The following is a 288,358-nucleotide window of genomic DNA, read 5'->3' as shown; positions in this document are numbered from 1 at the left end:
AACAGGGGAGGTAGAGAGGGATAGTGATGAATAGTGACATAGGATAACACAGATCAGGACAGGGGAGGGAGAGGTATAGTGATGAATAGTGACATAGGATAACACAGATCAGGACAAGGGAGGGAGAGAGGAATAGTGATGAATAGTGACATAGGATAACACAGATCAGGACAAGGGAGGGAGAGAGGGATAGTGATGAATAGTGACATAGGATAACACAGATCAGGACAGAGGAGGGAGAGAGGGATAGTGATGAATAGTGACATAGGATAACACAGATCAGGACAGGGGAGGGAGAGAGGTATAGTGATGAACACTGACATAGGATAACACAGATGAGGACAGGGGAGGGAGCGATGGATAGTGATGAATAGTGACATAGGATAACACAGATCAGGACAAGGGAGGGAGAGAGGGATAGTGATGAATAGTGACATAGGATAACACAGATCTGGACCACCAAACAGAACCTCTACATCCTCTAGAGGATAACACAGTTCTGGACCACCAAACAGAACCTCTACTTCCTCTAGATCCTACAGGACAGCGGAGGGAGAGAGGGATAGTGATGAATAGTGGCATGGGATAACACAGATCAGGACAGGGGAGGGAGAGAGGGATAGTAATTAATAGTGACATAGGATAACACAGATCAGGACAGGGGAGGGAGAGAGGGATAGTGATGAATAGTGACATAGGATAACACAGATCAGGACCACCAAACAGAACCTCTGCATCCTCTAGATCCTATAGGACAGGGGAGGGAGAGAGGGATAGTGATGAATAGTGGCATAGGGTAACACAGATCACACAGGGGAGGGAGAGAGGGATAGTGATGAATAGTGACATAGGATAACACAGATCAGGACAGGGGAGGGAGAGAGGGATAGTAATGAATAGTGACATAGTATAACACAGATCAGGACAGGCGAGGGAGAGGGGGATAGTGATGAATGGAGACATAGGATAACACAGATCAGGACAGGGGAGGGAGAGAGGGATAGTAATGAATAGTGACATAGGATAACACAGATCAGGACAGGGGAGGGAGAGAGGGATAGTGATGAATAGTGACATAGGATAACACAGATCAGGACAGGCGAGGGAGAGGGGGATAGTGATGAATGGAGACATAGGATAACACAGATCAGGACAGGGAGGAGAGGATAGTGATGAATAGTGACAGGATAACACAGATCAGGACAGGGGAGGGAGCGAGGGATAGTGATGAATAGTGACATAGGATAACACAGATCAGGACAGGGGAGGGAGAGAGGGATAGTGATGAATATTGACATAGGATAACACAGATCAGGATGGGGGGGAGAGGGATAGTGATGAATAGTGACATAGGATAACACAGATCAGGACAGGGGAGGGACAGCGGGATAGTGATGAATAGTGACATAGGATAACACAGATCAGGACAAGGGAGGGAGAGCGGGATAGTGATGAATAGTGACATGGGATAACACAGATCAGGACCACCAAACAGAACCTCTACATCCTCTACATCCTACTGGACAGGGGAGGGAGAGAGGGATAGTGATGAATAGTGACATAGGATAGCACAGATCAGGACAGGGGAGGGACGGAGGGATAGTGATGAATAGTGACATAGGATAACACAGATCAGGACATGGGGAGGGAGAGAGGGATAGTGATGAATAGTGACATGGGATAACACAGATCAGGACAGGACAAACAGAACCTCTACATCCTCTACATCCTACTGGACAGGGGAGGGAGAGAGGGATAGTGATGAATAGTGACATGGGATAACACAGATCAGGACCACCATCCTCTACATCCTACTGGACAGGGAGGGAGAGAGGGATAGTGATGAATAGTGACATTGATAACACAGATCAGGACAGGGAGGAGAGAGGATAGTAATGAATAGTGACATAGGATAACACAGATCAGGACAGGGAGGAGAGAGGATAGTGATGAATAGTGACATAGGATAACAGATCAAGACCACCAAACAGATCCCTCATCCTCGATCCTACAGAACAGTGGAGGGAGAGGGATAGTAATGAATAGTGACATAGGATAACACAGATCAGGACAGGGACGGAGAGAGGATAGTGATGAATAGTGACATTGGATAACACAGATCAGGACAGGGAGGGAGAGGGATAGTATTGAATAGTGACATAGGATAACACAGATCAGGACAGGGAGGGAGAGGGATAGTAATAAATAGTGACATAGGATAACACAGATCAGGACCACCAAACAGAACCTGTACATCCTCTCGATCCTACAGGACGGTGGAGCGAGACAGGGATAGTGATGAATAGTGACATAGGATAACACAGATCAGGACAGGGAGGAGAGAGGATAGTGATGAATAGTGACATAGGATAACACAGATCTGGACAGGGAGCAGAACCTCTACATCCTCTAGAGGATAACACAGATCTGGACCACCAAACAGAACCTCTACATCTAGATCACAAGACAGGGGAGGAGAGGATAGTGATGAATAGTGACATAGATAACACAGATCAGGATCACCAAACAGAAACATCCCAGATCCGACCGAGACAGGACTGGGAGAGAGGGATAGTGATGAATAGTGACATAGGATAACACAGATCAGGACAGTGGAGGAGAGAGGATAGTAATGAATAGTGACATAGGATAACACAGATCAGGACAGGGAGGGAGAGATGTATAGTGATGAATAGTGACATAGGATAACACAGATCAGGACAGGGGAGAGAGGGATAGTAATGAATAGTGACATAGCATAACACAGATCAGGACAGCGGAGGGGGAGAGGGTTAGTGATGAATAGTGACATAGGATAACACAGATCAGGACAGGGAGGGAGAGGGATAGTAATGAATAGTGACATAGGATAACACAGATCTGGACCACCAAACAGAACCTCTACATCCTCTAGAGGATAACACAGATCTGGACCACCAAACAGAACCTCTACTTCATCTATATCCTACAGGGGAGGGAGAGAGGGATAGTGATGAATAGTGACTTACGATAACACAGATCAGGACAGTGGAGGGAGAAAGGGATAGTAATGAATAGTGACATAGGATAACACAGATCAGGACAGGGGAGGGAGTGAGGGATAGTAATGAATAGTGACATAGGATAACACAGATCAGGAGGAGGAGGGAGAGGGATAGTGATGAATAGTGACATAGGATAACACAGATCAGGACAGGAGGAGAGAGGGATAGTGATGAATAGTGACATAGGATAACACAGATCAGGACAGGGGAGGGAGAGAGGGATAGTAATGAATAGTGACATAGGATAACACAGATCAGGACAGGGGAGGGAGAGAGGTATAGTGTTGATTAGTGACATAGGATAACACAGATCAGGACAGAGGAGGGAGAGAGGGATAGTGATGAATAGTGACATAGGATAACACAGATCTGGACAGGGGAGGGAGAGAGGGATAGTGATGAATAGTGACATAGGATAACACAGATCTGGACAGGGAGGAGAGGATAGTGATGAATAGTGACATAGGATAACACAGATCAGACAGGGAGGGAGAGAGGATAGTGATGAATAGCGACACAGGACAACACAGATCAGTGACAGGGAGAGAGGGATAGTGATGAATACTGACTAAGGACAACACTGATCAGGACAGGGGAGGGAGAGAGGGATAGTGATGAATAGTGACTTAGGATAACACAGATCAGGACAGGGGAGGGAGAGAGGGATAGTAATGAATAGTGACAGGATAACACAGATCAGGACAGGGGAGAGAGTGATGGTGATAAATAGTGACATAGGATAACACAGATCAGGACCACCAAACAGAACCTGTACATCCTCTCGATCCTACAGGACAGTGGAGGGAGACAGGGATAGTGATTAATAGTGACATAGGATAACACAGATCAGGACAGGGGAGGGAGAGAGGGATAGTGATGAATAGTGACATAGGATAACACAGATCAGGACAGGGGAGAGGGATAGTGATGAATAGTGGCATTGGATAACACAGATCAGGACAGGGGAGGGAGAGATGGATAGTAATGAATAGTGACATAGGATAACACAGATCAGGACCACCAAACAGAACCTCTACATCCTCTAGATCCTACAGGACAGTGGAGGGAGACAGGGATAGTGATTAATAGTGACATAGGATAACACAGATCAGGACAGGGGAGGGAAAGAGGGATTGTGATAAATAGTGACATAGTATAACACAGATCAGGACCACCAAACAGAACACCTCTACATCCTCTAGATCCTACAGGATAGGGGAGGGAGAGAGGGATAGTAATGAATAGTGACATAGGATAACACAGATCAGGACAGGGGAGGGAGAGATGGATAGTGATGAATAGTGACATAGGATAACACAGATCAGGACAGGGGAGGGAGAGAGGGATAGTGATGAATAGTGACATGGGATAACACAGATCAGGACCACCAAACAGAACCTCTACATCCCACTGGACAGGAGGGAGAGAGATAGTGATGAATAGTGACATGGGATAACACAGATCAGACCACCAACAGAACCTCTCCCACTGGACAGGTGAGGGAGAGAGGGATAGTGATGAATAGTGACATAGGATAACACAGATCAGGACAGGGGAGGGAGAGAGGGATAGTAATGAATAGTGACATAGGATAACACAGATCAGGACAGGGGAGGGAGAGAGGGATAGTGATGAATAGTGACATAGGATAACACAGATCAGGACCACCAAACAGATCCGATCCTACAGAACAGTGGAGGGAGACAGGGATAGTAATTAATAGTGACATAGGATAACACAGATCAGGACAGGGACGGGAGAGAGGGATAGTGATGAATAGTGACATTGGATAACACAGATCAGGACAGGGGAGGGAGAGAGGGATAGTATTGAATAGTGACATAGGATAACACAGATCAGGACAGGGGAGGGAGAGAGGGATAGTGATGAATAGTGACATAGGATAACACAGATCAAGACCACCAAACAGATCCTCTACATCCTCTCGATCCTACAAAACAGTGGAGGGAGACAGGGATAGTAATTAATAGTGACATAGGATAACACAGATCAGGACAGGGGAGGGAGAGAGGGATAGTGATGAATAGTGACATAGGATAACACAGATCTGGACCACCAAACAGAACCTCTACATCCTCTAGAGGATAACACAGATCTGGACCACCAAACAGAACCTCTACTTCATCTAGATCCTACAAGACAGGGGAGGGAGAGAGGGATAGTGATGAATAGTGACATAGGATAACACAGATCAGGATCACCAAACAGAACCTCTACATCCTCTAGATCCGACAGGACAGGACTGGGAGAGAGGGATAGTGATGAATAGTGACATAGGATAACACTGATCAGGACAGTGGAGGGAGAAAGGATAGTAATGAATAGTGACATAGGATAACACAGATCAGGACAGGGGAGGGAGAGAGGTATAGTTTTGAATAGTGACATAGGATAACACAGATCAGGACAGGGGAGGGAGAGAGGGATAGTAATGAATAGTGACATAGGATAACACAGATCAGGACAGGGGAGGGGGAGAGGGTTAGTGATGAATAGTGACATAGGATAACACAGATCAGGACAGGGGAGGGAGAGAGGGATAGTAATGAATAGTGACATAGGATAACACAGATCTGGACCACCAAACAGAACCTCTACATCCTCTAGAGGATAACACAGATCTGGACCACCAAACAGAACCTCTACTTCATCTAGATCCTACAGGACAGGGGCGGGAGAGAGGGATAGTGATGAATAGTGACATAGGATAACACTGATCAGGACAGTGGAGGGAGAAAGGGATAGTAATGAATAGTGACATAGGAAAACACAGATCAGGACAGGGAGGAGAGAGGATAGTGATGAATAGTGACATAGGATAACACAGATCAGGACGGAGGGGAGGGAGAGAGGATAGTGATGAATAGTGACATAGGATAACACAGATCAGGACAGGGAGGGAGAGAGGATAGTGATGAATAGTGACATAGGACAACACAGATCAGGACAGGGAGAGAGGGATAGTAATGAATAGTGACATAGGATAACACAGATCAGGACAGGGGAGGGAGAGAGGTATAGTGTTGATTAGTGACATAGGATAACACAGATCAGGACAGAGGAGGGAGAGAGGGATAGTGATGAATAGTGACATAGGATAACACAGATCTGGACAGGGGAGGGAGAGAGGGATAGTGATGAATAGTGACATAGGATAACACAGATCTGGACAGGGGAGGGAGAGGGGGATAGTGATGAATAGTGACATAGGATAACACAGATCAGGACAGGGGAGGGAGAGAGGTATAGTGATGAATAGCGACATAGGATAACACAGATCAGGACAGGGGAGGGAGAGAGGGATAGTGATGAATAGTGACTTAGGGTAACACAGATCCGGAGAGGGGAGGGAGAGAGGGATAGTGATGAATAGCGACATAGGATAACACAGATCAGGACAAGGGAGGGAGAGAGGGATAGTGATGAATAGTGACATAGGATAACACAGATCAGGACAAGGAGGGAGAGAGTGATAGTGATAAATAGTGACATAGGATAACACAGATCAGGACCACCAAACAGAACCTCTACATCCTCTCAATCCTACAGGACAGTGGAGGGAGACAGGGATAGTGATTAATAGTGACATAGGATAACACAGATCAGGACAGGGGAGGGAGAGAGGGATAGTGATGAATAGTGACATAGGATAACACGGATCAGGACAGGGGAGGGAGAGAGGGATAGTGATGAATAGAGGCATTGGATAACACAGATCAGGACAGGGGAGGGAGAGATGGATAGTAATGAATAGTGACATAGGATAACACAGATCAGGACCACCAAACAGAACCTCTACATCCTCTAGATCCTACAGGACAGTGGAGGGAGACAGGGATAGTGATTAATAGTGACATAGGATAACACAGATCAGGACAGGGGAGGGAAAGAGGGATTGTGATAAATAGTGACATAGTATAACACAGATCAGGACCACCAAACAGAACAAATCTACATCCTCTAGATCCTACAGGATAGGGGAGGGAGAGAGGTATAGTAATGAATAGTGACATAGGATAACACAGATCAGGACAGGGAGGAGCCATGGATATTGATGAATAGTGACACAGGATAACACAGATCAGGACAAGGGAGGGAGAGAGGGATAGTGATGAATAGTGACATAGGATAACGCAGATCAGGACAGGGGAGGGAGAGAGGTATAGTGATGAATAGTGACATAGGACAACACAGATCAGGACAGGGGAGAGAGGATAGTGAAGAATAGTGACATAGGAAACACAGATCTGGACATCAAACAGAACCTCTACATCCTAGATCCTACAGGACAGGGAGGAGAGAGGATAGTGATGAATAGTGACATAAGATAACACAGATCAGCACAGGGAGCGTACAGGGGGATAGTGGTTAATAGTGACATAGGATAACACAGATCAGGACAGGGGAGGGAGAGAGGGATAGTGATGAACAGTGACATAGGATATCACAGATCAGGACAGGGGAGAGAGAGATAGTGATGAATAGTGACATAGGATAACACAGATCAGGACAGAGGAGGGAGAGAGGGATAGTGATGAATAGTGACACAGGATTACACAGATCAGGACAGAGAAGGGAGAGGGGGATAGTGATGAATAGTAACATAGGATAACACAGATCAGGACAAGGAGGGAGAGAGTGATAGTGATAAATAGTGACATAGGATAACACAGATCAGGACCACCAAACAGAACACCTCTACATCCTCTAGATCCTACAGGACAGGGGAGGGAGAGAGGTATAGTAATGAATAGTGACATAGGATAACACAGATCAGGACAGGGGAGGGAGCGATGGATAGTGATGAATAGTGACACAGGATAACACAGATCAGGACAAGGGAGGGAGAGAGGGATAGTGATGAATAGTGACATAGGATAACGCAGATCAGGACAGGGGAGGGAGAGAGGTATAGTGATGAATGGTGACATAGGATAACACAGATCAGGACAGGGAAGGGAGAGAGGGATAGCGATGAATAGTGACATAGGATAACACAGATCAGAACAGGGGAGGGAGAGAGGGATAGTGATGAATAGTGACATAGGATAACACAGATCAGGACAGGGGAGGGAGAGAGGGATAGTGATGAATAGTGACATAAGATAACACAGATCTGGACCACCAAACAGAACCTCTACATCCTCTAGAGGATAACACAGTTCTGGTCCACCAAACAGAACCTCTACTTCCTCTAGATCCTACAGGACAGCGGAGGGAGAGAGGGATAGTGATGAATAGTGGCATGGGATAACACAGATCAGGACAGGGGAGGGAGAGGGATAGTGAAGAATAGTGACATAGGAAAACACAGATCTGGACCACCAAACAGAACCTCTACATCCTCTAGATCCTACAGGACAGGGGAGGGAGAGAGGGATAGTGATGAATAGTGACATAAGATAACACAGATCAGGACAGGGGAGGGACAGAGGGATAGTGGTTAATAGTGACATAGGATAACACAGATCAGGACAGGGGAGGGAGAGAGGGATAGTGATGAACAGTGACATAGGATAACACAGATCAGGACAGGGAAGAGAGAGATAGTGATGAATAGTGACATAGGATAACACAGATCAGGACAGAGGAGGGAGAGAGGGATAGTGATGAATAGTGACACAGGATTACACAGATCAGGACAGAGAAGGGAGAGAGGGATAGTGATGAATAGTAACATAGGATAACACAGATCAGGACAAGGAGGGAGAGAGTGATAGTGATAAATAGTGACATAGGATAACACAGATCAGGACCACCAAACAGAACCTCTACATCCTCTCGATCCTACAGGACAGTGGAGGGAGACAGGGATAGTGATAATTAGTGACATAGGATAACACAGATCAGGACAGGGGAGGGAGAGAGGGATAGTGATGAATAGTGACATAGGATAACACAGATCAGAACAGGGAGGGAGAGAGGGATAGTGATGGATAGTAAGATATGATAACACAGATCAGGACAGGGGAGGGAGAAAGGTATAGTGATGAATAGTGACATAGGATAACACAGATCAGGACAGGGGAGGTAGAGATGGATAGTAATGAATAGTGACATAGGATAACACAGATCAGGACAGGGGAGGGAGAGAGGTATAGTGATGAATAGTGACATAGGATAACACAGATCAGGACAGGGGAGGGCGAGAGGGATAGTGATGAATAGTGACATAGGATAACGCAGATCAGGAGAGGGGAGGGAGAGAGGGATAGTGATGAATAGTGACATAGGATAACACAGATCTGGACCACCAAACAGAACCTCTACATCCTCTAGAGGATAACACAGATCTGGACCACCAAACAGAACCTCTACTTCATCTAGATCCTAGAGGACAGGGGGGGGAGAGAGGGATAGCGTTGAATAGTGACATAGGATAACAAAGATCAGGACAGGAGAGGGAGAGAGGGATAGTAATGAATAGTGACATAGGATAACACAGATCAGGACAGGGGAGGGAGAGAGGGATAGTGATAAATAGTGCCATCGGAAAACACAGATCAGGACATGGGAGGGAGAGAGGGATAGTGATGAATAGTGACATAGGATAACACAGATCAGGACAGGGGAGGGAGCGAGGGATAGTGATGAATAGTGACATAGTATAACACAGATCAAGACAGGGGAGGGAGAGAGGGATAGTGATGAATAGTGACACAGGATAACACAGATCAGGACAGGGGAGGGAGAGAGGGATAGTGATGAATAGTGACATAGGATAACACAGATCAGGACAGGGGAGGGAGAGAGGGATAGTGATGAATAGTGACATCGGATAACACAGATCAGGACAAGGGAGGGAGAGAGGGATAGTGATGAATAGTGACATAGGATAACACAGATCAGGACAGGGGAGGGAGCGAGGGATAGTGATGAATAGTGACATAGGATAACACAGATCAGGACTGGGGAGGGAGAGAGGGATAGTGATGAATAGTGACATAGGATAACAGATCTGGACCACCAAACAGAACCTCTACATCCTCTAGCGGATAACACAGATCTGGACCACCAAACAGAACCTCTACTTCATCTAGATCCTTGAGGACAGGGGAGGGAGAGAGGGATAGTGATGAATAGTGGCATGGGATAACACAGATCAGGAAAGGGGAGGGAGCGAGGGATAGTGATGAATAGTGACATAGGATAACACAGATCAGGACAGGGGAGGGAGAGAGGGATAGTGATGAATAGTGACATAGGATAACAGATCTGGACCACCAAACATAACCTCTACATCCTCTAGAGGATAACACAGATCTGGACCACCAAACAGAACCTCTACTTCATCTAGATCCTAGAGGACAGGGGAGGGAGAGAGGGATAGTGATGAATAGTGACATAGGATAACACAGATCAGGACAGGGGAGGGAGAGAGGGATAGTGATGAATAGTGACATAGGATAACACAGATCAGGACAGGGGAGGGAGAGAGGTATAGTGATGAATAGTGACATAGGATAACACAGATCAGGACAGGGGAGGGAGAGAGGGATAGTGATGAATAGTGACATAGGATAACACAGATCAGGACAGAGAGGGAGAGGATAGTGATGAATAGTGACATAGGATAACACGGATCAGGACAGGGAGGGAGAGGATAGTGATGAATAGTGACATAGGATAACACAGATCAGGACAGGGGAGGGAGATAGGGATAGTGATGAATAGTGACATAGGATAACACAGATCAGGACAGGGGAGAGAGGGATAGTGATGAATAGTGACATAGTATAACACGGATCAGGACAGGGGAGAGAGGGATAGTGATGAATAGTGACATAGGATAACACAAATCAGGACAGGGGAGGGAGACAGGGATAGTGATGAATAATGACTTAGGATAACACTGATCAGGATAGGGGAGGGAGAGAGGGATAGTGATGAATAGTGACATAGGATAACACAGATCAGGACAGGGAAGGGAGAGAGGGATAGTGATGAATAGTGACATAGGATAACACAGATCAGGACAGGGGAGGGAGAGAGGGATAGTGATGAATAGTGACATAGGATAACACAGATCAGGACAGGGGAGGGAGAGAGGGATTGTGATGAATAGTGACTTAGGATAACACAGATCCGGACAGGGGAGGGAGAGAGGGATAGTGACGAATAGTGACATAGGATAACACAGATCAGGACAAGGGAGGGAGAGAGGGATAGTGATGGATAGTGACATAGGATAACACAGATCAGGACAGAGGAGGGAGAGAGGGATAGCGATGAATAGTAACATAGGATAACACAGATCAGGACAAGGAGGGAGAGAGTGATAGTGATAAATAGTGGCGTAGGATAACACAGATCAGGACCACCAAACAGAACCTCTACATCCTCTCGATCCTACAGGACAGTGGAGGGAGACAGGGATAGGGATTAATAGTGACATAGGATAACACAGATCAGCACCACCAAACAGAACCTCTACATCCTCTCGATCCTACAGGACAGTGGAGGGAGACAGGGATAGTGATTAATAGTGACATAGGATATCACAGATCAGGACAGGGGAGGGAGAGAGGGATAGTGATGAATAGTGACATAGGATAACACAGATCAGGACAGGGGAGGGAGAGAGGGATAGTGATGAATAGTGACATAGGATGACACAGATCAGGACAGGGGAGGGAGAGAGGGATAGTGATGAATAGTGACATAGGATAACACAGATCAGGACAGGGGAGGGAGGGATAGTGATGAATAGTGACATAGGATAACACAGATCAGGACAGGCGAGGGAGAGGGGGATAGTGATGAATGGAGACATAGGATAACACAGATCAGGACAGGGGAGGGAGAGAGGGATAGTAATGAATAGTGACATAGGATAACACAGATCAGGACAGGAGAGGGAGAGAGGGATAGTGATGAGTAGTGACATAGGATAACACAGATGAGGATGGGGGGGAGAGGGATAGTGATGAATGGAGACATAGGATAACACAGATCAGGACAGGGAGGGAGAGGGATAGTAATGAATAGTGACACAGGATAACACAGATCAGGACAGGAGGAGAGAGGGATAGTGATGAATAGTGACATAGGATAACACAGATCAGGACAGGGAGGAGAGGGATAGTGATGAATAGTGACATAGGATAACACAGATCAGGATGGGGGAGAGGGATAGTGATGAATAGTGACATAGGATAACACAGATCAGGACAGGGGAGGGACAGCGGGATAGTGATGAATAGTGACATAGGATAACACAGATCAGGACAAGGGAGGGAGAGCGGGATAGTGATGAATAGTGACATGGGATAACACAGATCAGGACCACCAAACAGAACCTCTACATCCTCTACATCCTACTGGACAGGGGAGGGAGAGAGGGATAGTGATGAATAGTGACATAGGAAAGCACAGATCAGGACAGGGGAGAGGGATAGTGATGAATAGTGACATAGGATAACACAGATCAGACATGGAGGGAGAGAGGATAGTGATGAATAGTGACATGGGATAACACAGATCAGGACCACCAAACAGAACCTCTACATCCTCTACATCCTACTGGACAGGGGAGGGAGAGAGGGATAGTGATGAATAGTGACATGGGATAACACAGATCAGGACCACCAAATAGAACCTCTACATCCTCTACATCCTACTGGACAGGGGAGGGAGAGAGGGATAGTGATGAATAGTGACATTGGATAACACAGATCAGGACAGGGGAGGGAGAGAGGGATAGTAATGAATAGTGACATAGGATAACACAGATCAGGACAGGGGAGGGAGAGAGGGATAGTGATGAATAGTGACATAGGATAACACAGATCAAGACCACCAAACAGATCCTCTACATCCTCTCGATCCTACAGAACAGTGGAGGGAGACAGGGATAGTAATTAATAGTGACATAGGATAACACAGATCAGGACAGGGGAGGGAGAGAGGGATAGTGATGAATAGTGACATTGGATAACACAGATCAGGACAGGGGAGGGAGAGAGGGATAGTGATGAATAGTGACATAGGATAACACAGATCAGGACAGGGGAGGGAGAGAGGGATAGTGATGAATAGTGACATAGGATAACACAGATCAAGACCACCAAACAGATCAAAACAGTGGAGGAGAGGGATAGTAATTAATAGTGACATAGGATAACACAGATCAGGACAGGGGAGGGAGAGAGGGATAGTGATGAATAGTGACATAGGATAACACAGATCTGGACCACCAAACAGAGCCTCTACATCCTACAAGACAGGGGAGGGAGAGAGGGATAGTGATGAATAGTGACATAGGATAACACAGATCAGGATCACCAAACAGAACCTCTACATCCTCTAGATCCGACAGGACAGGACTGGGAGAGAGGGATAGTGATGAATAGTGACATAGGATAACACTGATCAGGACAGTGGAGGGAGAAAGGATAGTAATGAATAGTGACATAGGATAACACAGATCAGGACAGGGGAGGGAGAGGTATAGTTTTGAATAGTGACATAGGATAACACAGATCAGGACAGGGAGGAGAGGGATAGTAATGAATAGTGACATAGGATAACACAGATCAGGACAAGGGAGGGAGAGAGGGATAGTGATGAATAGTGACATAGGATAACACAGATCAGGACAGGGGAGGGAGAGAGGGATAGTGATGAATAGTGACATAGGATAACACAGATCTGGACCACCAAACAGAACCTCTACATCCTCTAGAGGATAACACAGATCTGGACCACCAAACAGAACCTCTACTTCATCTAGATCCTACAGGACAGGGGCGGGAGAGAGGGATAGTGATGAATAGTGACATAGGATAACACTGATCAGGACAGTGGAGGGAGAAAGGGATAGTAATGAATAGTGACATAGGAAAACACAGATCAGGACAGGGGAGGGAGAGAGGTATAGTTTTGAATAGTGACATAGGATAACACAGATCAGGACGGAGGAGGGAGAGAGGGATAGTGATGAATAGTGACATAGGATAACACAGATCAGGACAGGGGAGGGAGAGAGGGATAGTGATGAATAGTGACATAGGATAACACAGATCAGGACAGGAGGGAGAGAGGTATAGTGTTGATTAGTGACATAGGATAACACAGATCAGGACAGAGGAGGGAGAGAGGGATAGTGATGAATAGTGACATAGGATAACACAGATCTGGACAGGGGAGGGAGAGAGGGATAGTGATGAATAGTGACATAGGATAACACAGATCAGGACAGGGGAGGGAGAGGGGGATAGTGATGAATAGTGACATAGGATAACACAGATCAGGACAAGGGCGGGAGAGAGGGATAGTGATGGATAGTGACATAGGATAACACAGATCAGGACAGAGGAGGGAGAGAGGGATAGTGATGAATAGTGACTTAGGATAACACAGATCCGGACAGGGGAGGGAGGGAGGGATAGTGATGAATAGTGACATAGGATAACACAGATCAGGACAGCGGAGGGAGAGAGGGATAGTAATGAATAGTGACATAGGATAACACAGATCAGGACAAGGGAGGCAGAGTGGTATAGTGATGATTAGTGACATAGGATAACACAGATCTGCACCACCAAACCGAACCTCTACATCCTCAATCCTGGGACAGTGGAGGGAGAGAGGGATAGTGATGAATAGTGACATAGGATAACACAGATCAGGACAGGGGAGGGAGAGAGGGATAGTGATGAATAGTGACATAGGATAACACAGATCAGGACAGGGGAGGGAGAGAGGGATAGTGATGAATAGAGGCATTGGATAACACAGATCAGGACAGGGGAGGGAGAGATGGATAGTAATGAATAGTGACATAGGATAACACAGATCAGGACCACCAAACAGAACCTCTACATCCTCTAGATCCTACAGGACAGTGGAGGGAGACAGGGATAGTGATTAATAGTGACATAGGATAACACAGATCAGGACAGGGGAGGGAAAGAGGGATTGTGATAAATAGTGACATAGTATAACACAGATCAGGACCACCAAACAGGATAGGGAGGGAGAGGTATAGTAATGAATAGTGACATAGGATAACACAGATCAGGACAGGGGAGGGAGCGATGGATAGTGATGAATAGTGACACAGGATAACACAGATCAGGACAAGGGAGGGAGAGAGGGATAGTGATGAATAGTGACATAGGATAAATCAGATCAGGACAGGGGAGGGAGAGAGGTATAGTGATGAATAGTGACATAGGACAACACAGATCAGGACAGGGAAGGGAGAGAGGGATAGTGAAGAATAGTGACATAGGAAAACACAGATCTGGACCACCAAACAGAACCTCTACATCCTCTAGATCCTACAGGACAGGGGAGGGAGAGAGGGATAGTGATGAATAGTGACATAAGATAACACAGATCAGGACAGGGGAGGGACAGAGGGATAGTGGTTAATAGTGACATAGGATAACACAGATCAGGACAGGGGAGGGAGAGAGGGATAGTGATGAACAGTGACATAGGATAACACAGATCAGGACAGGGGAGAGAGAGATAGTGATGAATAGTGACATAGGATAACACAGATCAGGACAGAGGAGGGAGAGAGGGATAGTGATGAATAGTGACACAGGATTACACAGATCAGGACAGAGAAGGGAGAGGGGGATAGTGATGAATAGTAACATAGGATAACACAGATCAGGACAAGGAGGAGAGAGTGATAGTGATAAATAGTGACATAGGATAACACAGATCAGGACCACCAAACATAACACCTCTACATCCTCTAGATCCTACAGGACAGGGGAGGGAGAGGTATAGTAATGAATAGTGACATAGGATAACACACAGACAGGAGGAGAGATGGATAGTGATGAATAGTGACACAGGATAACACAGATCAGGACAAGGGAGGGAGAGAGGGATAGTGATGAATAGTGACATAGGATAACGCAGATCAGGACAGGGGAGGGAGAGAGGTATAGTGATGAATGGTGACATAGGATAACACAGATCAGGACAGGGAAGGGAGAGAGGGATAGTGATGAATAGTGACATAGGATAACACAGATCAGAACAGGGGAGGGAGAGAGGGATAGTGATGAATAGTGACATAGGATAACACAGATCAGGACAGGGGAGGGAGAGAGGGATAGTGATGAATAGTGACATAGGATAACACAGATCTGGACCACCAAACAGAACCTCTACATCCTCTAGAGGATAACACAGTTCTGGTCCACCAAACAGAACTCCTTTCCTCTAGATCCTACAGGACAGGGAGGAGAGGGATAGTGATGAATAGTGGCATGGGATAACACAGATCAGGACAGGGGAGGGAGAGAGGGATAGTGAAGAATAGTGACATAGGAAAACACAGATCTGGACCACCAAACAGAACCTCTACATCCTAGATCTCACAGGACAGGGAGGAGAGGATAGTGATGAACAGTGACATAAGATACACAGATCAGGACAGGGATGGACAGAGGATAGTGGTGAATAGTGACATAGGATAACACAGATCAGGACAGGGAGGAGAGAGGATAGTGATGAACAGTGACAGGATAACACAGATCAGGACAGGGAAGAGAGAGATAGTGATGAATAGTGACATAGGATAACACAGATCAGGACAGAGGAGGAGAGAGGATAGTGATGAATAGTGACACAGGATTACACAGATCAGGACAGAGAGGAGAGAGGATATTGATGAATAGTAACATAGGATAACACAGATCAGGACAAGGAGGGAGAGAGTGATAGTGATAAATAGTGACATAGGATAACACAGATCAGGACCACCAAACAGAACCTCTACATCCTCTCGATCCTACAGGACAGTGGAGGGAGACAGGGATAGTGATAATTAGTGACATAGGATAACACAGATCAGGACAGGGGAGGGAGAGAGGGATAGTGATGAATAGTGACATAGGATAACACAGATCAGAACAGGGAGGGAGAGAGGGATAGTGATGGATAGTAAGATATGATAACACAGATCAGGACAGGGGAGGGAGAAAGGTATAGTGATGAATAGTGACATAGGATAACACAGATCAGGACAGGGGAGGTAGAGATGGATAGTAATGAATAGTGACATAGGATAACACAGATCAGGACAGGAGGGAGAGAGGATAGTGATGAATAGTGACATAGGCTAACCCAGATCAGCAGAGGGGAGGGAGAGAGGGATAGTGATGAATAGTGACACAGATAACGCAGATCAGGAGAGGGAGGAGAGAGGGATAGTGATGAATAGTGACATTGGACCAACACGAATCTGGACCGCAAACAGAACCTCTACATCCTCTAGAGGATAACACAGATCTGGACCACCAAACAGAACCTCTACTTCATCTAGATCCTAGAGGACAGGGGGGGGAGAGAGGGATAGCATTGAATAGTGACATAGGATAACAAAGATCAGGACAGGAGAGGGAGAGAGGGATAGTAATGAATAGTGACATAGGATAACACAGATCAGGACAGGGGAGGGAGAGAGGGATAGTGATAAATAGTGCCATCGGAAAACACAGATCAGGACATGGGAGGGAGAGAGGGATAGTGATGAATAGTGACATAGGATAACACAGAACAGGACAGGGAGGGAGGAGGGATAGTGATGAATAGTGACATAGGATAACACAGATCAAGACAGGGAGGGAGAGAGGGACAGTGATGAATAGTGACATAGGATAACACAGATCAGGACAGGGAGGAGAGAGGATAGTGATGAATAGTGACATAGGATAACACAGATCAGGACAGGGAGGAGAGAGGATAGTGATGAATAGTGACATGGATAACACAGATCAGGACAAGGGAGGAGAGAGGATAGTGATGAATAGTGACATAGGATAACACAGATCAGGACAGGGAGGGAGAGAGGACAGTGATGAATAGTGACATAGATAACACAGATCAGGACTGGGGAGGAGAGAGGATAGTGATGAATAGTGACATAGGATAACAGATCTGGACCACCAAACAGAACCTCTACATCCTCTTGGATAACACAGATCTGGACCAAAGAACCCTCTACTTCATCTAGATCCTAGGGACAGGAGGAGAGAGGATAGTGATGAATAGTGACATGGGAACACAGATCAGACAGGGGAGGAGAGGGATAGTGATGAATAGTGACATAGGATAACACAGATCAGGACAGGGAGGGAGAGGGATAGTGATGAATAGTGACATAGGATAACACAGATCTGGACCACCAAACAGAACCTACATCCTCTAGAGATCCACAAGATCCTAGAGGGAGGAGAGAGGGATAGTGATGAATAGTGACATAGGATAACACAGATCAGGACAGGGAGGGAGAGAGGATAGTGATGAATAGTGACATAGGATAACACAGATCAGGACAGGGGAGGAGAGGATAGTGATGAATAGTGACATAGGATAACACAGATCAGGACAGGGAGGAGAGAGGGATAGTGATGATTAGTGGCATGCTATAACACGGATCGGGACAGGGAGGAGAGAGGGATAGTGATGAATAGTGACATAGGATAACACAGATCAGGACAGGCGAGGGAGAGGATAGTGATGAATAGTGACATAGGATAACACAGATCAGGACAGGGAGGGAGATAGGGAGTGATGAATAGTGACATAGGATAACACAGATCAGGACAGGGAGAGAGGATAGTGATGAATAGTGACATAGTATAACACAGATCAGGACAGGAGAGAGAGGGATAGTGATGAATAGTGACATAGGATAACACAGATCAGGACAGGGGAGGGAGAGAGGGATAGTGATGAATAGTGACACAGGATAACACAGATCAGGACAGGAAGGGAGAGAGGGATAGTGATGAATAGTGACATAGGATAACACAGATCAGGACAGGGAGGGAGACAGGGATAGTGATGAATAGTGACATAGGATAACACAGATCAGGACAAGGGAGGGAGAGAGGGATAGTGATGAATAGTGACATAGGATAACACAGATCAGGACAGGGAGGAGAGAGGATAGTGATGAATAGTGACATAGGATAACACAGATCAGGACAGGGAGGAGAGGGATAGTGATGAATAGTGACATAGGATAGCACAGATCAGGACAGGGAGGGAGAGAGGATAGTGATGAATAGTGACATAGGATAACACAGATCAGGACAGGGAGGGAGAGAGGATAGATGAATAGTAACATAGGATAACAGATCAGGACAAGGAGGAGAGGACAGTGATGAATGGTGACAGATACAGATCAGGACAGGGGAGGGAGAGAGGGATAGTGATGAATAGTGACATAGGATAACACAGATCAGGACCACCAAACAGAACCTCTACATCCTCTAGATCCTACAGGACAGGGGAGGGAGAGGGATAGTGATGAATAGTGACATAGGATAACACAGATCAGGACAGGGGAGGGAGAGAGGGATAGTGATGAATAGTGACATAGGATAACACAGATCAGGACAGGGGAGGGAGAGAGGGATAGTGATGAATAGTGACATAGGATAACACAGATCAGGACAGGGGAGGGAGAGAGGGATAGTGATGAATAGTGACATAGGATAACACAGATCAGGACAGGAGGGAGAGAGGGATAGTAATGAATAGTGACAGGATAACACAGATCAGGACAGGGAGGAGAGGGATAGTGATGAATAGTGACATAGGATAACACAGATCAGGACAGGGAGGGAGAGAGGATAGTGATTAGTGACATCGGATAACAGATGAGGAACACCAAACATCCCCCTAGATCCCAGGACAGTGAGGAGAGAGGGATAGTAATGAATAGTGACATAGGATAACACGGATCAGGACAGGGGAGAGAGTGATGGTGATAAATAGTGACATAGGATAACACAGATCAGGACCACCAAACAGAACCTCTACATCCTCTAGATCCTACAGGATAGGGGAGGGAGAGAGGGATAGTGATGAATAGTGACATAGGATAACACAGATCAGGACAGGAGGGAGAGGATAGTGATGAATAGTGACATAGGATAACACAGATCAGGACAGGGGAGGGAGAGAGGGATAGTGATGAATAGTGACATAGGATAACACAGATCAGGACAGGGGAGGGAGAGAGGGATAGTGATGAATAGTGACATAGGACATAGGATAACACAGATCAGGACAGGGAGGAGGAGAGAGGGATAGTGATGAATAGTGACATAGGATAACACAGATCAGGACAGGAGGCGAGAGAGGGATAGTGATGAATAGTGACATAGGATAACACAGATCAGGACAGGGAGGGAGGAGAGGCTAGTGATGAATAGTGACATAGGATAACACAGATCAGGACAGGGGAGGGAGAGAGGGATAGTGATGAATAGTGACATAGGATAACACAGATCAGGACAGGGGAGAGAGGGATAGTGATGAATAGTGACATAGGATAACACAGATAAGGATAGGGGAGGGAGAGAGGGATAGTGATGAATAGTGACAGGATAACACAGTTCAAGACAGGGGAGTGAGAGAGGGATAGTGATGAATAGTGACATAGGATAACACAGATCAGGACAGGGGAGGGAGAGAGGGATAGTGATGAATAGTGACATAGGATAACACAGATCAGGACAGGGGAGGGAGAGAGGGATAGTGATGAATAGTGACATAGGATAACACAGATCAGGACAGGGGAGGGAGCGATGGATAGTGCTGAATAGTGACATAGGATAACACAGATCAGGACAAGGGAGGGAGAGAGGGATAGTGATGAATAGTGACATAGGATAACACAGATCAGGACAGGGGAGGGAGAAAGGGATAGTGATGAATAGTGACATAGGATAACACAGATCAGGACCACCAAACAGGGAGGAGGAGGATAGTGATGAATAGTGACATAGGATAACACAGATCAGGACAGGAGGGAGAGAGGATAGTGATGAATAGTGACATAGGATAACACAGATCAGGACAGGAGGGAGAGGATGATGAATAGTGACAGGAAAACACAGATCAGGACAAGGGCGGGAGAGTGGGATAGTGATGAATAGTGGCATGGGATAACACAGATCAGGACAAGGGCGGGAGAGAGGGATAGTGATGAATACTGACTAAGGACAACACTGATCAGGACAGGGGAGGGAGAGAGGGATAGTGATGAATAGTGACTTACGATAACACAGATCAGGACAGTGGAGGGAGAAAGGGATAGTAATGAATAGTGACATAGGATAACACAGATCAGGACAGGGGAGGGAGTGAGGGATAGTAATGAATAGTGACATAGGATAACACAGATCAGGACAGGGGAGGGAGAGAGGGATAGTAATGAATAATGACATAGGATAACACAGATCAGGACAGGGGAGGGAGAGATGGATAGTGATGAATAGTGACATAGAATAACACAGATCAGGACAGGGGAGAGAGGTATAGTGTTGAATAGTGACATAGGATAACAGATCAGGACAGGGGAGGGAGAGAGGGATAGTGATGAATAGTGACATAGGATAACACGGATCAGGACAGGGGAGAGAGGGATAGTGATGAATAGTGACATAGGATAACACAGATCAGGACCACCAAACAGAACCTCTACATCCTCTAGATCCTACAGGACAGGGGAGGGAGAGAGGGATAGTGATGAATAGTGACATAGGATAACACAGATCAGGACATGGGAGGGAGAGAGGGATAGTAATGAATAGTGACATAGGATAACACAGATCAGGACAGGGGAGGATAGAGGGATAGTGATGAATAGTGACATAGGATAACACAGATCAGGACAGGGGAGGGAGAGAGGGATAGTGATGAATAGTGACATAGGATAACACAGATCAGGACAGGGGAGGGAGAGAGGGATAGTAATGAATAGTGACATAGGATAACACAGATCAGGACAGGGGAGGGAGAGAGGGATAGTGATGAATAGTGACATAGGATAACACAGATCAGGACAGGGGAGGGAGAGATGGATAGTGATGAATAGTGACATAGGATAACACAGATCAGGACAGGGGAGGGAGAGAGGGATAGTGATGAATAGTGACATAGGATAACACGGATCAGGACAGGGGAGAGAGGGATAGTGATGAATAGTGACATAGGATAACACAGATCAGGACCACCAAACAGAACCTCTGCATCCTCTATATCCTACAGGACAGGGGAGGGAGAGAGGGATAGTGATGAATAGTGACATAGAATAACACAGATCAGGACAGGGGAGGGAGAGAGGGATAGTGATGGATAGTAAGATAGGATAACACAGATCAGGACAGGGGAGGGAGAGAGGTATAGTGATGAATAGTGACATAGGATAACACAGATCAGGACAGGGGAGGGAGAGAGGTATAGTGATGAATAGTGACATAGGATAACACAGATCAGGACAGGGGAGGGAGAGAGGGATAGTGATGAATAGTGACATAGGATAACACAGATCAGGACAGGAGAGGGAGAGAGGGATAGTGATGAATAGTGACATAGGATAACACGGATCAGGACAGGGGAGGGAGCGAGGGATAGTGATGAATAGTGACATAGGATAACACAGATCAGGACAGAGGAGGGAGAGAGGGATAGTGATGAATAGTAACATAGGATAACACAGATCAGGACAAGGAGGGAGAGAGTGATAGTGATAAATAGTGACATAGGATAACACAGATCAGGACCACCAAACAGTACCTCTACATCCTCTCGATCCTACAGGACAGTGGAGGGAGACAGGGATAGTGATTAATAGTGACATAGGATAACACAGATCAGGACAGGGGAGGGACAGAGGGATAGTGATGAATAGTGACATAGGATATCACAGATCAGGACAGGGGAGGGAGAGAGGGATAGTGATGAATAGTGACATAGGATAACACAGATCAGGACAGGGGAGGGAGAGAGGGATAGTGATGAATAGTGACATAGGATAACACAGATCTGGACCACCAAACAGAACCTCTACATCCTCTAGAGGATAACACAGATCTGGACCACCAAACAGAACCTCTACATCCTCTAGATCCTACAGGACAGGGGAGGGAGAGAGGGATAGTGATTAATAGTGACATAGGATAACACAGATCAGGACTAGGGCGGGAGAGAGGGATAGTGATGAATAGTGGCATAGGATAACACAGATCAGGACCACCAAACAGAACCTCTACATCCTCTAGATCCTACAGGACAGGGGAGGGAGAGAGGGATAGTGATGAATAGTGACATAGGATAACACAGATCAGGACAGGGGAAGGAGAGAGGGCTAGTGATGAATACTGACATAAGATAACACAGATGCTAAGTTATGGTTAGTACATAATTCTTAATCTGATGTTATCCATGTCACTATTCCTCACTCTTGGGCCAGAGTCCCCAGCTACCCTAAATTGTGGGCAGTCACATGGAAGGTCAGGCCAAAGAACTGTACAGCCAAAGGAAGCCTTGTTCTGGATATAATATCAAGCGTGTAATGACTAACAAAAGTGTGAGGTGAAGGCCAGGTAGCTGCCACACAAATGTCATTTATGAAATGATGGCTAAGAAAAGCAGGTGACGTAGCCATTGAGCTAGTGGAATGAGCCCAGATTGGTTCAGATAAAGACAGATCTTTAGAAGAATAAACATAGGAAATGCAAGATGAAATAACCAAGGGATAGTTACCTTGGACACCGCCTAACCTTTCCTGTTGAGAGAAAAATCCACAAAACAACTGGTCAGACATGCAGACGTTCTTCATCCTATCTAGATAAAAATGCTGTTATCTATGTATATCCAGTGTATGCAGGAGATATTCCCCCTTTATTGGCAAAGTTAGAGAAGAAGACTGGCATCTGGATTGACTGGTTCAGATTCATTTCTGTTGTAACCTTAGGCATGAACGATGGATTAGTCCTATGGGCCATCCTATCTTTATGAAAAACCATGAAAGGTGATTTAATAGAAAGAGCTTGCAGCTCCGAACTCCTTTGGCCGAAGTTATTGCTACTAGAAAGGCTGTCTTCCATGACAAAAACTTGATATTACATGTGGCAGCAAGCTCAAATGGACCCTGTGTGAGAGACTGCAGCAAAAAGGAAAGACCCCCAAGGAGGAAAAGGGTCCTTCACCAGGACTCTAAGTAGAAACACCCCTTTTAAAATGGCTTTACACAGTAAAGAGGAGAAGGCTGGTTCCTTATGCACATGGAAGTTGGAGACAGCTGCCAAATGAACTTTGATAGTTGAAAAGCTGGCTCCTTCCTGAAAACGAGAGGACAAGAAAAGCTAAATATCTGAGATAGAAGCCAAAACAGGGTCTAAACTGTGCTGTTTAGCCAAATAGAGAACTGCTTTCACTTACTAGCATAAATCTTTTTAGTGGAAGACTTCTGGGAAGTCAAAATAATGTCCTTAACAGGAGAAGGAAGCCTGGGCTGTTTCAGAATTACTGGAAGTGGACAGACCATGCCATCAAACAAAGCATCTGGAGGTTGGGAACTGGAAGCTGATAGGGATGGGAAATCCAATCTGGACTGGGATATAGTACATAAGGGGGGTAATTCAGATGAGATCGTAGACGTGGAAACCACACCTGCCGAGGCCAAAATGGGGCAATGGAAATCAAGGTAGCCTTGAGGTGATGGGCTTTCTGTAGTACTCTGGGGATGAGTGGCAATGGAGGACAGGCATAAAGGAGACTCAGGGGCCAATCATGGACCACAGCATCCCTGCGAGACTTCTCAGTTGGCAGAATCAGGGTGAAGTACCAGCTGCATTTGTGGTTGAGGGAGGATGCAACCAGATTGCAGCTCAGCTGACCCCAGTGATGGAAAATCTCTTTTGCCGCTGAAGGATTCAAGAACCATTCATGAGGGCTCAGAATGGCCCTGCTCAATCTGTCTGTCAACACAATGGACTTCCCAGGGATGTGCATTGCAACAAAAAAGTGCCCCAAGGAAATCACCCATTTTGCACTTTCATGGCCTCCCAACAGAGCAGATATGAATGTGTACACCCTTGCTTGTTGATGTACCACACCACCGCCATATTGTCTGTGTGAACTGCAATGTTACCTAGATGAAGGCAATCCTGAAAGGCTTGCATCATGAGGAGAACTGCCTTCATCTCCAGGATGTTGATGTGCAGCTTGGTCTCTGCTTTGGACCATGTGCCTTAGATCGTCCGTCCATGAAAATGCCCCCCCCCACCCCAACAGGGAAGCATCCGTGGTCACTGTGGCTCTGAGGGGAGGAAGGGAAAAAGGTCTGCCTGCCAGCAGATCTGGAAATCGTATTCACCAGAGAACATGACGACTGCACACCAGTGTGAGGCGGATCGGAGCTGACACTGAATGGACCGGGGGGACCACTGCACAGCTACAGTCCACTGAAAAACCCTTATGTAGAACCTGGCCAATGGCATCAGGTAGATTGCCGCAGCCATGGACCCTATTGCTCTGAGCACTAGGTGGGCCTGGGGATGAGACAGTTCGAAAAGAGATTGGACGTGAGATCTGATAAGATGTGCCCACCAGGGTGGGAGTGCTGTAACCTCTGACATAGTATAAAGATGAATCCTGATGAACTCTAGACTTTGAGATGGAGAGAGACTGGATTTGGGGTGGTTTACTCTGATCCCTAGCGGGTCAAAAAGTTGTAGAAGATACTGCAAGCAGTGGCCAGATGATGCTTCATGGAGGCTGTGAGCAGCCAACTGTTGAGAAATGGAAATACCTGGAATCCTTGCAGTCTCAGGTGAGTTGCAACCACTGCCATTCACTTGGTGAACACCCAGGGGGCTGTGGTGAGACCAAAGGGCAGGGTTTGGAAATGATAATGATTGGCTCCTACTCAAAAGCGGCGATGTCTCCTGGAGCACCTGTCTCTTTTCATGTCATGGTATAGGTTCATATGTTGGTACAAGGCTATCGGCCCTAGGGCTTATATAAGCCTAGCCATAACAATTCCCTGGAGCATCCTGGAGATCCATGGAGCACATCCAATCATCCTTGTGCAACAAGGGCACAAAGGGCTGAACAGTGACCATCCAGAACTTTGACTTCTTGACTGAGAGGTTGAGTTTGCTAAGGTCCAGGATAGGATGCATGTCCCCCATCTTTTTCAGCACCAAAAAGAAGTGAGAGTAAGTTCCAGATTCTCATTGCCCTGGGGGACCTTTTGGATGGCTCTCTTTGAAAGAAGCCTGAGCACTTCTTCCCGAGATAACTCCCTCTGACAGGTTGGTGTATCAGGGAGGAATATCGTGACAGGAGGACGCTGGAAAAAGAATAACCCCTGGAAATTATATTTAGCACCCAATGATCTTATGTGATAATTGCCTAGTCTAAAGGGTGCAAGGACAAATGACCCCCGACTGCCTCCAGGGCAGGACAGTCAGGTAGCGCTTCAGTAGCCCTGCTGGGGCTTTTCATAGAAAGGTTCACTGGAGCCCTAATTTTGTGGACCACCTCTGCCCCTGGGGTGGCATCTGCCATTGAACCCTCTCCCCCAACCTCTGGAGGAAAATTCATCTTGAGCATCCTGGAAGGCAGATTGTGACTTGCAAAACCACATCTTCCTGGCCTCTCGGAAAAGGAGCATTGAGGGGTGAAGAATCTGATTCCTACAGCTGACAATGTCTTGCCCTCCTGCTTGCTGTGGGTAAGAGTTTTTTTACCAAAGGGCCACACAGGATAGAACTGTCAAAAGGGGCACTGGTAAACAATGCCATGAAGGACTCCACAAATCTACAAAGCTGCAACCAGGCATGGCATCGAATAGCGATGCCTGTGCCAGCTGCAGGAGAGGCTCCTTCCATAGCATTGGCAATCAGCCTCACTGATGAATTAGCCAGGGAAGAAAATGTGGACAGTTTGGGGGACACTTTACTTAGTTCACCAGCTGGGAGTACCTCAGAAAGGGATGTGGTAAATTCTGTGACCAGGTCCCTTTGAAGTCAGGTGAAATGTGCCAGATAACTGAGCATCCACAGCCCAAAGGTCCCTGAGGCAAATGTCCACTTTCCATGCCTTCAATCACCTGGGACTCACAGTTGGACAGATGGCCAGACATACTCTGTTCCACCAGTTCCTTTGTTGTGGCAGAGGCCACCATGATTGCATTGACTGGCACACCTTTAGACCAAAACTGCTTGTTGGGATGGGGCTAAGGAACTTGTCAGCTTGCTTACGGACAGGCTCCACAGTATCAGGTTCCTTCAATGCACTAGTAGCGATGAGATTAACGAGCTCATCTGCTGGATGGTTCACCCAAGAGGTAGATGGTCCTTTTCTGAAAGCCTTCAGAAAAATGGACCTTCTGAGGATGGGGGGAGGGGAGACCAACCACTATTAAGCTTCAAGATTTCCAGGATGTACCTGTGGACCTGTGGGACCCGTCCCCTTCATTGAGGTTCATATCCTCAGTGAGTGACTTGGCAGGAAACCTCCTACAGGGGGAGCTTGGGAAAGGGCTTTGAAGAGAGGAGGTTCAAGGTTCAAAGGCTAGTTCAAGAGAGCTGACCAGGGACAGGATGAGGGAGGTTCACAGTATGGGAGTGGGAAGGCCCCTGGAAGGCCAGAGAGGAAACTCTCTGGGAAGAGAAAGTCCGCTCTACAACCTGGAATTCTGAGGGACTGGACAGTGCTCCATCCACACTCCCAGTGGGAAGGCCCACCTGGGGGATGGACTGGAGCAGGGCAGAACCTCCAGCCCTCTGGATAGTACTATTCCTGAGCTATCGAGTGCCAAGGGGAAGGGACTGGTCTGAAAAAAACAGAAATTAAACCAATGCCCAAGGACTCTGGGGCAACTGCTTGGGTCTAGGACTCCATCTGAGCAGGGGGAGACTGAGTAGGAGGAGTCAGGGACTCTGACGGAGTGGGGGCAGAAGGGCCCCTGGAAATCCCTGTTCCCCTCTCTGTACGGTCCAGGGCCATGAAGTCCAAAAGTACTCTGGTTGGATGAGGAGAGACCAAAGAGGGGGAGGTGATGACCCACTAGCCAGGTGGGCAGGGGATGGAAGAAGCCCCAGCTCAATCTGAGATTTAAGAAAGGACCTCATCATCCTGTCCATACCCTGGGGGAGTAAACACCTGGAGGATCTGGATCTAGCTGGGGGATGAGTGCCTGGATCCTGCAGGCCTCCCCTCTAAACAGCAGCTTCTATGCTTGGACTCAGCAGAAGACTGGCCTAAGCTGAGGTCCTTGATAACAATAGCAGATCCAACACTAATCCCGGATATGACCTCTCCAGATCCAAAGACAAGTGAGGATCCAAAGGCTTGTATCCCCCTGTCCCAGATCTGAGGGAGACGGATCCATGGCTGATCTGGAAACTGCAGGATCCAAAGACCTCAGACCTAAGGCCTTGGATCCCGGGGTCGATTCTCGAGATCTTAGATCTGAAGGTTTTGGATCAGAAGCCTCGGATCCATGGTTCTGCATCTTAGGATCTGAGAGAACCGGATCCTAACAAAAAAAGACTCAGGTCGGATCTGACACACTAGGATCTAAGAGTCTCATTTTCTTACCAGAAGAAGACCCTGAAGACAGGGGACCTTCTTTTTGCACTCAGAGGGTCCAGACTTGGCAGGGGACTGAGCCAAGGGACCCGCTTGAGCCAACCATTTCAACAAGAGTTTGTTTTGGTGCTCGACCAAAGCCCTGGGGTTGAATGCAGCATAAATGTCGCATTAAATCTCCAGGTGTTCAGCACCCAAACAGTAAAGGTACTTCTCATGTGAATCAGTGACAGGCATATTCCGACTGTATGAGGAGCACTGTTTAAAGCCTACTGGCTTATCAGACATAACACCAAAGCCTAAGGAACAAGGTAATTCACAGCCAAGAAAACAAGCCAAAGTCAGACAGGAGGAAGCAAGCCAAAATGCACAGACCCACACACACTAAATAAAGAGCCCCAAAAAAACTATAAAAAAGCAACAAGACTAATAAGGGGAAAACTACACTAACACCACCACAGAAAAAGGTGCCAAAATGTAACAACCCAATAAAACAAACTAACTGGGAAGGGAGGTAAAGATAACTGGTATTGTAAACCCAGAAATACTTTAACTACAAACTAACTACAATACAAGTAACGCTAGTCAAAAAGGGACAAAAAATAAACTACTTATCCCAAAAGGGGAGCCGAACCAAGAAACTTGAGTTCAGGAGATGAGGCGCAATTGGAGTCCACAAACCACCAGGAAAAGGAAGATATCAGGAGGCCAGTTAGAATTTCAGAAAAAAACTTTCAAAACTGTAACCAGGACTTGATTATTAATCTTTCCAGTCACATGCTTACGGACAATGAAAGAAAGATTTTGAACAAAGGTTTGTCCTTCATTCCCTCTCAGGGGACTGATGTAAGTGATTTAATTGTTGATATAAAATGTTTTGTTAGAAATATTGCACTTGGTTTACAGTTTGGCAACAATGTTTTTAATACTGATGTTTTGTCTTTTAAAAAACCTTCTACGTATATGCCTGCTATACATCCTTTATTGGAAAGTTTTGAAAGAGCTTGCAGTGATGATTTGTTGAAGTTTTTTGAATCTGACAATACAAAACTTGATTTTTATAATATTACCAAGGAAGAGAAGTTAGCCCTTCATGATTTAAAGAACAATACTAATATAGTCATTCGACAAGCTGATAAAGGGGGAGCTACAGTGCTTCTAGATACCGGCTACTACCATGATACTATGTTAGAAATGCTTTCAGATACTACTACTTATAAGAGATTGAGCATGTCAGATTTAGATAACTTAATAAAAACAGTACATGCAGATTTATATGACATGTTGACGTGTGGGATTATTGATGAAGAACTGTACAAATATTTTTTGATAGAGAAATCTGTGATACCAGTAATTAGAGGTTTACCTAAGGTACATAAGACTACACATAATCCTCCACTTAGACCAGTAGTATCTGGCAGAGGCTGGTTAACTGAGACAATATCTATTTTTCTAGAAAAGAACTTGAGACCAGTCGTGGAATCTACTAGATCTATATTACGTGATACTAAACAGTTTTTGGAAACACTAGCACCTTTTAATGAGAGCAATATTCTAGAAACTACAGATTATATGGTAACACTAGATGTTGTCTCTCTTTTCACCTGCATACCTAATGATGTAGGGATAGATTTCTTAAGGTTATATTTGTTAAATAAAGGACTTAGCAATAATCAAGTTATTAAACTCACAATGTTGTTAGAAATGGTTCTTTGTCACAATGTTTTTACCTTTAATAATGAATACTTCCTTCAAATTAAAGGAGTAGCTATGGGCACATCTTGTGCAAACTCTTATGCTAACCTTGTGTTAGCATATTGGGAAAATACGTATGTTTTAGTACATTTGGCTTACTCAACTTCTATAAAATATTATAAACGTTTTGTGGATGACCTTTTTTTAATTTGGGGAGGCACACTAGAGCTCCTAAAAGAGTTTGTTCTATATATCAATGGAACTACCACATTTCTTAGGTTGACTGAAATGTATTCACAAAACACAATTGATTTTTTAGATGTGACATTGAGGAAAAAAGACAATACTCTAGAAACAGAAGTATTTAGGAAGGCATGTAGGAAGAATGCTATTCTTCACAGAAGCAGCATGCATCCTCCCCATATACACAAAAACATTGTAAATAATCAGGTGAAACGTTTTTCTAACATAACTAGTGATGATTTGTTTTTTTCTGATGCATTAAAAACTATAGAAAGTGATTTTAGACATAGAGGCTATTGCAATAGAGATATGCGTTCATTGGATACTTTTGAACGTACACATCTAGGACGTCCTTTTATTAAAAAACAAGGCAGTATAGATGAGAGACCTATGGTGAGGAATAATGATAAGAGGAGGCTAGTGATACCCTATACTAATAATAATAATTCTATTGTCAACATTATTAAGAGACATTGGAATATTTTACAGTTAGATGATGGTATAAAAGACTTAGTGGGTGAAAAACCATCTTTTAGCTATAAGAATACTAAATCTTTAAAACGTATGCTTTGTTATGAGAGAATGCCTAAAAATAAGATCTCCTCTAAGAGAAAGGGTACATTTGCATGTCGCTCTTGCAACCAGTGTATATATATAATAAAATCTAATGTTTTCATACATCCAGATACTGGTGTTAAATATGAGTTTAATGAATATGCTGATTGAAAGTCAAGAAATGTGATTTATTTAGCATCCTGCATAAAATGTTATTGTTTCTATATAGGAAAGACTAATAGAACTTTAAGAGAAAGGATACGAGAGCATTTGTATGCTATACATAGAATGAAGGGAATGCCCTAGCCAAGCATGTACTACAAAGTGACACCACACATGCCTTTAGATTTCTAGTAATAGGACAGTTAACAGAGACAGAAAGACTTGGTAATATTGGCAATAAGACAGAAAAAGCTGAGGCAAAGTGGATAATCAAGCTATCTGCGAACAAAGGTCATGGTCTTAATGATAAATTTTCATTGAGGCAATTTTTATTAGATAAACCTTTGAAACATTAAACAGTAGTAATTTGTTCCACTATCTAATATATGTTTTAATATGTTTTAACATTTTACTTCTACTATTCATCTTTCAGCATGAGATTTTTAGGATATATATATATTTATATATTTTATTTTATGTAATTTTTATGGAAAGGAAATGATGTATTTTTGTGACTTGCATGTGACTTGCTAATGTGATTTTCATTGGTGCTTTACTTATATATAAGTTGATTCAAATTTTTATGGTTTGTTGAAGTCTGATGAAGCATTCTAAGCAATGTGAAAGCACTTACTTATTCGAATAAAGGACTTGTCTTTTCATTCATCTGGTTTGCTTCGTTTGTTGTGGAGTATCAACCTCTTCTGGTTTTGGATTTGTGCTTTTTTTTTGGGAGGTGATACCTTACCCTGACAGTGTTCTTTTCTTGCTGATCTTATGTAAAATGCAGCTCGTATGCAGAATACAGAAGCTGTAAGTCTCCTTCTGTTGGCTAGTTTTTAAAATACCAAATGTAATATAAAATGGGTGTGTACATTGGGCTATATTTATGTGTACATACTATGATTAACACACACACATGATGCACAAGACTCCTGTTTGGCTGTACTACTGCAAACATGATAAGACTAGTATAACAATTCATATAGTTGCTACACACCTGTGTAATCTGAACAGCCTGGTAGAACAGAACCAAGCTCATAGCTTGCTTTAGTGTATTAAGGAACACAATAATCTAATGAGCTCAAAGCTGACTGCTACATGTCAAGACATACTGCAGGCAGATAACATGGTGCAAGCAGGAGCAAGTGGGTACAGTAACATGGTAGCAATATTCACACAGCATACAGCATGACATGTCAATGACATACCACAATGTGCATGCTGTCATGGGTAGGTGTAGCCTTTATTCACACAGCATACAGCAGGACATGTACAAAGACATATCACAATGTACACATTGTCAAGGATAGGTGTAGCCTTCATTCACACAGCATACAAAAGGACATGAACAATGGCATACCACAATATGCACCTTGTCATGGATAGATGTAGCCTTCATACACACAGCATAAAACAAGGCATGTATAATGATGTACCGTAATGTGCTATGTAGCCTTCATTCACACAGCATACAGCAGGACATTTACAATGACGTACCACAATCTGCACATTGTCATGTGTAGCTGTAGCCTTCATTCACACAACATACAGCAGGACATGTACAATGACATACCACAATGTACACTTTGTAAATGGAAGATGAAGCCTTCATTCACACAGCATACAGTAGGACATGTACAATTACATACCACAATGTGCACTATGTCAGGGGAAGATGTAGCATTCATTCACACAGCATACAGCAGAACATGTATAATGACATACCACGATGTGCATGTTGTCATGGGTAGGAGTAAGCTTCATAAACTCAGCATACAGCAGGACATGTACGATGATGAACCATAATGTGCATGTTGTCATGGGTAGATGTAGCCTTCATTCACACAGCATAGAGCAAGACATATATAATGACATACCACAATGTGCACATTGTCATGGATAGATGTAACCATCATTCACACAGCATACAACAGGACATGTACAAAGACATACCACAATGTGCACATTGTCATAGGTAGATGTAGCCTTCATTCACACAGCATAGAGCATGACATGAACTATGATGTACCACAATGTGCACATTGTCATGCGTAGATATAGCCTTCGTTCACACAGCATATAGCAGGACATGAACAATGACATACCACAATGTGCACGTTGTGGAGGGTAGATGTAGCTTTCAATAACAAAGCACACAGCAGGACATGTACAATGACATACTACAATGTGCACTTTGTCATTGGTAGATATAGCCTTCATTCACACAGCATACAGTAGGACATGTACCATTACATACCACAATGTGCACTATGTCAGGGGTAGATGTAGCACTCATTCATACAGCATACAGCAGAACATGTACAATGACATACCACAATGTGCACATTGTCATGGATATATGTAATCTTCATTCACACAGCATACAGCAGGACATGTACAAAGACATACGACAATGTGCACGTTGTCATGGGTAGATGTAGCCTTCATTCACACAGCATACAGCAGAACATGTATAATTACATACCACAATGTGCACATTGTCATGAGTAGATGTAACCTTCATTCACACAGCATACAGCAGAACATGTACAATAACATACCACAATGTGCACATTGTCATGGGCAGATGTAGCCTTCATTCACACAGCATAGAGCATGACATGAACTATGATGTACCACAATGTGCATGTTGTCATGGGTAGGTGTAACCTTCATAAACTCAGCATACAGCAGGGCATGTACAATCATGAACCACTATGTGCATGTTGTCATGGGTAGACGTAGCCATCGTTCATACAGTATACAGCAAGACATGTACAATGACATACCACAATGTGCACACTGAAATGGGTAGATGTAGCATTCATTCACATGGAATATAGCAGAACAGGTACAGTGACGTACCACAATGTGTACATTGTCATGGGCTGATGTAACCTTCATTCACACAGCATACACCAGCACATGTACAATGACATACCACAATGTGCACATTGTCAAGGGTAGATGTAATCTTAATTCACACAGCATACACCAGGACATGTACAATGAAGTACCACAAGTTGCACATTGTCATGGATAGATGTAGCCTTAATTTGCACAGCATACAGCAGGATATGTACAAAGACATACCACAATGTGCACACTGTCATTGGAAGATGTAGCCTTCATTCACACAGCATACAGCAGGACATGTATAATTACATACCACAATGTGCACATTGTCATGAGTAGATGTAACATTCATTCACACAGCATACAGCAGAACATGTACAATAACATACCACAATGTGCACATTGTCATGGGCAGATGTAGCCTTCATTCACACAGCATAGAGCAAGACATGAACTATGATGTACCACAATGTGCATGTTGTCATGGGTAGGAGTAACCTTCATAAACTCAGCATACAGCAGGACATGTACGATGATGAACCACAATGTGCACATTGTCATGCGTAGCTGTAGCCTTCATTCACACAGCATACAGCAGGACATGAACAATGACATACCACAATGTGCACATTGTCATGGGTAAATGTAGCCCTCATTCACACAGCATGCAGCAGAACATATACAATGACATACCACATTGTGCACATTGTCATGGGTAGATGTAGCCTTCAATCACAGAGCATAGAGCACGACATGAACTATGATGTACCACAGTGTGCATGTTATCAAGGGTAGGAGTAACCTTCATAAACTCAGCATACAGCAGGACATGTACGATGATGAACCACAATGTGCATGTTGTCATGGGTAGATGTAGCCTTCATTCACACAGGATACAGCAGAACATGTACAATGACATACCACAATGTGCACATTGTCATGGATAGATGTAGCCTCCATTCACACAGCACAGAGCATGACAGGAACTATTATGTACCACAATGTGCATGTTGTCATGGGTAGGTGCAACCTTCATAAACTCAGCATACAGCAGGACATGTACGATGATGAACCACAACATGCATGTTGTCATGGGTAGATGTAACCTTCATTCACACAGCATAGAGCAAGACATGTATAATGACATACCACAATGTGCACATTGTCATGGGTAGATGTAGCCTTCATTCACACAGAATACAGCAGGACATGTACAATGACGAACCACAATGTGCATGTTGTAATGGGAAGATGTAGCCTTCATTCACACATCATAGAGTAAGACATGTATAATGACATACCACAATGTGCACATTGTCATGGGTAGATGTAGCCTTCATTCACACAGCATATAGCAGGACATGAACAATGACATACCACAATGTGCACGTTGTGGAGGGTAGATGTAGCTTTCAATAACAAAGCACACAGCAGGACATATACAATGACATACTACAATGTGCACATTGTCATGGACAGATGTAGCCTTCATTCATAGAGCATGACATGAACTATGATGTACCACAAAGTGCATGTTGTCATGGGTAGGCGTAACCTTCATAAACTCAGCATACAGCAGGACATGTACGATGATGAACCACAATGTGCACATTGTCATACGTAGCTGTAGCCTTCATTCACACAACATACAGCAGGACATGAACAATGACATACCACAATGTGCACTATGTCAGGGGTAGATGTAGCATTCATTCACACAGCATACAGCAGAACATGTACAATGACATACCACAATGTGCACATTGTCATGGGTAAATGTAGCCTTCATTCACACAGCATAGAGCAGAACATGTACAATGACATACCACATTGTGCACATTGTCATGGGTAGATGTAGCCTTCAATCACACAGCATAGAGCACATGAACTATGATGTACCACAATGTGCATGTTATTAAGGGTAGGAGTAACCTTCATAAACTCAGCATACAGCAGGACATGTACGATGATGAACCACAATGTGCATGTTGTCATGGGTAGATGTAGCCGTCATTCACACAGGATACAGCAGAACATGTACAATGACATACCACAATGTGCACATTGTCATGGGTAGATGTAGCCTTCATTCACACAGCACAGAGCATGACAGGAACTATGATGTACCACAATGTGCATGTTGTCCTGGGTAGGTGCAACCTTCATAAACTCAGCATACAGCAGGACATGTACGACGATGAACCACAACATGCATGTTGTCATGGGTAGATGTAACCTTCATTCACACAGCATAGAGCAAGACATGTATAATGACATACCACAATGTGCACATTGTCATGGGTAGATGTAGCCTTCATTCACACAGAATACAGCGGGTCATGTACAATGACGAACCACAATGTGCATGTTGTAATGGGTAGATGATGCCTTCATTCACACATCATAGAGTAAGACATGTATAATGACATACCACAATGTGCACATTGTCATGGGTAGATGTAGCCTTCATTCACACAGCATAGAGCACATGTACAAAGACATACCACAATGTGCACGTTGTCATATGTAGGTGTAACCTTCATTCACACAGAATATAGCAGGACATGTACAATGATGAACCACAATGTGCATGTTATCATGGGTAGATGTAACCTTCATAAACTCAGCATACAGCAGGACATGTATAATGATGAACCGCAACATGCACGTTGTCATGGGTAGATGTAGCCTTCATTCACACAGCATATAGCAGAACATATACAATGACATACCACAATGTGCACATTGTCATGGGTAGCTGCAGCTTTCATTCAAACAGCATAGAGCGTGACATGAACTATGATGTACCACAATGTGCATGTTGTCATGGGTAGGTGTAACCTTCATAAACTCAGCATACAGTAGGGCATGTACGATGATGAACCACAACGTGCACATTGTCATGGGCAGATGTAGCTTTCATTCACACAGCATAGAGCATGACATGAACTATGATGGACCACAATGTGCATGTTGTCATGGGTAGGCGTAACCTTCATAAACTCAGCATACAGCAGGACATAAACAATGACATACCACAACGTGCACATTGTCAAGGGTAGATGTAGCCTTCAATAACACAGCATACAGCAGGACATGTACAATGACATACTACAATGTGCACTTTGTCATTGGTAGCTATAGCCTTCATTCACACAGCATACAGTAAGACATGTACCATTACATACCACAATGTGCACTATGTCAGGGGTAGATGTAGCACTCATTCACACAGCATACAGCAGAACATGTACAATGACATACCACAATGTGCACATTGTCATGACCACAATGTGCACATTGTCATGGGTAAATGTAGCCTTCATTCACACAGCATAGAGCGCGACATGAACTATGATGTACCACAATGTGCATCTTGTCATGGGTAAGTGCAACCTTTATAAACGCAGCATACAGCAGGACATGTACGATGATGAACCACAACGTGCATGTTGTCATGGGTAGAGGTAACCTTCATTCACACAGCATAGAGCAAGACATGTATAATGACATACCACAATGTGCACATTGTCATGGGTAGATGTAGTCTTCATTCACACAGCATAGTGCACATGTACAATGACATACCATGATGTGCACATTGTCATATGTAGTGGTAACCTTCATTCACACAGAATACAGCAGGACATGTACAATGGCGAACCACAATGTGCATGTTGTAATGGGTAGATGTAGCCTTCATTCACACAACATAGAGCACATGTACAAAGACATACCACAATGTGCACATTTTCATATGTAGGTGTAACCTTCATTCACACAGAATACAGCAGGACATATACAATGATGAACCACAATGTGCATGTTGTCATGGGTAGATGTAACCTTCATAAACTCAGCATACATCAGGACATGTATAATGATGAACCACAACATGCACATTGTCATAGGTAGATGTAGCCTTCATACACACAGCATACAGCAGAACATACACAATGACAGACCACAATGTGCACATTGTCATGGGCAGATGTAGCTTTCATTCACACAGCATAGCGCATGACATGAACTATGATGTACCACAATGTGCATGTTGTCATGGGTAGGTGCAACCTTCATAAAATCAGCATACAGCAGGGCATGTACCATGATGAACCACAACATGCATGTTGTCATGGGTAGATGTAGCCTTCATTCACACAGCATAGAGCAAGACATGTATAATGACATACCACAACATGCACATTGTCATGTGTAGATGTAACCTTCATTCATACAGCATACAGCAGGACATATAAAATGAATTACCACAATGTTCACATTGTCATGGCTAGGTGTAGCCTTCATTCACACAGCATACAGCAAGACATGTACAATGATGAATCACAATGTGCATGTTGTCATGCGTAGGTGTAACCTTCATTCACACAGCATACAGGACATGTACAATGACGTAACGCAATGTACAGATTCTTATGGGTAGATGTAGCCTTCATTCACACAGCACAGAGCAGGACATGAGCAATGATGTTCCACAATGTTCATGCTGTCATGGGTAGGTGTAACCTTCATTTACACAGCATACAACAGGACATGCACAATGACATACCACAATGTGTACATTGTCAAGGGTAGATGTAGCCTTTATTCACACAGCATACAACAGGACATGTGCAATGACATGCCACAATGTGCACATTGTCATGGGTAGATGTAGCTTTCATTCACATGGATACAGAACATGTACACTGATGTACCACAATGTGTACATTGTCATGGGCTGATGTAGACTTCATTCACACAGCATACAGCAGGACATGTACAATGACATACCACAATGTGCACATTGTCATGGGTAGATGTAACCTTCATTCACACATTATACAGCAGGACAAGTACAATGACATACCACAATGTGCATGCCATGGATAGATTTAACCTTCATTCACACAGCATGCAGCAGGACATGTACAATAAAGTACTACAATGTGCATGTTGTCATGCGCAGATGTAGCCTTCATTCACACAGCATTACAGCAGGATATGAACAATGATGAACCGTAATGTGCATATGGTCATGGGTACATGTAGCCTTCATTCACACAGCATATAGAACATGTACAGTGATCTACCACAATGTCCACATGGATAGATTTAACCTCCATTCACACAGAATACAGCAGGACATGTACAATGACGAACCACAACGTGCATGTTGTCATGGGTAGATGTAGCATTCATTCACACAGCATAAAGCAGGACATATATAGTGACATACCACAAGGTGCATGTTGTCATGGATAGATGAAGCCTTCATTCACACAGCATACAGCAGGACATGTACAATGAAATACCACAATGTGCACATTGTCATTAGTAAATGTAGCCTTCATTCACGCAGAATACAGCAGGAATCTACAATGACATACCACAATGTGCATGTTGTCAGGGGTAAATGTAGTCTTCACTCACACAGCATACAGCAGGACATGTACAATGACATACCACAATGTGCACAACATCATGGGTAGATGTAGCTTTCATTCACACAGCATACAGCAGGACATTAACAATGATGTATCACAATGTGCACATTGTCATGGGTAGGTGTAACCTTCATTCACAGCATACAGCAGGACATGTACAATGATAAACCACAATGTGCTTGTTGTCGTGGGTATATGTAGCCTTCATTCACACAGCATAGAGTAAGACATGTACAATGACATGCCACAATGTGCACACTGTCATGGGTAGATGTAACCTTCAGTCACACAGCATAGAGTAAGACATGTACAATGACATAACACAATGTGCACATTGTCACGGGTAGGTGTAACCTTCAGTCACACAGCATACAGGACATGTACAATGACAAACCACAATGTGCATGTTGTCATGGGTTAATGTAGCCATCAATCACACAGCATACAGCAGGACATGTACAATGATGAACCACAATGTGCATGTTGTCATGGGTAGATGTAGCCTTCATTCACACAGCATACAGCAGGATATGCACTATAACATAGCACAATGTGTGTGTTGTCATAGGTTGATGTAGTTTTCATTCAAACAGCATACAGCAGGACATACAATGACATCCCACAATGTGCACATTGTCATGGGTAGATGTAACCTTCAGTCACACATCATACAGCAGGACATGTACAAAGACATAACACAATGTGCAGGTCATGTGTAGGTGTAACCTTCAGTCACACAGCATACAGGACATGTACAATGACAAACCACTATGTGTATGTTGTCATGGGTAGATGTAGCCATCATTCACACAGTATACAGCAGGACATGTACAATGACATACCACAATGTGCACGTTGCCATGGGTAGATGTAACCTTAATTCACACAGCATACAGCAGGAGAGGTACAATGAGATAGCACAATGTACACGTCATGGATAGTTGTAACCTTCATTCACACAGCATACAGCAGGACATGTATAATGATGAACCACAATGTGCACATTGTCATAAGTAGATGCAGCCATCATTCACACAGCATACAGAAAGACATGTACAATGAAGTACCTTAATTTGCACATTGTCGTGGGTAGATATAGCCTTAATTCATGCAGCATATAGCAGGACACGTATAAAGACATACCACAAGGTGCCTGTTGTCATGGGTAGCTGTAGCCTTCATTCACACAGCATACAGCAGGACACAAACAAAAAAGTACCACAATGTGCACATTGTTATGGGTAGATGTAGCCTTCATTCACAGAGCATACAGACGGACATGTGCAATGACATACCACAATGTGCATGTTGTCATAGGTAGATGTAGCCTTCATTCATACAGCAGGACATGTATAATGACATACCACAATGTAGGCTACATCTACCTATGACAGAAGGACATATACAATGACATACCACAATGTGCATGTTGTCATGGGTACATGTAGCCTTCATTCACACAGATTACAGAACAGCATGTACAGTGATCTACCAAAATGTCTACATTCACACAGCATAGAGCAGAACATGTACGATGTACCACAATGTGCAAATTGTCATGAATACATGTAGCCATCATTCACACAGCATACAGAAGGACATATACAATGAGATAGCCCAAATTGTGCAAATTGTCATGGGTAGATGTAGACCTAATTCCCAGAGCATACAACAGGACATGTACAATGAATTACCACAATGTGCACATTGTCATGGCTAGGTGTATCCTTCATTCACACAGCATACAGCAAGACATGTACAATCACGAACCACAATGTGCATGTTGTCATGGGTAGATGTAGCCATCATTCATACAGTATACAGCAGGACATGTACAATGGCATACCACAATGTGCACATTGAAATGGATAGATGTAGCCTTCATTCACATGGAATACAGCAGAACAGGTACAGTGACGTACCACAATGTGTACATTGTCATGGGCTGATGTAGCCTTCATTCACACAGCATACAGCAGGACATGTACAATGAAGTACCACAATGTGCATGTTGTCATGTGCAGATGTAACCTTCATTCACACAGCATACAGCGGGACATGTTCAATGAAGTATGACAATGTGCATGTTGTCATGGGTAGATGCAGCCTTCATTCACACAGCATACAGCAGGACATGTGCAGTGATGTGCGACAATGTCTACATTGTCATGGGTAACTTTACCCTACACACATCACACAGCAGAACATGTACAATGATGTACCACAATGTGCACATTTTTATAAGTGGATGTATCCATCATTCAGACAGCATACAGAAGGATATGTACAATGAAGTACGACAATGTGCACGTTGTCATGGTTAGATGTAGCCTTCATTCATGCAACATAGATCAGGCATGTACAATGACTTACTACAAGGTGCATGTTGTCAGGGGTAGCTGTAGCCTTCATTCACACAGCATACAGCAGGACATATACAATGACATACCATAATGTGCACATTGTCAAGGGTAGGTGTAACCTTCATTCACACAGCATACAGAACATGTACAATGATGTAACAGAATGTGCAGATTGTTATGGGTAGATGTAGCCTTCATTCACACAGCACAGAGCAGGACATGAACAATGATGTACCACAATGTTCACGTTGTCGTGAGTAGGTGTAACCTTCAATTACACAGCATACAACAGGACATGTACAATGACATACAATGTGTACATTGTTAAGGATAGATGTAGCCTTTATTCACACAGCATACAACAGGACATGTACAATGACATACTACAATGTGCACATTTTTATGGGTAGATGTAGTTTTCATTCACATGGGATACAGAACATGTACACTGATGTACCACAGTGTGTACATTGTCATGGGTAGATATAACCTTCATTCACACAGCATACAGCAGGTCATGTACAATGACATACCACAATGTGCACATTGTCATGGGTAGATGTAACCTACATTCACACATCACACAGCAGGACAAGTACAATGACATACCAAAATGTGCATGCCATGGATAGGTTTAACCTTCATTCACTCAGCAAACAGCAGGACATGTACAATAAAGTACTACAATGTGTATGTTGTCGTGTGCAGATGTAGCCTTGATTCCCACATCATTACAGCAGAACATGAACAATGATGAACCGCAATGTGCATGTGGTCATGGGTACATGTAGCCTTCATTCACACAGCATACAGAACATGTACAGTGATCTAACACAATGTCCACATTCACACAGCATAGAGCAGAACATGCACAATGATGTACCACAATGTGCAAATTGTCATGAGTAGATGTAGCCATCATTCACAGAGCATACAGTAGGACATGTACAATGATGAACCACAATGTGTATATTGTCATGGGTAGATGTAACATTCATTCACACAGCATACAGCAGGACATGTGCAATGAAGTACCACAATGTGCACGTTGTCATGTACAGCTGTAACCTTCATTCACACAGAGGGACATGTACAATGATGAACCACAATGTGCATGTTGTCATGGGTAGATGCAGCCTTCATTCACACAGCATACAACAGGACATGTGCAGTGATGTACGACAATGTCCACATTGTCATGGGTAACTTTACCCTTCATACACACATCACACAGCAGAACATGTACAATGATGTACCACAACGTGCACATTTTTATAAGTGGATGTAGCCATCATTCACACAGCATACAGAAGGATATGTACAATGAAGTACCACAATGCGCACGTTGTCATGGGAAGATGTAGCCTTCACTCATGCAGCATACAGCAGGCATGTACAATGACTTACTACAAGGTGCATGTTGTCATGGGTAGCTGTAGCCTCCATTCACACAGCACAGAGCAGGACATGAACAATGATGTACCACAATGTGCACATTGTCATGGGTAGGTGTAACCTTCATTCACACAGCATACAGAATATGTACAATGACGTTACACAATGTGCAGATTGCTATGAGTAGATGTAGCCTTCATTCACATAGCACAGAGCAGGACATGAACAATGATGTACCACAATGTTCACGTTGTCATGAGTAGGTGTAACCTTCATTTACACAGCATACAGCAGGACATGTACAATGACATACCACAATGTGCACATTGTCATGGGTATATGTAACCTTGATTCACACATCATACAGCAGGACATGTAAAATGACATACCACAATGTGTACATTGTCAAGGATAGATGTAGCCTTTATTCACAGACCATACAACAGGACATGTGCAATGACATACCACAATGTGCACATTTTCGTGGGTAGATGTAGCTTTCATTTGCATGGGATACAGAACATGTACACTGATGTACCACAATGTGTACATTGTCAAGGGCAGATGTAACCTTCATTCACATAGCATACAGCAGGACATGTACAATGACATACCACAATGTGCACATTGTCATGGGTATATGTAACCTTGATTCACACATCATACAGCAGGACAAGTAAAATGACATACCACAATGTGCATGCCATGGATAGATGTAACCTTCATTCACACAGCATACAGCAGGACATGTACAATAAAGTACTACAATGTGCATGTTGTCATGTGCAGATGTAGCGTTGATTTCCACATCATTACAGCAGAACATGAATAATGATGAACCGCAATGTGCATGTGGTCATGGGTACATGTAGCCTTCATTCACACAGCATACAGAACATGTACAGTGATCTAACACAATGTCCACATTCACACCGCATAGATCAGAACATGCACAATGATGTACCACAATGTGCAAATTGTCATGAGTAGATGTAGCCATCATTCACAGAGCATACAGTAGGACATGTACAATGATGAACCACAATGTGCATATTGTCATGGATAGGTGTAACATTCATTCACACAGCATACAGCATGATATATATAGTGATATACCACAAGATCCACGTTGTCATGGATAGATGTAGCATTCAATCACACAGCATACAGAAGGACATGTACAATTACATACCACAATGTGCATGCTGTAGTGGTAGATGTAGTCTTCATTCACACAGCATAGTGCAGGACATGAACTATGATTTACCACAATGTGCACATTGTCATGGGTAGGTGTAACCTTCATTCACACAACATACAGCAGGAGGTATACAATGATGAACCGCAATGTGCATGTTGTCATGGGTAGATGTTGCCTTCATTTACACAGCATACAGCAGGACATGTACAATGACATACCACAATGTGCAAAATGTCATGCTTAGATGTAGCCTTCATTCACACAGCATACAGCAGGACATGAACAACAATGTATCACAATGTGCACATTGTCATGGGTAGGTGTAACCTTCAGTCACACAGCATACAGCAGGACATGTACAAAGACATAACACAATGTGCACGTTGTGATGGGTAGGTGTAACCTTCAGTCACACAGCATACAGGACATATACAATGACAAACCACAATGTGCATGTTGTCATAGGCAGATGTAGCCATCATTCACACAGCATACAGCAGGACATGTACAATGATGAACCACAATGTGCATGTTGTCATGGGTAGATGCAGCCTTCATTCACACAGACTACAGCAGGATATGTACTATGACATAGCACAATGTGCATGTCATCATAGGTTGATGTAGTTTTCATTCAAACAGCATACAGCAGGACAAGTACGATGATATAACACAATGTGCACATTGTGATGGGTAGATGTAGCCTTCATTCACACAGCATAGAGCAGGACATGAATAATGACATCCCACAATGTGCACATTGTCATAGGTAGATGTAACCTTCAGTCACACAGCATACATCAGGACATGTACAAAGACATAACACAATGTGTATGTTGTCATGGGTAGATGTAGCCATCATTCACACAGTATGCAGCAGGACATGTACAATGACATACCACAATGTGCAAGTTGTCATGGGTAGATATAGCATTCATTCATACAGCATACAAAAGGACATGTACAATGAGACAGCACAATGTGCAAATTGTCATGGGTGAATATAGACTTCATTCACACAGCATACAGCAGGACATGTACAATGACGTACCACACTGTGCACACTGTCATTGGTAGATGTAGCCTTCATTCACACAGCATACCATCGGAAATGTACAATTACATACCACAATGTGCACGTTGTCATGGGTAGCTGTAGCCTTCATTCACATAGCAAACAGAACATGTACAATGACATAAAATGATGTGCACATTGTCATGGGTAGATGTAGCCTTCATTCACACAGCACAAAGAAGGACATGAACTATGATGTACCACAATGTGCATGTTGTCATAATGGGTGTAACCATTCATACAGCTTACAGCAGGACATGTACAATGATGAACCACAATGTGCATGTTGTCATGGGTAGATGTAGCCTTCATTCAAACAGCATACAGCAGGACATAAACCACAATGTGCACATTGTCATGCGTAGATGTAACCTTCATTCACACAGCATACAACAGGACATGTACAATGACATACCACAATGTGCACATTGTCATGGGTAGATGTAGCCTTCATTCAAACAGCATACAGCAGGACATAAACCACAATGTGCACGTTGTCATGCGTAGATGTAGCTTTCATTCACACAGCATACAGCAGGACATGTATAATGATGAACCACAATGTGCATGTTTTCATGGGTAGATGTAGTCCTCACATAGCATACACCAGAAGATGTACAATGACATACCACAACGTGCACGTTGTCATGGGTAGATATAGCATTCATTCATACAGCATACAAAAGGACATGTACAATGAGACAGCACAATGTGCAAATTGTCAGGGGTAAATATAGACTTCATTCACACAGCATACAGCAGGACATGTACAATGAATTACCACAGTGTGCACATTGCCATGGGCAGATGTAGCCTTCATTCATGCAGCATACAGCAGGACATGTACAATGATGAACCACAATGTGCATGTTGTCAGGGGTAGATGCACCTTATTTCACACAGCATACAGCAGGACATGTACAATGACATAACACAATGTGCACATTGTCATGGGTAGATGTAGCCTTCATTCAAGCAGCTTACAGCTGGACATGTACAATGACATACCACAATGTCCATGTTGTCATGGCTAGGTGTTGCCTTCATTCACACAGCATACAGCAGGACATGTACAATAACATACCACAACTGCAGTTGTTATGAGTAGATGTAGCCTTCATTCATACAGCATACAGCAGGACATATACAATGACATAACACAATGTGCACGTCATGATAAATGTAACCTTCATTCACAGCATACAGCAGGACTTGTACAATGACATATCACAATGTGCAGGTTGTCATGGGTTGATGTAGCCTTCATTCACACAGCATACAGCAGGACATGTACAATGAAGTACCACAATGTGCATGTTGTCATGTGTAGATGTAGCCCTCACACAGAATACAGCAGGAATGTACAATGTCATACAATAATGTGCATGTTGTCATAGGTAGATACAGCCTTCCTTCATGCAGCATACAACAGGATATGTACAATGACATACCACAATGTGCACATTGCCAAGAGTAGATGTAGCCTGCATTCACACAGCATACACAGGACATGTAGCTGGGGGTGATCTACTCAGATATTGCACATGATGGACACGTCATTAGCCAGAGATCAACAGAGTGTGAAATGCAGCTGGGGGCGATCTACTCAGATATTGCACTACTTTTACAGAAATAAATGACTAGAAATGCTGTTACAGTTCACCTCTACTTGTAGGTGGAATACAATATTCAAATTGAAGCATAAAAAGTACAATTGTGTACACGTACCATAAATGTAGCTGTTTGAGTGTATTCACTGTTGCAGTCATCACATTTGGGTTATCTGCTTGCAGTAGCCCTCAGTTGGCCTGATTAACAAAGTCTTGGGTCTTGCGTCAGTTGCTTTCTCTTCTTCCGTAACATCAGATCGTCAGGGGTATGAAACATGCAGCTGACGCCATTACATCAATTTTTCTTGCCCCAGATGTCAGGTGCCCCTCTAATGGGGAGCAATTAAATCTATTAATATACAAGGTTATACCTCCAACAAAAAAGCAAATACACCAAAAAGCTTTTAAGCATAGTAAAGGAGAGAAGAGGTATAGCCAAAAGAAGTCAGAGGGCTGGAGGGAGGGTAACCAGGACTGCAACAGTGAATGCACTCGAACATCTACATTTATGGTAAGTGTACACAACTGTACTATGTTCTTCGTGTTTCATTGTTGCAGTCATCGCATTTGGATAGATTCCCAAAGCTAATAATGGGAGGAGGAATTTAGATAGCATTAGGGCCAGCTATAAGGCCCTGCAAGACTGCAGTGGCAAAGCCAGCTCTGGATTTAGAGAAAATTGGCAAATGGTAATGCTTGGTGAAAGTATGTACAGAACTCCAGGTAGCAGCTTCTAGGATGTTCCTGGTAGGTACGCCTGAGAAAAGCTGCAGAGGTAGATGCAGCCCTGGTTGAATGGAGTCTGATCCCCTGTGGGATAGGTTTTCCATGGTGTTTATAGCAGAAATTAATGCAATGGCCTATCCATTTAGAAATGGTTTGCTTTGAAATAGCCTTTCCCTCTGTCCCTGCAACAAATGCCACCAGCAGTTGTTCAGATTTTCTTTGCGATTTAGTCCTGTCCAAGTATAATCTAAGTTGTCTGTGCACATCTAAGGAGTGCAGTATCCATTCCCCTTTGTTCTGTAGATTAGGAAAGAAGGATGGCAAATGAATGGACTGATTAAGGGCCACACTGGACACCACGTTGAGCATGAAAGAGGGATTGGTCCTGAGGGAAACCCTGTCCACATGAAAGATGATGAAAGGTTCCATTGCCATATGGGCCTGTAATTCAGATACCCTTCTTGCTGAAGTGATTGCTAAAAGGAAAGCTGTTTTCCAAGAAAGGAATTTTAAATCTGCAGTAGCAGCTGGCTCGAAAGGAGGAAGGGTGAGTTTCTCCAATACGAAGTTAGGGTTCCAGGCTGGAGTTGGAGCTCTCCTGGGTGGTCTTAAATTTTTGGCCCCTCTAAGGAACTGCTTGAGCAGTGGATGAGAGTAGAGGGGAGGTTCTGTGTTATAATGAGCTGAAATGGCTGAGGCATGAATTTTTATTGAGGAAAAAGACAGGCCCTTGTGAAGCATCTCAGTTAAGTACTGAGAAATCTGAGGTAAATTGGGCACTGCTGTGCTCATCCCTTGGGATTGGTTCCAGGCACAGAATCTTTTCCATTTTTCAGCATAGGATTTTCTAGTACTAGGCCTCCTTGGCTCTAAAATTATATCCATCACTGGTTTACTGAGGGATGGTAAAGGAGAGATTAGGTAATTAACCAGGCCGCTAGATTCAGTGTTTGAAGCTGAGGGTGCAGAATCTGGTTCTCCTGCTGAGACAGCAAGGTAGGAGTCTGAGGCAGGTGCCATGGGGCCAACAGTGATACACTGCGCAAGAGGAAGTACCAGTGTTGGCATGGCCAGTCTGGTGCAATCAAAATCATCCTTGGTTTGTCTTGCTTGATCTTTAGTAGTACCTTGGAGAGCAGAGGCAGAGGAGGAAAGGCATACTTTCCAAGCTTGTCTGTGGGGAGTCCTTGTGCAAAATTTGTCCAATTGATAGTACTGGTGGGAAGCAAACAGGTCTATATCTAGGCACCCTCATTTGCTTGTCAACATGTTGAAAATCCTTGGTTTCAGTTTCCACTCATGTGGGTCCCATGAGGTTTCTGCTTAGTCCGTCTGCCAGTGTATTTAGTTTCCCTGGCAGGAATTGAGCTTGTAGATGCACTTGGTAGCTCAAGGCTGTGTTCCACAATTCCATGGCTAGTCTGCAGAGGGGGTACGAATGCATACTCCCCTGCTTGTTTATGTACCACATAACAGTGGTGTTGTCCATCTTTATCATTTATTGTCCTGGAAGAATGTGGTCCTTGAAGGCTGTCAGAGCATTCTGTACAGCTAACATTTCTTTTTGATTGATATTCAGGTGCATTTGACTTGGGTTCCATTTTCCCGGAATGCACTTCCCTGCCAGGTGAGCCCCCCATGCATAGTATGATGCATCTGTTGTTAGGGTTTGGGCGGCAGGGGGTAGTGTGAATGGTAGTCCCTTGTTTTGGTGTCAGGCCTCTGCCCACCAAAGGAACTCTAAGCGTAGGCAAGGTATGATAGGAATCTTTTCTTCTAGATCCTGAGAATGTTGATACCATTGTAGTTTCCTCATATGCAGTCTTGCATATTGAATTAGAAGAATGCAGGAGGCCATGAACCCCAAGGCTTGTAGTATTTGCCTTGCAGATATCAGGGTTTTTGTGGCCACTTGTTTGAAGTAGATTGTCAAATGAATTTGTTTTTCTGGCATGAGGAAAGCCATCTGGGAAGTTGTATTCAAGCTTGCTCCTAGGAATATAATTTGTTGACAGGGTACCAGGTGTGATTTCTTTTCATTTATGGTGTACCCCAGACAAGTTAGCACCCTTTGTACAAAGGCCAGATGATTCAAAAGTATGTCTTGGCTTTCTGCCTGAATTAGACAATCATCCAGGTATGGGTATATATTGAATATTTCTTTGCCTGCAAAATGCAATGACTGGAGCTAGGCCCTTTGTGAGTACCCTGAGCGCAGTAGATAAGCCAAGGGGCAGTACAGAGAACTGATAGTGTGTGTAGCCTGCTTTGAAGCGTAGGTATCTTCTGCAAGATTCCATGATTGGGATGTGCAGGTATGCTTCCTTTAAATCTAGTGTTGCCAACCAGGCATCTTTGCCTAGCATAGGAAGCAACTGGTGATGAGTCAGCATCTTGAATTTTGGAATCACCAAAAAGGTGCTTAGAGTAGACAGGTCCAGGATAGGACACCATGAATTGTCTTTTCTGGGTACCAGGAAAAGACTCAAGTAGAACCTTGTCCCTTATCCTCTTCTGGTACCAATTGAATAGCCCCTATGCTTAAGAGAGAGAGTACTTGCATTTGGGCCTCTGCCCACTGATTTGGAGGTAGATCTGGCCAACCACTTGGAGTTGGTAATGTGTGGAAGTGAAATCTGTATCCTTGGGACACTATATTTAAAACCCATTTGTCCTGAGTAATGAGTCCCCAGTTCTTTGCATGAAGTGCAATCTTTCCCCCCAAAGGGGCAGTCAGTTGAGAAGTGCTTGGAAGTTTTAAAAAGGTCATTGAGACAGTTTACCATAGGGGGAGTTTTATTACTCCCAGATTTCGAAGTGGAGGCTCCCCACTGCTTAGTCCTGTGCGTCCCCTGGGACTGAAGCCTGGGTGCTCTGCTCCATCTGGGTTTGGACTCAGAAGGTCTGGTAGAGGCAGGAAAGGACCAATTTTTAGAAGGCCAATGCCTACTAAATCTTGGAGGTTGTACTTGTAAAAAATCTTTAACAGTTTGCATAGATTTTGCTTTTTTCTCCATCTTTTTAAAAACTTCTGCCTTGCTGCCAAACCGGCAGTCCTGATTTAAGGGAGCATCCAGTAATTTCACTTTAACATGATCTGGCAAGGATTGTTCCTTAAGCCAAGCATGCCTTCTAAGTACAGACCCAGTTACAGCAGCCCTGCAAGATGTCTCTAGTGAATCAAAACCATATCGCAAAGTATGTTTACCAACTTGTTCAGCAGAATGCATTAAATCCTGTAAATCCTTATTTTCAGCACAATCAGGAATCAACATAATTTTCTGTTTAAGCAATTTAATAATATGCTGCTGATACTTTAACATATGAAACTGGCAGTTTAAGTCCCTAATGGCCAGAGTTGCAGAAGTGTATACCTTCTTACCCCATCTATCCAGCGCCCTGGAATCTCTATCAGAGGGAGTAGGACTTTTGGCAGTAGTAGCTTTAATGCCCTTGGGTCCTTGTGAAATGGTTTCAGAATCCGCAGTAGGATTTTTGAAAAGGAACTTGTGAGAGTCAGGAACCCTGTAACATCTATCAGGTTTTCTGTGAGCAGGAGGTAAAGAGTCAGGGGCCATGCTAGATCCTCTGTGAGGGGGGGGGGGCAGAGGGAATAGAGTCCTCAGCATCAGAATCCTCATAGGTAGATAAGGGTAAATCCTGGTCATCAGAGGAAACAGAAATTTCAGAATCCTGGTCAGAAGTATCATAAGCAAACTCAGTCCTAGGTCTCTTAGAGAGGGGAAGGTTGGCTTCCCCTGATTAAAGTAATAAGGTCTTCAGCCATTCTTATCATTTGTTTTTTAAACATAGAGGCCTGACCATGCAGTCTGGGCATCAGTTTTCTAGGTATGGTTTGAGTTTTAGGCCTTGAAGAAGAAGATGGCATCGGTTTAATATGCAAGTCAGTAGGCCTGAATACACCCGCAGAAGCCAGTACCTGCACAGTGGCTCCGGACCCATCCAAGGTAAAGATAGCCACAGGTTCCACAGTTGAAGCATCTCGCGGCATACCGGACTCTGAATGGGTCTCAGTAGAGGCCTGCAAATTTGAAGTAGCAGATATCAGGGGCTGTGAAAGCACCTCACTGAGTACCGGCGCACTAGCAACTGGCTTAGGAGAAGCGTCGTTGGCAGTTTTGGACCTAGGCGGCCTGTCCCTCTCTTTATCTTTGCGTTTTTTTGGAATGTCAGTAGTTGGATGGCTTACCGAAGACATATTAGGATAATTGAACTGAGCACCAAAATATTTAGAAGCGAAAATATACTGATGACAGATAGTTCGTGGTTTAAATAAGGCACAAAACCGACAGCGAGGTACGTCATGGTCAGGGCCTAGGCAAGGAATACAGTACGAATTAAAATCTTTATGAGGTATTTGCTTTCCACAAGAAATGCAATTATTTACTTTTACTGACATTAGTTTAAAGCAAGAAAAAGTTTCCCCAATGGGGTACTTAGCTTTTAGTTGAAGACTTCGGTTCTGAAACTCGAAAACAAAAATTTCAGGAGTCGGCCGACCGGCACTTGCGAACTGCTTCTGCTTCTGCTTCGGGCACCGCACGGCAAGAAAGACTGATATAATGGCATCGGCTGCATGTTTTATACCCCTGACGACCTGATGTCACGGAAGAAGAGACAGCAACCGATGAAGGACCCAAGACTTTGTTAATCAGGCTGACTGAGGGCTACTGCAAGCAGATAACCCAAATGTAATGACTGCAACAGTGAAACACAAAAAATATCAGCTTGCAATTGCACTCGCTGTGATTAAAAAAAAAAATAGAACATCAATGTAGTTTCCAGCAGTATACGAGCTCTACTATATAACAAACAGAGGGCTTTAAACAAAGAGGGACAAGGATTGCAGTTGCAGTTTACCTCTGTATAATGAGCAAAAGAGCCTATTCTTTGTAGAGAAAGCAAGTCGCAAGGGCCCAAGTGTTAGCTAGAACTTCAGCTGCGGGTTAAAATAAAGCTGTACATAGGATCTGTTAAGGACCCCTAGCAATAACAGGCAGTGGATAGTAAAACAACTGTTTACAGTTATTAACTTGTATGTGCAGTTCAACAATGATTCGTGCTAGGGCTACAGCTCCTGCACACCACCAGGATAACTTCAGGGGACTAGAATTCGGAGGCAAAAGATGCCAGAAGTGAGTCTTATTTCTCACAAAGCATTATGGGAAAAGTGAGGGAGTACAGTGCTTAAGCAGCGGCCAGGCAAAGTTGCTGGAGGAGCAAACAGGTTAAAAGATTGTGAGAGACAGAAAAAAACAATCAAGAGAAGCTGGAAGTGTTTGTGGATAAGTGCAGGGTTATGCAGACACTGACACAGATTAAAGCAAGCAGAGTAAACAAATATTGAAATTATATATATGTGTGTGTGCATACACATATATATATATATATGTTTCTTGATCAAAATTTCACTATCTTGAACAAAAAACATTGAGACGCATTGAAGTAAAAGTGCACTTTCGCAAAAACCGGTTCTCTGAACCAGAAAAAAACAAAAAAAAATACTTTAAACAGTATTTTTCAGGGGGCAAGGCCCCCTGCACCCACCATGTGGGAGGCTGTGCCCCCCACCCTACTAAAATATATTAACTCCAAAATCACATTACAGTGGGGAAAACGATATATTTCCTTTTCGCTTAAATGGGTTAAATCTTGTGGTTGTCGAGAAAGTGTTTTTTCGACAATCAGAAGTAGACCTATATACATATATATATATATATATATATATAATATATATATATATATATATATATATATATATATATATATATATATATATATATATATATATATATATATATATATATATATATATATATATATATATACATACACACACACATACATATATAGATTTATATAAATATACATATATAGAGAGAGAAATAAATGTGTGTGTGTATATCACAAAATATATTAAGGAATAAAAAAAATACAAAGCACAAAACACTGAAAACTCATAAGGCTGGCAAAACTTATGGAGGTTGGCATAAGGGTTAAGATATTTTCCTTACAGACACAAGGTGCGAGGTTTGATTCTCACATGGGTGAAATGGCTAGACTTAAAATGGCCCAAAAGGGCAATTAGTCTATCACTAATCTATGAATCTATGAACCTATAACAAATGACAAAATATAAATACCCTATATCACGCGAGCCATGTATAAAACATAAATCAAGTGCTGTCTTGGTAGTGGGTCTGTTAGGGAAATGTTTTTTAGTAATGTAATGTGTAGGGTTACAGTTAAGGTTAGAGGTTCCGTTAAGGTTGGCACACATGAGTAAGGTGCATGGGGGGGGGGGGTTGGTCCTCCTACACCACCTTACTCATGTGTGCTCACCCTAACCCCTGTACACTATGTTAGTAAAAATTATTTTCCTAGCAGTATCACTACACAAGACAAAAGGACACAAAACAACAACACACAACAATAAACATGAAAAACAGGAAATCTATCTTCTTATCTAACCCTTACCTTAAACATAACGCAGGAATGCTCTCACGTACACTCTGACCACGATAACCTTTTCAGTCAAATTCATTTTTGTGCAATACTCAATACTGCTGCTTATAAACAATGTCAAATGAACATTCAGGCAAATAGACTTTCAATATTTTGTGCTTTCAATGTTTTTCAACCCTAAAAACATTTCATTCAAATGTGATTTTGACATTTTATACTGTAACTAATAAATATATTAAAACAATAAATGAGAAGGTCACTGAAAAACCAATCAGTAAAAACAAAATGAAAACTCCAGCAAAGCTAGAACTTCCACTGAGTGACCTCCCAAACCTCTTGTCACTCACTCAGTGGAAGTTCTAGCTTTGCTGGAGTTTTCATTTTGTTTTTACTGATTGTTTTTTTCAGTGACCTTCTCATTTATTGTTTTAGTTTGTTGTTTGGGATATTTTTGCAGTGACCCTAATGATAATGGACATCAGTGAGGTATAACAGCCCTGTGTTTCTTATGCTTAGTCAAACACTCTGCCTGTGCTATGCTGACAAGGTTATAATAAGGCCGAAAAATGCATATCCATAGCTAGTGGGGTTTGGCTTTATTGGCCTGAAATTGTCCATTAAAATGACAAAACAAGTCAAGGGCATTCAGAATCGCCAATTAGCTGAAACACCTGATGTTCATAAGGGTCATTTGCATATATCCCATGTGCCTCTAACTAATAAATATATATATATATATAGAGAGAGAGAGATTTACTATCATAATATCAACAAACAAAATAATTTGTAACTAAAATACTGAACCACAACCATGAAAAATATTTATATGGGTTCTCTTCTAAATCCTGAAACCCAAAATACTGAGACCAAAATCTTGAAAGATCAAAATACTGAAAACTCAGAATACTAAATCTCTTAATATTGAAAACACACAGGATACCAGCACTTATTATATTCCAGTACAATTACATACAGAAACAAAAGACAAACCATATTATTTTTCTCCATACCCCCTGCTACTTAAATATATCAACTTCGTGATCGCACTTCACTACACTAAGATGGGTTATGTTGTAGTTTAGTGCATTAAAAGGGAACATGACTAAGGTTATAACAGGCAGTCATGAAGCACGTAATGGTATGTTTTTCATTTTGTTCTCTGGAGTGCGATATTGGAGTTAATATATTTAAGTAGCAGGGGGTGTGGGGGTGCATTCCCCAAATGGGGGGTGCAGGGGGGTTGCCCCTCTGCTTATAGTTGAAGAGTAACATGTTTCTGTATGTACTTGTGCTTGAATATAGGAAGTGTTGGTATCCTGTGTGTTTTCAACATTATGAGATTCAGTATTTTGAGATTTCAGTATTTTCAACGTTCAAGATTTTGGTCTCAGTATTTTGGGCTTTCAGGATTTAGAAGCATATATATATATATATATATATATAGATAGATAGACATATATATATATATATATATATATATACACACACACACATATACACAAAAATGAACACATCCTTGAAATGATGTGCAAAAAGTTTTCTAGCCTTACAGGGTAAGATGCCGCCCACCCTTAAGGAAAAACATGAAGCCACAAAAAAGTGGTACTTATTGAGCATCAAAGTTGCTGGGTGAGCCTCCATAAAACAAAGAAAAAAGAATCAGGAACTGTAGCCAGTCTCAGCTGAGACTTCAAAGTAATCCAGCATTCATAACTGGTTTAGAAATTGATGCATCTTTATTGAAAAATAAAAATATTAAACAGATGAGGGCTTTTGCCTTTAGCAGAACTTCATCAGATCTAACTCAGGTTAATATGACATATTATTCATAAACATTTTATCACATACTTCATTGTCAATTCACTCAAGCTGGTGATAGGCTATGAACAGTCAATGTGTTGGGCTTGGTCCAGGCATTTGCAAAATTAGCACATCTGTTTGAATGCTTCTGATACGACTGATATTAATGACCACAAAGATAGATGGTGCTGGTTTATGTTTACAGACTGATTATTGCCATTTGCTTGGTGATATGGTTAGGCAGTTGTTGGATGATGTGATTAGGTACAAAACCAATGAGTCTGTGGGGATCCGGTCCAGTATATTCCTACTTGCAGACTGCTTACCCCTTCAAGCAAGTGTTCATAGGTGTGTACTAGGCTAATGGCCCTGGAGCCTTTATAAGCCTAGCCCATGGGATTACCCTGGCATCGTGACACTTGACCTTAATTCCCAGTACCTCTGTCGACTACAGCCAGTGGAGTGATCCCCAGGGAGAATTTTCTATTTCCCATCCACTCATCAAGATTCCTCTTGAAGAGGGCCAGTGAGAGATTTCAGAAATAATGTTTTTAGTCATTTTCTTACTTAAAAGTACATTAAAGTTATCTAGCAGCACATGTTTATCAGCACGGCTGTCTAGAACTTTCTTGACTTGCTTTAACAATCATGGGTCAAATACTGACCAACATAAAGTACAGATTACTGTCTCATACTTGATTACCTCAATGTCAGAATAACCACACACAAAAATGTAAAAAGTAAATGCATAAAACTACAAAAATATATAAATAAACAAAATTAAAAATGTTGAATCCTGAAAATCTCAGCTAATGTAGACCCAGGGACAAGTATTAACATGTGTCCTGTGAGTGGTGGGGCAAGTCCGTGACTTAAATATTCCAAGTCCCACTAATTTATGGTTGTCATCGGGATTCTTCGGCATTGTCATTCCATGATATAAGTGTCAGCTATGTGATTGTAAACCCAAATGTAACAATTCTGTATATGCCAGTAACATTGTTTTGTTACAACTGTGATTGTAAACCCAAATGTAATAATTCTGTATATGCCAGTAACATTGTTTTGTTACAACTGTGATTGTAAACCAAATGTAATAATTCTGTATATGCCAGTAATATTGTTTTGTTACAACTGTGATTGTAAACCCAAATGTAACAATTCTGTACATGCCAGTAACATTGTTTTGTTACAACTGTGATTGTAAACCCAAATGTAACAATTATGTACATGCCAGTAACATTGTTTTGTTACAACTGTGATTGTAAACCCAAATGTAACAATTCTGTATATGCCAGTAACATTGTTTTGTTACAACTGTGATTGTAAACCCAAATGTAACAATTCTGTATATGCCAGTAACATTGTTTTGTTACAACTGTGATTATAAACCCAAATGTAACAATTCTGTATATGCCAGTAACATTGTTTTGTTACAACTGTGATTGTAAACCCAAATGTAACAATTCTGTACATGCCAGTAACATTGTTTTGTTACAAATTTCTTTGCTTTCCTTTTTTTAATCCTGATACCCATAATCCTTATTTTTGAATTTTTATACTTTCTGATATCACTTGTTTTCTGCTGGCTTAGCCTCAATTTCTATTTGTTTTTGTTAATGTGAGAAGGGATGTCATCTTGTTTTCTTCATGGTTCAGCATTTCCATTACGTTTAGATCTAAGGATGTCATCAGATGGGCATGTAGTCTCAAAACTACAGAACGTATACCTCTCCCTCAGACCATGGCATATAAATAACTTTGACAATTTTACAATTCCTACTTTTAAGTTTCTAGCAACAAACCATTTCCTGTCATTAACTGCCTAGGCTATGATCCAGTATCACACCTTGCCAAATCAATATTGTCTTTTAATGTAAATGAACCTGTTTTTCTATACATTTTTCACTGTATTGCTTACAATTTGTAGAAGTGTCTGAAGAAGTTTTTTTGTCATGTGTGTGTGTTACACAGAGACTGAGAACAAGACTCTGAACAGCATGGTGAGTCTCTTTTTTATGTATACAAACCAACATAACATAAGCACAGCCTAAATATACTGCATTGAAGCATTAGGTAAAATTTGCAATGTCAGTTTACAAATTCACATGCATATCACTCCCAACTGCTTGACATAGTCAGCACACAGCGAAAAGCTCATCTAGTCCAAGGAGAACCAAGTTGAAAATGCCCTTTTCAAATCTGTCACTTTAATTAGTCCAAAACTTGGAATGCTGCAGTTTAAGACATGTTTGGAATCTCACACCATCTGCCCATTTCTACTAAATTCATCATCTTCGCTTAGAACATTCTCTTCTTGGGGAAGATCTTGTATTTTATGCCCCTTCCCCCCTGCATAACCGTATCTTGGCTTCACATGATTCCCATGTAGGAGTTTCCAAAATGTTTCATCAAACATCATTACTAATACCTTTTATTCCTCTAGCATGTCTTGAGTAACTGTTTCAATGGACCATGTTCATTAATGAGGTTCTGCTTTAGTTCTTCGTTTACTTTTTGGATGTATAGTTCTTTGTATCTGGGGTCTGTCACTTCAGTTTCAATGCGTTTCCCTTCTGGATGACTTGTAAGATGATTACTTTTCAGTACATCTCACTTCTGTCTTATTATTCTTTTTCTTGAAATAATACACGTCTAGGTATGTGTCTTTGGCTCTCTCTCTCTCTCTATATATATATATATATATATATGTATCCAAATATCTTTAAAGTTGTTGTACGCATATCCTATTATTACAGCTCTCCTTCCTATATAGCCTTCTACATAGGTTGTCTGATGAGTCATTACTACTTTTTGGTAAGCCCAAATGCATATGGTTGACCATATAGTGGGATATGAACTAAAGCGAATGTAACGTTATGCAACTGTAGTGTTCAGAGATGACTAAAAAGATGAATGCATAATATATTTGTGTAGGTATGTAATATGTTGTATGGGGCTGTTAGAAGGGTGAGTATAGGTACCTAGTGGGCTAGTGAAGGGGTCTGTTGTTTTTATTTAAGCTGACAAAGGGTGTTAGAGGTATTTCCTGCTTTATAGGTTCATACGTAGGTACTAGGCTATCAGCCCAAGGGCCTACGTAAGCCTAGCCAGCAAGGTACGATAGCTTATGCCACCGAAGAAAGTTATTTTCCTGTGCCACTGTCCAGCAGAGACACAGAAGTGATCCCTAGGGTGTATTTCCTATTTCCCATCCACTCATCAAGATTTTTCTTGAAGAGTGCTAATGAACAACTTTGCTTGACATAGATGGGTAGCTTATTCCAGAGTATAGGAAGTCTCTGGGACAAGAATCTATCCCTCCAGCATGTCCTGTTTATTGCGATGACAAGGTTTAGGTCCCTAGAGCGTGTAGCTTGGAGGGATTGAGATTTCTTTAGGTGTAGCATGTCCAACAGCTCTGGGTTTGACATAGCTTTATATGTTAGGCAGAGATCACCTCGGAGTAGGCGATATGCTACGGAGTAAAGCTGGAGTTTTTTGAGGCAGTCAGTGTAGGGCATTTGTTTGAGGCCAGTAATCCTCTTTGTGAGGTACTTCTGTGGCCTTTCCAGCTGCTGCAGATGTCTTGTGAGGTACATTCCAAAAGGGGCGTTGTACTCTATAATGGGTTTAAAGAGTGATGAGTAGAGGGGAACAATGACCTCTTTTTTCCTGGATGAGAACCCTTTTATGAGGTGTGCCACGTAGAAGGACTTCCTGACTACTGTGGTGGTGTGACTATAACTTTAAGTCTCTACTGCATTCCCAGTATTCGACTTTTCTTAAGTAATGCTCAATGGCTTCAGCATTTACAGCTCTACTCTCTTACTCATGCCTTTTTATAATTCTTTCCATCATCTTCTTCCTTTATATTACTTTAATTTTATCTTCCATCCAGATGTCTTTTATATTGTAATTCACCCATACATACATACATGCTTTTTTATGGTACAGTTTATGTTTTGCATAAAAGATAAAGTTTTTTTTTTTATTTGATCAAATGACACTGATTCTTTTATTTCCTGCAACATATATGTACTGCATAGAACCTTGTGATTCTGCTCTAAAACTGGAAAAAAGATGAACCTGTTACTCACTACTGCATCACGAGATCCAGTTGTAACAGTACTTTCAAAGATGTGTAACAAGTTACACCATCTAAGCATGCTCTCAGAGGTGTGAATCAAAAGTTACACACCACCTAAGCACTATTACAGTCTGGGGATAAGGGAAGGGACGTTCCTTCACTCTGAACTGTCCCAGAATATCTCTTCTCCCATGTCCAAGTAAGTAACTTATTTAAATTAGGAGCAATATTTAAAAACTGTCTCAGATTTATTTTTGGTTTATTTGTTACTTGCTGTCTATGCAGTGGCACTCATTAAGTGCTTTACTGGCTTTCAAAGTAGGTAAAGCACTTCACCTTTTTTTTTGGTAACTGATACTACATAGAGTAAATCTCCATGCCTACAAAGAGTTCTGATCGGGTCTCACAGATTATAACATGTTATTATGTGTTCTGGACATGGATGCCAAGCTTTGATTGGGTCGCACAGATTATAACATGTTATTATGTGTTCTGGACATGGATGCCAAGCTTTGATCAGGTCGCACAGATTATAACATGTTATTACATGTTCTGGACATGGATGCCAAGTTTTGATCGGGTCGCACAGATTATAACATGTTATTACATGTTCTGGACATGGATGCCAAGCTTTGATCGGGTCGCACAGATTATAACATGTTATTATGTGTTCTGGACATGGATGCCAAGCTTTGATCGGGTCGCACAGATTATAACATGTTATTATGTGTTCTGGACATGGATGCCAAGCTTTGATCGGGTCGCACAGATTATAACATGTTATTATGTGTTCTGGACATGGATGCCAAGCTTTGATCGGGTCGCACAGATTATAACATGTTATTATGTGTTCTGGACATGGATGCCAAGCTTTGATCGGGTTGCACAGATTATAACATGTTATTACATGTTCTGGACATGGATGCCAAGTTTTGATCGGGTCGCACAGATTATAACATGTTATTACATGTTCTGGACATGGATGCCAAGCTTTGATCGGGTCGCACAGATTATAACATGTTATTATGTGTTCTGGACATGGATGCCAAGCTTTGATCGGGTCGCACAGATTATAACATGTTATTACATGTTCTGGACATGGATGCCAAGCTTTGATCGGGTCGCACAGATTATAACATGTTATTACATGTTCTGGACATGGATGCCAAGCTTTGATCGGGTCGCACAGATTATAACATGTTATTACGTGTTCTGGACATGGATGCCAAGCTTTGATCGGGTTGCACAGATTATAACATGTTATTACGTGTTCTGGACATGGATGCCAAGCTTTGATCAGGTCGCACAGATTATAACATGTTATTACGTGTTCTGGACATGGATGCCAAGCTTTGATCGGGTCGCACAGATTATAACATGTTATTACATGTTCTGGACATGGATGCCAAGCTTTGATCGGGTCGCACAGATTATAACATGTTATTACATGTTCTGGACATGGATGCCAAGCTTTGATTGGGTCGCACAGATTATAACATGTTATTACATGTTCTGGACATGGATGCCAAGCTTTGATCGGGTCGCACAGATTATAACATGTTATTACGTGTTCTGGACATGGATGCCAAGCTTTGATCGGGTCAAAGTAGGTAAAGCACTTCACCTTTTTTTTTGGTAACTGATACTACATAGAGTAAATCTCCATGCCTACAAAGAGTTCTGATCGGGTCTCACAGATTATAACATGTTATTATGTGTTCTGGACATGGATGCCAAGCTTTGATTGGGTTGCACAGATTATAACATGTTATTACATGTTCTGGACATGGATGCCAAGCTTTGATCGGGTCGCACAGATTATAACATGTTATTACATGTTCTGGACATGGATGCCAAGCTTTGATCAGGTCGCACAGATTATAACATGTTATTACATGTTCTGGACATGGATGCCAAGTTTTGATCGGGTCGCACAGATTATAACATGTTATTACATGTTCTGGACATGGATGCCAAGCTTTGATCGGGTCGCACAGATTATAACATGTTATTATGTGTTCTGGACATGGATGCCAAGCTTTGATCGGGTCGCACAGATTATAACATGTTATTATGTGTTCTGGACATGGATGGCCATGATCGGTCGCACAGATTATAACATGTTATTACATGTTCTGGACATGGATGCCAAGCTTTGATCGGGTCGCACAGATTATAACATGTTATTATGTGTTCTGGACATGGATGCCAAGCTTTGATCGGGTCGCACAGATTATAACATGTTATTACATGTTCTGGACATGGATGCCAAGCTTTGATCGGGTCGCACAGATTATAACATGTTATTACGTTCTGGACATGGATGCCAAGCTTTGATCGGGTCGCACAGATTATAACATGTTATTACGTGTTCTGGACATGGATGCCAAGCTTTGATCGGGTCGCACAGATTATAACATGTTATTACATGTTCTGGACATGGATGTCAAGCTTTGATCGGGTCGCACAGATTATAACATGTTATTACGTGTTCTGGACATGGATGCCAAGCTTTGATCGGGTCGCACAGATTATAACATGTTATTACATGTTCTGGACATGGATGCCAAGCTTTGATCGGGTCGCACAGATTATAACATGTTATTACATGTTCTGGACATGGATGCCAAGCTTTGATCGGGTCGCACAGATTATAACATGTTATTACATGTTCTGGACATGGATGCCAAGCTTTGATCGGGTCGCACAGATTATAACATGTTATTACGTGTTCTGGACATGGATGCCAAGCTTTGATCGGGTCGCACAGATTATAACATGTTATTACGTGTTCTGGATATGGATGCCAAGCTTTGCTCTCAAGGTGAATTTCTTAGCATCCACGTCTCAAACTCATAATAATGTGGTTTTGACCAGAGACCTGATCATAATCCTCTGTGTTACACATATACAGAATGAAACTTTTGCATACATTACTGTAAATAACAGTTTCATTTATGTACACTTTTATGTGTGCATTCATATTATATTGTCTGTATTGTTTGCATTTTACATACACTACTGTTTATATCCTTTGCCTTATGGCCGGGGCCTTACCTGAAAAGGGTTTTCAGACCAGCATACCCACCCATGTAGCAACTGTATGCATGTGTGTTATGTATGAATGAATGAACAAATAATGCCAGTAATGACTTAATGCCAGCAATGGCTTTGTTTGTGCTTGTCTTTAGTACGGTCAGAGTCTTAGGTAGTGCCTGGGGGTAGGTTTAGTGATGGATTCCATCTGTCTGTGGTTGTGTGAATTATTTTCTGTGCAGAAGGGATTCAGTATATGCCCCCACCCCCCGTTGTGCAATCTTAAAGTTGGTATCTACAGTAGTGGGAGTCTGAGGGCACCCCCCCAAATAGGGGTGGAGGTTGGGCTTGCACCCTGAAAAACAAAAGACACTACTGTGGTTGTTTTAATGTGCTTTGCTTTGCTTTCTATAGGGGTAGTTTTTTTGTATTTTTTTTTCAGATATCTGTGGTTGGCTTATTGGTAAGGCCATTAAAAAGTGGTTTTGGTGTATTTTGTTCTGCTATGCAAGGGATGGGTTTATTTGGTACTGAAGTAAAAGCCAATAACAAAGGGCTTTGGCTGACTAAGTTTGCAAGCAAGCAGCAGTCATTGAATCTCCAAATGACTTAGCTATCCTGCAGGAAGGTTTGCCCCAAATAAATAACTGGTGCCAAAATCATGGAATGAAACGAAATGCCAAAAATGTGTTATTGTATCATTTGGGAAGTCATCTACCTCATGGAACTACGACACAGGCAATACACCCCTAACAGCTGAACCAGTTGTTTGGGATTTGGGAACTTATGTGAACAGTGACCTAACTTTTGACCAAAATGTGTCTTTTGTTGTAAGAAATTCCTTCTAATTTACTCAGCTTGTAAACAAAAGGATTGTGCCTAGATCTAAATGTCATTGTTTACCCTTACTCAGCCCTCCAATCATTGAATATAATGCCCCTTTTGGCATGTATCTGTCCAGACAAATCCTACAACTGGAATGCCCACAGAGATATCTTACTAAATGGACAAAAGGCCTAAACAGCATGTCCTACATGGACCATCTCAAAGCCCTGTCACTATACTGTGTATCTTACAGACTGCTAAGAGATGACTTGTGTTTGGCATACAAGGCATCCTCCCACCCATTAATGATGTGTTTACTGCCATCAGCAAGTCATATGGCATCAGAGATATTCAGGCTAGGGAGCATAACCTCTTCTGCAACATCAACAGAATGGTTTGGAGGTACAGTATATCTCACAGAGGATGTAGCTGCTGTGGAACAGACTCCTTGTCCATAATTAAACGCAACTTAGATCCATGGATGGGTAATAGAAAATTTATCCAGGACTGTCCCCTGTAGTACTAACGGACAGAGGCAGCTACCAAACTCTTTATCCCATGGATGGGTCCCCTCCAGTTATCTATGGTATGATCTTAATTATTCTCATTAGGAGTAATATATAATTGGGCGGCCATGGTGGTGCAGCAGTTAGCATTGCCGCCTCACAGCAACAGGTTCTCTGGTTCGATTCTCGGCTGGGGTGCCTTCTGTGTGGAGTCTGCATGTTCTCCCTGTGGTCGAGTGGGTTTCCTCCGGGTGCTCCAGTTTCCTCCCACATCCCAAAGACATGCTGTAATGGATTGGACACTCTAAATTGGCCCTAGGCATGAGTGTGTGTGTGCCTTCCATGGAAGGTTGGGCGTCGGGCTGGCAACTCGACACCGTAAAACTCCACTGCCAATCATGAGTGGACAGGTGATCTGCTGTGGTGACCCCTAACCGGGAAAAAAGCCAAAAGAAGAAGAAGGAGTAATATATAATTATCGACCATGGGATGTGTAAGGCCAATCCATATCAAATGGGGTAAGTTAATTTGAGCACAAAAACAGAAAATGTCAAGGCTTAAAATGGCCCAAAAGGCTTGCCTAGTACTTCGATGTTTTAGTAAAAAAGCAGGGCACACCACATGAAGTTAATCGCCTAGCGTTGAGGATGAAATCATTTCAAATTGCCTTTCTTCTCTTTTGCATTCATTCTGTCCGGCCATTTAGACAATATGAAATGATGTCCAGTATCTATTTTCTTATGTACTGCAAGACAATTCCTGCAGAAAAAAATCTTGTTAAATGAAGGGCATTTATCTGTCTTCTCTCTCTTTTTAATTTATCCAGATGTTGAGAGTTTAAATGTTATAGAAGGAGTGGTCACCATTCCTGAATCAGGACATAGTGGCATTTTGTGAAATTAGTATTACTTCAGTACTTGATATGGATCAAAAAGTTCATTTCTTAGCACCTTTAGTGTACCCAGAATTGCCTTCTCCTGTTGTTCACATGGGGTCACTAGTAATGGTAGCATATTTAAATATGATGTCAAATTCGTTTGACTAGTTTAGTTGCTACCACTACTAGAGGAACTGTGTTTTTTATGCTCTCATTTATTTTTGCATGTACTGGTACGCTATAATTTTAAGCATCTCAGAATACAGGACGTTGTAGTAACCTGGTATGTCATATGACTAGTAGTAACATGGTACAGCTCTTCCAGTAATCAATGCCACTTCTGTCATCTTTCTTCAGTTACAACACCTGGGCATTTTTGCTTCTACTTACTTCACAGGTGATGCTGAATGATCCTATGTGATCATTACGTCTTCTTTTTCAGTCAAGTTTTTGTAGCTCATGTACCCATCGATCGACTTTTATACAGTTTTCAAGTTATTATCATTGCTACATTAGTGTACCTTTCAGTATACAAGCCTTTAGACATAAGTTCATCACAGAGAAACACATGTGGTATCTAACTTTTTCTAGTTATGTACTACAGACTCAGAAGCAGGACTATTTAATCCTGGACTGTTCACCCCCGGACGGTTCGACCCCAGTGCATTTCTATACAATTTCATGTATAAATTTATATGTATTGTATATGTGATTTTTTAGTGGACAGTTCGACCCCGGGCTATTTGACCCCAAATATATTCTTTTAAGTACTTTATCATTAAGTTATTAATTAATTAATCAATTATTCAATAATAACACTGTTAATTTGTCATTGTAAATATATTTTTATTAATAGTTTTATTTTATTTAATTATTACATTGGCTAGTATAACATTTAAATCTTTAACATATAATAATTAGTGTTATGTTTTAACATATTATGACTACTATTACTTTATAACGTACTTTATGACATACATTTTCCATCAATTAAATATATATTTTTTATTTTATATTATGTTGATATGTTAACTAATCTATTATGTACTATAAACAATTTCTTTGAAATTAAATGAAATCAATTTGTTATTCAGGTTAATATGCCTTCTTCATCTTGAACATTTATACTACCACCAAAGCTCAAGCAGCAACATGCAATTTTCACCATTTCCCACCGTCTACCATCAAAGCGCATCAGAACCTCAGGATAGTGGCTATGGATGTATGAGTAAATGCAAACACTCGATTTCCAGCAACACTGACAGTGTGCAGCACTACACACTACACACTCGATTTTCAGCAACACTGACAGTGTGTAGTGCTGCAGAGGACTTGACTTGATTGCAGAGTATAAAGACAAACATACATACATACAATACAGTCTAAACCTTCTACAGTGCACAAACATTCTTAAGTAAAACATTGTTTTTAAGGACTCAATAATTTATTTGTAAAAAGTATCAACAAGTAGTTCAAAGCTTAGAAGTGCAATTCTATGGCCAAACATCCATTTCACTATCACAATGCTCAGTGCCTCTACAGCTTACACCCACAGCCCAATAACTTCAGCAGGGGAACAAACAGAACATCAAAGCAGACATCTGTCAAAATGACTGCCCATTATGTTTTCATTTTTAAATATAATTTATTTTTAATCCTTACTTGTTGTTTTATCGCTAATTTTCTTTATTTTTATGTAATAATGATGTTATCGTTATATGGAAACTCTGGACTAGTTAATGCCGTGAACATCCGCATTAGTCAGCAAACGTTTTTTTTATTTGGCACTTACTGTTTTTGTATATATAATTAAAGTTCCAATTTTCACTTAGTTTAAAGTAAGTGTAGTCGAAGCACATAAATAGAAAAGAAATACATTCTAAACCAATTTTAAGAATGTTTAGACAGTCCTTCATTTCTATTTTTGCTTTGATGTGTTTCGGCTTCAATTACGTTGCATTTTTTACTGGGGTCCAACCATCCGAGGTCAAATCAGTTGGGGACGAATCGGCAGGGTCCAAACATCCTGTACCCACAGAATCTGCATTGTCATCCTACTTTTTCTATAGATTTTGTAAACCAACCTGTATTCAGTCCACTGGCTTCTATCTGCTAATGTTTACATCTCTTATGTTTCAACTTTTCATCAACATTTCATTGTTCCAGCAGTTCTCTAAACTCAGCTGTATAACTGCAGACTTCCCAGTTTTTTCATTTCGTCTGATCACGTTGTTATAGTTTCTCTTTGTTTTTAGTACTTTTTATTATTTACTTTTTGACCACTTCTGATGTAACTGCCATTTCTGCTCTCTTCTCCAACGCATCTACTAATCTTAAGCAAGGATATCACCTTAAACTTGTTTTGCTTATAATTTATAACTTAACTGTCTTTACATCTGCCACTGCCAACAAACATGCATGCAAGCCTGCAGCTGCACATCTAAAGAGTCAATTTCATTGAGAATTATGGCACCTTCAAACAGAGCGAGATATAATCTTACCATAGACTGTTTTTTTAATATATTTTTTTAAATATTGAGCGATTTTCTTCTTTTTTTATCTAAACAAACACTTGGACCAATTGTTCATACCAAAGCTTTAAGTTTGAGCCAGTTGAAAAAGCTGATTTATTGCTTGAACTGAAAGGCAACCTATGCCTGACCTACAATGCATCATCTGATCCAGCTCTAATGGACTCACTGCACATCCATAAAACAAACAGCATTATGAAGACCCAATCCAAGGACCTAAACCTTTCCCGCAACATAAACAGGATATGGTGAAGGGACAGGTATGTGTCTCAGAGGCTTCCCCTTCCTTACAACAGCCTTCCCATCCATATGAAGTGGGGTTCATCCCTGCGCTTACACAAGAGAAACGTGGATGAGTGGATGGGGAGCTGTAGCTCTTCCTCTAGGCTGGCACCTATGTCTCTGTTAGAGAGAGGATGTTTATGCTTCTATAACACCTAATAATTATAACATTTTACTGGGAAGCATGGTTAGGCTTAATAGCCTACAATGATACTACAATACTACTAACTGTATTCTTAGCTGTCAAGGCAGGTTTCAATTTTATCTTCCATCCATCCATCACCCTTTTTCCCATTTTTACACACAGGGTTGGTGCGTCACTTCAACAGTGGCAATCACTTACAGCCAAGGTTTACACCACAGGATGATTAGCATTGCCGTAGTAGTTCTTCCACACCACACATTCACATGCATACTCACAACTATGGCCTATTTAGTGTGTTCAGTGTCTTTGGAATGTGGGAAGAAACCTGGAGGAAACCTATGCAAACACAGGGAGGACATGCAGACTCCACACAGAAGGCACCCCAGCCAAGAATCGAAATGGAGAACATCTTGCTGTGAGGCAATGACACTATCTGTTGCGCCACTGTGCTACCCTTCAATTTTAGCTTCAGCCTTCCAAAGATATTACTACGTAAACTTCTTCTCATTCATTCCGACTGCATTGGGGACTTTTCACCTCTCCTGAGTATTTACACCCTTCCTCTTATTCCAATTGTTTTACATCTCATTCCTCAGTAAGATTGACTGTTTGATTCATATTTCAACTTTCATGTTAAATGTGCATGTTCAGATACTTGCCAAGGCCAAATGCCATTAATATATCAACTGAAAATGTTTTAAAAATTTGTAGTTTTTCGTTTAGTTCTTGGTCACTCAAACTACACAAATCTGGACTATCCACAAAAAAGGAGATGAGATGTCATTTGGCAAGATTTCTTTCTTCCAGTCAAGCTGCAGCTTGCCTAGTTTAACAGCCTAGTCTGATAAGTAACTAGCTTAATAAGTTGAATGTAACTGAAAAGATCAGTAGTAATAACAAATCACCCTGGAATATTCCGTTGTGCAGTTTGCCATGTTCATGTCTCAGTGCTTTAAAAATGCTTTTTTCATGATATATTAATGTGCCAAACCTTTTAACAGCTCTCTGTTTTCAGTTTGTTCAATAAGTGATGATCCGTAGTTAATATACTTTGCTACCTTTCTATTCTATTGCCATGACTGAGGTTTTATCTGAAAGACCACAGACTCTTTCCACATCAACTTTTATTTGCTACTTAGATGCTGCTGGAAGGCAAATTATTGGTCCACAGTTCTTAAGACAATATCTTGCACGTTTGCATTTAAGATGCATACTATTTCCAAATATTAACAGGCTGGTGTCAGTTCAGGGTGTGCATATACATAATTATTAGTCATGGTTGCCATTCTGCAAAGATGTTAGCCCCCTTATCCAAGAGGTTTAATATAATACTGAACCTAGAGTTCGCCATTTCAGAGCATTTCTTAATTTTGTTTCAAAATGCTGACAGTTATTTCAGTTCATGTCACCTTCTTTATGTTAATATTTTCTATTAATTGTCTTTATTATTTATTAACATTGTTCTTTAACGTTTTATCCCTTCAGAATCTTTTCTATGTCCAACAAGACCTTTACAGATATTTAATCAGAATGTATTAATTTGCTGTTGTTTGGCATTATTGTTGTCGCTTTCTTTCCCGGTCCCTTGTAATGTTTTTGGGTTTATATTTCTCTGCATATCTTGCTAGTTTTTCTATATGATGTTACATTTTTTATTTGTTATTTAAAATGGCATAACACTGACCACGCACTGTTTTAATACTGTATGTTTCTATCACATCACTTTTACATTTTTAATAAAATCTCTTCCCTTTTGTATATTTTTCACCACTGATACTGTTTTCCATAATGTTTTTAAAGCTCGCTGTAACTGACATTTCCATGGTAACATTCTACTCGGTCCCTTGTTTTATTCTCTCCTGGTAACACTTTACCTGTTATTAGTTTAGCTGCACAGCCGTGAATTGTTTTGATTTTCTGACATCATATAGCTGTCTCGTAACTGCTGTAATTATTGTATTCATCTGTTTCATCAGTATTCTAACATACTGTGGTTTCCCACTCTCTGTAGTCTCTTTATCTCATCTGTATTAATATCTAGACATTCTGTTAGGTCAAGTGTTACTCCCCTTATTTTATTCTCTTCCTGGTCATGGATTTCTTCCTCGATGACTGCTTCTTACATTTCTCCCTATTTTATCATCCTGCAGTGTGTTTCTCCTCCGTCTTCTGAAAATGCAGTCTTTAATATAAGGCTGTTCACACAAGTAGCACATTTATATGCATCTCTCTTGGTTTGATTTCTCTTTTTATGTTCTGGCATGGAAGGGCCCCATTTCAAAGTTACAGGATATATAATCTTGAAAACTTATTGCTTCAGTCTTTGATATTGAATCAGTAGCCCCCTCAGCTCTTGCTGTGCCTCCTTTTGTAAGTCACAAGGTATTACCTATTTCTATAGCTTCTGTACATTCATACATGGTTGGAATTCCTTCATCAGATTATGAAGTTTATATGACTAAGACGAAAGCGTGCTCAATCCCAGTTTGTTGGGTTTTATATTTGTGTTTTTCGTTTATTAAATATTTGGTCCTTGTTCAACAACGAGTGGTTCATACATCTATGGAATAATATTTCGTGGTGCATATTTTGGTACCATTGAGGTTTGGCATTTTGTCGGAGGGCAGCCCTTTATAGTAAAGCCAGCGGAGGTGTTTCTGACTTCATACAGTGTATTTTGTGGAGAAGAAGTGGTGGAATTCCTTTTAATTACCTCATCTGTTCCCAGGATAACTGAATGTATTTGGGGATCTTTTTTTCTGTATTATACCAGATTATGCTTGCTTATCTTGAATGCTGTTGTTTTATACTTTTCAGAACAAGCCAAACTTTACTTCTTAAGCACTGATGTTTTATTTGTATTTATTTACCAAGGTAAGGGCAAGTGTAGTTAAGCAGCATAGAATGGTGGTCTGCAGGATGATGTTGGTGATCAAGAAGCAGAGGAGGAGTGTGAAAGCAGTGCCAAGGATTAAATGGTGGAAGTTAAAAAAGGGTGATTGTGAAGTGGAGTTTAGGGAAGAGTTAAGACAGGCACTGGGAGGCAGTGGAGAGTTACCGAATAGCTGGGTAACTACAGCAGAATTAGTAAGGGAGACTGCTAGAAAGGTGCTTGGTGTGACATCTGGACAGAGAAAGGCTGGCGAAGAAGAAGTGGGATTGTCAAAGAGATGAAGAAAGTAGACATGAGTATAAGGAGATGAGACGCATGGCAAAGAGAGAGGTAGCGAAGGCTAAGGATAAGGCATATAGAGAGTTGTATGAGAGATTGGACACTAAAGATGGAGAAAAGGACCTGTACCGATTGGCTAGACAGAGGGACAGAGCTGGGAAAGATGTGCAGCAGGTAAGGGTGATAAAGGATAGTGAGGGAAACATACTCACAAGTGAGGAGAGTGTGTTGAGCAGATGGAAATAGTATTTTGAAGGGCTGATGAATGAAGAGAATGAGAGGGAGAGAAGGCTGGATGATGTGGGGATAGTGAATCATGAAGTGCAGTGGATTAGCAAGGAGGAAGTAAGGACAGCTATGAAGAGGATGAAGAATGGAAAGGCTGTTGGCCCAGATGACATACCAGTGGAAGCATGGAGGTGCTTAGGAGAAATGGCAGTGGAATTTTTAATCAGATTGTTTAATGAAATTTTGGAAAGTCAGAGGATGCCTGAGGAGTGGAGAAAAAGTATTTTGGCACCTATCTTTAAGAATAAGGGTGATGTGCAGAGCTGCAGTAACTACAGAGGGATAAAATTGATCAGTCACAGCTTGAAGTTATGGGAAAGAGTAGTGGAAACTAGGTTAAGAAGGGAGGTGATGATTAGTGATCAGCAGTATGGTTTCATGCCAGGAAAGAGCACTACAGATGCAATATTTTCTCTGAAAGTGTTGTTAGAGAAATACAGAGAAGGTCAGAAGGAGTTGCATTGTGTCTTTGTGGACTTAGAGAAAGCATATAACAGGGTGCCTAGAGAGGAGTTGTGGTATTGTATGAGGAAATCGGGAGTGGCAGAGAAGTATGTAAGAGTGGTACAGGATATGTATAACGGTAGTGTGACATTGGTGAGGACTGCGGTGGGAGTAACAGATACGTTTAAGGTAGAGGTGGGATTACATCAAGGATCAGCTCTGAGCCTTTCTTATTTGCAGTGGTGATGGACAGGTTGACAGATGAGATTAGACAGGAGGCCCCATGGACTATGATGTTTGCAGATGACATGATATGTAGTGAGAGTAGGAACCAGGTTGAGGAGACCCTGGAGAGGTGGAGATATGCTTTAGAGAGGAGAGGAATGAAGGTCAGCAGGGCTAAAACAGAATATATGTGTATAAATGGGAGGGAGGGTAGAGGAATGGTGAGGATGCAGGGAGTAGAGTTGGTAAAGGTGGATGAGTTTAAGTACTTGGGATCAACAGTTCAGAGGAATGGTGAGTGTGGAAGAGAGGTGAAGAAGAGAGTACAGGCAGGGTGGAATGGGTGGAGAAGAGTGTCAGGAGTGATTTGTGATGGACGGGTACCAATAAGAGTGAAAGGGAAGGTTTACAAGAGGGTAGTGAGACCAGCTATGTCATATGGGTTGGAGACGGTAGCATTGACGAAAAGGCAGGAGTCAGAGCTGGATGTGGCAGAGTTAAAGATGTTAAGATTTGCACTGGGTGTGATGAGGGTGGACAGGATTAGGAGTCAGTATATTAGAGGGTCAGCTGAGGTTGGACGGTTTGGAGACAAAGCCAGAGAGGTGAGATTGCGTTGGTTTGGACATGTGCTGAGGAGGGATGCTGGGTATATTGGGAAAAGGATGCTTAAGGATGAAGCTGCCAGGTAACAGGAAAAGAGGAAGACCTAAGATAAGGTTTATGGATGTGGTGAGAGAGGACATGCAGGTGGTTGGTGTGACAGAGCAAGATGCAGAGGACAGGAAGAAATGGAAACAGATGATCTGCTGTGGTGACCCCTAAAGGGAGCAGCCGAAAGAAGATGATGACCAAGGTAAGGGCACTGGGGACAGGTGTCCCTTTTCAAGGGTGACCCAGGAGCAATGTCTGCTTAAATGGCTTGTTTATAGAGTCACACACAAAGCATACAGAGGCTGCAGGTATCAAACTGTGGACTGCAGGAAGCAGCTCATAGTCCATCATTTGTTCTGTCAAAAAATGCTTCCACCCAGTTTTGAAGTTGGGACGTTTTGTGTCTAGACAAGAGTGATCTCCATTAAACCACATAAATTTGCTAAGCAATGACATGTTTCTCCCCTTTTTCAGCTAAAATATCTATTTTTTATTTCTGCTTTTTTAATAATACAAGATATCCCACATGATCATTATGTCTTCCTTTCTCTTAAGGCTTTGTGGTTCTTGTTTCCATTGATTCTCATCCTCAAACACATTGCAAAGTCTACAAAAGTTCTCATTCTTGCCACATTGTTATGTCTTTCAGCGTACAAATCCTCAGCCATAAGGTATACAGCTGGTTACAAGGCATGAAGCTGTTTCTTGTTCTGAGAGACACAACCTTTGTGCACATTTTTTTTTGTGTACAACTTGTTAAAAATGACACATTTATATGTTTTCTTTCAGAAATGCAGTTTTTCATGTGCTGAGAGATTACTCTTTTTTGTAAATGTTTTATCACATTTAAAGCATTTATATAGTTTCTCCCTATCACAAGTATGTATTTTCTCATGTACTGAGAGGTTACCCTTCTGCGTAAAACTCTTACCACATGTGACACATATATAGGACTTCTCTCCGGTGTGTATTTTTTCATGCATTGAGAGTGTGCTCTTGTGTGCAAAACTTTTGCCACATGTAGCACACGTATACATTTTCAATCCAGTGTGTTTTCTCTCATGTACTGAGAGGGTGCACTTGCGTGTAAAACTTTTTCCACATGTGGCACATTTGTACATCTTCTCTCCACTGTGTATTTTCTCATGTACTGAGAGGGTACTCTTATATGTAAAACTTTTGTAACATGTAGGGCATTTATATTGCTTCTCAGCACAGTGTGTTTTTTCATGTTTAGAAAGATCCCACTTCTGAATGAATCTTTTGTCACATGTGGTACATTTGAATGGTTTCTCTCCCGTGTGTATTTTCTCATGAGCTAACAGGATACTATGATGTGAGAAACTTTTGTTACAAGTAGTACATTTATATGGTCTTGGCTTGTCTGCAAAGTGTACTTTCTCATGTCTAGAGAGATGAGACCTCTGTGTAAAACTCTTGTAACATGTTACACATTTGTACGGCTTCTCCCCAACGTGTATCTTCTCATGTGTTGACAGATTATACTTCTGTGTAAAACTCTTGCCACATGTGACACAGTTATATAACTTCTCCCCGGTGTGTATTTTCTCATGTGCTGACAGAGTACTTTTGTGTGTAAAACTCTTGTTACATGCAGCACATTTAAATGGATTGTCTCTCTGGTATAATTTCAGTAAATGTTTATAATGTACTTTCTCGTGACTTGCAAGGGCACCCTTGACTATAAAACTTTTATCACATGTAGCACATTTATATAACTTCACACCAGTGTGCACTTTCTCATGTGTTAGTAAAGTGCTCTTCTGTGTAAAACTCTTGTCACATGTGGCACATTTATATAACTTCTCTCCGGTGTGTATTTTTTCATGTGCTAAAAGGGTGCTTTTGTGTTTAAAGCTTTTTCCACATGCAGCACATTTATACAGCTTCTCTCCGGTGTGTACTTTCTCGTGTACTGAGAGTGTACTCTTATATGTAAAACATCTGTCACAGATATCACATTTATACGGTTTCTCTCCGGTGTGTATTACCTTGTGTTTTAATAAATTGCGCTTCTCTGTAAAACTCCTGCCACATGTATCACATTTGTAAGGTTTCTCACCACCATGTATTTTCTCATGTCTTAAGAGACGATCCTTCATTACAAAACTCTTCTCACATGTGAAACATTTATATGGCTTCTCTCCCACATGTAGTTTCACATGATATGCTAAATTTTCCTTCCTTTTGAAACACTTACCACAGTCATTACACATGAAGAGCTTTTCTCCACTGTGGATTCTTTGATGATTTTTAAGAAGAGATTTAAATGTAAAATTCCTATCACATGTGGCACATTTATATGGCTTCAGTTCATTTTGCACTTGCGTCTTGTCATTAATGTGCTTCTTGTGTTTAGGATTCAAAATATTCTGGACTGATGACTGCCGACTCTGAAAGCTGCTGTGATTCAGACACCTGTTGACTAAAATATGAAATAGGTCAGAACAAAGAAATACATACATTTTTATTTTCTTGTCTTAATACAGTTTAAATTATGTGTTAAAACAACTTGCTAAACATTATGTTCCTTTGCATTTTTGATGAGAAATCTTTCTAAGCTCTTTATAAAATATTTTCTTTGTATTCTGTATATGTTTGCTACAAGACCAAGGTTGTGAATCGAAAGAGTTCAAGTCATCAATTAATTTATACAGTTACAGAATGAAAGAATTAATAAACAGGTAACTACATTGCAGAATTCAGTATTACTTCCCTGAAGCATTTAACCCTGTGGTGTTTGCTTGGGTTATACTGACCGTTTTTGTCCTCCCACTACTTTATCACAATCTTATTGTTGTCCATTTATTTTAAAAAACACCATCCTTACTGTGCACTTTGTAATTTCTCACTTTTTCTTAGTTTCTGCCTGCCATCTTTTTGGTATTCCTTATCTCTGTCAGTTCATCACAGTTTCCACAAATACTTCAAAAGTGTCACTCCATCCAGCTTCACTGTACATGAAATATCATCCATGCTGTTTCGCATTTAAAATATAATTCATTTATGTTTCCCTAATAAGAAGGCTGTTAGAATAAATAAAATCCTTGTGATTTGTATTTCAGAAGGCAATATTTACATTTATTTTATTTATTTATTTTACATTTAACCGAGAAAGTCCGAATGGACACAGGTCCATTTTCAGTGGAGGCTCGGGGAGAAACGATCCAGATTGTTACACATATACAGCAGTAAGTATTAACAAAATCAGTGAAATATTAGGCTGCACTTAGTACATATATACAGCAGTGAGAGGGTATTAACAAGCAAACTTACTGCATATTCAGTAAAAACATAGTAAACAGCAGAAGAAAATGTATCTTTTTGGAATAAGTTACATAGAACTACAGCATGCAATACATTGAAACAGTAATACTTATTCCTAAATGTATTTCTCATGGCACTATATAAGAGAACAAATCTAGCAGATGAAATACTCATATTAAAACTTGCATTTGAGTACATACTGATGAAGTCACTGTGGTGTTACAGAAATCAAACCTAGCAAGGTATTACTCACATCAGCACTTTTGTCAGGATACATACTGTGAATACACTTTTTGTGGTACTGTAAATATCAAGCCTAACAGAGAATCAATCATATCAGTACTAGAAAGGACACCTAGTTGGGCGCAGAAAAGGGAGAGGGTGTGAGAATAAGGATGGAGAGCAGTTTAAGTACGTGGTTAACCGGGGACAGACAGGAGCATAACCAATTATTCACCGAGTTTTCAGAAGATCTTTGAATTGTTTAGTGGAGGTAGTGGCGGTCAGGTGGGTTGGTAGGGAGGTCCAGGCTTTAGCAATAGAGTAACCGAAGAGAGATTTCCCAGCATCATTGTTGTGTTTTATAACCTCTAGGTAGTTTTGGGAAACTAGATCTTAGGGATCTAGCTGTGGAGTAAGGTAGTATTACATTGCGTATAATTTGTGAGCCAGTGATAATTGATTGAGTTGAAGCAGTTGTGGCAGTTCCAGCCAGTTTAGTTGTTTCAGAGAAACACAGTGATGGGTTTGATATGAGGTCTCAGTAGGAAACCTAGCAATCTTGTTGTAACAAGATTCTAGTTTGTTAAGGTCAGCTTTGCAAAGGTTTGTTAGTATTGAGGATGCATAACGGAGGGTAGACAACAGATGTGTCCTAGCTATAATAGCTTTGGTGTGTTTAGTGAGAAATTGTTTGTTACGATATAGTCTTAGTTTTTTGTGGACCTTCTTGATAGCTTGGGCAATATGAATGTTGAACTTTAGGCTGTTGTCTAGCTCGACATCTAGCAGCTTAGTGTGGGTGCTTGAGCTGATCAAGGTTTTTGTTATTGGATATGATGCTAAAGTGGTCACTTGGGAGAGGGGATCTACATGGACTGAAGAGAAGTAATTTTGGTTTCTTTGGGTTAAGAATAAGCTGGGAGTTTGTGAACCAGGTTTCGGCTAATGAAAAACAGTTTTGGGTTAGGGATTGTAGGTCATCTAATGTGTGGGCTGCACTTGAGGGTGGGGTGTCATCAGCATATTGTACTACTGAAGCATTGGGTATGGCGGAAGAGAGTTGATTGGTAAACACAGACAAGAGTAATGACCAAGGATGGATCCTTGAGGGACACCCACGGATACTGGTAAGAGACAGGACAGTTGATTCTGCCATTTTACTGCTTGCTGCCATTGGGATAGGTAGCTTTTAAACTATGAGATCAATGAGGGGCTGAGGTTTAGGGTGGAAAGTGTGCTAAGAAGTCTATTGTGGTCGACCATATCGAAATCTTTAGATAGATCTAAAAATGTGGTAGAAACTAGTTGTCCCTTATTTCTGTGGTGCTTCAGTGTGTTGGAAAGAGATGTCAGTGCTGTGGGGGGTCTAAAGCCATGCTGATATGTAGTAGGAGGTTGTTTTTTAGAAGGTAGTACATTAGTTGAGTGTAAACTATTCTTTCTAATATTTTAGATAAGGGAGAGAGATTAGTAATTGGTCTGTAATTAGTGAGTTCTAAGGAATTACCTCCTTTGTGTAGGGGGGTTATATGGGAGGTTTTCCATACAGCAGGTACTTTGTACTCAATTATAGATCTAGTAATGTGAATGGTAACTGGATTTGCTATGACCTCACTAGACAGTTGGAGGAATTCTGCTGGTAAATTATCTGCAGCAAGGGTGGTTGGTTTAAGTTTGCGTATGAGTTTTAAGATGGAATTGGTTGACACTTGGTACAAATTGAAGTGGGGGTAATATCCTGTGTGCTTGTGCTATTTTGTAGGGATTCTAGTGTAGGGTTGCTATTATTAATTTGGGTTTCTGCAAGCACCTGAACTGTTTCAGTGAAGTATTTATTAAACTGGGTGGGAATGTTATCGGGATGGCAGATTTACCTGGGTGAAGTATAGTGTGTATTGCAGCCCAGAATTTTTGCGGGTTGCAGGCATGTTTTTCCTGGAGGTTCTGGTAAGTAAGTTCATTTTGTCACGTTTAATGAGTTTCTTGGCTTTATTATGGAGTTCTAAGTAATTTTGTTTTGTTTTTGTGGAACTGTATTCAAGCGCTATCCCTTTCTTTGAGAATTGTTTTTGTTGCATTAGTTAGCCAAGGGGCATATTTTGCTTTTATTCTTTTAGTTCTGCTGGGAGCGTGGTAGTTTAGTATTCGTAAGAATGTTGAGTTAAAGTAGTGTACTGCCTCATCAAGTGGTAATCGAGTCAGTGGTTTCCAATTGCAACATTTTAAATCAGATATAGTTATTTTGTTCAAAGTTATTTTTGTTTCTGACTGCTCTAACGGCTGTCTGACTAAACTGATGAGTTCTAGCTCTCAGTAGGAAGATAGGTAGATGGTCGCTATTACTATTGTGGAGGCAGCCAGTTTGGGATGCAAGGGACGGATCTGATGTAAGAATCCATTCCAGTATGGACTGGTGTTTGGTTGTTTTATCAATTCTAGTGAGGGATGAGATAAGTTGGGTAAACCCATGGAGGTTAATGTGGGTGGATGGATTGGGACCAGAGCAGTTGAGGCAGTCTATATTAAAGTCTCCTAACAAAATATTTTCTTGTGGAAGAGAAACAGAGATCCAGTCTAGTAGGTTTTTCAGACTAGTTCTGTTATTACTAGGTGGGAAAAAGCCGCCTATGATATTTATGTGTTTATTTGGGTTCAGTTTTAGTCTAGTAACAATGAGCTCTACATCATTGATTTCTGGAACATTAACATCAGGTTGGTCTAGGATAAGATGGTCTTTGAATAATATTGCTACCCCCTCCCCCTCTGCCTTTTCTATCTGTTCTTTAGCTATTGTATCCTGGCGCTGTTATTAAATTATTTACTGTGGTTTATCTTTAAGAGCTGGTACAGAATACCTAAGGTCTCCTGCCTCAGGGGGTAGCTGTAGTGTTAGCAAAATCAAAACCAGTTTAGAGGATATTATGTTATCCCAGCTGTAGATTCTGCACTACAAATTTGCTCATCCCATGGCAGAAGTCACAAGATACAAAAAACTGTAACTTAAATGTAGCTTCCTTAAAGGCTAGCGCTGCTGCCTCAGGTGAGGCCATACAGGAGGAACAGCTGGACCCCGGTGCATTCTGAGAAGAGCAAATAGCTGTACCCCCTGCCATAAATCTTGTTCTATTCAGGTATACTGGCTATGCTATGGAAGAACTAGGGAGACTGAAGATGTAACTGGAAATTTCCACAGAGGTGGCCCTTAGGAAGGTTACAGGGGAAATTAAAAGATAAGGAACTGACTTCTGATGTGGGATTTCACTGTTATAAGGATAGAACTATATGAAGAAGAGGGGCTGAGAAGAATTAGGTGGACAACTTACCTACTAATTGTGACATATGGGTAAGGGAGGCAATGTGTCCTGATCCACTTCGAAGGATGCTGGACATAAGGCTGTTATGAAAAGAAGCATTTACTTTGACAGTCACAACGCGTGGTATGGAAGTGCTACTTCCGTGGACATTAGCCACATTTCACACCAGCATTCTTTTCTCACCAGCTGGCCTTGGTCAGTTTGGCCAGTTGCAGGAGCAGACTAGATAGGCTTAAATGTGAACTGCAACAACAGCCAGCTGTACTAACTTATTTATAAGCACTGTTGGTGCCCTGTTCAGAGGCCCCTTTATTTAGTCATTCAGTTATTTCATTGTTTATATGTTGATTGCGTACATAATTGTGTTATCTGTTTAATGTTATTAAGGCTATCTATTTGATATACAAAGTATGAACAGTTTCTCAGTTAAGGTAAGACAAGCAGACCTGTTAAAAGGCATGTTTTATTATGGCATTTCTTTTTTTGGGTAAGCATGATGACACTCTTTTCTACCAGAAGCTGAGGGTGGTGAGGTGTCACTGAAGGTGCTTAAGAAATCTATGTCCAGGTACAGCTTTATGACCAGGCATAACTCTAAAACGATGAAGTCTTCCGATAGAGGAGTAGCTATCATAAGTCATCTGTTTGTAATGATCTCTGATGCAGATGGAGTGGATTATGACCATGGTAGGCACACTATAGGGTAAACATATTTTAGCTGCAGTATATGGCCCCATTGTAAATAAAATTAAGTTTTCCAATGCATTCTTCAGTACACTCCTCAGTTAGCAGGGAGGCTCTCCTAGGGATTTGGGGAGATTTTAACTTTACAGTATAGGGTATTGGATAGATTCTCCCAAAGTCAGGTAGTAACAAAGATGTGACAGAAACTCTTGGTTGAGTATGCAGGATCACTCACTTTCTGGAAACAAACTCTTCTTTTTCTACCCTTGCTGGTACACCCCACACCAGAAATTATTTTTGGTTAATTGCAGTTGATTTAATGTACTCTGTTGCCCATGTCTCACTAGTGACAAGCTACATGACAAAACACTATTTATTCAACTGTTCCTACAGTTATCTTGTCTTAAAAATAAATGCAAACATTGGTGATTAGCTTACTTACCGCAAAATAGTTAGAATATTTGTGTTTCCTTAGCAGCAGTATAACCCAATATTTAAGCCTTAACTCCTTAGGAAATTCCCCACAATTTACTTGATGGAAGTCTATTGAACTAGAGCAAAGAATCATTGTACAGACTACAAATGCTGTCATACACTGAGTTTGACTTCAGAAAGGTGATCTTAATGTAGAAATCGAGGTTATTACCAGTCAGTGTAAACAAGCCAGCTACCATAATAAGATGTTACAACACTGTTGAAGGTGCCTTAAAGTGAAACTGAAGGATATTGTCAAACACAGACCTAAGTTATACCTTCAGTGTGTTGTTCTGTTTTCTTGACCACTGAAAAGCAGGCTGGGTAAATTTCTTACTTTTCTGTTGGTAAAAAAGGGATGATAATGCTATTGCTAAAATAAGATAGGGCACTATCAATGAAGTGAAACCATCGTACATCAATATTTACATTTGTTGATTTCTGTGAGAAACTGTATTCATTGAATATTGCAATAGATAATGAACACCCTATAATGCCTTTCTTAAAAGTGTTCAGTTTCTCAGGTTTACAGTGGTGTGATTGTTTGTGGCAGATGACATCACTGTGGAAAAAGGTTAATGCAGTCTGTCACTCATGTAAAGCACAGGCCTAAAGGTCTGATGGCAGAGATATATTGAGAGAAAATGGTATTCCTTGTCCTGTTATCTCTCTTACAGAGAATGTTTTCAAAGGCTAACCTTCCTCTACTACTTAATGATTACTATTTTACATAAATCTGGCAGGGACACAATTACTGCAGGGAACGGCAGGGACACAATTACTATGGGCAACGACAGGGACATGACTGCTGCAGGCAATGGCAGGGACACGATTACTGCAGGCAATGGCATGGACACGATTACTGCAGGCAATGGCATGGACACGATTACTGCAGGCAATGGCAGGGACACGATTACTGCAGGCAATGGCAGGGACACGATTACTGTGGGCAACGACAGGGACATGACTGCTGCAGGCAATGGCAGGGACACGATTACTGCAGGCAATGGCATGGACATGATTACTGCAGGCAATGGCAGGGACACAATTACTGTGGGTAACGACAGGGACATGACTGCTGAAGGCAATGGCAGGGACATGATTACTACAGGGAACGGCAGAGACACGATTACTGTGGGCAACGACAGGGACATGACTGCTGCAGGCAATGGCAGGGACACGATTACTGCAGGCAATGGCATGGACACAATTACTGCAGGCAATGGCAGGGACACAATTACTGCAGGCAATGGCAGGGACACGATTACTGTGGGCAACGACAGGGACACGATTACTGTGGGCAACGACAGGGACATGACTGCTGCAGGCAATGGCAGGGACACGATTACTGCAGGCAATGGCATGGACACGATTACTGCAGGCAATGGCAGGGACACGATTACTGCAGGGAACGGCAGGGACACGATTACTGTGGGCAACGACAGGGACATGACTGCTGCAGGCAATGGCAGGGACACGATTACTGCAGGCAATGGCATGGACATGATTACTGCAGGCAATGGCAGGGACACAATTACTGTGGGTAACGACAGGGACATGACTGCTGAAGGCAATGGCAGGGACATGATTACTACAGGGAACGGCAGGGACACGATTACTGTGGGCAACGACAGGGACATGACTGCTGCAGGCAATGGCAGGGACACGATTACTGCAGGCAATGGCATGGACACAATTACTGCAGGCAATGGCAGAGACACAATTACTGTGGGTAACGACAGGGACATGATTACTACAGGGAACGGCAGAGACACAATTACTGTGGGCAACGACAGGGACATGGCTGCTGCAGGCAATGGCAGGGACACGATTACTGCAGGCAATGGCAGGGACACGATTACTGCAGGCAATGGTAGGGACATGACAGCTGCAGGCAATGGCAGGGACATGATTACTGCAGGCAATGTCAGGGACATGACTGCTGCAGGCAATGTCAGGGACAAGACTACTGCAGGCAACTGCAGAGATATTTTCCTGATATGGCAGAGTTACAGCTTTATGCTAAAACAGCAGCTGGTACACAAAAGCCCTTTTTAGCACTGCTAACAGTTCAAAGGCAGACTGGTGTTGTTCAGGAATGTAGCAGGGTAGACCCTTTGATGACCTTCTTAATGATGTTTCTGGTAGCCCAACCAAAACCTGTGTCTGCAGTGGTTATATTATGAAAATTTCAAAATGCATTTAGTTCTATCTCCTGGGAATATCTATGACTTACTTAAAAAGGACTTTTGTAAGCCAGACTCCCAGATTACTGTAAATAAAGCATTGTGTAATTCCGATTCGGCTACAGTGTTTACAAGATAATAGTACTGCTTCTCTTTGCCATTGAGCACGGGACATACCATGGCTGTCCGCTCTTAGCCACTCTACACTTTATGGGTCTTGAGCCTTTACACACTAAATATAATATTACAGGTCAGAGTCCATTAATGAGAAGGTAAAGGCTTTCTTATATGCACATGATTGTCTGTTATTAACGTCTAATGTTGGCCATGACCCTTCAGTCATATTGAAGGGTTTTGGGTACCTATATTATCGAACACATAATCATCAAACCCTCATTGCCAAGCTACCCATTCACTGACAACCTAATCATTGAACTGGAAATCATCAAAACATTTTACTTGGCCATCCTGAAAAAAAAACGTTGTGTGATTGACATGCCATCTAGCCATGATTTATGCATTACCTCATTGTAGTGCGATCTCGGAGTTGGTATATTTCATTTTCAGAGGATGTGGGGGGTGCAAGGGGTGCATCCCCACTGCAAAAACATAAGAAAAGTTTACCGTTCATAGTACTTGGTTTAGATGACTATCTTAGTCTCAAACTTGGCTTTGGTGGATTTTACTAAGCTCCTAAGTTGTTTATTTCATTAATAATGGCTCTATCATCTTGGGAATTACTCTACTCACTTTTGGTCAAAATACTCTTCCTTTTATTGTAAAGCTTGTCGATACAAAGGTTCCAACATGGGGCTATGTTTCTGGGGTTTTACCTGTGCTTGTTCCTACAGGGTATAGCTGCATCTATGCAGCTGTTTACATGCTGGTATAATGTGGTATTGTACATATCTGTCTATTCAGTGGAGTTAACTGGATTTGAAGCTTGCCAATGTATTACTTAGGAGTACATAATTTGTCTTAGAGAAAATTCTAAATGTACCTTGGGTGGAACAGGCTTCTGGTCTCAGTTTTATTTCAATGGTCAAATCTAACAAGTGATGAAGATACACAAGGAATGGTATAAGATGCCCCGATACTATTAAGGACAAGATCCATGATGTTGTTCTCCCAAGTGAAAATAAGTAATTGATCCAGGGCATTTGTATTTACAATGTTCATGAATTTCTGTGCTTGTGCACAAGTGTTGGTACAGGTTTCCCAGTCTGTAGTGTACAGTTTAGATCACATAGGAAAATGGTATAGAGTTTAATACTGAGTGACTTCAATTGCTATAGATAAGCATTGTGACTTCTCAGTGACACAGAAGACTTAGGGAGGTCAAAAATTAAATATAAGTATCCTACAAGCATGTGAGATACCCCCCAAAAAATGGTATGTTGTATGCAATAATATTTCTGATTTTTGTATGACTTGTGGGTTGTTGAACAAAAGTTGCTGCAGCATCTAAATTGCCTTTCTTCTGTTTTATACCTTGCACTAAAGAATTAATTAATTAATTAATTAATTAATAGGCCTGGATTGTGTAACACAGTCTAAACATATTCAATTTTAGTAATGTATTTTTGCAGTACTTTCTTTACAGTCTCCAGAAACTGTGAAATACCTAACATTTGTCAGGTACTATGGTCAGCATTATTTGGAGTGGTGATCAGAGCATCCACTACGCAGTCAGGTTTTTACTGTCAAACTGTTTGTATATCTTCCTGTGTGTGAGGTATTAACTGGAAATTTTCTCCATTTGTTAAACATCTGTTTGTGTTTGTTTATACTGATTTCCTGCCAAGGAGTGTATCATATAACTGATTTATTTTTCCACCCTCCTCCCTATTGGTATCCTGTTCTTATACTTGGTGGCTTTGCAGTTGCCCACCCCTACTGTAAATTTGATCTGGGACACTCCTCCCAGTCTAGTGTCATTAGCTCATTCGACCTAATACAGAGACAGCATTTGAGAAGGCCAACCCACTTAGTTTCTTAACCTTGAATTATCAACTGCTCCTCCTTTCTCCCTTTCCACTTTACTAACCAAAAAAAATGTTAAGCTTGTTTCCTGCCTTTCTTGTAACTAGTCTAGTCCAGATACAGATTTGCTGTGTCTAGAACTGTTTGTAAGCTTCTGAGCCCCTCAAGCCTTTCTGTGTTCGAGGGGAAGCATTCTAGCTAATCAGTGGGAGTGGTAAGCACTAGGTAGCCTATCTACCACAAGAGGAGTGGTTTCTGGCCCAGAAATTGTAGTATATTGGCTGTTTTGGCAGTTTTTCCATCTCTTTCAACTTTCTGGCTTAAAAGCCCGTATTTGTGCTTTTCCCACCTTTCCTGTAACTAGACTAGTCCAGATACAGATTTGCTGCATCAAAGACTGTATGTAAGCTTTTGAGCCCACCAAGCCTTTCTGTATTGGAGGGAAGCCTTCTAGCTTATCAGTGGGAGTGGTAAGCACTAGGTAGCCTATCTACCACAACGGGGCTAGTTTCTGGCCCAGAAATTGTAGTTTATCAGCTGTATGGACAGTTTTTCCATCTCTTTCAACATTTTGGTTTAAAAGCCAGTGTTTGTGCTTGTTTCTCACCTTCCCTGTAACTAGTCTAGTCCAAATACAGATTTGCTGTATCCATGACTGTTTGTAAGATTCTGAGCAGTGCCAAAGTCTACTCTTCAATTGTTTCCTTAGATCTATTAGGTCTCTCCTCTCCTGCACTTTTACAACTTATTAGTCTAGCACTTTTCCAGGCTTCTTGTAGCAATTACTGTAGCACACAAACATGCTACCAGCGCTAAACATTCCACAAGAAAACAGCTCCAGTACATATTATTAATGCTCATCCCTCCAGGCATGTCCAAAGGTCAGTTCCCTGTGCATTCTCCTATTAACCTGGTGAACTTGGGCATCCTGAGGCAATGTAGCAACTGCCTCATGTACACTGACAACCCTCTCCTCTTATTACCTCTCAACAATCACACTTGCGAGAGATGCACTTATATATTCAAATTGGAAGCCACCCACTCTCCAGCCAAGACTGGAATAGCTGGTCAAGAGAAGAAGGTCAACACTTGAACCACATCACATGGATCACATAGCAATCCAGAACACACACCAGCATTGCATTCACATAAAAACACAAACCACACACCCACCTTCATGAAGGCTCTCAATAAAGATCTACCCAAACAACAGAGACCTCCAAGGCAGAAACATACTCAACCACCACAACACAACACTAATCATGAGACACACAACTCTCCTAAACAGTGTGCCACTCAACCAAAGCCCCTAAGGCTAACAGCATGCCCAGCACACTAGTCATAGGTGACTCGATAGTGAGGCACACTGATGTCCCACTCACTAGGCTGAATAAGGAGAAAGTAACAGTCAGCTGCCTGTCAGGTGCCAGAATCCACCACATAACACATGCACTCAGGTCCCTCAACAACAGGACAAATATGACTCTGTCATTGTACATGTGGGTGTGAATGACCTCAGACGTACCTCCCTGGACTATGTGAAAAGAGACATGGAGGAGCTCTCGGATTACGTAGCCTAGGCTGGTATGACACTAGCCCTGAGCAGTATCCTACCATTACCCAGAATGATACCACAGTACAAGCAGAAAATGATTGATTTCAACAATTGGCTAAGTTTCTGGTGTCATTCTAATGGGATCCAGTATTTGTCTCCCTGGGTTGACATGATTGACAGACCTTGATGCTTTGCCAGAGATGGCCTGCATCTGTCACCCTGGACTTCCGGATACTGGCCAAGGCTCTTGCCACCCTAATAGCACCTTTTTTAGGCGGTGTTCCAAAGATCAAATTACCACCATAACAGATACAAACAAATGCAATCTGAGGGTCATGCTGCTCAATGCTAGAAGTCTAAATCTCAAAATGCACTCGCTCGAAGCACTGCTTAAAATGGAGAACATCGACATTTGTGCCATAACAGAGACCTGATTCAAGGCAGCAGAAAGCACCCCTGCACTACCACGCTATAACTCATTCGACACCTTTCAGCCCCAGAACTTGGACTGAAGCTCCAAAGGCAGTGGTGTTTCTATATTCATAAAGGATGCGCACACCTCCAGACTAGTAGCCCAACATAACTCATCTGAGATACTTCAGGTGCAGCTAACATTAGGTAAGACAGCGATTCAGGTCTTAGCCTGCTATAGGTCCTCAACCATGTCCCAAGACTCACACTCCACGTTCCTAAACACCCTGGAGAATATTAGGGTCCAACCTAACACTCTCATACTGGGCAACTTCAACTATCCCTCCATTAATTGGGAAAAACTACTCATGTACCAATACACTTGCCCAATGTTTCCTAGAATTCATTAATTCCAATGCCCTGGACCAGTTCTTTATGATCTCCACTAGAGGTAACAACATCCTTGACCTGGTTATTAAAAAAAAAAGTAATCTCCTTGGTATCCCCGAAGTCTCAAAACAACCTACTAAAGTGTAGTGGGTCCAAAAACAAAACAGTGTAAGAAACTTTTCTGTGGAAGATTTTCAGTGTGGAAAGAAACTTCTTTGTGTGGAAGATTTTCAGTCCATATATTTCTAGTTAATCACTGTATATTAATCAGATCAGACAATAGTAGTAGAAGTAGCAAACGTAAACTCATCTTAAGTCAAAACAAAACAAAAAGTAATAATAGAAAATATATAATTGTACAGCATTACTAAGTATTCGAAAGTAATCCAAGCAAGGCAGGCAGTCTGTTTCCAGGTGAAAATCCTTTATTAAGTACACAGACAAGCAATCCAAGTAAAACAAAAATAGAATAATAATTTCCTCACAAGCTTTCTAAATATATATATATACTTTTTATCAGGCATGGGAGTGGTTTATTGTGCTCTAAAACAAAGTGTTATTGGTACACATGTTAAATTCACATCCCTTCCCCCCTCAGTGTGACATTCGAGCTGGACCTACCCTACCTAGTAGCTGTCATAATAATATATAACCCTTATATACTTTAAATAAAATTTATAATGATGTGGTACCTCTTATTTAACCAAATTATTAAGTAGATTATTAAGTCTGTGATTTTATCCAAGACAATATACTACATGGCTGGAAATATATCAACCTTAGTTCATTTGGCAATCAAAAAATATATATAAATATATAAATATATACATATACATTTTGCATGTAAAAATCAATTTCCATTTTCATAACCTAAACCTTGGATTCCTTGTCTGTGTACTTAATAAAGGATTTTCAACTGGAAACAGACTGCCTGCCTTGCTTGGATTACTTTCGAATACTTAGTAATGCTGTACAATTATATATTTTCTATTATTATTTTGTTTTGTTTTGACTTAAGATGAGTTTACGTTTGCTACTTCTACTACTACTGTCTGATCTGATTAATATACAGTGATTAACTAGAAATATATGGACTGAAAATCTTCCACACAGAGAAGTTTCTTTCCACACTGAAAATTTTCCACATAGAGAAGTTAGAGAAGTTTCTTACACTGTTTTGACCTGGTTATTACTAACATGAGCGACTGTTGCTCTACACAAATATTCAACTCCTCCCTGGTTAGATCTGACCACAAACTAATCACCTTGGAAATCCACATCCCTCCCACCCCCATCCCCACAAAGGTAACCACCATGAAAAACTTCTCCAAAGCTAACTTTGGGCTCCTAAAAACAGAGATGGCTAATTTCACGGCACCCATGCAAATGGAGATACACCAATGCACTGTACGAACACATACACAAATGCATGGATCTCGCCATACCCAAGAGAACCAAGACGTTCTCCTCCAAAAAAAAGGAAGGCAATCTGGTGGTCCCCTGCCATAAACAAACTCTACAACAGAAAGAGGAAACTGATGCAGAATAAGATGAAGTCCCAAGACTGGAAAAACTCCCTTATCAGCCTCAACAGAATGTTGAGATCCCTCATCAAATCCTCTAAAGCTAGCTATGAAACCAGAATTGCACAGATAGTAAAGAAAACAGCAAGGCCTTCTATAGTTATATAAAGAATCTCCATGGCAATACCCAGATTTGCTCTGAGCTACTGCTCAATGGTACCTCCTATACTGAGCCAACAGATATCGCCAATATACTGGCTGACAGATTCAGTGCCAACCCCCCCCCCCCCAAGGGACCAGTCACAATTCCAGTAGATTGCCAGATACCCAGTATTACTGCTGCACAGGTCAAAACAGCACTGTCCAAGGCCAAGAATACAGCTTCTATGGGACCTGACAATATCCTTGGCTGTGTTCTACATGAACTACAGAGTGAACTGGCACTTCACCTGTGTGCTCTGTTCAATCACAGCCTCACCTCAGGCTTTGTCCCTACCAAATGGCACATTGCTACAGTTATCCCTCTGCACAAAGGAGGAGTGACTACAGACCCTGGGAACTATCGCCCATTAGCGTGAAGAGTCTGATATGCAAAGCTATGGAATGCATCATCATGGACCTAATAAACAAGGATATAGGGAAGCTCCAAACTCTGGATCCCACACAGTTTGGTTTTGTGAAGGGTAGATCATGCCTGCTCAACTTGGTCAACTTCTTTGAGTCAGTTACTAAAGCTGTGGATGAAGGCAAGGTGGTTCATACAAGCCTACCGTGATCTGGCCAAGACCTTTGATACCATTCCCCCACTCAGGAATCATAGAAAAACTCACTAAGCTAGGCATCAACCCCTATATCACTAGGTGGGTTGCAAACTGGCTCACATATAGAACCCGCAGTGTGAAAGTAGCTGACTCCAAGCCAGACTGCTGACCAGTCATGAGTGGAGTCCCACAGGGACTGGTCCTGGGTCTTCTCCTGTTTGGTATCTACTTCTCTGAAGCCCAGGCCAACACAAAGGGACTCTGGCTGACAAAGTTCGCAGACGATTGCAAGTTGGGAGCTATTATTAACTCCCGAGTGATGTTGACATCCTACAAAAATGCCTCACTGAGACCATCAAATGGTGAACATCGACTTCTGTGCAGTGACAGAGACCTGGTTCACGGCTCCAGAGAGCACTGCTGCATTACCAGGCTATAACTCATACCACTCCTTTGGCCACCTAACCTGGACCAAAACGCTAAAAGTGGAGGCGTGTCCATATTCATTAAGTATATCCACACCTCCAAGCTAGTTGCTGAACATAATGCATCTGAAATTATCCAAGTGCAACTAACACTGGGCAAGACTGCAAGCCAAGTTGTAGCTTGTTACAGATCCCTCGCCATGCCCCAGTATGCCCACCCCATGTTTCTTGATGTACTGGGTAATATTAAGGTACAGCCCAATACCCTAATAATGAGCAATTTCAACTACCCCACCATCATCTAGGAAAACTACTCATGGACTAACTCATTTGCTCAACGCTTTCTGGAATTCATAAACTCCAATGACCTGGATCACCTTGTCCATAATATGTTCCAATTATGTTGAACGATTTGCATCAATATGTTGGTATTCCGACCACATGTGGTGATAAATCTAGGTGTTACTGAAGGTGATTTGTGTCTAGTTTTGTAATAAAGCAATTCAGTGCGTTCCATCTGGTCAGCTGTGTGTTTGGTATGTAATAGTTGACCCATTTTATACCCACGGCCATGGAACCGATGTACTAAATCATCTCTGAAGTGTCTATACGTGTGCTGATCAGCACAAATGTGTTTAATGCGCATGAACTGTGATTTGGGAATGTCAATACCAACATATTGATGCAAATTGTTCAACATAATTGGAACATATTAACATGTGAACCTAGACTTCAGGACATTCTTGGAGACAGATGTTTGTTTTCCTTTCGGAAAGGCAAAAATCTATCTGCTTTTTTTAATCACTTTAAACATCTTGAGAAGAAAGGTACCAAAAGTATCCAGACCACATTATCAGGGAATCCATTAATTGGTTGATTCCCTTGTGGACACTGTATCTATTGTAACATCATACTCAAAACCACCAGTTTCAGCAGTCAAAACACCCCTCAAGTATTCAATATAACATTTTGCTAACTGTTCCTCAGATTGGGTCATTTATAAGGCCAAATGCACATGTCCTGTATTCTATATTGGCCAAACCTCCAGACCCTTGAAGCTTCAAATCTCTGAACACTTTAGTGATATCAGACAGAAGAGAGACACCAATGCTTTATATAAACATTCTTTGGTACATCCAAAGGCTACTTTTAGTTTTACCATTATTGATAAAATTAGAAGATCCAGGCATAACAAATCAGGTTGTCATAATTTATTAAATTCAATGGAGAAAAAAAATGGATTATTAAACTTGGTGGGCTCTTTAAGCCAGGTCTGAATGAGCATATGTAATTAAGCACATGACTCACTTGAGTATTTAAATACAGGTTCTTTTTTGTTGTTTTTTAAACACTGAAGAAGGCTTTGTTAAATATTTGCCGAAACCGGTCTGTTTTTCAAGAACCTCAATCAATAAATTTATTTTTAAGGTGCCTTGTATGCTGGTCCTATTTTCTTTTTCTGTAAACGGGCCACAATTTTCTCTAAGTTTGTGGGGGCTTAAAATTTAGCTATGCCTTTGCTTAATAGGAGGAAGTAAACCAAGGAAAAGTTCTTAAAGGTTCTGGGATTTGCCGAAAAGTTCAGGTTTTATACTTATTTCAAGAATGATCATTCTCTGATCTGATCTTACCAGTGATGATATTACACAAGGGGGGGAAGCAACATTCCCTCATGTTTTTCAGTACCAGTATCTGGCTATTTGCACCCCTAGTAGATGTGCAGATTACCTATTGCAGGGTGTTTGCATTGACAAAATGCAGGAATCTTTGATCCTGTATGTCAGTGGTTGAGTATGTATCCTGGTTTGTGATGGGATAGTTAAAATAACCCATGATTATGGTGTCGTGTTTAATTGTGAGTGACTCCAGTACATTCAGGTACGTGGTGTGGTTATCCTGGGTCATAGACAGGGGCCTATAGTTACCAGGTATATAGGTTCATAGTTTGATACTAGGCTATCGGCTCTAGGGCCTATACAAGCCTAGCCATAACAATTCCCTGGCTATTTCTTCCCAAACTATTTACTTCCTTGGACCCCTGTCTAGTAGGGTGACTGACATGATCCCCGGGGTGAATTTCCTTTCTCCCATCCAATCATCAAGATTCCTTTAGAAGAGGGCCAAAGAGGTGTTCTTGCTTGACATGTATGGGCAGTCTACTCCAGAGTCTGGGGAGTCTCTGGGCCAGGATCCTATCCCTCCAGCATGTTTTGTTTATTGTGATGCCAAGGTATCCCTGGAGCTTGTGGCTCTGCGGGACTATACCTAAGGTTAATTGGACATGGATTAGCACAGGCATATCATATTGTTTGACCAATCTTAAGGTGTGCTTAATTTTTATATAGATTGATACACCTCCAGCTCTTGTCCCTTCTTGTGCAGAAGCTGGTCTAAGTGTGTGGAAGCATTATATTCTTGCAGTTCCGGGTGGCTTCTGTGGCTTTAAGGCAGGTGTCAGTAACTGCACAGATGTCAACATTGTCCAGGGTGAGGAGAGCTTCCAGGGACTGGAGCTCCTGACATTGAGCAGTAACACCTTTAGTCTATCTTACTGTTTATTTTATTTATTAGACATTTGTTAACCAGATTGGTCCAACTGAGCCAGCAGCCCATTTTCAGTGGAGACCCGAGGAGAAAGGCTCCAGAGTTGTACAGACCAAAAGTAACAATATATAGACAAAAGATTTTTATGAGTACAGAAAAAAAATCATGAAAAACTTGTTATAATTAATCCATTTGGAAAAAGGGAGATTTTTTTTAAGAAAAAAAAGAATGATGACATTAGGTAAGAGTGGAGAACAAAAGCAGTGTTATTAGGTAGCATTGAAGTAGATCTAAATTATAATAGAGAGGATAGTCAAAGTCGAGCTTTTAGGTAAGAGTGGAGAACAAAAGCAGTGTTAGTAGGTAGCATTGAAGTAGATCTAAATTATAATAGAGAGGATAGTCAAAGTCGAGCTTTTAGGTAAGAGTGGAGAAGAAAAGCAGTGTTAGTACGTAGCATTGAAGTAGAGCTAAATTATAATAGAGAGGATAGTCAAAGTCGAGCTTTTAGGTAAGAGTGGAGAACAAAAGCAGTGTTAGTAGGTAGCATTGAAGTAGAGCTAAATTATAATAGAGAGGATAGTCAAAGTCGAGCTTTTAGGTAAGAGTGGAGAACAAAAGCAGTGTTAGTAGGTAGCATTGAAGTAGAGCTAAATTATAATAGAGAGGATAGTCAAAGTCAAGCTTTTAGGTAAGAGTGGAGAACAAAAGCAGTGTTAGTAGATAGCATTGAAGTAGAGCTAAATTATAATAGAGAGGATAGTCAAAGTCGAGCATTTAGGTAAGAGTGGAGAACAAAAGCAGTGTTAGTAGATAGCATTGAAGTAGAGCTAAATTATAATAGAGAGGATAGTCAAAGTCGAGCTTTTAGGTAAGAGTGGAGAAGAAAAGCAGTGTTAGTAGGTAGCATTGAAGTAGAGCTAAATTATAATAGAGAGGATAGTCAAAGTCGAGCTTTTAGGTAAGAGTGGAGAACAAAAGCAGTGTTAGTAGGTAGCATTGAAGTAGAGCTAAATTATAATAGAGAGGATAGTCAAAGTCGAGCTTTTAGGTAAGAGTGGAGAAGAAAAGCAGTGTTAGTAGGTAGCATTGAAGTAGAGCTAAATTATAATAGAGAGGATAGTCAAAGTCGAGCTTTTAGGTAAGAGTGGAGAACAAAAGCAGTGTTAGTAGGTAGCATTGAAGTAGAGCTAAATTATAATAGAGAGGATAGTCAAAGTCGAGCTTTTAGGTAAGAGTGGAGAAGAAAAGCAGTGTTAGTAGGTAGCATTGAAGCAGAGCTAAATTATAATAGAGAGGATAGTCAAAGTCGAGCTTTTAGGTAAGAGTGGAGAACAAAAGCAGTGTTAGTAGGTAGCATTGAAGTAGAGCTAAATTATAATAGAGAGGATAGTCAAAGTCGAGCTTTTAGGTAAGAGTGGAGAAGAAAAGCAGTGTTAGTAGACAGCATTGAAGTAGAGCTAAATTATAATAGAGAGGATAGTCAAAGTCGAGCTTTTAGGTAAGAGTGGAGAAGAAAAGCAGTGTTAGTAGGTAGCATTGAAGTAGAGCTAAATTATAATAGAGAGGATAGTCAAAGTCGAGCTTTTAGGTAAGAGTGGAGAAGAAAAGCAGTGTTAGTAGGTAGCATTGAAGTAGAGCTAAATTATAATAGAGAGGATAGTCAAAGTCGAGCTTTTAGGTAAGAGTGGAGAAGAAAAGCAGTGTTAGTAGGTAGCATTGAAGTAGAGCTAAATTATAATAGAGAGGATAGTCAAAGTCGAGCTTTTAGGTAAGAGTGGAGAAGAAAAGCAGTGTTAGTAGGTAGCATTGAAGTAGAGCTAAATTATAATAGAGAGGATAGTCAAAGTCGAGCTTTTAGGTAAGAGTGGAGAAGAAAAGCAGTGTTAGTAGGTAGCATTGAAGTAGAGCTAAATTATAATAGAGAGGATAGTCAAAGTCGAGCTTTTAGGTAAGAGTGGAGAAGAAAAGCAGTGTTAGTAGGTAGCATTGAAGTAGAGCTAAATTATAATAGAGAGGATAGTCAAAGTCGAGCTTTTAGGTAAGAGTGGAGAAGAAAAGCAGTGTTAGTAGGTAGCATTGAAGTAGAGCTAAATTATAATAGAGAGGATAGTCAAAGTCGAGCTTTTAGGTAAGAGTGGAGAAGAAAAGCAGTGTTAGTAGGTAGCATTGAAGTAGAGCTAAATTATAATAGAGAGGATAGTCAAAGTCGAGCTTTTAGGTAAGAGTGGAGAACAAAAGCAGTGTTAGTAGGTAGCATTGAAGTAGAGCTAAATTATAATAGAGAGGATAGTCAAAGTCGAGCTTTTAGGTAAGAGTGGAGAACAAAAGCAGTGTTAGTAGATAGCATTGAAGTAGAGCTAAATTATAATAGAGAGGATAGTCAAAGTCGAGCTTTTAGTTAAGAGTGGAGAACAAAAGCAGTGTTAGTAGGTAGCATTGAAGTAGAGCTTAATTATAATAGAGAGGATAGTCAAAGTCGAGCTTTTAGGTAAGAGTGAAGAAGAAAAGCAGTGTTAGTAGGTAGCATTGAAGTAGAGCTAAATTATAATAGAGAGGATAGTCAAAGTCGAGCTTTTAGGTAAGAGTGGAGAACAAAAGCAGTGTTAGTAGATAGCATTGAAGTAGAGCTAAATTATAATAGAGAGGATAGTCAAAGTCGAGCTTTTAGGTAAGAGTGGAGAACAAAAGCAGTGTTAGTAGATAGCATTGAAGTAGAGCTAAATTATAATAGAGAGGATAGTCAAAGTCGAGCTTTTAGTTAAGAGTGGAGAACAAAAGCAGTGTTAGTAGGTAGCATTGAAGTAGAGCTAAATTATAATAGAGAGGATAGTCAAAGTCGAGCTTTTAGGTAAGAGTGGAGAACAAAAGCAGTGTTAGTAGATAGCATTGAAGTAGAGCTAAATTATAATAGAGAGGATAGTCAAAGTCGAGCTTTTAGGTAAGAGTGGAGAACAAAAGCAGTGTTAGTAGGTAGCATTGAAGTAGATCTAAATTATAATAGAGAGGATAGTCAAAGTCGAGCTTTTAGGTAAGAGTGGAGAACAAAAGCAGTGTTAGTAGGTAGCATTGAAGTAGAGCTAAATTATAATAGAGAGGATAGTCAAAGTCGAGCTTTTAGGTAAGAGTGGAGAAGAAAAGCAGTGTTAGTAGGTAGCATTGAAGTAGAGCTAAATTATAATAGAGAGGATAGTCAAAGTCGAGCTTTTAGGTAAGAGTGGAGAAGAAAAGCAGTGTTAGTAGGTAGCATTGAAGTAGAGCTAAATTATAATATAGAGGATAGTCAAAGTCGAGCTTTTAGGTAAGAGTGGAGAAGAAAAGCAGTGTTAGTAGGTAGCATTGAAGTAGAGCTAAATTATAATAGAGAGGATAGTCAAAGTCGAGCTTTTAGGTAAGAGTGGAGAACAAAAGCAGTGTTAGTAGGTAGCATTGAAGTAGAGCTAAATTATAATAGAGAGGATAGTCAAAGTCGAGCTTTTAGGTAAGAGTGGAGAAGAAAAGCAGTGTTAGTAGGTAGCATTGAAGTAGATCTAAATTATAATAGAGAGGATAGTCAAAGTTGAGCTTTTAGTTAAGAGTGGAGAAGAAAAGCAGTGTTAGTAGGTAGCATTGAAGTAGAGCTAAATTATAATAGAGAGGATAGTCAAAGTCGAGCTTTTAGGTAAGAGTGGAGAAGAAAAGCAGTGTTAGTAGGTAGCATTGAAGTAGAGCTAAATTATAATAGAGAGGATAGTCAAAGTCGAGCTTTTAGGTAAGAGTGGAGAAGAAAAGCAGTGTTAGTGGGTAGCATTGAAGTAGAGCTAAATTATAATAGAGAGGATAGTCAAAGTCGAGCTTTTAGGTAAGAGTGGAGAACAAAAGCAGTGTTAGTAGATAGCACTGAAGTAGAGCTAAATTATAATAGAGAGGATAGTCAAAGTCGAGCTTTTAGGTAAGAGTGGAGAACAAAAGCAGTGTTAGTAGGTAGCATTGAAGTAGAGCTAAATTATAATAGAGAGGATAGTCAAAGTCGAGCTTATAGGTAAGAGTGGAGAGCAAAAGCAGTGTTAGTAGGTAGCATTGAAGTAGAGCTAAATTATAATAGAGAGGATAGTCAAAGTCGAGCTTTTAGTTAACAGTAGAGAAGAAAAGCAGTGTTAGTAGGTAGCATTGAAGTAGAGCTAAATTATAATAGAGAGGATAGTCAAAGTCGAGCTTTTAGGTAAGAGTGGAGAACAAAAGCAGTGTTAGTAGGTAGCATTGAAGTAGAGCTAAATTATAATAGAGAGGATAGTCAAAGTCGAGCTTTTAGGTAAGAGTGGAGAAGAAAAGCAGTGTTAGTAGGTAGCATTGAAGTAGAGCTAAATTATAATAGAGAGGATAGTCAAAGTCGAGCTTTTAGGTAAGAGTGGAGAACAAAAGCAGTGTTAGTAGGTAGCATTGAAGTAGAGCTAAATTATAATAGAGAGGATAGTCAAAGTCGAGCTTTTAGGTAAGAGTGGAGAACAAAAGCAGTGTTAGTAGGTAGCATTGAAGTAGAGCTAAATTATAATAGAGAGGATAGTCAAAGTCGAGCTTTTAGGTAAGAGTGGAGAACAAAAGCAGTGTTAGTAGATAGCATTGAAGTAGAGCTAAATTATAATAGAGAGGATAGTCAAGGTCGAGCTTATAGGTAAGAGTGGAGAGCAAAAGCAGTGTTAGTAGGTAGCATTGAAGTAGAGCTAAATTATAATAGAGAGGATAGTCAAAGTCGAGCTTTTAGGTAAGAGTGGAGAACAAAAGCAGTGTTAGTAGGTAGCATTGAAGTAGATCTAAATTATAATAGAGAGGATAGTCAAAGTCGAGCTTTTAGGTAAGAGTAGAGAAGAAAAGCAGTGTTAGTAGGTAGCATTGAAGTAGATCTAAATTATAATAGAGAGGATAGTCAAAGTCGAGCTTTTAGGTAAGAGTGGAGAAGAAAAGCAGTGTTAGTAGGTAGCATTGAAGTAGAGCTAAATTATAATAGAGAGGATAGTCAAAGTCGAGCTTTTAGTTAAGAGTGGAGAAGAAAAGCAGTGTTAGTAGGTAGCATTGAAGTAGAGCTAAATTATAATAGAGAGGATAGTCAAAGTCGAGCTTTTAGGTAAGAGTGGAGAAGAAAAGCAGTGTTAGTAGGTAGCATTGAAGTAGATCTAAATTATAATATAGAGGATAGTCAAAGTCGAGCTTTTAGTTAAGAGTGGAGAACAAAAGCAGTGTTAGTAGGTAGCATTGAAGTAGAGCTAAATTATAATAGAAAGGATGGTCAAAGTCGAGCTTTTAGGTAAGAGTGGAGAAGAAAAGCAGTGTTAGTAGGTAGCATTGAAGTAGATCTAAATTATAATAGAGAGGATAGTCAAAGTCGAGCTTTTAGGTAAGAGTGGAGAACAAAAGCAGTGTTAGTAGGTAGCATTGAAGTAGATCTAAATTATAATAGAGAGGATAGTCAAAGTCGAGCTTTTAGGTAAGAGTGGAGAAGAAAAGCAGTGTTAGTAGGTAGCATTGAAGTAGAGCTAAATTATAATAGAGAGGATAGTCAAAGTCGAGCTTTTAGGTAAGAGTGGAGAACAAAAGCAGTGTTAGTAGGTAGCATTGAAGTAGAGCTAAATTATAATAGAGAGGATAGTCAAAGTCGAGCTTTTAGGTAAGAGTGGAGAAGAAAAGCAGTGTTAGTAGGTAGCATTGAAGTAGAGCTAAATTATAATAGAGAGGATAGTCAAAGTCGAGCTTTTAGGTAAGAGTGGAGAACAAAAGCAGTGTTAGTAGGTAGCATTGAAGTAGATCTAAATTATAATAGAGAGGATAGTCAAAGTCGAGCTTTTAGGTAAGAGTGGAGAAGAAAAGCAGTGTTAGTAGGTAGCATTGAAGTAGAGCTTAATTATAATAGAGAGGATAGTCAAAGTCGAGCTTTTAGGTAAGAGTGAAGAAGAAAAGCAGTGTTAGTAGGTAGCATTGAAGTAGAGCTAAATTATAATAGAGAGGATAGTCAAAGTCGAGCTTTTAGGTAAGAGTGGAGAACAAAAGCAGTGTTAGTAGGTAGCATTGAAGTAGAGCTAAATTATAATAGAGAGGATAGTCAAAGTCGAGCTTTTAGGTAAGAGTAGAGAAGAAAAGCAGTGTTAGTGGGTAGCATTGAAGTAGAGCTAAATTATAATAAAGAGAAGATAATTAAAGTAGAGCTTAATATATATATATATATATATATATATATATATATATATATATGGTTCCCTATCAGAAGCCTGAAACACTATAAGCCTGAAAATCAAAATCCTGAAAACTAAAGCCTGAAAATTCAAAATCCCGAAAGCCCAAAATCCTGAAACTCAAAATCCTGAAAACACAAATAATGCTAATATGTCACTATAAAGACACTAATATCTACCAACTGACCCTGACCCTAACCCTAAGGTCCGTCACTATCGCACACTCACCTGACCCACACCCTAACCCTAACTCACTTAAACCGCCCCTAACCCCAATATTGGTCACTATTGCATACATGCCTAACCTGCGCCCTAACCCTAACTCACTTAAACCGCCGCTAACCCTAACATAAAACCAACCACACACTTACCTGAACCCAACGCATGACCTAACACCACAGGGCTAACAATAGGAAAGCCACAATGACGTCAGTATGTCCATTTTGTGGTTTCAGGATTTTGGGTTTTCGGGATTTTGAATTTTCAGGCTTTAGTTTTCAGGATTTTGATTTTCAGGCTTATAGTGTTTCAGGCTTCTTATAGGGAACCATATATATATATATATATATATATATATATATATATATATATATATATATACTTACATGTGATGTAGTAGCCTAGCCCCTGGAGTTATAATGAAACTAACAGTGCATTTAGAGAGAAAAGGAGGGATGTAATATTTATTTACAGGATTTTGGAAACAAGATTAGGTAGGTCATGACAGGGGCAGGACTTTGTATTAAGTAGGAGTTGTTTTAGCTCCTTTTTGAAGTGCTTGGGGTGGGAGATCGTTCTTATGTACGAGGGGAGCTTATTCCAGGCTTGGGCTAGAGTGTATTTGTATAGTAGTTTTCCAATTGTTTTGTTAGGTTTATAGATCTCAAGGAGTTGTTGATTGGAGGTGCAGAGAGGACGATTGGGAGTGAAGTAGGATACAAGGGAGGAGAAAAAAGGGCAGGAACTAGGTTTTTATAGAACGGAATGTGTGATTTGAAATTGTGGTAGTTGGAATTGTTGGGGGAATTGTAGCCATTGAAGTGAGTTGAGTGCAAGGCAGTGGTGAGAGTTGTGAGGTGAGTTAGTAGCAAATCTAGCTGTCTTGAGTCAAATTTACTATGTTAGAAAGTTTATCAGACTGGTATTGCCTAAAACGGCTAAATACTGATTTCACCAGGTGTTTGTGATATTGCCACTGTTGTGAACATATAGAAGGTCACTTCGGACAGTGTCATTTAAGGTCTTGTAGACTAGGTAGATGCACACCACAGAAGTCACTAAAAGACAGAAACTGAGACAGAATTTGAAGACATGCTGAGTAGCTGATATAAACTGGACCCTTGAATTTCTTAGTGGGGAACCGCTGAGGGTCTTTCAAAAGGGATCGTGTGTCTGGATAAGTACACATCAAAGGGTGTTATGTTCTCTCATGGGGCTAATATAGGAGGAGTACACAATGTTAGTGGCTCAACAGGTAGCACACTAACCTTACGTGCTGGAAGATCAGAAGAGTATGGACTATTTCCCCACACCAGATACTTGGATTAATTTTCCTATACTGACACTAAAGTGCACTATGGGAGGGGGGTGCTTCATTGCTGTCCTTTGGATGAGCTGTTAAACTGAGGTTCCATCAGACTGGGTTGGTAGCATTGGTGGATATAAAAGATCCCTTAGCACTTATCAAAAAAAAAAAAAAAAGAGTAGCGGAAGTTCCCCAAGTGCTCTGACTACATTTCTTCAAGTCAGCTAGTTACATTCACCTTGAGTCTCTCCTTAAAAAGAGGAACTGTCCTAGTGGTAATAACCCAGTCACCAAAGAGTAAATAAATAAATGATCTCTCAACACCTATAAGAAATAGCTTTAGTAATCATCACGGCTCGCCAGCAGTATTTTCTAAGGACATTGGGTACATGGTGGTTGAAGGACAGCTCATTGTCCACAATAATGCTCTTCTCCCTAACTGTTGATGTTGAGTGAGGTTATCACTTTTGTGGTATCTGCATGGATGCTCATGTTTTTCACAGACCATGGTATACACTTTTTAGCATTTAAATGTTGGGTCATGATCCTCATATATTTCTTTGCACATGTTTACCACTTTGTAGGATCAGGAAATCCTCAGGTGAATTAATGATGGCTCTGTGTTTGAAATAACCTGTGAACTTGGTCAACAAGTGACTCCTAACATCAGCTTAGACATATGAAAAGAATGACCTCTCTACACCACCATAGTGCTCTTCTCCCTAACTGTTGATTTTGAGTGAGGTTATCACCCACAGAAACAGACCCAAGAATGAGTCCTGGGGGAATCCCACTAGTGGTGAACTTTTCAGAGGAGACAGTCTGCCCTTGTCCTGATTTGCTGTGTTCTGTTTGTGAGTCACTATTACTGGTCATAAGGTAAAATAAGGGTTTATATTTAGTTTGATTAGTTTGCCTATGATGTCTAAGTGTGAAATGGTTTGGAAGGACTTGGGTAGGTCGAGGTGCATTATGTGTGTAGATTTTCCACTTAAACAATGCTTTTTTGACTTTTTTAAAGAAATTCATTAGACTAAGAAACCAAGATTATCTTTTCATAAACCCAAACTACTTTTGGTCATGGGATTGCAAGCAGTCAATATCTAGATTTATGAGCTCCATAATGATGTGCTGCATTATCTTGCAGATAAGGATGGTAATGTCTACATCTACACCTCTGGCACACAAGCTTTTGAGAGGTTGAGATTAAACTGATTCAGGAGTGGGTCAATAGGACAGTACTTCATACTGACAAGGAAACATCCCAGAACATTTTTATGACCCACTGAACCACTGCTTAAGTCTGAGAAAGCACTTAAAACCTCCTCAGACTTGATCTTTAGGATGTAGATATGATGTCATATATGGGAGGGCTGTAGGGGGTTGAACTAAATTTAACTTAAAACCAAAAAAAACACTGGACCAGAGAAACAACTTGTTTAGAGCTTTCGTCCTGTTTACTATAGAACTTCCTCAGAACTTTAACTTATCAGCTAGTATGTTGGCTATGGGTTTGTATCACTTTGAACTTTTATCGAAAAACTAATCACCGAACCCCAACTGTTGAAGTTGCTATTCAGCTAATGACCTAAACACTGAATTTAAATTCATCGAATTGTTTTAGCTGGCCATCCTGAAAAAAAGTTGTGTATGATGTTGGTGAGTAAAGAATTAGCATGCAGATATTTAGTGTAAAACTGAAAGATAAATAAAGAAAAGTTTCTTTAAATTAATATAAATTAACATAAAAAAGGTGATATTTATTTATAAACTGTTTATTTTTCTGAGTTTACCCTTTTCCTCAATGTAGTGCAATCTTGGAGTTGGTATATTTCATTTGCAGGGGGTGTGGGGGCAGGGGGGAATTGCCCCCCTGCAAAAATCTGCACAGACCAGCCTGCAAGGTACTGTACTAATACAAAGCCCCATCTGATCCCGTCTGAAGTGGAAAGGTCTATCGCATGTAGCAGTTTAAAAGAAACAATCACTATTTTTTTTTTAAAGACACATTTTTTTTGGAAATATTTGTTTATTAATGACGAATGAGGATAATGCACTTTTTGCATTAAGTTTAAGACCATGACTTTGGCACCAGTCGTTAGTTTGTGTAAGACTTTCTTGCAGGATGTTGACATCACTAGGGGTTTCAATGATCGCTCCCAGTGTGCAGTCATCAGCAAACTTTGTCAGCCACAGTCCTTTAGTTTTAGCCTGTTCTTCAGAGAAGTAGATACAGAACAGTAGGTGTCCCTGAACCGATCCCTGTGGAACACCACTGGTTACAGGTCTGCTGGAGGAGTTGGATTCCCTTATTTTGACCGTATGAGTTCTATCAATGAGCCAGTTTGCAACCCATCTGACAATTTGTGGGCTCATACCCAGCCCGGTGAGGTTATGACTAATGCCTGAGTGGCAGATTATGTCAAAGGCCTTGGCTAAGCTGTATGCACAGATTTGCACTCGTCTAGGGCTTTGGTGACTGTCTCAAAGAAGTCCACCAAGTTTAACAGGCATGATCTTCCCTTGACAAAGCCAAACTAGGTGGGATTGAGTGTTTGGAGATTTTCTATATCTGTTAATAAGGTCCATGATGCTTCGTTCCATGGTTTTGCAGATAAGGCTGGTCAGGCTAATGGGTCTATAGTTCCCAGAGTCTGTAGATGCACCCCTTTGTGCAAAAGGATGACAGGTTGCTGTTTTCCATTCTCCTGGGACAAAGCCAGTGCTTAGGCTGTGATTGAAAAGTGTGCCCAATGGTGATGCTAATTCATGTTTTAACCCATGTAGAACACAGCCTGAGATGTTGACTGTCCTGTAGAGGCTGTGTTATTGGCCTTGGAGGGGGCATTTAAGACTTGTTCTTTAAAGATACTAGGTTGGGGACAGGTGTTAGGAATGCTTTTGGGTATATGTCGCAGGGACAGGGGAGTGAAGTTTTCACTGAACCTGCCAGTCAGCAGGTTTGCTATAACCATAGATTCTATATATGTAGTACCATTAACTACGAGTTTAGCTTAAATCTGGGCCTTACCTTTGAGGTTACAGATGTAACTAAAGAACACCTTCTTGTTACACTTAGTTAGGGAAGCTAATATGGATTCGTAGTTACCTTTGGAGGACTTCACTATGAGTCTTATTTGCTTATTTAAGTTGAGGAGGGAGTGTTTCCAGTTTTGAGACTGTTCCCCTCTACTTTTAGACAGCAATTTCTTCCTCCTACTGTATAGCCTATTAATGGCAGTTGTCCACCAGTGTATAGCCTATTAATGGCAGTTGTCCACCAGTGTACAGCCTATTAATGGCAGTTGTCCACCAGTGTACAGCCTATTAATGGCAGTTGTCCACCAGTGTACAGCCTATTAATGGCAGTTGTCCACCAGTGTACAGCCTATTAATGGCAGTTGTCCACCAGTGTATAGCCTATTAATGGCAGTTGTCCACCAGTGTACAGCCTATTAATGGCAGTTGTCCACCAGTGTATAGCCTATTAATGGCCGTTGTCCACCAGTGTATAGCCTATTAATGGCCGTTGTCCACCAGTGTATAGCCTATTAATGGCCGTTGTCCACCAGTGTACAGCCTATTAATGGCAGGTGTCCACCATGCAGGTTTGCTTTTCCTTGAAGCTCTTGCTTTAGTTCTATCAGGTACAGCAGAGTCAATACACCTGTACAGGTGCTTGTGTGTCTGTTCCATCAGTGGGAGGAGGGGTTGTGAAACTATTTATGCCATCATGTAAAATGTGGCAATTGGCCTTTGAGAAGTTTTTTCTTGCTTGGGCGGGGTCTTGTGTTATAGTTAATTCTAGTCAGACTGATTTGTGGTCAGATTTCACCAGGGATGACCACACACTGGGGTTGGTCCAGCAGTCCCCCAAGTTGGTGAGCACCAGGTCCAGGATCTTTGAGACACTTGTGGGTGTGTCAACCATCTGGTCTATGGCACTGTAGTTAACGAAGTCCAGAAAGCTTTGGGCAAGTGAGTTAGAACACATACAATTTGCCCAGTCTATGGACAGGTAATTAAAGTCTTCCAAAACCAGGTTGTTTGGTTGTATCTTGATTGACTCAAGTAGATCCAAATAGGCTGACTGGGTGCTCTGATTCATGGAGGTGGGTCCTATAGCTGGCAATGACTTGAAGTGGGGTCTTACCTACAGTCAACTGCATCGGAAGTAATTCAAGGGAATTGTGCTGTTTAACCACTCTAGAGATGTATTTATCTGTAATGAATACTGATACACCACCTTCTTTAAATCTCATGCCTTAGTTTGTGGTCTGAATGTGTGGAAGGAAATGTAACCTGTTATAGCCGAGGTGCTCTCCGCAGCCTTAAACCGATCTCAGTGACTGCATAAATGTTAGCATCTTGCAAGGTGAGGACTGCTTCCAATGAGTGCAGTTTCTGGTTTAGACTCCAAGTGTTTAGCATCATAACCTTAAGGCTGTTTTTAGAGGGTATTTTTACATTGAGTATTTTGTTCTTGTGGCATCGCCTAAAAAGGCACTATGGGGATGTCATGAGCCTTAGCCAGTAACCAAAATCCCATGGCTGACAGATGAATACCATCTCTGGCAAAGCATCAAGGTCTGTCGACCATGTCATCCCAGGCTGACAGATACTGGATCCCCTTTGAATGACACAAGAAACTAAGCCAATTGTTGAAGTCAGTCTGTTTTTGTTTGTATTGAGGTATCATTCTAGGCAAAGGTAAAATTTTGTTTAAGACTAGGGACATACTTGTCAGAGACACATAATTAGAGAGCTCAGTCATGGCTGTCTTTATATAGTCCAGTGAGGTACATCTCAAGTCGTTCACACCAACATGGGCTAATACGGAGTTAGAAATGTGCCTGTTGTTGAGAGACTTGAGTGTGTGTGTGTGATGTAGTGGGGATCCTGGCACCTGACGACAGCTAACCATAACCTTTTCCTTATCCAGCCTGGTGAGAAGGACATCTGTCTGTCTCACTATTGAGTCACTTATGACTTGGATGTCTGCTTTTGTGTTATGCCTTAGGGCCTTGACACCGGTGTGTGATACATTATATGTGTACCATGCTCTGCAGAGGCTATATTATGTGAATCATGCTTGTTTTTGTGTTTTGGAGTTCTCTGATGTTTAGGTAAGCTTCTTGTAAGGACCTCTGCATATGTACATTTATGTGTTGTTGGTTTGGTAGGTTCAGGAGGTGAGGTGCACATGCTGACTACCTGCTTAGTATCAGATGAACTGACTGGTGAGTGAGAGAGACTGGATTCTAGGTTATTGAAATAGATGCATCTCTCACATAATGAATTTGTGTGGACTAGAAGAAGTGGGTTGTCAGTGTACATGAGGCAATTGATACATTGCTTCAGGATGCCCATGTTGACCATGCTGGCTGGAGAAACTGTGGGAAACTGTCCATCCATAATGCTAGGTAAGTTGATGCGGTCAGAAAGCAGTGTGAGGACAGGAAGGGCCAACTCAAGTAGAGGACAGAAGAAGTGGACAAAAAATACGAAGGGCTAGTGGGTAGGATCTGTGTTGGTACCTCAGGAGCTTCACTGAGTGTATCACCTGTCAGTGAGGGACAATCATGTGTCTATAACCACCAATGGTGCCCCTTGCTGCACGGCAGTTTGCAATGGACAAATGAGGTGATTATGTAGCAAAAGCGTGCAAACTGATCTAAACAAATTAACCAATAAAAAAGCTCAAAACTGAACCTGTTCCAGCAACCTTCAATCAGACAAGTTCTAACTGCACACTCCTGCCACTAGGGTGCAGGGGAGCCCTCTCCAACAAACAATGGCCTGGTTTGGTGCTCACATTATGCAAACAAAGCTAGATTCAGCAGGTCTGAATGCAGTCTATGCTACAGCAACAAAATGCACCAATTTCAAAAAAAAAAAAAAAACAGTTCAAAACAGTTTTTTGAAGTAAAAATAAAACCCAAAACATCAGCTAACACTAGACTGTTAAGCAACTACTCCAGGGCTAACTTCCTACTGTTAGGTGATAAAATGATAACATTTTTAAGCGACACTAAACCCTGAGAACACCTACACAGAACTGCTTATAAAATCCCTACACAAGCATATTACTAGCTGCAGAGGCAACTGCACCCACCAGGAATAAGTGCAGAACTAACTCAAAAAAACAACCCACCCTGGTGGAATCACAACATCAATAGACTGTATAACAGAAGGCAGAAAATCATAGCAAACACTAAGAGGTGTAGCACCCATCAGGATGAAAGTGTCCTCATCAAACTAAATAAGCAACTCAGAGGACAAATTAAGCAAAACAAAGACAAATTTGAGGTAAATATGGCCTCCCAGGCACAGGAAAACCACATGACATTCTTTAGCTATATCTACAACCTCAAAAGCAATACACAGGTGTGTGCAGAATTCATTGTTACTTGAGCTGTCTATACTGAGCCAGAATATATAGCAAATCAGCTGGCAGACAAATTCAGCTCTAAATTTACCCATATGTCCCTCCCCAGCCTCCCCTCAGTAAATACTGTCAGATATAGATGCCCAGCTATCACTAGGAAACAGATCCTCAATGCTGTCTCTCTAAGGCCAAGAACCCCACATCACTGAGTCCTAGTAATATTCCAAGTTGCCTTCTAAATAGCACGAAACATGACTTATCAGACCCTCTGGAATCACTATTTAGCCATAGCCTCCAAATGGGCTTTGTACCTCACAAACTGAGAAGAGCAACCATCATCCTTCTGAACAAAGATGGGCCAACTACAGACCCATAAGTTCCACTAGACTCCTTATACAAAGCCATGGAAAGAATGCTCATGGAAATGATGGATAATGACACAGGAAACCTCCAGACACTGGACCAACCCAGTTTAGTTTTTTTTCAAGGTCAGGTCATGCCTACTGAACCTGGTGGACTGCTGTGAGAAGGTGACCAAAGCAAAGGACAAGGGAAAAATAGTTCACAGTGCCTACCTTGACCTGGCCAAAGCATTTGACACAATACTCCATTCAGGCATTGTTGACAAACTCAGGAGTTTAGGTGTAGACCATTTTGTCACCTGGTGGATAGCCAGCTGGCTTACAGACAGAACCCAGGAAGTTAGAATTGTAGAGTCCACATCTAGAAAGACACCAGTCCCCAGTGGAGTCCCTCAGGGATTGGTCCTGGGACTGCTCCTTTTTGGCGTCAACATGTTTAAAGTCGGGACCAATGACAAGGGCCTCTGGCTGACCAGATTTGCAGAATATTGCAAATTAGGAGCAGTCATAGAATCCCCTACTGAAACAAATCTTCTCCAAGAAGGGTTGACACAGACAAATAAATGGTGTCAAATCCATGGCCTAAAACTAAATGCAAAGAAATGCATAATAGTATCCTTTGGGAAGTCATCCGCCAGTGAAATCCTCTAAGGCTAACTTTGAGTGTGAATCAGCCAATCACAAAGACCTTCTCACATATGCGTGCAATCTCAAAGCCAATGCCCATATCTGCTCTGAACTGGTGGTCAAGAACACCACACACACAAATGCTGTAGATATAGCCAACCTGCTGGCAGACAGTTTCACTGAAAACTACACCCCGCCCCATCAGTAAATGAGGACATCACCAGCACTTGCTCCCCTCCCCTCATCTCCAGGGAGCAGGTGTTTAATGCCCTCTCAAAAGCAAAAAATACAGTCTCCATAGGACCCAGCAAAATCCCTGGCTGCATCCTACATGAACTCAAGCATGATCTCTCAGCTCCATTCATCACCCTATTCAACCAAAGCCCAAGCACCGGCTTCATCCCAGCCATTGTCATCCCTCTACACAAAGGTGGAACGTCCACTGACCTAGGCAATTATAGGCCCATCAGCTTAACTAGCCTGATCTGCAAGGCCATGGAATGCATTGTCATGGACCTTATAAACAAGGACATTGGCAGCCTCCAAACACTTGACCCCACACAGTTTGGTTTTGTCAAAGGGATATCATGGCTGTTAAACCTGGTTGACTTATTTGAAACAGTTACCAAAGCCATGGATGAGTGGAAGATGGTGTAAACTGCCTACCTTGACCTAGCCAAAGACTTTGTCACTATTCCACTCTCGGGCATAATAAATAAACTTTCCAGCTAGACATTAACCTGTATATTACCACATGGGTAGCTAACTGGCTCATTGATAGACCCTACTTAGTCAAAATAGGGCAAGCCACCTCTAGTAGTAGATGATCTTTAATGAGCAGGGTACCCCAAGGATTGCTCTTGGGGCCTCTATGTTTTGGGATGTACTTTTCTGAGATGCAAGAAAAAAATAGTGATCTGTGGCTGGCCACGTTTGCAGATGACTGCAAGCCGGGCACTGTCTCAAATTCCCCTAAAGATGTGAACGTCCTCCAAGACGGCCTTACCCAAACTAATGACTGGTGCCAGAAGCATGGCCTCAAACTGAATGCCAAGAAATGCATCATTATCCCCTTTGGGAAAAATGGCATCCCCACTAATTATCATATTAATAACAACATACTAAGCACGCACTCAGTCGTGATGGACTTGGGCACCCAGGTTGATAGCAGCTTGACTTTTGACCACCACATTGCCTCTGTTGTACTTTCTACATGGCCTACCCCATAAGTAAGGGTATTTCATCCAGGAACAAGGAGGCCACGACATCCCTGTACTCCTCCCTTATCAGACCCATTATCAAGTAGAATGCCCCCTTCTGCATATACCTTGCCAAGCACATGCAGCAACTGGAGAGACCACAGAGGTTCCTGACCAGGAAAATCCAGGGTCTCAAACACCTATCCTCTACAGATAGGCTAAAAGCCCTGTCCCTCTACTCAGTCTCATACAGACTCTTCACAGGTGACCTGTGTCTGGCATACAAAGCCATCTCAGACCCAGCCTTGATGGAGTTGCTGCATATCCGTAAGTCAAACTCCACTTGCGCAACCCACACACATGGCCTCAGCCTGATATGTGACATTTCTAGAACTTGTTGGCAGGATAGATTTGTGTCTCAAAGACTCCATCATCTGTCAAACAGACTCCTGCACCATGTCAAGCAGAGTAACTCTCTAGCCCCCTTTAAGTGGAACCTGGACGACTGGATGGGAAACAGAAAATACACCCCTGGGATCCCACCTGTTTCCCTGCGGGACAGGAGAAACAGGTGCTGACTTTGTGGGAACATGGTCAAAATTCTTGGCTAGGCTTATAACAGCTTCCGGTCCAGTAGCCTATTGTCATCCTATGAACCTATGAACCCCTGGTAACTGTCATATTGACAACACACCCCCAAGAGTCAACCCAGTATAGAGAGACTTGGGGACACACAGACAGTTGTCTAGCCTTTGACCATCATGTATCTATGGTAGTGATGAAATCATTCTATGTTGTATAATTTATAAACAAAGGTATGGCATCTTTGTCCAAGGAGGTCATTGTTCTGCTGTATTCAGCATTCATCAGACCCATTGTTGAGTACAATGACCCTTTTGGTATGTGCCTAACCAGGCACATCCAACATGTGGAACGTCCACACTGGTTCTTTATTAAAAGAATACAGAGCATAAATAATCTGTCCTATGCAGACCACCTCAAACTTCTATCCCTGTATTCTGTGTCCTACAGGTTGCCGAAGGGAGATCTGTGCTAGCATGCAAGGCATCATTGGACCCCACTCTGATGGACCTCCTGCATATCCACAAAACAAACAGCACCAGAATTACCTGTTCTAAAGACATAAACCTTGCCTGTGATATGAACAGGATCTTCTGGACAAACAAGTATGTATCCCAGAGACTAACCCTTCTCTGGAACAGGCTCACCATCCATGGGAAGCATGGTTCCTCTCTAACCCATTTCAAGTATAACTTGACAAATGGATAGAGAACAGGAAATTCATCCCTAGTTTGGCACCTTTGTCTCTAATAGACACAAGCAGCATGTAAATGTTTCATCTCCCAGGCCCCTACTTATACTTGTTCAGGGTACCAAAACTTATTAGAGATTTGGGATGCATGGCTAGCCTTATAAAATCCCCAGTGGTCATTAACCTAGTACACACCAATGAACTTATATGAATTATATATGGTTCACCCTTTTTAACTGGTTAAACACAGATATGTCGCTTACAAGGGTATGATTGTTCTGAGAGTAAATGTCAAGAGATTATATAGTCCATCTTAACTGATGAAGGAGAAACTGTAGGAGTGGAAAAGGTAGAGGCAATGTTTGTTAGGATCAGATCAAGGATATTTTGGCCTCTACTAGGTTTACTATTTTATCAAGGCAGTTTCTGTTTATCAAACCCAAAAATCTCTTTCCTTCTCTACATTAGAGGTATCGGTGCTGTAGTCTGTGATGGGGTGATTGAAGCCACCTAGGATTATTGATTTGTTTCTTATAGTAATTTTTTTATAAAATGTGCAGGAGTTTAACATTATTACCTGGGGACATGGAGAGGGTTCTGCGGCATGCTAGAAATTAGAAGCTTGACTTGCCCATGGTAAACTGAAGTTCTAGGAGTTCAATGTACGGGTCTATGGGTATCAGTCTAGATGGATGTCCCTGACAAATATGGAGACACCACACAGTTTCCATCATGCCTGAAGGCATGGTAGATGCAAAACCCCAATATGGAGGAAGTGCTTTCTTTACATTTATGGACATGGACATCTTCCAGATGCAAAGAGTCTCAAGATCAAGCAATTTGTCCTTGAAACTCCTGGTGTTGAAAGGAGACTCCTTAATGCAGTCCAGTTTAGGGTTAAATGAATTTGGTAAGCAGGGATGTCTACTAGATGGATTCTGCCTAAAAAGTTACTAAGGTGCAGCGAAGGCTTTTGCCAGTATGTAGAAACTACCGAATGAGAGATGCAGACCATCCATGGCAAAGCAAGTATGACTGTTGATCATCATGTTCCAGGCTGATACATACTGCAGGCCCCTGGAGATATAAAGCCAATTGTTAAACCCACTTATCGTTTCTTATTCCTAGGAATCATTCATGGTAAAGGAAGAATTCTGCTCAGGATCAGAGTCTTACCTGCATCTGTCACATACATAGAAAAGTTCAGACATTCTTCTCTGCACGTTCTGCAGAATATTTGCCCCAGGTCATTCATTCTCACATGGACCAATACCAAATTGTAGTTATACTTGTCTGAAGAAGGGGCTTTGAAAGCCCTTGTAATGTCTGTGATCTTGACACCTGAAAGCTAGATGACAGTAACCATATCCTTGTTCAGCATGGTGAGTGGGGGATCTGTATGCCTAATAACCATGTTACCAGTCACTACAATATTTTTGTTAGAAGCTAATTTATGAACACAACTGGGGAAAATTTGGCTGTTTTTAAGTCATTGATGTAGGTGTGCATCAAAAAGGTGAGCTGAGGATCCACTGAAGTTTGTTCTTACAAGCTGTCAGAGGCTTTTGCAAGGATGTCTTTATGGCATCAGTGTATTGAATTATCATGTGCACTGCACTGTATGAGAATGAGAGTGTGGTAGTGGTTGAGGTGTGGGTATGAATATTGTGATGTTCAATGTATTTTGCTAGTTATGAAAGGGGGCATCGCCATGTTAACTTCATATTTACAACTCTCATAGACACAACTTTCTGTGTTAAGTATGAGCTCATTATTAGTGAGCATGAGGTCATTATGAGCTCATTATTAGTGAGCATGAGGTCATTATGAGCTCATTATTAGTGAGCATGAGGTCATCACTACAACTGCCTTAGGATACCAGGTGCTAGGAGGCTAGCAATGAAAGGGGAGCAAGTGTTCTGGCCCTCACTGTTGTTCTGTCCTTTAAGTGTCAGCTAAGTGCACAGGAAGCTAAGAGAGAGATGTAAATATTTATATAAAGTGTAAGTGTATGTACAAATACATGTTAAATCTTTCACTTCAACAACAGAACCATTTTATTTTGACAACTCAGACTCACAAAAATGGTCTTACATAGATGCATACAGAAGACCCAGTCTGACATGTAAAGCAGCCATTCTAACATTTCATTAAAGGGATTTACAGTAAAGGTGTGCCAGGTCCAACTGGTCCCTCTTGTCTAGGTAGTGTACCATTTATGTTGTACATGTCACTACAAGTGAACAAGTGGGCAAGGTATACAAGTTGTTGATGAAGGAAGGTGCACAATATAGCTTCATGTGTAACCTGTCAAATGTGCACATCAACCCCCTCAAACCCTGTAAGATCCCAATTATGAAGGGATCTGAGTAACCTGAGTATGGTGTAGCACAGTGTGGTGTGATTCATTGTTAACATATAAGGCAGTGCACAGAATCAGGATATGGATATGAGGTTGATTTTGAGGGACACTAGCATGCATGTCTCACAAACACATACACTAACATACAAACACCAACATTCATATCAGTGGATGTTTCCACAGGATAACAAGATGAGCAGTATTTGAAGTGGGTGTACATGACAAATGCTTTGAACATTGACCCCAAGCATGAGTGGCAGAATACACATAATGGCAAACATATTAATCTTGCTAGTTCCTGTAATGACTCTTTTTAAGTGAAAATGGCTTGCCACTGCTTCAGACACTTGGGAGGGCACAACCCATTGCCCATAGAACTTGGGCACTGTAATGTGTCTTATTATACCATTCCACACACAAAGTTGTTTGGCAGTGGGGAGTAACTGACTAATTGTCTGCAGACAAGACATGACACACAGTAGGTCACTGTCCTACATCATCTGGATAGGCAGCTGGCTTACAGACAGGACCCTAGAAGTTAGGATAGTGGAGTCTTCTTCCACAAAAATACCAGTTACTAGTGGGGGGCTTCAGGGCTTATTGCTGGGTCTGCTTCTTTTTGGCATCTACTTCAATGAGGTCAAGACTAATGTCAAGTGCCTCTGGCTGACCAAGTTCGCAGATGATTGCAAATTGGGTGCAAGAAGGCCTGACACCGAGTAATAACTCATGTCAGAGACATGGTCTAAAAATCATTGCTAAAAAGTATATCTTTGTATCTTTTGGAAAAATGGCCATCCGAGCAAAGAAATACATTAACGATGCATCACTAAGAGTAGACTCTGCAGCCAAAAATTTGGGAATGCATACAGACAGTGATTTAGCATTTAACTGTTATAGGTCTACTGTGGTGAGGAGATCATTCAGTGTTGTGCAACTTATAAGCAGGGATATGGCAACTCCACCTAACATGTCATTGTTCCATTGTACTCTGCTCTCATAAGATCTGTCATTGAGTACAGCGCCCCCTTCAGTATGTACCTGGGTATGGATCCAAACATGTCATTGTTCCATTGTACTCTGCTCTCATAAGAACAGTCATTGAGTACAGCGCCCCCTTCAGTATGTACCTGGGTATGGATCCAAACATGTCATCATTCCATTGTACTCTGCTCTCATAAGATCTGTCATTGAGTACAGCGCCCCCTTCAGTATGTACCTGGGTATGGATCCAAACATGTCATCATTCCATTGTACTCTGCTCTCATAAGAACAGTCATTGAGTACAGCGCCCCCTTCAGTATGTACCTGGGTATGGATCCAAACATGTCATTGTTCCATTGTACTCTGCTCTCATAAGATCCGTCATTGAGTACAGCGCCCCCTTCAGTATGTACCTGGGTATGGATCCAAACATGTCATTGTTCCATTGTACTCTGCTCTCATAAGAACAGTCATTGAGTACAGCGCCCTCTTCAGTATGTACCTGGGTATGGATCCAAACATGTCATTGTTCCATTGTACTCTGCTCTCATAAGATCCGTCATTGAGTACAGCGCCCCCTTCAGTATGTACCTGGGTATGGATCCAAACATGTCATCGTTCCATTGTACTCTGCTCTCATAAGATCAGAGATTGAGTACAGCGCCCCCTTCAGTATGTACCTGGGTATGGATCCAAACATGTCATCATTCCATTGTACTCTGCTCTCATAAGATCTGTCATTGAGTACAGCGCCCCCTTCAGTATGTACCTGGGTATGGATCCAAACATGTCATCATTCCATTGTACTCTGCTCTCATAAGATCCGTCATTGAGTACAGCGCCCCCTTCAGTATGTACCTGGGTATGGATCCAAACATGTCATCGTTCCATTGTACTCTGCTCTCATAAGATCAGACATCGAGTACAATAACCCCTCCACCGATATTCCTCACAAAAAGAATCCATAGTGTGAAAAACAAGTTCTGTACTGACTACCTCAAAGCCTACCCTTACACATGGTCTTCTGCAGGCTGCTGACAGACAACCTATGCCAAGCTTACAAAGCAACCTCTGATCTAGCCCTAATGAACCTGTTGCACATCCATTAAACAAATATCAGGAATATCCGATCCATGCAACTAAACCTTTCATGTAACATAAATGGGACATGCTAGAGGGACAAGTATGTGTCTCATAAGTTCCCACTAATCTGAAACAGGATTCCCATCCATGTAAAGCAGATTTCATCCCTGCAGTTATGTAAGCAAAACCTAGTTCTGTGGTTGAGGAACCATAAATATATAACCCTAGTCTGGTACTTATGCATCTGTTAAAGAGAGGAAGCTTGTAAATGCTTGTCTACCCATGCTCACATATACATATATACACAGATGCACATATGTGTGTGTGTGTTTGCGTATATTTATATATATATATATATATATATATATATATATATATATATATATATATATATATATATATATATATATATATATATATAATATAAATATATATATATTTATATATATATATATGCATTAATTCATTCCTGCTAAGATCTGACCACAAAATTATCTCCTTTAGTATTAAAACTAACTTACACCCCCATCAAACTCCATACCTGTTTAGAACCTTGTTAAGGCCAAATACCTCAAACTAAGTGACAGCTTATTAAACTTCCAAGCCCCTCCGAACTCAGATGCCACTCAGGCCTTCTATGAGCTGCACACAAAACCACTGCACAACCACATTCATGGCTGGATATAGAAATCAGTACCTGTCTTAGTAAAACCTATGATTACTGGCAAAAATAAATCACCCTGGTGGACCCCTGGCATAAACAGGAAGAAAGAACAGACAAAACAGCGCAAAAGGCAATCTCCTTTCTAAAAAAACAAATTAGAGAACTTGTCAAATTTGTCAAAGCAAACTATGAGTCACAAATAGCCTCCCAAGTGAAAGATAACCATAAGACTTTTTTTAATTATTTTTGTAACCTCAGGGGAAACGCTCAGCAATGTGCCAAGTTAGTCATGAATGGCAACTCTTACACACAGCCTGAAATTATAGCACACCTGCTTGCAGACAAGTTCAGTTCAAAGTTCTTACCTACTTCCACAGCCAAAGAAATACCCACAACCATCCCCCTTCCAGTCATTATGAGGGAACAAATCATCACTGCACTCGCTAAAGCCAAAAACATAGACTCCGTGGGTCATGACAACATTCCAGGATGCTTCTTAAATAGCTTAAAACAGAATCTAAAAGGGCCACTAGAAACCCTCTTTAACCACAGCCTCTGGATGGGCTTTGTCCCAGAGGGATGGGGGACTGCAACAGTCATCCCTATGCACAAGGGGGGCCCAACAATTGACCCAGGCAACTACAGGCCCATAAGCTTGACAAGTCTTATCTGCAAGGCCATAGAGATAATTATCATGGACCTAATCAATAATAACATAAGAACTCTCCAAACACTGGACCAGACTCATTTGGCTTTGTTAAAGGTAGGACTTGCCTGCTCAGTCTGGTGGACTTCTTTGAGAAAGTCACCAGGGCCATGAATTAGGGTAAAAGAGTGCACACCACTTATGTAGACCTGGCCAAAGCTTTTGACACAATCCCCCACTCAGGGATCATAAATAAACTTACTGAGTTAGGCATAAACCTCTACATCGTCAGATGCATAGCAAGCTGGCTCACTGACAGGAGACATGTTGTTCAGATAGGTGAATCCACGTCTGATAAGGAACCTGTTACTAGTGGTGTCCCACAGGGGTCAGTGTTTGGACCCCTCCTGTTTGATATATACTTCACTGAAGTGAAAGCCACTGTTGGGGACGTCTGGCTCACCAATTTCACCAACGACTTTAAGCCAGGAGCAATCACTGAATCCCCAAAGAATGTTGACATCCTACAAATAAAATGGTGCCAAAACCATGGTCTTTGATTAAATGCTAAAAAATGCATAATCATACCCTTTGGTAAATGAGATATCCCTGCAAATTATAATATTGATAGCACATCCCTAAATGTAGAGCCAGTGGTGAGGTGCCTAGGAACACAGATTGATAGTAACCTAAACATTGGCCACCAGATAGCTATAGTAGTGAGGAATGCCTTCTGTGTGGCTCAACTTATAAGTAAAGGCATGGCATGAAAATCAAAGGAAGTCATAACGCCACTGTACACAGGCTCATGACCAAGTACATTACTCCCTTCTGCATAAACCTAACCAGGCACTCACACAAATTGGAGCAGCCCCAGAGGTTTCTCACTTAAAAAATACAAAGCATAAGACACATGTCTTATGCAGACTGACTAAAGGCCTTATCCATTTACATCATCTCATATTGTTTATTGAGAGGGGACTTATGCCTGACCTATAAGGCATTCTCTGATCCAGCACTTATGAAAATGTTACATATTTGCAAGAAAAATTATACAAGGGTTGCACATTCCATGGTCCTGAACCTTATTTGGGACTCTAACAGAACTTTCTGGAAAGATAGATTCATATCCCAAAGGCAACCTCTTCTATGTAATAGACTTCTCATCTTTGTAAATCCAAGCCTATTCCTCACTCTCTTGAAAAAGAATTTGGATAAGTGGATGGGGAACTGCACATTCACTCCCGGGGTACATCCCATGTCCATTATGGACAGAGGCAGTCTGCAAAATGATTCAGGGCTCCAACACCCAAAGACCTACCACCCTGATAGTACCCCATCCCATATCTGGTGAATTAAGATATAATGCTGCCACCACATCCCGGGTATTATTTGCTTGGCTTGTAAAGGCTCTTATGCAGTTAGCCTAGTAATTCACCTATGAACCTAGATATCTACATATATATGTATCTATCTATATATATATATATATATATATATATATATATATATATATATATATATACACACACACACACACACACACACACACACACTTGAATGTGGGTACATCCAGATAAATGGCATGCATGTCACTGTGTACAGTTTTTACATTTATAATGTGCAGGTGCTGGAATTTGACTTTTTTTTAAATAAGTAAATTTATAATGGTTTATAGTTATACACAGATATACGTGTGTGTGTGTGTGTGTGTGTGTGTGTGTGTGTGTGTGTGTGTGTGTGTGTGTGCGCGCGTGTATCTATATCTATATATATTTGCAGATGACATTGTGATCTGTAGTGAGAGTAGGGAACAGGTGGAGAAGACCCCGGAGAGATGGAGATATACTCTAGAGAGAAGAGGAATGAAGGCCAGCAGGACTAAGACAGAATATATGTGTGTGAATGAGAGGGAGGATAGAGGAATGGTGAGGATGCAAGGAGTAGAGGTGGTGAAGGTGGATGAGTTTAAATCCTTGGGATCAATAGTTCATAGTAATGGTGAGTGTGGAAGAGAGGTGAAGAAGAGAGTACAGGCAGGATGGAGTGGGTGGAGAAGTGTGTCAGGAGTGATTTGTGACAGACGAGTACCAGTAAGAGTGAAAGGTAAGGTCTACAAGAGGGTAGTGAGACCAGCTATGTCATATGGGTTGGAGACAGTGGCATTAACAAAAAGGCAGGAGTTAGAGCTGGATGTGGCAGAGTTAAAGATGTTAAGATTTGCACTGGGTGTGACGAGGGTGGACAGGATTAGGAATAAGTATATTAGAGGGTCAGCCCAGGTTGGAAGATTTGGAGACAAATCCAGAGAGGCAAGATTACATTGGTTTGGACATGTGCTGAGGAGGGATGCTGAGTATATTGGGAAAAGAAGCTAAGGATGAAGCTACCAGGTAACAGGAAAAGAGGAAGGCCTAAGATAAGGTTTATGGATGCGGTGAGAGAGGACATGCAGGTGGTTGGTGTGACACAGCAAGATGCAGAGGACAGGAAGAAATGGGAACAGATGATCTGTGGCGTTAACGGAACGGAACAGTGAAATAAGATGATGAGATATATATATATATATATATATATATATATATATATATATATATATATATATATATATACAGACACACACACATATATATATGTCTACTTCACATTAGCGGAATCCCAGAATACCGACTTCCCAGTTTACCGAGATGACAGTTGGAATCTGGTCCCTGGTGTAAGCCTGTTTATAGATAGGCCTTAGACCAAAATAAGTCCCTTACAATGAGAACAAGCCTTACAGCATCAAGGCAGAGTTGCATTGAAAGCAACTGTTTTTAAATTTGACCTGCAGTTTTATTTTTTTTTTTCCTTTGAGAATGCTTGGGCATGTAAATATTACTTATTCTTCTACTTACTTATCTACTTAATTACTTTTTTTGTCAGGTTCACACTTTCTTTGATGGGTATGGAAACCTTCTGAAAACTGGTATACGATTCCCAAAACCATGGCTATAACCCTGTATACAAATTCATGTCTGTTCAACAAGCTGTTACATCATGCTGTGACAGGCTTCTCCTTTTGCAGAAACATGGATACACCTACTGATCCTATGTTTCTTCCTCTTCATGTAGTTAAAAGTAAAAATAAGTAAATAAAGAGCCCTTGCCTGTATTGTGGACTCAGTCTGCTCCTCAGCCATCGGTGGGTGACTGCAGTGGCTACAGCTTGTTACTCAGACCACTGACTGGTTTCACCAGGACCTTTTAGTATAGTTCTTTCTGGCACCATGGACCAGGGGTAAGCTATACCTTCTGTGGCTGTTGCAGGGTCCATACTGGGTATGGGAGAACCATCAACTTTGGGCATGGAAGTTTTTCTTGGAGGATTTTGCCAGAGTGGCCAGGGTAAGAGATCTGTTTTCTGGTTTTAAGTGTCATCCATTCACTTGGTCTCCTCTTAGGGCTGTCATTAGGAAAAAGAAAAGGTTAAACATATTTCATCTAAAGACAGTGGGTATGTTAATAAAATTAATTACTTAGCTTGCAGCCTTTGAAATTGTGAGGATGTTTTATCAGAGGATTCTGATAGTGACATGGCTTCTCCCATGTCTTCCTCACAAGCACATGACACTGGTTCTGAGGAGACTGTTTCCTAAGTTTCTACTACAGACCTTATTCAAGTTGCTCTACAAAGAAGTAATATGCATATAAGGCCGACTAGTAAACGGATGACACTTTTTGAGATCTTTACTTTGTACTGGAAAGTTAATTCTGTCTAAATTTGAACCAGCTCTTTTGGCTGTTTTTGGTTCATTACTTATAGACTGTTTTGTTTACTGCTGTGACATCTACAGCAGATTATCCCAGGTGAAAGCGCTGTAATTTCTGTTCCTTTTCCTGACATATTCTGATTGTGTCCCCTCCATCAGCAGTAACGCTCCCTTTACTGTTCACCTTTGGACATCTCCCATAATTGTTGTGCCCCTTTCCCATATAACAGTAGGACCCATCACTGGAACAAACGGAGAGAGACATGCATGTAAAAAGCAACTCAATGAGGAGTCACATTAGCAAATGAACAGCACTGCTCCATCCAATACAATAAAACGTATCCACTGCATCTGTTTTCATCATCATTAAATCAAAACAACCAAGAAACTATGTTGCAGAAAGTCTTTAAAGTCCACTACTGTGTCTTCCTGGAAAAAAAAAGTAGCTTATGTAAGCATTACTTCACTACACTTCAAAGACTGCTGAAGTTTCCTTGTCAGGGGGGGGCTGTAGGCAATAAAGCAGAGGAGACAGTTGTTTGCATTTTCCTTGTTAGTGAAGCTACCCCCCCAAAGTAAGTACTGAAACCTGAGCTCATACACTAAAAGCTGCCTGAATGTAAACAAAAAGATCACATGACCTACCATCCTAATCAAAACAATCAGTCAAGCAGAGAATCTTGACACTCTCCCTTTAAGCTCAATCCCAAAAAATGTGTCACCACCCCCTTTAGGAAAAACCTGGTTCCCATGAGTTACCACATCAATGGTAGTCCACTGAACACAGAAGGCGTTATAAGAGATCTGGGAACACAGGTTGACAGCAACCTTTCTTTTGACCACCACATTGCCACAGTGGTCAGAAAGTCCTTCTATGTGGCACATCTCATTACTAAGGGTTTTGCATCCAGGAAGAAAGAGGTCACTGTCTCCCTCTACTCTTCCCTCATTAGGTCAATCATTGAGTACAATGCCCCATTTGGCATGTACCTCACTAGACACCTGCAACAACTGGAGAGGCCAGAAAAGTACCTCACAAAGAGGATCCTAGGCCTTAAACATTTGTCCTACATTGACAGACTAAAAGAACTCAACTATTCTCTGTCTCATATCGCCTACTTAGAGGCAATCTCTGCTTGACTTACAAAGCCATGTCTGACCCAGCTCTGTTAGAAATGCTACATCTAAAGAAACCCCAACCTTCCCAGAGACCACACATCAATTAGTCCACAACACAGAAGGTTGACCCCAACCTCATTACCACACATCAACAGAAACATCCAGGAAGAAAGAGGTCACTGCCTCATTAGGAATAGGCTGCCCCATTTGGCATGTACTCACTAGACACCTCAACAGACACTGGCCAGAAAAGTACTCTTGAGTGGATCCTAGGAAACATTTGTCCACATTGACCTAAAGAACTCACTCCAGTCTCATATCGACAGAGGCACTGGGACTTCGGGCCACTCTGACCCAGCTCTGTTAGAAATGCTACAATACCACATTTTAAAATCTGTTACTCTGTCTAGTAGTTAGTGCAGAGGGCTAAAACTCCAACTTGTCAATGATTTGCTTCCTGTGCTAAAAGCGCAGAGTTTAAATCTTTCCATCTTGATTTACCTACAGTGTGACCTTCAGCAAATCACTTCACAAGAGAGTGCTTTGGGACAATTGTGAATTTGGGCTAGGCCGCTTAATGGTCTCCTGGACAGCATGCCTAGTAATGATATATGAATCTGTAGATATTTTTTGCAAGTAAGATATAGTTGAAGAAATGTTATGGCAGTATCATCAGCATAACAATTTCCTCATGCATTACAGAATAATTATTCTTCAAGGACAGCAGGCACTGCATTTGTAAATAAAGCACTGAAATGTACAGTTATTTGACAGCAAAAATCCCTGCATTAGTAATGGTTCTCCTTAATGTGGAATTATTCCGATGAATTTTTCTTCTGCAGTGATTATGCATGCTTCTTTGTCTTTCAGCTGTTTCCACTTGGGGGTCACCACAGTGGATCATCTGTTTCCATTTCTTCCTGTCCTCTGCATCTTGCTCTGTCACATCAACCACCTGCATGTCCTCTCTTACTACATCCATAAACCTTATCTTGGGACTTCCTCTTTTCCTCTTACATGGCAACTCCATCCTTAGCATCCTTCTCCCAATATACCTATCATCCCCCTCAACACATGTTCAAACCAACACAATCTCACCTCTCTGGCTTAGTCTTCAAACTGTCCAACCTGAGCTGACCCTCTAATATACTAATTTTTAATCATGTCCATCCTTGTCACACCCATTCCAAATCTTAACATCTTTAACTCTGCCACCTCCAGCTTTAACTCCTGTCTTTTCATCAGTGCCTCTTATGAACCATGATAAGCACTTTCAGACGTAGCCTTCATTAGATCGTCTGAAAGCGCTTATCATGGTTCATAAGAGGCTCTTCTTATTTCATTGTTTTTTTACTTGGGAAGTGTTATTAATGCTGTTTTTAAACTGTCCATTTGGATTATATACTGTGAACTCGTGGTGGTGTGGTCAAGATTTTACTTTTGTGTTAGCTGTCTTTATTGATCTACCTTCAGCAATTTTTAGAGTTTTGTTTGCTTTTCTCATAACTGATAAGTAGGGATACTGGTGGAGTTTAATGACAGTAATTTGAATGGACTTTTATGGTCGAAATATTCTGAAATGGGCACATTTGTCATTATTGGTTAATAAATTTGGTTTCATTGTGTAACACTGGAGAGGGAACACAATGTCATAGCACATACACTGCTGGTGTATTCACAATTAAGGCTAATATAACTGTGTAGTATTGGGGAGAGGTCACAATGCCACGGAACATACACTGTTAAAGTACTCGTGAGGATTATGTAACTATGTAATATTGGGGATGGGACACAATGTTATAGGACATGCACTGATGTGGCATTCACATGTGAGGCTAAAGTAACTGTGATTGGTTAAAAGTGCAGGGGCTAGCAGGATTGGGTAGTAATTCCAGCTTCTAGACCTTCCATCTTTTCTGCTATTTAAACCGTGTCTGCAAGGGGGCTATGCTTGTTTTTACCAAGCTGAGGAGTGGTGATTCATCACTGTGACATAGCTGAAATTTCCTGAGGCTGAGAGCAGAAAATACTTTTTTTTTACATTTATTTCATTGAATTGCACTTCTTAATACTTATAGTAGTGCTATACAGCTAATTTACTAAATTTTGCACTGTTATACAGCTTTTTTTACTGTTTCACTGCATTTTGTACTGTTTTAACTGTATTTTTATTGCTAGTGTGTCATTACTATAATTGCATTTTTACTGAATTACTTAACTGCAAACTCCTTTTTCATACTGAGAGTGGTATTTTTTGTTTGTAAGTGCTCTAGCTGTGCTTTTTTGTGCATTTTCTGTGAGGTTTCTGTGTACTAGTCAGGTAGCATAGTCTGAATAGAGGCCTGCTGTATCCAGCCTGGTTGTTCTACTTGTTGAGTTTCCTGTGTTTCTGGCAGCCATCTTATGCTGGGAGGGGCTTGTCTTCTCTATTAGTGAAAGTAACAGGGCTGCCTGACCTTCTTTAGCACAAGTGACTGCTTGAAAGTGCAGGTGCTAGCAGGGCTGGGTAGTAATTTGAGCTTCTAGATTCTTCTATCTTTTCTGGTATCTAAACCCTGTGTTTGCAGGGTGCTGCACTTGTTTGCTCGTCGCTCACTGCCAATGCACTGTTTTAACCCACTGCGAGGTATATCAGTTGCATTTTTTCCCTTACCAGCACTCCTGTGTAACTGACACCCACCCTTGCAACTACTATGTTGATTTTATCAGCCCTACTCATACCTAGAGGTAACTCTATTCTGATAGTATCCACTCTACCATCTTTGACCTCTCTTTCACAGATTCTGACAACCATGGACAGACAATTTCCTATGGTTTCTCCTGCTAGGCTAGTTGATATGGGAATACTGAGACAATGTAGCAACTGCCTCATGTACATGGACAACCCTCTTCTTCTATCAACTAGGAACACAATATGTGAGAGATGCAATTACATTAAGAACCTAGAATTCTTGCGGTCTCAATCACAAGCCAGTACATCTGGCACTGAGAAGGTTGTCTGCACAAACACCATACCTCTAATACCACCCACACCTGTACAGTACATTCCTACATATGTGGAGGTTATCAGCAAACACATACATAAACAAAAGAGACCTCCAACGCAAAAGCACACACGCACATCTCAACCCACTACACCAAGCACCACACATAGTACACAGGCCTGTGTCTCACAGCCTCTAAGGTCCAGCCACAAACACAACATACTAATCATAGGAGACTCTATCATGAGACACACAGATGTGCCCCTCACTAGGCTAGACAAGGAGAAAGTCTCGGTAAGTTGTTTGTCAGGTGCTAGAATCTGCCATATCACTCACGCACTCAAGTCTTTCAACAACAGGCACTGTTATGACTCTGTCATACTCCATGTTGTTGTGAATGACTAGAGACATACCTCTCTGGACTATATGAAGAGAGACATAATTGAGCTCCATGGGCACTGGAACCATACAGCGAGGAGGGTGGAGCAACCCCTCACACACACTTTTACAGCTGCAAGACCATAACAACATGGAGTTTTAGGACCCAAAGGAGGACTCATGTGTGCTGCAGGCTAACATAATTTAAACACAAAGGAACACGGAAAACTAATCACATCATTGCTGTAGCTGCACCCACAGTCAACACCCACTGTAAGCTCCGTTGCATTACTTAATTTGTGAAGCTCTGTTTCATTACTTATTTAACTGTGAAGCAGCTCCGTTTCATTACTCAGTGTGTGAAGCTCCGTTTCATTACTTATTTAACTGTGCAGCAGCTCTGTTTCATTATTTAGTGTGTGAAGGTCCATTTCATTACTTATTTAACTGTGCAGCAGCTCCATTTCATTACTTATTTAACTGTGAAGCAGCTCCGTTTCATTACTTATTTAACTGTGAAGCAGCTCCGTTTCATTACTTAGTGTGTGAAGCTCCATTTCATTACTTATTTAACTGTGAAGCAGCTCCATTTCATTACTTATTTAACTGTGAAGCAGCTCCGTTTCATTACTCAGTGTATGAAGCTCCATTTCATTACTTATTTAACTGTGGAGCAGCTCCGTTTCATTACTTATTGTGTGAAGCTCCGTTTCATTACTCAGTGTGTGAAGCTCCGTTTCATTACTCAGTGTGTGAAGCTCCGTTTCATTACTTATTGTGTGAAGCTCCGTTTCATTACTTATTTAACTGTCAAGCAGCTCCGTTTCATTACTCAGTGTGTGAAGCTCCATTTCATTACTTAATGTGTGAAGCTCCGTTTCATTACTCAGTGTGTGAAGCTCCGTTTCATTACTTATTGTGTGAAGCTCCGCTTCATTACTTAGTGTGTGAAGCTCCGTTTCATTACTTAGTGTCTGAAGCTCCGTTTCATTACTTATTTAACAGTCAAGCAGCTCCGTTTCATTACTCAGTGTGTGAAGCTCCATTTCATTACTTAATGTGTGAAGCTCCGTTTCATTACTCAGTGTGTGAAGCTCCGTTTCATTACTTATTGTGTGAAGCTCCATTTCATTACTTAGTGTGTGAAGCTCCGTTTCATTACTTAGTGTGTGAAGCTCTGTTTCATTACTTAGTGTGTGAAGCTCTGTTTCATTACTTATTTAACTGTCAAGCAGCTCCGTTTCATTACTCAGTGTGTGAAGCTCCGTTTCATTACTTAATGTGTGAAGCTCCATTTCATTACTCAGTGTGTGAAGCTCCGTTTCATTACTTATTGTGTGAAGCTCCGTTTCATTACTTAGTGTGTGAAGCTCCATTTCATTACTTAGTGTGTGAAGCTCCGTTTCATTACTTATTTAACTGTGAAGCAGCTCTGTTTCATTACTCAGTGTGTAAAGCTCCGTTTCATTACTTATTTAACTGTGTGAAGCTCCGTTTCATTACTCAGTGTGTGAAGCTCCGTTTCATTACTTATTTAACTGTGAAGCAGCTCCGTTTCATTACTTATTTAACTGTGAAGCAGCTCTGTTTCATTACTCAGTGTGTAAAGCTCCGTTTCATTACTTATTTAACTGTGGAGCAGCTCCGTTTCATTACTTAGTGTGTGAAGCTCCATTTCATTACTTATTTAACTGTGAAGCAGCTCCGTTTCATTATTTAGTGTGTGAAGCTCCGTTTCATTACTCAGTGTGTGAAGCTCCGTTTCATTACTTATTTAACTGTGAAGCAGCTCCGTTTCATTACTTATTTAACTGCGAAGCAGCTCCGTTTCATTACTTAGTGTGTGAAGCTCCATTTCATTACTCAGTGTGTGAAGCTCCGTTTCATTACTCAGTGTGTGAAGCTCCGTTTCATTACTCAGTGTGTGAAGCTCCGTTTCATTACTTAGTGTGTAACCAGTCATGAATGGAGTCCCTCAGGGTTCGGTGCTGAGACTTATTCGGTTTGGCATAATCATCTCAAAAGTAACAGGAAATATCAAAGAACTTTGGCCGGCTAAGTTTGAGATGACTGCAAGATAGGAGCAGTTACTGAATACACAAATGACTTAACCATCATGCAGGAAGGTTTGTCCCAAATAATAACTAGTGTCAAAATGATGACAATGCCCTCTGAGAACTGACCCAGTTTTTTGGCATTTGGGAACTTGTGTGATCAGTGACCTAACGTTTGACCAACATGTGCCCAGAGTTATAAGAAAGCCTTTCTGTATTGCACAGCTCATAAACAAATTGATTGTGACTAGATATAGAGATGTTGTGCCCATTTACAAAGCTCTCATTAGGTCAATCATTTTGTATAATGCCCACCTTGGCATATATCTGTCCAGCCCCATGCAACAATTGGAATACCTTCAGAGATACCTTACTAAATGGATACAAGTCTTGAAAAACAGGTCTTGCATGGACCACCTCAAAGATTTATTACTATACTCAGTATCCTACAGAGTGCTTAGAGGTGACATGTCTGGCATACAAGGCATCCTTCGACCTAATACGGATGGACCTACTGAACATCAGCAAGTCAAATGGCATCAGAAATACTCAGTCCAGGTATCTAAACTGAATGTTGTGGACAGATGGATATATATCACAGAGACTACCACTGTTCTAGAATAGACTATCCATAAAAATTAAACAAAGCTCTTCTGTCCACATTCAAATGCAACTTGGATCTAAGAATGGGTAATAGAAAATGTACTCCAGGATTGTCCCTCATGCCACTAATGGATAGAGGCAGTTCCTAAATGCTGCATCCCTTACATGGGTCCCCTCAAATTATCTACAGTATGATCACAGTTATTCTCACTAGGGCTAATATACAATTATTAGCCATGGGACAGGTAAGACCAATCAGAAAATGTTAATTCAAGCACCAAAAGGGAATTGGCTAAGCTTAAAATGTCCTCCAGGTGAACCTATGTTGTGGTAGTAAATAGTTATAAAAATTGCCCTTTTTAGATCACTAAGTGCCCTTCTCACCCTCCACCCGCCTCCCCTGTCTTCAACAGCTTCCGGCACCACTGCTGAGCTCACTGAAGATGGGTCCCAGGCAGGTATGTCCCTATCCTTAAGCAGTATCCTACCATCACTCAGAATGATGCATCAATACAAACAAGATATGACTGACTTTAATAATTGGCTTAGCTTCTGGTGTCATTCCAAGGGGATCCAGTACCTGACAGCCTGGATGACTAACAGACCACGATGCTTTGCTATAGATGGCCTTCATCCATTTCCCCTGGGCTTCAGTCTTCTGGTAAAGGCTCTTGCGTCCTCCATAGTGCATTTTTTAGGCAAAGTCATGAGGACAAAATTACCAGCATGAAAAATTCTTCTAAACAAAATTTACAGGTCATGGTGCTAAATGCTAGGAGTCTTAACATGAAACTGCACTCATTGCAAACATTCCTCACCATGGAAGATGCTGACATTTGTGCAGTCACTGAAACCTGGTTCAAAGCTGTGGAGAGCACCTCAGCCTTACCAGGTTACTTGTCCTAGCATACATTCAGACCCCAAACATGTGGCTACAAAGTCAAAGGAGGTGGAGTTTTAATATTTATCAAAGACATACACACCTCCAGGCTGGTCAAACAGTATGATGCACAGGAGACACTCCAGATGCATTTAACTGTTGACAAAACACCTATTGAAATCATAGCTAGCTACAGACCCCCAACCATGACTCAGGAGGCCCACTCCATCTATCTGGACTTACTTGAATCCATCAAGATTCAACCCTCTACCCTGATCCTGGGTGACTTTAACTACCCAGCCATAGAGTGAAAGACCTAGTCTAGCTCAAAAACGAATGCCCAGACATTCCTCAACTTCATCAGTGTCAATGCATTGGATGAGCTGGTTGACACCCCCACAAGAGGTGAAAATATCCTGGACCTGATACCAACCAACATGAGTAGCCACTGTATCACCCCTACAGTATCATCCTCCTTGGTAAGATCTGACCATAAAGCAAATCACTTTCGAAGTCACCATCTCCCCTGACCCCCACAATTGCAAGGGTCGAACAAGAAAACTTTTCCAAAGTTGACTACAACCTCCTGAGAGCAGGTATAAGCAGCTTCACAGCCACCATCTCTTCAGTTGGAACAAGCACTTATGTCCAAGCCTACACCAAAAAAGCTACTGTCATCCCTCTACACAAAGGTGGAGCATCCACTGACCCAGGTAATTATAGGCCCATCAGCCTAACTAGCCTGATCTGCAAGGCCATGGAACACACTATCATGGACCTTAAAACAAGGACATTGGCAACCTCCAAATCCTTGATCCCACACAGTTTAGTTTTGTCAAAGGGAGATCATACCTGTTAAACTTGGCTGCCTTCTTTGAAACAGTCACCAAAGCCATGGATGAGGGGAAGACAGTGCATACCACCTACCCTGACCTAGCCAAAACCTTTGACACTATTCCCCACTCGGGCATAATAGATAAACTCTCCCAGCTAGACATCAACCCGTATATTACCAGATGGGTAGCTAACTGGCTCACTGATAGAACTCACTCAGTCAAAATAGGGGAAGCCACCTCTAGTAGTAGACCCGTAACAAGTGGTGTACCCCAAGGATCAGTCTTGGGGCCTCTGATGTTTGGGAAATACATTTCTGAGGTGCAAGCCAAAACCAGTGGTCTGTGGCTGACCAAGTTTGCAGATGACTGCAAGCTGGGCACTGTCATAAATTCCCCTACCGATGTGAACATCCTCCAAGAGGGCCCTACCCAAACTAATGACTGGTGCTAGAAGCATGGCCTCAAATTGAATCCCAAGAAATGCATCATTATCCCCTTTGGGGAAAATGGTGTCCCCACTAATTATAACATTAATAACAATGTACTAAGGTTGATAACAACCTGACTTTTGACCACCACGTTGCCTCTGTTGTACGAAGACTTTCTACATGACCCACCTCATAAATACAGGTATTTCATTCATAAGCAAGGAGGTAATAACATCCCTGTACTCCTCCCTTATCAGACCCATTATCGAGTACTATGCCCCCTTCGGCATGTACCTTGCTAAGCACATGCAGCAGCTGGAGAGACCACAGAGGTTCCTGACCAGGAAAATCCAGGGTCTCAAACACCTATCCTATACAGATAGGCTAAAAGCCCTCCCCCTCTACTCAGTCTCATACAGACTGCTCAGAGGTGACCTGTGTCTGGCATACAAGGCCGTCTCAGACTCTGCCTTAATAGAGTTGCTGCACATCAGTAAGTCAAACTCCACTCGTGCAATCCACACCCAAGGCTTCAACCTGTTTGTGAAATTAATAGAACTTGCTGACGGGATAGATTTGTGTCCCAATGACTCCCCCATCTGTGGAACAGATTCCCTCTCCATGTCAAGCAGAGTACCTCACTATCTGTCTTTAAGAGGAACCTGGATAACTGGATGGAAAACAGAAACTATAGCCCTGGGATCTCACCTGTGTCCCTGCTGGACAGGGAAAACAGGTGCTGACTTTGTGGGAACATGGGTGAAATTCTTGGCTAGGCTTATAAGGGACTTCGGGCCAATACCCTAGTATCGTCCTATGAACCTATAATACTGGGGACAGGACATGATATTACGAGACATGCACAGCACAGTATGGCGTACTGTATTGTATAGTTTATAAGACTGCTATCAGGAGATGGAAAATTCTTGTGCCCTACACAATGCATTGTAAGGTAGGTTTAGCAGTCTGTACATAGATAGCACTATGGCTGCTATATAGTAACATGATAAACAGTACAAAGGCATAAGTGAATGTTTAACCTGTAGTGCTGTTGGTCCACAGGAACAGGTAACAGTGATTCAGAAAACTGTGCTGTTTCTCACCCATGCCTGCAGACCAGAACTATTTTTCTTACCATTATGCTAATGCAATCTGGAGATCCTTGTTCTGTGTTAAGCCCCAATCAACATGTCTAAAGCACAGTGCAATGCATGGATGCCGTGATTAAGCTCCCAAATCAGGAAAACGCTAAACTTGTTAAGGATGTCCCTAGCATATGACTTGATCTTAAAAGTGCTTAGAGGGTGCTTAACAAAATCTTGTTAAGTACATCCAAGAGCTCTTAAGCAAGGTCTCAAGCTAGGGACTAATACTGAACAGCAACAGCTGGCAAAGAACAATGGCAAAATATAAAACAGCTTTACTCTGCCACACTTATAAACAAATAGTGTTGCAGAATGAAGTATGTAACAGCTTATAGGGTTGTTAGGTCTATGGAGAGGCACATCATTTCTGATTTGTGCAACACGTACCACCTTAGGACCAAACTAAAACTCTTCAGAACTACAAAATATTGTTTTGATCCAAAATGGAGCTTACAAAACAACTTTTTTATAAACTAAATAAACAAACAAGTGCTTCAGTTTTTAACTTCAGTGCTAACACATATAATGACTTCATTCATTTCATTGGATCAATGTCGAATCAAAAGGGGATTTAATCTTATGAGAGACAATACATTTACTCGCAATAAATATTTCACTGTAAGTTGACTATTAAAACCATTTTAAAAGGTATAAAACCTAAAAATATAAATATACAAATGATCATTCCTACAATCATATACTACAAAATATTAGTCCATTGGAGTTTCAGGGAGAATTTTTTTGCATACTTTTTCTTCCCTTGCTATCTACCTGGCTGCTGTGCTCTCTGTTCTGGGTGCTAGGCCCTGACCCAGGAACCTCAAGTACCTAACACCTGCATAACACCCTCCTGCAAATTCCTGAACACAAATCTGGACTTTGAAACTACCCTTCAGCTCCCTGAGTGGCCAGCTGTTTCTTAAGACAGTGAAACCTGGGAACCTCAAGTACCTAACACCTGCATAACACCCGCCTGCAAATTTCTGAACACAAATCTGGACTTTGAAACTATCCTTCAGCTCCCTGAGTGGCCAGCTGTTTCTTAAGACAGTGAAAGTATGTACTGTTCTCGTAACTAGATATTTTTATTAATAACTCTGGACAAATTTCCTTGCTTCACTAGGCTAGTTTCCCCACTCCAGATAGCCAGCAGCCTACAATTTTCCCCAAACTAGTTTTTATTTCTTTTTCTTCCTTTAACCACCCCTCCTAGACAGCCTCTGCTCTCTCATTTGTAGTACTTTGCCTCTTTTCCCCTCTCCGGTAGCTTGCCTACCTTGTATGTGAGGGATTTGTGGAAATTATATCTCAGGCCACTAGGTGGCGCCCTACCTCTACTGCTCTGCATCTCGATTACAACCTTCTCTCCCAAGACCTCCCAACCCTACTTGTAGCTCTGATTTCAACTTCTTCGCTTCTTAGTGGTAGTTCTGCACCTCTATATCCTCACCCCTGGATATACTAACTACACTCTACTTCTCTTACATATACATACCTTACTGTAGCCCTGCAACCTACTCCTGACCATAAGCACCTTAGATTAGCCTGTTTACTCACTTCTTCTTTCTTCCACTTTTAGACTTACCTGCAGATTACTTCCATTCTACTGATTGTCTTCCTTGGTTGACCACTCTCTTGTGTCTACCCGCTCCATTCGCCCTGTGGGCTCACTCCGCTCCCCTACCCTGCCCCCAATTCCCACCCACCCCAATGCTCCTACATTTATACCACTAGTGGCCACATCCCTATGTCATCTACACCAATCATATAACTACACATCATAAACTCACTCTACCTCTTCTGCCAAACACCACACCCACTAATTAGAACATCCTACCTCCACCCCTAACTACTTACTCAAACTACTTGAACTGCACACAAACTTCTCTCCTTTACTCACCTCCTCTATTACTAAAATGCACTCAACACATAACTCCTCACACCTAAAACTTCTTATTTGCTTATCATCTATCTCCTGTCTCATTGCTACGTATTTCTTAACCTTCTATGAATACCCACTTTACTCTAATATTACTTTTACATCTAAACAAACCTCTACACCTATATTAACTTTCTCTTCTATCCTCTCAAATCTCACAACCCAACCAAAATACCCTCTAGCCAAATACCACAGACCTGCATATATCAAGGTAAATAAATCAAAATCTAGAAAATTAATAGACAGCTTACACAAACTTCTTCAACCAAAAGATTTTAAATACCTCCACCTACTGCTGGATGGAGACATTAATCCTAACCCTGGACCATACCATAACCATTCTAATACCTACAAAAAACATGACAAAATTCACTCTCTATCTACTACCAAACCTACTAACTCTCTCTATATTGCTCATCTCAACATACGAAGTATTTGTAATAAAACCTCTCAAGTTCATGCCCTACTAGAAATCCATCAATTTGACATTTTATGTCTAACTGAAACATGGCTAAAGCCATCCATCAAAAACAGGGAAATCACACCACCTGGGTATAACATCATTAGACTTGATCGTGGGTGGAGGGATAGCAATTCTCCATAAAGCTCATATCCAAATTAGTATTATAGATCAGACTCTAAGCCCTGATAACAATGCAGAAATACTTGCCTCTAAACTTCAAATCAATAGTTCCAAAGCCATTAATATCACACGTGCTTATCTTCCCCCAGGAAATAACAATAACACACTTGAATGCATACTCAATTCACTCCATACCTACCCCCCTCAAGAAACAATTGTCCTAGGTGATTTCAACATTGATTGGTATTCCTGTAACAGGACAAACCCTACCTTCCATATTAACCTCTATGGATTCACACAACTCATAGATAACCTTACTAGAACAAATAAAACCACAAAAAAGAAACCATCCTAGACTGGATTCTTACTAATACTCCTCAACAAACCTACCAATCTGGTACTCTCCCTGAAGAACTAAGCGACCACTCACTGACTTATATCATTAGGCATAAAACTAACCTACCTTTACCTACCATATATAGAACACTTCGCTCAAAAAAACATTTTAACTCTGAACACTTTCTAACCAAATTAATGCAATACAATTGGTCTCCTCTAAAATATCTCCCTCTAAACGAAGCAGTCCAACACTTTAATTCCACATTCCTATCTATCCTACATCACTATGCCCCAAATCGCACTATTAGAACTAATGCTAAAGTAGCACCCTGGCTAATCAAAACCACTAGGCAAAAAATGATCCTCAGAAACAAATCTTGGGCAAAATGGCATGCCACTAAGAATCTAACTGACCACAAAAACTTCAAAAAACTTAGAAACAGTACAAAAAAGCCATCCTAACAGACAAAAAGAATTATTACCTACACTCACAACAAAACTCCAACAAGGAACCTAAAAGATTCTGGTCCACTATTAATAATCTTTTATCCCCTGGCCAGTCTATCACACCAAGCCCTGAAGGCTCTAACCCAGAAAATCCCACACAAACAGCCAACAACTTTAATTCATTCTATACTAATACTATCCAAACTCTTGCTAGTCACCTATCTCCTGACACCACTAAGCTACCCTTCACTACTTTAAAACTACCTCCTCCCTTTCATCTACAACCAGTATCCACCTCCTTTATCTTATCACTGCTTCAAAAGCTAAAACCCACCACTCCTTCTGCTGACAAACTCCCTGCAGAATACCTGCAAATAGACTCTAAAGCCATTGCCTATCCCATCTCTATCCTGATAAATAGATCTATACAGGAAGGAATTTTCCCAACTATTTGGAAGATATCTCATATCATCCAACTACACAAAGGGGGTAAGTCCAACGACCATTCTAACTTCCGTCCTATAGCACTACTATCACCTATTGCTAAAATCATGGAAAAATGTATTCACAAACAACTTCTTAACCACCTCCTAAATAACAATCTATTTGCTAACTGCCAACATGGATTCAGACCTTCCCACAGTACTACTACAGCCTTACTCTCCTTTACCAACTCCATTAATTATAACCGGAACAATAATATCCTATCATTCAGTCTTCATTGACTTATCTAAAGCCTTCAACATGGTTACCCATAAACTTCTTCTGCACATTCTTCAATCCCTCTCACCTGATGCTCCTTCCTTAACTTGGTTTACATCTTACCTAGAAAACCATCAGCAAGCTGTTCTCTGGAAAAATACGTTATCTAATCTTCTCCCAATCTCACTAGGAGTTCCTCAAGGCTCTATCCTAGGCCCCCTTTTATTTTCTATCTTTATTAATGACCTCCATTCAGCTATCCCAAACACTATCTGCATACAATATGCTGACAATTCTACTATTATCTGCTCTGCCAATACACAAACCGAACTACACTCAATCACCCAAAAAGCTTTTACCACAGTCAAACAATGGTTCACTGACCGCTGTCTACTTCTCAATCCCAAAAAAAAACCAAACTGCTATTGTTCTCACCTTCCCACAGATCTACCCCCCCTAAACTTCACTCTTACTTCCACTGACAACACCCTTATTTCCCCAGAATCAACTACCAAACTACTAGGAATAACCATTGACAACAACCTCAGCTTTGATACACACATCAACAATACAATAAAATTAGTTAATAAGAAAATTGGATCCCTTTACAGAATCAAAGCCTTCCTTACAGCAGAATCAAGAAAAACCTTAGCCAGATCCCATCTCATCTCTTCTCTACTATATGCATCTGCCATATTCACTAACCTCTCCAAAAACAACATCAATAAACTAGCACAATCTTACCATAATATTGCTCGATTTGCAACAGGAACCCCATTTAGAACTCACCACTGCCTGAACCTAAGAGAACTAGGTTGGCTTGAACTTCCTAACCAACTCCTATCTCAACAGCTCCTAATAGCTCATACAGTCCTATACCAACCAACTAAAACGCCTATACTCTCTAACCTCATTTCACCTTACAACAACCTGAAGCATCTACGTTCTTCCAACAAACTACTGATTAATATAACAAAACCTAATAACTCTGCAGGGGGCTGCCTCTTTTCCAACTCTTGGAACAATGTGGAATAAATTACCCTCTGACATCACATCTTTGTGCTCTCCCACTTTTTAAAAGACAACTGAGAAATCATCTCAACAAATACTGGCTATGCTCCTGCACTGACCCAGGTTAATTTCACTCTTTCCTCTTCTATCCTCTCTAACTTTACACAATTGACTTTATATGAATACTTTTTGACTAATGTAAAAAAAAAAAAAAAAAAAAATGAACCATTTTTTTCTTATACATCCATTATATTTGGTTTGCTATGTTGAAATTATTGTTGCCTACTTAGTTGCTTTGTTTGTAAAACTTGTATTACCATTGTTTATGTCTGTTTTATACTTGTAATCTTACCCTTGGAGCTTTTCTCCCCGGGCCTCTACTGAAAATGGACATATATCCAGCTAGACTAGCCCAGTCAACAAATGTAAAATAAAATAAAATAAAAATAAAATAAATATATTTTTAAAATGAATTTGTCTACTCGGGAGTCAACCTGTGGGGAAAATGAATATTATGAAATGACTCTCTTTTTTTTTTCAGGGGCTGTATGACAGCTTTTGTATGACCAGTGAGTTCAGTGTATGTCAATAGTATATCAGGGAGATGTAAGAGACGCTGGTCTACCTGTACAAAAAACTGCAGGGAATTTGTTTTGTATGCTTATTCATTCAGTGTGACTTTTACCATTAAAGTTTTTTTTTTTTTTTTGCAATAAACTGTGCACAATAAAATGGGGCAAGTTGTGTAATAATAGAGATAAGATGATTTTGCTTTTGCGTACCCAAAGAGTAAATAATGTGTTGCTCACAAATAAAGAAAAACTAGATCTGGTGATTGATCAGAGTAGGTTCTGGGTCTACATTTGTACGGACATTGTAAAGGTCCTCGAAGCTGAAGCAGGAGCTGAGTATAGGTTTTTAGTTTACTGATCAGTCTATGTCCCTACCCTCTGCTATCATTTTTGTACTTTGCATAACGACAGAAGGGATGTAATGCTATGTAAAAGGGCTGATATGAAGCCCCTCTGAAGCATTGCTGGGCTGATTCCCCAGGACAGGATCCTTGAGGCTCTGACTGACAGCCTGAGCATCTGGCTAGGATGCCTTTGGCAGACTGTCTCTGGAGCTCTATACTAAGCATTCTCTAGTGAAAGGAGCCCTAGAGAGTCACACAAGGAGTTGCTGAAGAGATTATTAATCTTAGTCTGCCTAGGAAAACCTGGAAATGCCAAAAGGAGAGCTTGAATCAACACTAACAGATGCCTGGTTTGCTCTCTTTGGCATGCTTTGCTTAACAGTCTAAGTAATAAAAATGCCGTACTAAAGGTGGATGTGTGGATCACTTGATATCAATACAAATGCTGTTAAACGCTGAATGTATGTGTATGCCTGGGAATGGTATCAAACCACTAAGCAGATGAAATATGTCTGGTCTGATGCTACTGTTGGTAAATTGGAAACGTCTGCAAAAAGACATCTGTAATATATTTATTACAAATTCACAGGTGGTAGTTTTCTAGGTCAACTTCAAGGCAATTTATCTGTGATTGCATTTTTATAATTGCTGGGTATCACTATCAGGGATATCACAAGAGATGTGCAACATTAGAGTGATGGACTTCATGCAGGTTTGTAATAAGAAGGTCTAGCAAAGGGTTAACTCTGTACTATATGCCCAGTGCTTTACCACAGAGGTATGCCAATAATGAGCTGTGTCTCTGTCGAGAGGTGAGGCTTGCTTCAGGGGACAGCTAAGCAAGCCTGAAATGCTGAGTACTTGAAGCGTTAGCTCCTCACTACAGGACACATATGTATATACTGTAAATCAACAGTGACAAAGAGAGACATACATCGATATACAGGCCAAGTCTCCCTTATTACAGCTGTGTGCAGGATTTGTGTTTCGTACAGAGGTAGCATGTGTTTGCTTATCTAGAGTGAGGTATTTGTTTTTCACCTATGGAGAAGAGCAAAGTAATTTCATTTTTGTTTATAATATTTTTATTAAAATTGTATATGCAAAAACAAATACGCTAACAAAAAATCAGTAATTATTCACATAAATGTCTACATCAGCTGCTGTTTTATATATATAAAAGTACTAAACACCCATAAGCTGATCACAGAATGTAAATTAATATTTCTCTATTCTTGCGTGCAAATTAATCAATAACTTCTATTCTGTGGTTACTTTGCTTGTTTTCATCTTAATAGTAGACCATTTTGACATACAACAGTGACAATATTTACAAATTCTGTACATAAAGATATGATCTAATTTTCCAGTTCTTTGCAGTCATTTTCATAGCTATTTTATTAAGCTCAAGACAAGTGGGAATTGAGGCTTGGGTAACTCAAGTACTTTTCTGATATCTAGGGAATGTACAGGACTTTTCTGTGGTCTGAGAGTCTCATTGCGACAAATTCTGAGAACTGATGCCTTAATGTAATAGCGGGAGAAGCTGTTATTTAATATTTTTTTTACATTTCAAAATTTCCAGAAAAAGTCTGCGCATTTCGTAAAATGTGGATATATATTCCTTTCTGTATTTTGAAAGGCTCATGTCCCCTTGCATTTTAACCTTTCATAAGAATCAGGTTGAACTAGGCCTCCAAGTCTCAATTACAAAGCATGTTTACGTTACAGTAACTTCCTTCTTCATCAAAAGCTGGCAGTAAGATCCAATAACGTTTAAACGTTATCAGGCTGTCCAAATCCAGTTGACATATCTGATGTAAGATCTGATAAATTATTGAATGACTGCCATTTTTAATTCCAATGTTTTACAAGTAACTGAAATCCAGACATAACTTGTTCTCTCATCTATCTCCAACTATTTAAATCAACCTCAGATGTAAATTACAGGCCAAGATTCAATGCATTAACAGACAAATTACTCACTTTTGATGGTGGCTTCATGAAGTCCACCCTGACGTCTGGCCACGTCTTCTGTAATGTTAAATGAAAGGTCACCTGGTTTGGTAAGTAACAGCAGTAGGTGATCTACTGGAATGTTATAGCCTGCATAAAATACAGAAGTTATTTAAAATAAACTCCCAGGAAGTATTTCAGTTTTGTCTGTTGCCATTTATTTATAGACAATATAGTCATTCATTTAAGAAATTAGAATGAGGTCCTTTTTAGCTAGAGACACATTTCAGAGACTCCGTGTGAATAAAAAAATGTCATATTCATTCTACTGGAATATCCTAAAGATGTAAACATGCAAAAGATTCTGATACTCAAAGACAATGCAGGCTAAGCAAGTTACATAACTGAAATGTATAGCTTAGAAAAAGCTTTTCCATGAGACTCATCCTACAATCCAAGTTCTCAAATGTTTCTGTTGTGTCGGACAACACAAAGACAGGTAAGGAAAAGTTCCTTGATTTGAAATCTGAAAATTCCAGCAAAGGAGTGTTAAACCTGTTTAGTGTTGTGAGAAGCTTTTGTTATGTTATAATGCATATATTACAGCTTTTGTTATGTTATAATGCATATATTACAGCTTTTGTTATGTTATAATGCATATATTACAGCTTTTGTTATGTTATAATGCATATATTACAGCTTTTGTTATGTTATAATGCATATATTACAGCTTTTGTTATGTTATAATGCATATATTACAGCTTTTGTTATGTTATAATGCATATATTACAGCTTTTGTTATGTTATAATGCATATATTACAGCTTTTGTTATGTTATAATGCATATATTACAGCTTTTGTTATGTTATAATGCATATATTACAGCTTTTGTTATGTTATAATGCATATATTACAGCTTTTGTTATGTTATAATGCATATATTACAGCTTTTGTTATGTTATAATGCATATATTACAGCTTTTGTTATGTTATAATGCATATATTACAGCTTTTGTTATGTTATAATGCATATATTACAGCTTTTGTTATGTTATAATGCATATATTACAGCTTTTGTTATGTTATAATGCATATATTACAGCTTTTGTTATGTTATAATGCATATATTACAGCTTTTGTTATGTTATAATGCATATATTACAGCTTTTGTTATGTTATAATGCATATATTACAGCTTTTGTTATGTTATAATGCATATATTACAGCTTTTGTTATGTTATAATGCATATATTACAGCTTTTGTTATGTTATAATGCGTATATTACAGCTTTTGTTATGTTATAATGCATATATTACAGCTTTTGTTATGTTATAATGCATATATTACAGCTTTTGTTATGTTATAATGCATATATTACAGCTTTTGTTATGTTATAATGCATATATTACAGCTTTTGTTATGTTATAATGCATATATTACAGCTTTTGTTATGTTATAATGCATATATTACAGCTTTTGTTATGTTATAATGCATATATTACAGCTTTTGTTATGTTATAATGCATATATTACAGCTTTTGTTATGTTATAATGCATATATTACAGCTTTTGTTATGTTATAATGCATATATTACAGCTTTTGTTATGTTATAATGCATATATTACAGCTTTTGTTATGTTATAATGCATATATTACAGCTTTTGTTATGTTATAATGCATATATTACAGCTTTTGTTATGTTATAATGCATATATTACAGCTTTTGTTATGTTATAATGCATATATTACAGCTTTTGTTATGTTATAATGCATATATTACAGCTTTTGTTATGTTATAATGCATATATTACAGCTTTTGTTATGTTATAATGCATATATTACAGCTTTTGTTATGTTATAATGCATATATTACAGCTTTTGTTATGTTATAATGCATATATTACAGCTTTTGTTATGTTATAATGCATATATTACAGCTTTTGTTATGTTATAATGCATATATTACAGCTTTTGTTATGTTATAATGCATATATTACAGCTTTTGTTATGTTATAATGCATATATTACAGCTTTTGTTATGTTATAATGCATATATTACAGCTTTTGTTATGTTATAATGCATATATTACAGCTTTTGTTATGTTATAATGCATATATTACAGCTTTTGTTATGTTATAATGCATATATTACAGCTTTTGTTATGTTATAATGCATATATTACAGCTTTTGTTATGTTATAATGCATATATTACAGCTTTTGTTATGTTATAATGCATATATTACAGCTTTTGTTATGTTATAATGCATTATATTACAGCTTTTGTTATGTTATAATGCATATATTACAGCTTTTGTTATGTTATAATGCATATATTACAGCTTTTGTTATGTTATAATGCATATATTACAGCTTTTGTTATGTTATAATGCGTATATTACATTATGCAGTTGCGATGGCAAAAAAAGACAATTTGTGAAATCGGTCCTGTTTGCGCTGCTGCTACCTTTCAGTACTATTCAACTTTTACTCTACCAGTCCCGTCTTTACCCAGCCCAAACAGTTCTTGTTCCAGATTTTTCCCTTGTATATTGGTTAACTTCTGTTACAACATGGAGTTTAACAAGGAGATACTTAGTTCTATTTATTATAAAAGAATATTTATTAATAATTTAGAAATATGACTAACAATGCCATGCCATATATCAGTAAGCATGAAACTGCACTCATTGAAAGCATTCCTAACCCTGGAAAATGCTGACATCTGTGCAGTCACAGAAACCTGATTCAAAGCTGCAGAGAGCACCCGAGCCTTACCTGGTTACTCATCATATCATACATTCAGACCCCAAACTGTAAGCAGTAAAGCCAAAGGAGGTGGAGTTTCAATATATATAAAAGACACACACACCTCCAGGCTGGTCAAACAGTATGACGCACAGGAGACACTCCAGGTGCAGTTAACCACTGACAAGACCCCTATTCAAATCAAAGCTAGCTACTGGCCCCAAATCTGACTCAATATGCCCAATCCGCCTATGTGGATCTGTTCGAATCTATCAAGATTCAACCCTTTACCTGATCCTGGATGACTAACTATCCAAACATAGACTGGAAGAACTACTCATGTCAGAACACAAATGCCCAGAGATTCCTCGATTTTATCAATGCAATTGCCTTGGAACAGCTAGATGATACCCCCCAAGGGGTGATAATATCTTGGACTTGGTATTAACCAACATGAGTAACCACTGCAGCATCCCTCTAGTATCATCCTCCCTGGTAAGATCCGACAACAAAACGGTTAGTTTCAAAGTCACCATCCCCACCAACCCCCCTCTAGCTAGGATCAGACATAAAAACTTTTCCAAAGCTGATTACAGCGTCTTGAGGGATGGTATAAACAGCTTTACAGCCCCCTCATCATCTGTAGGAACTGGCAACAATATCCCAAACTACACCAAAGCACTATACGAGCATTTATATAGATGCATGGCATCAGGAATACCTGACAGGGCTAAAGCATCCTCCGCAAGGAAGAGTAAACCTGTCTGGTGAACATCTGCAATAAATAAACTCTATGACAAAAGGAAAAAATTGCCATCCAAGACCAAGAAGGAGCAGGCGCCCAATTGGAAGCAATGTCTCCTTACCCTGAACAAGCAAATTGCACTAGTGAAATCTTCGAAAGCAAACGGAGTCCAAATTGGCCACATTTACTAGAGACAAACATAAGGCCTTCTTCACATATGTCCACAACCTCAAAGGAAGCACCCAGATCTGTTCAGAATTGGTGGTCAAAGACACAACATATACAAATCCCATAGATATAGCAAACTTCCTGGCTGACAGATTCAGCAAAAACTTTACCTCTCTGTCCCCCCATCAGTAAATCAGGACATCTCCAGTACCTGCCACCTTCCCCATATATCTAGGGAACAGGTCATCACTGCTCTCTCAAAGGCAAAAAAATATACAGCCTCCATGGGACCCGATAACATCCCAGGCTACATCCTACATGAACTCAGGCAGGAACTTGCAGCACCATTAGGCACCCTATTCAACCAAAGCCTGAGTATTGGCTTCATCCCAGCTGAGTAGAGGACAGCCACTGTCATCCCTCTACACAAAGGTGGAGTGTCCACTGATCCTGGAAAGACCCATCAGCCTAACTAGTCTGATCTGCAAGGCCATGGAACAGATTATCATGGACCTCATTAACAAGGACATTGGCAACCTCCAAACACTTGATCCCACACAGTTTGGCTTCATCAAGAGGAGGTCATGTCTGCTAAACCTGGTTGACTTCTTTGATACAGTCAACAAAGCCATGGATGAGGGGTAGATGGTGCACACCGCCTACCTTGACCTTTGATACTATTCCCCACTCAGACATAATAGATAAACTCTCTAGGCTACGCATCAATCCATATGTATGTTACCAGATAGGTAGCAAACTGGCTCACTGATAGAACCCACGTAGTCAAAATAGGGGAAGCCACCTCAAGTAGTAGACCCATAACAAGTGGCGTTATTTGGGATATACTTTTATGAGGTGCAGGCCAAAACCAGTGGGTTATGGCTGACCAAGTTTGTAGATGATTGCAAGCTGGGTGCTGTCATCAGTTCCCGTAGTGATGTGGACATTCTCCAAGAGGGTCTCACTCAGACAAATTACTGGTGCCAGAAACATGGCCTCAAGCTGAATATCAAAAAATGCATCATCATCCCCTTTGGGGAGAGTGATGTCCCCACAAATTATCACATTAATAACAACATCCTAAGCACGCAATCAATCATGAGGGATTTGGGCACCCAGGTTGACAGCAACCTGACGTTTGACCACCATGTTCCTTCCATTGTATGGAAAGCCTTCTACATGGCCCACCTCATAAGTAAAGGTATCTCATCCAGGGACAAGGAGGTCATAACATCCCTGTATTCTTCCCTTATAAGGCCCATTATTGAGTACAAAGCCCCTTTCAGCATGTACCTCGCAAAGCACAGGCAGCAGTTGGAGAGACCACAGAGGTTCCTCACCAGGAGAATACAGGGCCTCAAACATCTACCATATACAGATAGGCTAAAAGCCCTATCCCTCTACTCAGTTTCATACAGACTCCTGAGAGGTGACCTCTGTCTGGCACACAAAGTGATTACGGACCCCACCTTAATGTGACTGCTGCATATCCACAGGTCAAGCTCCACTCAAGTAACTGAGACATTCAGCCTCAACCTGGTCTGTGACATAAACAAGACCTGCTGGCAGGACAGATGTGTGTCCCAGAGACTCCCCCAGATATGGAATAGACTCCCTCTCCACATCAAGCAGAGTAACTCTTTACCCCATTTTAAGAGCAACCTGGATAACTGGATGGGAAACAGAAAATATACCCCTGGGACTCCACCCATGTCCCTGACGGACAGGGACATTGAGTGCTGATTTGTCTAAACATGGGCTAAACTCTTGGCTAGGTTTATAAGGGCCTCAAGGCCAATAGCCTAGTAACCTCCTATGATGCATCTCTACATGAACCTTTCTGTTATAACTGTTTAGTAATGAATCACAGCTGTGGGAATAATGTTTGTCCAAAAGTGATACAGGAGGAAGATAACATCACGCAGTTTGTGTAAAACTGCAGTGTTTGAATATCACCATCACTTAAATATTTGGGAAGGGGAGTCGGAAACTCCTTCTGCGATTCATAATACATGGCTCTACTAGACCACCACCATCAGTTAAATATGTTGGTAGATTTACAAAATTTTTATCAATATTATTTAAATATCTGTCAGAAAATTACATAACTAATTGTACGATTTACACAATACAGCAGTGCTGGATTGTCCTAATCAGTTAATATCTGGGTAGGATGTTCTGAAAATTTATTATGATTTATACAACAGGGTAATTGCAGAGTATTACCATCAGTTACATTTCCGAAACACTGCAGTTTTACATGGAGACAGATGCCTGGTATCAAAGCCATGGCCTCAAGCTCAATGCCAAAAAGTGCATTGTCATCCCCTTTGGTAAAAATTCTGAACCCATGAGCTACCACATAGGTGGTAGTCTACTTAACACCGAAAGTGTGATAAGAGACCTTGGGACACAGGTGGACAGTAGTCTCTCCTTTGATAATCACATCGCCACAGTAGTCAGGAAATACTTCTACGTGGCACACCTGATCACAAAAGGTTTCTCATCCATGAAAAAAGAGGTCATTGTTCCCCTCCACTCATCAGTCATTAGACCCATTATAGAGTACAATGCCCCTTTTGGTATGTACCTCACAAGACATTTACAACAACTGGAAAGGCCACAGAAATACCTCACAAAGAGGATTATTGACCTCAAACAGATGCTCTACGCAGACAGTCTAAAAAAACTCCAGCTTTACTCCGTCGCATATCGCCTACTCAGAGGCGATCTCAGCCTAACATACAAAGCTATGTCAAACCCAAAGCTGTTGGACATGCTCCAATTAAAGAAATCCCAATCCCTCCGAGCTACACACTCTAGGGACCTAAACCTTGTCACTACAATAAACAGTACATGCTGGATGGATAGATTCCTGTCCAAGAGACTTCCCATACTCTGGAACAAACTACCTATCTATATCAAACAAAGCTCCTCATTAGCACTTTTCAAGAAAAATCTTGATGAATGGATGGGAAATAGGAAATTCACCCAGGGGATCATCTCTGTGGCTGTGCTCGACAGGGGCACAGGAAAATAATTTTCTTTGGTGGCAAAGCCAGGGTACCTTTTTGGCTAGACTTATATAGGCTCTAGGGCCAATAGCCTAGTACCTACCTATAAAATGCGATTCACTGAACTTTTATTAAAATTCACATTACCTGGTAATGATAGAATATCACCATTAGTTAAGTATTTGGGGTGGGATTTACTGAACTCATTTTATGATTTGTATTACATGTCAGTGCTGTGACATCATAGTCAATTTAATACTTAAGGTAGGACATACAGAACATCTTGTATAATTTGTATAAATAGCGCTGTTGGTACAGTGCCAGATTTAATACCTCGGTGACATATACTCAATTTAAGCAGGTGCTGAATTAAAAAAATCATCCCAAATCTCAACATGTGCCTTTAAAGTGTTTTAGTAATGGAACCAAATGTTGTTGAATTCTGCTCAACTTATTTCCTGTGAAATCTATCTTCCCTCACTTTATGAGTTCAGCTCATTCACAAAATATTAGGAAATTATTTCACTACAAAAATAATTACCTTTTTAGGCAAGCATATAAAAATAAATCTTGATTTAATATTCTTCAAAAAAAGGAATAAACATCAAGTTATTCAGACAATTACAGTAAAACAAAATGTGCTCCTCGCAGAACAGACATTTCTACAGGTGTTTCTTTTTTTTCCTTTTCAAAAGTAGATCTGGGTTCAAGACTTGTCAGTTCCACAAGGGCAGGGCAACAGGATAAGCAGGCACAGGCCGTTCAATTGATGTTTCACAAACTGCTTGATGCTGGCCAACACAAAGACACACAAAAGATCACACACACACGAGTGGTTCGCATGAAACTCAAGTAGACTTGTTCCTTAGTAAGGAAAGACTATTGGGGCCAAATCAGGGATTGCAAAGTCATCCCCACTGAAATGGTCAGCCCCCAAGATAAACTACAGGTGCTCAAAATCAGCTGTAAGCAGTGCTCAGAGAAGACTTTAAAGTGAATAAAACCATGGCTGAAGACTGGGAACTGACTAGAGTGAAACACAGGACTTCAAGGAAATACTCAGGGCTCTAGCATCTCAGGAAGAAGGAGGAATGAATGGTAGAAACCCAGAAGAATTTTAACATCTCAAAATAGCAACCATGGTGACTATGTTGCTCCAGACATAGAAATAAGGTACATAAGTAAAACTGGTGGCGGAATGCAGAAGTCTAAAAAGTTGTGAAAACAAAAAAGGAGCATATGAAAAAGAGAAAGATAGAAAAGACAGACAATGCGAAGTAGGAATACTGGCTGCATAAGAAAGACATTAATAGAGTAGTTACTGTTCACAGAAAAACATATTACAGAAACTCTACCAGCTTCTGGAAACTACATCAGCAGATGACACAAAATAGTTCTATCAGCTTGCAAGGCTATGACAAAAAGATAAAAGAAGACAGGCTTCAAATACTCTATATAAAGGATGCCAGCGATAATCTGCTCATTTATCCACAGGCTATCAAAAACAGACAGAGGAAGTACTTCTGTCTGATCCTCAAGGAAATAAGAACCCACACTGTGAAAGTTGCAGACTCCAAATCCGACTTCAGACCAGTGACAAGTGGAGTATCACAGGGTTCAGTCCTGAGTCAGCTACTGTTTCGTATCTACTTTTCTGAAGTACAGGCTAACACAGAAGGTTTTTAGCTAACAAAGTTCACAGATGACTGCAAACTAGGAGCCATAATTGAAACTCCTAACGATGTGGACATCTTAAAAAAGGCCTCACTGAGACAGATTCCTGGTGTCAAAGCCATGGCCTCAAACTCAATGCCAAAAAGTGCATTGTCATCCCCTTTGGTAAAAACTCTGTGCCCATGAGCTACCACATAGGTGGTAGTCTACTTAACACCGAAAGTGTGATAAGAGATCTTGGGACACAGGTGGACGGTAGTCTCTCCTTTGATAATCACATCGCCGCAGAAGTCACAAAATCCTTCTACGTGGCACACCTCATCACAAAAGGTTTCTCATCCAGGAAAAAAAAGAGGTAATTGTTCCCCTCTACTCGTCACTCATTAGACCTATTATAGAGTACAATGCCCCTTTTGGTATGTAACTCACAAGGCATCTACAACAACAGGAAAGGCCGCAAAATTACCTCACAAAGAGGATTAGCAGCCTCAAAAGGATGCCCTACGCAGACCGTCTCAAAAAACTCCAGCTTTACTCCGTTGCATATCGCCTACTCAGAGGCGATCTCTGACTAACATACAAAGCTATGTCAAACCCAGAGCTGATGGACATGCACCACTTAAAGAAATCCCAAACCCTCGGAGCTACACGCTCTAGGGACATAAACCTTATCACCACAATAAACAGAACATGCTGAAGGGATAGATTCTTGTCCCAGAGACTTCCCATACTCTGGAACAGACTGTCTATGTCAAACAAAGCTCCTCATTAGTACTCTTTATGAAAAATCTTGATGACTGGACGGGAAATAGGAAATTCACCCAGGGGATCACTTCTATGGCTGTGCTCAACAGGGGCAAAAGAAAATAATTTTCTTGGGTGGTGAAAGCCAGGGTACCTGTTTGGCTAGACTTGTATAGGCCCTAGGGCCGATAGCCTAGTACTTACCTATAAACCAATGAACCTAAGAGCATTGAGGAAAATGAAGTCAGAGAAAGCAGCAGGCTCAGATGACGTCATGGCAGATATGATCAAGGTGTTGGGTGAGTTAGGGCAGAAATCTCTGCCTAACATACAAAGTTATGTCAAACCCAGAGCTGTTGGACATGCTCCACTTAAAGAAATCCCAATCCCTCCGAGCTACATGCTCTAGGGACCTATACCTCATCACCACAATAAACAGAACATGCTGGAGGGATAGATTCCTGTCCCAGAGACTTCCCATACTCTGGAATAAACTACCTATCTATATCAAACACAGCTCCTCATTAGCACTCTTCAAGAAAAATCTTGATGATTGGATGGGAAATAGGGAATTCACCCCGGTGATCACTTCTGTGGCTCTGCTCGACAGTGGCACAGGAAAATAATTTTCTTGGGTGGCAAAAGCCAGGGTACCTTTTTGGCTGGGCTTGTATAGGCCCCTGGGCCGATAGCCTAGTACCTACCTATGAACCTAAGAAATGGCTTGAGAGTTTATCACAGTATGGAGAGAAACATGTAATCGAGATAACTGAAGAACAATCATTCGAATGCAAGTGAACAAGAATCAGGGAAAGCTGGTGGAGTCCGTATCACAAGCCTCTGCAAGCAATTACCAAGGAAGAATGCAAACGACATAATATAAATACATTGGAAGTTCTAACAAGGATTTCTGGTGCTTGTCCTCTGCTCTTTTTAGACCCAACTCAAATGAAGATTACAGCGAGTAGGTTCTCTTACTGAGCATCACTTATCACTTACTCATTGTCTGGGTGAAAGAATGTAAAGAAGCCTTAAATAATTTTCATATAAAATGCTTTACTCTTCCTAATCGACAAATGACAATAATTAAAGGCTGGAAGCATGTACGGCCACTTTGGGTAAACAGCTGGATTTTCTGGCATTAACCAGCTGCAACACCATTGACTAATCCTGCAGATAACTCACACTACTACACCACTGACTAAACCTGGGGACAACCCACTCCACCACACCACTGACTAATCCTGCAGATAACTCACTCCACCACACCACTGACTAATCCTGCAAATAACTCAATCCACCTCATCACTAACTAATCCTGTGGATAATTCACTCCACCACACCACTGACTAATTCTGAGGATAACTATCATTATCACACCACTAATTAATCCTGCGGATAACTCCCTTCACCACACCAATGACTAATCCTGTGGATAACTCACTCCACCACACCACTGACTAATCCGGCACATAACTCACTCCACCACACCACTGCCTAATCCTATGGATAACTCACTCCACCACACCACTGACTAATCCTGCCGATAACTCACTCCACTGATTAATCCTGTGGATAACTCATTCAAACCACACCATGGATTAATCCTGTGGATAACTCACTCCACCACACCACTGACTAATCCTGTGGAAAACTCACTCCCCTACACCACTGACTAATCCTGTGGATCACTCATTCCACCACACCACTGACTAATCCTGCGGAAAACTCACTCCACCACACGCATGACTAATCCTACAGATAACTCACTCCAATACACCACAGATTAATCCTGCAGAAAATTCACTCCACCACAGCACTGACTAATCCTGTGGATAGCTCCCTCCACCACACAACTGACTAATCCTGCAGATAACTCACTCCACCGCACCACTGACTAATCTGGCACATAATTCACTCCACCACACCACTGCCTAATCCTGTGGATAACTCACTCCACCAAACCACTGACTAATCCTGTAGATAACTCCCTCCACCACACCACTGACTAATCCTGCAGATAACTCACTCCACCACTCTATGGATTAATCCTGTGGATAACTCATTCAAACCACACCATGGATTAATCCTGTGGATAATTCACTAAACCACACCACTGACTAATCCTGTGGAAAACTCACTCCCCTATACCACTGACTGATCTGGTCGGTAACTCATTTCACCACACCACTGACTAACCCTGCGGATAACTCACTCCACCACACCACTGACTAATCCTGTGGATAACACACTCCACCACATCACTGACTAATCCTGTGGAGAACTCACTCCACCACACCACTGACTAATCCTGTGGATAACTCACTCCACCTCACCACTGACTAATCCTGCAGATAGCTCACTCCACCACACCACTGACTAATCCTGCGGATAACTCACTCTACCACACCACAGACTAATCCTGTGGATAACTCACTCTACCACACCACTGACTAATCCTGTGGATAACTCACTCCACCACTACACTGACTAATCCTGCGGATAACTCACTCCACCACACCACTGACTAATCCGGCAGATAACTCACTCCACCACACCACAGACTAATCCTGTGGATAACTCACTCTACCACACCACTGACTAATCCTGTGGATAACTCACTCCACCACTACACTGACTAATCCTGCGGATAACTCACTTCACCACACCACTGACTAATCCGGCAGATAACTCACTCCACCACACCACTGACTAATCCTGCAGATAACTCACTCCACCACACCACTGACTAATCCTGCACTTAACTCACTCCACCACACCACTGACTAATCCTGTGGATAGATCACTCCACCACACCACATACTAATCCTGCAGGTAATTTACTCCACCACAACACTGACTATTCCTGTGGATAGCTCACTCCATTACACCACTGACTAATCCTGTGGATACATCACTTCACCACATCACTGATGAAACCTGCGGATAACTCACTCCATCACACCACTGACTAATCCTACGGATAACTCACTCCACCATACCACTGACTAATCCTGTAAATAACTCACTCCACCGCACCACTGACTAATGTGTGGCTAACGCACTCCAGCACACCACTGACTAATCCTGCGGATAACTCAGTCCACCACACCACTGACTAATCCTGCAACTAATTCCCTCCCCAACAACCCTGACTAATCCTGCGGATAATTCCCTCCACCATAAACCCTGACTAATTCTGTGGATACCTCACTCCATCACACCACTGATTAATCCTGCGTATACCTCACTCCACCACACAACTGGCTAATCCTTGGATAACTCACTCCACCACACAACCGGCTAATCCTGCAGATAACTGACTCCACCACACCACTGACTAATACTGAGGATGCTTCACTCCAACACACCACTGACTAATACTGTGGAAGCTTCACTCCAACACACCACTGACTAATACTGCGGGTAACTCACTTCACCACACCACTGACTAATCCTGCAGATAGCTCACTCCACCACACCACTGACTAATCCTGCGGATAATTCACTCCACCACTTTACTGACTATTCCTGCGAATAACTCACTCCACCACACCACTGACTAATCCTGCAGATAAATCACTCCCCATACCACTGACTAATCCTGCGGATAACTCACTCTCCATACCACTGACTAATCCTGCGGATAACTCACTCCACCACACCACTGACTAATCCTGCAGATAGCTCACTCCACCACACCACTGACTAATCCTGTGGATAACTCCCTCCACAACACCACTGACGAATACTGAGGATAACTCCCTCTACCACACCACTGAATAATCTAGCGGATAACTCCCTCCACAACACCACTGACTAATCCTGTAGATAACTCACTTCAACACACCACTGACTAATCCTGCAGATAACTCACTCCATCACACCACTGACTAATGCTGCTGCTAAATCTCTCCACCACACCACTGACTAATCCTGTGGATAACTCACTCCACCACACCACTAACTAAACTGCGGATAACTGACTCCATGATACCACTAACTAAACTGCGGATAACTGACTCCATGATACCACTGACTAACCTTGCGGATAACTCACTCCACCACACCACTGACTAAACCTGCAGATAACTCACTCCAACACACCACTGACTAATCCTGTGGATAGCTCACACCACTGATTAAACCTGCGGATAACTCACTCCACCACACCACTGACTAATCCTGTGGACAACTCACTCCACCACACCACTGACTAATCCTGTGGAGAACGCATTCCACCACAGCACTGACTAATCCTGCGGATAACTCTTTCCACCACACCACTGACTAAATCCTGCAGATAACTCACTCCACCACACCACTGACTAATCCTGCAGATAACTCACTCCACCACACCACTGACAAATCCAGCACATAACTCACTCCACCACATCACTGACTAATCCTGCAGATAATTCACTCCACCACAACACTGACTATTCCTGTGGATAGCTCACTCCATTACACCACTGACTAATCCTGTGGATACATCACTTCACCACATCACTGATGAAACCTGCGGATAACTCACTCCATTACACCACTGACTAATCCTGTGGATAGCTCACTCGATCACACCACTGATTAAACCTGCGGATAACTCCCTCTGCAACACCACTGACTAATCCTGTGGATAACTCACTCCACCACACCACTGACTAATCCTGCAGATAACTCACTCCACCACACCACTGACTAATCCTGTGAATAACTCACTCCACGACACAACTGATTAATCCTGCGGTCAACTCACTCCACCACACCTCTGTCTAATCCTGTGGATAACTCACTCCCCATACCACTGACTAATCCTGCATATAACTCACTTCCCATACCACTGACTAATCCTGCGGATAACTCACTCCACCGCACCACTGACTAATCCTGCAGATAACTCACTTCCCATACCACTGACTAATCCTGTGGATAACTCACTCCACCATACCACTGTCTAATCATGTTGATAATTCTCTCCACTACACCACTGAATAATCATGTGGATAGCTCACTCCACCACACCACTAACTAATCCTGTGGATAACTCACTCTACCAGACCACTGACTAATCCTGCGGATAACTCACTCCACCACACTAACTGAATAATCTTGTGGATAACTCACTCCACAACACCACTGATTAATCCTGCAAAGAACTCACTCCACAACACCACTGACTAATCCTGCGGATAAGCTCACTTCACTACACCGCTGACTAATCCTGCAGATAGCCACTTCATCACACCAATGACTAATCTGGAGGATAACTCACTGCCCATACCACTGACTAATCCTGCGGATAATTCATTCCCCACACCACAGACTAATCCTGTGGATAACACACTCCACCACACCACTGACTAATCTTGCAGATAACTCACTCCACCATACCACTCCCTAATCATGTGGGAAAACTCACTACACCACTGACTAATTGTGAGGATAACTCACTCCACCACACCACCGATTAATCCTGTGGATAACTCACTCCATTACACCACTGACTAATCCTGTTGATAACTAACAACACCATACCACTGACTAATCCTGTGGATAACTCACTCTACCACACTACTACTGACTAATCCTGTAGTTAACTCACTCCACCATACCACTGACTAATCATGTGGCTAGCTCACTCCAGCACACCACTGACTAATCCTGCAGATAACTCACTCCACCACACAAATGACTAATCCTGTGGATAACACACTCCACTACACCACTGACTGATCCTGCGGGTAACTCATTTCACATCACTGACTAACCCTGCAGATAATTCACTCCACCACACCACTGACTAATCCTGAGGAGAACTCACTTCACCACACCACTGACTAATCCTGTGGATAACTCACTCCACTACATGACTGACTAATCCTGCGCATAACTCACTACACCACACCACTGACTAATCCTGCGGAAAACTCACTTCACCATACCACTGACTAATTCTGTGGATAACTCACTCCACCACACTACTGACTAATCCTGCTGATAACTCACTCCACCACACTACTGACTAATCTTGCAGACAACTCTCTCCACCACACCACTGACTAATCCTATGAATAATTCACTCCATTACACCACTGACTGATCCGGCGGGTAACTCATTTCATCACACCACTGACTAACCCTGCGGATAACTCACTCCACCACACCACTGACTAATCCTGCGGATAACACACTCCACGACATCACTGACTAATCCTGTGGAGAACTCATTCCAACACACCACTGACTAATCCTGTGGATAACTCACTCCACCTCACCACTGACTAATCCTGCAGATAGCTCACTCCACCATACCACTGACTAATCCTGTGGATAACTCACTCTACCACACCACAGACTAATCCTGTGGATAACTCACTCTACCACACCATTGACTAATCCTGTGGATAACTCACTCCACCACATCACTGCCTAATCCTGTGGATAACTCACTCCACCACTACACTGACTAATCCCGCAGATATCTCACTCCACCACACCACTGACTAATGCTGCAGATAACTCACTCCACCACACCACTGACTAAACCTGCAGATAACTCACAACACCACACCACTGACTAATCCTGTGGATAGCTCACTCGATCACACCACTGATTAAACCTGCAGATAACTCACTCCACCACACCACTGACTAATCCTGTGGACAAATCACTCTACCACACCACTGACTAATCCTGTGGAGAACACATTACACCATAGCACTGACTAATCCTGCAGATAACTCTTTCCACCACACAACTGACTAATCCTGCAGATAACTCGCTCCACCACACCACTGACTAATTCTGCAGATATCTCACTCCACCACACCACTGACTAATCCTGCACATAACTCACTCAACCACACCACTGACTAATCCTGCGGATAGATCACACCACCGCACCACATACTAATCCTGCAGATAATTCACTCCACCACAACACTGACTATTCCTGTGGGTAGCTCACTCCATTACACCACTGACTAATCCTGTGGATACATCACTTCACCACATCACTGATGAAACCTGTGGATAGCTCACTCGATCACACCACTGACTAAACCTGCGGATAACTCCCTCTGCAACACCACTGACTAATCCTGTGGATAACTCACTCCACCACACCACTGACTAATCCTGCAGATAACTCATGCCACCACACCACTGACTAATCCTGCAGATCCCTCATTCCACCACACCACTGACTAATCCTGCAGACAACTCACTCCACCACACCACTGACTAATCCTGCGGATAACTCACTCCACCACATCACTGACTAATCCTGTGAATAACTCACTCCACCACACAATTGATTAATCCTGCGGTCAACTCACTCCACCACACCACTGTCTAATCCTGTGGATAACTCAATCCCCATACCACTGACTAATCCTGCAGACAACTCACTCCCCATACCACTGACTAATCCTGCGGATAACTCACTCCACCGCACCACTGACTAATCCTGCGGATAACTCACTCCACTATACCACTGTCTAATCATGTTGATAACTCTCTCCACTACACCACTGGATAATCCTGCGGATAACTCACTCCACTATACCACTGTCTAATCATGTTGATAACTCACTCCACCACATCACTAACTAATCCTGCAGATAACTCACTCCAGCGCACCACTGACTAATCCTGCGGATAACTCACTCCACCACACCACCGACTAATCCTGCAGATAACTCACTCTACCAGACCACTGACTAATCCTGCGGATAACTCACTCCACCACACCTTTGACTAATCCTGTGGAGAATGCATTCCACCATACCACTGACTAATCCTGCGGATAACTCCACCACACCACTGACTAATCCTGCGGATAACTCCCTCCACAACACCACTGACTAATCATGTGGAGAACTCACTCCACCACACCACTGAATAATCCTGCAGATAACTCACTCCACCACACCACTGACTAATCCTGTGGATAACTCCCTCTACCACAACACTGACTAATCCTGTGGATAAACTTACTCCAACACACCACTGACTAATCCTGTGGATAACTCCCTCTACCACACCACTGACTAATCCTGAGGATAACTCCCTCTATCACACCACTGACTAATCCAATGGATAACTCCCTCCACAACATCACTGACTAATCCTGTAGAAAACTCACTTCAACACACCACTGACTAATCTTGCAGACAACTCTCTCCACCACACCACTGACTAATCCTGCGGATAACTCACTCCATCCCACCACTGACTAATCCTGCGGATAACCCACTCCACCACACCACTGACTAATCCTGCGGATAACTCACTCCACCACACCACTGATTAAACCTGCGGATAACACATTCCACCATACCACTGACTAATCCTGCGGATAACTCCCTCAGCAACACCACTGACTAATCTTGTGGATAACTCACTCCACCACACCACTGACTAATCCTGCAGATAACTCACTCTACCACACCACTGACTAATCCTGCAGATACCTCATTCCACCACACCACTGACTAATCTTGCAAATACCTCACTCCACCACACCACTGACTAATCCTGTGAATAACTCACTCCACCACACAACTGATTAATTCTGCGGTCAACTCACTCCACCACACCACTGTCTAATCCTGTGGATAACTCACTCCCCATATCACTGACTAATCCTACAGATAACTCACTCCCCATACCACTGACTAATCCTGCGGATAACTCATTCCACCACACCACCGACTAATCCTGCTGATACCTCACTCTACCAGACCACTGACTAATCCTGCGGATAACTCACTCCACCACACTAACTGCCTAATCTTGTGGATAACTCACTCCACCACACCACTGACTAATCCTGTGAAGAACTCATTCCACAGCACCACTGACTAATCCTGCGGATAAGCTCACTTCACTACACCACTGACTAATCCTGCAGATAGCCACTTCATCACACCACTGACTAATCCTGCAAATAGCTCACTCCATCACACCACTGACTAATCTGGCGGATAACTCACTCCCCATACCACTGACTAATCCTGCGGATAATTCACTCCCACACCACTGACTAATCCTGTGGATAAAACAATCCACCACACCACTGACTAATCCTGCAGATAACTCAATCCACCACACCATTGATTAATCCTGCAGATAAATCACTCCACCACACCACTGACAAATCCTGCGGATAACTCACTCCACCATACCACTCCGTAATCATGTGGGAAAACTCACTACACCACTGACTAATCGTGAGGATAACTCACTCCACTACACCACTGACTAATCATGTGGATAACACTCTCCACCACACCACTGATTAATCCTGTGGATAACTCACTCCATTACACCACTGACTAATCCTGTGGATAACTAACAACACCACACCACTGACTAATCCTGTGGATAACTCACTCCACTACATGACTGACTAATCCTGCGGATAACTCACTACACCACACCACTGACTAATCATGTGGAAAACTCACTCCACCATACTACTGACTAATTCTGTGGATAACTCACTCCACCACACCACTGACTAATCCTGCTGATAACTCACTCCACCACACCACTGACTAATCTTGCAGATAACTCTCTCCACCACACCACTGACTAATCTTGCAGATAACTCTCTCCACCACACCACTGACTAATCCTATGGATAATTCACTCCACTACACCATTGACTGATCTGGCGGGTAACTCATTTCACCACACCACTGATTAACCCTGCGGATAACTCACTTCCCATACCACTGACTAATCCTGCATATAACTCACTTCCCATACCACTGACTAATCCTGCGGATATCTCACTCCACCACACCACTGACTAATGCTGCAGATAACTCACTCCACCACACCACTGACTAAACCTGCAGATAACTCACAACACCACACCACTGACTAATCCTGTGGATAGCTCACTCGATCACACCACTAATTAAACCTGCGGATAACTCACTCCGCCACACCACTGACTAATCCTGTGGACAAATCACTCTACCACAACACTGACTAATCCTGTGGATAACTCACTCTACCACACCACTGACTAATCCTGTGGATTACTCACTCCACCACATCACTGACTAATCCTGTGGATAACTCACTCCACCACTACACTGACTAATCCTGTGGATAACTCACTCCACCACACCACTGACTAATCCTGCGGATAACTCACTCCACCACACCACTGATTAATCATGCGGATAACTCACTCCCCCACACCACTGGCTAATCCTGTGGAGAATGCATTCCACCACACCACTGACTAATCCTCCGGATAACTCCACCACACCACTGACTAATCCTGCAGATAACTCCCTCCACAACACCACTGACTAATCCTGTGGATAACTCACTCCACCACACCACTGACTAGTCCTGTGGAGAACTCACTCCACCACACCACTGACTAATCCTGCAGATAACTCACTCCACCATATCACTGACTAATCCTGTGGATAACTCACTCTACCACACCACTGACTAATCCTGTGGATAACTCCCTCTACCACACCACTGACTAATCCTGAGGATAACTCCCTCTACCACACCACTGACTAATCTAGTGGATAGCTCCCTCCACAACACCACTGACTAATCCTGTAGGTAACTCACTTCAACACACCACTGACTAATCTTGCAGATAACTCACTCCACCACACCACTGACTAATCCTGTGGATAACTCACTCCATCACACCACTGACTAATCTTGCGGACAACTCGCTCCACCACACTACTGATTAAACCTGCGGATAACTCACTCCACCACACCACTGACTAATCCTGTGGATAACTCACTCCACCACACCACTGACTAAGCCTGTGGAGAACGCATTCCACCATACCACTGACTAATCCTGCGGATAACTCTTTCAACCACACCACTGACTAATCCTGTGGATACCTCATTCCACCACACCACTGACTAATCCTGTGAATAACTCACTCCACCACACAACTGATTAATCCTGCGGTCAACTCACTCCACCACTGTCTAATCCTGTGGATAACTCACTCCCCATACCACTGACTAATCCTGCGGATAACTCACTGCAGCACACCACTGACTAATCCTGCAGAAAACTCACTCCACCATACCACTGCCTAATCATGTTGATAACTCTCTCCACTACACCACTGAATAATCCTGTGGATAACTCACTCCACCACACCACCAACTAATCCTGCAGATAACTCACTCCAGCGCACCACTGACTAATCCTGCAGATAACTCACTCCACTGCACCACTGACTAATCCTGCGGATAACTCACTCCACCACACCACTGACTAATCCTGCGGAAAACTCACTCCACCACACCACTGACTAATCTTGTGAATAACTCACTCCACCACACCACTGACTAATCCTGTGGATAACTCACTACACCACACCACTGATTTATCTTGGGGATAATTCACTCCACCACACCACTGGCTAATCCTGCGGATAACTCACTCCACCACACCACTGACTAATCCTGGGGATAACTCGCTCCACTACAGCTGAATCATATGTGAAGTTTCTTATTCAGCCAACCAGAAGTCAGCTTGTGATATCCAACAGATGTACTGTGATGTACACAACAGGCCAATAGAAAATTAGCCAATCAGAATGATATACTGGTATCTGGGGATCAACCACATCAATATTATCCAAGCCTGGTTAAGAAAGAGTATGTATTTGAAGGTCAAGTTACACCCTATGGGGTTGGTGCTGCAGTGTTAATAAAACAATGAAACAAAGTTACATTCCAAAGCATATAACCAGTTGATTACCTCAGGATTAACACTCAGTACATAGAGGTGTGTCAAGCTAAAGTAGTAGCTACAACAGAATAACTAATAGCACTCTGATTATGAATACAATAAAATTACAGAACCACCAGTCCCTTTCTCACAGATAAGTGAAATGCTCACCGGTAGCCTAAAAATACAAAGATGTGATCCATTGTTGGGTGGCAGCTGCTACAGCATGTAGACCAAAGTTAACATGAATGGTTGTACTAGTGTGTGGGGTGCAGGATGCACTAGTGTGTGGGGTGCAGGATGCACTAGTGTGTGGGGTGCAGGATGCACTAGTGTGTGGGGTGCTGGATGCACTAGTGTGTGGGGTGCAGGATGCACTAGTGTGTGGGGTGCAGGATGCACTAGTGTGTGGGGTGCTGGATGCACTAGTGTGTGGAGTGCAGGATGCACTAATGTGTGGGGTGCAAAATGCACTAGTGTGTGGGGTGCAGGATGCACTAATGTGTGGGGTGCAGGATGCACTAGTGTGTGGGGTGCAGGATGCACTAGTCTGTGGGTTGCTGGATGCACTAGTGTGTGGAGTGCAGGATGCACTAGTGTGTGGGGTGCAGGATGCACTAGTGTGTGGGGTGCTGGATGCACTAGTGTGTGGGGTGCTGGATGCACTAGTGTGTGGGGTGCTGGATGCAGGTAGGTTGTGAACAGAAGAGTGACGGCTCAGAAAAAAATAACTGAAACAACTAGAAATGCAATAATGTATAGCAGGTGCTACATCTACCTGTAGCAAGTGATACATCTACCTGTAGCAGGTGTTACATCTACTGGTAGCAGGTGCTAAATCTACCGGTAGCAGGTCCTACATCTACGTGTGTCAGGTGCTATCTACCTTTGTTTTGGGAAGTTACTACGTGGCCATATAAGAGGAACAAAGGCAACTTATATCCATGGAATGGAGTTATCCACAGACATTAAACCAGCAGGGATCAAAAGCTGTAGAATAGGTTAGTGTACGTCAAAGTGCCACTTAAACAAAGTTAAAGTATGGGCAGAATGTATCCACCAGCTCTATATCCTCCTTTTTCAAATAATGTGCTCAGAGGCAACAACAGGGCCGCTTTCCTTGTCAAGTCTTATCTTTTTAGTTCTTTCACTGGGACTCACAGTATCCTATTAGTCCCCAATCACAGAGAGTTTCACCTGACTAGTTTCCTATTTCTCGTTCTATTAGTCCAAATCACAGAGAGTTTCACCTGACTAGTTTCCTATTTCTCATTCTATTAGTCCCCAATCACAGAAAGTTTCACCTGACTAGTTTCCTATTTCTCATTTAGCCAGCTTCTACATTACTCACTCTTTGGAGCTTGTCATCTCATTTGTTTATAGGTCTTTAAACTGACAAACACCTGATTGAAGCACCTGTACACAGCTTCTGAATGAACCTCTTCTCAACAGTCTCCCATGGATCCTAGTTTCAGTCAAAAGTATTTTTTTCTGGCGCTTTTTAACTGCCCCCATAGAGCAACCCATTCTTTAACCACCCGACAAAGGCAGTCTTACACCCCAACCTGTCTGTTATGCTTTCCATAGCCAACAGCACCCAACATATCTCTGCAGGATGGCTACACTTACATTAGTTAGATGGCACTTCCATTGGGACAGACACTTGCTTTTTAAAGTGATACTAAATCACACTATACGGATTGGTGCATTTCTCTGTCACAAGGAAATACGTTTTTATTTATTTACTTATTTACAGTTTGTTTGCCAGGATAGTCCATTGGGCCATGAAGAGCCCCTTTTCAATGGAGTCCCGGGCAGAAAAGATCCAGAAAATTACACCTTACAGATTTAACATAAGAGTAAGTTATTACAGAAATGTAATGTGCATAAATGAAGCAAAACTGAACAAATAGAAAAACACATATTAATAGAGTGCACATATTAGTACAATGCAATAAGAGTAACATTTACAAACAGTCAAACTTTTTAACAGTTTAACATATTAGCACAATGAAATAACAGAAACAGTCTAAATTTTTTTAACAGTTATGCTAATTCATGCAGTTAATTTCTAGGCTAATGAATTGTACCATTCTAGGAGTTATGCTAATTCCTAGAGTTTATTAGGGGTGCAAAACAATGGGAGGCTATTGTGAATTATAGCTTATAGAGTAGCTATAGTGTAGGGAGCATTCCCATAGTGACGTTAGGTGTATCTGAAGTAAGGTTTTGAATGAAGAGACCTGCTGGTGATGTGGATGAGAGGTGGGAGGGAATTCCAATGGAGTGCTAGAGAGAAGGACATTAGATGTTTGCCTGGTGGACAGCCAGGTTTATGCAGTTCAATTAGATTTTGGGAATTAGATCTGAAAAGTTTATTTGGTTGGTGCATTTTAAAGGTGGTGGCAAGAGAGGGACAGAGAGACGGGGTGAAAATAAGTTTGTGTGCTTGGACAAGTTGAATATAGATGACTTAATTAGACAGCTGAAGCCAATTCAGTTGGTGTAGGGCAGTGCAGTAATGGGAAGTGGATCTATGGCCGGTTGGAAATTTTGTTATTTTATTATAGCAAGTGAAGAGTTTAGTCTTGAGGGAGGATTGCAGGTTAGTAAGTACAGAGGCACCATATAAGAGGGTTGGGATAAGGTACGTGTTAGCAAGGGTGAGCCTGGTGGAGGGAGTGATGTAACGGTTGTGGCGGTAAAACATGCCTATTTTTTTGTATTTTTTTTTATATTTACTTGTAGATGATTATCAAACTTTAGCTGGTCATCGATCAGGACTCGTAGTTTAACATTAGAGACTATTTCGAGAGGAGTATTACTTTGACTGGTGACTGAGAATGAGGTTTTATCAAGGGTGCTGGTTTTGGAAGCAGTAAATATCATAAGTTTAGTTCTAGTAGCATTGAGTACTAGATGGCTGTCTATCATCCATTGCTCAGTGGAGGAGAAGGCATCTTGGATTAATTTAACTAGGGCTGGTATAGAAGAGGCAGAACAGATTATTGTTGAATTGTCGGTATATTGGACAAGGATGGCATTTGGGATGGCTTAGTAGAAATCGTTTATGAATATATTGAATAGAAGGGGGCTTAAATTTAACCCTGGGGGACACCTGTGGGAGTATTGAGAAAAGTGGAGGGGGCTTTTTTCCATCTGACTGCTTGCTGCCTATTTGGGAGATAACTGGTAAACCAGTTAATAGAGGAGTGGGACAGATTTAGGTTGGAGAGTTTATTGAAAAGAAGGTTATGAGAGATAGTGTTGAATGCCTTAGAGAGGTCAAGGAGAATAGTGGACATGATGTGGCCAGTGTCACGGGTCAAGGAGGAGAGTGGACATGATGTGGCCAGTGTCACGGGCCTTATTAACTGTTTCTAGGAAGGAGAGGAGAGCTGTGGTAGTGCTGTGGATGGGTCTGAAACCATGTTGTGTAGGGGTTAGAAGATGTTTGTTTATGAGGTAAGGGAGAAGTTGTAGATGGATGCATTTTTCGAGAAGTTTAGAAATGGGGGATAAGATAGCGATATGTTGAAAGTTTGTGAAATTATTGTTATTACCACCTTTATGGAGTGGAATAATAAAGGCCTTTTTCCAGAGCTGCGGAACTTGATATTCAGCAATAGATTGATTTATAAGAATGCAGACAGGAAGAGCTATGCCTTCTGTGGCAACTTTTAAGAAATATGAGGGTATATCATCAGGGGCATTGGAGTTGTGTTTCAATGTTAGTAGAAGTTTTTTTATGGTGGCTGTAGGGATGGGTTGAAGGGGAAAGGAGGAGGTTGGGAGCAGGAGATGCTAGTGGAAGATGGGATAGGTGGAAATAAGGGTGGGGAAGCTGAATGGGAGGTGAAGAATGATGTAAGTTTACTTATGGAATCGATACAGAAAGTGATAAATTGGGTGGCTAAGTCCAAGTAAGAGGCATCTGGAGCAGGGCAGGGGTTTTCTTTTTGGCCAGGATTGAGAAGGGAGGAGATTCCATGCCAGAATTTTTTGGGGTTGGTGTTATGGTTGGTTTGGAGTGTAGAGAAGTAGGCTTTGCAGGCTGAGATAAAAAGCTTTTTTGTTACAAAGTATTTTAAATTCATTAAGGGTGGTGATTGTTTATTTTTGGAGTAGCGTTTCCAGGCTTTATCACGGAATCGCATGGCTAGTAAAGTATTTTTGGTTAGCCAAGGTACAGGATTGCTTCTTATGCGTTTTGTTTTCAGAGGGCAAAGGAGTCAAGCAAGTTGAGGAAAGTTGAGTTAAAGTAGGTAACAGCATTTTCTAATGGAAGGGTTTTTAGTGGGTTTTATATTATTTTTTTAGTGCATTTGAGAATGTGCTAGGATTAAAGTTTTTTAGACAGCAAGTGAAGGTGTAGGTATGAGTTAGTTGTATGGAGGAGGGAAGACAGTGGGCAAAAGTGGGGAAGTGGTCGCCTAATGGGTCAGGCAGAGTGCCACTATCAGAGATGTAATGTGGATGAGAAACTAGAATCCAGTCCAGGGTGCTTCCAGTAAGGAAGTTCTTGGAAGGCATAGTTGTTGAGTTAATAAGCTGAGAGAAGTTGTACAAGTTTATATTACGTGAGTTTTTAGGAGACTGGAGTGTTTACCAGTTAATATTAACATCACCCAGGATTATAGTTTCATTAGTAATGTTGTTAGAGAACCAGGACAGAATGTCTTCAAGGGTTGAGATACTGTCTCCAGGAGGGATATAAAGGGAGACCATGCATATAAGTTAATGTTTGTTTATGTGAAGTAGGGCTGGAATTAGTTCTCCCTTGCCAAATTTGGGAATATGTTTGGTATATGGGGCAACTAAGTGGGATGATGACTAGAAGACAGCGACTCCCCCTCCTTTTTTATGTGTTCTATCTTTCCTAATTATGGAGCTGTTGGTGGTGTTAGTTCACAGTCTTTTATATGGGTTTTGAGACAGGTTTCTGAGATGGCCAGAATATCGGATTGGTTATGAAGAAGCCAGGCATGGAGGTTAGGAATTTTGTTGCATATCCTCTGAGCATTTAGAGCTGAGAAATGGAGAGGTTTACCAGTTGTGGGAGGAGGATGGGACTGGGAGGTTGAGATGTGTGGGGTAGAAGGGCCAGGGTTTGGGTGAATGGCACCGGAGAGAAAGATAGAGATGAGATGGCAGAAGAGGTATTTCAGTTGCTTGGTATGTAATCTATGGGGTGTAGGTTTTATGGGGATGTGGCTAATACAGATGTGAGTAGAGTTTTTGGAGTTAGGTAAGAGTTTGTAGGTGAAGAGCATACTGTTATAGAATGGGTACAGTGTGGGTGATATGCAGGTTGAGGAATGTGTGTGTATCATGGAGACTGTGTTAGTTGTATGAAATGTGGGTGGGTGGTTTGCACTGAGAGGTTGGGTGAGGTAGGTTAGGTAAGATATGGTAATAAGTAGCAGTATTTGAGTTACAAGTGAAAGAGGTTTGGTAGACATGATGACTATTCAGGATATAATGGGGAGTGAGTTTGGGATTAAGTAAATATTAGTAAAAGTTTAAAGTATGGGTCTGGGTACCTGAGAAGGTAATACGGATAGTTTGTGTTAATGTGGTAGGAAGTTTTGACTTGTGCCTGTGGCTCAGAGTTGACTCATGATTGCTGCAGTCTGTTCCATGACCACTTGTGGTCATAAACCTTACATTTCATACTTTCATCCCACTTCTTTTTTATTTTTGGTAACAAGAAAAGAGTAGTTTACTGACATTGGATAACAAGTTGAATTTATGTTTTTATATATGCCTGGAGTGAAACTCCCACTGGTTTTCTTCTAATGCATTCGCTTCGCCACCCTTGCATCCTGGACAGCAGGCCTAGAGTCTTTTTCTTTATTGTGATCGCCTTGCACTCCAATAAACCATATCATTTTCCATCCGTATTTTCTCCTACTGCATCTCCTTTTCACTTTATATATAATATATAATCCACCAAACCATTTAATAGTCTCAGACTCTGCCGAATAAATACATATATATTTGTTTTCTTGTCCACACATCCTGTCCCTGTTACAATTACATGGCTATATAATTACCTTGTTAATACCTACAAAGATGTTGTATACGCTACCTCTACTGCATCCCTACAGCCACCTTCCATTCATTTTCCTGTATACTACACTCTCACATATCCCCCCTCACACACTCTGGTGGGAGCATGCACCATGCACGTTGCACTTTTACAACCTCCCCAGCACTAGCCCACCTTCCATTCATTTTCCTGTGTACTACACCCTCTCACACACACACACCCTCACACATGCACCATGTACATTGCACATTTACACATCTGCATTTTTCTTACATTAACAGTGAGCATTTTCCAAATCTATAGAAGCATCTGTCTCCCTGATGGTTTGTCAGTCTCCAAAGGCATTGCTGGCTCTCTAATGTCTTTCTTTTTTAAAACCTTTATTGAATTATCACTTGTGACATAAGCAAATTTACACTTGTATAAAATTAATTGAACTGTATTCACATAAATTGCTATACATCATATAACCTAAGCAACATTACATAAATTATTCAATTCCTGCCCCCCTTCTTTTTAACAAGAAACATCTTTATTAAATTATCACTTATGACATTGGCAATCATACGTTTATATAAATGAAAACAAACCACACTGACACAATCCTAGTTGTAAACATTTTACATCACAAACCATCAGTGTGTTATCAGTTACTCCTTAACAGCCATTTCCTTAGCTAATAGTCCCTCCTCCATTTCACAAATGGTTAATCTTATAGTAAGATCTTTTAGTATATAAATCTGGTCCCTTTTTATTAGGACTGTCGTGCCCACCTCCAGAAGTGCTGCTTGACCTCTAAGCACATACTACTTTGGGCTAGCATCAGTGTGACTGGTTTACAGGTTCTAATGTACTGCTGTGATTGGTGTATTTTCTACTGGCTAGCATCAGTGTGACTGGTTCACAGGTTCTAATGTAGTACTCTGATTGGTGAATTTTCTACTGGCTAGCAATAGAGTGATTGGTTCACAGGTTCTAATGTATTGCTCTGATTGGCAAATTTTCTACTGGCCATCTGAGTACCCACAGCACTGCTAATGGAGTTCAACTGCTGACTCATAACTGGTTGGCTGAGAAACTTCATACACTATTCAGTTTGCTTCGGGTTATTAACAGATCTCACCACTATTGTGTACTTGTTGGGGATACCCAATAATTTCCAGGATTCTGGGATCTTCTTGGTTTTTAAAGTTTTAGTTTCATTTTGCTGCTAGAAACATGAAAAATAAATTTGGTACTTTTCCGTTATCAGGGCAACAGGTTTAATGAGCATTTGGAATATTAACATGCGGTCCCAATGATCGCACTGCTGCCGCTGATGCGAGTACAGCCTTCACTTTCTCTGACAAAACATTTCAAGTGGAAATTATTAAACAAAAGGAATAATGTGCAGTTTTCCACAGACTGTATCCCATTCACATTGTAAAACACAACAGGTTAATAGTCCAAAAACTCCAGGTACAGTAACATGGTTTTCATGCTGCCCTCAAACTCTTCCTGTGTGGCTGCAGTGTTTCACTCCAGCAAGCACACTTCTCATATAAGCCGTAATGCTACGACTTTTCAATTGTCACAAAGGAACATAAAAGTACATGCATAAACATCAGACCATTTTTTACAGCTGACTGCCAGTTCTACTTGGTCCTTGTTTGGTGCAGTTAAAATAACAGTGTAGATCGACAAAGGAGAAGAAATAGGCTAAAGGATTCAACTGAAAAAGCTTTATGAAAAAGAATGGGCTGTTAACTTAGGGTGTGCGTGTACTGATTTTACGTACGTGCCTCTTTTTGGGTGTGCTTTTTCTCTTTCTGTGGAAGACGTTTAAAGATGAGCAAGACTCAGTAAAAATATTAGCCTGGTTAAGCTTTGTTTCCATTCAGGGCTAACAACCATTTGGTTCAGCTTTGTTTCGATTCAGGGCTAAACACTTTCTCCGTTGCTTTTTTTTTAAAGCTGTCTCGCTATGTCAAACTCCTTTAACTCATTCACGCCAATGCAGCTCAGGAAGTTTGCAGTATAACTTCCAATGGAAGCCTTTTAACAGAATCAAATTATATCCTCACATTTCAAACAAATGTTCATATCACTGGAATAATATTGGTTATGAAAGAAGTATAAATGGCTAACTCTTCAGCACAAACTATTTTTATAGTGGTAGTGGTTCTTTAGGTTCTAGGACTTAAACTGAATTTTATAAGTCACAGTAAATATAGTAACTACTACATTTGTAATATTTTGTAAACAACTTAAAAATATCAGGAACCACTCAAGTTACACACATACTGTTAGAAATATTTTATTCACCTAGCTGAGAGCTTTAACATGAGGCTAAGAAGTTCTGTTTGTGTTACTTCATTGTTGAGATATTTAGAAAATGTGAAAATTATATCTATATAAATTAATATCATAAAAACAACAGTTTAATATCTATATAACTGCACTAGACAAGTCCAATATTAATGCAGTTGAATTTGTCATTGTATAAGCTAAAAGATGAAATCTTTTAAAACCTTGTACATAACATGGTTTTGGAATTATTGATGCAAATATGAACAAGCAGGATTTGATGCCTAGAAGCGTCAGTAGGAGTTAACTGCAGGTGCACCTGGAGGCTTCATTAGGATGTAATGAGTTAACATAGCGAGACACTTTGTAAAAAGCAACGGAGATCTTGCTTTCTCCGTCGCTTCCACCCACAGCTCTGATGTACTGCGTAAGCATACGCAAGCACAGTACATCAGAACTGCCACAGAATACCAGTCAGCTGCAGAAGGGCAGCAAGGAGGCATTATATAATGCCATTATTTAAGAAAAGTAAGTATTTTCTTTCTTAAATAATGTCATTGTATAATAGCAATAACCCACTTCTGGGTGTGGGTAATGCTGGATTTACCCATGGTTGTCTTTGTTTGGCCACTCGGGCTTCACCCTCATGACCAAACCATACCAACCATGGGTAAATCCAGCATTACCCACACTCGGGTGTGGGTTATTGCTATATTACCCCATTTACCCAGTTTTTTTTGCCTTGAAAAATTAAAATAAATTACTAAATATCATGATAAGCTCATGGAAAAGCTTTTCTGAATCACCACCACTAATGGCAAACAGTCCACCTGGTTGCTCAGTATGTGTGACACAATCTAGTTTATGTACTATGGCTCGCCAATGTGGAAATGAAAAAAAATTCTACCAACAAGACTTGGAAAGTCTCGTCTGTTCAGATAAAAATACAGTGCTTACATTTGTGGATAATTCCGTTACAAATATAAATGTTGGGTTAAAGGCACATTCAATGGTATGAGTGTGTTACAAATTGTATTGAGTGACAGCTTTTGCATGGGCCTTTCTGTATTGTGTCAATGAGACTTGGATAGTCTGTCAGTTTGTTCAGTGGAAAATAAAGACATGAGAAGTAACTGGATTCTGACCTCAGCAACCATGTTTGAAGTGTTGCCCCGATAATGGAAAAGTACCATAAATTTTAGTGCTTGTAAATGTTCATGTTGGATGGAAATGTTCACGGTACTGGTTCTGTTTATCCTATATGACTAAATAAAGTACAATCTCACCACCAGTGTTCCAATATCCCACTTAAACATCATTGTGTGCCGACGGTTACAATATCCTAATTATACTGTATTCTATTCACTACCGTTTACGTTTTTTGACTGTTTTATTTTATAATAGTCAAGCAGTGCACCTCGCTCACCCTCCAAGAGAAATCTTGATGAGCAGATGGAAAATAGAAAATTCACCCCGGGAATCACTCCAGTGGCTCTACTCGATAGAGGCACTAGGAACTAAGGTCAGGTGGCATGATGCCAGGGTAATCCTATGGGCTAGGCTTGTAAAGGCTCCAGGGCCATTAGGTTCATAGGTTGGTACTAGGCTATCGGCCCCAGGGACTATGCAAGCCTAGCCATAACAATTCTCTGGCTATTTCTTGCCACAATATTTACTTATTAGCCTAGTACACACCTATGAACCTAATACCTGTATCACTTTGTATACCTGACTCAGTTTATGCTATTGTATAACTATGTTCATTGGAGCTTCTCTCCCCGGGTATCCACTGAAGAAGGACTTCTTGTCCAGTGGACATTACCCGGTAAACAAATGTAAATAAGTAAATAAATAATCTTAAGATCAGCGGTTTGTTTTGTTCTTTAAATCTTTGACTGTTTGTATGTGTGTGTGTGTGTGTGTGTGTGTGTGTGTGTGTGTGTGTGTGTGTGTGTGTGTGTGTGTGTGTGTGTGTGTGTGTGTGTGTGTGTGTGTGTGTGTGTGTCTGTGTGTGTCTGTGTGTGAATGTCCAAGAATAAGAGGGACCTGGCTCAGCAGAGGAGGAACTCCCTCTCTAGCATAAACAAACACATTAGAGATCTTGTCACGTTCTCCAAAACTAATTATGAAGCAAAAATAGCCTCCCCAGCTAAGGATAATCACAAGGCATTACTTAACTATGTCCAAAATCTAAAAGGGAATACACAGCTATGCTCTGAACTCATTGTGGATAGTACCACCCATACTCAACCAGAGGTGATAGCCAACCTGCTATCTAACCAATTTGGACCAAACACTGCTCCCCTCAGCTACCTGCAGGACTGTACTTAACTGTAATGCAGCTCAGCTACCTGCAGGACTGTACTTAACTGTAATGCAGCTCAGCTACCTGTAGGACTGTAAGTAACTGTAAGACAGCTCAGCTACCTGTAGGACTGTACTTAATTGTAATACAGCTCAGCTACCTGTAGGACTGTAAGTAACTGTAATACAGCTCAGCTACCTGCAGGACTGTACTTAACTGTAATACAGCTCAGCTACCTGCAGGACTGTACTTAATTGTAATACAGCTCAGCTACCTGTAGGACTGTAAGTAACTGTAATACAGCTCAGCTACCTGTAGGACTGTACTTAACTGTAATACAGCTCAGCTACCTGCAGGACTGTACTTAACTGTAATACAGCTCAGCTACCTGTAGGACTGTACTTAACTGTAATACAGCTCAGCTACCTGTAGAACTGTACTTAACTGTAATACAGCTCAGCTACCTGTAGGACTGTACTTAACTGTAATACAGCTCAGCTACCTGTAGAACTGTACTTAATTGTAATACTGCTCTGCTACCCGTAGGGCTGTACTTAATTGTAATACAGCTCTGCTACCCGTAGGGCTGTACTTAATTGTAATACAGCTCTGCTACCCGTAGGGCTGTACTTAACTGTAATACAGCTCAGCTACCTGTAGAACTGTACTTAACTGTAATACAGCTCAGCTACCTGTAGGACTGTACTTAACTGTAATACAGCTCAGCTACCTGTAGAACTGTACTTAATTGTAATACTGCTCTGCTACCCGTAGGGCTGTACTTAATTGTAATACAGCTCTGCTACCTGTAGGGCTGTACTTAATTGTAATACAGCTCAGCTACCTGTAGGACTGTACTTAACTGTAATGCAGCTCAGCTACCTGCAGGACTGTACTTAACTGTAATGCAGCTCAGCTACCTGTAGGACTGTACTTAACTGTAATGCAGCTCAGCTACCTGCAGGACTGTACTTAACTGTAATACAGCTCAGCTACCTGTAGAACTGTACTTAACTGTAATACAGCTCTGCTACCTGTAGGACTGTACTTAATTGTAATACTGCTCTGCTACCCGTAGGGCTGTACTTAATTGTAATACAGCTCTGCTACCCGTAGGGCTGTACTTAAGTGGAATACAGCTCACCCACCTGTAAGACCGTACTTAAATGTAATACTGCTTAGCTACCTGTAAGACTTGTACTTAACTGTAATACAGCTCAGTTACCTACCTGTAGGACTGCACTTAAGTGTAATATAACTCAGCTGCCTGTAGGACTGTACTTAAGTGTAATACAGCTCAGCTATCTGTAAGACTGTAGTTCATACATTGGTACTAGGCTATGAGCCCTAGGGCCTATACAAGCCTAGCCATAACAATTCCTTGGATATTTCTTCCCACAAAAAGCCCGGTATCACTGGCCAAAAGCGCTTGTGTCTTATTGTTTTTTACTACGTTTGCTTTTACTTCTCCGTTGTGTACTAATAAATAGTTGTATTCGACTCAGCACGTTGGTTTGGCTACTTTTCTGCCTGAATTTACAAACTGCTGATTTGAGTCAAAAGAAGCTTATTTTGAGCAAGAAGGGACAGTTGTTTTTTGACACGCTTTTGGTCTGGAAGTTTTGGATTTGGTGAGGTCTTCTGTTAGTTCATTCCTGGTTTTCTTCCCACAATACTTACTTCCCTGGACCCCTGTCTAGCAGGGCGACTGACATGATCCCCGGGGTGAATTACCTATCTCCCATCCAATTGTCAAGGCTCCTTTTGAACAGGGCCAAGGAGGCGCTTGCTTGTCATGTATGGGCAGTCCATTCCGGAGTATGGGGAGTCTCTGGGTCAGGAACCTATCCCTCCAGCATGTTTTGTTCATTGTGATGACAAGGTTTAGATCCCTGGAGCGTGTGGCTCTAAGGGATTGGGATTTCTTTGAGTGGAGCATGTCCAACACCTCAGGGTTTGACATAGCCTTGTATGTTATGCAGAGATCGCCTCTGAGTAGAAGATATGTCACAGAGTATAGCTGGAGTTTTTTTAGACGGTCAGCATATGGCATCTGCTTTAGGCGTGTGAATCTTGTAGTGAGGTATTTCTGTTGCCTTTCCAGCTGTTGCCGATGTCTTGTGAGGTATATACCAAACGGGGCATTGTACTCTATAATGGATCTAATAAGGGATGAGTACAGTGGGACAATGACTGGGTCTATATTAAAATCTCGAAGTCTGACAATATCGAATACAATACTGTCGACACAAAAATACCGAAAGCGCACTACATCGAACATTTAAACGGAAAATCTCCGTAGGGGCAGATTTCCATTTATTTCAACGTAGTGAATTCTCAGAGTTGGTACATTTAAGTAGGGGGGTGTGGGAGTTGCAGGGGGCTTGCCCCCTGCCTATACACTATTTATTTATTTTTTTTATTTAGTATATTTTTTGGTTTCGATGGATTAAAACTTCGATCACTAAAGTTCGATCTTTACTGATTCGAAGTTTTAAACCTTCGAGATTATAATATAGACCCCAATGACCTCCTTTTTTCTGGATAAAAAACCCTTAGTGATGAGGTGTGCCACACAGAAGGATTTCCTGACTGTTGTGGCAATGTAGTTATTGAAGTTGAGACCACTGTCCACCTGTGTCCCTAAGTCTCTCATTACACTTTCTGTGTTTAGTGTACTGCCACCTATGTGGTAATTCATGGGTACATGTTTTTTCCCAAAGGGGATAACTATACATTTCTTAGCATTAAGCTTGAGCCCATGGCTCTGGCACCAAGCATCTGTTTCTGTAAGGCCCTTTTGTATAATATCCACATCACTTGCGGATTCAGTAATGGCTCCCAATTTGCAGTCATCTGCGAACTTTGTTAGCCAGAGTCCCTTAGTGCTGGCCTGTACTTCAGAGAAGTAGATGCCAAACAAGAGCAGTCCCAGGACTGAATCCTGAGGTACTCCACTTGTCACTTGTCTGGAGCTGGATTTGGAGTTGGCTACTTTTACAGTCTGGGTTCTGTCAGTAAGCCAGTTGGCAACCCATCGTGTCTGGAGCTGGATTTGTAGTCAGCTACTTTTACAGTCTGGATTCTGTCAGTAAGCCAGTTGGCAACTCATCGAGTGATGTAGGGATTTATGCCCAGCTTAGTAAATTTATCTATGATTCCAGAGTGGAGGATGGTGTCGAAAGCCTTGGTGAGGTCCAGATAGGCTGTGTGGACCGTCTTACCCTCGTTCACAGCTCTGGAGGCTGATTCGAAGAAGTCAATCAGGTTCAGGAGACAAGATCATATTAGTTAAATGTAATACAGCTCAGCTACCTGTAGAGTGTGTGTAAGTGCTTGCTGCTTAGAGTGGAGTAACAGCTATGAAAGGGGCAGATTTAGTGTCATGCATGTGTAGTGCTGTGGGTGGTATGATTAAGAGTGTTTTGTGTAGGGGCATTGTTCCAGAAAGTTTTTTTTCTCAGGTAAAGTGTAGGGTTGGGGTTATGTTTGACACACATTAGTAAGGTGGTACCCCTCTTGTATTTCTCCAAATCTTTTGGGTTTCTAATACTATGATGGGAATGGACCCCATTCTTAAGTTAAAAGGACAATTAAAGTTCATGAAATTAGTATTGTTTCAATATCTGATGTCAGCCAAAAGTGCTCTTCGTGGCAACAGCAATATGCCCAGTAATAACTCCTTCTGCAATTTGTACGGAGTTACATGGATTGATAACATATCTAACTATGACTGTGGGTTCTTTTTATAGACCCATTGCTCCTACTACTGTTGGAACTGTCGGGTATCTTTCTTCCACATGGCTCTTGCTTCTGCCCCAGATCCTGGTATTTTATGACTTTGTGTCTCTCTGTATGCATGACACTGTAGTCACTGGGTATAGCGAGTTCAATGATCTATGCTACTTCTATGTTCTTTTCTTAGACCACTATATCCGTTTTTCTATCATCTATCTTTTGAACTGTGTTAATGGATGATCACATGTGATTTAAATTTCATCATTTTCTATGATGCTTTGTGGCTCACGTTTCCAATGTTTTTCAGCCACTTCAATACCATAATATTTGCACAATCCCCAGTGCAACAGTCTTGCCACATTATTATCCCTTTCAGTATACAGTTCTTTTGCCATTAGTATGTCACAACCAACAAGAAGGTGTGAGACTGTTTCCAATTCGGTTTTACAAAACCTACATTTCTCTGTTTCTCCCACATGTTCAATGGATTTTGTAAACCAGCATGTACGTAGCCCACTATCTTGGGCTGCCAATATTAACCTTTTATCTCTTGGTTTGAATTTGCCTCTCCTTATCCATTCCTGCATTCATTCCTGATCAAAATGAGGTTCTTCCAGACGTTTTCTATACTTGCAACTATATTTATGCTTTTACCACATTTCTTTCTTTTGTTTTTTGGCACATTCAGTTGCTGCCTGATTTTTATCCACTTCTGGTTTGATTTCCATTCCTGCTTGACATCAATATGCTTCTGCTAAATTAAGCAGAGAAGTCATCTTAGATGTATTCTCCTCATGTTTCAGAACTTTCACTACGTTTGGGTCTTTTTATTTATTTATTTATTTTCAGTTTGATTACCGGGGAAGTCCACTGGGCCAAGAAGTGCCCATTTTCAGTGGAGGCCTGGGGAGAAAACCCCACAAGCAGTTGTCAATGCAATAGGTTACACAATGTAAAAGGTAAAATACAAGAGACACATTTTTACAGACAGGGAAAATCACATGCATAATATACATTGTAGACAGCACAATATGGCAAAAGAAAAACAAATTTTTTTTTGTCTTTCAATGGCAATACAGAATTTACAGTATTTATATATTTAGAGTCAAGTGTAAGTCAACAGGAGTATAGAGAGCTTAGAGAGGGAAATCCCTAGAGTCTATATAGGGTGAAAGCAAGGACATTTCCATTTGGATGAAAGGTATAAGTAAAGTTGGTCTTGAAGGATTCAGTGTTAGGTATAGTCCTAAGAGATGGTGGGAGGGAGTTCCATTTTTACCTAGGGAGAAGGAGAGTAGAAGCTGTCCAGCAGGACGTTTAGGTTTGTGGATGAAGATTAGGTTTTGGTGTTCAGATCTCAGAGATCTGTTTGGGATGTATGGGGGGAGGATGTTGTTTAAGGCTGGACATTTATCTGGGTAGAATATTAATTTGTGAGCGGTGGTTAGCTGGAGATAGTCTAGGTGGTTAGGGAGTTCTAACCAGTTTAGAGATTGTAGGGTAAGGCAGTGGTGTGTAGAGGTTTTAGATTTAGTGGCAAATTTAGAGATCTTGTTATAGCAAACTTCAAGTTTTGAGGAGTTGGAAGTATACAGATTAGTTAGAAGGGGGGCTCCATATAGTAGAGAGGGTAGGAGGTAGGTTATTGCTAGGGTCAGCCTAGAGGAGTTTGAAAGAAATTAATTATTCCTATAGAGCATACCTAACTTTTGGTGGGTTTTCTTTATGTTTTGGTGTATGTGGAGATCAAATTTAAGGTGTTCATCGATGGTGATGCCTAGGAGTTTTGCAGAAGGGACCACTTCAATAGCAGTGTTGGTTTAGCTTAGGACCTTGAAAGTGTTTTTGTCACAGGACGACACCTTGTTGGGGAGGAAAATGAGTATTTTAGATTTATTGGAGTTGAGGGAGAGATGGTTTTGGTGCATCCAGTTCTCTGTAGTGGAGAAAGCTATTTGTGTTTTGGTCAGTAGTTCGGGAATGTTAGAGGCGGTACAAACTAGGGTAGAGTCATCGGCATATTGGATGACTGTAGTGTCGGGGATGGCAGAGTGAAGGTTATTTATGAAGATGTTGAAAAGCATGGGTCCGAGGATGGACCCCTGAGGAACGCTGGTAGGTGTAGGCAAGAAGGAAGAGGTAGAGTTCTTCCATCTGACAGCTTGAGATCTGTCAGATAGGTAACTGGAGAACCAGGATAGAACATTAGGGCAGAGATTAAGGTTGGCAAGATGAGAGAGAAGGTGTGTATGGGAAATCGTGTTGAAGGCTTTCGATAGATCTAGAAGTACTGTGGATACAAGAAGTCCGGCACCTCAGGCTTGATTGACTGTTTCTATGAAGGATAGTAAGGCAGTTATGGTGCTGTGACCAGGATGGAAGCCGTGCTGGGTGGGTCTTATGAGGTCAGCAAATATGTGTGGAGTCCCACAATTGCAGATCTAAACATGTAATCAATTTTAAGGTGGCCCATCCCTCCTTCAGAATGGGGAATATATAATCTTGGTAAGCACTGATTTTTATAAATCATTTGGTGAGCATGAAGCATCCTTGTTTTCCTATCCAATCTATCTAATACCTTTTGGGGCCAGTCAGTCACTCTAAAACTGTAAGTTAGGACAGGAAGAGCAACTTGGTTTATAGCTTGAAGTTTGTTCCTAGATGTCAATGCTGTTTACAGAATTAATTTAAATCTTCTAAAATATTCCTTATTAAGTTTTATTTGCATTTGTTCATGTTTTACTGCTCATAGGTTCATACTAGGCTATCTGCCCTGGGGCATTTATAAGCCTAGCCCGAGTGCGTTTGGCTTTCGCCACCCTTTGATTTGAGTTTGCTGTGCCCTTTTTAAGGTTAGTTTACTGTGCCTCTGTCTAGTAGTGACACAGAAGTAATCCCCGGGGTAAACCTACGATCTCCCATCCACTCATCAAGATTCCTCTTGAAGAGAGTCAATGAGGTGCTCTGCCTAACATGGACTGGAATTCTATTCCAGAGCGAAGGGAACCCCTGGGTTATGAATCTGTCCCTCCAGCATGTTCTATTTATTTCTGTGCTGATGTTCAAGTCCCTCGAGCGTGTGGTTCTAAGGGATTTAGATTTTCTGAGGTGGAGCATGTCCATTCATTCTGGGTTGGACATAGCTTTGTATGTCAGGCATAGATCGCCTCGAAGTAGGCGGTATGCAACTGAGTAGAGCTGAAGTTTTTTTAACCGGGCAGTATATGGGATCTGTTTGAGTCCCTTGATCCTCTTTGTGAGGTACTTTTGGGGTCTTTCTAGTTGCTGCAGGTGTTGAGTAAGGTACATCCCAAAAGGGGCATTGTATTCTATGATGGGCCTGATGAGGGATGAATAAAGGGGCACTATTACCTCACTTGATCTAGATGTGAATCCTTTCGTGATAAGGTGGGCTATGTGGAAGGTCTTTCTAACCACTTTGGCAATGTGGTTGTCAAAGGAGAGATTGCTATCAACTTGGGTCCCCTGGTCCCTAATTACTTCTTCCGTACTTAATGGGTTACCACCTATGTGGTAATTTGTGGGCACTTTGTTTTTGCCAAAGGGTATGACTATACACTTTTTGGCATTTAGCTTTAGGCCATGGCTCTGGCACCAGTTATCCGTCTCTGTGAGACCTTTTTGGAGGATGTTCGTGTCAGCTGGAGAGTCAATTATGGCGCCCAGTTTGCAGTCATCTGCGAAATTGGTCAGCCATAGTCCTCCCGTGTTGGCCTGTACCTCGGAGAAGTATATGCCGAACAAGAGAGGTCCCAGGGCAGAGCTTTGTGGGACACCACTTGTAACTGGTTTCGAGTCTGACATGGCTCTGTGGGTTCTGTCTTTGAGCCAGTTAGCAACCCATCTTGTGACATAGGGGTTTATATTTAAGCTGGATAGCTTATCTATGATGCCCAAGTGGGGTATTGTGTCAAATGCCTTTGCGAGGTCCAGATAGGCTGTGTGGACTACCTTCCCTTCATCTATGGCCTTGGTGACTGTTTCGAAAAAGTTGACCAGGTTCAAGAGGCAGGATCTGCCCTTGATAAAGCCGAATTGGGTAGGATCTAGTGTCTGTAGGTCCCCAATGTCTTTGTTTATGAGTTCCATGATGATCCTCTCCATGGCCTTGCAGATAAGGCTAGTTAGGCTTATGGGGCGATAGTTACCAGGGTCCGTTGAGGCACCACCTTTGTGGAGTGGGACCACTGTTGCTGTACACCATTCTTTGGGTACATATCCTGTAGTGAGGCTGAGATTGTACAGCAGTTTTACGTGAGGGTTTAGTTCTTCTTGGAGTTCATGCTGATCCTTCAATTCCCAAGTATTTATACACCCCCTCTTGCTCAAGTTCTTTTATATCACATTCTTGTCCAAAACTGGTGTTTTCCTGGGATAATAATCTGTCCTTTATCGTGGCTTAATTGCAAAGTGGTCTGCCACTGTTTCATGGTTACTGTAATGTAGTCGATCAGTGTCGGTTGTATCTTAGACATTTTTAAGCAATCTTTTTATCCATGAATGTGGGATACTATCAAATGCTTTTTTATAGTCAATCCATGTCATACTTAGATTCTTCCCCTTTTTACAGTTCTCCAGTATGACTTTAACAACAAATGATCCTTTGTTCCATATGACTTTCTTTTATTGCCCTTTTGTTCTACTGCCTTAATTGAGTTTTCTTCTAAATAGCTATAAACTCTTGTCAGCATAAATTCCTGTGTATAGTTTATACATTGTTGGAAGTTATTGGTCTATAATTTTTAGGGTAGCTTGCAGGTTCACTCTTGAGTAGGAGCATTGTTTTTCCTGTTGTTAACCAGTGCTGTGTGTGTTCGGGGTTCACATCTAAATAGTTCTTACTCATGATTAAATCTTTGTGCAAAGATGTTAATACTTTTAACCAAAAGTTAGGTCCTGCATCTGGGCCTGGGGTTTCCACTAAGAGGCTTTTCTTAACTTTGTTTCAATCTCTTTGGCTGTTACTTCATCCCATTTCATATCCTGTACCTTCAAACTTCTTATTCTTTCTTTTACTTCTTCTATCCATTTAGCATCTTTGTTATGTTCCACAGGATCTTCATAGATATTTCTCCAAAATGTATCTACTTCCTCTTTTTCTGGTGGTGTTTCAATTCCTTTTGCTTATTTTGTACTTTTCCTTTATATTTATTTGTGTATCTTCTAAGTTTTTCTGCCTGTGCTGAAATGTTTAGTTTGTTATTTGCAATAGTACATGATAGATCCTTGTCTGTTCTAATACTGTACATTGCTTTTATAACAACTATCTTTCTTAGTATTTTTGTTGATCTAGTCCCTCTTCTATAGTCTTCTAGCAGTGACACTTCTTGTCTTAATTTTTTTATCATATTCTCTATTCGATACTTCCATGATGGTATTGATTTCTCCCCTTCCTTTCCCTCACTACCCTGTGTTCTTGTGGTAGAACTTTATCAGTTATTAATTTAGCAGCACAGTAATATATCCTGTTTACTTCTGTTGTATCACATGGATATCTATGGACAGTCCTAATTACTGCATTCATTTGTTTTATCAGACTTCTGACTTTTGGGGTTTTATTGATCTTGTGCAGTCTTTTATCTCATTGATCGCAATATATCTTTCCATGATCTATTAAATCAAGCAACTCTTCACTTAGCTCATTTTCTTCCAAACTGAGGGCACACCCTTGTTTTCCATTTCCTGCGGTCATTCTGTAGAAAGTTCTATAGCATCTTCCTGTGGCACCCTCTCTTCAATTTCATCCTGTGCCATCCATTGCTCTGTCATATGGGAACTCACTGGCCTGTCACTCCTCAACATTGACTGCATCAGAGTTTCCACAGTTTCCTGTTCCTTTCCATGCTGTCTAGCGTCAAGTGAATGTTTATACTGGTTTTCTGTGGAAGGCTGCAAAATATTTTGATACAGCACCTGACCAATTCCTTCCTGTTCCACTGGTTTCCCCTTAATTTGGATATCCATTGCTCTGTCCTGTTGTGGTGCTTTCTGCGTTCAATTTTCTACACTGAATCTTTCACTTTGCAGGTACTCCATAACCTCAGTTTCTATTTCTTTAACTTCTCCATTGCTAATCTCCTTTTCTACTTTTCCTCTTTGTCTTCTTATTTTTTGTATGGTAAAGTTTTCCATATCCAAATTCCTTTCCCTGTATTTCTCTTCAAATATCTTTGGTGCTGCTCTTTTTGTACTGGTTAGTTTTGCTTTCTCCTTTGCATAAATATTACACCACTTTAAATCTCTTTCTCTTTCCCATGTCCATATTTCTTCTTCAGATGTCTCCTGATCTTCCTGTTTCTCCTTACTTTGGGGACTCCCTCCATCATGCTGTGATTTAATCTGTGTTAGATCTTCTACACCAAATCCTTCACGTCATAGGCACTCCATAACTTTAACTTCTACTTTACAAATCTTCTTTTCTACGTTCCATCTTTGTGATATTTTTTATTGTGAAATTTTCCATGTCTGGATGCCTTTGCCTGTATTTTTCTTTGAATATCTTTGGGGTTGCCTTCTTTATATTGATTAATTTGTTTCTCTCCTTTGCATAAATATTACACCATATCAAATCTCTCTTTCTTTCCCAAGTCCATATTTTTTTTTATACTTTTCAAATATCCCTAGGTTTTGTTGTTTATATTTTTGCACTTCCTCAGAGGCTTCTTCTTCCAAGCAGATCAAAGTTTCTTGATCTATATACTGTTTTTCACAAATATGTTGTATTAATGAATGCACATTTTCATTTGAAGCTTCTGACAGTTTTTCTTGCAAAAGTTTTTTTCTTTCCTCTAATTTCTCTCTTAATCCTTTTGTATATCTTGTGTCTGGAAATTGTGGGCTTTTTGCTTAATAGTAACAATACACAATTTCTTTCTTATCCTCAATAGTCCACGCTATCGTCTTTATGGCTCTTCTTTGGCCTATCAGGTTTTGTGGACTGCTACTTCCTTCTCCAGCAGGGGGCCATCCTCCCCCTGGGCCTGGCCTGGACTGGCCCTACTGTAGGAATGTTTCTGTATTGTGAGGATTCTGCACTGTCATTTTTTCCAGTCCTGACACCAGCGCGCCTGCCCGGATTGGGCACTGTTTTATCCTGGGTCTTGTGCACCCAGCTCTTTTCATTTTTGACCTACTTCTGTCTATGATACATGCTATATAAATACAGTCTATATATCAGTGTCATCTTGGTGAGATTTTGTGAAAACAGGGTCCACCTCACAAAGGTACTCACCACGACTTGAGGATGAATTCAATTTTAGCTCTACTACTCGCCTTTGCTTGATGACTTTTCATCTCTCCATTCAAACCCCTGGTGCCCCTCTTACTTTATGGGGATTTTGATGATGGTTGAAATCACACAAATGGGACAGAAAGCAACAGAAGACCATGAACATGAAGATGAACATCAACATTAACAAATGCAATACCAAGCAGCCATGTCAGTATCTTCAGCACTCACGGTTAGTTATGGGTGTCCACTCTGCACAACAATCCCATCACTGACATAAGCAGCCCAACAAACTGTTTTCCTTTACAACAAAAATAATGTCAACAACAGTAACAGAGTATGCTATAATGACAAGCTCATTGCAGGCACCTAACCAGTTTCTTCTTTCCCAGAATATATGACCATTTTAAAAATCTTAGACGTGTTTTTACCACGTAAAGCTGGCCCCCTGGCAATGCACTTGTATTGGAGATGGAGGTGACCTGGGTTACCAAGGGGATGGAATTCTAAAGGGAACTACTTCAGAGACCTTATGGATGACTAAAGCTATAGCAGACACCAGCAGAAGCTAGACCCATTAGCTTGTAAGTGCAAGAAAAAATGGACTAGGCTAAGAAGGATTACTGGTTTACAGTTGCAATAGCAAAGAATAAGGTATCAGAGGTGCCATACCAGCTTATGGAAAGTGACTCAGCTCACAGCAGAAAGAAACTCTATCAGTCTGCAAGGCAAAGACAGAAAGATAAAGAAGGTAGTCATCAGACATCCTTCAGAAGTGATGCTAGGAATAACCTAATCACCAGTCCACAAGACATCCAAAGCTGATGGAAGGAGCACTTCCAGCAGCTTCTGAATTAAAGCTCTACAGAAACTGCACTGCACTAGACTCAGCCAACAATGAAAGAGGAAGAGCCCATCCTAGAAGAAGTAAGAACAGCACTAAGGAAAATGAATACAGGGAAACCAGCAGGCTCACATGAGGTCACAGCAGGTATGATAAAGATGTTGGGTGAGTTAGGGAGAAAAAGCTCATTAAAGCGAGCATCACTAAAAAGTCTTCATCAACTTTTTCACTGAAATCGGCTTAACAATTTGCGTAATCATTTCTTCAATGAAATTGGGGAAACCGGTTCTATGAGAACTACTAATCTGAGAAGAATAAGGAGTTTCATACTGGCTCCTACATTATTGTGGTGCACAGCAACTGACGTCAAGCTTCATAAACTTCCGTGGTGCACAGCAACTGATGTCAAGCTTCATGAGCCTCCGTGGTGCACAGCAACTGAGGTCAAGCTTCATAAGCCTCCGTGGTGCACAGCAACTGACGTCAAGCTTCATAAGCTTCCGTGGTGCACAGCAACTGAGGTCAAGCTTCATAAGCTTCTGTGGTGCACAGCAACTGAGGTCAAGCTTCATAAGCCTCCATGGTGCACAGCAACTGAGGTCAAGCTTCATAAGCTTCCGTGGTGCACAGCAACTGAGGTCAAGCTTCATAAGCTTCCGTGGTGCACAGCAACTGAGGTCAAGCTTCATAAGCCTCCGTGGTGCACAGCAGCTGAGGTCAAGCTTCATAAGCCTCCATCATGTAGAGCAACTGAGGTCAAGCTTCATAAGCCTCCGTGGTGCACAGCAACTGAGGTCAAGCTTCATAAGCCTCCGTGGTGCACAGCAACTGAGGTCAAGCTTCATAAGCTTCCGTGGTGCACAGCAACTGAGGTCAAGCTTCATAAGCTTCCGTGGTGCACAGCAACTGAGGTCAAGCTTCATAAGCCTCCGTGGTGCACAGCAACTGAGGTCAAGCTTCATAAGCCTCCGTCGTGTAGAGCAACTGAGGTCAAGCTTCATAAGCCTCCGTGGTGCACAGCAACTGAGGTCATGCTTCATAAGCCTCCAAGGTGCTAATAACTAGGCAAAAATCATGTCTGACAGACAATAATGTCAGTGAATGTTCCTCTCTGATAATTTCTGCTTGAGCATAGGAACAAGGCAGGGGTATCTTCTTTCCCCTTTGTTGTTTGCATTATATTTAGAACCATTGGCAAAGAAAATAAGGGACTCAGAAATTCAAGGATATAATTGGTATGGTAAGAAAAGCTGGCTGTGTTTGCAGATGACATTATTTTGTACCTGACAAAACCAGAAAGAAACATTACAGCGCTGTGGAACATACTGAGACAGTTTCAAACCTATTCAGGATACAAACTTAATGAGGCAAAAACAAAGGCAATAGTGGTAAATTATGTACCCACATATGAATTGATTCAGCAACACCCATATTTATGGGGGCATGATAAAATGAAGCATTTAGGAGTATGAATTAAAAATGATTCTGGTCTGGCAATTAAAGATATGTGGGAAGACACTAAACAAAAGATAATATAAAAACTGAGAGAATAGAAGCTCTGCTATATGGACATGGATAGTAAGATACAAGCAGTTAAAATGTTTTAGTCCCATTAGTCTTATACACAGGTCAGGCATATTTTTATCAACCAGAGGCAAAGTTGTGGATAGCAATTAATAAAGAGCTGAAGGACTTTATCTGGGAGGGGAAGACAACCACAGTCAAGTGGGATAAGCTGATTCTTCCAGTAGAACAGGGAAGATTGGGGTTACCCGATTTGAAGGGGTATTTCAGAGCTATACAGTTAAGGGTACCATACATAGCTCAAGCAGAAAATTATAATGCAAAGTGGAAAGGGATGATGATGAAACAGAGGGGAAGCTCAAGAAATAAGGCGAAAATGGAATTTTGGATGCAGGCCTTTAAGGAAAATAACAGTCATCATAAAAATATTATAGCTATAAAGTAGCAGAATGCATCTTAGGAACTAAGCCCAACACAGGATTGGAGAAAGGAGATTCTGCCGATAGGGAGAACTGCAATTACGGATACAGACTATAGGCAAGATGGGGCTAGACTTTATTGGAGAAAACTGGTAAAGGAACCAAGGTATTGGGAGCAAATAGATAGGGAAAGATGAAAGAATGGGAAGATGCCAAGAATTTATTGGGACTGCAGGTTATAGATTGTCTTCCCTATCAAGGACTGATATCAGAGTATAAGCAAAGAGAAAGAAATAGGGGGTCCTAAATGAAAGACCATCACTGGTAGAATTTTTAGTAAAATATTGCCAATATCCTGGCAAATCAATTCAGTGTCAACTTCACCCCCTCTCACCCCCTAAATGGCCCATGTCAATACCGAAAGATTGCCGAATTCCAGTAATAACAGCCACACACGTAAAAAACACACTATCCAAAGCTAAAAATACAGCATCCATGGGACCAGCCGACATCCTGGGCTGTGTACTACATGAACTACAAAATGAATTGGCACCTCACCTAAGTGTCATGTTTAATCATAGCCTCACCTCAGGCTTCATGCCCACTGAGTGGCGCACAGCCACAGTTATTCCACTCCACAAGGGGGGGGGATGGGGAACTACCACCCCATCAGTCTGACAAGCCTGAGCTGCAAGGCCATGGAACTTATAAACAAAGACATTGGTAACCTTCAAACACTGGACCCCACCCAGTTTGGGTTCAAGAAGGGCCAATCTTGTCTCCTGAACCTGTTTGACTTCTTCGGATCAGTCTCCAGAGCTGTCAGCAAGGGAAAGGCAAGCCACACAGTCTATCTGGACCTCGCCAAGGCCTTCGACACCATCCCCCACTCTGGAATCATAGACAAACTTACTAAGCTGGGAATTAATCCCTATGTCACTCGATGGGTTGCCAACTGGCTTACTAACAGAATCCACACTGTAAAAGTAGCCGACTCCAAATCCAGCTCCAGACAAGTGGAGTACCTCAGGGTTCATTCCTGGGACCACTCTTGTTTGGCATCTACTTCTCTGAAGTACAGGCCAACACTAAGGGACTCTGGTTAACAAAGTTTGCAGATGACTGCAAACTGGGAGCCATTATTGAATCCCCAAATGATGTGGATATTCTACTAAAGGACCATACAGAAACAGATGCTTAGTGCCAGAGCCATGGGCTCAAGCTCAATGCCAAGAAATGTATAGTTATCCCCTTTGGGAAAAAACATATACCCATGAATTACCACATAGGTGGCCATTCAGTAAACACCGAAAGTGTGATAAGAAACTTAGGGACACAGGTGGACAGTGGTCTCACATTCGATAACCACACTGCCACAACAGTCAGGAAAGCCTTCTATGTGGCACACCTCATCACTATGGGCTTTTCATCCAGAAAAAAGGAGGTTATTGTCCCACTGTACTCATCCCTCATTAGACCCATTATAGACTACAACACCCCATTTGGTATGTACCTCTCAAGACATCTGCAACAACTGGAAAGGCCACAGAAATACCTCATTAAAAGAATCACAGACCTAAAGCAGATGCCCTATGCTGACTGTCTAAAAAAACTCCAGCTATACTCTGTCGCATATCATCTACTCAGAGGCTATCTCTGCTTAACATACAAGGCCATGTCAAACCCAGACCTGTTGGACATGCTATACTTAAAGAAATCCCAATCCCTTAGAGCCACACTCCAGGGATCTAAACCTTGTCATCACAATGAACAAAACATGCTGGAGGGATAGGTTCCTGACCCAGAGACTCCCCAGACTCTGGAATAGACTGCCCATACATGTCAAGCAGAGTGCCTCTTTGGCCCTCTTCAAAAGGAACCTTGATGATTGGATGGGAGATAAGAAATTCACCCTGGGGATCATGTCAGTCGCCCTGCTAGACAGGGGTCCAGGGAAGAAATATTGTGGGAAGAAACAGCCAGGGAATTGTTTTGGCTAGGCTTGTATAGACCCTAGGGCCAATAACCTAGTACCAACCTATGAACCTATATAGAACAGAAGCTACCATTAAAAAAGGAATAATTAGTAGAGTATATAAAATATTGCATGATAACTATAAAAATCAAACAGAGGAGATTTAAAAGGATTGGGAAGAGACTGGATAAGCAATTCACAAAGAAATATCTATGTCTCTGAAATATGCCACAAAATCTAGATAATTTAGGACTTTTGCTTGGAAATGTTAACATAGATATTTTTATACCATAGTAGACTCCAGAGAACTTTTCATCAGGTAAGCAAGGGTTGGTGGTGTGACAGGAAAGAAAGAGGTGATTGGGAGCATATTGTCTGAGAGTGCAGTGAGTTGGTGGACTTTAAGGATTCCCTGTGGGATGCACTGTCGGAGATGCTGGGTGGGCAGATTGGTCTGATGAGGGAGATGATTTTTCTGAGCTATGATACAGAATCATAATTGCTTATACATTGTTAGGCCTTGCTATGTTTAATTATGGTGGCTGCCAAAAAACAATTACTAGAAAATGGAAATCAGAATCTAAACTAATTATACTAGAAGCAGTGAATATATTAACAGAGATAAAACAACTGGAATTGAGATCTTTAGAAAAGGGTAGGAGCAAACTACATAGGAAAAATGGGAATTGTGGGAACAATACATACAGGGTAGGAATGAGGTTTAAAAGAAGGTAGGATTTAAAGGAGCTATGTAATGTCTGACTGAAAATGATCGGGTAGATTATAAGTGATGTATAATGTTTACAACTGGGAGTGTGTCAGTATGGTTTGTGATATAAAATGCTTGAAACTAGGATTGTGTTGGTGTGGTTTATTTTCATTTGTATAAATGTATGACTTTTTTTCATAAGTGATGATTTACTAAAGATGTTTCTTATAAAAAAAAAAAAGGCAGGAATTGATTAATTTATATAATGTTGCTTAGGTTATATGATATGTAGCAATATATGTTAAGTATAATGTTGTAAATATGAACTTGTTAATACGGTTTGATTACTTTTATATAAATGTAAATTTGCCTATGTCGCAAGTGATGATTCAATAAAGTGCTTAAAAAATAATGTCACTGAATTTTCTGCCCCCTTCCTTGCAGATGAGTCTATTGACAAAGAGTTTTAACACATAATGGAAGGCTGCAGCACATACAGGATGAAGGACACGTGAATCACACAATGCCTTCCATGAAAGAGTTTTTTTTCTATGCTTGTTTCTTTCAGTGCCCATACATTGACAAAGATCAGTGTTAAAACTATTTAAATTATTTCTGGTACTCATAGCAGTATAAAGAGAAAGGTATATATCCCAGATAATTGGAGAATAAGCATATTAGTGCCAGCGTCCAAGAACAAATGGGACATTCCCAACTGTGGGTGGTATAGAGGTTTCAAATTCCTGTCACACAGCAGGAAAGTTCTGGAGAGGGTGAATGATAAACAAATGCACAGAATAATAGAAAGGCCATGTACAAAGACCTAATGACACAAGTACAATTAGTGTTTGGATTCACAGAGGAGTTCCCAGGGGAAGTGGGTGTACATCAGGGTTCAGCTCTGAGCCCACTGCTGTTCTTACTAATAATGGACTACATTAGCAAACAGGTTGGAAGGGATAGATCAACAAAGCTACTCTCTGCAGACATTGTGGCACTAGAGGCAGACTCTGAACAAGAACTTCGGCAAATTAAAGGTGAATGGCATGCAAAGCTGAAGGCACATGGGATGAAACTGAATACAGATAAAACAGTTGTAATGGCAGCAAATAGAGAAAACAGAAGAAGAAGCGAAGAATTGAGATAGATCAGAAAATTCACAAAATCCTCACCAAGACAGTGCTAGATACCAGGAAACTCAAACAAAGTACCAAATGTTCCAAAACTTGCATAAAATTTCTTTTATTAAAACTACCACGAACAATCCAAAGAGTTAAGTGCTTTCATTCCAGTAGAAACTTCTTCAGAACTCGATTTCTTCAAAAATTTTGCTGTTAAAATAGGTTAGTAAAAACACACATCCATCCTATTAACCAATAAAAATCACTTAAGGCTCAATTGCTTCAACTTTAAACATGAGCTGATGGACACTGCCTCACTTAATCCAGGGAACTGGGTTGCATTCAACTCAGTTTTGGATGGACCTGGAGATAACACAATCTGTGTTTTCATTGACATTTGACTCCAGTGGATTAGATACATCTTTGTGCACATTTGAGAAGATTTTCAACAATGAAGGTGACTTTTATATTTACAACTATTCTTCAAAATCTATGTCTAGTCAACATGCCAATTTGCTTGTTAAAGGGCTGTCATTTGTGCCCGATAGAAAGGCTGATTTAGTACAAACTGTGACTGATTTAAAATTGTTCTGTCACAAGATTAGTCCAGCTCTCTGTTTTCCAGATAATGTAAGGGACACTGACAATAGTATGCATACAAAATATAGTTGTTTCAAACATCCTTTTAATAACTTGGTACGGCAGTCCGAAAACCTTTGTGAACTTGACATTCGACGTGTTGGGCAATGAGTGGTCATGTAAATTTGTTAATATGAACAGAAGTGAGAAATAGTTACTGAATGAAGTGAATAAAGACTCTGAAATATGTATATGAAACCAGACAAAGGGGGACGGCTTGTGGTTAAGGAGCGCTCTGATTATCTGGTCAATATGAATCAACATATGTTGTCTGATATGTACACTGAAGTTTCATTAAATGAAATAAATGTAGCACATTTAAAAATTGATTGTACATTAGAGGACATGTTAATGCAGGGACAACTTTCAGAGAGTGAATTCCATTTTATGATTAATCCAAAACCTGTGGTAGGCAGTATTTTGGGTAGACCAAAAATGAATTCTAATATTGTCAACCCCCCTTACATCCAATAGTGGATGGTGCCAGATCTAAGACATGTTTTATTGCAAAATTTTTAGGTGTTTCCTTAAAGAATGGTTTGGATCAAATATTTTATTTATTTTACATTTGTTGACCGGGATAGTCCAACTGGATCCATGTCCATTTTCAGCGGAGGCCCGGGAAGAAAAGCTCCAAACTTACAAACAGATAAAGACAAGCAAGTAACAGTATATGCACATGAATGTTGTCATTGTCAATAGACCACATGAATGTGGTCTATTCATCATCATGATGATAAATAGACCACATATATACAAAAAAAAAATGTTTATTTGGCCCAGTGTAATTCATGTCCTGCTTTGTATGTGGGGATGACTTCTAGGAGGCTAAAGAATCAATCGTATATATGAGCATTTACAGGATATCAAGAAAAAAAAAAGTACTAATGTATTGTATAGACATTTGAGTTGCAACACAGATCATGTTTTTGGATTTTTAATTATAAGTAAGATAGACAAGGATATGCAGGGCAGGGTTGTTGATGAACATCTTAACTTTTGTGAATTAAAACGGCAAATTAAGTTGAATGCAACCCAGTACCCTGGATTAAATGAGGTAGTGTCCATTAGCTCTTGTTTAAAGTTGAAACAATTGAGCCCTAAGTGATTGTTATTGGTTAAAAGGATGGGTGTGTGTTTTTTACTAACCTATTTTAACAGCAAAAATGTTATGGTAATTGAGTTCTGAAGAGGTTCCTACTGGAATGAAAGCACTTTGGATTGTTCGTAGTACTTTTAATAAAAGAATGCTTATGCAAGTTTTGGAGCATTTAGTACTTTGAGTTTTCTGGTATCCAGCACTGTCTTGGTGAGGTTTTTGTGAATTCCTGGTTTGTCGTTGTTTACTATAGCTCAAAAAATACTGGAACTGGTTAACAGCCTCAAGTATCTGGGAGGGGAGACTGTGGAGAGAGGAAATCTGAATGAGGAGCTCAAAGCTAGAATCAGAGTGGCTGCAGCCAACTGGCAAGGAATGCCAGGGGTAGCATGTGTCTGGGGAATGCCAAAGAAGCTAGAAAGTAAATTGTACAAAACAGTGGTGTGACCAGAATGACTGTATTTTACAGAAGCTTTGGCAGTGAAGGTAGGGCAGTAGAAGAAACTAGAGGTGACAGACATGAAGTACCTGAGATAGATGGTAGGATGCACTCTATGAGACAAACAAAGAAATTAAAACATCATAGAAGAAGCCCAAGGAGCTCCAAAGGCAGAGAAGGTCAACGAGAATTGATTATGGAAATGAGGGTGTCCAGCAAACAGAAGGATGGACTGTGTAAGAGAAGACCTGCAACAGTTAGGCATGATTGTTCAAGAAGGTAGGAGAGTGGCACTGAATCGAGAGACAGTGAGATGGCGACATTTGAGATGAAACCAGACGCCATGTAGAAAATGGGAAAAAAAAGTGCTGATGACAATGATGGTGATATTGACAACTCCCCCTGTAGCTTCGGAACATTCCTCCTTACCAACTGACACCATGTTGGTAGGTCTGTACCATCACATCCTCATGTACCTATGGTAGCATTTTCCTCACCTAGTGATATCATATGATCGAATTTCTGTACCATGACTTCTCTGTGCAGCTCTGAGACCCCCTTCATAGTTACCTATATCATGTGATCATAGCTCTGCACCATCACCCCCCCAATGTAGGTCTGGGTCCATATTCCTTACCTACTGAGACCATGTGATCATAGCTCTGTGCCATCACCCCCCTGTGCAGGTCTGGGTCCATATTCCTTACCTACTGAGACCATGTGATTATAGCTCTGTGCCATCACCCCCCTGTGCAGGTCTGGGTCCATATTCCTTACCTACTGAGATCATGTGATCATAGCTCTGCACCATCACCCCCCTGTGTAGGTCTGGGTCCATATTCCTTACCTACTGAGACCATGTGATCATAGCTCTGCACCATCACCCCCCCCATGTATTTCTGGGTCCATATTCCTTACCTACTGAGACCATGTGATCATAGCTCTGTGCCATCACCCCCCTGTGCAGGTCTGGGTCCATATTCCTTACCTACTGAGACCATGTGATCATAGTTCTGTACCATCACCTCCTGGTAAATCTCCTTATCCTCTTTGCTCAGCATCTCCCATTCCTCTCTTGAGAAGTCAACAGCGACATCTTCAAATGCTTCTGGTATCTGAAAGACAGAAGACCTTTTTTACTTCTTCTTTATATAACTATAAAAATAACTCAGTTCAGAACAAATTAACAAGCACTGATAAAAAAAATAGGCTAAGACATTAATTTTAACTTTTATTTTCTAATTGCAGTATGTCTTCATGGTCCACTTTTGTCTTGTTCTCAGCTCGCACTATAATACAGCACATTATATGATAACATTCATTATCTGAGTTACAAGGACCTTCTCCTGGCCACAACCTCCACTGACAGGTATAGTCTTCTACATGCCTTAATCAACAGAACAAAAGTTTAGTTTGGTCATTACCAGTGATAAAGCTGTCTTCTGATGCTCTGTAACTTGAATATTAACTACAACTCAGCTGCCACCACTGCAGTGCCTGAAAGCTTAGTACAGCTTAGGCATTGTTAAAGATACATTTGTTCTCTTCCATACAGCTTAGTGCATGGAAGAGACACAGAGCTCTATAACTGTAAATTATTCCCCTTACATCCTAGAGTATTAACCTGGGTAACGCTGTGTGACACCCAAGAACTATATTCCCCTAACTTCCTGCTATATACAAGCTGGTACTAATAAAATTGTTCCCCATACAGTAGTGTATAGCAGCTGGTAAAGTTCAGATCCTGTTGTGATAATCAATTTCCCTTCACCCCAGACTGCAGAATGATGCACAGTTCAGCACCTGCTAGTGACAAAGATGTTTCCCTTATATCCTACATCACTACATGAACACCAGTTTTGAAGTCAAGCATTGTCGATAATACATATTTTCTGTCTATGTATTGTAAAGTTTGAAAGTAAATTACAATACAATCAGAAAACAAATGTCCAAGAGCTATGTATCACCACATCCACTTTCACCTTCAAACCTGTGCCCACATCTGATATAAAACTATTCAAACAAACTGAAACCAGGCTCTGCTTCATGAGCACGGGTACCTTAAAACAGCAGCCAATAGCATTGCCTAACCTGTCTCAATCCTTATAAATAGGTTAGTCCAGGAATCCGACATTCCCTCTCTCTGGTTAAAGTGACACATGATCCCTCTGCATAAAGGCAGAAATTCAACAGACATTGCTAACTTTAGACCTATAATAGTCGTATCCCCTTCTGCAAAACACTTGAAAATGTATTCAAAAACAATTGCTAAACTATCTCCTGCAGGAAGAACTCCTGTTCCCTACACAGCATAGCTTATGTCCTTCCCATAGTACTAAGATGGCACTGCTAACCTATACAGATGCTGTCGATAAAGTTAGAGATAACAGCAAACGGGTCTCCTTATTTCTAGACGTGTGAAAACCTTCCACACAGTTTGTCACAGCAAACTTCTACTTCACATGCCCTTATTAGGTCTCTCTCAGCCCACACTTCTGTGGTCCAAAAGCTACCTGTCCTATAGGTATCAGTCAGTAAAATGGCCCTGTACTATCTCTCTATACCTTCCGGTCACAAACAGTGCACCACAAGGCTCTATCCTTGGTCCCCTCCTTTTTAACATTGTCACCAACACCTTCCACACATCCACATAACAGGCCTCCCTAATACAGTATACAGATGACTCCACACTCATCTGAATATCTGATAACATGGCAAATCTCCAAACAAATACTCAGGAAGCTTTAACAGCAACTAAACATGGCTTTATAACTCACAACTTATGCTGAACCCTATTTTACCTTACCTTTCCCTCCAATCCCTCCTTCACGAAAAAAAAATTAAAGTTCTCTGTCTTAGTAAGAGAACCACTGATTTCACTTCTCATTGCAAATTATTAGGGGTGCTAGTGGAAAAGGATCTTAAATTCGACCTGCATTTACAGAATTGCATAAGAAAAACTCATCAAAAACTAGGAATGCTTTATAGAGCTAAAAACTCTCACCAACACAACTAAAACTATTCATTTATAATAAACATGTTCAAAAAGTATTTATCACATGGAAAATGTTACTGCATCTTGACTGCCAGAACAAGTTTAAAACCCAAGTATTAAATTAGAAGGAACTGCATGTCAAAGAATCCCGGTAATGTGCAAGTCACAGGACATCTATATACTCATATTAATCTAAGAATTGTAAAGCAGATTTCTATCGCCATGTCAGCAATGCTATAACTAAATACCCCTGATTTCCATAACAGTTTAAAAATCAAAATAACTTTCAGGGCTTCCTCCTTGAGTTTCAGAGAGATTATTGCTGTCAGTGCTAATTGACCAACTCATGAATGCCAATCAGAGCAAAAGCAATAATCTCCTGTTCAGAAACACCTCAATAACCAGTAATTAACATGTCTCTGAATCGAGCACTGCAGTTAGATCTGATCAAACTAGTGTTCCCTCTCACCAGCCCATACATTGCAGTTGTGTGCATACCTCTCAACACACACACACACACACACACACACACACAGACACACAGACACACAGACACACACTCACACACTCACACACTCACACACTCACACACTCACACACTCACACACTCACACACACACACACACACACACACACACACACACACACATGTACTTTGCATATGCACCTACACTCATGGATGGTTCTGCTGTCCCTACCTGTAGTCATGCTATGGACCACTATCCGTCTGTAGGAGTTAACGGATATACATACACTCTTTGTAGGTCCTGACCATTATTCTAGCACTGATGCCATCTCTGTGGGACAGCATATGGCTAATTATTATCAACCAGTCCTCAGAACAGCTGCATTAGTATGCAGCTTCCTCGGCAAGGTCACTGTCTATGCTATTGCTACTGCCTGCATGCCGCTGTAGCAAGAATCATCCAGGTTACATCAGAGAGGAAAACTGCTAAGCAAAGTTTTCTGTACTGTGGTGAGCCTTTCTGAAACCCATGACCTGTCCATTTAGTCAGGTGTCACATAAGTTCATACGTTTCGTAGACCAGTGTGTTTAGGCTCAGTGGTGCCCAAATGGTTACATCCCTAAGTGATGAGTATGCTAAGATGACTTTACCATGAAAGTGTCTGTGACGCAGTGAGTGTAGGCTGAGATTTGTACATTGATGGAATCCATTTAGTAAGCTAATGTTGAACAGATTCAAGTCTTTGAAGTTGCATGCTAGAGTAAATGCAGAAATAACTGTTGTACTCTAAAGCAGGCCTTACATATGTCTCATAAAACAGAAGGATTATTTGATGTAGTTAGTCCCAGATCTTTATTTTCATTAACCTCAGATAGCACAGAGCCATCTAAAATTATCTGCGGTCTTAAAATATGATTCCCAAAGAACATAACTTGGCATTCTGGCTTACTAAAGTTCAGATCATATTTATTGCCCCATAATGAGATCTCATTTAGATACTTGCTTATTAGGTCATAATGTTCTTTGGTAACTACCAGGAAACCGATTTTCAGTCACCAGTGTACCTGCAAATCCAATATGATTTCAAAATAGAGAATATGGAGAAAACAAGTGTTAACAAATGAGGACCCTGAACAGAGCCCTGTGATTCTCATGCCCTTATTGGTAGATTGTTTGAATAAATCTCAACCTGCCAGCCAATCAGTAATCCAATAGATCAAATAAGAATTAAACGTATGCTTTTTTTAAAGTCATTATAACTGTATAATGTGACAGTACAACAAATGCATTGGTGAGGTCCAGAGGACCCAGCATGTAGTCCTATACCAGTAGCTAGATGGACTTGATCACAAAACTCAACCAAATTTGTTAGTGTGGACGTAGCAGGTGTAAACCATGCTGATGAATGTCCAGATAGTTTTCGACTATAACTAGGGTTATTAAGGAGACATTTCATACATCTTTCATACCATTTACACAGTAGAGATGTCAAGCTGTTAGACCTATAATTCTGTATTTATTGCTTGTTACCTTTTTATGACTCTGGATGATGGAGGATTTTTCCAAGACTCTGCAAAACAACCTTTCCTTAACAACCTGCTAATGTTTGTATACAAAATAAGATTTGCACTGTTTTTAATTCTAGATATTAATTTTGCTGGAATGTTATCAATCCCCATAAAGTCATTTTACCTGCTTTATCAACAGATGTGTCAGTAATCTCACCTGGAATTGTAGGACATAAGACTACAGAGCATTCAATCAATATTTCATGTACTTTATGAGAAATAGTTGAATATCACCTACATTTGAAAAATACTTATTGAATTCTTTGGCAATTTTATTTGAATTATATATATATATATATATTGGCATCCTATTTATAACAACAGAATGAATACTGTTCTGGTACTAGTAACATCATTAATGTATTTATAGCATTATTTTGCTTACCACTAACCAGTCATTGTTCATGTTTTATTTTTTCACCAGACAATGGGACAAATTCTAAATGAGTTGGTCTCATTGTAAGTCTGCCCTGATTCCAAAACCTGCTCTCAGTCTAAGTGACTCATTTTGGTGTAAAGTCTACCTATAAACAGACGTACTACGGGAACCAAATTCCAAACCACCTGCTACTTCTTGACAATGGTGTTTAACTTAAAATTTTTTCTTGAGTTTGGTATTTCTTAAATAATTTGAAAGTCTGATGTTTTATTCTTATAAAGTCTGGTCAGTTTAACTGACCACCAGTAACGGAGATTAAGTTTTTCTTGTTAAACGTATTATACTCAGTAGATGGCTGGCAAGAAATTGGACAGGATGTTTAGATTAGAATATCCATTAACACATTGGGAACCTGCCAAATCAAGCTAGCTTCTCCTTAATAGACACTTAAAAACTCTGTCATAACCCAGGATTCAATAAACTCTGTGTAGGCTCAGTGTAGAGCCTACATGGATTGTACCCATGTACATGGCCACGGTTCCCCCTTGGCAGCACGCCATACATATTAATCATGGCACGCTGCCGAGAGAGAGCATAGTAACAGAGATATTGACTCCAGGTAGGGAGAAGTGTAGAAGCTATCCTGTGGTTGTGGATTTATTTTTTTTATTTGTATTTATTTTATTTTACATTTGTTTACCAGGATAGTCCGACTGGACACAGGAACATTTACAGTGGAGGCCCGGGGAGAAAAGCTCCGTACAAATTACAATAAGGTCAAAACATTAAACATATGTTACACAGTCCAAAACAGCATACAGGAATATTATATAGAAAACAGGAAGTCTTAAATGAGAGCATAGAGTAAGAAGAATTACAATTTCTGGTTTGTAGTTGATTCCTGAGTCTGTAGCAGATTGTCAGAGATGTAAGTAGCTAGTTATTTGTTATAAAATGAAACAGGGGTTATTATGTGATGCATGGGCATAACCATTGATTCATTAGGGTGCACTTTGAGAAAGTTTTTGAACATGGTGATTGAAGGTGCAGAGGTTAGAGTAGGGGGGGGGCTTGTTCCAGTTTCTGGCTATGTTGTGGGAGAACAGGGCTTTTTTCCTGTGGAGTTATTTGTTTTAGAGATACAGAGGAGTGTTTTTTCAGAAGAGTGTAGAGGGCAATTTGATATGTACTTGGTTAGTAGTAGGTTAAGAGATGGGGTTTTATCAAGATAGTTCAAAATATTGTATGCAAGTGTTAATTGGTGATAGTTGAGTAGCCATGGAAGTTCTAGCCATTTAAGTTCTCGCAGTGCCTGACAGTGGTGTGTTTTACAGGTGGAGTTATTAGTGAATCTGGAGACTTTATTGTAGCATGACTGAAGACGTTCAAGGTCGTGTTTTCTTGTGTGGGTAAGGATTGGTGCGGTGTACATGAAGGTGGATAGTAGGTATGTTTGGGCAAGTGTAATTCGTGCCTGATCAGATAGAATTTTTTTGGGTCTATATAGTGTACCCATTTTTTGTGGACCTTTTTGATTGTTTGTGAGATATGGACATCAAACAATAGTTTGTTGTTGATTTCTACACCAAGGAGTTTGGTATGGTCAGATGGGGAGATGTTAGTACCGTTCTTGGGTGTGATTGTAAAAAGTTGATGGGTAGTTTTAGTCTTGTTGGGAGCAAATATGAGTAATTTGGTCTTGTTGGGATTTAGGATGAGCTAGATATGGGTAATCCAGTTTTCCACTGAAGTGAAGGATTCCTGAGTGAGTTTCTGAAGGGTAGTGATTGATGGTGCGGAGCAGATGAGAGTTGACTCATCTGCATACTGTATGAGTGAGGCATGTTGATTGGCGGTATGTAGGCTGTTAGTAAATATGGAGAAGAGTAGGGGGCCTAATGTTGAACCCTGTGGAACTCCTATGGTGGTTGGAAGTAGGGGAGATAGTGTGTTTTGTCATTGGACAGACTGCTGTCTATCTAACAAATAGCATTTAAACCATGTTATAGTGGAAGGGGCAAAGGATAGGGAGGTCATGGATTCCCGTAGCATGGTGTGTGACACCATGTCAAATGCCGTGGTTAGGTCTAGGAATATTGCTGATGCAAAGTTGTTGTTGTTTCTGTGTAGGTTAACGGTATTTGTAAAAGACAGGAGAGCGGTTGTAATGCTATGGTGCTGTTGGATGCTGTGTTGTGTGGGTGAAAGGAGATTGTTAGAGTTCAGAAATTGCATAACTTTGGAGTGAATACACCTCTCAAGCATTTTGGATAAGGAGGTAGGATGGCTATGGGGCGGTAGTTAGAGAAGTCATAGGAGTTTCCTCCTTTGTGAAGAGGGATTATATATGATACTTTCCATAACTTTGGGATGTAGGCTTCCTGTATGGAATGGTTTATAAGGATGGATACAGGGTATGATAGAGATTCAGCTGCTATTTTTAAGTAGTAAGTTGTCTGCAGCAAGGGTGGTAGGTTTGAGTTTTTGTAGGAGTTTTTTAATTGTAGTGGTAGGGACAGATGAGAGGGTCAAAGAGGGGATATTATTAAGGGGTTGGGTAAGAGTGTCTGAATGGTAGGTTTTGGAGATTTGAGAGGATAATGATGGAATGGATTCAATGAAGCGATGGTTAAATTGGGAGGCAATGTTTGTGGTGTTATTGTTGGAGTGGATGTTTTGCCTGGGTTAAGTTGGGGATTGATGGCATGCCAGGACTTTTTGTGGGTCTCTTGTGTGTTTGGTCTGGCTGTTGAGGAAATAGTTTTGTTTATCGAGTTTGGTTTGTCTTTTTGCCCGATTTCTTAGTTTCTGGTAGTTTTGTTTGGATAGGTTTGTGTTATCTCTTTTCCAGGCTTTGCATGATTTATCTCTGGCTTTTAGTAGGGCTGTTGTGTCCCTGCTTAGCCATGGGGCATCGTTTACCTTGACTCTGATCCTTCTAATGGGTGCAGATGATGAGGATGCTAGTGAAAGTGTTGAAGTAGTCTACGGCTTGGTCTAAGTCTAATGTTAGTAGTGAGTTCCATACAATTCTTGGTCAGATGTTATGTACAGGGTGAGACTCCCTGTAATGTACTTTGCTACTGTTGAAATTTGCTGTGCATTAATATTTTGTGTTGTAATTTTCTAATTTTTTTTATTTTTATGTCTGTTTGCGTGGCATGGAGTGCAACAGTGCTAAGCTGCATTTAGATATATACAGCTGACACCTGCTACACATCAAAAATAGAAACCAGGTGTAATTAATTATATGTGTCTGGTTTTGTTTAAGCCTGTTTGTGCGGCGCAGTGCTGTGCTTAGCAATACTAAGAAGTAGCTTAGTAGAGTATGTAAAGGTATACTAGTTTACATACTATCCAAGTAGCTAAATGGGTAGAGTCACAGCTTACAGCTTAGTAGGTCCTGGGTTTGAGTCCCTAGCACTCATACCAGTTTTTAATGTAATTTAATTTTTTGCTTAATTTTACAAACAAAATTTTCAGACTGACAAGAGCTGTGTGGTGCTAAGCACTGCTTAAACATGGTTAATGGTCATGCGAGTTTCAGCAAAGCGAAAATCCGCTAAGCAGGTTTGTGCAATGCCAAGCAAAGTGGTGCTTTTTTGAATGTTGCAGTATGAAGTGTAAGGGTGGGAAAACAGTCTATATTAAGGCCAGAAATTCTGCACCATTTTTTTGGAGTCTGTCTAACTACTGGTATGCCAGGTGGTGTTGGAGAGGGTGCAAGCTTTCAGCTGCAGAGATGCAGTGTGCTGAAGTCCAGGGTTTTTACTGGGTTCCTGGTAAGCAATTATGAACCAAGGCTGTTGCAGGGTAGTTACAAGGGCTCAGAATGAAAAGCTGAGGCCTGGGATTGATTAGCCAGGGAACTCACCAGTGCTACTGGTATCCCCCACACTGGTGAATAGTGTTGTGACCACTATGATGACCTGAAGCATAGAAAGAGGGGAACTTTGGACACCTGGGTCCAAGAGGCCAGGGATGGGCATGCCCCAGACATATGTACATATTTCTGCCACTACTTTACTAAAATACAAGCTGAATCTGTGCAAAACTGGTATGCATAATGGGGTGCTTCTCTTCCAACAGCTGCAGCTAACAGGGCTCGTGACATGCAGTCGCATGCCAGGTGTCTGGCCTGGAAGAGCTGTGAGTGTGGTAAGTTTTACATATGTCTGGCGCATGCCCATCCCTGGCCTCTTAGATCCAGGTGTCCAAAGTTCCCCTTCCTGCCCACATAACTGACAACAAATCCCCATCACAGTTCAAGAAACTTGTTAAAACTGACTTTTTGAATAATCGACTGTGTTCCTGTATCCCCCCCTGGCTAATGTATTACTAGAACACTTCACCTAACTTAAGCAATGCTGTTAAGCCAACCATAGTACTGTACCCACTTAGGACTGATAATCTACTGCTCATCCCATCTCTCCAGGAGTTAGGGAAAACTACCCCAGCAATGCTGTGCTTTCCATAAGCAACTAAAACCAGGAGAAGACATATTGCAAATCAATTTGTTATCCTTCTCAACTAAAACCAGGTGAAGACATATAGTAAATCAATTTGATATCCTTCTCAACTACAGCGAGCATAATCTACTCTCTCAGAGCCTTATTCTTCATCTCTCTGTTTTTACTCTGACAGTAAATCTATCACAGGAATCATAAACTTAGGAATATCTTCTAAAATGTAATATTATATTGTAGAGAACAAATGCATCCTATCTGTTAGTTAATATGTATGTCAAAGTCTTTTCTATGGAAATTGTATGTTAAAAGTCTGTCCTTAAAACTATGTTTTGTAAAAAAAAAATTGTTCTCTTGGAGCTTTTCTCCCCGGGCCTCCACTGAAAATGGACTTGTTATCCAGTTGGACTCTCCCGGTCAACAAAGGTAAAATAAAACAAATAAATAAATAAAAGTATGGCTATATTATGATAACTGCAGTGCAATAAACAATAAAATTTGTAGTGCAATAAATAAACAATAAAAACTGTAGTGCAATAACCATTAAACAATACCAGTAACAGTAAGCAATAAGTTGTAATGCAAGATTATGGTGTCATAACATAATTTTAGTACAGCTATATGCATTGCATGTATATTGCAATGTTGCTGCAGTCAACTGTAAAACTACAATAACTGTGTAATGTAAACGTAATTGCTTGAACAATGTATTGCACAACCCACTGTATGGTTCAAGGCTTTCTCCAGCTCACTTTCATTGACATATTGCTCTATTTCTTCCCATTCCAGGAACAGAAAGTATATGGGTGAGGTAGTCCACTTTATGGGCAGATACCGTGTGTATATTTCACAGATACTTAGCAGCAACACCAATAAAGTGTAAAGCAGGACTGCAGTTTCATAACAATACTTGCAGTAGGGCTGTGTTCATTGCATGTCTGTTCTAAGTTGCTGCAGTCAATTGTTACATTGTTTGCAGATGTCTCCTGCAGTCACAGCTTTTGAGTTCTACTCCCATGCCTGCCAACTAACACATGATGGCTGTCTAGTCTACTTAATATACACAAACATACCTCACAACTGTCATGATTTTTCGTGATGTAATTACAACCGCCCAATCTGTCTGGTTCATGATTAGCAGACAAATGATTACCTGGAATGCAATGTATTGTCAAATCCATTTATAAAACACCTTGGAAGTCATGCACGTGCAGATTATATGAAACAGTTCCGTGCAGTTGTGTACCTGCACTTCTTAGTGCTTGACCCACACTGTCCCATGGTAACAGCTTTAGAGGTACTTATGTGCTACATCATCTATAGAGGAATTGTAGTCACTGTACTCACAACCGACACTGCACACCTGTACAACTATGTATTAGTGATCTTTTTAGGGATATCCTCTGCAACATCAATAATGGTATGTTTTCCTCTCTCTCCCCACCCCTTAACTTCTTTAATTTATTACTGTTATTTATTATTATTGTTTAATATTAATATATTTTAACTGTTTTGCTGGCCTTATGGGTAATTTCATACTGGCTTGCTGTTAACATACTTACTGTTACATTATTTAATGTTGTGTTCCACATAATACACCTTAATATGTATTTGGATCCACATACCTTGTCTCCTCAGGCCATAATACCAGGCCCCAGCATGTCTGGGACCCAGACTGGTGCTGCCCCATCTGCTATCCCTGCACTATCTGCAGCATTGGGTAGTTCCACCCCATGGGATGGGGACAGGCTCCCCTCTAGAAGCAGTGGTGGAGGGGGAGTTGTCACCCATGAACTGAACTGCCATTTTTGGTACACAGGATCATGTACCATGGGTTTGTACGATGCCTGCGCCAGATTCTGAGCATGCTGGCCACCCTGGTGGGGCAGACTCACCCCTGAGCCCAGCCTCCACCACTGCCACCCCCGGGGCAGTGATGGAGCAGTGCCAACAGTCCCATGGGTGGGGACTTGAGTCATCCTGCTACCTTGTGAAGTCACATAGGACTGCAATTCCACAACACCCTCCTCATCCAAGGTGTTCACCCCCTCTTGTGTCACAAACCACCCCGTCTGCTGTCTTGTCTGTCAGCAAAAGATTCCTCACCTACCCAACTTCCTTCCTCCACACAATCCTATGCCCCTTCCCCAACATTCCACTCTCACCTTAAAAAAATAGACACCTGTCCCCCTAAAAAAATATCATCCTATACATAGCTCTTCATTTCACACATGTCCACTAGACACATGTAATTTGGTCCAACTGGCTTGACAATGCAGTTATGTTGTCCTCACCCCTCTTTCTGGGGGTGAGAGTCCAAAGTCATCTACACATTCTGTCAAAGTGCACTGTTGTTGCTGTACAAAAAATGGATAGCTATGGTTCTTTCCTACACCCTTCCTGCATATACCTACCTGCCTTTCACTATGTTTCCCCCCTGCTTGCATCCCATTTCACCACTTTCTTATCTCCTCGTTTTTCTTTTCTTTAAAGTTTTTTTTGTGAGAAGCTGTACAATGCGCAGCATCGCTAAGCTCAGCTAAATGGAGCTATATTGATATATGTGTTTAAAATGATAATAAACACATACAAAATAAAACCTGTCCCCAAGATCATCACACCTGCAGAGCACTGCATTCACATGTCTCACCACACAGACGTTAATTAAAACAGGTCGTTTAAGCAAAATATAATAACTGCAAGTTACAGTCATTAAGTGAGTTTAAGCAGAGCTGAGCATCGCGCCTCGTCACGCAAACTTGCTGAAAGAGTAATGGAGAAAATGAGAGTGTAACCTGGAGACTGGTGCAAGAGTACACCAGTAGAAAGCCAGACATGGAATAATGGATGTAAGTGAGGTCTTTAATAGCAGGTAAATGTGCATGTTTATCCTTGGAGACTGGTGCAAGAGCACACCAGTAGAAAGCCAGACGTGGAATAATGGATGTAAGTGAGGTCTTTAACAGCAGGTAAATGTGCATGTTTATCCTTGGAGACTGGTGCAAGAACACACCAGTAGAAAGCCAGACACTGAATAATGGATGTAAGTGAGGTCTTTAATAGCAGGTAAATGTGCATATTTATCCTTGGAGACTGGTGCAAGAGCACACCAGTAGAAAGCCAGACGTGGAATAATGGATGTAAGTGAGGTCTTTAATAGCAGGTAAATGTGCATGTTTATCCTTGGAGACTGGTGCAAGAGCACACCAGTAGAAAGCCAGACACTGAATAATGGATGTAAGTGAAGTCTTTAATAGCAGGTAAATGTGCATGTTTATCCTTGGAGACTGGTGCAAGAGCACACCAGTAGAAAGCCAGACACTGAATAATGGATGTAAGTGAGGTCTTTAATAGCAGGTAAATGTACATGTTTATCCTTGGAGACTGGTGCAAGAGCACACCAGTAGAAAGCCAGACGTGGAATAATGGATGTAAGTGAGGTCTTTAATAGCAGGTAAATGTGCATGTTTATCCTTGGAGACTGGTACAAGAGTGCACCAGTAGAAAGCCAGACACTGAATAATGGATGTAAGTGTGGCCTTTAATAGCAGGTAAATGTGCATGTTTATCAACAACATTGAGAAATACACCTGCTAAAACATTAATGGCAACATACATGTTCAACTGGGACTCTGGTGGAGAAATACATCCACATAAAGCCATTCACTTAATGATGGATGTAAAAAAAGTATGTCATAGTCTGTATTTGTGCACTTTTATCTTGACACATACACATGCTGTAACAGTGATTTAGTAGCTCAGTCTGTTATATTCTATGCAATTAGTAACTTTTGCCACACACATTCCTGGGTTCAAATCTACTGGTGTGTAGCATTTAAATTACATTATTGTAAGGCCAACAATTAATGACGGAGTTATGCACCGTTTATCCACACAATGCATTCCAAACCAAATGTTTACTTTTCACTTTTGGAAGTCACAGGCCTGCAGATAGGAACACACCACATATCCCTATAGCAGCACTATACGTGCATCAATTGTCAGGTTATGTATTAATATGCATTCACAGAGGATTTTAACTCAGGTAATGCAAATCAGACCCACTAATATCAGAGTGCAGGACACAGTCCTTTCATAATTACAACACTGACTACCACAGCTGCATAACTAACATACACATATGACAAGGACTGACAGCACACACATTCCAAATGAGTACCACACTACAGCACATGGCCTGACAGTTGCCCAAATGCTTGACTTAATGTTATATTTACCTCCCCGTTTTTCTCAAGGACACAACAAACATGTTGCCTAGTACTCTGTTAGTGATACCATTGCCGAACATACTTACCTTAAACACATGCCTTAATATGAGTGGAAAGGGTACCCTCATTCTGGCTCTACCTGTACAAGGCTGACACAACTACCACAGTTACTCTTATAGCTTATTGTCCTCCAAAGTGTTCACACTCTCTGCCTATGCCTATTGCCTGCAGCAGCAGCTACAGCCTGTAGTATACACATTTCTATGTAAAAGTAGCTGATACAGACCTACCCTCTGTGATGACATAGTCTCTTGACCCCAGTAATGTCCAGCACAACATATCAGAAAGAGCTTCTAATCTACATGAAGGCCTTATATCTTGTTGAGTGGTTGCATGTCATTGGCTGATTATACTGCAAATTAGCTCTGTTGGCTGCAATTAGCATTTCAGAATCACATATTGATTAAGAGCCAATCACCTGGTAATAAAAAGCAGGTTAAAAAGACAAACAGCTGGCTATGGGGAATCAGTCTGTATGAGATTTTCTTCACACAGTAAATGCATTGCCAGAAACTTTATATATCAACAAAGGAGTTTTGTACTCCATCTGGTATATAACCTTTTGGTTTACAACAGGATAAGGGGAACAGGGATTACAGCATTAAGCCTTTCTTACAACTGTAATAATGACAGGTCATTGACCTCCACGTTTGTTACACCTACAGAGGACGTACAATACATCAAGGGTAGAATTTTCTTTGTCAATGTGGCACACTGGTCTCATGGGAATGTCCCTTTATAGTGGTTGTAATAGCACACTATTTGTTTGGCACTGATGTTTTGACATATTATCGGGGGGTTGCCCCTAGGGGTCACACTACAATACACTCCAGTGTTGGGTGTATGATCATACAGCAGTATCTGTCATAGCACACATGGGAAAAGCTATCACTAATAATAATGCATCCATATGCTTAGTATGTTTGCACACACTGTGGAATACATGTGTGATCAAGCAGTGGATACTGACAGCCATTATGTTCTTGTAACTCTGCATTGTGTACTTCCATGTATGTGATCCTGACATGTTCCCACTTTGTTGTCTTTCAGGAAACATGTATCCCAGACACAGTGCCCCTTTCATGGATGCAGAGAATGATATAATAGTTGAAGGCCTCCATCAACACCAAGAACACCTACTGTCCAGGGGGAAGCAAAACAGGGAACAGTGGACAGCACTGGAAGCTGACTTTGTCCATGACGTGAATGCCATAGGTCATCAGAGCAGGACATATGAGCAGGTCCTACATCGTGGAACAGACATGATTAATGCTGCATACAGAAGAGCAGCAGATGTAGCCAGGGATCATGGTGTCATCGGTGGTGGAGGGGCTGCAGCAGAACAACCACTCTCAGCCACTGAGGCATTCCTGGCAAACACATGACAGCTCACAGGCATCCATCACACTGTACATCGTGGATGTGGGTGCCACAGTTTCCACATCAGAAGAGTGTCCAGGTAAGCTTAGTTTGATCAGCATTGGAATACTGTAGCATTCAGTGTGTCAGGGTGTACATATTTTTACGTGGGTGTCAGGTCATTGTTCTTTGGGGAGAGGGGTTTAACTGCAATTTGAAACTCATGCTCAGATTTTGACCAACATAACAATTAACACAGTAGCTACTGTAAATGTGAGATATATGGACATATTAACTTGTTATACTGCAACATGCAGTGGTACTTACATTACCTCTCCCTCAACTTTTCACAGGTCCATCAGGTATTGGACAAGGCCATGGTCCTGTTCCTGGTAAGCATGACACTGTTTTGCTACAGATGTAGATTTACAGCAATGTATTCCCTAAAGTGTCATCCCAGGCCTGCTATCTGGATTGCTGTACTGTTGGCATGATTGCCAACTGCATAGATATTTTCTGACTCTACACATGTTAGAGTCATACCTATGCCTTCTAGGTGTGACCACACTGATATATGTGGCAGTAATGACAGGACATTACAGATTGCCATATGTGTCAACTGTGCAGAGTCTTCACAAATGTCAACAGTGTACCTCATTGTTGCTAATGAGATTGCTGTGTAATGAGCTTTTATTTACAAGTAACTACAGCTGTTTGTAGGAAAAGTAATGTTCAGTTGTCCTACTGTATGAGGTTGGGTTTTAAAGAGGTATGTAATAGTGACAACAGTGTATACAGCTGTACATATATTGCAACATAGTACTGCAAGAACATAAAAGTGTAGGTATTAATGTACTACGTTTCCCTCTTTTATCACAGGTGCCCAGGGGGGTTGGTCTGTGTCCCCTACACAACCTGATGCCAGTGTCTCTTCCGACTCTGATGATGATGGTGGCCAAAGTGAGGCACAGGTGGAGGTTTCAGGGAGTGAATTTGCCAAAAAGTTTGACAGCCCTCTTCTGCCCTCATTGTGACTTTACACAGTCAGTATGGCTACACAAACCCAGTCCCCGGAGGCACAGATATTAGACAGTCAGAGGGTGGGTACATTGAACAGGACAAGTGTTACACCTATGGCTTCAGTGAGTGTAGACACTGGCCATAGCCAGAAAGCTGGTGAGGTTTCACACAGGCAGACTGATAGGGGATCTCATAGGAAGTCTGCTGTCCTTCCACCACCTGTTGCAGGTGTCACATCAAGGGTCAATCAGCATATGTTTCAGGCCATCATGGAGGCACAGGCACATTCTGAAAGGAACTCCAGACATACATGCAGGATTATTTATGAAGAACAGTCTGACATCCATGACGGACTCCACCACATTGGTGACACCCTGAATCATTTCACTGATGCAGTGGAAAAAAGGTTGTCTTAGATCACAGACTATCTGTCTTGGAATGCACATTGTCTGTGCTGAAATGTCTGGTTGGAGTAGAGCATCACACTTGTAGATGTAGGTCAGCAACCTCATCCGCAGACAGTCCTCATGGCCATGCACAATCACGCTTCCATAGTGGGAGTACATTCAGTGCTCAAGAGGGGAGTGTGCTGTCCACACCAAGATGTGGCAGACCATGAGCTTATGGTCCTGGGCGTTCCTGTGGAGGACATAGTCCCAGAAGACATCAATCACAATCAGGTACTAGCACTGCTTCTGACCTTGGACATGGAGGTGCCAGTGCAACTCCTGGAAGACCCAGTTTGGGGGCGGAGATGGTGAACTGTCAGATTTACCATGCATGGCTCAAAGCTGTCCAACAAACACAAATGTAGGGCTAGCACTGAGCTTGACTGTGTTCACGCATACACTCACACACCACTGTGAAATTCAGTTACCTACAGACACACACAGCACATTTCCATTGTCCAACTTGCCTGCGACCCTTCCTGATTCACACATATGCTTTCAACCTATTGGGTCAGCCTAGGCCTACTGCACTCTCACACAACACCCTGTGCAAGTGATGATACCAGTACCACACCCCCGTCTTCCTCGTCATCGAAGCAGTGAAATGATGCCATGTGTCTGATGCACAGTGTGACTATATAAATTAATAAGCACTTGTGTGATGTAGGGACATGAAGCTATGTGTCTGATGCACAGGGTGACTATATAAATTGATATGTACTTGCATGACGCAGGGACATGAAGCTATGTGTCTGATGCACAGGGCGACTATATAAATTAATATGAACTTGTGTGATGCAGGGACATGAAGCTATGTGTCTGATGCACAGGGTGACTATATAAAGTAATATGTACTTGTGTGATGCAGGGACATGAAGCTATGTATCTGATGCACAGGGTGACTATATAAATTAATATGTACTTGTGTGATGCAGGGACATGAAGCTATGTGTCTGATGCATAGGGTGACTATATAAATTAAGATGTACTTGTGTGATGCAGGGACATGAAGCTGTGTGTCTGATGCACAGGGTGACTATATAAATTAATATGTACTTGTGTGATGCAGTGACATGAAGCTATTTGTCTGATGCACAGTGTGACTATATAAATTAATATGTACTTGTGTGATGCAGGGACATGAAGCTATGTGTCTGATGCACAGTGTGACTATATAAATTAATATGTACTTGTGTGTTGCAGGGACATGAAGCTATGTGTCTGCTGCACAGGGTGACTATATAAATTAATATGTACTTGTGTGATGCAGGGACATGAAGCTATGTGTCTGATGCACAGGGTGACTATATAAATTAATATGTACTTGTGTGATGCAGGGACATGAAGCTATGTGTCTGATGCACAGGGTGACTATATAAATTAATATGTACTTGTGTGATGCAGGGACATGAAGCTGTGTGTCTGATGCACAGGGTGACTATATAAATTAATATGTACTTGTGTGATGCAGGGACATGAAGCTATGTGTCTGATGCACAGTGTGACTATATAAATTAATATGTACTTGTGTGATGCAGGGACATGAAGCTATGTGTCTGATGCACAGTGTGACTATATAAATTAATATGTACTTGTGTGATGCAGGGACATGAAGCTGTGTGTCTGATGCACAGGGCGACTATATAAATTAATATGTACTTGTGTGATGCAGGGACATGAAGCTGTGTGTCTGCTGCACAGGGTGACTATATAAATTAATATGTACTTGTGTGATGCAGGGACATGAAGCTATGTGTCTGCTGCACAGGGTGATTATATAAATTAATATGTACTTGTGTGATGCAGGGACATGAAGCTATGTGTCTGATGCACAGGGCAACTATATAAATTAATATGTACTTGTGTGATGCAGGGACATGAAGCTATGTGTCTGATGCACAGTGTGACTATATAAATTAATACATACTTGTGTGGTGCAGGGACATGAAGCTATTTGTCTGATGCACAGTGTGACTATATAAATTAATATGTACTTGTGTGATGCAGGGACATGAAGCTATGTGTCTGATGCACAGTGTGACTATATAAATTAATATGTACTTGTGTGATGCAGGGACATGAAGCTATGTGTCTGATGCACAGGGCGACTATATAAATTAATATGTACTTGTGTGATGCAGGGACATGAAGCTGTGTGTCTGCTGCACAGGGTGACTATATAAATTAATATGTACTTGTGTGATGCAGGGACATGAAGCTGTGTGTCTGATGCACAGGGCGACTATATAAATTAATATGTACTTGTGTGATGCAGGGTCATGAAGCTATGTGTCTGATGCATAGTGTGATCATATAAATTAATATGTACTTGTGTGATGCAGGGACATGAAGCTATGTTCCTGATGCACAGGGTGGCTATATAAGTTAATATGCACTGTGTGATGCAGAAACATGAAGCTATGTGTCTGATATGTAGTTGTGTGATGCAGGGACATGAAGCTATGTGTCAGATGCACAGGGTGACTATATATATCAACTGGTCACCTCCCCCACAAGAGGGGAAAACATATTGGACCTGGTCATTACCAACATAGGGACTCAATGTTCCACACCAGAGGTATACCCCTCACTGGTAAGGTCAGACCATAAATATATCTCACTGGACATCCATATCCTATCCCCACCCCCAGCCAAGGTAACCACAGTGAAGAACTTCTCAAAAGCAAACTTCACACTTCTCAAAACTGAGGTGGTATCCTTCAAAGCCCCCAGGCCAGTGGAAAATACGGCTCAAACCGCTGAATCCTTTACAAACGCATTCTACGGACACCTACAGGAATGTATGGATCATGCCATCCCAAATAAAACCAAGACTCACTCCTCCAAAGGCAGAAGACCTGTTTGGTGGACCCCAGCCATAAATAAGCTATATAACAAAAGTAGAAAGCTACTACATGATAGAGCAAAATCCCAAAAAGTGAAGGCATCTCTGATCAGTACTAGCAAGACGCTACGATCCCACATAAAATCATCTAAGGCCAGCTTCGAAAGAAAAATTGCACGACACTAAAGGCAACCACAAGGCCTTCTTTAGTTATGTCAGGAACCTGGAGGGCAAATCCCAGAAATGCTCTGAGTTAGTGCAAAATGATAAAAAATACGTTGAACCCACAGACATTGCCAACATCCTGGCAGACAGGTTCAGTGCAAATTTCTCCCCCCCACCCCCCCCAAAAGTGCAAATCTCCATCCCAACAGAGTGTAGCCTCCCAGACATCACAGATGAACAGGTGAGAGCTGCCCTCTCCAAAGCAAAAAACACAGCATCAATGGGACCGGACGGTGTCCCGGGCTGCGTCTTACACGAGGTACAAGAAGAACTTAACCCTCACATAAAGTCATTGTTCAAACTCAGCCTTACTACAGGATATGTACCCAAGGAATGGCGCACTGCAACAGTGGTCCCACTCCACAAGGGAGGTGCCACAATGGACCCCGGAAACTATCGCCCTATTAGCCTGACTAGCCTGGTCTGCAAAGCTATGGAGCGTATCATCATGGAACTCAAACAATGACATCGGGAACCTGCAGACACTGGATCCTACTCAATTCGGCTTTGTTAAAGGCAGATCTTGCTCTTAAACCTGGTCGACTTCTTTGAAACAGTTACCAGGGCCATAGAAGAAGGGAAGGTAGTCCACACAGCCTACCTGGACCTCGCAAAAGCCTTCGACACAATACCCCACTCAGGCATCATAAATAAGCTCACCAGCTTAAATATCAACCCCTATGTCACAAAATGGGTTGCAAACTGGCTCAGGGATAGAAACCACATGGTCGGAATTGCAGGTGCCTTGTCAGACTCTAAACCAGTCACAAGTGGCGTCCCACAAGGTTCAGTCCTGGGACCTCTCTTATTCGGTATTTATTTCTCTGAAGTACAGGCAAACACGGGAGGACTTTGGCTGACCAAGTTCGCAGATGACTGCAAACTGGGTACCATAATAGACTCTCCGGCTGACACAGGCATACTCCAAAAGGGTCTCACAGAGACAGATAACTGGTGCCAGAGCCATGGCCTGAAGCTAAATGCCAAAAAATGCATAGTCATCCCCTTTGAGAAAAACAAAGTGCCCACAGATTACCACATAGGAGGTAATCCATTAAATACGGAGGAAGTAATTAGGGATTTGGAGACGGAGACCCAAGTAGATAGTAATCTCTCTTTTGACAATCACCTTGCCAAAGTGGTTAGAAAGACCTTCTATATAGCCCACTTTATCACGAAAGGTTTCACAACTAGATCAAGAGAGGTCATTGTGCCCCACTATTCATCACTCATCAGGCCCATAATTGAATACAATGCCCCATTTGGGATGTACCTTACCCGACACCTGCAGCAACTGGAAAGACCCAAAAAGTACCTCACCAAGAGGATCAAAGGATTCAAACAGATGCCCTATGCAGTTAGGCTAAAGAAACTCCAGCTCTACTCAGTTGCTTACCGCCTACTCAGAGGCGATCTGTGCCTGAATTATAAAGCCATGTCCAACCAAGAATTAATGGACATGCTCCACCTCAGAAAATCCAAATCTCTTAGAGCTACACGCTCCAGAGACTTAAACCTCAGCACAGAAATAAATAGGACATGCTGGAGGGACAGATTCATATCCCAGAGACTCCCTTCACACTGGAACAGAATTCCAGTCCAAGTTAGGCAGAGCCCCTCACTAACCCTCTTAAAGAGAAATCTTGACGACTGGATGGGAGATCGTAAGTTTACCCCAGGGATCTCTTCTGGATCCCTGTGAGACAGAGGCACAAAAAACTAACCATAGAAGGGCTATCTTCTGTGACCTACTATTCAAAGGCACAGTTTACAAATCTAAAAGGGTGGCGAAAGCCAAACACACTCTGGTTAGGCTTATACATGCCCAAGGGCAGACAGCCTAGTATCAACCTATGAACGTATAATATTTACTTGTGTGATGCAGGGATATGAAGGTATGTGTCTGATGCACAGTGTGACTATATAAATGAATACGTACTTGTGTGATGCAGGGACATGAAGCTATGTGTCTGATACACAGGGTGACTATATAAATTAATATGTACTTGTGTGATGCAGGGACATGAAGCTATTTGTCTGATGCTCAGTGTGACTATATAAATTAATACATATTGTGTGGTGCAGGGACATAAAGCTATGTGTCTGATGCACAGGGTGACTATATAAATTAATATGTACTTGTGTGATACAGGGACATGAAGCTACGTGTCTGATGCACAGGGTGACTATATAAATTAATATGTACTTGTGTGATGCAGGGACATGAAGCTATGTGTCTGATGCACAGTGTGACTATATAAATTAATATGTACTTGTGTGATGCAGGGGCATGAAGCTCTGTGTCTGATGCACAGTGTGACTATATAAATTAATATGTACTTGTGTGATGCAGGGGCATGAAGCTATGTGTCTGATGCACAGTGTGACTATATAAATTAATATGTGCTTGTGTGATGCAGGGACATGAAGCTGTGTGTCTGATGCACAGAGTGACTATATAAATTAATATGTACTTGTGTGATGCAGGGACATGAAGCTATGTGTCTGATACACAGGGTGACTATATAAATTAATATGTACTTGTGTTATGCAGGGACATGAAGCTACAGTATGTGTCTGATGCATAGGGTGACTATATAAATTAAGATGTAATTGCGTGATGCAGGGACATGAAGCTGTGTGTCTGATGCACAGGGTGACTATATAAATTAATATGTACTTGTGTGATGCAGGGATAAGAAGGTATGTCTCTGATGCACAGTGTGACTATATAAATTAATATGTACTTGTGTGATGCAGGGACATGAAGCTATGTGTCTGATGCACAGGGTGACACTATAAATTAATATGTACTTGTGTGATGCAGGGACATGAAGCTATGTGCCTGATACACAGTGTGACTATATAAATTAATATGTACTTGTGTGATGCAGGGACATGAAGCTATGTGTCTGATGCACAGGGTGACTATATAAATTAATATGTACTTGTGTGATGCAGGGACATGAAGCTATGTGTGTGATGCACAGGGTGACTAAATAAATTAATATGTACTTTTACGATGCAGGGACATGAAGCTATGTGTCTGATGCACAGGGTGACTATATAAATTAATATGTACTTGTGTGATGCAGGGACATGAAGCTATCTGTCTGATGCACAGGGTGACTATATAAATTAATATGTACTTGTGTTATGCAGGGACATGAAGCTATGTGCCTGATGCACAGTGTGACTATATAAATTAATATGTACTTGTGTGATGCAGGGACATGAAGCTATGTGCCTGATGCACAGTGTGATTATATAAATGAATATGTACTCATGTGATGCAGTGATATGAAGCTATGTGTCTGATGCACAGGGTGACTATATAAATTAATTCGTACTTGGATGCGCAGGGTGACTATATAAACTAATTTGTACTTGATGCGCAGGGTGACTATATAAATTAATTCATACTTGATGCACAGGGTGACTATATAAATTAATTTGTACTTGATGCGCAGGGTGACTATATAAATTAATTCGTACTTGTGTGACGCAGTGTTGCCATGCCACTTGTACTGGTTTTAATTTGTACTTGTGTGACACAGTGTTGCCTTGCCACTTGTACTGGTTTTAATTCGTACTAGTGTGACGCAGTGTTGCCATGCCACTTGTACTGGTTACCGACAGACACTGTACGCTGTCGTTTGTAATGAGTATATAAATCAATACGTACTTGTGTGATGCAGTGTTGCCATGCCACTTGTACTGGTTTCCGACAGACACTGTTATGCTGACATTTGTAATGAGTAAGCAGTTGAACAGGCAAGACATGAAGTTAGATCACATGATGTACTGGAATGCAAACAAAGACTGGATAACGCAAATAAAAACTGTTTATTACAAACAAAGCTTTCAGGTTAAAAACCCTTTGTCAGTGTATAACAAAAGTTAAAACAGTTTGTCTATATAATCACACACAGCCCAAAAATTAATTAACAACCGATTAAGAATCAATTAAAATTTAAAGTAAAATGCAACTATTGCAGACACATTTGCATGTGCTTTAATACTGGTTTCAGTGACACATGTTGGTTAATACCTGGCAAAGTATCAGCATTCATTCTTAAAATCCACTCATATTCTTTGATTTTTAATCTAGTATTAATATCACCTTTAATTATACTTGCTGTCACTCTATCTAGCACCATAAAAAAAAAGTGTATGACCACTACCAAATTCATTGGTATGTTTTGCTAAGGGACTGGTTGTGACATTTCTCCGTGTATCAGATCTATGTTCAATAATTCTATTCATTAGACGTCTGGTTGACTTACCTATATAAAAAGCTGTACATAATTTGCAGGTGGCAAGATAAACTATACAAGTACTTTGCATGTTGCAAAACATTGACATTTTTATTCCTAATAAACAGTTTTCATTTGGGTTATCGAGTCCTCTTCTGCCTTTATTTGTAATGAGTAAACCACATTATTTTGTGTACCTTATGTTGTATGATGTTGTAATGGTTGTATACTTACACAACGAAAGGTGTTTAACGGATCTGTTTATGGTTCAGTTGCAGTAGTCTGTAGGGGACACCTATAGATATACAAGATGGAATGTCAGCACAGAAGTAACATGTCTTTAGCAAGGTACAGAACTATAGGTGCATGACTCCATACTTTCATATGTGTAAAACAGGCTGTGAAGGCTGCCAGTCCAGGTAGCTAGAATTTTGTAAATAATTATATGTCTTTGTAAATATTAATATGATCCATAGGCTTGTCTACAAATGTAAGTAGTCTTTATGTCATGTGCTGAGCTTCAAAAATGTAGCCACAGTGCACCCTGCTGAAAAAGAGCAGAAATGTACATGAACTATATGCCTGTGCAAATGTATGTTTTCACAGTAGAAATTGGGACACAGGAAGTTAACTTGCAAACTTGTACAAAATAAGTAAAGAGTTTTACAATTGTGTTTACCACAGCTAGAAGACAGAATGTCTAGAGCTAGAGCTTCTTTCTATTGTCTTAACACATAAATAATTACTAGGTTTAAAATGTAAAAGAGTTGATTGTTTTACAACTTTCAGTTTCAGGCAAGCTTCTAAGAGATAAATGTCAGCTTCTAAGAGACAAGTACTTTTTATAGCAACATGTTAAATTCAGTTGGTATCTGTTTAGCCTGGGAACTAGAGGCAGGTGTTAAATAGTAATATCATCTAGCTAACCCAGCAGTAATGTGTATTATTAATTTAAGAACTATCTCAGAGAGAAAGTCTGTGCATTTTGTATTTGTCTCTTGATCTAGAAACATCCACCCAGCACTTCTGCCTGTGCGTTGCTCTGTAAGTAAGACTTGGATGATCAGTCTAGATGTTTTCTATATTTATGTGAGACTGTCCTGCAATGTTGTTTTAAAATATTTCCTGTGATTCTGAACTCTGTCACTGTATTGAGTTATTGAGTATTGTCTTGTTCTTTTAGTATTTGTTGTTAAATATATTTAACCCATTTAACTGTGGCTGGTTTGTTTATATTATTTGAGATATTTAAGCTCTTAGTGTACTTGCATATGTATTTTGGGACACTGTATAGGACACTCTTAAATAGCCTTAGTCTTGGTCACACTTACCATTTGTATAATAGTAACATTACACAGTATGATTGGTCACTCTTTGTAAGGGCCTTATAGTAGCCGATAAGTACTGGTTGGTGGCAATGATAACTACCTTATAGTCTGGGCAGAAGGGGGCTTAGCTAGTGAAACTGTGCCAGCCTTCCCCAGGAGTGTCTTTGTAAATCAAATCTCAAAGTGTGTGTGTGTGTGTGTGTGTGTGTGTGTGTGTGTGTGTGTGTGTGTGTGTGTGTGTGTGTGTGTGTGTGTGTGTGTGTGTGTGTCTGTGTGTGAGAGAGAGAGAAAGAGCTACTTGGGCAGGGACACAAAGCACTGGATGGACAGAGAGGGTGCTGGACGTTTTGGCTTGACCACTCGGCTGAGATCTTAACCCTATAGCTGTGCCAGTGGGGAGTCTTATTGGGGATCTGGAGAGAGAGAGAGAGATAAACCATCCCCAGGCTGACTGATCTCTGTGTGCTCTTTTGGGAAATTGTACTTTACTGTGTGTGTACTTGTCATCCTCCCAATGTGCATGTCCCTCACTGGTGTTAGTGATAAGGATTGAGGAACCTTGATTACTGGGCCAGTGCAGGGGATTCACATATTAATTGTTTGGCAGTGGTGGGATACCCACATAACATATTAATTGGTTGCTGGTGGTGAAATAGCCACATCACATATTAACTGGCTTGTAGTGGTACAGATATTAAATTCCTGTAGCCTGTGTACAGTGGTCACTGAAGGTGTTTGTACTCTTAATAAGCCATGCAGTGAACATTCAGAGTTCATATCACAATTGTTTTATTTTTTTTTTGTTAGCTTAGTTAGTCAGGGAGAGCAGGTAAGCAGGTCAGCAGAGGAGTATGCAAGCTGACAAGGAACCAGTTAGCTGGGATGTGCCAGGCTAAAGGACTGGTGCATGCCAACCTGACTAAAGCAGACAGGATTGCAGCTTTAGTCACAGCTGCATCAGAGAATAGCAACCAGGAGGACAATCAGACTGGCCGTGGAGATGTACAACTCTCAGAAAATGGACAGCTCAACCTTTCCACAGAGGACTTAAAAATCCATCTGAAGTTAAAGATACTCAAGTTGGAGGTCAAGCATTTGGAAATAGAGGCAGCAGAGAGACTGAGGCATCTAGAGACTGAGAAAAATGAGAAACTGTGACACCTGGATGCTGAGGAAAAGGACAGGCAGAGGCAACATGAAAAGGAGAAGCTGACTCTTCGCCAGAGTCATGGAGGTAATGGGAAGGGAGTAACCGGATCCCAGAAGCACAAAAGGTCAGTAAATGTCTTCCACAATTTACAGAGGGGGATAATTTTTTTAGTTTCATTCATATATTTGAGAGGATATGTAAACAGTATAATGTTGACCAAGGGCTCTGGGTATGGTTCCTGACCCCCTAACTCCATGGTGAAGCTGTAACTGTTCTGTCCAAACTGTCTGATAATGACGGTCTAAATTCTAATGTTGTAAAGAATTGTTAGCTAGAATTTTTTAAGCTAACACTTGAAGATTACAGGAAAAAGTTTTGTGAGCATAGACGTAAGGCAGATGAAGTGTGAGTGAATATGTTACTGAACTAAGCACTTATTTTCATAGGTGGGTGAGTGGATATCAGGTCACAACTTTTGAAGGGCTGGCAGACCTTTTGTTGAGGGAACAAGCCCTTAGCACTTTGCCTGAGGACATGAGAATCTGGTTAGCTGATACACAATGTGCTACTGTAGATGATTTGGGAAAGAAGGGAGACCTATACCTAGCAAGCAGAGCATCCCTGCACAGAAAAGGGACATCCAGTGCTACTCATGGGTCTAAGAGAACCCATGGTGGGCAGCCCAGGCAACCCCAACAGAACTTGCCAGTAGCAGGGGAAGCCACTCGTCCAGATACACATCCAGGACCTAGGGTTATATGTTTTAAATGCAACCAGTGGAGTCATGTAGCAAATAGATGTCCACAGAGGCAAGGTGGGGAACAAAAGGTTGGAGACCCAGTAAGTGGGAATGACAAAATGCCAACAGTAGGTTGTCTTGAGACAACAAGGGAGGGAGCTACCCTGCAGCAGTAAGACTGAAGGTGAGCCACAGCTACTTGTTGGTAGTGATGTTCCCTTGGACAGTGACTGCAAGGGCAGAGGTGAGTAGTAGTACCCAGGCCGACAGTGAGGTACCATTGTCAGAAGATACCAGACTTCCTGTGGAAAAGGAGCTGGGAAGGGTTACAAAGAGAGAGTTGAGACAGGCTCAGCTCTCAGACCCTACATTACAAGGCCTGAGAGAGGTAGCTAGTGAAGCACCTGATTCACAAGGGAAGGCGGAATCTGTATACTGGGACAAAGGGTTACTATATAGAGAGTGGACACCTGAAGGAGGGCTAGAGGGTGAGACAGTACAGCAATTGGTAGTGCCTAGAGCCTACGATCTGGCACTTCTAGCCATAGCCCATGATATTCCCTTTGCAGGTCATATGGGCAGAAAAACATACAAAGGGACGTATTATGCAGAACGTCTATTGGCCTGGGATTTCCAGAGATGTAACAGGGTACTGCAGGACCTGTGAGCAGTGCCAAAAGGTAGGCAAGGCAGGAGACAAGGTGAGAGGTCCTTTGATGCCTTTGCCTGTGATTGAGGAGCCATTTCAGAGGGTAGCTATGGATATTATGTGGCTTCTGAGTACCCCAAGTTCCACAGGGAAAAGTATATCCTAGTGGTAGTAGATTATGCTGCAAGATACCCTGAGGCAGTGGCCCTGTACTCCATTGAGCCAGAACAGGTGGCAAATGCTTTGTTAGAGATTTTCAGCAGGGTAGGTTTCCCAAAAGAAATACTGACTGACAGAGGTGCCAATTTCATGTCAGACCTGCTGGCTTGTCTGTGGAAATACTGTGGGGTGAAGCACCTAAAGACCACCCCTACCATCCCCAGACTAATGGTCTTGTTGAGAGGTTAAACTCTACACTCAAGTTCATGCTATGAGCATTTGTAGACCAGTTTAAGAGGTATTGGGACAATTATTTCCCCCATCTGTTGATTGCTTACAGGAGGTTCCCCAGGAATCCACAGGTTTGTCACCCTTTGAGTTGTTGTACTGGCATAGGGTGAGGGGCCTTCTAGATTTAATTCAAGATGAGTGGGAGGGTGAAAGTGAATCTCACAAGGAGCTGGTTGTTGCATATGTCCTAAACCTCAGGACAAGGCTCAGAGAACTCATGGGCTTGGCCCAGGGGAACCTGGCAGAAGCCCAACAGCAGAAAAAGGTCTGGTATGACAGGAATGCTCGAGCTAGAGAGTATGCTGTAGGGCAGCAGGTAATGGTTCTCATTCCTGTCAACACAACAAGCTGCAGGCAGCCTGGGAGGGACCCTACAAGGTGGTAAGGAAGGTCAGTAATGCTAACTACATGGTATAGGCAGGAGGCAGGGGCACAAACTGTACCATGTTAACATGATGAAACCTTACCATGATAGGGAGGCCCTTGTGCTGAGTATTTGCAGTGGATTGCAGGAAAAGTCTGAGGGGGATCAGTTGACTGATCTCCTCAGTGAGGCTCAGACTGACACCTCAGTGGAAGAGATAGCAATGTCCCAGCAGCTATCCCCTACCCAGATTTGAGAAATGCGAGCAGTGTTACAGGAGTTTGGGGGCATGTTCACTGGGAAACCAGGGTACACCCACCTGGTGCAGCACCATGTAGATACAGGACCCCAAAGGCCTATTAAGCAGGCCCCTTATAGGGTGCTTGAGAGAGTCAAACAGCTTCTGAGGGAGGGGATACAGGAAATGTTGGAAGTAGGGTTAATTCAGGACTCCAGCAGTCCCAGGGCCTCCCTAGTGGTGCTGGTACCAAAGAAGTATGGCAGCACCAGGTTCTGTGTGGACTACAGGAAATTAAATAGTCACACAGAGTCAGATGCTTACCCCAAACCTAGGACAGATGAAGCCCTAGAGAAGCTGGGTGGAGCTAAGTATCTTATCACCACCAGCTCACATTTCTCAAACCTGGGTAGGGGGTAGCTGTTAGGACATTGCTACCTATTTCACTGAGGTGTCAATCTGAGCCTCACTGAGGCGATCAGTCAACTGATCCCCCTCAGACTCTTCCTGCAATCCACTGCAAATACTCAGCACAAGGGTTATTGGCAGGTACCCTTGACTCCCAGTGCTAGAGAGAGGACAGCCTTTGTGACTCCTTTTGGCTTGTACGAGTTCAGAAAGATGCCCTTTGGGATCAAAAATGCCCCAGTGATTTTCCACAGGCTGGTAGATCATATCCTAGCAGGAGATTTTGCCCTTGCTTACCTACATTATTTATTTATTTATTTATTTACATTTGTTGACCGGGAGAGTCCGACTGGACACAGATCTGTTTTCAGTGGAGGCCAGGGGAGAAAAGCTCCACATTATTATTTGCATTATACAGTTAAAAAAACATAGCATTTCAATATAGACATTAGTCCAGTTAAGGACGCAAGACAAGAAGAAAACAGATGTAAAACAGCTGTAGAGCATAGTACAATTTTAAAATATGGTGACATATACTAAACATGGTTAAAATGTAGTTGAGATTCATCAGTGAACAATTGATACAAACGGTTTTTGAGTTACATAACAGCCATTAGCAGTTGTTGCTACAAGAAGTTAGTATTATGTGGTAGGTAGCTGGGAACATAAGTAGCCAAGCTTGCTAAGAGTAGGTTGTTGATAGGGGGCTGAGAGAGGTAGTGGGTGGGGGGAGTGAATGGTATTGGGGGGGGTTGCAAGGGCATATCTGGCAAGTTTTGAAGTGTGATTTTAGTAAGGATTTAAAGTGGGTGCAAGAAGTTACAGAGGTAATTGAGGATGAGAGGGAGTTCCAGAGTTTGGCTATAGTGCAGGAGAATAATGCTTCTCCAGCAGAGTTAATGGCTCTTGTGACCTGTAGGAGGTTTTTGTGGCTGGATCTTAGTGGTCTCGTGGCTATGTAGGGTTGGAGTAGATTCTAGAGGGATGGGACTTTTAGTGGTTGGTTTATTAGTTTGTGGGCAAGTGTGAGTTGGTACCACTGAAGGAGGGGGGGGAGCTCTAGCCAGCCCAATTCTGCTAGTGAGAAACAGTGGTGAGTATGTTAGGAAGCTCCTGTGGCGAATTTGGCGATTTTGTTGTAGCAGGTTTCGAGCTTATTTAGATCACATTGTCAAAGATTAGTAAATATTGGAGAGGCACAGAGTAGGGTAGAGATAAGATGAGAATTTGCTACCGAAATTTTAGCTGCTTTGGTAAGTAGTTGCTGATTTCTATATAATGCTCCTAGTTTTTTGTGCACTTTTTTAATGGTCATGGAAATGTGAATGTCAAAGTTCAGTTTATTGTCTGTTTCTACTCCTAGTAATTTGGTGTGTTCTGTAGGATGGATGGTGGTGTTGTCTTTCGCTGTGATGTTAAAGTGAGAGCTGTCTAGGGTAAGTTTGGTGGGTTGGAAGATTAGTAATTTTGTTTTGTTTGGGTTGAGTATTAGCTGGGCATTGGATAACCAAGTTTCAATAGAAGAAAATGCTTCCTGTGTGACTTTTTGCAGTTCTGGTAGGGAGTGGGCTGTGCAGATGATGGTTGAGTCATCTGCGTATTGTATGAGTGTGCCATGTGTTGTGGCTGAGGCTAGATTATTGCTGAAAATAGAGAAGAGTAAGGGTCCCAGGATGGACCCTTGGGGAACTCCTATGGAGACTGGTAGTTGGGGGGATAGGTTGTCCTGCCAAACAACTGCTTGTTGGCGGTCAGATAGGTAACTCTGAAACCAGTTGATGACTAGTTGAGAGAAGGATAGGTTACTGAGAAGAGAGATGAATTGTTTGTGTGTGACCATGTCGAAAGCTTTGGAGAGGTCTAGGAAGGTAGCTGAGGAGAGATAACCTGCATTTTTATTTTGTAGGATAGTGTTAGAGAAAGAGAGTAAGGCAGTGGTGGTGCTATGGTTAGGTCGGAAACCATGTTGTGTGTTGGAGAGGAGGTTGTTAGCAAGGAGGTGATCTGAGACTTGAGAATGGATGCATCTCTCTAGTATTTTGGAGAGTGGCGAGAGAATAGCTAAGGGGCGGTAATTGGTTAGATCTGTGGAGGGGCCTCCTTTGTGTAGGGGAATTATGTGTGAGACTTTCCATAGTGTAGGAACATAACTTTCTGACAGAGATCTGTTAATCAAGAGTGATACGGGGTAGGCTACAGCGTCAGCTGCAAGTTGAATGTATTCACCTGGGAGGCTGTCTGCTGCTAATCTGGTGGTTTTAAGTTTAGTTAGTAGTTGTTTTATTTTGGAGGTAGGAACAGGAGAGAAAGAGAAGCTAGTTGGGAGATTGTTGGTTCTAGTTGGTGGTGTGGGTTTTTTGGGGGGGTTGTGTTGTCCAGCTAGTGATAGTACGGTTTGTGTGAAGTGATTGTTGAAAGAGGTAGCAATATTTTCGGAGGAGTAAGTTAAGTTAGGAGTGGGTGTACTTACTTTACCTGGGTGGAGGATGGAGTTTTTTTGGGGTTATGTTGGGAGGAGGTAAAGGTAGACTGGTAGCATTGGATTTTGTCTTGTTTTATAAGCTTTTTGGTTCTATTGTGAAGTTCTAGGAATTTTTGCCTAGTAGAGGGGGTTTTGGTTTTGCACCAGTTGTCCCATGCTTTATCCCTGTTTTTAATTTCAGACTTCGTGTTTTTTTGTAGCCATGGGGATTGTTGGGCTCTAGTTTGGGAATGTCTTATGGGGGCATGGTAATTAAGGATGCTTAGGTATTTTAGAGGTTGCCAGTTACAGTCTTTTAGGGATGAACTGAATGAGAGAGGGTTGAAGTTATTTTTTTGCGTATTTGATGGTAGATGATGGGTTTTGCTTTATAAAGGTGTTTTCTTAGTAAGAAGGTTGGGGAGTGATCACTGAGGCTGTCAGACAAGCAGCCTGCTATATATGACTGGGGGCTCTTATTGACTAGTATCCAATCAAGGGTAGTGTGTTTGTTGGGGTTATTTATCCTAGTAGGTGACTGGACTAGTTGGGTGAAGCCATGAAGATGTACATGATGGGTTGGGTGGTTGCTACAGCAGGATTGCCAGTCAGTGTTGAAGTCTCCTAGAATTACAGTTTCTTGGGGTAGGTGGTGGGTAGTCCAGCTGAGGAGGTTTTCAAGTGGAGGGACATTGTGGCCAGGTGGGAAGTAGCAACCTATTATGTTTAGGGTTTTATTTTGGTTTATTTTAAGGTTGGCATAGATTATTTCTTCCTTACCTATTTGGGGGGCTGCTAGCTTTAAGATCTGGATGTCTAGATGCTGCTTAAATATTATAGCTATACCACCTCCTTTTTTGTTTAGTCTGTCTACTCTTAGTATATTGTGACCAGCAGGGAGGATTTGCTCATTAGTAATGTGTGGTTTTAACCATGTTTCTGTAAGGATCACTACATCAGGGGAGTAGAAGTCTATGGTGGCATGGAATTCAAGCACCTTGTTGCATATACTTCTAATACTTAGGCTTATCAGAAGGAGCTTGGTTGGCTTTCTATTGGCTGTGATTTGGGAGATGTGGTTTGTAGTCTGATTATGAGGGGAGGGGTTAGAGATAGAGGGACCAGGATTAGGATGGATGTCTCCACTGAGTGCTAGGTTGGATATTGTTGAGATTATTAGTTTTATCAATTTTTGTATATGCTTGCTTATAAGGGAAGTTTTTTATTGCATTCTGTGGGCAATAGGTATGGTGGTAGGGTTATGTTAGGATGAGGGGTTGTTTTAAGTTTAGGTACTGTGGTCTGTAGTCTATATAGAGGGTGTATTGGTTGTTGACCTGATGAGAGAGTAGTAGAGTAGAGGTGGGATATGAGTGGTGGTGTGTGTGGTGGTACAGTGGCAGTGGTTGAGTGCAGGAATGGTGGAGGTTTGGTAAGATGTGATGTATGCAAGGAGTGTGCATGCAGTGCCTATAGGTATGGTGTGCTTGTACATATTAGCTGAGTAGGAGGGATAGTAGTTAGAAGTTGTAGGAGGAAGTATAGGTGTGGTGATTTTATAGTATGAAACCACTGAAAGTGTAACTAATCGATCGGTTACACTGCAAAGGAGTCAAACAGCCAGCTCCCAGGTATTCAGCTCTCCAAAAAAACCTCCAGGTCCATAAACGTTCCAAAGGTATTTATTAAATGAAAACACACACAAGTAAAATACAAATAAAAACGTCGACCTAGGTTTCGTTCACAAAACGAACTTCATCAGAACACTTTTGAATCTAAACTGAAACTTTAAATATAAGTGCCAAAGGAACTAATTGGACCTGTTAACCAATGATGTATAAGCACTTTGCATTAATGTAATTAAATTAATTAAATTAAATTCCTTTGAATTGAGCTGAATAAAACAGTGTTACAATACATACTTCGATATACTGTCCACTCAAAAAACAAAAAACAGAAAAAACAGAAAAAATGTCCTTAATCCATCAATATCTAATTAAAAACATTGGACAAAAACATAAAACAAAAAACAAAAAACTTTAAACAAAAAACTTGCCCTTTAGGTTACCCTTATGCATGTTGCAAAGAATAACTAATTCATCATGTTATTGTGTGATAGTTGTGATTGGTAATGCAACACATCGATTCAACACCAAATATACAATAATAATATATAAAAGGATAATATATGTTGAGAAATTTAAATTAGGTTATTCATTAAATTAAAAATTGCAAATAAAAATTGCAAATAAAAATTGCAAATAAAAAAATTGCAAATAATAAAAAAAAAAAATGTATGCAAGGAGTGTGCATGCAGTGCCTATAGGTATGGTGTGCTTGTACATATTAGCTGAGTAGGAGGGATAGTAGTGAGAAGTTGTAGGAGGAAGTATAGGTGTGGTGATTTTATAGGTTGAAGGGTGGGAGGGGTTACTGTTTGTAATAAAGGTAGGACCACTGGGGGTGGGAGGGAATTGGAGGAAGGGAGGGGAGCATAGCGGGCAACAGATGAAGGAAGACTATCAGTAGGTTTATAGGTTATAATGAAAAGGGCTGGCCCTGATTAGGCTGCAATTGTTCTTGTGGGGAGGGGGAGCGGGAGGATCAGAATAGACCAGAAAAGTGGTGGATAGCAATAGTATGATGAAAGGGGCTGGCCCTGATTTCACAGATATGCAAGTCGACAGAAACAACAAGAAAAGGCAGTAGGTACTCTGACTTGCTTGTTTTGCATACCTTTCTTACTGAAATAAAATAAGCCAGTTTTACCAAGGAGTTATGTGGAAATTAGGAAGACAAGAATTTATAAGATAATAGGTTTAGTAGAAGTAGAGAAACAGCAGAGCATACAAATAGTACAGCATCTAAAGACAGATTGCAGTTAGAAGTGCAGAATGGGGGGGGGGGGGCAGCTAATGTTCTGAAACAATAAGAAAATCAGTAGGTACTTTGGACTTACTTGTTTTGCATACCTTTCTTTTGAAATAAAATAAACACTTGTAACCAGGAGTATATGGGATTTAGAAAGACCACAAGTTATAGGAGAAAGGGTTTAGTAATACTAGAAAAACAGCAGGGCTTTCAAATAGTTGAAACAGCTTGCAAAGGGAGACTGCTGTTAGGAAGTACAGTATGGGGAGGGGCAAACTAACATCCATGATGGAGTGCTTTACTTAAAAATAGAAATTAAACAAGGGCTAGCAATTAATTTTGTCTGAAGGATAAAACATACTTTTTGTATATTTTGACAATAACACTCAATCCAAAGTTGCCTGGTTCTGTTAAAGAGCCCTGCAGGCCAAAAGATCTAACTTGGCTTGGTGGGGATCCAGGGAAAGTACCATCTACAGCCATTCTTAGCTAGAGCATCTTCAGCATGTCAGGAAAGTGCTGGGCAGACTACAGAGGGCAGGGTTGACCATTAAGCCCAGCAAATGTCAGGTAGGTATGGCTGAGGTCTCTTACCTGGAACATAGAGTGAGGAGTAGTAAGATTAGGCCAGAACCTGCCAAAGTAAAAGCCATTCAGGCATGGCCTGCACCTGTTAATAAAAAGCAGGTGAGGGCATTTTTGGGACAGCAGGGTACTACAGAAAGTGTGTCCCCAGTTATAGTACCATAGCTGCTCCCCTCACAGACCTGACAAGGAAAAACAGGCCAGATAAGGTAGTGTGGACCCCAGCATGTGAGTAGGCATTCCAGAAGCTTAAAGAAGCTTTAGGAGGACCCCCGGTGTTAGCCAGTCCAGATTACAGAAACAAATTTGTTGTGTAGGTGGATGCTTTGAACCATGGGGTGGGGGCTGTACTTAGCCAGATTTCTTCAGAAGGAGAAGAGCACCCAGTGGTTTATCTCAGTTATAGGCTCCAACCCAGGGAGGAATGCTATGCAACTGTTGAAAAGGAATGTCTAGCCATAGTGTTGGCACTGCAGAAACTTCAGCCTTATCTGTATGGAAGAAAATTCACTGTAGTTACAGACCACAATCCCTTAACATGGCTACATCGAGCCAGCCAGCAAAATGCCAAGTTACTAAGGTGGAGACTAGGATTGCAAGCATATATGTCAGTGCAGCACCACAGTGGGGTTAGCAATGCCAACGCAGATGGGTTCTCAAGACAGGGAATGGGGTAAGGTATTCCCAGACAGACTAAACCCTCTCAAGCAACGTTTCTCAAGGGGCACTTGAAAAACTAGCTTGAGTTCTCATGGGGGAGAAATGTAAATGCTGCCAGCACAGCTAGTTAGAATTTCATAAATAATTATATGTCATTAAAAATATTAATATGATCCATAGGCTTGTCTACAAATGTAAGTAATCTTTATGTTATGTGCTGAGCTTCAAAAATGTAACCACAGTACACCCTGCCGGAAAACAGCAGAAATATTTATGAACTATATGCCTGTGCAAATGTATGTTTTTATAGTAGAAATTGGGACATACAGAGTAAACTTACACACTCTGAGAAAATAAGTAAACAGTTTTACAATTCTGTTTACCACAGCTAGAAGACAGAATGTCTAGAGCTAGAATTTCTTTCTATTGTCTTAAGACAAAAATAATTACTAGGTTTAAAATGTAAAAGTTGTTGTTTTTGTCAATTGTTTCACGACTTTCAGTTTCAGACAAGTTTCTAAGAGAAGTATTTTTCGTAGAGACATGTTACATTCTGTTGGTATCTGTTTAGCCTAGGAACTAAAGGCAGGTGTTAAATAGTGATGTCATCTAGCTAACCCAGCAGTAATGTGTATTATTAATTTAAGAACTATCTCACAAAGAAAGTCTGTGCATTTTGCATTTGTCTATGGACCTAGAAACATTCACCCAGCACTTCTTCCTGTGTGTTGCTCTATAAGTAAGACTTAGATTACAATGATTTTTCTTAGAGATAGATAGGAATATAGTAAGATCAATCTAGATGTTTTCGGTATTTATGTGAGACTGTCCTGCAATGTTGTTTTAAAATATTACCTGTGAGTCTGAACTCTGTTGTCACTGTATTGTGTTATTGAGTACTGTCTTGTTCTTTTATTATTTATTAATTGTGGCTGGTTTGTTTATATTATTTGAGATATTTAAGCTCTTAGAGTACTTGCATATGTATTTGAGGACACTGTGTAGGCCACTCTTAAATAGCCTTAGTCTTGGATACACTAACCCTTTGGATCATAGTAACACTACAGAGTAGGACTGGTCACGCTTTGTAAAGGCCTCACAGTAGCTGATAAGTAGTAGTTGGTGGCAGATGGTACTATTGTATAGTCTGGGCAGAAGGGGGCACAGCTAGTAAACTTGTGCCAGCCTTCCCCAGGAGTGTCTGTGTGTTTGCATATAAATCAAATCTGAAAGTGTGTGTGTGTGTGTGTGTGTGTGTGTGTGTGTGTGTGTGTGTGTGTGTGTGTGTGTGTGTGTGTGTGTGTGTGTGTGTCAGCTACTTGGGCAGGAAGATGAAGCACTGGTTGGACAGAGAGGGTGCTGGAGGTTTTGGCTAGACCACTTGGCTGAGATCTTAACCCTATAGCTGTGCCAGTGGGAAGTCTTCCTGGGGATCTGGAGAGATAGGGAGAAACCAGCCGCAGACTGACTGTGATCTCTGTGTGCTCTTAAGGGAAAGTGTACTTTACTGTCTGTGTACTTGTCATCCTCCCAATGTGCATGTCCCTCACTGGTGTTAGTGGTGAGGATTGAGGCTCCTTTATTACTGGGCCAGTGTGGGGGAGTCACACAGGCTAACAAGGACAATGGTGTCATTCAGGCTACTCATGTATCCATAATCTATGAAAAGGTCGGATACCCTTGATAAGTGTCACCAGGGTTTCAGAAGCTAACACATCTACAAGCTGTGGTGATGGAGATGACACATCTACAAATTTCCTGTGTCCATTACAGACATTTGTCCTACACCAGTTATGATTGTCTTGCTCTGCATCCCATTGTGTAACTTGCAGATGTGTGCTTTGCATGCATGGGGAGCCAGTTACATATAGAGTATTGTGTTTGTGTTACATACCTGTCTCTCCAGCATGTACTACTTATACCACAGTGATGGTGTAGGTGTGTAGAACAGGTAAGATGTGTTAATCCTGTCTTGGATACATGAGAGGTACACTGTGGGATCTGACACCTCCCTGTATGGCATCCATAAACATCACCTCCAATGAATGTAGGACACAGAGTACTCATGTACAGCTTTGACATGGACTGCATAGGACATGTTATCTACAATATATGTATTAGCTTACCATGGAACCTCTGTGGCTGCTACAGTTGTAAGATATGCCTGTGTAGTGACATAGCAAAGGTATCATTGCACTCAATGATAGGGTATGATGAGTGCCAAATACAATGTAACAATGTCAGTCTGGATTTACATGCCATACCTTTCTGTATAGGTTCTACAAAACTGAATGGATCCCCACATCTTACCGACCAGTGAAAGTCAAAGGTTACATTACTATCAGTGTCCATAACTCCATGACTAATGGCTCAACTGTGTGCAGACACTACCATATTTTCCAGGGCGTATATGACTTCCCAAGGGATAGTATTGTGCAGTCGTTGGCATTTACTTTTTGTCAGTGCCTCTGACAACAACTGAATGCATGTCTCAGGCCATCCTGGATAACTGTTGGTTCTGTGTGGGACAGCTCCTAATATGCAATCACCTGCTAATATAGTCAGACAGAGGTCACTGACAGTGTCTGTGACTGCAGAGAAAGGAATGGGGTACTCCATTAATGATGTCTGGGGAAATCCACTGGTGACTGGTGTCATTGTAGCATAGGTCTCCCAATACTATCTTCCCAGATTATGACTATCAGACACTTGTCTATCCACCAGATGACATACCACTCTGTAAAAAACCCTGTTTTCAGCAAGGCTGGTTGGCCTAATATTATCAGACACCTTGTCAGGCCATGGTAGGTGGACTGAGTCATATTCCCCTCATCCATTGCATAGTTCAACACCCAATGAGGTCCACCAGTTAGGGTAGGTAAGCATGGTCTGGCCTTGAGCAAACAAATGGTGTTTGGCCCAGTGTCAGTAAGTTTACAACATTGTTACTGATTGTATCCATGCTAACTCCTTTCATGGCATTTCATATCACGCGACTCAGAGATCTGAAAACACTGCTTGGCACTGCATGCTAGTTGTCCTTTGTGCAACTAAGTATTGCAGTTACTTCCATCATGTTCCAAGAAGAGAGCCATCCAGGATGTCTGTACAGAGCACAGACAAACATGTTTGGAAAGTGTAATATGTACACCCTGTGAAGATAAGCTGAGGGTTTTACACAGGTATTCTGCAGTTGAACACTACCCAAGCAGTGTGTACTAGAAGGACATAATTACCTTTTGAAGACTGTGGAAAGCAGGGGAGTGCACGGAATTGCTTGTGTCTGCCAACTACTAATGCTGGTCTCACCAAAACCACTCTCACATAAGATACCATGCTCTGATACGTTTCCGGTCATCACAAACAAGATGTTACTATGAACCTCAAGATCTAAAGCAGGACAGAGCCTGTTTGTTCATCTACATAGCTGTCCCACATCATGAAAGGCTCTGTAGGCTTCACATACCCTTCTCCAGGTAGATGCCTGAACACTCAGTTGGCTTTTGCATGTATTATGCCTTCTATTCCAGGGTTGGTGGTATGTCACTAGGGAACTAACAAGATGGTGTTTAAGAGCACTGCTGCAGCTTCACAACATAATGTGCAATGTCCAGTCACTCATCCCCCTCTAACATAGATGACAAGCAGGCAGGATATGCATTTCATTTAGATGCTTTAATACACAGAAACACATCAGGATGGATAGCAGCATTATAAAATACAAACAAACTAATTAACAGAGAGACCGTACATACATACATGCTTACATCTCAACAGCTTACTACAAAATGGCAGTCAGACTCACACATGCTCAGTATTTGTACATTTGTGCAAGCCTTTGAATAGCTTCTTAAAGACACATACACACACACTGATCTACATTCAGTGGCATAGATGTCAAGGCTTGCTGAAACAAGCAGCACAGTGGCAGTGATCCATCATAGGTGACAATTTGACAGCATGTCATGCATCCTGCCCTTCAACAGATTAATGGTGGACATCTGCATGACATGCCTGTGAAGCCTACTGCAGTGGACTGGCCACCTTTGGCCAATGTGCGTCACCTGCCACATGTCCTAGGCATGTCATGCTGTACAGTTATATACCTAGAACACATGTCTGCATTCCCACATCATGTCACACAACAACCAGTGTGCTGTCTGGTTGCTTGACAGGCATCATATGCTTGCAAGGCCAATGCGATGTCAGCAAAGTTGAAAAAGTCCTCTATGCATACACCGGCATCCACATTTTTACTGCAAGGAGTGCCTACAAACACTGTATATCAGGCTGTCAACCCCAAGAGTGTGGCAGCATGACCATAACTTTGCAGGACCTGCTGATGAGATGTGGAAAGTGTCTCCCACTCCTCTACTCCTATGACACACAAACACAATGTGTGACAGATGTGACTGCATTTCAAACCTTGCTGCCATGGTGTCTCCAACAGTAGTCTTTACATACGGTGATGAGCACTTTGCCAACTTGCACAGCTCATATCCTGCACCACCAACACCCACATCACACACATATGCATGTGTGCAGCTCCTTACCAGACACATTCCCAAACAACAGACACCACAGAAAATCCTCCCTCTGGAGTGCTCAGTACACATAATACTGCATGCACCACTCGCTCGCCAGTCAAACACCCAAGGCAAAACACAAAATCACACCTCTTAGTCATAGGTGATTACATCGTAAGACACATTGATGTCTGTGTCAATAGGCTACATATGGGAAAGATCATAGTTAGCTCTCTGTGGGTTGATAGAATATGCCATACCACACATTGCAGCAAATCAAAGAATATCAGTTAACACAATGTTGACATTATAGTTCCTGCAGGTGTGTACAACTAGGGACATACGTCACCAGCCTGTATGTAGACACATGAATGAGCTTAGCCACTCTGTATCTCTCATGGGTATGTGCATATCTTTCAGCTGCAGTTGACCCTCACCTAGGATGATGGCTCCATACACATGGACATTGAAGGAAGTCAATAATTGCCTTAGCATGTGGAATGATTGTAAGGGGACCTACTACAAGTCTGCCTGGGATGCCTTGCTCAACAGACATCAATGCTTCACCAGTGATGGCCTTCATCTCTCACCCCTGAGATTTGAAGTACTGGCCAACTGTTATTTATTCTAGCTATGTATCTACAGTTACCAGTGTAGCCATATGTGGCTGTTTGCACTTGGATGGGCAAGCCTGCAGGCAGGAACAAATGTGCCCTGTCCATACGTGTGTAGACACCATTATACATTACACTACCTGCTCACCTGTTGCTGTATGTGTGGTAACATCCAGCAGGTACAGGGGTCTGTAGGTCAGTGCATTATGTACTGCTGAACCCTTAATTTGGATCCTTTGAGCAACATTATAGGTGTGTGATAGAGCAGCTTTACTCACCATTATTAGGGTATGTAGGACAATACAGACATCCACACACATATGTATGTATATAACAGGGATGTATATATAAATGCAGTTGTGTGTATATGATATGTATGTGTTATGTAGATATATGGGGACAGAGTGAGATGTATGTTTATATATATATATGCATACACACACACACATATATATATATATATATATATATATATATATATATATATATATATTATATATATATGAGAGAGAGGGGTATATATAGGTATATATCTGTTTGTAAATACATAGAGATAGATATACTATGTAAGTGAGACAGAGATGGTGACTGACAGATATGTATACTTATATGTATGTACAGACATATCTATACATAACAGGTCATTTTGATCAAAGGGCAACAGAATTGTGCTCAGTTTAACTAAGTGTATGAGCATGCTCAGTGGGACTGTCATAATTTATAAAGTGACTCCAGCCCACATCTACCTGTACTCTAGTCCAGGATTTTGTGTGGTACAGACAATGACTTCTGTCCCTATTTCTGCACTACTGGACTTCACTCAAATTGTCCATGGCATTCTCCCGCTGTCTGGTGTAATTAATATGTGACAGAGGTTCATAATGCTACACCACACGGTTTCAATTCATAATCTCAAATTACTGAAAGCTCGAAATTCAGTAACCCAAGACTATAAAGTCAAACCATTCACAACACCGAAACCACAATCCCAAATCACACAATCATGAGCATAAATACACCATACACCACTTAGCATACACACCAATCAACCCACACACCCTCACTTATATATAGCAACTCCGAGGGCGCACATAACATAAAACAAAATCTCACACCACTCCATCCTCCACTCACTTGCACACAAATACACATCACACATACACAAACACCAACAATTCCAACACTCACACTTACACCTCCCTACCCTTTCCCACACATACAACATGCAAAAACACACACAAACACTCACTTACCTGCCATTTCAGGCACCATAACACCACACACGACGTACCGGAAATGCATAAGTGTGGATTTGAGATATTCAAATTTGTTCTTATGCACTTTTGTCATTCTGGTTTTCAGCTTCATGTCTCGGGTTACTGAATTTCAAGCTTTCAATAATTCGAGATTATGAAGTGTAACCACACCACACACAGACTGGCAGTCTGTAAAAACAGCAACATAATAATACCTCGCATTCAAAAGATGTGGATATCACCCATACTAACTTACCTAGTCCACTGAGCCACACAAGCTGACAGACAAAGAGGAGTCATTCATTACACAATCAACAGGATACATATGTATACTTTTATTCCTACGTTACGTGAAACATACAATGTGCAATCAATTTCTATGTTACTGCCCTGAGATTGCCTGGACTGCTGATATACCATTAATGAGTTACTGTTAAAGCAGTTATATAGCAGTTATCCCATAAAGTAAGAGTAGCGGGATCCATGTCCGAATCCAAACCAGTAACGAGTGGTGTGCCTCAGGGCTCTGTCCTGGGGCCCCTCCTGTTTGGCATATACTTCTCAGAAGTACAGGCAAGCATGGAAAGGCTGTGGCTGACTAAGTTTGTGGACGACTGCAAACTGGGTGCTATAATAGAGTCTCCGTCCGACATGGAGATCCTCCAGAAGGGCCTAAATGAGACTGATGCAAGGTGTCAAAGCCATGGTCTCAAGCTAAATGCAAAAAAATGCGTAGTAATCCCCTTTGGAAAAAACAGAGTACCCGCAAACTACAACATAGGAGGTAATCCCTGAAATCTGAAGTAGTAATAAGGGATCTAGGGACCCAAGTAGATAGTCAGCTTTTCTTTGATAACAATGTTGCCAAAGTGGTTAGAAAATCCTTCTATGTGACCCATCTGATCATGAAAGGGTTTGCATCAAGATTTAAGGATGTAATGGTGCCCCTCTACTCTTCCCTCATCAGACCCATTATTGAATATAATGCACCAATTGGAATGTACCTAGCTAGACATCTCCAGCAGCTGGAGAGACCACAGAGGTACCTAACCAAGAGGATTACTGGCCTCAAACAGTTGCCCTATGCAGCACGATTGAAAAAGCTAAGACTGTTCTCTGTTGCATACCGCTTTCTCAGAGGCGATCTCTGTCTAACGTACAGAGCCATATCCAACCCAGAATTATTGAACATGCTCCATCTTAGCAAAACCAAATCTACTAGAGCTACACGCTCTAGGGATATAAACCTCAACACAACAATGAATAGAAAGTACAGTTTTGTACCTACCATAAATGTAGATGTCCGATAGACATGCAACTGCAGTCATAACATGTGGGTTGTCCTGCCTCAGGCAGCCCTCGGTCGGCCGGATTCCAAAGTCTGGGTCCGACGTCGGCTGATGTCGCATTTCTCTCCGACGTCAGAGCGGCTGGAGTATATAAGCATCAGCCGACGCCATTTTCTTCAGTGTTTCTTGCCCCAGATGCCAGGTGCCCTCCAATGAAGGCTGTAATCAAATTGGAAGACAAAAACAGGATTCCAAACAAATAAATGAGCAATAAAACAAATACACCATAACAGATATCCCCAGCTAAGAGAAACAGGGATAGGAGTGGACCCTAGGCATAGAGGGGTATGGAGGGAGGGAAAATCCGACTGCAGTTGCATGTCTATCGGACATCTACATTTATGGTAGGTACAAAACTGTACTATGTCCTTCAAGAATGCAACTGCAGTCATAACATGTGGGTAGAATACCATAGCTTAGCTGGGGGAGGAGGAATGCTCTAGGAAAAGATGGTGTGGCAATCAAACCCTGCAGGACTGCCGAAGCAAAGCCTGCTCTGGATCTGGAGTATAGAGGGAGATTGTAGTGTTTGGAGAATGTATGCACGGAGCTCCATGTAGCAGCTTTTAGAATGTCCTTAGTAGGCACCCCTCTTAAGAATGCTGTAGAGGTGGCTGTAGCTCTGGTGGAATGTGGTCTGACATTGGCTGGAACAGTCTTTCCATGAAAGGAATAACAGAATCTGATGCAATGTCCAATCCATTTTGAAATAGTCTATTTTGAAATTGCTTTTCCTTGGACTGCAGGGGCGTAAGCTACAAAAAGTTGTTCAGACTTCCTACTGGCCTTGGTTCTGTCCAGGTAGTAACGAAGTTGTCTGTGAATGTCCAAGGTATGCAACAGTCTTTCCCCCTTGTTCTCAGGATTGGGGAAGAAAGCAGGCAGATGAATTGCTTGATTTAAAGAAACCCTCAATACCATCTTTGGCATGAAAGTAGGGTTGGTCCTTAATGAAACCCTGTCTCTGTGAAAAATAATAAAGGGTGGTATTGTCATTAGGGCCTGTAGTTCCGAAACCCTTCTTGCTGATGTAATTGCCAACAGGAAAGCTGTCTTTCAAGAGTGAAATTGCAAGTCAACTGAAGCTGCTGGCTCAAATGGAGGTAGAGTCAGTTTTTCTAGGACAAAATTGAGGTCCCAGGCTGGCACTGGGGCCTTTCTTGGTGGCTTAATGTTCTTGATTCCCCTGAGGAATTGCCTTAGTAAAGGGTGTGAAAAAACAGGAGGATCAGTGTTGTATCTAGCTGAAATAGCAGATGCATGTATCTTTATGGAAGAATATGAGAGGCCGTTCTTTAACATATCTGCCAAATATTCCAAGATGAGTGGGATGTTCAACAATGATGCATCATGTCCCTTGCTGGTATTCCAATTGCTGAATCTTTTCCACTTTGCTAAGTAAACCTTTCTGGTGGATGGTCTTCGAGCCTCTGTTAGTATCCGCTGAAATTCCTTGGAGAGAGATAGGCTGAAGTTATTTATGGGATCTCCCAGGCTGTTAGCTGCAGTGTCTGTAGATTTGGATGCACTGTTTCGAAGTTGTGTTGAGTCTGAAGTAGAGGCCATTGGGGAAGGGCCCACCTCCTGGTGTGACATATGCTCCGTAGTAATGGATACCAGTGTTGTCTTGGCCAGTCCGGAGCTATTATGATTCCCTTGGGTTTCTCTGCTTTGATCTTTATTAATACTGAGGTCATCAGTGGCAGAGGTGGGAATGCATAGATTGTTAGTGAGTTCCAGTTGAATGAGAGGGCATCTATTTTCCAAGCTTTTGGATGGTATGTCCTTGTGCAGAATTTTGGTAGAAGATGGTTGAGATGAGAGGCAAATAGGTCCACTTCTGGCTTGCCCCATGTCGAAGTGAGTTGTCTGAAGGTCTTCGGATGTAACCTCCACTCGTGTGGATCTGTGAAATTCCTGCTTAGGCTGTCCGCCAACACATTGTCTTTTCCTGGAACAAACTGGGATTGTAACTGGATGTTTAGACTCAGTGATTTCTCCCAAAGATGCATTGTCAGTCTGCAAAGGGGTAAGAGTGGGTGCCCCTTGCTTGTTTATGTACCACATCACAGTGGTGTTGTCTGTCCGTATCAGTAAATGGCCTTGCTGGAGTTGGTGTTGAAAAGCCTCGATGGCATGCATTACTGCCAGCATTTCCTTTTGGTTTATATGCAGATGTGTTTCCTTTGGAGACCATTGTCCTTGTATACACCTGCCTTCCATGTGCGCCCCCCCATCCAAGGTCTGAGGCGTCTGTGGTCATGGTCTGTGTTATCTGTGTTTTTTTGAATGACATACCTGTGTTTGCCTGGCTCACCGAGGCCCACTATAGGAATTCCTTTTGTAGGCATGGAATGAGCAGTATGATTGTCTCCAAGTTGTTGCTGTGTTGAGACCAAATGCTTTTTAGGTACCATTGAAGCTTTCTCATGTGTAGTCTTGCTAATGGAACCAGGAGAATGCAGGATGCCATGTAACCCAGGGCCTGTAGGAATCTCCTTGCAGTCATCTGGGTGAGTTTTGCTAAACCTTTGAAGTAATGAGTTAACTTCTCTTGCTTGTCTTCTGTCAGGTAAGCCATCTGAGAGGCTGTGTCTAGTTTGGCTCCTAAGAAGATTATTTGCTGGGATGGCTGCAGTCTTGACTTTTGGAAGTTGACTGTGTACCCCAGAGCTTGAAGTAATCGTATGACATAATCCAGGTTTTTTGTCAACATCAATTTGTCATCCGCTTGTATGAGGCAGTCGTCCAGGTACGGGTAAATTTGTATCCCCTGGAGCCTGCAATGAGCAATTACTGAAGCCAGGCATTTTGTGAATACTCTGAGTGCAGTAGATAAGCCAAATGGCAATGCTGAGAATTGATAATGCTCTGGTCCTGCAAGAAATCTGAGGTATCTTCTGCAGCTGTGTCTGATAGGGACATGCAGGTATGCCTCCTTGAGGTCCAGAGTAATCAGCCAAGACCCCTTGCCCAGCATGGGAAGGAGTTGCTGTAGAGTCAGCATTTTGAACTTTGGTACTATGAGAAAGGTGTTTAATGCAGGCAAGTCCAGTATTGGTCTCCATTGAGATTCTTTTCTTGGAACAAGGAACAGTCTTGAGTAAAACCCTTGGTCTTGTTCTTGTTGTGGAACTCTTTCTATTGCTTTCATCCGAGTCAGCAGAGTGATTTGCTTGATAGCCTCTGCCCTCTGGTTTTGTGGTAGGTTTGGCATGCCTTGTTTTCTTGGTAAGGTATGAAAATGAAACCTGTACCCTCGGTCTACAATGTCCAAAATCCATTTGTCCTTTGTCAGTCTGTGCCAATTTTCTGCAAACAGAGATAATTTCCCACCCAGGGAAGCTTCTATTTGTTCCCTGGTAGGCGGTAGTAGAGGAAAGTCATTGAGATTGTGGTTGTGGGGCAGGTGAAACCCCTGCGTCACTTCTTTGGTTTCCTGGCTGCCATTGTCGTCCCCTGTAAGGGCCTCTGTATTGGCCTCTTCCTCGGCCACGTCTGTTCTTACCCCTTTGAAACTTTTCTGTATTAGGAAAGGACCAGTTTTTAGAAGGCCAATTCCTACTGAATCTGGGGGGTTGAACTTGGAGGAAATCTTTCACCGTCTGAACTGATTTTGCTATTTCTTCGATGGTCTTTAACACATCCTTAGCATTTGCACCAAAAAGCTTGTTCTTTTCCAAAGGTGCATCCAGAAGTTTTGCTTTTACATGATCTAGTAGAGGTTGATCTTTTAACCAAGCATGTCTATGAATGACTGCCCCTTTCATAGCTGCCCTACATGAAGCTTTCAGTGCATCATATCCACACTGCAGGAAGTGATTGCTTACTTGCTGAGTGTTATGTACAGCTTCCTGCAAAGTCTTCATGTCTAAAGGATCAGGAGTGGCTAAAGTTTTTTGTAAATCTTCTAAAAGGTAGTCCTGATATTGTAACATATGAAAAAGGCAAGTTAAAGCTCTCATAGATAAGGTAGTGGATGTGTAAACCTTTTTACCCCATCTCTCTAATGACCTGGCCTCCCTGTTGGAGGGCAATGGATTTTTAGAGGTGGAGGCTGAAACTCCTTTAGGTCCCTGTGAAATAGTTTCCAAATCAGCAGAATGGGCCCTGAATAAATGGGAATGAGTTTCTGGGACCCTGTAATACCTGTCTGGCTTGGCTGGAGCAGGAGAAAGAGAATCAGGGGTAGCACTAGAGTCAGAATATAGATCATCCAGAACATCAAGTACAGGAGGAATAGCTAAGGGCCTGTGCTGGGGCTTCTTAAGGAAAGTCCTCAGGCGTTTCCTAGAATCAGAATATTCCTGACCTTGCCACTTAAAATGTTCCTTCATGGTGTGCAGAACTTCCCCAAAAGAAATATCCTCAGGAGGGGAGGCCAAGGGGATGGAATCTTCTGTATCCGAGTCCTCATAGGTCTGGAAGAGCTCTTCCTGGCTATCAGAGTGGACGGTTCAGAGGGTTCAACCCTGGGCCTTTTATCAGGAGGAGGCTGGGATCCTCTCTCAGGATGGGCCTGTGAACCTCTAATCATGGAAATTAAATCAGCAGCCATGGACATAATTTGTGTCTCTGGAGTAGGCTGAGGAAAGGATTTAGAAGTAATATGCTTTGTTTTGCTGGCTGCCTTAGCCCTAGTGTAGGCCTTAATAGACATGTCCATAGGAGGCCTGGCAGCTCCACGTGCAGGAGTGACCTTGTCTACAGCAATGGTCTCGGGCATTTCCTCGGTTTTGGTATCCGGAGGAAAATCGATAACAGGTGGAGTGATGTCCGGAATCGGAGTCATCGGTAATGCGGTGTCTTCGGTTCGGAGCAGTGGAGAGACCGTCTCAGAGGGAACCGGAGCACTCGCGCTAGGTTTTGGCGTGGAGTCGGTGGTAGACGCGGGCTGAGGATGTCGGTCCCGGTCTTTTCGCTTTTTGGGAGTTTGCGATGTCGGAAGATCCGACGGCATGTTGTAAGCAAATTTATCGGCAAAAAAGTCTTCAGCGAACTCCGCCCGGCACCTGAGAGTGCGCTTGTTGAAGCGAGCACAGGCTACACAGGCCGAGACGTTGTGGTCTGGGCCCAGGCAAGGAAGACAGTAAGAGTGGAAATCCTTATGAGGTATTTGTTTACCACAAGAAAGACAATTGTTAACTTTTTCAGTTATTACTGACATCAGCTGTGGCAAGAAAAGGTCCCCAACGGGGTACTTAGTTTTTTTGATGACTTCGGTATCGAAAAATACAGGAGCTGACTGACCGGCACTTGCGAACTGCTTCTGCTTTGGGCACCGCGCGGCAAGAAAGACTGAAGAAAATGGCGTCGGCTGATGCTTATATACTCCAGCCGCTCTGACGTCGGAGAGAAATGCGACATCAGCCGACGTCGGACCCAGACTTTGGAATCCGGCCGACCAAGGGCTGCCTGAGGCAGGACAACCCACATGTTCATAGGTTCATAGGTTCATACTAGGCTATCTGCCCAAGGGCATTTATAAGCCTAGCCCATAGTTATGTGGCTTTCGCCACCCCTTTAGTTTGAATAAAAACTATGCCTATCATTTTGCTGTGCCTCTGTCAAGCAGTGACACTGAAGTAATCCCTGGGGTATATCTGTAATCTCCCATCCATTGGTCAAGATTCCTCTTGAACAAGGCCAGAGAGGTGCTCTGCCTCACATGTACTGGGATGTTATGACTGCAGTTGCATTCTTGAAGGACATCATGCTGGAGGGATAGATTCCCTTCGCAGAGACTTCCCTTACTATGGAACAGGGTCTCGATCTGCATAAGACAGAGCCCCGCACTATCACTCTTCAAGAGGAACCTTGATGAGTGGATGGGTAACAGAAAGTTCACACCAGGGATCACACCAACAGCACTACTAGATAGGGGCCAAGGGTACTAGCTGCTAGTACAAGGGTCTAGGGAACTACTAACAGGGCGGTGAATACCGCACAACGTGGCTGGGCTAATATATGCCTTCGGGCAGATAGCCCAGTACCAACCTATGAACCTATAGGGGAACAATACTGTGTTGGGCTGGGGGAACACCACCACACGTTCTGCTGGGCTACACAGTAGTCCAAATATCATGTGACCCCACTGTTTAACATCTCCCTAGACTGACGTAGTGAATATTCCAACATGAGGCTTAGTGAATATTACGGAACACATACTAGTGGACTGGGTATCTGTAGTCCTATGTGGATGTTACTTCTGTCCAAATAGCCCACTATATTTATTTGCATAAATGGATCAGATCCATACATACAATACCATATCATAGTAATCCTTACAAGTACGGTGTAGGGTAAACACTTACCTTGGGAATGCAGCAGTTGGAAAAAACTGTAGTTCAGGGCAGACTTGATCTCATGCAAGCACAGCCAATGCGTGGATAGGTACAGGTGGTGTGGGTTGCCTGGCAACAATTTCAATATATGTATGTGAGTAGGAGGAAGGTGTCAGCCCCTATTTCCCTAGGTTGTCACTGTATGTGAAATGCATGGTCTCTTAGCCAAAACCAGGGTGTACTGAGCATGCCTACATCTGCCTACAGTGTCATTAGCAAGGGGCTCCTCCTCCCAGTCCTGCTGTGACTGTGGCTGATGTGACCTAGGCACTGATGGGGAGCTATGTATTCCTTCCCTTTAACTGATCCTGCTGCAACTGTTTCCACATGATCATATTGTGTAGCATAGCACATACTGTGAACATATGTGAACATGTGGCTGGACAGTACTGCAGGGCTCCACTAGATATATCAAGGCACCAGAACCTTGACTTCAGAAGCCCAAACACATGCTCTACAATGTTCCTAGTTTGTGTGTGTGCCTCAATATGGTGTTCTTCCGTCGGTGTGTGTGCATTTCTGATGGGTATCATTATCCACAGCTCCAGTGCATAATCAGCATCCCCCAGTAAATGGCAAAGTGGGATGCCCCCCCTTGCCCCCCCAGCAAACAACTGGTACATCTGTGATGCCTGCCAGATATGACAGTTGTGATAAATGCCAGGGCTGCCAGCACACACACTGATGATAATCCCCTGGGCATTGCGTATTTTGTCTGAACATCAATTTGAGATGGAAGCCGTTAATACGGTGTCATTAACTGAAATTGGAAGTTTAGTTAATGTTTTTTCGTCAGTGGCAAGTAACGTCAATATTAATGGCACAGACTTTCATACAGACTTCCATGCGGACTCTCATTAAGCCGCCAATGATACAGTTTCATTAACCATTGAAAATATGAGTTCACCTTCATATGATGGCAGTATGATTGGGTCAATGATTGTAGGAAGTAATGTTCCTGTCTCACAACAAGGAATTTTGTCTGAATTCATACCGCGTTTGAATCTATGTGACAAATATTCAGAAAGGATTGTTAATGCTGGGACTGCGGACAATTTTGATAACATTCAAAATGCAAGTACTAATCAATCGATTAATGTTGTTAATAGTCTTGTGGATAATTGTTTAAACTTAAGTATATACGACAATGACAACTTGTTTATGTTTAATAGTTATTTAGAAGATAGTTTAGATACTAATAAGTATACTGGTTGTAATATACATGTTTATCACACTGGTGGTTCATCAACATCTGACAGTAATTATAGTGAAGTTTCTAACTGTTATGATAATAATGAAATAAGTTTGTTAGTAAAATTACTAGTTAATCAAATGAAAGGGGCATCTGAATTCAATGTATTGAGTAACCCAAAAGTGATTTGTAATACTTATGATGACTTTAAAGTATATAACTATTCCAAATATGATTTTGACGTTGAATATGCAAATTTATTATCTAAAGGTTTCACATTTGTTCCTTGTCGGAAAGGCAATATTACTGAAATGTTAATTGACCTTAAAATTTTCACTCAGAAAATGAATCTAAGAATGTGGTTTCCTGATAATATAGTTGACAAATAGGGTAATAATTTTTTGAAAAAACCTAGTCAATTTAACCCTCCAATGAATCAGACTGTAGCCTTATTTGAAAAGGAATGTGAAATGGACATCAGAGAACACATGAATAGATTTTATAAAAGTGGGTATTCTAATTTAACTGATGATGAAATTGATTTATTGAATACATTAGTGAAAAATAAAGATATACAGATTTTGAAACCCGATAAAGGGAATGGCGTAGTAATAATTGAGAGGATGGATTACAATAATGCCGTGATGAATATGTTGATGGGTTACAGTTACACAGAGAGTAGTATCAATAAAATTAATATTAGTCACCAAAAATAAATTTGCTTTTAGATGATATGTTGTATCAAGGACAGCTTAATGAAATAGAATATGAATTTTTAAAAAATCCTTTTCCAGTAGTTAGTAGTATTTTTAGTATTCCAAAACTACATAAAGGCCTTAATAATATTCAATTTAGACCGATAGTTGACGGGAAAAGAAGTAAGACAAATTTTATTAGTCAATTTTTAGATCAACATATGCAAAAGGGTTTAAAAGTATTTGAATATACAACAAAATATTCATGGAGCTTTTTGGACAAAATAAGAGGGTTAAGTATTAATGATGATACCATGTTCCTAACCATTGATGTATGTAATTTATTCACCGTTATTCCCCATGATATAGGTCTGAGTTGGTTAGAAACTCAATTAATTAAAACTAAGTTGTTTGATCAAGATCAAGTGAATGTTTTTATAACACTTATGGAAGTTGTACTACAAAATAATTATATTTATTTTGATGGACATTTTTTTAAACAGATAACAGGAGTAGCTATGGGGTAGCATGTGCCCCCATATATGCAAATTATATCATGTCTTACTGGGAACAGGAATTTATTTTTACATCCATCTATTATAATTATACTACACAATACATACGCTATTTGGATGATATCTTTATTGTATGGGAAGGTAGTTGTGAAACACTTGATGCATTTATTACATTAACAATACGGCTACTTTTTTAAAATTTACATACATTTTTAGTAAGGATAGTATTTCATATTTGGATGTAAATTTAACCATCGATAGGGTCAATAATTGTTTTAAATCTGATATTTTTAGGAAAAGTACATTTTCTAATTCTTATCTGGATTTTTATAGTAGGCACTCATACCATCAAAAAGGAGCCATTATTAAAGGGCAAATGGTAAGGGAGCTAGAATGGTGAGTGATAGTTATGCATTTATACAGGAATTAGATATTATGATCACTATGTTTAAGAAAAGGGGTTACCCAGATGAATTGTGTAATAACATCAAGAAAGAAGTTGTACATAAAAGGAAGACAGCGTTATATCAGTCTATACTTAATATTATATGTGTGAATTTAATCGTACTGAGAATTTAATTTTTGTGATCACATACAATCAAGATGTGGAATGGTTTATGGCGATGGTTGAGAAAAATTGGGGTTTCCTGATATTACACAAATATGTGAATACAAAAACGGGGGGGTCCCCAAGTTTGTTTGTCGTAAAAATCAATCTTTTAAACAAATTTTACACAGAGAGTCAGAGTTAAAAGTAGACCTAGTAGGAAGAGAATTTGGAAATTTTAAATGTGGAAGGTGTAGTACATGTAAGTTTATTATGGTTACTAAAGATTGTATAAGAGTTAACCATATAATGGTCCACCTTTCAGGACATTTTAATTGTTATACACAAAACGTGGTCTATATTGCACAATGTCAAAAATGTCCCACTTTTTATGTGGGAAAAACATCCAGATATTTTAGAGAGAGAATTAGGGAGCATGTAATGGATATAAAACATGGTAAAGCCACTAATGTGTTGGCTAGACATATTTTAGCTAATGTAGACCATGAATTTAAATTTTGTATAATTCGGCAGGTCAAAAAAGACTTACAGGGTAAAGTAATAGATATTCACCTTGATGTATGTGAACTGAAGTGGCAGTTAAGGTTAAATGCCTTAATTAGTCCTGGCATCAACAAAAATATTAGTATAGCCCCTATTTTAAAGTTAAGGCATATTTTAGGATGAATTTATTATGTATATTTATGTATTGTTCACTAATTTATATATATATATATATATATATATATATATATATATATACATTTTTTTTTTTTTTTAATAAGGATTTTTTTATCAAAATTTAAGCGTATGTAATGCTTTAGGACAATTTAGTCAGATTAATCGCAACTACCATTAATTTATAATGTTTGATGCAACTAACAATGGCTCAAAGTAGTGTAATTGTAATATATAATTTTATATCTTACATATTGTGGATTTATTTCATCAGTGTGTATAATTTAGGGTTTCCACCTTTCATTTAATGTGATGCAATGTGGCTCCTTTAAGTTTGATTTTAATGAAATTAGTAGAAGGCTTGTAATGAAGTCATTTTAAATTAATTGTTTCAATGAAGTTATTATTGAATAATGACATTAATTAGTGATGTAAGAGTTGGTTATTTAAATGTGAAGTTGATTTTGCTCATTGTTCTGAAGAAGTCCTTTCTGAGAGGATGAAACCTGGGTTAACGTGTGTATTTGTGTTTTCTGGTTGCTGCGAATAAACTGTCTGGTTTGACTTCTATTTTCCTTGACAGTATTGTTAGTTTACTGGTTACAAGTTCAGTGTTTGTATTGCACATGACCTGGCAGTTGATAGAATAGTACCCCCTGTGGTTGATGTAGATTCTACCCTCTTCAACAGGTGGTGCCTTGATGTGTAAATGAATGCAAATTATGGCACCCAGTACTTCAGAGTAGTGTGCTACATGGTAGAAGTGTTGCATATTGCTGGCCCTCACCTCAGCGATGAGGAGAAAAGAAATGTGCTCACTGGCATGTGGTAGCATGGCATCAAGGAACTGGTGGAGTACCACGGATGCAGATGCCTGTGAGACCCCCATCATGTCCCCAGTTGGTCTTTGGAAAGTACCTGTAGCTATTATCCTAAGGGCTACACATACCTTTGTTTCCACTGGGATGAGTTCCCCTCTGTTGGCTCTGGGTCTGTGCTGAGGGTGGCAGAACTCAGTGAGTTCTTGTAATATGTCCCTGTCCATCCTGTAGTGCTCTACAATCTCCAGCTCATGTAGCTCCTGGAAGGTTACCCTGGACCTGAACACTCTTCTCCTTCTCAGTCTAGGGCTATTGTCAACTGCAGCAGCACTGACCTCAACATCTAGCACATATAGATGTTGCAGACCTGCAGCAACCCCTAAGCATTATCTCAGTTAAAATTCCCAAGTTTCCAAGTTTATACTCCAATGGTCTACTGTACTGGGGAAAAATCAGAATGTAGAGTGCATGCATACTTTATACTGCTCTGCTGTAGGTGCAGAATGTGTGATTAGCCAACTATGATGCATTCCATTTGCCTACAACATAATTAACTTCATTTAATGGGCCTATTTCAGTGCATGATCCCACACACAGTGCCTTGGCATGCAGCATAGCTTAAACAAGGGACAAAACTAATTGAATACATCCAGTTTTGAGACATGCTCAGCAAGGTGGCACACCACGCAAACACATGAACCAAAGCTTAGAATTCAGTGGACACCCCCCCAAAGTCAGCTACATCTCCTGTAAACATCAACATGGGTCTAAGCCTATACCTCATTTGCATACATATCCATACTCACAGCCTGAAAACTACATGCTTCATAGCCCACATCAGCAACAGCACCAATGCACAATTGTAGGAACCCCATGCAAGGTCCTGGAATACATTTCTGTCACATAATATTAATTTCTTTTTTTCCCAATTTTTTTTTCTATAAAGCACGTTTGTGCACTGCTGCGCACAGTGCAAATATGCTGAGATTATTAAAAAAAGAAATTAATTTAACTTATTTCCTTTAATTTTTCCAACATACAGGATAATACTTTCTCTCGTATGTGTAGGTGGTATTACATTTTCCAGGGATTACTGTCCATGTATCTACAGTTTTACACCTCCTTTATCTGTCTACACTCCCATAAGTGGAATTTTTCCACATACACTATGGATACTGACACAGGGTATGAACAGATGCCTTTCTGCTTACTGGATCGCTCTACCTGCCTCATTTGCATGACATTCACCTGCTTATGAGGCCATTTGCATGCCACGGAGGTTTCTGTGTTGCATGCACACCGCTCAGCAGCACTTACTGAATCTCAAAATGTTTGCGTTTCTGTAAGCAGCACGGCATGATGCCTGCACAGAAAACAAAATGTGTAGGCTTTATTAAATTCCCACTATAATCTATAAATTAATAGTCACATTTTCCAGTGTAAAAAAGTGTTGAAGCACAGTTGGAAGTTATGCCAAAGGGCAGCAAAAGGTAATCAGAGGATCGTAGCAGAGGATCAACCTGAACATGAATAATTTCGTCACAGTTTGCAATAATCTTGACAAGAATGTTGTCCCTAGTTGACTTATGTATTAACTGTGTGAAGCCACTGAAAGATCCAGCTAACTTTGTCATAATTTAAATCACCCAAAATAATGACTCGCTCATGACTAAGAAAATTTTACACGATATACATTCCTGATGACTAATTATATCCATTGAAGTTTTACTACAAGTTAGTATTATTCTTATGAAATCTCCAGAAATAAATCCAATCACACAGCTAACTCAGAAAATCTTAACACTGCAAATATTTGATTGTTTTTCTACAATAAGAAGCATTTTCAAATTTGCTACAATAAAAAACAGAAACAAAAGGAAGAAAAAAAAAAACAAAGAGAAGTAGATATAATCTTCAAATGACACAGAACAGCAAACATGATATAAGCTATGAAATTAGACAATGTTAATTAAATACCAGCTTTTCTTTAAGAATAAGATCAAATTCTGGTGGGAATGCATGTCACATAGTTTCCCTCTGCACTTAGCAGTCCTAGGAAAGATATCATGGAGGCTGGTAACACATGCACGTTGTCTGTGTCCTTTGTCAATGTTCTGAAGAGCATTATAAATATTGCATGCAGTTTGTTAATTAGTGTTAAATATAGTGGCACGGTACTAGGTGGCAGTTAGTTCTAAATTACCTCAATGTAGACATCCATATTATAACAGAAAGAAACCATGCTGCCAACTAACATAGATCATAGGAAGCTACTAGGCTATTGGCCCTGAGAACTTTACAAGCCTAACCAGGAAATTAGTCCATGTTCCAACAAGTCAGTATCCTATGCCACTGTCCAGCGGGGACACACGTAGAATCCCAGGGGTGTATTTTCTGCTCCCCATCCAATTATCCAGTTTTCACTTAACAAGATTTAATGAGGTACTCTGCTTTATGTGGAGAGGGAGTCTATTCCACAAAAGAGAGTGTCTCTGGGACAGAAATCTGTCTTGCCAACATGTCCTATTGATGTCACAGACCAGGTTGAGGCTGCACCTACAGGCTACTTGAGTGGAGCTTGATTTGCAGATATGCAGCAGTCCCATCAGTGCAGGGTCTGAGACTGCTTTGTATGCCAGACAGAGGTCACCTCTGAAGAGTCTGTAGGAGACTGAGTAGAGGGATAGGGCTTTTAGCCTATCTGTGTAGGGTAGATGTTTGAGGCTTTAGATTCTCTGGGTGAGGAACCTCTGTGGTCTCTCCAGCTGCTGCATGTGCTTTATATGTGTACATGTCGAATGGGGAGTGGTACTCAATAATGGGTCTTATAAGAGAAGAATACAGGGATGTTATGACCACCTTATCCCTGGATGAGATATCCTTACTAATGAGGTGGGTCATGTAGAAAGCTTTACATACAACAGAGGCAATATGGTGGTCAAAAGTCAGTGATGACTTGCTCCCTAGAGATAAGGGGAGGGGACAGGTACTGGGGATGTCCTGTTTTACTGATGGGGGGACAGAAGAGTGAAGTTTTCATTGAACTTGTCTGGCAGCAGGTTGGCTATAGCTATTGCTTTTGTGTATGGGGTGTCCTTGACCACCAGTTCTGAGCAGATCTGGGTTCTTTCCTTGAGATTGCAGACATATGTGAAGAAGGTCTTCTGACTGTCTGTAGCAGATGTGCCCAGTTTGGACTCGAAGTTTGCTTTCAAGGTTTTCACTAGTGCTCTTATTTGCTTGTTCAGGCTAAGGAAAGATTGCTTCCAATTAGACACCTGCTCCTTCATGGTCCTGGACAGCTACCATGTAAGGAAAAAATAATCTTGGGGTCTTTAGTGTGAAGATATGAATAATGAGATAAGTAAAGCCATAAGTGATGAAAGTAAAGTTTGTGAACAATTTAACTGAACACAGTTTATATGTGCATGTAAAAATGGTGCAAGAAGTGAACCACACAAGATGAGAAGCATAGGTTAAACCACTAACCAACCTTTCAAAGACTGCATGGAAATTCAGAATGTCTGAAAGGGCATTTCACCAACATCACTGCGACCCATTCCTTGGAAGGCAGTAACCTTAGATCTGGTTGTAAATAAGCAAGGGTGTACTAGGACCTCCTCCATTGCACCTCATTGGAACAATCTTCACAGACTTAGCCTTCAGACATCAAAACTATGTTCCAGAAGATTTTTATATAATAATAATGGCAAAAGTTTGGTAAAGAATAATATTCCTATTTTTTCAGCTATGAACAAAATAAAATAGTATAATACTGTATTTGAGTAGGAGGACAGCATTAGTAAGACATTATGATATACTGGATGTAAGAAGTCGTAACCTCACCAAGGTCCATGGCATCTATTTACAAATGAAGTAGTTGTACACTGCATAAGAATGTAAAACCATCCTATTTTTTGGCTGAGAACAGCTTATTTATTTATTTATTTAAGTTTGATGACTGGGGAAATCCACTGGGCCAAGAAGAGTATGTTTTCAGTAGAGGCCCGGGGAGAAAAGCTCCACAATAATTGCAAGTTACATTTCACATATTACAAAAGGACATAGTTCATACAGCTAATTAAACATTTACAGATACGTTCCATGATATTTACAATTGGCTTGTCACAATGTTACAAAAATGAAAGCCATAATTCAATACAGACATTTCAACATTTACATAACGTGAATATTTTTTTTTATAAACTCAACTGTAGGTTTAACATTTCAAAATATATAGTAGGTTAGGAAAATATTATGCAAGGAGAGGTAACAGTATTTCTGAGACTGGAGAGTATAGTACAATAGATATTAGAGAGAAATTAGTTTTTGGTAGGGGAGGGATTTTTTGGATGGGATGAAGGAATAGTAGAGGTAGTTAGATGAGTCAGTGCAAGGTGGAATGAGGGGGGGTTAAGTTGGATTGTGGCAAGGGCATTCCCATTTGGAAGAAAGATGAGAGAGCAGCAGAGATTTGAAATTTGTATGGTTAGCTAGGTTGCGTAGGTGTGTGGGGAGAGTTCCACTGTTTAGCTAAGGAGTGGGACAGCAGTAGATGGCCAGAAGGTCGTGCAAGTTTGTGGACCTGAAGGAGATTTTGGTTTTTGGATTGGAGTAATCGGTTGGGAATGTAGGGTTGTAAGGAAGCAGTGAGAGCTGGGCATTTGGCAGGTTTAAATCTGAGCTTGTGGCCAATTGTGAGTTGTAGGTAACTGAGGTAGTTGGGTAGTTCAAGCCAGTTGATGGTGAGGAGGGAGTGGCAGTGGTGGGATGAGTTTTTTGAACTGGTTGCAAATCTGGAGATTTTGTGGTAGCAGGATTCAAGTTTGGACTGAAGGCCAAAATGGAGATTGGTAAAAAGAGGGGCACCATACATAAGGGGGAGTAGGAAGGTGGATGTAAGAATTTGACAGGTAGAGGGGCTTAGGAAGCGGTTGTGCCTATAGAGGAGACCTAACTTTTGGTGTTTTTTCTTGATTGCGGAGTGGATGTGGGTGTCAAATTTTAGTTCTTCATCAATAATGATGCTAAGAAGCTTGATGTTGGGAATGATTTCAAGGAGGGTGTTGTTTTGGCTCTGTATGGTGAATATGGATTTGTCAATGAAGTTTTTGGTAGGGGAAAAAAACATAATTTTGGTTTTATTTGCATTTAGTGCCAGATGGTTAGACTGCATCCAGGTTTCTGTTTTGGAGAAGGCTAGTTGGGTTTTTGCTAGGAGCTCAGAGGGGGAGAAGGCTGAGCAGATGATTGTTGAGTCATCCGCATACTGGATGATAGATGAGTCTGGGATGGATTGGTGAAAGTTGTTAATGGACAGATTGAAGAGAAGAGGGCCAAGAACAGAACCTTGTGGGACACCTGTTGGGCGTGGGAAGGAAGGGGGAGGTTGAAGTTTTCCATTGGACAGCTTGTTGGTGGTTGGACAAGTAGCTGGAAAACCAGGCGATGGTGGTGGGAGAGAGGTGTATGGTGGAGAGTTGGGATACAAGTAGGGTGTATGAGATGGTGTTAAAGGCCTTTGATAGATCTAGGAAAAGTGTGGATATGAACTTGCCTGAGTCACGTTCGAGGTTTATGGTTTCAAGAAAGGAAAGAAGGGCAGTCATGGTGCTGTGGCCAGGGCAGAAACCATGTTGGGTAGGAGAGAGGAGATTGTTTAGTGTTAGGTGTGCCATGAGTTGTGCTTGTATTGTTTCTCTAGTATTTTAGAAAGAGGAGAAAAGATGTCAATAGGCCTGAAGTTGGTGGTATCAGTATTTTTGCCACCTTTGTGGAGGGGGATGATGTAAGCATGGCACCAGATAGAAGGAATGTATGATTCTTGTATAGATCTATTTATAAGAATAGAGGTGGGATAGGCAATACTGTCTGCAGATTGTTTGAGGAAGGTGGGTGGAAAGTTGTCAGGTGCATTGCGGCAGGGTTTGATTTTGAGGAGAAGTCTTTTTATAGTGTTTGTGGGGATGGGCTTGAGGTAGAAGGATGTGGAGGAAAGTTGATGACTGGGGTGGTGGTTGGGGCAGGAGGGGGTGGTGGTGGAGGAGGGGGGTGGAAAGGAGGCTGATAGTTTAGCTATGCAGTCTACGAAGAATAAGTTGAACTGGCTGGCTGCTTCAAGGTTGGAGAGGTTGGGGTCTGGGTAGGGGTTTTCTTTGTTGCCAGGATGCAGCATGGATGAGATGGAGTCCCAGAATTTTTGGGGATTTGTTGAGTAAAAGGACTGGAGTTTGATTAGTGGGCTTTGCGGTCTTTAATAGTTTTTGTTTTTGCGAAGTTTCGTAGTTGCTTATACTCTAGGAGGGTGTAATGGTTTTTATGCTTTTGATATGTTTCCATTTTTTTGTCCCTTTGGTGCAAGGCTACTTTAGTATCTTTTGATAACCATGGGCAGGGATTGGTTTTGATGCGTTTGGTTCAGGGGGGGGGGCTTACTGATTGAGAAGTGTTAGGAATTAGTGGTTAAAGAAAGAAATGGCATTTTCTAGAGGAAGAGTTTTTAGAGGGGACCAGTCAGTACACTGTAAGCATTCAGAGAAAGTTAAAGGGTTGAAAGAGGAGACATTGAGGGTTTGGATGTAGTGCTATTGTTTATGCAGTGGAGATGGGAGACGGTCGGCGAAGGCTGGTAGGTGATTGCTGAGAGGATCAGGAAATGTTCCGGCTTTGGTGATGAGGTTTGGGTGAGTTGTTAGGATCCAGTCAATGATGGTACCAGAGGTACCATCTTTATTTGGCCTGGTTGGAGATTGTATTAGTTGGGAGAAGTTATACAAGTTGATTGTGTGGGACGGGGCTTCAGAGTTAATAGTATTCCAGTTGATGTTGGTATCACCAAGTATATAGGTTTCATTTTTTTATATTGGAGAAGAACCAGGACAGGATGCTTTCAAGAGTTTCGATATTATTACCAGGGGGAATATAGAGGGCAGTGATACATATGGACGTGTGGTTGTTTATTTTTAGTAAACCTATTATAATTTCAGCACTGGCAAATGTTGGTATTTTATTGGAGTAGGGAGTTATGGTATCGGAGGTGGGGTAGATTATTGCTACTCCACCTCCTTTTTTGTGGGCTCTGTCATTGCAAATGATTTGGAAACCTGGTGGTAGGATTTCGCTATTTTTATAGAGGTTTTCAGCCAGGTTTCAGAAACTGCGGTAATGTTGGGGTGGTTATGGGAGAGCCAGGCATGGGGGTTAGGGATTTTGTTTTTTAGGCTTTGTGCATTAAGTGTTGTGAGGAAAACAGACTTTAAGTTTGTGGTTTGAGTGGAGGGTTTGGTGAAATTGATGTTAGAGATAGGTCCGGGGTTGGGGTGGATGTCGCCGGCTAGTGAGAGAGAGATGTGGTGGAGTAGAAGAGTGAGACAGTGTGTTGGGCAAGGGTAACTTGCATTGTGTGAGAGTAGTGATTTTCTGGTACCACATTTAAGAGGGGAGTATGGGGGGGTTGGGTTGGGAGCAGTTTTGGTTTGAAAAAATAGATTGGGTTAGAGGTAAAGAGTTCATGTGAGATGGATGAGTAGGATGGGAAGTGAGGCTGATGGTAAGATTTAGTGGAGTGTGTGTGAGAGTTATGACAAGGGTTAGGAAAAAGTGTGAGATAGGTAAGAGAAGAGAGAAAGATTAGTAGGGCAAATGGGGTTATAGAGAGAGATGTTATGTAGAGCATTGTAGGAGGGGTGGATGTTTGGGGGGATGTAGATCTACAGGTGGGTGGGCTTTGGCTTAGGTGTACTGTGATTGGAGAGGTGCTGGGTGGGGAGGAGTCAGGAGATGTACAAAAGTACAGGTAGTGGGGGCAGGTGAGATTTGGGGGCAGGGTAGGGGAGCGGAGTGAAGCCGAAGGGTGAACGGAATGGGTTACACCTTCCAGGAGCAGCAGTCGCCAAACAGAAAACAATGAGTGAGAAGGTTAACAAATACAGAAATAGGGCAGCCTATCATTTTGGTTTGAATGTTACCTTACGGTATGTTTTTATTATTTATGCACCAACAGGGAGCTGCAGTTCACTGAGAAGTAGGAAAATAATGTAGTTATGCCAGGGGTGGATTAGAAAGGGACATGCAGGAAGTGGACACTACTGAGGGATGCCTGCGGGACAGACAGAAACAGAGTGCATTCAGGGGTTTTAGAAAGGGACATGCAGTAAGTGCACACTACTGAGGGATGTCCATGGGACAGACAGAAACAGAGTGTAGTCAGGGGTTTTAGAAAGGGACATGCAGTAAGTGCACACTACTGAGGGATGCCTGTGGGACAGACAGAAACAGAGTGCATTCAGGGGTTTTAGAAAGGGACATGCAGTAAGTGCACACTACTGAGGGATGCCCGTGGGACAGACAGAAACAGAGTGGTCAGGGGTTTTTAGAAAGGGACATGCAGTAAGTGCACACTACTGAGGGATGCCCGTGGGACACACAGAAACAGAGTGTAGTCAGTGGGTTTTAGAAAGGGACATGCAGTAAGTGCACACTACTGAGGGATGCCCGTGGGACACACAGAAACAGAGTGTAGTCAGGGGGTTTTAGAAAGGGACATGCAGTAAGTGCACACTACTGAGGGATGCCCATGGGACAGACAGAAACAGAATGTAGTCAGGCATTGGTTTTTAGTATTTAAAAATGGCACCACAGCTCAGGGGATGAATAAGTAAACTCTCAAGAGGAAGACAGAGGGAACAGACAGGATTGACAGGGCTGGGAAGTTTTACAATAAGATTATGTTAGGAGACTGAGAGAAGGGGGGGGGGCTAAGAGCCAGGGCTTGGAGAAAGCTGTGACAAACTAGGTTTCACAGGGCTAGGAAACTTACATTAGAATTATGTTAGGAGAACAAGAAAAGGGGGGGCTATGAAATAGGACTGTGAGAAGAGAAAAACAATCAACCAGCCTCCCCAGGTCAGTACCTAAAGGTGTCTGTTTATCTGTGTGAATTCAAAAGCAGATTTAGTACAGTATCAGGGAAGTAGAATATAAAATAAATGTAAAGCTTTGGGAAACTGCATAAATTTGTTACGATAAATGGGAGAATAAAATATAAGAATATAAAAGAAATGTGATATACAAGATAAATATAATCAAGAACATAAAATAAATGCAAAGCTTTTGGAAAAAATGTATATATTTGTTAAAATAAATGGGAGGAAAAAGGGGGGGTCCAGTAATGAGCACAGCAGAAGAATCAGTAGGAGTATCACAGAGAGAAGATTATAATAGACCTTCACTGCTCACAGTCTGTTGATAAAAGTAGAACTTGCGGTAACTTTTACTGGTTTGTATGGGGTTCTTGTATGCAGGCAGTTGCTTCAGTTTTTTTTTTATTTTGTAATTGGATCTTTGAATGTATTTAAGAGAAGTTGTGTACACTACTGAGGGATGCCCGTGGGACAGTCAGAAACAGCTTTATCTAGATCAGTTTACCTGACTGCACTCACAAGTCATCTCTAAGTGCTGTTAGTACTATATGCCAATGGACGGCTTCCTTCTAAACAAGCAGCACACAAGCACAATTAATAAGTGATATGATAAGTCCAAGGTTGTATTCTTGGGAAATGGAGATCTGTAAAATGTATGGAAAACATAAATAACTCAATAATAGATATGCAGGATATAGGGCATCATGGGTAACAGTGTAACATTCAGGTATAACAAAAAAGGGCAGGTTAAAGGTAATACAGCGAGTTAACTGTGAGGACTACAATAGGTAAGATAAAGCACCCACTAGTACCAGGTGAGAGCAGTACAAAACATAGCAAGTACATGATCTTCTTCTTTCAGCTTTTCCCGGTTAGGGGTCACCACAACGGATCACCTGTCCACTCATGATTTGCAGTGGAGTTTTACAGTTTTGAATTGCCAGCCTGGCGCCCAACCTTCCACAGAAGCTGCACTCATGCCTAGGGCCAATTTAAAGTGTCCAATCCACCTACACCATGTCTTTGGGATGTGGGAGGAAACCAGAGCACCTGCAGGAAACCCACGCAACCACAGGGAGGACATGCAGACTCCACACAGAAGGCACCCCAGCTGAGGATTAACCCGGAGAACCTCTTGCTGTGAGGCAGAAACGCTAACCGCTGCACCACCGTGGCCTCCATAGCAAGTACATGATAAAAAGAAAAAATAGTAAAAGGGAAGAAGTTGTCTTGGTCATGAAAAACATTGGATTAATGTAATGAGTTCAGCAAAGAAGCTGATTTAGCGATGCTGAAGTACGGTTATCACTCATGTACATGACAGTTAGCGATGGTGAAGTACGGTTATCACTCATGTACATGACAGTTAGCGATGGTGAAGTACGGTTATCACTCATGTACATGACAGTTAGCGATGCTGAAGCTGGTTATCACTCATGTACATGACAGTTAGCGATGGTGAAGTACGGTTATCACTCATGTACATGACAGTTAGCGATGCTGAAGTACAGTTATCACTCATGTACATGACAGTTAGCGATGGTGAAGTACGGTTATCACTCATGTACATGACAGTTAGCGATGCTGAAGTACGGTTATCACCTGTAAATGACAGTTAGCGATGGTGAAGTACAGTTATCACACATGACAGTTAGCGATGGTGAAGTACGGTTATCACTCATGTACATGACAGTTAGCGATGCTGAAGTACGGTTATCACTCATGTATATGACAGTTAGCGATGGTGAAGTACAGTTATCTGCTCATGTACATGACAGTTAGCGATGGTGAAGTACGGTTATCACTCATGTACATGACAGTTAGCGATGGTGAAGTACGGTTATCACTCATGTACATGACAGTTAGCGATGGTGAAGTACGGTTATCACTCATGTACATGACAGTTAGCGATGGTGAAGTACGGTTATCACTCATGTACATGACAGTTAGCGATGGTGAAGTACGGTTACATGACAGTTAGCTACATGACAGCGATGGTGAAGTACGGTTATCACTCATGTACATGACAGTTAGCGATGGTGAAGTACAGTTATCACTCATGTACATGACAGTTAGCGATGGTGAAGTACGGTTATCACTCATGTACATGACAGTTAGCGATGGTGAAGTACGGTTATCACTCATGTACATGACAGTTAGCGATGGTGAAGTACAGTTATCACTCATGTACATGACAGTTAGCGATGGTGAAGTACGGTTATCACTCATGTACATGACAGTTAGCGATGCTGAAGTACGGTTATCACTCATGTATATGACAGTTAGCGATGGTGAAAACAGTTATCACCATGTACATGACAGTTAGATGGTGAAGCACGGTTATCACTCATGTACATGACAGTTAGCGATGGTGAAGTACGGTTATCACTCATGTACATGACAGTTAGCGATGGTGGTTATCACTCATGTACATGACAGTTAGCGATGCTGAAGTACGGTTATCACTCATGTGACAGTTAGCTGAAGTACGGTTATCACTCATGTACATGACAGTTAGCGATGGTGAAGTACAGTTATCACTCATGTACATGACAGTTAGCGATGCTGAAGTACGGTTATCACTCATGTACATGACAGTTAGCTTATGCTGAAGTACGGTTATCATGTACATGACAGTTAGCGATGGTGAAGTACAGTTATCACTCATGTACATGACAGTTAGCGATGCTGAAGTACGGTTATCACTCATGTACATGACAGTTAGCGATGCTGAAGTACAGTTATCTGCTCATGTACATGACAGTTAGCGATGGTGAAGTACGGTTATCACTCATGTACATGACAGTTAGCGATGGTGAAGTACAGTTATCTGCTCATGCTGAACGGTTATCACTCATGTACATGACAGTTAGCGATGGTGAAGTACAGTTATCTGCTCATGTACATGACAGTTAGCTTACGCTGAAGTACGGTTATCACTCATGTACATGACAGTTAGCGATGGTGAAGTACAGTTATCTGCTCATGTACATGACAGTTAGCGATGCTGAAGTACAGTTATCACTCATGTACATGACAGTTAGCGATGCTGAAGTACGGTTATCACTCATGTACATGACAGTTAGCGATGGTGAAGTACAGTTATCTGCTCATGTACATGACAGTTAGAGATGCTGAAGTACGGTTATCACTCATGTACATGACAGTTAGCGATGGTGAAGTACAGTTATCACTCATGTACATGACAGTTAGCGATGGTGAAGTACAGTTATCTGCTCATGTACATGACAGAAGCGTTTCAGGTTAAGTGTGCAAGTTAAGTCAGAAGCCAAGCTTCCTAGGACAACCTGAGGCAAGATCAGCTGATTCTGCCATACCAGATACAAATGAATGTACACTAGTGTATCTACTGAAGGTATTTTGATGCAGGATGTTATTCCAAACCAGATAGCACCAGAAAAGATAAGATTAGTGCCACTGTGAATAAGAAAAGTGACAGAGAAATTGTCTGATGAGGAGGACAAAGGCTCCTTGTAATGCCTCGGGGAAAGCCCTAATCTTGATTCTTCACTCTCCCTGATAAAGAAGACACCTCGTAGCTTAGGACTCTTGTTATTAATGCCTTTTAGCCAGTGACAAGGAATCAGATGAATGTTTCAACATGATGGAGTAGTGATCTTTTAATATCCAGTTTTTTTGAAACATGATGCTCAACTTTTGGAGTTGTAGAATAACCTCTAAATCAGAAGGTAGGAAGGAATACACGATAAGGGAATTCAACTTAGAGAAGACATTCCTGAGAAAAGTTTCTAGGAGTGTTCAAAATGCAAACCTTATCAGCAGGTAATGGCTATCTGGTGATCCTCTGTATTCATTTCCTGCATAGCAGAAACACTGAACTTTCTTTTTAGCTAATAGCAAACTCCTTTCTACATTCTAGAGCAGCTGCTTTATTTACTTATTTAATTTACTGACATTGATTTTCAGGAAAATCCAACTGCGTAGGAGTCCATTTTCAGCAGAAGCCTAGAAAGAAAAACTCCAAAGTATTGCAAAACATTCTAAGAATAATAATTTTACAATCTTTAAAAATAATACAAAAACAAATATAGTTTAAATAATTATACCAAATTATACATAATCTGAAAACATTGGTTAAGAGTAGTTACATGACAATGATTTAATAATTAAGAGAAATTTTAGCCAGCTTATTTAGAACTTAAAGGCAAGTTAGTGTAATACAAACAGGAATTGCTTTATGTTTTTCTTTATGCAAAAATGCATAATAGCTTTCTGATTGCCTTATGTGTTCTTAAATTGCAAAAGAATTTTAGACATCTACATTCTCCTTAAGAAGGTTGCTTTAAGTGTCTGTAACAAATATGGCTAAAAGCACCAAGACTAACATGTCACACTACACCAGTGCTACATATGTTACCAAATACGTACAACAGCCATTGTTTTTAGCAACATATGTTACCAAATACAGCCATTGCTTGAGTATAATTCAACTCTTACTGACCTCAAGCAGTTTATTGGTCCAGTTCTGTCAACATCTACTTCTCTAATATGTTGAAAATTCATATTCACTACTTAGTCATACTGTTCATCCATTTACCCTCTGACACCATTTCTTTTGCCTTCAATATTTCCCAACTTCTGTAACTTCTCTAGTGACTCTTGCCTTCACAGAATGTGGACAAAGTATCAAGCCTTCTAATGAACAGTCTGGATTTATTTTTAGGTAGTGACTGACATGAAATTCTTGCAGTCCCCAGAACTCTCAAACATTTTCTCCAGCACCACAGTTCAAAGACGTTAATAGACTTACAGTCTTACTCTCAGAGCCATATGTTAGTACTGTGAAAACCAGAGTTTAATTATACACAACTTTGATGACAAAGTCATGTATTTGCCCTTTAATATCTTATCCAGAATTCACATAGGTTTCCTACCAAAAGCCAACCATTATTTAATTTCATGGATGTAATCACCATCTGCAGAGATCTTTAAGTCTAGGAAAATAAAATCTGTCCTCAGCTCCACTTCTTCCCTACCTACTTGAATGAAACAGAGAAAAATATATAATATTTATAATATTATATATTTATAATATATTATGTGTGTGTGTGTGTGTATAAATATATATATATATATATATATATATATATATATATATATATATATATATATATATATATATATATATATATATATATATATATATACACACACACACACACACACACACACACACACAAATATGGGTCTACTTCTAAATTTCGAAGTTTCAAAACTTAAGATTTCTTATGGTCGAGCCCTACACCCCCTCCTAATTAAATGTGCCAACTATTGCACTACAGCGAGGAAAATGGTAAATATACTGTTCTATGTGGTACAGCGATCTCCATTTAAACAGTTTGAAGTTTCAAAACTTCGATCTTATGGTCCCGACCATAAGAAATTCAAAGTTTTGAATCTTCAAAATTTAGAAGTAGACCCATATACAGTGATGTGAAGGGACACTGTCAGTGGAAGTGTGTGATACTGGGGCTGTGGTGGTGTGACTGTAGGTCTAGCAGAGATGTAGCTGCAGTAGAAGTTGCAGTACTGCAGCTTCATCTACTGGACAGGTCCAGAGCATTCATGGTACAGGGTTCAACATTTTGTGCATGCTTCCACCCATGAGAAATGGCTCTACCAGGAATTATACTAGATGCACCACAGACATGGCTAGATGCTAGTGTGCCATGTGATCTTGAGCAACATCTGCTGAGAGATGTGCCACCATAAGAACAGTGTGAGACGTGCCACCATTAGAATAGTGTGAGACATGTCACCATTAGAATAGTCACAACCACAGGGATGGCCGCTCCTTGGAGTTGACACCTCCACAATAAATGCTACTATGGAAATGCTAAGACTACAGGAGTGGGGACTCACTCATGTATGGCCACAAATGACCAACTCCTTTGGCAGCCTCTTGCCACTTGAAAGTTAGCCAGATAAGACATTGCATGTTCTGGTGTGTGATTCAGTGTATCAAGGTATCATATATGCTGAACATGTACTCCTGTAGGTAATCACACACACACTAGATCACCCTTCACTACCTCGGCCATAGCTTTGGTGGCACTAGCCCTTGCCATGTGCATATGTCCATTTGCAGCTACTGATGCAGCAACTTCTGGAGGAGGACAGTAACTATGTCTCCAGCAAGCTCCATTACAAACCCCCATGTGTGAATCTGTCTGTCCATGAGTGACGGGGCAAATTCAGATACAGATCTCTGTCTACTAGGGGTCAGCAGACTTCCCTAATCAATAGTGTCCCTATCAACCTGCCCTCTCTGTGATGGCTGGGTAGCTTGTGTGCCTGCAGGCATGAAGGCTGTGTTCATTGTCTGTGTTGGGAATGCACTGATCACATTCCCTGTATCCAGCACACACTCTGTACTCCCTGACTGTGCCAGTTCATCTTTGTCAACATTATCAGGGGCTGCAGATCCTACACCACCAGGTGGGGCAGTTCTGATGATGTTGGATAAAGAATCAGCTGTGAATACACAAAACCACAAAATATCCAGTGTAAGCATGACCCAAACGTCACAACAACATATGCAACTCATAGTTTTACAAATATAAACATGATAAAAAGTAATGCCCTGTGAGCACACCTTCTGCAGACAGATGTGGCTGTTGAAGCCCTGTTGTACCTGTATGATGCAAGTCAGACAACTTCAATTAAGGTTTATAGTAACTAAGGAATACCAGAAGATTTGGGGATATTGATAGGCAGGCAAATGGCCTACATACCTGGGGCATCTGCACCTCATAGTCTATATGGTTTATCCAACTGTGGCCCCTACATCCTGCCTCACACGGGGGACTCTGTAGAGGTGCTATTCCTTAAAGAAAGACCAGAAATTCCAACTAGCATTGCCACCTATCTGGTATTTTTCCAGACTACTAGGAAATCCAAATGTTGGTCAGGTAGTCTGGAATGAAGTATACAAACTCAATCTGCATAAACAAAATGCCGGAGTTAGTAAAAAGCAGCCACGGAATAACTTTTCAATCAAAACACATTGCTAAAGTGATGCGTTTAAAACTGGGACCGCTTAAAATGAGAGAAAAAAGGCAAAGGAAGGTGTTCCACTCTGGGATACTGGGATATCAGAGGCATTTACGTCACAAAATGGGCGGGAGAGTGGGTCAGGTAGATGAGGAAATGGGTGGAGAGAGGCAGAGTCTTAGGAAATGCAAGGAGGTGTGGCTTTGATCCGGTCTTCATCACATAAGAAGGTGGCAACCCAATTCCATCATCTCTGTGAGAGGTGGTACACTTGAAGGGCCCCCCATCTGCTACCCTACTTTCCCATGCCTGCTACCCTACTTTCCCATGCCAGGATTTATGCCCTTTGTTGAGCATCCCATATTATTTATGTAGCCTTGCTGTGCACCATCTTATAACTATGGTCCTGCCCACAAGCCGCATTTACAATGGTTACAATTTTTTCTCAGGCATGGTCACTGTAGAGCTGGTCAGTTACATGCACGCCAAAGAGCCATCAGTTATGGTGAAGAAGGGCCTGGAGTTGCACCTCATTTTCCTAACCTGAGAATTCTGCTTCACATGTGGATGATGATGTCCCAGCATATGCATTATCCCGTTTCTACTTTTAGACATTGTTCTATTGGCATGAAAGACAGGGGAGTTAACAGCCTCGTTCCTGCGTAACCCTTACAAATCTTACCACCACCAGTATCCTCCTTGGCCATATATCATGCTGGTTTTGTGTCTGATAGTTATATATCTTTATCTGCATTACTTAAGGAATGTCAGGCATCGGGGCTTACTGAGCACATGCCTGACAAAACAATTTCAGAACTGCAACAGACCCAGGAGACTTGATTTTTCTTATCACTGTTAGAAATATTGTGGCTACTCATATATCTGTAGTGCATACAACACTATAAACTTGTATTGAACAGTGCTCTATGAGTAAGAGCTCATTGGTGTGGCTCTGGTCAGGCTTAAGAATTCTGCATAATTCCTGAGCCATTGCAATCCCAGTCTCTACACTTTAGCCAACATATTTACAAGTGTAAAACAAACATGCACTCATTGTCAACAGGCTGAACAGCTGTTAAAAGCAGTTGCAGTACAAATAAATGAATATGTAAAAAACAGCATTTCCCTTATACACTCAGATATATATTTGCTGAAGAAAGTTTTCTTTGCCAGTTCACCTTACACAGTAATCAAAGTTAAGCTCCAGAAGTTTATTCAGTAGTGCAATGAGGCTCTGTGCCCTCTCATCACACTTAATTTGTGTGGCTTTGCCTGGATGGGTGCAATGATTATGCTAATTAGGGCTTAGCTCATCACTGACCTGTGCTAACCAGCATAGAGATGTCACCTTGACGCCATGCACATACCTGGGTCCCTGCAAGCAGCACTGCTTATGTGCACTCCAGGCCATGCTTCTAGGGAACAGTTATGTTACCTTTTAGCCATCTGCACACAGAGCTGCTGTAGTTCCCGATTTCTTGACATCATGCATGGGAACAGAGGACTGACATGTTTTACACCATTAAGTGCCAGTGTGAACCATACAACACAGTACCTATATTTCCTGAGTTTACCACGCATCATGCAAATGAGGTCCATCGATGCCTGTTGGTACAAGAATGAAGGGATGCATGACACCAGATTTCCTGTGCATATAGAATCTGTAGGTGAAATGTATATGTAAGGAGCATGTTTTCTTTACATAAATACAGTGAAATGTGTATATAAGGAGTATGTTTACTTTACATAAGTACAGTGAAATGCATACGTAAGGAGCGTGTTTACTTTATATAAGTACAGTGAAATGTATATGTAAGGAGCATATTTACTTTACATAAGTACAGTGAAATGCATACGTAAGGAGCGTGTTTACTTTACATAAGTACTGTGAAATGCATACATAAGGAGCATATTTACATTACATAAGTACAGTGAAATGCATATGTAAGGAGCATGTTTTCTTTACATATGTACAGTGAAATGCATATGTAAGGAGCGTGTTTACTTTACATAAGTACAGTGAAATGCATACATAAGGAGCGTGTTTACTTTACATAAGTACAGTGAAATGCATACATAAGGAGTGTGTTTACTTCACATAAGTACAGTGAAATGCATACATAAGGAGTGTGTTTACTTTACATAAGTACAGTGAAATGTATATGTAAGGAGCATGTTTTCTTTACATAAGTACAGTGAAATGCATATGTAAGGAGCGTGTTTACTTTACATAAGTACAGTGAAATGTATATGTAAGAAGCATGTTTACTTTACATAAGTACAGTGAAATGCATACATAAGGAGCGTGTTTACTTTACATAAGTACAGTGAAATGCATACATAAGGAGCGTGTTTACTTTACATAAGTACAGTGAAATGTATATGTAAGGAGCATGTTTTTTTATATATGTACAGTGAAATGCATACGTAAGGAGCGTGTTTACTTTACATAAGTACAGTGAAATGTATATGTAAGGAGCATGTTTACTTTACATAAGTACAAAGAAATGCATATGTAAGTAGCATGTTTACTTTACATAAGTACAGTGAAATGTACATGTAAGGAGCATGTTTTCTTTACATACATACAGTGAAATGCATATGTAAGGAGCGTGCTTTCTTTACATATGTACAGTGAAATGTATATGTAAGGAGCGTGTTTACTTTACATAAGTACAGTGAAATGTATATGTAAGGAGCATGTTTTCTTTACATAAGTACAGTGAAACGTATATGTAAGGAACATGTTTACTTTACATAAGTATAGTGAAATGCATACATAAGGAGCGTGTTTACTTTACATAAGTACAGTGAAATGTGTATGCAAGGAGCATGTTTTCTTTACATAAGTACAGTGAAATGTATATGTAAGGAGCATGTTTTCTTTACATATGTACATTGAAATGTATATGTAAGGAGCATGTTTACTTTACATACGTACAGTGAAATGTATAAGTAAGGAGCATGTTTACTTTACATAAGTACAGTGAAATGCAAACATAAGGACCGTGTTTACTTTACATAAGTACAGTGAAATGTATATGTAAGGAGCATGTTTTCTTTACATAAGTACAGTGAAATGTATATGTAAGGAGCATGTTTACTTTACATAAGTACAGTGAAATGCATATGTAAGGAGCGTGTTTACTTTACATAAGTACAGTGAATGTATATGTAAGGAGCACTTTTTCTTTACATAAGTACAGTGAAATGCATATGTAAGGAGTGCATTTTCTTTACATATGTACAATGAAATGTATATGTAAGGAGCGGGTTTACTTTACATAAGTACAGTGAAATGTATATGTAAGGAGCATGTTTTCTTTACATAAGTACAGTGAGATTATATGTAAGGAGCATGTTTACTTTACATAAGCACAGTGAAATGCATACATAATGAGCGTGTTTACTTTACATAAGTACAGTGAAATGCATACATAAGGAGCGTGTTTTCTGTACATAAGTACAGTGAAATGTATATGTAAGGAGCATGTTTACTTTACATGCATGCAGTGAAATGCATACGTAAGGAGCGTGTTTACTTTACATAAGTACAGTGAAATCTATATGTATGCAGCATGTTTACTTTACATGCATACAGTGAAATGTATACGTAAGGAGCGTGTTTACTTTACATAAGTACAGTGAAATGCATACATAAGGAGCATGTTTACTTTACATAAGTACAGTGAAATGCATACGCAAGGAGTGTGTTTACTTTATATAAGTACAGTGAAATGTATATGTAAGGAGCATGTTTACTTTACATAAGTACAGTGAAATGTATATGTAAGGAGCATGTTTACTTTACATAAGTACAGAGAAATGCATATGTAAGTAGCATGTTTACTTTACATAAGTACAGTGAAATGTATATGTAAGAAGCATGTTTACTTTACATAAGTACAGTGAAATGCATACGTAAGGAGCGTGTTTACTTTACATAAGTATAGTGAAATGTATATGTAAGGAGCATGTTTTCTTTACATAAGTACAGTGAAATGCATATGTAAGGAGCGCGTTTTCTTTACATATGTACAGTGAAATGTACATGTAAGGAGCGTGTTTACTTTACATAAGTACAGTGAAATGCATACATAAGGAGCGTGTTTACTTAACATAAGTACAGTGAAATGTATATGTAAGAAGCATGTTTACTTTACATAAGTACAGTGAAATGCATACATAAGGAGTGTGTTTACTTTACATAAGTACAGTGAAATGCATACATAAGGAGCGTGTTTACTTTACATAAGTACAGGGAAATGTATACGTAAGGAGCGTGTTTACTTTACATAAGTACAATGAAATGTATATGTAAGAAGCATGTTTACTTTACATAAGTACAGTGAAATGCATACATAAGGAGCGTGTTTACTTTACATAAGTACAGTGAAATGTGTATGCAAGGAGCATGTTTTCTTTACATAAGTACAGTGAAATGTATATGTAAGGAGCATGTTTTCTTTACATATGTACATTGAAATGTATATGTAAGCATGTTTACTTTACATACGTACAGAGAAATGTATAAGTAAGGAGCATGTTTACTTTACATAAGTACAGTGAAATCCAAACATAAGGACCGTGTTTACTTTACATAAGTACAGTGAAATGTATATGTAAGGAGCATGTTTTCTTTACATAAGTACAGTGAAATGCATATGTAAGGAGCGTGTTTTCTTTACATATGTACAATGAAATGTATATGTAAGGAGCGTGTTTACTTTACATAAGTACAGTGAAATGTATATGTAAGGAGCATGTTTTCTTTACATAAGTACAGTGAAATGTATATGTAAGGAGCATGTTTACTTTACATAAGTACAGTGAAACGCATACATAAGGAGCATGTTTACTTTACATAAGTACAGTGAAATGTACATGTAAGAAGCATGTTTACTTTACACAAGTACAGTGAAATGCATACATAAGGAGCGTGTTTACTTTACATAAGTACAGTGAAATGCATACATAAAGAGCATGTTTACTTTACATAAGTACAGTGAAATGTATATGTAAGAGCATGTTTACTTTACACAAGTACAATGAAATGCATACGTAAGGAGCATGTTTACTTTACATAAGTACAGTGAAATGTATATATAAGGAGCATGTTTACTTTACATAAGTACATTGAAATGTATATGTAAGAAGCACATTTACTTTACTGAAGTACAGTGAAATGTATATGTAAGGAGCATGTTTACTTTACATAAGTACAGTGAAATGCATGCGTAAGGAGCGTGTTTACTTTACATAAGTACAGTGAAATGTATATGTAAGGAGCACGTTTTCTTTACATAAGTACAATGAAATGCATATGTAAGGAGCGCATTTTCTTTACATATGTACAATGAAATGTATATGTAAGGAGCATGTTTACTTTACATAAGTACAGTGAAATGCATACATAATGAGCATGTTTACTTTACATAAGTACAGTGAAATGCATATATAAGGAGCGTGTTTTCTTTACATAAGTACAGTGAAATGTATATGTAAGGGGCATGTTTACTTTGCACGCATACAGTGAAATGCATACGTAAGGAGCGTGTTTACTTTACATAAATACAGTGAAATGTATATGTAAGCAGCATGTTTACTTTACATGCATACAGTGAAATGTATATGTAAGGAGCGTGTTTACGTTACATAAGTACAGTGAAATGTAACTGTAAAAAGCATGTTTACTTTACATAAGTACAGTGAAATGCATACATAAGGAGCGTGTTTACTTTACATAAGTACAGTAAAATGCATACATAAGGTGCGTGTTTACTTTACATAAGTACAGTGAAATGCATACGCAAGGAGCGTGTTTACTTTACATAAGTACAGTGAGATGTACATGTCAGGAGCATGTTTTCTTTACATATGTACAGTGAAATGCATACGTAAGGAGCGTGTTTACTTTACATAAGTACAGTGAAATGCATACGTAAGGAGCATGTTTACTTTACATAAGTACAGTGAAATGCATACGTAAGGAGCGCGTTTACTTTACATAAGTACAGTGAAATGTATATGTAAGGAGCATGTTTACTTTACATAAGTACAGTGAAATGCATATGTAAGGAGCGTGTTTAGTTTACATAAGTACAGCGAAATGTATATGTAAGGAGCATGTTTTCTTTACATAAGTACAGTGAAATGTATACATAAGGAGCATGTTTTCTTTACATAAGTACAGTGAAATGCATACATAAGGAGCGTGTTTTCTTAACATAAGTACAACAAGCTGCACCCTTCCAATCTTCCTCTGGGTGCTGCTGCACCTTCTGGGCGATGGCAAAGCCCATCACTAACACACTGCTAGTTACTCTGCTGCCTCATTTCTTCCTTCTACTAGTCCAAGTCATTCTATTCACTTACTGTCCTTCATATCCTGTCATTATACTCATTCTACATCCACAGCCATGCCAGTTATAATACTCATCTACATCCACAGCCACGTCAGTTATAATACTCATCTACATCCACAGCCACGTCAGTTATAATACTCATCTACATCCACAGCCACAGCCACGCCAGTTATAATACTCATTCTACATCCACAGCCACGCCAGTTATAATACTCATTCTACATCCACAGCCACGCCAGTTATAATACTCATTCTACATCCACAGCCACGCCAGTTATAATACTCATCTACATCCGCAGCCACAGCCACGCCAGTTATAATACTCATTCTACATCCACAGCCATGCCAGTTCTAATACTCATTCTACATCCACAGCCACGCCAGTTATAATACTCATTCTACATCCACAGCCACGCCAGTTATAATACTCATCTACATCCACAGCCACATCAGTTATAATACTCATCTACATCCACAGCCACGCCAGTTATAATGCTCATTCTACATAATACTCATTCTACATCCAAAGGTAACTCTTTTGGGAATGTTCCCTCTAACCCCTTAGTCAATCTCTCTGCTGCCTCCCAGGCTCTGCTTCCTACCACCTCAGCTGTCTACACCGATGTCTCACTGATTCATACATGCTCCATAACAAGTCTTCACCAAATCCTTCCTAGTGACAACCTTAGTCACCTCCTTCCATGTCTTACTAACTCTCTAGGTTGAGTCCAGTTGTACTGTATCTATGTCCCTCTTGTTTCCTTTCCAAGACTGTTAATCTTCTCTAATTAACAAAACTCTCCTCTCTGTCCTTGTAATAGCACTCATCTCTTTCACTTCCTGACCCTTACCACTATCTTTCCTATATGCAGTATTCTTCCTCTATTTCTACAACCTCCCCCCTCTACATCATCTCTTTAGGTTCTCTTCTACCAACTTCTGCAGAAGATTCATTTTTTATCCCATCTGTACTTTTCCTACATGCCCCATCCGCTGTTCTGCCCTTTCACCTTCTGTCCCACCCATCGGATTGAGTGCCTTCCTCCTCCTCCCACATTCACTCTTGCTCCTGTGGTGTTAGTACTCACTGCCACTAGGCCATCTCTGTCTCTGTCCCCACTTCATCACTTGTCAGTGCTGTTTGCCCCTGGCCTGTCCTTCACTAGGCCATCTCTGTCTCTGTCCCCACTTCATCACTTGTCAGTGCTGTTTGCCCCTGGCCTGTCCTTCACTAGGCCATCTCTGTCTCTGTCCCCACTTCATCACTTGTCAGTGCTGTTTGCCCCTGGCCTGTCCTTCACTAGGCCATCTCTGTCTCTGTCCCCACTTCATCACTTGTCAGTGCTATTTGCCCCTGTCCTTCTTTGCACTTCTGCACATGCACTCCTTACTTTGTCTGTTCACATTACTCCATACCAGCCCACTTGCCTGTTGTCCTGAAACAGCTTCTACAAGTGTGATCCTACCTTCTAATGTTGTACCATTTACCTTTTCTCGCCCTAACCTGTCTATTGCACCATCCAAACAGTCCTACTCTGCCCTCTAGCCAACCTACTACAATCGTTAGGCTTCATATTAGCCCTCACAACTACCAATTCACTGCTCACATTCAACAAAACAAATGTATGATACGACAAAGTTAGTGAACAAATTAGGCAACCTTGTCTTACACACTGTATGTTTAACTCTGAAGAAATCACTTTACCAAATAGTGCTTTTAGGTTGTCCCTGAAAAAGGGCACTTGTTCCTTGGAGATGTTACCTACTTAAAGAAACTGAATGAAAAAAAAAGTTTTAACTGTAGGTTTATAGATTTAACAATTTGGAATAACGATGTACTAAGTTTATAGAAGACTGAACTTGGCGATGTAAAGGCAAATTCCTTCTAAAGTTAGGAAAAATACACTGAAACAATCTGTACTGTAACGTATCAATATGACTGTACCACTGTGAATGTATTATTTTATTCTGCATTGAACCAGTTTAACTTTCTAATACTACATTGTCAAATCAGACACTAATGTTTATTTACTTGTGTTAATTTACATTGTATCTTGTATTATATTGTATCAATGCAGCTTTTCTCTCTGGGAATGTGTTGAAAAGGGGTTCTTACACCCAGTCAAACTTCTCTAGTCAATAACTGAAAATATATAATAAATAAAGACATAAATGTTTCTTAAGGTTCCTTGGCTTTCTAAGCATTACAAGAACTATTTGAATGAAAACAGGCTTTTAATGGCAACAACCTCATCTGAAACAGATTTTACAAACACCTGAAATGAGTCTAAAATTTTTGATATGCATTCCCCAACCAGTTTTTGCTTTGCTTATTCAGAAGTGCTGCAACATCCCCTCAACGATGAAAGTATGGAATGTAAGCACAGCCATTAAATTCCGCTTTCTCAAAAAAATCTCATTAATAAGTAATATATGCCTTTATTATAGTCTGGGACTGAAAATACAGCAACCTATTTCTTAAAGAGAAAGGAAAGTTATGGGAATACTTTCCCACTGTTAACTGCATACCATCTTACCGGCTTGCGGTTATAACCACAGCATGAGAATCACTGCAAACAGTTATTTAACAATGTTTAATAATTGGTTCCATTTTAATTTTAGGGCCCTGTGCAAGATATTCAGGGTCATAAGCCCTGTTTATGAAGGGGGTTCTACTTGCAATTTGACCACCGATTTATCTATGATAAGTGTAGTGCATGGGGGCACCTGTTTACTGCATAACACATTTAGATGAACAGATAATCAGTCACAGGAATGATAAATTTTCATTATCCGTTGTACAAAATATATATGTGGGTGTGAGTGTACAAGCACACAATGCAAGATTTCTAAACACGGTACAATCTCAGTATGGTAATACATTTTGTAGTCACTATCTCAACAGGCATAACGGCTACAGCTGCTAGTTCCCAAGAATCAGGGGGTTTTAGCTAAAATAGGGAGCTCTAATTAAGACCCAGACACCACAAAACAACTGCACACAAGTATTCAGAGAGATAAACTGCAGCATTATAAAACATAAGGCTAGAATTACAAACAGTGCCCCCCCACAGCAGTCCTGTGTTTGCCAATTGCTCCCTACATCCAGAATCACGGTTTAAGTCTTGATTCCTACATCAACACAGACTGCTACATTCAGAATACAAACTGCATCGACACAGACTGCTACATTCAGAACACAAACTACATCGACACAGACTGCTACATTCAGAATACAAACTAGCGCTGGGAAATATAGGCCTAGAATCACAAACAGTATCTCCTCATAGGACATCAGGTTCCCTGCAGCAAGGTTATGTGTGCTCAGGTTCTGACCCGGTTTCAGTTATACATTTCCCACCCACAAAGCACCAGTTTCTCTACAGCAGCAATGCGTACTCAGGATCCATTGCCTCCATTTGCATGGTTCTAATCTTCTGTTAGGAACATAAGTTATGTTCAGGAATACAAACTGCTGTGTACAGATTGTAGGACTTAAATCACAAACAATACCTATGTAAGACACACCATTTCCCCTTCAGAAGTATCTCTTACCTCTATTTCCACAGTTTAAATCCTGTTTCAGTCATCATTACGATCTTCAGTGTGCAGGGATAACAAACTGCTGTACAAGATATAAAGCATTATCCATAAACATCTATCTATAAAATACCATCTCCTCCTCAACAGCATTTTGTACAGTTTACCTCCATCTTCACGGTTCTTATACTGTTTCAGTCACCAGCTCCCCTGCAGTAGATTTGTACTTGTTCAGTATCCCCTACTTTGAGCTTCACCACTCTAATCCTGTTTCTGTAACTTACACTGAAGGACAGGACACAGGCTGATGTACTGAATGCTGACCTTGCTTCACAAACAATAACCACTCACAGAACATCAGTTCCCTGCAGTAGTATGTATGTGATCAATATCCCTTACCTCCAGCTTCATGGCTCTGATCCTGTTTCACCCACTGTTACTAATTCCTCTGTGTTAGGACACAATCTTCTGTTAATTAGGAAAAGGGAAGCAAAGATATACATTTAGAAAGACAGTTCTTCCATTACCCTGCCAATTACCCTGCCAAGCCAGCTAACTAACAGATTTGTTACACTGACTTTTCCTGTCCAACACTGAATTGTGTCCCTACAAAACTGCTTATCAATATTCATGTCCTGAACTGTGAGGGAGGAGCAAGAAGAGAAATCTTCTGAATAATTAATGAGGCACACTGCAGCATAGAGCTTTCTTTCATCGCACAGATCTGGGAGACATTTCTTTCTTTTATTATTTTATTTTATTTTTCCATTTATTTATGTTTGTTAACAGGGTAGGCATGCTGCTCCCTGAACAAATTTCAGCCGTGACTCCAGCACAACAGTAGTAATATGCAAACTTAGCAGCACACAGAAGAATTAGCATACAACACTAATGTTTCTAGTTATTTGACATAGTCAGCAGTGACAAAATGTGAAGGAGAAATATACTGCTAACAATTATGGTGATATTGTAATGACACTAAGCAATCAAGAGCTATTTAAACATTGTGATGTCCTATTTGCATTCTTACAAAAGGAACCAATACAAATCAAGCTCCACTCTAATACTAACTTGGTCGTCTCTTTATTGACTTAGATTGCTGGTTTCTTAGTTTACTATTTTTACCCTTGTCTATAAACCTGCTGTATCAGCAGACATGGCTGAGTTAGAATACTTCATTCATAGGATGTGTGAGACCTTGAAGCCTATTTTAGTCTAATAACCACATACGACTTGCCAAATCCCACCTTCTAGTCTCATGGGAGGAGAGAGTCCGGTGATTATCATCACAAATCCCACCTTCTAGTCTCATGGGAGGAGAGAGTCCGGTGATTATCATCACAAATCCCACCTTCTAGTCTCATGGGAGGAGAGAGTCCGGTGATTATCATCACAAATCCCACCTTCTAGTCTCATGGGAGGACAGAGTCTGGTGATTATCATCATCCTCTCCTTTGTCCCCATTTTCTGCATGGGGTCAGGATACCAAGTCATCTGTCACACCTCTCTCTTGATTCAATGCCGCTCTTCTACCTTCCTCGGTGGCCTTGCCTGTCACAGGTCTTTTCCCAAACAATCCATTTTCTTTCCTGAATGTCCTCATTTCCAATTGCCTTCTTTCTGTCTCTCCCAAATCTTCTTTACCAGATTGTCTTCTGCTTTATGCTCATGTGCCCAAACCACCATAATCAGTTTTCTTTGACCTTCTCTGCAGCTGGAGCTACTTGGATTTCTGCGTTGATGTCCTCATTTCTTCATCTGTACCAAAGTGAGAATTCTACAACCTGCCACAGGCACTTCTTCTCCACCACCTCTAGTTTCCTCAACTGCTCTGCCTACACTACCCATGTTTTTATACCATTCTGTTCTGATCATACCACTGTTTTGTACACTTTACTTTTCAGATTCTTTGGCATTCTTGTATCTCACACTACCCATGACATTTGGTGGCAGTTTGTTTCTGGCCCTCTGATTTTAACTTTGGCCTCCTCATTCAGACCTTCCTTCTCCTCAACCACCCCTTCCATATACTTGAAGCTGTTAACCTGTTCTACTATTTTCCCTTCTATCTCAATTTTCAGCTTCTGCTGACTTCCCTTACTTGCTGCCATGACAACTGTCTTATCTGTACTCTGTTTCACCCCATGTGCCTTCAGTTTTGCATTCCATTTCCTTATCATTTGCTGAATTTCTTGATCAAAGCTTGCTTATAATGTCACCTCATCTGTATGCAACAGCTTTGTACATCTCTCTCCTATGACCTGTTGATAATGTAGTCCACAGCAGTGGGCTAAGAGCTGAACCCAGATGTACATCCACTGCTATTGAAAACCTTTCTGTAAGTCTGAACACTGTTCATATGTGTGCCATCGGGTCTTTATACATAGTCTGCACTAATTCTACCAGTGTTTCCAGAACTTATAATCATTGCAAGACTGCCCAAATCAGCTTTTCTGGGACTTTGTAATATTCTTTCTCCAAATCTATAGATGCCCAGTTGCACTCTTTGCTCATCTCTAGTTTCTTATCAGCTATCTGTCTCACTGTAAACATCGGCTCGTTATTTTTCTTCCTGATCTAAATCTGAACTGCTCATCTCCTATATTACTTTCTACAGCTCTATATATTAGTTTATCAAACACCCTCTCAAGCACTTTCATGCAGTGTGACAGGAGTCTGATTCCTCTTTCCTGCCCAAAGTTGTGAATGTCCCCTTTATCCTCTACACTGGTATGAGAATGTTTGGTCTCCAGTCATCTGGAATATGCCTATCTCTCCATACTGCTATAAACACCCTCTGGAGCAATTTCTCCCCTAACTCACCCGGCATCTTGACCATATCTGCTGTGACCTCATTAATCTTGACCATATCTGCTGTGACCTCATCTGGATCTTGACCATATCTACTGTGACCTCATCTGGATCTTGACCGTATCTGCTGTGATCTCATCTGGGCCTGTTACTTTCCCTGACTTCATCTTCCTTAGTGCCGTTCTTACTTCTTCTAGTGTGGGCTCCTCTTCTTCTCTCAATATAGTCCTTCTGTGGGGCAGTACAGCTTCTTAGGGTTTTTCTTCATTCAGAAGCTGCTGGAAGTACTCCTTCCATCTGCCTTTGATGTCCTGTGGACTGGTGAGCATGCTGTTGTTGGCAACCCTTATGAAGGGCGTCTGACTATATTCTTTATCTTTCTCTCTTTGCAACCTGATAGAGTTTATTTGTACTGTCTGCTGAGTCACTTTCCAGAAGCTGGTAGAATGCCCCTGTTGCCTTTTTCTTTACTATTGTAACCGCTCTTTTAGCCTCTTTGTTAGCCAGTCAGTATTCCTTCATAGCCTGGTCTACTTCTGGTGATTCATATGTTCAGGTATATACTAGACTAAGGCCCTGGAGCCTTTACAAGCCTAACCCATAGAAGTGCCCTGGCATCATGCCGCCCAACATTAGTTCCCAGTACCTCTATCAAGTAGAGCCACTGGAGTGATCCCTGGGGTGAACTTTCTATTTCCCATCCACTCATCAAGATTTCTCTTGAAGAGGGCTAGTGAGGTGCTCTGCTTGACATGTATGGGAAGTCTATTCCAGAACATGGGCAGTCTCTGGGTTATGAACCTGTCCCTTCAGCATTTTCTGTTGATTGTGGTAATGAGGTTGAGGTCTCTGGAGTGTGTGGTGTGGAGGGACTGGGATTTCTTTAGATATAGCATTTCTAACAGAGCTGGGTCAGACATGGCTTTGTAAGTCAAGCAGAGATCACCTCCTTGTTATGCAAATATGTAATGGTCTCAGAGTTTTAGATCTGAACAGATGATGCTTTCACTAATATTTACAATTTTCTACTTGTATGTATTTTCCTCTGAGAAATGTATATCTATGTTTTTACTTCTTGCTGTATTTGAATTGATTCACTATGAAATGCCTTCAGTTGTACCTGTTATTGTACATTTTCCCAGGTTGTGACTGAAAAGGGCTGGTAGACCAGATCACTTACCCGATTATCAAATTATAAATAATAAATAAATACTTTAGCCCTGTTTTAATTTTTTCAGGTTTAGGGTATTATTTGCAAAACACTATCTGCTGAGAAGTAGGGTTCATATGCAGTGTACCTGTGCATCAAAATCCTGTGTGAATCATAGGTTCATAGGTTGTTACTAGGCTAATGACCACCAGGGGCCTTACAAGGCTAGCTGCACACCCCAAACCATTTGGGTCCTGAGTATCATGGGTATCTATGGGGGGGGTGGCATGTTAGTAGGAAGGTAACTAAGGATTTGTAGGGGGTGTAAGGATAATATATTGATGGCCTCTGTCCATAAATGACATGGGGGGGCAGTCTGAGGGTAAATTTACAATTTACCATCCAGTTATCAAGGTTTTTTTTCAATAGGGTCAGGGGATGAGCTTTGTTTTACATGGATGAGGAGCCTATTCCACAGTTTGGGAATCCATCTATCCAGAATGTTCTGTTTGATGTTACAAGTGAAGTTCAGATCCATTGGGCTAGTGTTTCTGGCGCTGTTTGTTTTGCTTAGGTGCAACAGATCCATCAGGGCTGGGTCTGAGGAAGCCCAGCAAGCCAGGCTCAGCAGCCTGTAGGAACTGAATACTGAGACAGAGGCTTTGGGTGGTCAGTATAAGATAGGGTATTCATGCCCTGAATTCTCCTAGTGAGGAACATTTGTGGGCATTCCAACTGTTGCAAGTGTCTGGTTACATAAATGCCAAAGAGGACATTATATTCAATGATGGGCCTGATAAGGGCCAAGTGGAGATGTACTATAACTTATTTGGACCTGGATGCCATAACCTTACCTATAAGCTGGGCAACATAGAATGATTTTCCTGTTATCTTAGCTATGTGTTGGTCAATGGCAAGACTGCAGTCTACCTATGTTCCTTTACTACTGGGTCCACTCTTAGGGGAATTAACTTGGCTTGACAGTTTCCCAAAGGGCATTATAATGATTTTTTGGCATTGAGTTTTAGGCCAAGACTTTGTCACCATCATTTTTTCTGTGTTAAGCCTATTTACAAGATGTTGGTGTCTTACAGAGAATCTATGACAACTCCCAATTTACAGTCATCTGTGAACTCGGTGTGCTAGAGGCACTGGACATTAGCTTTGACGTCTGAGAAGTAGATGCCAAACAGGAGCAGGTCCAGCATGGAGCCCTGTGGCACTCCATTACTGATCAGTCTCTTGGTGGAGGTGGTCTCACTGTGTCTGACTTCTTGGGTCCTATTTGTGAGCCAGCTGGCAATACAGTGTCTTATCTAAGGATTTACACCTAGCCCAGACAGCTTGCCAACAATTCCTGAGTTGGGTACTGTACTGAATGCCTTAGCCAGGTTAAGATATGCTGTATGCACTGTTTTACCCTCATCCTTTGCCTTGGTGACCTTTTTCAAAGAGGTCTACCAAGTTAAGTAGGCATTATCTTCCCTTAACAAAGCCAAATTGAGATAGGTCGAGTGTCTGTAGGCTGCCAATGTCCAATTCCATGCTAATTTGTTCCACAGCTTTGCACATTGGGCTTGCTAGACTGATGAGTCTGTAGTTTCCTGGGTTGGCTGATGGTCCACCCTTGTGTACAGGAATGAGTGTTGCATCCTCCATTCACTTGGAATGTAGCCGGTTTCAAGGCTGTAGTTGAAGAGTGCCTCAAGTGGTTCTGATAGGTCATGTTTTAGACTTTCAGGAGGCAACCAGTGATTTTGTCAGGTCCCATGGAGGAGGTATTCTTGGATTTAGTGAGTGCTGCCAGCACCCGGTCCCTACTGATAGCTGGGGGAAGTATGTTGGAGGGGATTTCATCTGGTAGAGCTGAGAGGAATAGGGGGTGAAGTCTGAGCTGAAGTTATCAGCCAGTAGATTTGCTATGCTACCTTGATCGGTCAAGGTGGTACCAGTCATTACCAGTTCAGCATACTGTTATGTGTTACCTCTATGGTTCCGAACATAGCGGTAGAAGGCCTTGTGATTGTCCTTAGCGTGTAAAGCTGTCCTGCCCTCATCGTTGTTATTTTTGGACTTAATTATACCTCTGTTTTTTTGTTTAGTTGTATGAGACAGCACTTATCTTTAAGGGAGCTGCACTTCTGATTTTGGCTGTGAGTTTTCTTCTTTTATTACATACCCTGTTTAGGCGAGGATTCAATGAGTGAGGTTTGTTTTTAGTGCTTGTTTTGGTTTTATTTCTGGTAGGTACGGCAGCCTGTGTGCGGTGAGTCACATTTGTATAGGGACTCGGTGAATAATTATGCATAGGTAGCTGTGGTCTTGGGGGTTAGAGAAAGCCTTGAATTTTAACAAACTGTCACTTAATAATAGAATGTAGTTTGCTTTTGAATAGTTCTTAGCTGTTAGTGGTTTAGCTGGATTTTCTGTGTTGATCTTTACCTCAAATGACACAGCTTTGTGATCCAACCTCACTAGAGAGGACATGACACAAGGGGGAGGTCAATGCTCTCCCATGTGATGAGTACCATATCCAGTATGTCTGATCCTCTGGTTGGAGAGTAAACTATCTGTTTCAGAGTATTTATGTTAATGAATTCTAGGAATCTTTGCACCTGTGAGTTTGAGTCATTGTATGTTTCCCAGTCTATAGAGAGATAGTTAAAGTTACCCATGAATAGGGTGATTCATTGGATGGTGAGTGCCTCTAGTAGCTTTCGCTAAGAGTCATGAGATTCTAGCAGCATATATGGTGACATGCAGCTAGTCATGATATGGTGAGGGACCTTATCTGTGGTGACTTGCACATGGATGAGCTCCAGCTACTCTAGTAGGTTTAGGTAAGAGTCATGAGACTGTAGGGGCATAGATGGTGACCTGTAGCTAGCCCTGATATAGCGAGGGACCTTATCTGTGGTGACTTGCACATGGATGAGCTCCAGCTACTCTAGTAGGTTTAGGTAAGAGTCATGAGACTGTAGGGGCATAGATGGTGACCTGTAGCTAGTCATGATATGGTGAGGGACCTTATCTGTGGTGACTTGCACATGGATGAGCTCCAGCTACTCTAGTAGGTTTAGGTAAGAGTCATGAGACTGTAGGGGCATAGAAGGTGACCTGTAGCTAGCCCTGATATAGCGAGGGACCTTATCTGTGGTGACTTGCACATGGATGAGCTCCATAGCATTATCTTGTTTAACCAACTTGGAGTTATGTTTGTTGCAAACATAGACCAAGACACCTCCACCTTTGACCCTAGTCTGTGCTGTTGTTGGTCTAAAGTGCAGAATGCACTGTAGCTTTGCACTGCTGGAGTACTTTCCACAGGTTTAAACCAAGTCTTGATCACAGCACGGATGTCTACATTCTCCAGAATGAGGAGGGCTTGAAGGGTGTGGAGGTTTGTTTTTTTGTCTAGGCACAGAGCATTGAGAAGTAACACCTTATGTTTGCTTCTTGACTTTTTCACTATGTTGGTAGTTTTGTCCTTTTTGGCATTGTCTATAAAAGGCTCCAAGGAGGTGGATAAAATTTTAGCCAACATCCGAAAGCCTGGGGGTGGAGGACAGGTGCAGCCCATCCTTGGCAAAGCAACGTGCTCTTTTGACTATGTCCTCCCATGCTAATAGATACAGGATCCCCCTGGAGTCAAATCAGAAACTAAGCCAATAATTAAAATAAATCATTTTATGTTTTTGCTGTAGCATCATCCTTGGTAAAGGTAGAATGCTGCTCATTGCAAGGCTTATTCCTATCTGTGTCACATATTCTGAGAGATTAATTATGTCTCTTTTCATTGAGGTATGTCTCAGGTCATTTACACCCACATGGACTATGACAATAATACTGATACTTGTCTTGCAGTAACTTGAGGGCATGAGTGATATTGCAGATCCTGGCTCCGCTATCTTCTTCTTGTCTAACCTAGTGAGTAGGATATTTGCATGTCGCACAATGGAGTCCCCAATGACAAGAGTATTAGGTGAAGTATTTACTTGCCTTATGGGCTTTGTACTTGGGGACCACTGAGTATAGGCTTATGTGAGATGTTTGGTGTTGCTTTTGGTGTGTGCTTTAGTGATTGCTGAGGAGAAGTGTTGGAATTACGTGACTTTGGAGGTGTTTTGAGATTTGGGAAGGTTTCTTTTAAGTCCCTCAGCATAAAGCAATCTCTGTGTGTGTGGTGAGCAGTGCGTGTATGAAGGATATCATAGGATCATAGGATCATAGCAGATTACTAGCCTATCGACCCAGAGGTCATTTTAAGTCTAGCCATTTCATACCAATGAAATACCATAGAAATGCTAGTCAGTATCCAAGATTTCATTTAGTGATGACTGCCCATGTCCAGGAGGGTTGTGGGCACTATCCCCATTAAGAATTTATGGTGCCCCATCCACTCATCCAGGATCCTCTTGAACAGTGTCATAGAGGTGATCTGTTTCACATGAACTGGTAGCCTCTTCCAAAGATATGGAAGTCTCTGGGAGATAAATCTGTCCCTCTAGCATGTCCTATTTAAGTCACAGGCCATATTTAGGTCCATGGAAGGGGTAGCCCTAGTCCCGTTTGATTTACAGATATGCAGCAAGTTCATTAGGTTTGGGTCTTGGATTGCTCTGTAGGCCAGTCATAAGTCTCCCCTAAGAAGTCTATACAGTATGGAGTATAGTGACAGGGACTTTAGTCAGTCTGTGTAAGGCACTTGCTGGAACCCCTTGATCTTCTTTGTTAGAAACCTCTGAGGTCTCAGTGATTGTTGCAGGTGATTTGTACTGTACATTCCAAACAGAGTGTTATACTCAATTATGGGCTGGATAAGTGCCAAGTATAGGGGGTTATAACTTCTTTTGCTCTCAGAATGATGCCTTTATTAATTAAGTGTGCTATGCAGAAAGCTTTCCTTACTACAGTAGACACATAGTAGTTGAAGTTAAGGTTGCAGTCAACTTGTGATCCCAGGTCCCTTACCACTTCATGGGTACTTAGGGTACTGTTGTTGATTGGATAATGTGAAAGGACATTGTTTGTACCAAAGGGAATGATGATGCATTTCTCTGCATTCAGTTTGAGACCACACACCAGTCGTTGTCTGCATGAGACCCTCCTGGAGTATACTGACATCATTTGGGGATTTAGTGACAGTATCTAATTTGCAGTCGTCTGCAAACTTGGTTAGCCACAACCCCTTAGTTTTAACCTGACCTTCTGAGAAGTATATACTAAACAGTAGGGGGTGCAGCACTGACCCCTGTGGCACCCCACTGGTAACAGATCTGCTGGTTGATGTGGAGTCACCCACTTTGATAGCATGGCTCTTACAACAAAGGGGTTTATATTCAGTTTGCTAAGTTTATTGGTAATGCCTGAATGTGGGATTGTGTTGAAGGCCTTTGCCAAGCCGAGGTATGCTGTGTGCACAGATTTTCCCTCTTCAATGGCTTTGGTCACATTTTCAAAGACATCCACCAGATTTAACAGGCAGGATCTGCCCTTCATGAAGTCAAATTGGGTCTTTATTTACGAGGTCTATAATGATATGTTCCATGGCCTTACAGATGAGGCTGGTCAGGCTTATGGGTCTGTAATTCCCCAGTTCTGTTGCTAGGCCACCTTTGTGGAGGGGAACAACTGTTGCTGTTTTCCATTCCACAGGAACAAAGCCTGTAGTTAGGCTATGATTGAAAGGGTACTTAGTGGTGATGCTAGTTCATGTTTTAGCCTGTTTAGAAAACAGCCTGTGATTTCATCTGGTCCCATAGAGGCCATGTTCTTGTCTTGGACAGGGCTTTGAGGACCTGATCTTCAGATATGGAGGGTGGCAGGGGGAGTTTGGTGGAAGGTTTGTTGTATGTTGGAAGGGGTTATGGGAGTGAAATTTTTGATAAACCTATCCTCTAGCAGGTTTGCTCTTTCTGTAGGGTCAGTGTGTGTGATACCATTGGCCACTAGTTCTGCACATGCTTGGATCCTACCCTTTAGGTTACATACGTAGCTGTAAAAGGCCTTATGGTTATCTTTGGCTGTACTTGCTAAGTTTCTCTCAAAGGAGCCCTTGGAGGATTTGATAAGTTGTCTTATTTGCCTGTTGAGATTGAGGAGGGTGCCTTTCCATTGTTGGGGCCTTGCTTTTGTTTTCTTGGACAGCAACCTTTTGCATTTACTGAAAAGTTTGTTGATGCTGGATGTCCACCATGGCAACTCATTTTTACTTGGGGCTATGGCTTTGATCCTTTCTGGTACAGCTGAGTATATACACTTATGCAAGTGATTGGCTTTAGTGCAAGCATCTGTGTAGTTACCACTTCCAGCTTGGGGAGGAGCTTGGAATGTGTTTATACCTTTGCCTAGGAGGATATATTTATTTATTCATTATTTATTTATTTACATTTGTTAACCAGGAAAGTCTGAATGGGCCAGAAGCCCATTTTCAGCAGATGCCCGGGGAGAAAAGCTTCACAGAAATATAAGCAAAATACAATAATTAGATAGTACAATAGTATACATACAGTAAGATGCAGAATACACGTCATCTAGTTAGTCTATACAAAGTAGAATTCAATACAGTTTTCTAGTAGATACAGGTTCAAAAAGAAAAACACAAGCATTTCAGTAAAGATCACGGTGAGAAAAATAAAATTAGTACTGTGTACATATTAAATAATAGTTATGAACAAATAAGATTTCCTTGATATATATTTTTGAGTAGTAATAAACATAGAGGAGAGGGAGAAAATGAGATAAGGAGTGGACAGTATGTTGAGAGAGTTAAAGATTTCTTGTCAGGTTTGGCGCAGGAGCAATGCCAGGTCTTGGATAGCTGTTCAAATAATAGTTGTTTAAAACTGGTAGATTCAGGTGTGTTTTGGAGGGGGGGGTAAAGAGTTCCATAATTTGGCTATTTGATTTGAGAATAGGGCTTTACCGTGAGTGTTGTTAGCTTGTTTACTGCGAGAAAGGTTGTGTCTGCAGATCTTAGACTTCGTGGGCATGAGTAGGGAACAACAAGGTCCTGGAGGGATGGGCAACTGTCAGGATGGAAGATGATATTGTGTGTGAATTTAAGTTGGTAGAGATGGAGAAGGTTCGTTAGCTCGAGCCAATTTAATTTATGTAGAGCAATACAATGATGGGTTTGGTGGGGAAGGTTGGCTGTGAAGTGGGCTATTTTGTTGTAGCAAGTTTTCAATTTGGTTAAGTCTGTTTTTTTAAGTTGGTAAAGAGGGGGAAATCATATAGGAGTGCAGAGAGGAGGAAGGTTCTGGATATGGTTAGTCTGGTACTGTCAGTGAGGAATGGCGTGTTGCCTTGGTGAGTTTTTTAGTCTGATTTCACCCTTTGACAGTTCTGGTGTTAGTGCCAGCTCTAAGGTAACTGATTTGTGGTCAGTTTTAACTAATTAGTGTCCAACAGTTGCACAGTGCATCTTGTTTGACATGTTGGTAAGGACCAGATCTAGAATGTTTGTTCCTCTTTTCAGGGCATGGACAATTTGTTCCAGGGCATTTTAATTGGCAAAATCAAGGAACCTTTGTGCTAGCAAGTTAGGGCTAGCGTAGGTCTCCCAATTAATGGTGGGATAATTGAAATTCCCCATGACCAGTGCATTTGGTAAAATTTGGATTGTCTCCAGTTTGATCAAGTAAGCTTCATGGGCATCATGACCTATAGAGGGGGATCTGTAACTGGCTATGACTTGCATGGCGGTCTTACTCACCATAATCTGGACCTCGATACCTCTATGGAGTTGTCCAGCCTAATTAGAAGGGAAGTAAATTTATCTGTAATACAAATTGAAACACCGCCTCCTTTGGTTTTCACACATTCATTTTGCAGTCTAAAGGTGTGGAAAGCATTGTAGCCTTGCAAGCCCGGGGTACTCTCTGACACTTTGAACCAGGTTTCTGTGACTGCATAGACATCTACATCTTCTAGTGATGGAAGTGTTTCCAGGGAGTGCAGTTTTTGGTTTAACCTCCTGGCATTTAGCAGCATGACCCTTACTTTGTTTATATTGGTTAATTTCACATTGGTAATGTTGTTTTTGAGACCTTGCCTAAAAAAAGGCACTATGGGGGAGGCAAGAGCCTTTGTCAGCAGCCAAAAGCCTAGAGGTGTCAGATGCAAATCGTCTCTGGCAAAGCAGCGAGGTTTGTCGACCATGGCTTCCCAGGCTGACAGGAACTGGATCCCATTTGAATGACACCAAAAACTGAACCAATTATTGAAATCAATAATTTTTGTTTATATTGTGGCATAATTCTAGGTGAGGGTAGTATGTTAGGGAGATACCTGCCTGGGATACATACTCAGAGAGCTCAACCATGTCTGTCTTCATATAGTCCAGTGAAGTACATCTCAGGTCATTCACACCAACATGAACTATGACAGAGTCTTAACAGTACTTGTTGCTGAGAGACCTGAGTGCATGTGTGATTTGACGAATCCTGGCACCAGACAGGCAGGTGACCATGATTTTCTCTTTGTCCAACCTGAAGAGTGGGACATCCGTGTGTCTCACTACTGAGTCTCTAATGACAAGAAAATTTGTTTTTTGAGTATTATGCCTTGCAGGCTTGGTGAGTGAGACATTGCTGCTGCTATGTGTCATGGGTGCTGTGGTGATTGTGTTAGTTGTAGCAGTCTTGTGTTTTGGAGGTCTCCGGTGTTTTGCTAAGTTTTTTGAGAGAACCACTGCCTATGTGGATTTACGTGTTTGATGCATACTGTGTATAAGTAGTGGTATGTGCATGAGTCATGGTATGTGTATGAGTCGTGGTATGTGTATGAGTAGTGGTATGTGTTGAGTAGTGGTATGTGTATGCATAGTGGTATGTGTGTGAGTAGTGGTATGTGTGTGAGTCATGGTATGTGTGTCAGTAGTGGTATGTGCATGAGTAGTGGTATGTGTATGAGTCGTGGTAAGTGTATGAGTCATGGTAAGTGTATGAGTCATGGTATGTGTGTGAGTAGCGGTATGTGTGTGAGTAGTGGTATGTGTATGCATAGTGGTATGTGTGTGAGTTGTGGTATGTGTGTGAGTAGTGGTATGTGTATGAGTAGTGGTATGTGTGTGAGTAGTAGTATGTGTATGAGGAGTGGTATGTGTACGAGTAGTAGTATGTGTATGAGTCGTGGTATATGTGTGAGTAGTGGTATGTGTGTGAGTAGTGGTATGTGTATGCGTAGTGGTATGTGTGTGAGTAGTGGTATGTGTGTGAGTCATGGTATGTGTACGAGTCATGGTATGTGTACGAGTAGTGGTATGTGTATGAGTCATGGTATGTGTATGAGTCATGGCAGAGTCATGGTATGTGCATGAGTAGTGGTATGTGTATGAGTCATGGTATGTGTGTGAGTAGTGGAATGTGTGTGAGTCATGGTATGTGTATGCATAGTGATATGTGTGTGAGTCGTGGTATGTGTGTGAGTAGTGGTATGTGTATGAGTAGTGGTATGTGTACGAGTAGTGGTATGTGTATGAGTCATGGTATGTGTGAGTAGTGGTATGTGTATGAGTAGTGGTATGTGTATGCATAGTGGTATGTGTGTGAGTAGTGGTATGTGTATGTGTAGTGGTATGTGTGTGAGTAGTGGTATGTGTATGAGTCGTGGTATGTGTACGAGTAGTGGTATGTGTATGAGTAGTGGTATGTGTATGAGTAGTGGTATGTGTATGTGTAGTGGTATGTGTATGTGTCATGGTATGTGTATGAGTCATGGTATGTGTATGAGTCGTGGTATGTGCATGAGTAGCAGTATGTGTATGAGTCATGGTATGTGTACGAGTAGTGGTATGTATATGAGTAGTGGTATATTTATGCGTAGTGGTATGTGTATGCATAGTGGTATGTGTATGTGTCGTGGTATGTGTATGAGTCATGGTATGTGTATGAGTAGTGGTACTATGTGCTGATGTAGTGGTGAGTGAGTTGACAACCTTCTCTGTGTTACTGTTTTGAGTAAGAGAGAGCATGGATTCTAGATTCTTGGTGTAAATACATCTCTCGTTCTCTGTACTAGAGTGTGTTATCAGTAGAGGGTTACCTGTGTACAGGAAGCAATTGCTACACTGTCTCAAGAGACCCAAGTCAACAAGGTTGGCAGGAGAAACAAGGGTAGTCCAACTGTCCATGATGCTAGGTTGAAGACTGTTATCAGTAGGGGTGGTTTTTCAGAATCGATCACAGAGGAGCTCAGTGGATGGATATTTCTGTCTGGATTTTAGGGGAAAATGTGTTGAATTTAACTGTCCGGCTTTGGCTCACAATTGCATGGCAATGTGTAGTGCTGCACAATGCTTAAACAAGGAGAAACCTGCTCAAATTCAGCGGCAAAATACCAGAAGCTAAAAACCTGAAAAAAACGTTAAAAGGATTCAGAAGAACGCATGAGGATGCTTATTCCAAGCCCTAGACCAGCCTCCATTTGCCAACAGGTCCAAATCAGCACAATTCTCTCACAAAAGTGCAGATACCCCCCTTCCAATCCAAGAAGGCCTGGAAAACATGGTCAGAACAAACAAACCACTACGAACAGCTCCAGAAGCAGCAAGCCTGTATCTGGGCTATGCCACAGCTACTAGCTACCCTAGTTTCAGCGGGAAACACTAGAGTATGCTTAACACAGCAGAAAAGTAGCAGTGAGAAACTAAAAAAATGTTTAAAGCAGCAGATAATCAGTGAGGAGGCTCTAAAGAATGCTTCAAACAGTTAACAGATCAGTTAATTAAACACTACTTGGCGAGAAAACCAGAACAGATAGCTTTAAAACAGTGAAAAATACTGATAAATACTTAACAAACAGTGAAAATAACAAAAAATGCTTTGTAAACAGTGAAAACAGCAATAAAATCTGATTTAATGGGCACAGTAAAGCAGACAATTACAGTATAACATTATAGTTTAGTACACAGTAAATAAATACAGTGTAAGAGTATGTGACAGGCAATAAACAGTGCAGTAAATAGTATAAATAAGCAAAACAATAGGCAACTGGTGTTTTTTGGAAACTCAGAAGCCTCTAGTCATCTGGTATCTCAGCTCAGAGCTGTGGCTGGTAGCCAACCTCAGTTCAGCGTGGTACAAACAAGCAGAAACCTGCTCAAATGCAGGGCCTAAATAGTGAAGGTATTCCTGACAACCTCACTTGTATGCAAGATTTTTCCCTCCAAGAAAGTTATATATTTACATCTCTCGCATATTGTGTTGACACCTTTGATGATTAATTGGTTGTCTAAGAACATGAGACATTTGCTGCATTTCCTTAGATACTCAAATCTTCCAAGATGGCTACAGAGACATTTGGAAATTGTATATCCATGTTGTCCAGTCCTGTAGTAGGGTGGGCTGTTTAGGATTAATGATTGGGTTTTAACAGGGGTCTCTAGGGTAATTTCTGGGGTTAAGAGCACAACGTTATATAATGCTAGAATATGGTAATGCTATTTGATGCACAAGCTAGCTTCTGTAATCTTATTTCCATACAATGCCACACTGTTTAACAGGTTTCAGACTTACTCCTGACTTTATAGGAACATGTTACTGTCTAGGTGTTTGCTATAATACAGAGTACTGCTAACCACCACTGCCAGGTGGGCAGATTTGCATGGTTGTGTAATTTAAAAGCTTGACAATGGACTGCTATGCCCTCTACTCAATAAACAGACACACTGTCAGCTTCCTGGGTGCTTCCCAAACCACAGAGACCACGTAAACACCTCCTGCCACAAGACACATTATCCTGGAATTTCTTAATGTAAAAGCACAGCAAAAGCAGCTCTCATGTGCAGATTAAACAACAAACAACTACCAAACAACTAAGTCCCCACTAATATGTCCTTCTGTAAGGTGATATGGACACACATAGAACTAGAAAAGCCAACAAACAGATAAATGACTATTTTTGCCACAGAATAAAAAAACATGCTCATAACAGTAGTGATCACTGTATAAACAAGTACAAGTGCAGTTAATCACGAAAATATTCCTATCTTAGCTTGGATGGTGCTGGATGCAGTTGAAACACTGGAAAAACATTGCAGAGTTCTTTGTAAGTGAACAAAGAGCGTTACAGACTTGCCTGATATATAGTAGAGAAAAAAAAACTTGAAAGCTTACTCCTGTGTCCTCTAGCCAATAAACAGCCATGCTTTGAGTTTCCTGGAGTCCTTCCCAACTCAGAAAGACCAGGTAAATACCTTCTGCCACAAGATGGATGTTCCTGGAATTTCTTAATGTAAAAGCAAAGCATACACAGGTCTCAAGTGCAGATTATACAACAAAGCTACCAAACAACTAAGTCCCTGGCTAATTTGCCCTTCTGCAAGGCAATTTGGAGACACACTGACTAGAAAAGCCAACAAAGAGAAACTACTATCTTTGCTCCAAAATTAAATAAATGCTTTAAAAATGCTCAGAAACAAAGTAATATACAAAATATAGCGAGACATTATGGATGTCATCCTGTTTTATAATCACAATATGTCACCCAAACAACTGATATGCAGATTACCTTACCCCACGATTGTGTGTGATTCACAGACAGCACACCATTTAAATACAGGCTGGTTTCAATAGAGTAGCATATTGAATTTCAGCTGCATACAAACAATGGTGTACTGTTTGTCAGGGAAGTGATACCCCTTCTCTGCTGATGTGATGCTCACATTCAAAGCCAACCAACATACATAAAGCAAATACAGAAAACTCTATCAACAATGGATTTCCCAGTGGTGCTAGTGCAGGCAAACTTGGTACCAGAACAAACTTTTTCCATCCTCACATAGTTGTGCTTCTGACTTCCACCAGTGGGAGATTGTAGGCACAGGATTCCCTCACTACCATATCATGGTAGTGATTGCAGGTCAACGGTCATGCTGACTGAATGGCAGCTCTTTTGACAGAGAAGCACAGTCTGTGTCAGACATACACTTAATTAAACATCTATTCCTTTCCTCCTACTGTTGTGCTTCAGTGCCATAAGTGTAACACACTCATCAGAAATGTCTGCACCAAAGAAATACAGAGTACGCATCGTGTACTACATACTCCTGTCAGCCAGTCATAAATACAAACAATCTGTTGTACACTGTACTGTATACTCCTGTGTGCCATTCATAAATACATAAATTCATGTTGTACAGTGTAGTACATACTCCTGTGTGCCATTCATGAATACATACAATCTCTTGTACACTGTACTATATACTCCTGTGTCATTCATAAATACAGACATTCCATTAAAAACTGTACTACATACTCCTGTGTGCCATTCATAAATACAGACATTCCTTTGTACACTGTACTACATACTCCAGTGTGCCATTCATAAATACAAACATTAGGTTGTACACCGTACTATATAATTCTGTGTGATATTCATAAGTACAGACAATTATGTTGTACATTGTACTATATACTCCTGTGTGCCATTCATTAATACAGACATTAGGTTGTACAATGTACTACATACTCCTGTGTGCTTTTCATAAATACAGACATTCTCTTGTACACTGCACTATATACTCATGTGTGCCATTCATAAATACAGAAATTCATATTTAAATACAGACATTCCTTTGTACATTGTACTACATACTCCTGTGTGTCATTCATAAATACAGACATTCCATTATACACTGTACTACATACTCCTGTGTGCCATTCATAAATACAGACATTAGGTTATACACGTACTATATACTTCTGAGTGCCATTCATAAGTACAGACAATCATGTTGTACATTGTACTATATACTCCTGTGTGCCATTCATAAATACAGACAATAGGTTGTACAATGTCTACATACTCCTGTGTGCTATTCATAAATACAGGCCCTCTATTGTACTCTGTATTACATACTCCTGTGTGCCATTCATAAATACAGATATTAGGTTGTACAATGTATTACATACTCCTGTGTGCCATTCATAAATAAAGACATTAGGTTGTATAATGTACTACATACTCTTGTGTGCTATTCTTAAATACAGATATTCGGTTATACACTGCACTATATACTCCTGTGTGCCATTCATAAATACAGACATTCTATTGTACATTGTACAACATATTCCTGTGTACCATTCAGACATACAATCAGTTGCACTCTGTACTATATACTCCTGTGTGCTATTCATAAATACAGACATTCCGTTGTACACTGTACTATATACTCCTGTGCACCATTCATAAATACAGACATTCACGTCATATACTGTACAACATATTCCTGTGTACCATTCATAAATACAATCCCTTGCG

The 288,358-nt window shown here is 41.2% G+C and overlaps 1 protein-coding gene across 1 annotated transcript; it reads right to left on the bottom strand.

Moving 5' to 3' along the window:
• Nucleotides 1-73,230: 73,230 nt before the first annotated feature.
• On the bottom strand, nucleotides 73,231-270,710 carry LOC122815128 (gastrula zinc finger protein XlCGF26.1-like). Its single transcript, XM_044087382.1, has 4 exons — nucleotides 270,532-270,710; nucleotides 190,502-190,628; nucleotides 138,304-138,423; nucleotides 73,231-75,574 (listed from the first exon to the last, which is right to left on the bottom strand). Exons 1-4 carry the CDS (start codon nucleotides 270,541-270,543, stop codon nucleotides 73,914-73,916), a joined length of 1,920 nt encoding a protein of 639 aa, XP_043943317.1. The 5' UTR covers nucleotides 270,544-270,710; the 3' UTR covers nucleotides 73,231-73,913.
• Between the last annotated feature and the right edge of the window lie 17,648 nt (nucleotides 270,711-288,358).

Source organism: Protopterus annectens, chromosome 11.part0 (genome assembly GCF_019279795.1).
Source record: "Protopterus annectens isolate FY-2018-M chromosome 11.part0, PAN1.0, whole genome shotgun sequence".
Taxonomy (NCBI): domain Eukaryota; kingdom Metazoa; phylum Chordata; order Ceratodontiformes; family Protopteridae; genus Protopterus; species Protopterus annectens.
Note: the sequence above shows the minus strand (reverse complement) of the source record. Positions and strands in the feature narration are given on the sequence as shown.

Coding starts and splice junctions, on each gene's coding strand:
- LOC122815128 (XM_044087382.1), bottom strand. Junction 138,424..190,501: donor TGATCACATGGTCTCAGTAG/GTAAGGAATATG, acceptor TATTTTATGCAG/GCTATAACATTCCAGTAGAT. Junction 75,575..138,303: donor TCATGAAGCCACCATCAAAA/GTGAGTAATTTG, acceptor TTCATATTTTAG/TCAACAGGTGTCTGAATCAC.